This window comes from Pogona vitticeps, chromosome 1 (genome assembly GCF_051106095.1).
Source record: "Pogona vitticeps strain Pit_001003342236 chromosome 1, PviZW2.1, whole genome shotgun sequence".
NCBI lineage: Eukaryota > Metazoa > Chordata > Lepidosauria > Squamata > Agamidae > Pogona > Pogona vitticeps.
The window spans coordinates 263657456-263901248 of NC_135783.1; the positions used below are offsets into that span (position 1 = coordinate 263657456).

The following is a 243793-nucleotide window of genomic DNA, read 5'->3' on the forward strand; positions in this document are numbered from 1 at the left end:
CTAAATACACCTATCAACCACAGTGACAGACAATCTCTCCCACCTATCACAACAATACATCCACAACAAAAACACACTGCTCACCCTATCTCCTGAAAAGGACAAAAGCTGTTCCCACAGCTATAAATACTCAACTATCCAACAAACAGTAACAGAGCATGGACTGAGTTCCTACTCCAGTCCTCTGAAGATGCTGGCCACAGAGACTGGCGAAATGTCAGGAAGAACAACCTTCAGAACACAGCTAAAGAGCCTGAAAAACCCACAACAACCATCACACCTCCATTTCTTTATCTAGGACACAAACTGTTGCAAGTTACATCTTCTCCGTTCTTACCAGAACTAAAAATTCCATCTGAATTTACATTAGTTTAGTTGCAACAGCTCCTTGGGCATTCCAATTGGGCTCGTCCATTTTTTGTGCCTCCCAACTCATGAATTGCAACCTTTGTTTAATGCACTCTGTGGACATCAGTCTCCTGCTGACTCCATACCAATCACCAAGGCTATGAAACATGCCATACATCAAATTAATGCAGCCTTGCAAGATACCATGGTTAACCGAATTCCTTCTTTTGGTCCCTTTGCAGCTGGTCATCTTGAACACTCCCCAACTGCCTACTGGATTGTTGTGCAGCCTGAAATCTGACAAGGCCATTGCTGTAGCAGAATGGCTTTATTTATCTAACACTCCTCCCCAAAATATTTACTCTACTCAAAATGTGATCACAGACCTTGCAATCAAAGGTCACCATTGTGCCAAACAATTCACAGGTTGGGATCTTCTGTGTTATTACTTACCTATTTCCAAAGCTGACCATGATCATTTAATGTCTACGTCATTAACTTATCAAATTGCTTTTCAGACTATATTGGTGACATACATTTTAATCCTCCTAAAGACCCTCACTTAACATTCATTCAGCAAATACCCTTTCACTTTTCCTCTCTTTTCTCTGCTACTCCTCTCCCTGATGTTCTGTTTTTACCAATGGTGTACTTACAGAGGTGCGGTTAGCTTTCAGCAACCTCCCAGAACCTGGAAAACCTTCTTCACTTGTACTCAAATCTCCAGTCAACATGAAGAATTGGCAGCTGTCATCCTTACCTTTCAAATATTTCAAGATCAACCTTTAAATCTCATTGTGGACACTTAATATGTATTTAACCTTCTAACTCATCTGTCACATGCCTATCTTCCTCCTGCTCTTGACTTCTCCTTACTTTGCCTGTTTTTGACTTTAAAAACATTCTTGCTGCCAGATCACAACCTTTTTTTGTAGCTCACATTCAATTTCATACTGGATTTCAAGATGCTATCTCAGAGGAAAATCATCGTGCAGACTCTGATCTTTGTTCCTTTGTTCCTCTTCCAATCCTATTGACAGCCATTCCTTTTTTCACCAGAGTGCTAAACAACTCCATAAGCAATTCTCTATTCCACTTTCTCAGTCTCGAGACATTGTCTCCTCCTGCTCTTCCTGTTCTTTGTCTCCCATTTCCTTTCCTTTTGACGCTGTTAACCAACAAGGAACAGATGCCAATCAGTTTTGGCAAATGGATGTCACTCATGTCCGTACCCTTGCTCCTCTTTCTTATGTTCATTTAACTATTGATACTTATTCAGTATACATCTGGGCTACCCCTCTTTGTGGCGAGACCTCTCGCCATGTCATACACCATTATTTACGTACATTTGCAGTTATGGGCTGGCCCTCAAGCCACTTTCTGCAATGAATAGGATGTTCGACTTTCCCATGATATTCCTTATAACTGCACAGGACAGGCTATTGTGGAAAGAGCACATTTTAAATTTCTCCTTTCAAAACAAAATAAAAACAGAGGGCTCAAGCCCCAAGATGTTCCAGATGTAGTATCAATAGCATTGTTCACATTAAATCATTTAACTGTATCTGCAGGTCAGCATAAGTTGTCACCAGTAGAGAAACACTTTTGTAAAGAAATCCCAATGGAACAGCTGCTGGTGACTTACAAGCAACCTCCTGATCCTCAGTGGGAGGGCCCAGCCCCTTTACTAACATGGGGTTGCGGCTATGCTGCTGTGCTTACCCCCACAGGTCCCTCATGGATCCCAGGTCAGTGTGTGAGGCCATATCATGGAAAGAATGATCTGCAAGACCCCATTCCAGAATTCAATCTGGTGATGGCTCTGGAGCGGGACCAGATGACTGTGCGTCATCAGAAGTTACCGACCAGACCTGAAGGCACTCAGCCCAAAGTTACCTGGGGGATGTTAAAGACACTGAGTGCTGATGCAAAAAGAACTCTAAATCAGCAGCAGATCCTGGAGACTCCTGAAACTTTTCTAACAGCTGTTATCTTGCAGTTGAATGCCAACTCTGTGATGCTGTTGTGCTGTATTCTTATTCTTGGAGCTGTTTCAATAGGTGTTGCAGAGGCTAGAGAAGATTTGCATGCCCATTTGCAATTTAACTTATGGGAAAGGTTGGCGGAAATTGTGAACATCTCTCACTTCTGCCTGCAGGAGGCATATGCTATGCATGGACTACTGGAAACTTGCTTAATTCCTGTCTGTAAAGAACCTTGCGGCATTGCTAATGACACTTGGTTAGGTCAATGGTTTAATGCTACTGTCATTAAATACAGTGGTGCCTCGCAAGACGAGCGCTTTGTTTAACGAAGAAATTGCATCACGATGAAGATTTTGCGATCGCAAAAGTGATTGCAAAACGATGTTTCCTATGGGGTTTTTTTCACTTTGCGATGACCGGTTACCTGCTTCACTAACCAATTATCGCAAAACAAAGATTTTTGCACAGCTGATCGGTGGTTTCAAAATGGCCACCGGGTAAAAAAAATGGCTGCCCGCTGTTTTCTGGGACGGATTCCTCACTGCACAGACAGCGAAAATGGCTGCGTTATGGAGGATCTTCGCTGGACAGTGAGTTTCAAGCCCATAGGAACACATTGATCGGGTTTTAATGAGTTTCTATGGGCTTTTTAAAATCGCTTTACGATGTTTTCGTTCTACAGCAATTTTGCTGTAACGAATTAACATAGTAATGCAAGGCACCACTGTACACTAATTCTCATGATTGGGGGCAAACAACAAGAATGTTACCCATTGATGCCTTTCCCCTCTACGCGCCTTTTGTAGCAACTAATGAAAACACTTCATGTGCCAGAGTAGTCAACTGTTCCTCTGACACATGCATTTCTACAACCAAAGCCACATGGAATTGTACCCATGGTGTCAACATTTCTTATAATTGGGTACATATCATCTTATCTCCAGGGTGGTTTTTTTTACATGTGGTCAACATACCTTTAGCTACATTTTAGCCAAGCTGTCAGAAACACAATGTTGCCTTAGTATACTAGTAATCAATTTAACACAATCTTTTGCTTTGCAGAACTCCTTAACTTGGCTAAGACAAGAAAGCTTGTCTCTTGATAGTACTTGTAATGGTAATGTTACTTTGTTATCCAAAGAAGAATATGTTTCACTGGCTGCGTCACTTGTTGGAGTTTCTGGCCTCGCTGTTCATAATTCTTGTACTCTTGCCAATATTGCGTGCACCCTAGCTAGAGCCATTAACCGCACTTCCACTGCTATTGCCCTGCTGAATCAGGAACAACAACAGCTACGTGATGCTATTTTAGACAGCCATGTAGCATTAGATTATCTCATGTTGTATAATCACATTGGTTGTGATTCTTTTGACAATCTCTGTTGCTCTAACTTATCTGCTGTAAACAATCAGCTTGCTCAGCTTAGACAGCTCGCCAATAACATACAACAGGACATACTTTCTTCCTGGTGGGACAGTTTATGGTCATGGTTGCCCCACTTTGGATGGCTTCGTACTGTGTTAATGTATGGAATTATGCTCTTCATACTCTTTATAAATTGCTGTTGTTTTATTCAATGTATACCAACCTCCTTTGCCCCCCCAACCCCGGAATAAAGACTCAAGACAAGTATTATGGATTAAAACATGGGCCACACTTTATTGGTAATCATTCAGAGAATTTTTTTGCCAATCAATTGGCAAAGGGGGGGCCTGCTGTAGTGCGGAAAGAGATAAATCCGTAATCATATGGACAAGTCCTCGGCCCCAGGTTCTCATAGTCTTAAGGACAACAGGAACCCAGCTGGCCACTAATAAACACCCCTCAACCTTGAGACATCTTTACCTAATGACTATTGGTCCAGAAGTGGCCCAGCACATCTTTTCCGCCCAGGTGCTGAATCACACAATTCACAGCCCTGGGAAGTCCGATGCGCTGTTAGCTTACCTGATCTTAAAGTGGGACTCACTGAGAAATACCTGTTTTTTCCACAGTACCCGCCACAGCATAGAGACTAGCAATGCTATGTCCCATGGCCGCCATCGAGCCACCTGAGCTCAACATGCAGACACACACACCCCGGATGTCTCCAGGAAGACATTCAAACCCACATCGGACAGATGGACTCCATCGTTTTGAAAAACTCAAGCCTATCCATCTGGATCCTTTAGTGACCAATCACCGATCCAAGGCCGCTGCAGACCGCATTTCAGCCCTCACGTTGAACACCCCTACATGCCGTGTTAACGTTGAGGAATAACACAGGCCTATTCAATTGGATCCTCTGGTGACCAATTACTGATCCAAGGCCACTGCAGACCACACTGCAGCCCTCATGTTGAACATTCCTGTTGCCGTGTTAACGTTGAGGAATAACACAGGCCTATTCAATTGGATCTTCTGGCAACAATCACCTGATCCAAGGCTGCTGCAGATCACCCTGCAGGCCTCGCAGTTAACACCCCTGTGTGTCGTGTTTATTGTTTTATAATTTTTATTTTGGTATATGTATATGTTATTCTTTATTTGTCTGGAAGCTGCCTAGAGTGGTTGCAATGACCAGATAGGTGGGGTATAAATAAAATAAAATAAAATAAAATAAATAAAACTTACCATCTCTCCATGCAAATACAGCATGTTTGTGGCCATAGTATATGCATTGCCATGTTCATGTCCTTCAACCCATTAAGGATGCATATGACTTTCAACTATCCAACAGAGAGCCCAAAAAACCCACAACAACCATCTGATGAGTCCATTTCCTATTCACCCTCTGTTGTTGCTACATGCTGACAAATCACATCCATCTTATAGCAACCTTAACAGAGTTTTTAAGGCATATGAAATATTCAAGGAGTGGTTTACCATTGCCACCCTCAGTGTGTTTCCATGGCCAGGTGAAGATTTGAACACAGGACTCGGTAGTTTACCTATACAATATTGGTTATCATTCAGCTTTTATCATAACAAAATATGTTGAATGTAGTGTAAAAGCAGTTAGGATCATGCCAACCCAAGTACAAAACCCCAACGACAAGTGTACAAAATCTATGATGGCTCAGCTTTTCTCTGACACCCAGTACAATCTTGCTATACATATAGAGGAGGCCTGAGAATGAGGAATCCTATGAGAAGTATGGGTCAATATGTTTCGTGTCAGTCTGTGTGGCACATTATAGAAGAACACTGAAAAAACCAGTGGGGTGAGGTTGCACTGACTCCAGAAATGACTATATTCACACATAAAGCTTGAAGTTCTCCCCTTTAATCTATATCTTGCTTTGTATTACTAGAGAGCTCTTCTGTGTTTCCTCCAGAGTTAACTGGCAGACACTACAGATTTTTCAATTAATATGATTTTCGTTCACTTTGTAATTTATTTCTCACAGGTTAAAGATCTATCAATGAAATTCCATTTCCAGGCATTCTCAAGATCTCAATAGTTACAATTGTCTTTGCAGAGACATCAATCTTAATTATAGCATCACTTCCCATTACAAGTGGTAGGGCTATGTCAGCGGCTGCCACTGTAAATAACTTTTCATGGATTTATTGCATAGCAATAAAACTTACACCACTCGGGCTTTCAAAATCCAGGACTCAATGCAAATATTTTCTTTCAAGAGGAGAAATCTGAGCAACGTTTTAATTGAATAGGAAGCTCATTGTTAGAAATACTTCTCTCTCTCTCTCTCTCTCTCTCTCTCTCTCTCTCTCTCTCTCCCTCCCTCCCTCCCTCCCTCCCTCCCTCCCTCTGTCTTAGTTAAAGTTCAGCATACTTGAATCTGTGAGATTCACATGGCATGATATGGATGTAAACTATAATTAAACAAATGTATATATATGGATCAAGCAGGGACTGATCATGCAGTTGTGTGGTGGTTACAGGAAGGAGCCAACAGCCCATGATCTCCCATGGGTAGAGTGGCACCCTGCATTAGATGTCTTATATCCAATCTGGCATTGCTGGAATTAAGTGGAAAATTTTAAAAAATGCAAGGAAAAGGACATTGAAACTCATACACATTGTCAGGTGCCAAAGGAAAAGATTATTGACAGCTGAACATTGACAGCCACCACCTAGATCTCTCATGGACATTCCAACTGCTTAGATGCCAGGGAGAATCGCTATGGGTTTTGAGCAGGCTGTTGCTTATTTTTCCCATTGAGCACATGATACAACAGGAAGTATGACTCAGCCCAGAATACCTCCTCCATCTATAGTTTTTCCCTTCTGCCTTCTATTTAAAAAAAAAAAAAAGAATCCACAGAGGTATGTGATTGCTTGAACTGATGCTAGAAGAGAAGACAAGCCATGTGTACGCACACATACATAGTGGTGCTTTGCCAAAGCACCTTCCCCCTTGCCTCTTGTCCCAACACACACACACACACACAAGCAGTGCCAGCACACACTCACAAGACCTGAATTCCCTGGTAAATGGTAGTGAATTCACATTTCCCTCACTGTATAGTTTGTGCTCCTAGACACTCCAGTTTGTGTGCCTAGCCTGGGTATGGACCAGAGCACAGTGTCTAATTCGAGCAAATACATTGTATTAGGCATACATTAGATACAACAAGAACTCAGACCAGGGAAACCACAAAATTTTATTCTCTTTCTTTGGTTGGAATTGTAATTTTCCAGTTCTACAGTTTCAAGGTAACCGTCCTGTTCATTCATATTATTTACATCCTGCCCTGTTCCCAAGGCACCCAGGGCTATTGGTATTTGAACCTCAATCACCACTCTGTTTTCTCTTTGCAGCAGCCCTGTGAGGTAGGTTAGGGCAACTAAGCAGCTGACTGGATCGCTGTCCCCTGTCAACAGAGTCATAATTAGCAATGGTGGAGCCTGGGGCAAGCAGCGCGATCTCTTGACAACTCTGCCACGAGGCACTGGCATCACACACACACACACACAAAAGAGAATATGATCCTCCAAAATGAAAGTCTAAATGTTTGTGCGCTCAAAAAAAGGAAAGTCAGTGGGACCAGGAGGTGAAGACTTGAACATGTGTCTCCTTAGTCCTAGTCTGTTACTTTAACCATTGCACCATACTGGCTGTGACTATGGAAATAGCTGGACAAAGGCCTACATGTGCTCATACATGCTCTACACATAGTCCCAATGCAACTGCTGGGCTGTGCATGGTTGTAGCTCTGTTCAGAAAAACAGGACTCTCACCCAACCAACTGTTAGGGTGATGAGAGAACAATGAATATGTATTCCCTCCAACCTGAAAGAACTGATGGACACTGTGGATGATTTTCTGACAAGGCTAACACTAATGAAGTTGGTCCAGAGTCATGCACTTTTGAGCAAGGCTTCTTGTAGTTGTTAGGACTGCTGTTATTGTATAGATTTGCCTATTTGTTTTCCACTGCCTTTAAAAACAACAAAAGTGCTTCTAAGTCAAAGTCCCTCACTCAACAGTAGCAGGATATACATATACTTCCAAATGTTTTTGGTTATCCCTTGACTTTCATTCCTCATTCTTCTTTTCCTGTAGCACCTGCAATTCTGCGCTAGCCCTTGTTCGAAGTACAGTGTATATAGGACTTTGGTTCCAACTAAGTTCACAAGTAATTCTAAAGAGACATCTGCTGGACAAATGGGAAACTGACTTTGCCCCAGAACCTAAAAGGACAAAAAAGGAAGAAAGGAAATCTTATTTTAATTGAAGCTTGTCAATACAGATGTTATTTGTTAATAGCTAATTACGGAACCAAATTCTGGAAAGAAAGAAAAAACACAGGTGAGTGAATTAAATTCTAACATTATGTTTTCCATTCTCTCTGTCACCTTGAGGTTTCCTCGTTGGATGTTGAAACTTTGGGAAATTAATACTAGATTGTTGCAATGTAACTGCATGGAGGAAGTGCTGATATCAGAGGCAAGGAACCAGTTGCTTTCCAGACCTTATTGGGCAACAGCTAGCAATCCCCATCAGCACAGCCAAAAGTGAGGGTCATTAGAAGTTGCAGCACAACATCTGGAGGACCACAAATGCCATAACTCTGCCTTGTATCAAGAGCTTTTTCTGAGCTAGGACTGCCCGATCAACTGTTGGGGATGGGTGGCAGAGATCAAACCTTTTTAGATATGCCACTCACACACTCCTGCATAGATGCACAACTGGAGAGTTGGACCAGTCACCTAGCCATGCCTCTGGTGCAAGTACAGCTCTCTGGCTCCCAGTCACATAGAAGCCCCTCCACACCTACAGCAGTCTGTGCATAAGTGGCCCATTATGTATTCAGTCAAACATGCACAGACAGCAAGATGCAGGGCCAGAGGGGTTTGCCCATGCTGAGAGTGGAGATAGCCAAGACAGTGCCACTTCCTCTCTCACACATTCACTGAACTCACAAGCCATTTCCCAAAAGTGCCACGTGCTTTAAAACACAAGGACTACTTCTGCTTCATTCTATTACAAGATACGAAGGAGGAAGCAAAGAAAGTCTGGTGTTAAGGCCTGAATGTCATCCGTGGAAGGCAATAGCAGGCAGGTTGGTCAAGCAGTCATCAAAACATGTCCTGCATTTTAACCTTCAAAGGACTCTCATGGCTACTTCGAAACATATAGACAGCCACTATGATTAGTAGTAAAAAGAAAGACCTTTAAAACAGAGCTTTGGCAACCTAATAACCATAAGAATATTTAGAACAGAGCCACTGAAGCACAATCAGTCAGTGGAGGAAACTGAAGATAAATCAACCTGTGGATGAGAAATTATGGTGTCTTTCCCCCACTGCTGGCCCCTAAGCAAAAAGTAGGAGGCCAACTTTATCTCCTTAGGATAGGAGTTCCATAATTTAATGCCACAGCAAAATAGACCTTGTAATGTGTCCCAGCCAGCCATCTTCCAGATGGTAAGGATTAGGGCGCTGGGTTAGGATCATGTAGGACAGAATCCTACTGCTAGCCTTGTCCAAAGAGTAGTCCCACTGAATTTACTGCTGAATGGTAAGTCAACAGTTACCAAAATCCCACTGAGTCAATGGATCTACTCTAGTTGGGTGTAGAAAACCAGCAGTTTGTCCTTTGGCTGGCACTTCCCAGCCCTGTCTCCTCTGGCAGTCACCCACTCAGAAGCAGCACCCTGGCTTCCCTGCCTGGCTCTTCCAAGCACTGCCTCTGAGTGGGTGCCCACCAGAGGAGGTGAAGCTGGGAAGCACCAAACACCTCTTTGGCTGAAGGATCACATCACTTCCTCCTGGTCTGAATAGGCTTGTTAGATGGACAAAGGACTGGGAATGAGTAGAAATCCCACTTCTGCAGCGGTCTTTCTGGTGTGTGGTCCTGATCTTTCTGGGGATGGATGAAAGGGCAGAAGTGGGATTTTCACTCACCCCCAGTCCTTTGTCCATCTAGCAAACCTATTCAGGCCAGAGGGAAGTGAAACCAAAGTAGAGGATAAATCAGGGGGCTCCTACCAACTCCCCTCAGACTGAAGAAGCTACTTGGATGAGTAGTGAAATGTTTCAACCCAATAAGAAAGAAGTCCAGTTGCCATGACTCAACTTCCAGATAACCTCACCTGGATGACTGAGAATCTTCACAGATACACTAGTTCAGCGGTTCATGCCCATCTCTGGTTGGGACTAGTAATAAATTACTGACCATAGTGCTTAACAGTGTGATCCTGTGCATGTTTACTCAGAAGTAAACCTTACTGAATTCAGTGGAACATACTCCCAGGTAGGAGTCTGTTCATCATCATTGTTTAGTCGTTTAGTCGTGTGTGACTCTTCGTGACCCCATGGACCAGAGCACACCAGGCCCTCCTGTCTTCCACTGCCTCCCGGAGTTGTGTCAAATTCATGTTGGTTGCTTCGCAGACACTGTCCAACCATCTCATCCTCTGTCGTCCCCTTCTCCTCCTGCCTTCACACTTTCCCAACATCAGGGGCTTTTCCAAGGAATCTTCTCTTCTCATGAGATGGCCAAAGTACTGGAGCCTCAGCTTCAGGATCTGTCCTTCCAATGAGCACTCAGGTTCGATTTCCTTTAGAATTGATAGGTTTGTTCTCCTTGCAGTCCAGGGGACTCTCAAGAGCCTCCTCCAGCAGCATTAAGAGTATATAAAGCTTGTCACAAATCCTTAGAAATATTGTGTACGGTAAAAAGGTAAAGGTAAAGGTTCCCCTTGACAATTTTTTTTGTCCAGTCGTGTCCGACTCTAGGGGGCGGTGCTCATCCCGCTCTTCAAGCCATAGAGCCAGCGTTTTGTCCTAAGACAATCTTCCGTGGTCACATGGCCAGTGTGATTTAGACACGGAACGCTGTTTACCTTCCCACCGAGGTGGTCCCTATTTATCTACTCGCATTTGCATGCTTTCAAACCGCTAGGTTGGGTAGGTGTAAGAAAATAATGGCATCCTTGAATAATGTCATATCCAGATATGGAGAGGTATATCTAGTAGTATGCCAGAGTGTCTTTAAAAATCATCCATAATTGAAAATAAGGTGGTAGGACCCAGATTGCTTGGAAATAAGCTGGCTTTACACCTCTGATGGATACTTGATATAACTTACACGCTATTCTCTTGTCAGAGGTTTTCTAGAGCTTTCAAATTAAAAAAAAATACAAACCAGACCTTTCACAACTTCTGTTCTTACAGCCTGGTACTTTTATTAGTCTTTCTGTCTGCCCTCTGTGTCTACTGAAATGTTCAGTACCATTTCATGAGAGTAGCCTTTGAGGAATACATACCACACTCCTTTTCCCCTTGATTCTGTGAATTTGCCCTTGCCCTGCCACCCCACACCACCACCACACACAAATGCCTGGTAGTATTTACCATTAAATCTGTTGCAAGATATAAGAACCTTCATCTTATTTTGCACACACACAAGACTCAATTTCAGGAGTTTAGATCAATGATATACAATTATACTTTCAGTGATATATTTTTTGTGTTGTCACATAATTTAAAAAAAACCAACCTTCCACACTCTTGGAAAGCATTTTATAATTCCTACAAAGTGCACTGTACTCACTGTTAAACTCTTGATAAGGGTGCAACTAGACTGGAAATTGAATCATTCTGAATCTTTCCTGCAATTTGATTTGCAATCTGTATTATGTTTGAAATTGTAATCAGTGCTCAGGCAAGGTCTGCAGATTGATTTGAGTATTCGCTGTTCATATTGGATGTGGTGCAAATTACATTCCAGCCCACACACACCCTTCTTTCCTTGCTTCCTCTGGTCCCACCTCTGACAATTCTTTTTTCCTCTGGTCCGTCTTCTGCCAATTCTTTTATAGTTCACTATGAAACTGCTTTCTCATTTAAAGCTTCAGACTACTACATTTCCCAATAGAAAAAAATAACATAGAAAGGTACTTAATAGTCTAAGATTACAGAACATCAAGGGTCTGAATGGTAATTCTACAAAATAAATAGTAATATCATATTGATTTCATAATAGAGATCACTACTTTCTGCTTCCTTCCCATCCATTATTCTTTTCCCTTACTTTCAAGAAATTCAACCATGAATTAGTATTTCATCTCCAGGAGGTTTATGATGTCAGTAGTTTAAAATCATATGTGAATGGAGATGAGGTAATTATTGCATGCATTGCTTAAAAGTAAAGGGGAACAGATGGGAAGGGAAAGGTGATATTAACAGCACTTGGAGACCTGTCAATTAAGTAATTAACAGCGCTAAGCTTTTGCTTCACAACAAAAAGGCTTTCCCACACAATTTGACAAGATTCAGATCTAGCACCTGATCACCCACATTAGAAAGAGAGAGAGATGCATCCCTCAGGCCATCAAGTTCATTTGTAGCAAGGTTTTGCACTGGGACCATTATGCTGAAATATCAGGGATGCCTCCTCATCTTCACACCGTGTTTCATCTGGAGCATGGAGTCTTAAAAAGAAAGTGCATCTTCTCATTGGCCAAAATCCTGTGGCTTACCATAACATATTGCACTAGAGTAGGCCCATTGAATCAATAGGGGTTTGGTGAGGCAACTGCTCTATGCATTCTAACTACTACTACTAGAACTGTGATTTGATTTTAGCAAAGTCACAGTGTAGGCCTGTTCAAATCAATGGAATTTACAGATGAGTTGATTCAATGGGCCCACTCTAGTGCTATTGTCTACAATAAGCAATAGGATTTTGGTAGGGAGAAAAATGTATGTCTCCAGGCAGGCAGTGGATGAGAAACCAAGATGTGGTGTGAGAGAGTGAATCACATATGCTTTCCTGCACCCGTCTGAAAGTTCTTTGTTTCTTCACCACCACACTACATGAGCTCAATGCTAGCTCAAGTAATAGTGTAGGAACATGAACGCAAATGCTTAAACCTGGGCAAAGAGTGCACACAACTAGTATTGCTTCCAAATCTTCCTAAGGCTAAGGTGCTACACATGAACAAATGAGACATTTAGGTCAAATTCATTTTCTTTTGGTTTATATACATGTGCTTATTTTCCATAGTTTCTAACATTTCAATAAATTATGCAAAGTACCATCAGATGCATGCCTTTTGCTGCATTAAAATCCACCTTTCCCATTACATACTATTGTTGATACCAGTCTTACCATTGAGCAGAGGGAGGGAAGGCCTGCCCAGACAGAGGAATTATCTCACACTTGAGCAACCCTGGAGATGCTTATTCCCCCATGAGAAAGGTCCAGTTGGATCATCTGTTTATTCATGAGTAAGGTTTACCTGGTTTATATGCAAGTAAGGAGGTGACAGTAGCAGCCGTAATGGTACAAGGGAAAAACATATGGGTGCAGGTTTCCCCATCTTTCTCCTCAGCCAGGACTCCGCTAGGTCTATGCTGTCTTGTGGGGGCAGATCTTGAGCAGATGACCCAAAGATAGGCACTTTATTCTTAAGTAGTATGTGTGAGTATGTGTGCATGTGTGATCAAGGAAAGCCAGTGTCCAATCTTACACAGTGGGATAAATTGGAGCATGCTGAACCATGCAAAAACAAAAAACAAAAACAGAAGCCGTAGTTCTGTGCCAGAAAGAACCAGACAACTCTAAAAAGAGGCAGGATGGAGTGCCCTAATTACAGCATTAGAGGATGGAACACTCTAATGATGTAATTTGATTTGAACCAAAAGTGATCCAAATAGTGAGCTATATGCGCGTCTGGACATTTGTTAATCAGAGATCCCTCTTTTTAAAATAAAAAATAATTACATGCTGTAAATTCAGTTCCGACCTTTTGCTAGAACTACAGTACTCAGAAGTGGTTTACCATTACCTTCTTCTGGGTGCACTCTGGGGCTCTGCAGCTTGCCCAAGGCTGCATAGGCTGGCTTTTCTTCTAGGAGGCACAGTGGGGAATTGAACTGCCAGACTTCAATTTTGCAGTCAGAAAACCAGCTGACATATTCAGCTAACAGTGCTTCATTTTTTGGGAATCCATTACGAAAGTAAGCATACTCCTCATTTTTTCCAGAGCAAAGAGGCTGGCTGTATTATTAGGTAGAGCGAGGCAGCTGACTCCGATACTGAAGGGTGAGGGCAGCAAGACACTGGAGAACAGAACTGTGTGAGCCACAGGAACCCACCCACCCTGCCTGCCTGGTTGAGTGAGTTGTTTTAGACCAGTGGTCCCCAACCTTGGGCCTCCAGATGTTCTTGGACTACAACTCCCAGAAGCCTTCACCACCACCTCTGCTGGCCAGGATTTCTGGGAGTTGAAGTCCAAGAACATCTGGAGGCCCAAGGTTGGGGACCACTGTTTTAGACCACAACTCCCAGAACCCTCCCACCGGTGTGGTTAGTGCACTGCCGGAGGAGAACTCAGTGCTGTCACCACTGTTAAAGAACTCCAAAAGGTTCCATACTTAGACAGCAAAAACTCTTGGTAGGAAAACCCCGCTTTCTTGCTGGGTGGGAGACAGACAGCACACGAAAGTTTCATTCCAGACCATCTTATGAGCAGGGAGAAGGGAATTGTCTCTTAATGGAATGAGCAAACAGGGGAGATGGGACTTGGCAGAGCAGTTATTTGGTGGTTTCCACAAGAGTGGAGGGACAGGCGGCAGCTTCGCCATCAGCTATCAGCTCCCAGATTCTAGCTCTTCTGGGGCCAGAAGGTGCCCATCCAGAAGCAAAGCTGAGAATACGCCAGTTTTAACAGCTCCAGTGTTTTCAAATCATTAGTATTATCAAGTTATGGACAATTTAATATGTGCATATATGCAAATTAATCAATACACAGAGAGGGTGTTTCCCCTCTCCCTCCATCCTGGAAAAATTGCCGGTCATGTTGCTTTCCTTCCCTAAGGGATTTATGTGCCTTGCCACCTTCTTACCTCTTGGCCACAGAAGCCTAGTAAGTTAGCCATTGGAGAGACAATGTGCTGGCAAACAAGTGCAATGGCGCGACTGATGATAATATTAACAAGCAGCCATCAGGAGATTTGGGCATACATCTAGCCTAGTTTGCAACTACCATGCACACATCCATTGCATATAAATTTCCCTCTCAATGTTGGCAGCCTGCAATAGTCAGGATCTTTGAGAACCAAACCCCTTATCTGTATGCAGCCTGCTTTTGTTCCAAGTCTTTCTTCATGTTCTCCCTCTCTTCTTAATTAACAGAAAACAGTTATGAATATTAAAGAAGAAATTAACAACAGTGTAAATAATTTCTGGGTGTTTGTAGATTCCATATTTAGCTTTTAATTAACCCCCACTGGTTTCAAAAGAAAGTTTGAGAGACAGATATCCTTTTAAAATTCTCTTTGTTCGTATGTGTTGGGTTCCCCCTCCCTTCTTTCCTTCCTTCCTTCTTCTTTTTTTTTTCTTTTAGAAGGTAACATTAAAAAACGGCATTTTGGAACTGCAGAAGCAAGTATTATTTGGGGACAACTATCAAGTGTTGCTCAGGGTACAGTTTGCGCCAAGGTTTATGTCCACTGTGCAACCTGTGTTCTAGTGCAATTTCAAAACACATGTAAACAAAAGATACCTGTCATCATCTTTATTTAAATAAAGTAAAAGGGCCCATTCTTTCAAAACATCTGGTGAAAAACAGACACACACTGGGCAAGCCAAAATGTGATTTAAGATGGCAGCATATTGTACTTCCCCAACAACACATTCCAGTCAGGCCTATAACACAAGACTTCTCAGGGCAGTGTGAAACTATACTATATGAATGTGGTGGATGTACCACTTGCAGGTACTTTTGATCATCCCATAATTTCTTGGTGGGAGTATCAGCTCCTTTTCTTTCTTTAGGGAGTGGCCAATGGCAGCAGGTGTTTAGAAAGGAAGCTTTGTTTGGAAGGAAAGGGTGGCTCTTTGTGGTTTTGTGGGGAAAAAAAGCCAAAGTAAGAGGCTAGTAGCTTTCTTTTCAAATACAAATATGCTCCTCCCATAACTTTCATGACCTTTGACCTGCCTTCCCTTGTGCTGTCTCAAGTTTTCAATGAACAATAAGCAGGATGGACAGTAGGATTGATCCATCCAACATTCACTGGCCTTAAATATTTGCCTGTTTTTTTGTCACGTGCTGCCATGGGAAGTCTTGTGTTTCAGGCCCACAGGAATGAGACTAATACAGAATTACTTCTTATATAGATGTTACCCAGAAGGAAGGTGATGTTTCTTTGGAAAGTGATCACATCTATGTGGTTTCTTTTTATACACCAAAACTGGGCAGATATTCATGAAGTACAGCTCCCAGCATTCCACAAGTCCTCACCCTTATGCATGCTGGCTTTGGTTGATGACCTGCAGTCCCTCAAATTTCTGGAAGGCCACATTTGTCCCACCATTATTACATATTGGGTGTTCATTGGAGAGTGGCTTCTCCATGAGGAAGTATGGGAACCTCTTTGGTTTTCACACACAAACATGGTGTGAACATGATCAGAGCAAAGCACATTTATTTTTTTATTTATTTATTTATTCTATTTACACCCTGCCTATCTGGTCAAAACGACCACTCTAGGCGGCTAAAATAAAAAGTAAAACACCAGCTCAAGTTTTTTTTTTTAAGGCTTAAAGTATTTTACAGGTTTACAAGCAGCTTGAATGATAATCCCCTCACACTTGGCAGGAAGGGACAAGACTTTTTAGTTCTCTGAGGTGAAATAAAAGAGGGCACTTTGCCTCCATTCCTTATCATATTTATTTATTTATTTATTTATTTGATTTATATCCCGCTCATCTGGTAAATCTATACCACTCTCAGCGGCTGACCTGTCCAGCAATGGAGTCACACTTCACCATTCACGACAAGACTCCTTCCTCCACAGCTGGGCAAAAGGCTGGCTTAGGGAGCTCAAGGCAGGTGGTCCTGCACTTACATATCACTCATTTTCAGTTCCTCAGTTCTTGGATGACTTCTGTGACTTAATGGCAAAGTCAGCTTTGTTTGGGAAGGAAGTTCTGACTAGATGCCCAGTGGGAAAAAGTATGTGGGACAAGGGTTTCCAGTATTATTTCTGTTAGATGCTCTTTTTTGCCCCGTAAATGAGGGCAGACTTGGGGCAAAAAGTGTATTTCTGCCCATATGGTACTCTTCCAAGACGGATCAGTGTCCACAGTCAAGCCTTCAACCTCACATTGGTGCAAAATCTATGTGTAAAGTAAATAATAGGGTTTGGAAATTCTTTGGAATCTGGCGTTAAAATACTTCTCAAATACTTCTTTCAAGTTGCACTATCCCAAGCACACAAAGGGTTATGTTGCCTCTCCCCTGTGCTGAACACCCATTAGCGTTAATTTAAGTTATACTTGTTCACAGAGAGGAGAACATAGCCTGGAGCTGCTAACTTACCTTCCTGCCTTAACACTAACACAGAGTATTCCCTCTGCATTCCCATACAACCATTGCAAATGCATGTTCTGGGGAAACATACTGTGTACCACAGCTGTGCTCATTCCTGTTAATGCAACACCTCTTTCCCCCCACACCTCCTGCCCCCACCCATCATTTGAACAAACGTGGGTGGGAGAGAAAACCTTTTGCCTTCACAATTCCATATGATACTAATCCGTTTCAGAGAGGCCCACTGATATACCAGCCAATAGGCTGATGTTAATCATCAGTTCTTACAGTTCAGCTATTACAGTTAAGCAAATGTAATGTTCAGTAACCATGACCTGGAAAATACAGGCTAATATGTCTACTACTAAATTAAGTCCTGTTTATTAAAACCAGTGTTTCATAAATATCCTTCAGGCCTCTGTTTTCACACAAAAATGGAGACAAGCCGTTGTTCTAGTTCCCTTTCTCTGACCTTTTTCACTGAATTAAATACTGATTGATAAGAGAAAATCCATAGTTAATCCAGAAAGGCAATCAAATGACTACAACTGAACCGACCCTGCTGACCCAATCACATGGGCCAATGATGATCCACTGATACCATAGATTTTCCCCCTTTCTTTTTTTAATCTGGAAGCTTTGGTTGGCTGCAGTGAGCATACAATAAAGGCATTTCAATAAAACCCACAAGATATCTGTTTTTAAATGGGTCTTGAAGACCTTTTCATTCCAATTTGCTTTTAGTTAAAGCTACCAGGCTGGATTTTAAATTGCTGATGGTCTCTTGCTTTAATTTGTTGAAATGGTTTCATTTAGATTAGCTGGGCCGTACTTGGGTTTGTTTTATATGGCTAATAACTCCTACTTTGGAATATGGGGAGCCAGTACATATGGATTTTGAGGAAATGAAAAAATTATCTTTCTTCTTCAAACCTATATTCTTCCTTTGTTTGTTTTATTTCAAAGGCTTTCCTCTATGGCTTATTCCTGAGCATGTCCCAAAGGAAGAAAAGAACCTCAAACTCTTATTCAAACCAGTTAGGAACGTTTTGACTTGCTTCTATTACCTCAAGTTGTTCCCCCCCCCCCCACTTGAGGTAAGTGCAAGACTGCCTCTGCATAGACTGCCTCTGATACTATGAAGGTGCAACTGAGGCTTCAGTTCCTGAAAGAGTATCAGATGCATCTGTGCATTTGTGATATAGGCATAACCGCACCATTTTGTGATATGGATAGTCTCTTAAAATCCCCCAGTTTATTTTAGCTAGGCAAACCATTTTATCAAATTTGTGCAAAGGGAGGATAACTTCTGCAATTGGGTTTTTGGAGGTAAAGGAGGGACTCATCATTAGTAGCGGTAGTAGCATAGCTTCTTTCATTTTTTCAAAAAAAAATCCCCATAAATTTTGGAAGAAGAGCAATTCACGAACTGAGCAGGGGGACACCCTCTGCTCAGGTCAAAAACCACCTATGGACAGGAGCCTGTCACTGCAATTCATAATGGTATCCATTATGTTGGGAGACTGGTCACTATTTTTGGGTATTCCACAATGTCACACATCTAGCATAACTCTGGGATATTCTGAGAAATTTTAGCCATAGGTGGAATCACATAACCATGTTTTACATAGGGTAGTATTGTTCTCAAAAGGCTTTTTCATGATAAGCATTTCAACCTGTGATGGCAACAGGCCTCCGGGGAAGCGTGGCTTGCTCATGTTAAGAGGCCATAAAAGCATTAATGGGACATTTTAATTCTTCCTTTAAAAGGTGCTTATTCCATTATTAGTACTCCCAGGATTTTCTCCAACAACAGCATGATAAGAATTGTTTTCTATCTTGCTTTATAAGGTTTTCATGTTAACTAGTCCATTAGCAATCTGCTGTGCCTACGCATTACAACTTAATCTTGCCTTAGGCAACATTAATTTAGCTTCGCTTTTTAATGGCACCTCCTCAAGGTTAAATATAGATTATGGAGTACAAATATTTTCATCTGCAACTCCACACAAAACCCCCATGCCTGGTTGCTATGAATCATTCATGTTCTTGCAATCATTTCTATAGAAAACTCCTAAACATGCTTGAACATATAATTTGAATATATGAGGCAGTATTCCTTTAATTCCAATACACCACTAAGTGATCTCACTTAGGAAAGAGGAATTCACGGCATCTTATTTTGATTTTTTTCCATGAATGTTGCAAAATATTGTTTCTTGAATTTCAGTTTAATAGTTATTCTGAAAATTCACAGTTATAATAGTTACTTCTGGAAAACTGTGTCAGCGAAACAGGAAGTGAAAATAATAGTAGGGCAATGATGTTGCATGAGAGAACGTATATTAATTATAGATATATCCAGTCCTGAGATAACTCTGGACATTTTCTTCCCTCTTAAAAAATAAATAATTCCTCACATTTATATAATGCTCACAGAGTTTTGAAAACACTTCATGTGTTTTATATGATACGATGTTAGCATTATTATGCACAGACTACTGCTGGAGCTGAGAAACAGGAAACTACTGAAGACTCCTTAATGAGCTCATGACAGCAAGGACGGGGGGGGGGGGATTTGATGGGCTGACAACTGACCAGTGTACAACTGTTTCTTGACTACTTTGTGACAGAGCAAAGTATAATAACCCTTCAGTTACCTCACCTCAGTGTACCTCTAGATGCCAAAATCATTCACCTCTCTTGTTGCTCAGGTCATATGATAACACCCCCCCCTTCAATACTGGAGGTAGTGGAGCTTCACAATTAAATGTGGATCCAAACCACCAAAAACGCTAAGCTCAACCAAATCAAGATCAATTGATTTGCACATTTGTACAAAATTTCCCTTCCTCTGTCTTTCTCCCTGAGCCAGTTTTAGCTTGTAACTTCCATAAGACAGCAGTCTGTCCTCTGTGGTACCATAAAGTATCATGCATTGTTGATGCAGTAATAATAGTAGGGAAAAAATAGTAGTACTCACAGTAGTGATAGCATATCTTCAACTGTTAGTGCCAAGCAGAGTGGGCCTACTGAAACAAGGGCACTTGCTAAGTCAACAATTATGCAAATTCAGATCTATCCGAATCACCCGACACAGCCAGCAGCTGGCTGAGGGGTCTGACGCCAAGGGAGGCCCGGAAGGAAAAAACAAGAAATCGGGCCTTCTCAGCGGTGGCCTGTTGGCTGTGGAACACCCTCCCCACTGAAATTCGGCTGGCACCCTCACTGGGCATTTTCAAAAGCCAGCCTTCCCTTCAGTCAATTAAGTCATTCTTATTTTTCTTCTTTTCTTCTTGCCATCTTGGGACTCTTTGTTTTAAATTAACTGTTAAAATTGTAAATTTATGATATTATATTTTATATCGTTTTGTTTTTAATGTAAAACTGTATATTTTAAATTGTTTTTATCTTCTAAGTTGTGAGCCGCCCAGAGTAGACTATGTCTAGATGGGTGGCATATAAATGCAATAAATAAATAAATAAATAAATAAATAAATAAATAAATAAATAAATAAATAAATAAATAAATAAATAAATAAATAAATAAATTCTGTTGATTCAGTGGGTCAATTTAGCTGGCACTAACAACTGGATTTAGCCCTGTAATCCCAGAATTACTCCAGTATCATCATCTCAGCTTGTTCACAGAAAAACTACTTCCTCCCTTCATCATTGAGTTCTTCATGTGGGAAGCAATGTATGTGAAGAGGAGAAATTTCTTAGAGGCCATAAAGTATAGATATTGGACTTTGCTGTATAACTTAGATTAAAGAAAAGTAGAAAGCAGGATGCCAAGCTTTCCGTAGCAAAGGGCAGCCGGAATGTTGACAACAGCAAAGGCAGTAATCAAGATAGGCTACAGGATACCCTCTTGTGCTCGCTAGCACTCAGAAAGTGATACCATGCAAGGGAAAATCCCAGAAGCTGACTCCTTTTTTTTTTTTCATCAGTTCACCACTCCTCAGCCAAACACAAAGCAATGGTCAGGGCTGTCTTTTGACAAGTGTGGTCGTGAGACATCCATTCTTTCCAAACCCTGTAAGGAGCAGCTTCTAGCTTGTGGCCCAAGCTCTTTCCTATTTTCCCCCAGTGTCTTGTAGTCCTTTGTAATGTGCCAGGAGCAACACTGATTCTCATGTGGATCAGAAGGACAGGATGGTGGTGCTGAGTGGGGGTTAGATGAGCCTTAGCAAACTGTCTGTCATTTTCTGGATCTTTGCACTAGAGGAAGACAACACAGCTCCCAAGGCCTCCTAGAAGATTAAGGAGCTGGAGCTGGGTGCCATCAGCACACTGGTGATACCAAACCACAACATTCTGGACAGCCTCTTTCAGGTTTTTCATGTATATGTGAAATAGTGTGGGGAATAATGGAACCCTGAGGCACTCCACAGACTAAGGTTCAAAGTGTTGAACAGGAGTCCCCCAGCACTATTACCATTCACAAAGTAACACAATGCAAAGGAAAATCACAGAACCTGACTCTTTTTTTCATCAGTTAACCATTTCTTACCCCAAATCCAAAGCAACTGTTGGAGCCATTTTTCAACAAATGTGAATGTGAGCACAACATTCAACACAAAATGCTCCATCGTCTAACACCTTTGCATATTGGAAACCATTCTGTCTCCTGTCCTTATAATAGGTTTTTGTCCACAATACAAATTATGCATCAGAACAATTAAGTTCTGATGCAGATCCATTTCTTTTAGAACAACCTATAGTTTATTTATTTATTTATTTATTTATTTATTTATTTATTTATTTATTTATTTATTTATTTATTCAATTTATATGCCGCCCACACTACCCAGAGGTCTCTGGGCGGCTTACAATAATTACAATAGTTTCTCATGATCTATACATTAAAAGGCTTTGCTGTATTCTATAAAGCATAGACTGATCTTCTGAAATTCTTTGGTGCTCTCCAGTAGCCAGCAGATATTTGCAATATGATCTCAGGTTCCTCTTCCTTTTCTGAGTTGAGCTTAAACATTAAGCATTTCATATAAGGTAAAGGCCTTTGTTGCAACACCTTCAGCATCACTTTGCCCAATGTGTTGCATGAGAAATTAAAGCAACAGTCTTATGGTTACCGCAGTCGTTGGCATCTCCTTTCTTAGGGACTGAATGTATATTGAACATTTCCAGTCTGTGGGCCATTGTTCTGTTCTCCATATTTATTGACACATACTCTTTAAGATTTTAACAGATTCTGTCTCTGTGGCTTGAAATATTTCTATCGGTATTCCATCTACCCCTGGTGATTTATTTCTTCTTAGTGCTTTCAGAGAAGCACTCACTTCACCTTCTAGAACTGCAGGTTCTTCAGCATAGGATTCCTCTTCAAAGGAATCTGTTATCCTTTTGTCCCTTCTGTATAGATCTTCAGTATACTGTTTCCACTTTCCCTTTATTTTTGCTGGGGACCTTTAGGGTTGCCTATTTCTGAATTGTGTGAAGGGAAAGTGTGAAGGCAAGAGAAGGGGATGACAGAGGACAAGATGTTTGGACAGTTTCATCAAAACTACCAACATGAATTTGACCCAACTCCGGGAGGCAGTGGAAGACAGGAGAGCCTGGCGTGCTCTGGCCCATGGGGTCATGAAGAGTCGGCCAACACTTAATGACTAAACAACAACATTTCTGAATTTGAGGTATGTGTAAGACAGTTTTATATTTAAAAATCCTAATTCAAAAACCCTTTGCCCAAACTTCCTCATATGCAGCAAAACGAAAGAGCAGACAGTCTGCTTCAGTTATACCAAATTTGGTGTGTATATGAACCCAATTTAAAAATTATATTTTTTTTGTATGGGCTATCCCCCATTTTTAAAATTGCCTTATAGAATATTGATTTGCTCTGCATTTTCATGAAGTAATAATGATTGACTCTGCAGTACATTTGCACTTTAAAATACACCTCACAACTGGACAGCAAGCCATGGGCTGCCCCAGGGACTTCCATTTTGACCATATGGGCTATAAAGGGATCTGATAGGATGCTTGCTGAATGTAATCTAGACTTTCTGAGCCATAGCGCACAGTCTAATGTAATCTATGGGTCAGAAAACCTACATAAGAATATTTCACAGGTGCTGGAAGAAAGGAATTATTCAATTTGTGCCCTTAAAGGTGGGTAACACATTTGGAGGTATTCAGGCTTAAGGTCATGTGGCACTTGGTCAAGTTCCAACAAGGGCTAGATTTCCTTCTAGACTGTTTCATCCAATATATCCAAGCTTAGGCCTACTCTTACCCCAGTTTAAGTCTAGAATAATTACTCATTTTATATGTGAAATAAGGCCATTTCTATAAACTGAAGTGATAAGAGTTGCTCACACCCGCACACCCACACATGTTCCAACCCAATAATTGGAAATAAGCTTCTGGACACACTGTACAGGAGCCTCTCTAATGAAACCTTTGGAGAGTAGAATCTTTAGTTCAACCATTCAACTTTAGGGGGATTTTTTTTTCTCCCTGCTCTTTTCAGATGTTTCCCCCAAGGTGTCTTTGCTCAGAGAATACCTTTATGCTTAGACAAGTTCAAACACAACTTAAAGAAAACGTGTTTCATGTAATTTTTACAAGCTGAGGTTGGCACCTCACTGTTCTACAATGTCCCTGGCAGGTAAAGAAAAAAAAAGTGAACAGCAGACGCAAAGAGAAATATTTAAGCTAAGTACTAGACCAGTAATTCACTGAAAGGTTTAATTATTTTTCAAGCATCTTTTCCCCTATTGACCTAGCCATTCCCACTTTTTTAATTTCTTCGACGTATTCTTTAATGGTTTACATCCTTTCTCATGCTTAGTACTCTCTTTCCTACCATATTGATTGGAAGTATCACTTCTCCCTTTCCTCCTTCTTTTCCCATAGGACTTTTGTGTTATTGTGAAACAAATTATAGTAGCATCCAACTATTTATGAACAAAGCATGAGCTAGTGGGTAACCTACATCACTCATCCCTGTATGAAACATATTCTGTGCATAGCCATTATTGCTGTGTCATAGCTTTACCAAACACAGCAAATGGGTTCAAAATAATTGAGAATGACAGGGACATTGATACATGGATACTCAAAACTACATTGCAGCAAAGACAGGAAAACAGTGGGAACAGAAGGTATTCTTGGCAGCTGTAGTCCTTTGTACCATGTCTAATTCTCTTCCAGAGTGATTCCAAATCAACAGGAACCATTTTTCATAAGATTGGAATGCCTCTCCTGTGCAGGCCAGGGGACTGGCAAAAGTTGAGGGCCCAGGCACTGAAAAATTGTGTAAACAGAAACATGTGGCAACAATACAAAGCCAGAGCTTGGTGGTAACTAGTTACAAACAACTAGTTGCCTGTTATCATTGCAACTTAACATGATATCTCTGTACTTCTTTTTTACAGTTATGTCTGTGTGTGTTCTCATTAATGGCAGAAGACTACTATATCTCATGGATTCACATGCTGGCAGCTGCCGCCTTGTGCTCTGTGAGGCAAAAACAGGGTAGAGGGGAGGAAAGTGTGATCTCTACAACAGGCCTGCAGTTTGTAGAAGTTAGATTTTTAAATAAGTAGAAACAATTATTTTAGTCACTTTTGAGAAACAGGATAGTTTTTCACCTGACCAGTTTGCAGCCTTTTTAAAATCTAAAGTGGAGGCCATCCAACGGGACCTCTCTCCTTTTTTGAACACAGTGAGTCGAGCAGAGATGTCCAGCGCTCCGTCTTGCCCGGTAACCCTTGACTCCTTTCAGCCTGCCACGCCTGATTCTGTGGCCAGAGTGCTTGACCACTGTCGAGCCACCTCCTCCTCCTCGGACCCTTGCCCGGCCTGGCTAATCAAAGCAGCCAGGCCGATAACAACAGAATGGGCCACTGCAATAATAAATGGGTCTTTCCTTGAGGGCAGGTTTCCCTCTGCCCTCAAGGAGACACTCATTATTTATTTATTATTTATTTAATTAATTTATATGCCGCCCACTCTAACCAAAGGTCTCTGGGCGGCTTACAACAATTAAAATCCAATGCAATAAAATAAAATGATTAAAATACAATTAAAATACAATTAAAATACAATTAAAATTGCCATCATTAAGACCCACAGTTAATGTTATTTCAATTAAAAGCCTTCTGGAACAGGAAGGTTTTGACCTGGCGCCGAAATATCATCAGTGTCGGCGCCAGGCGAATTTCAGTTGGGAGGGCGTTCCATAGTCTGGGGGCAGCTGCCGAGAAGGCTCTTTGTCTACAAGCCATCCCTCTTACCTCCTTGAGGGATGGCTCTTTCAAAAGGGCCCCCTGGCTAGATCTTAACAGCCGGGTAGGCTCATATGGAAGGAGGCGGTCCTTCAAGTATCCAGGGCCCAAGCCGTTTAGGGCTTTATATGTCAAAACAAGCACTTTGAATTGGGCCCGGACAGCAACTGGTAACCAGTGTAAATTATACAGAATCGGCTTGATGTGCTCTCTGGCGGCCCCACCACTCACCAGCTGCACAGCTCGATTCTGAACCAGTTGCAGTCGCCGGACCGTCTTCAAAGGCAGCCCCACGTAGAGCGCATTGCAATAATCTATACGAGATGTTACCAGTGCATGTGTAACTGTCATGAGACTCCATTCATCCAGGTAGGGCCGTAGCTGGTATAATTTCCGCAGCTGAAGGAAGGCACCCCTGGCCACCGAGTCCATCTGAGCTTCCAAAGTTAGACTGGGGTCCAGGAGCACCCCCAGGCTGCGGACCCTGTCCCTTAGGGGGAGTGTAACCCCATTCAGGACAGGGAAGTGGCCCTCCAACCTGTCCGGTGAAGCACCCACTAACAGCACTTCCGTCTTGTCTGGATTGAGTTTCAATTTATTAACCCTCATCCAGTCCATTATCAGGTCCAGACACGAGTTCAGCACAGAAACCGCATCACCTGGATTGGTGGAAAACGAGAGGTAGAGCTGAGTGTCGTCAGCATATTGCTGACTCCTCAGCCCAAACCTCCTGATGACCTCTCCCAGCGGTTTCATGTAGATGTTAAACAGCATGGGGGACAGTATCGAGCCCTGAGGAACCCCATGACATAAATGCCATGGGGCAGAGCAACTGTCCCCCAGCACCACCCTCTGGATATGGTCAGCTAGGAAGGAGCGGAACCACCGTAAAACAGTGCCCCCAACTCCTAACCCAGCCAGCCTATCCAGAAGGACACCATGGTCGATGGTGTCGAAAGCCGCTGAGAGGTCCAGGAGTATCAACAGGGTCACACTCCCCCTGTCTCTCTCCCGGCAAAGGTCATCATACAGGGCGACCAAGGCTGTCTCTGTACCAAAACCCGGCCTGAAACCCGATTGAAATGGATCCAGAAAATCCGTTTCATCCAGCAGCGCCTGGAGTTGCCCGGCCACAACCCGCTCCAACACCTTGCCCAAATAAGGGAGGTTCGCCACTGGTCGGTAGTTGACCACCAGCCTTGGGTCCAGGTTAGGCTTTTTAAGGAGTGGTCGAATTACTGCCTCTTTCAAGGCGGTAGGGACCACTCCCTCTCTCAGAGAGGCGTTCACGGCCTCCTGGACTCAAGTGCGAACCCCCCTGGCAGATCTTCCAATTAGCCAAGATGGGCAAGGGTCGAGCGGCGTGGTGGTAGAACGGACAGATCCAAGCACCCTGTCCACATCCTCGGGTCTCAACAATTGAAACTCATCCATTACAGTTTGACCTAAGCACAGCACACTGGACACATCTTCCGATTTTGCAGTAACAGTGGAGTCCAGCCCACTGCAAATCTGAGCGAGTTTTTCCTCAAAATGAATAGCAAACTCATCACAGCGAGCTGATGAGCAGTCCGGGACCTCCATCGGGTTTCCCGGTTGAAGAAGATCCCGGACCACCCGAAACAGCTCTGCTGGACGACATTCTGAGGAAGCAATGCGGCTGGAGAAATATTGCCGTTTCGCCAGCCGTATTGCCACGAAATAGGCCCGATAATGGGCTCTAAGTCGTGTTCGATCGGATTCCCAGCGGGACTTCCTCCACCTGCGCTCTAGCCGTCTCCCCTCTTGCTTCATCGCCCGCAGTTCAGAAGTATACCAAGGGGCTGTCTGGGCTCGGCGAGCAATCATGTCAACCGCCCGGGTCATCTCCATAGGGTGACCTGAGCTTCGACAGGAGCGCCAACCATATCAGACGGATACTCCCCCAGAGCATTCAGGAATCCATCTGGATCCATAAGTCTCCGAGGGCGGATCATCTTAATAGATCCCCCACCCTTGCAGAGGGAAGAAGAAGCTAATAGACTAAACTTGACCAGGAAGTGGTCTGACCATGACAATGGGGTCACAACCAGCCCCTCCACATCCAAACCACCATCTTCCAGTCCCGTTGTGAAAACCAGGTCCAAGGTGTGGCCCTTCTCATGTGTCGGGCCGATGACACATTGAGACAGCCCCATGGTTGTCATGGCGGCCATGAAGTCCTGAGCCGCCCCAGTCAAGGCAGCCTCAGCATGGATGTTGAGGTCCCCCAGCACCAGCAGCCTGGGAGTCCTCAACACCAGGTCCGAGACTGCCTCTGTCAGCTCAGGTAGGGAGACTGTTGGTACGCAGCAGGGTGGGCGGTACACCAACAGAATCCCTAATCTGTCTCGTGAGCCCAACACACAATACAGGCCCTCAAGACCTCCTCTCAAAGGGATAGGAAGCCTGGTCAAGGAGATAGAACTCCTATAGACTATAGCAACTCCCCCTCCCCGACCCTCCGAGCGACACTGGTGCTGGACTGAGTACCCAGGAGGACACAGCTGGGAGAGGGGGACACCACCTTCTTCTCCCACCCAGGTCTCAGTAATGCACACCAGGTCAGCACCCTCATCCAGAATTACATCATGGATGAGGGCAGTTTTATTTTGTACTGACCTGGCGTTCATCAACAGCACCGTGTGGCTCGAGGGTTTGCTGATATGGTCGCCTGATACCATTTGGTTGGAGGTAGGACTAGAAGAGGGGATAGATGTAAGATATCTAACCTCTCTTCTCCTACGCGGGCATGTTCTACCCCCACCGCCATTCCTTCCCCTACCCAGCACCACCTCAATGGCTGCCCCCTCCAACGCCCTCCCCCCTTCCTGTTCCATCAGGTCCACTGTGGGTCTCTATGCAACCTGATGGCAATTAGTAATACTAACAGTTAAAACAAACAAACAAGAAAAAACCCACACACCCTTCTAATGCCCCTTCTCCCCTCCCAGCCAGGTGGCTGGTGTTGAGGAAGGGGTGGGGTGGCCCAAAGCAGCAGCAGCAGCAGCAGCAGCAGGGTCCCGGTCCTGAAGGGCAGGGGAGTGCAGGCCAGAAATACTCCCAGGCACTGTCTCTCACCCAGTGCCTGGGGATGGCAGATGTTACCAGCGACTCCCCCGATGACAGGAACGTTGCTCTCGCAGGGCCCTGGCACCGGCTTCTTGCTTTTACAGCTTCCCTCCCCTCCCAGCCAGGTGGCTGGTGTTGAGGAAGGGGTGGGGTTGCCCAAAGCAGCAGCAGCACCAGCAGCAGCAGGGTCCGGGTCCTGAAGGGCAGGGGAGTGCAGGCCAGAAATACTCCCAGGCACTGTCTCTCACCCAGTGCCTGGGGATGGCAGATGTTACCAGCGACTCCCCCGACGACAGGAACGTTGCTCTCGCAGGGCCCTGGCACTGGCTTCTTGCTTTTACAGCTTCCCTCCCCTCCCAGCCAGGTGGCTGGTGTTGAGGAAGGGGTGGGGTGGCCCAAAGCAGCAGCAGCACCAGCAGCAGCAGGGTCCCGGTCCTGAAGGGCAGGGGAGTGCAGGCCAGAAATACTCCCAGGCACTGTCTCTCACCCAGTGCCTGGGGATGGCAGATGTTACCAGCGACTCCCCCGACGACAGGAACGTTGCTCTCGCAGGGCCCTGGCACCGGCTTCTTGCTTTTACAGCTTCCCTCCCCTCCCAGCCAGGTGGCTGGTGTTGAGGAAGGGGTGGGGTTGCCCAAAGCAGCAGCAGCACCAGCAGCAGCAGGGTCCGGGTCCTGAAGGGCAGGGGAGTGCAGGCCAGAAATACTCCCAGGCACTGTCTCTCACCCAGTGCCTGGGGATGGCAGATGTTACCAGCGACTCCCCTGACGACAGGAACGTTGCTCTCGCAGGGCTCTGGCACCGGCTTCTTGCTTTTACAGCTTCCCTCCCCTCCCAGCCATTAGGCCCATAAGAAAGAAACCTAATTTGGCGGCGGATGAAATTGGCAATTATAGGCCCGTCGCCAATGTTTCTTTCATGAGCAAAGTGGTCAAGAGGGTGGTGGCTGACCAGCTTCAGGCACATCTGGATGAAACAGATGCCCTGGATCCATTTCAGTCAGGCTTCAGGCCATGCCACGGTACAGAGACAGCATTGGTCGCCCTGTACGATGACTTGTTGAGGGAGGCTGACAGAGGTAAAATATCTTTGTTGGTCCTCCTCGACATCTCGGCAGCCTTCGATACCGTCAACCACGGTATCCTCCTGGTGAGGCTCTCTGAGTTGGATATCGGTGGCTTGGCTCTGGCCTGGTTCCGTTCCTTCGTGGAGGACCGCCCCCAGAGAGTGCAGCTTGGGGAGAGTATTTCGGCCCCATGGAGTCTCAAATGTGGGGTTCCACAGGGGTCGACTATTTCCCCAATGCTGTTTAGTATCTATATAAGGCCGCTGGGTGAGGTCATCAGGGGATGTGGAGCATCGTGTCATCAATATGCTGATGACACCCAGCTCTACATCTCCTTTTCACCAACTGCAGGTGATGCCGTCCTGTCCCTCCAGCACTACCTGGGGGCCGTACTGCAATGGATGCAGGAGAATGGGCTGAGGCTGAACCCGGACGAGACGGAGGTTCTGAGGGTAGGTGACCCTGTGGATGGTGGCTTGGGAAACTCCCTCATGTTTGAGGGGGTGACCCTGGCCGTGAAGAGTGGGGTCCGCAGCCTGGGAGTACACCTGGACCCGATGCTCACCATGGAAAAGCAGGTGGCGTCAGTAGTCCGCTCCACCTTTTTCCACCTTTGGCGGATTGCCTGGTTGCGACCTTACCTAGACACGGGGGCGCTCACTACCTTAGTACATGCACTCGTAATCTCTAGATTAGACTACTGTAATGCACTCTACATGGGGCTCCCTTTGAAGCTGATGCGGAAACTTCAGGTGGTGCAGAATGCGGCGGCCAGACTCCTCACTGGAGTGAGAAAATACCAACATATCTCTCCTACTCTGGCCATGCTGCATTGGCTGCCCATCCGTTTCCGCATTGACTTCAAAGTGTTAATGCTTACATATAAGGCCCTAAACGGTTTAGGACCTCGATACTTGACAGAATGCCTGCTTCCACCTAGATCTACTCGGATCACCCGCACGAGCCAGGAGGTGAGGCTGAGGAGCCTGACGACGAGGGAGGCCCGGAAAGGACATGAAACTGTCTCGGTGGTGGCTCCTCGCTTCTGGAACAATCTCCCTCCTGAGATCCACGTGGCCCCCACTTTGGACACTTTTAAAAGTCAAGTAAAAACATGACTATACATTCAGGCCTTCCCTCCAGTTAATATCTGACTTTTCTGTTTATTCTCTCCTTACGTATTTTCTATTCTATTGTTGTATTCTGTTTATTACAATATGATTTATGTAACTGTTTGTGTTTTTTGTATTATTTCACTGTTTTTACTATTTTGGAAGCCGCCTAGAGTGGTCTTTTAGACCAGATGGGCGGGGTATAAATCAAATAAATAAATAAATAAATATAGTTAGCTGTAAATTGTAGCTATAGCAGTAAATAACTACTTTCCTTCCTCAGGGCTCCAATAGTAACTAATTACTTTGTAAAAATAATTGAACGCACTGCATGTGGTGCAGACAAGAGTAGAGATATACTGTACCTAAACAACAAAGCTGCATTATCTCCTTGTGCAGATTGTTGCACCATCTAGCTGAAAATTTCAGGCTTGGCATGGGCAGCACCTATCAAATTCCATTGTCAAGTGGTCATTTTCTGGTTTCCAGGGGAGACAGAGTAGCAGGGCCCATGTTGCAATTTTGGAACCAACTCACTGGTGCTACTACTTCTATCACCTTAAAGTTTCTCCCAAGCTGTTGATCAGACCTCCCTCTTTTACATGATTTGTGCCATTTGTCTATCTAAGGACCAAGATTCAAAGAATGGATTTTTCTATTATGATGTAAACCAGACTTGGGAAGATTTGTATCAGGAAAACACAACGACCAGCCAAAGGATGCATGTGCAGGGAATATACAAACCTTTGATATGCAACTGCTTGAACCACTTGTTCAGCCATAACTTTCAGTATATCACTATTTGCCAGTCTTAGGTCAGAAACAGATGTTGGACCCTATAATTAGAGCCAAATGCATGCTAATGTTGCAGGGAGTTGACAGAGGCCATCTTGCCATTATTTGTAGAATCAGACTGCAAAGGAATTGAAGACCAATTATGAAACAAACAAAGCAAACTAATCAGATAATTCCAGAAGTGAGAGAAATGGGTACTGTGACACTCAAAGGCTCACACTAGTTAAGAATTTCCTTCTTCCAGTCACTGTTTCTGGCCTATTTGTCCCTCATCCCAACTGAAATACTGTAGAGGGAATTGGGGTGGGAGCAAATATATGTTGCCCTGAAACTTAGAAAGCGAGTTTTCATGGCTGTCACATTTCCAGGGGATACAGGAGGTGAAAGTCCAATAAGTCAGTCCAAAGTCAGAAGTCCCAGGGATATAAAGCAGATGCCAAACTGCCAAAGCCGAAACACAAACTGTAGTCAGAGTCCAGGAGCCAAGTAAGCAAGGTTCAAAATAGCAGGAATATGGACATGAGCCAGAGAATGAACTTGTTGCTTTCACAAGCTTCCAAGCCTTTGGGTGCAGATTTTATAGCAGCAGCAGTCATCTAAACACTTCATCTTGCTAAAACTCAGGACTGGTTGACCTGATGTTCCTATGGGAAGTATTCATGCGGGCTTCGGATCTTCATGTCATGAGTCCTTGCCGGAGCTTCTCCCTCACTCTGGCTACTGGGAGGAGAATCTGGTGGTGATTCAGCTGTCTGCGATTCTGATTGCCCAGCATTTTCCTCAGCTCTAATTAACCCCTCAGATTCCAGATCTTCTTCGGCTGAACTCATGACAATGGGCAGGTCTGTTGCCCTGAAATTTGTGAGGAATGGGTTGCTCATCTGACTTTAAAGAGAAAGTAGGCAAACTACCCATTTCACTGTTTAAAAAATGAATACAGACATAGAATAAATAGAAAGGAACCATTTCTACCACACTGTGGTCCAGGCAATTTGCCTGAATGCTCTATGGGTGGCCATGAGGGGGGCTTTTTAAATGAAAAAAGGGAAACAGAAAAATGCTTGTCTTGCCTTTTGAGTCAAGAAGCCAACCTCTACTTTGTAATCTTTGGTGTTGTTTTGTGCCCCCTTTCTACAAAACTGGGAAGCAAATTTTAGTCCAGACCTAAATCCTAGGAAGCGGCTATCAGGCCCAGAAAGGCCTGGGTCTCCAATCAGTCTCTCTCTTTTGTCTCCTTTGGGACAATACGGTTACACCCTGAGGTGATGATTCTGCGTGACCACTGCCCTCCCACCACATTTTTTGTTAGTAAGCATCCAGAAAAATGAAGAATTTTGTCCATTGGCAGAAAAGGCCTAGATGGCACTTCATTCTGTTTTGGTCTTTATTCTTAAAAGGATTTTATGAACACCACCTTTCCCTTGGAATTTAAAAAAATTAAGTGGAGTTATGCCAATAAATTGTTTCCCTTCATATGCTTGTGGTTTGATCAGGAAAGGATTTTCAAACAATCCCATTCCCTTGACTTGTAGGTATATTTAAACATCTAGCTCCCTTAGGCTCCTTTTGAAAAGCCCAGCTTCTAATTCCTGTAACTCTTTCTTTCTCCCCTGTGGAGACTGCAATGAACTGTAATAAGACAGCTCTAGTCCCTTCGTTGCACTGAATACCCATCTCTCCATTATCACATCTAACATCTTTTATCCTTTGAGATGGAGGAATGCCCTGTGTGTTGGTTCCTTTGAATTTGATGGGATCTCTGCTCATTAAGAACAATAAAAGAGCCACTTCTTATCCATGAAATTATATTAAGTGACAGAAATACCCTCTCTTACTGATGCAAACATATGGACAGCTGCATTCTTTCCCATGCAGTTAGCATCACCCATCAGGTGCATTAATATTGAATTAGAGGCTGTAAATCACATTCCCATTCTTAATGAGTACTTAAATTTTCCTCTAATGAGAGTACTAATTGATATGATGTTAAAATGATCCTTTTTTTCCAATGCAACGTCAAAGATTCTGAAAGCAATGTAGCCAGTGATGGGCTTTTTTCTTTCTTTCAAAAAATGAATTGCTACCATGGACAAAAAAGTCCCATCTTGCATAGATACTCGCAACATGTCAATATTTGTTGGGGGGGGGGAAATAGAAGGCACTCAATAACACCCAAATCACATTTTTAAAGCCAGTAATCATCTGGAGCTTTAACATGAAGAAGATTTGTGATGGCATCTTTTAGGCCATACGCGCCAAGTTTTTCCTTAGAAGAACACCAACAAAGGAATACTGGACAATATTCACAGAATAAGAGCTATCTTAGAAAAGAAGAGAGAGAAAAACAATATAAGACAATGAAATAGTGTTATAATACCTGAGCAAGCAATGAAAAAACTGTCAGGCTGTCCAGTATTCTAGGATCTTAGCTGGAGGTTCTTGTAAGTCTTGCTCATCAGATGCTTTTAAACTTAAGAATCAGGGATTGAGTGATCCTCCATCCCCCACTGAATTATCACCTATTCCCCAATGATTCTTGGGCAAATAGGCAGCAGAACTAGAATACTAACTTTCCTACTCCAAGAATAGCATCCAAACTACAGAGATGCAAAAGAAAACCCTTGTGCATGTTTGCACGAAGCAGCGAAGTTGGAGAGATTGTCATTTAATGTACTTGTGTTGGATGTCATAAACAATGCTTAATGATATGGAGATTCACACAACCCCATGTGCATGTTCAGTGAATATTAGGAGGGGTTCTCAGCCATACGAAGGCTGGAACCTCACCACTTCTCTCACCTCCCTGAGGACCTCGAACTTTAGACCTCTGTGAGAAAAAGTATACATAGGCCTATATTTGTAGAGTGCCACACTTGTAGGAGAAAGTTGCCAATCTACCCACAAGGGCAGGGGCTCTAAATTTGTACCTGTCCATCCACAGAAAACCTATTTTTATGAAAAGCTAACTGATAATCATCAGTAAAAGGGAAGGGGAAATGCAGTTCCAGAAGAGAGTGCGGCTAGCTTGCCCCACCTGAGAAGTCCTCTATATATTTTTCAAAAGTGTGGAGGAGTTCAGGTGACTTCTCCCAAAGAAGGAGTTCTGAGGGACAGAAAGGGTGAATGCAATCATCTTATTTTCTCTCTTTCCCCATTCCAGTCTGTTCCCCTTGAAGAAACTGTCCAGGGAACTTTATCTCTTGGCCAGTATAGTATTGTCATATAGTGTGTAGGATGTGTCTGTGTGCTCACATGTACTTGCAGGCATGGATATTCATGTACGCTGGCAAAGCACATGAGCAGTAGTAAGGCAAAAGGAGAAATAAATATTCCACCCAAACCCAGCTTTCTGGTGTGGAACAAAGGTCAACTCAAATCTTTATTTTGCAAGAACTATAGCAGGGATATAATAGCATATATTAAAAAGATATTTGTTTATTAAAAATAAAACATTTTACTACTAATTGAACACAGAGATAAGACCAATCCAGAGCTTGGAAACATTGCTTCGTTGGACTTCGGCTCCCAGAATATCCCAGCCACTCTGGCCATTGCTTTACCATCCACCATATTAACAGTTGCTCAAGAAAGAAAAGAAGCAGTGTACAGTATTACAAAGCATGCTTATTTGTAATCAAGCACCAGTGCATGACTTACAGCTTGTTCCCAGGTATGCATGCACAGAATTGGAGTCTAAATTACACTATTTATTTAGACGCATAGTGCACAAAATATAACATAGCTGTAATTTAAATAAAATGTAATATCAGCATCACAACGCTTTGTTTCATTTTCCCTTTTATTCGTGGGAATGGCCACAACTCCTGAAAGGAGATGAATGCAAGTTAATTAAGAATGCTGTGGAACAGGTTCCATGGAAGATGATCACATATTACAAGCTGCAATATGCAATTTGCTCTTTTGTTTCCTTTAGTCTTAAAATACTGTTTTCTATTTAGAATTTGGTTGGGTGATATTCCCTGCCAGGTTTTTAATGCAAATCAAATTTGACATCTCTGTAATTCAAGGGTCTTTGAATTTACAAATGCAAAATACACAATGTTTTAACTTTGGAACAGACAACAATTGACTTAAAATCTTTTTAGCAACAGCATTCCTTTCAAACATGTATTGTACTCTTACAAATTCAGTGTAAAACATATGAGACAACGCTGAAAATAATTAAGTCTTTGAGTCAGCCTTTGTTAGAAACAGGTATTCTCTTTTATCTAATAGAATCTAGAGGACAGAGATAAAGTAACAAGCATAGATGAAGTTGTTCTGTTGTAGGAATCATGTCCATGATGAACCTCTATCAGCACTGCACAATCCTCCGTCTATGTGTTTATGCAAGGCAGATTACCTGGGCTGAGTGTAGGCCTTAGGGTAAGCCTGAAAAGTTGGTTCATCCCATAAAGGAAGGGAAGTTGAAAAGGTTGAAGAGAAATTAACTCCAAGGTTTCCTTCCATGAAATGGTGTTTGATATACCTGTCTCAGAGGGAATTCACAACACTTGTATGATTAGGGTGTTATTGTGTACATATGTTTCTTTGCATCTCTCTGTCATCTGATCTTCAACTTCTACTAAAGCATTTGGTTGTCAGTACAGGTTGCCAATTACATGAATATCTCTTGAATAAAAAACTGTGTTTACCAATAACTCCATCAGCTTTATAAAGACTTTTACATGGTCAATAAAGCATGTGCCTATATGTCCGCCATGTTATGGCAGCATTTTTTTTCAGGAACCTGTATGTAAAACATTATATTCTTCTCTTTCCAAAACCTCCTCTGACTCCAAACTGCATAACTTCGCCTTCTTCATACAAAAAGGACTATAAAAGGGGTATATACACTTGACATTACTTTTCAGTTTATATTCTAAGAATACCTTTAAAGAAACACTTGCAGATTAATCATTTCCAATGGAGAGGTTATCAACATCCAGATGATACAGCATTACAGACAATAAGCAGATATACAGCAAACAGTTGACAATTATAGATGGTGTGCACAGCTTACTCAATAAAGTCAACGACATAACTAAAGGAGAATTGAAAATGAATGTTAAAGCAACCAGTTTTCAGAGTTATCAGTAAAATAAGCAAAGCCGCCTAAGAAATGTGATTTAAAGTTTCATACAAAAATCTGGAGCATGTTGACAAATATAACTAACTTGGAAATTGATTAAATGAACTATGGGATCATAGCCATGCAATAAAAATTGGAAGAGCAGCATCTTTAAAATGGAGAATAGAAATAATATTGGCTTTATGAATCATCATTGTATTGTGATAGGCATTCCCAGTTCTACTCTGTAGCATAGAATCATGGAGTTTAAAACAGACTACTGTAAAAAAAAAAACAATAGAAACATTTGAAATGTTGCCGCATTGTAGGATCCGTCACTTGATTTCTGGGATCAAGATGGAGAATAGTGAAGAAGTACTGGGACAAAGGTATAAAGAACAAAGAAAATCATAAAACACGTAATATAGAGAAAGGCATGGAATGACAAACAAGAAGTATAGCCTGTTGGAGCAGATCATACAAGGAAAAATAAATGGGGAAAGAAGGGCAGGAATGAGAATGTATTGGCTGGAAAATCCTGGAGATGGACTTGGCTGCAACACAATATTATTCAGAATTGCTATATCTAAAGTCAGAATAGAATAGCCGTGACAATGTCCAACTTTAAAAAGGCATGAGAAGAAGTATAGATCTTTGAGTGGGAGATATTAAATTCTTCCCTGGCCTGGATTAAAATCCAAGCCACAGAAGAACTCACTGCATGTTTAGAGCTGAGATTTGAGATACCAAGGTGAACCTGACAGCCATGGAAATCTGAAACTCAGCACCATCTCAACAGCTAACGTAACACTCATACCATGGATGTTGGCAGAACTGAAAATGACAAAATGTGGTTTAAAACAGCTTGGCCAAACTGGATCTCTCCAACCATGTTTCACCAATAGCTTCATAAGTTTCCTATTTTTGCTGCCTGGTTAGCCCTCTAGAAACAGGTGTCTAGGACTATGCAAGCCACCACACATGAACAATGAATTTTGTTCGGCTTAGCATATCTGATGTCATATAGTTCTGTGTCCTGGCCATGGCCAAAGTGATTACATATAAGACTCCCAGGACCAAGAACCCAGGAATTATCATATAACTTTGACACATCCTTGTCTTTTTGTACTCAGGGCTTATAGACTGTTCCTCCAAAAGTTCCCATTTAGGGAGCTGTAAAAATTTCACTCTTATTCTATCAGTCATTGGTAGAGACAGACTTATTTCCCACAAAATTAGATTTCCAAATTAAATGTTGTGTTCCCAGACAATATGAAATTTCTCATCTTTCTTTGGAATATTTTAAATCAAGACAATTCCTGGAGTGCAGTCATCTTGATTTATACTGGACACATTCATTATTATTATAATGAAGTTGTGATAAACATTCAATACGGCAAGATCTGAAAGGAACTGAAACTGAAATGATAAATAAATACAAAATGACAATGCCAAATAAATGCTTTACAATAATATGCCAGCATCCAGTAGCAAAGGCAGCTTGACATTTCCAAGTTTGAACTCTGATGTACATAATTCCATACAGGTAAGCTTCTCATGAAGAATGCCCCACCTACATTTTTCTAAAGAATCAAATAACAAGCTGTATGACCATCGATCAGCTGTATCGACTGCGTTAGTACCAATCTGTACTAACAAGATCACTTCAGCCAAATTTAATACCTAGTAAAGGAAACGGAAAGCTTAAGAAAGTAGGACATAAGTCACAACTAATACCTTGAATTTCTTCCAGAAATCTTTCCAGTTTCCTGGCTAGCTTTGGGAGCCAATGACGAAAGCTGAGCAAAGGTGTTCTGGTGCTGGGTTAAAGTTAGCCCAACATATAGCACATTACAGAAGTCTAATCTAGGGGTTACAATAACAAATAAAGGATTTCTGGAACCAGAGACATCAATTAGGCACCTTTAAGATGTACCAACATTCACTAAAAAGGCAAGAAAGGGAAAGATTAAAGTCCTTTCGTCGCTTTGAAAAGGCTCATCCTAACCTTTCTTTACTCTAGCTACATGGAAGCCCATTTTTTTTCCCCATCGATCATATCAAAGAAAAGCAACCTTCTGCTACTGGGTTTGCTTTCCGTCCCTCACCTGCACATCTTCTCTTTTTTCTTTGATTGTGAAGTGCTGTATTCCATCTTCTTTTTTCTTCAAAACAGCTTCATGTTTAAATGCCACGAACCCTCAGCTACATCCATGGTTCATTCCCTACATTAGGGGAATAGGACTATTATTTAGTTTGGGACAGATTTGTCAATATCACTTTATCAAGAGTAATTAGAAAATCAGATATAAGAAGAAGAAGAAAAGTGGTTTTGATCTTTAAAAAAATCTTTTATGTATCTACCATCTCCAGGCTTAGGAGGGCTTGAGTTTTGTACTGAGCCTTTCTAGTCCTTTAAGAGATGACAAGCATACAGATAAGCATCAAAATACAAGAGAAAGGCTTTCCCAGTGGTCATTCTAATTTTCTGTTCCATTGTATAGTCTAGAATAGTTATTCAAATATATTTTGTACCAATCTGCAGTGTTTTCTAATGGATTTTTGCTAGTGAAGGAAAGAAGCTGATATGAATAAATATTCAGAAGGCCATGTTGATACTGCACACCTTCAGAAACAAAATCCTCCATGAAGGATACTATTTTGGGAAGAAACTGAGAAAGAGGGCCTCTGATAGATCTTTGTCATAAGATTTTATATTTATGTTGCCTTGATTCAGAGCACCAACCGCATTGCATGGCCAATGCACAAAAATCATTGCCAGTGATGGGTAAAACCCGCTCATCTCTGTAAACAGTCTTTCCAAACCTTTACGTAGAATTCGCTCATATGGAAAGTTCTGAAAATGCCAGAGGAATTTTTCCACTATAACCACCCTCTTTCCCTGATCACCAAAAGTTACATAACTACAGCAGGAGAGTGGTGGACATCAAAAGTCAAAAAGTCTCTCAACACTCCTAACTCTCAAAAGTGTGCCATCTCCATTGCTGTTGTGAACAATGTGGATTTGGTTTTGATTCTCCTCTTCAATAAGAAAGGAGGAATTTAGAAAGCTACAGTCCCCAGGGTTGCTTTTGACTAGAGACTTAAGCATGCTTGAAGACCTCATTTTGGCAGCCTGTGTGCCTGTTATTGTATTTCTTCCTGCACTCTTCACTGTAGCTTATTAAGCTTAGGTGAATGGGAGGGAGGAAGGGTGCTTTAAAGAGAAGAGGGCTAGCACTGAGTTGTGGTGCTGAACTTCAGATATGGGATAGCTTGCAATGCCTCAGGAAGTTATCTAAAAAGTGGAGAGTTCACTCCATGTCTTGTCATTGTTATGTACCAGATCACATCCAAATTGGATGATCAAGCCTAACTTTGGCAAATCAAGATCTTACTGGGGAAAGAAAAGGCATAGAGAGCAATATTCTCTTTATATGCTTTGTTAAGTGGCAAAAATTAGATGACAGACTTACAGATTTCAGATAACAACATTTGGATTTTAAGATGTTAAGACTCTTAATCCAGTGATACCACACATATAAGAGTCACTCACCAACTTAGTGCATTGGAGGGGCAGGAACGTTGGTTCCTTTGGGTCTTTAGTTTTGTGCTGCTGAATTCTGACAAGTGACTCAAATCAGTCTTCCATTATGTGGGCACTTCATTTTTGTGAAAAGTTCCAAACTGTTGTTATCCATAACAGTTATTTGGTCAGGTTCCCCAAGCAGGACCAAGCATGGCTTCTAGGATAGCTGAATCCTATTGTCACATGTATGCCACCTCCTCTTCCTATATACTATCTTGGGTCTGGTTATCTTGGACTAAACATTAGTGATGTCCTCACATGCCCTCTGAATAGAACGTTCTCAACTACTGATGACATACAGTATTATTTGGCAACTTCTCTGGTTAGCATCCTCAAGGTGATCACATCCATAGTTACCAAAAGTCATTCAAATTTGTGTCACCTAACTGCAAAGGAGGTCAGTCTTCCACAGACTTACTGTACATCTTCTGTCCACTTTGTTCTGTACAAAGGCCATAAATTTCTAAAGAAACACACACATATGGCTATAACAGTAAACATAAATAAATAATAAAGTGTGTGAAATATATGATTAATCAATTGAATGAATATCATCCCCTCCCATAACCTAACATACTAATATTCATGACTGACATATCCTGCATGAAGAACTTTAACAGTGCTGAAAACCAACAGATTACTTTTCTCTAGGGTAGCTTCCTGCTCTTCCGCTTTTGCCTTGAACCTGGAGCTGAGAGAACTACCCACACAATAATCCATTAAAATGTAACTCACAAACTGACTTTAAACTCAAGAGTCCATTGGCTTTTAACATAACTCATCAAGCTCCCTACTTCTTGACAGTTGACTCTACCATGCTGGAGGTGAAGAAAGTTCTGATATCACTCTGGGTGTCACTGAGTCTATGGAAGTTTTGGTTGCCTAGGAAAAGCCCTGTGATGGATGAGTCAAGAAGAAGTGTATGTTTATTTTTCAGCCCCTTGTAATGTAACCCTCCCACCTGACAGAAGCTGTTTGTCCTCAATGTGGTGACTTGCCTTCAAAGTGCCTTCATGTGTCATAAAATAACAGCCTTTGTATATCAGATATTTGTAGTAAGCTGAGAGACCAATATAACCCAATATCCACACCACTGGTCGTTATTTCATTTTTCTTTTTCTGGCAAGACAACAAGTAGATTCAACACTTCAATTCCAAATTAGGTGTGAAAATTGCCCCCCCCCAAAAAAATAGCTGTGTGATCCAGGACTGGACTAGATAGTGTAGGCAATGTCAAGAACATGGATAATAGGAATTAAGTTGTTATGCCCTTCTGGAAAAAGAGTAAACTATACTCTTTTTTCACACACTGAGCAAACTATAGATGGTTCTATTATTGAAGGAGGACTGTTTCCTGGTTAGAATTTTTCCTGTAAAAGTGACAATTTCTTTTTTCCCCCAAATTGAGCACTTGTTTATGGGAGGAACTGAAAGGAACATGTAATGACAGATAATATATTTTGGTTTGCTAAGTGCACAAATGTTGGGCAACTACTGTACAACTGTTCACAGCTGCCCTGCACATACATATGCATAAATAAATAAATAAATAAATAAATAAATAAAAAATAAAAAATAAAAAAATAATAAATAAATAAATAAATGCCTTCTGATATAGCTTTTGGGGAAATAATATGGCTCTTTTGCTTACCAGTGATCCAGAATAAAGAAAAACCTGATGCCCTTACCAGAGGGTATTATGAGGCAGCAGTAAAGGCCTCAATTCGCCGCTGCAGAGATACAAGTATATGGTAACTGAGCAGCTGCAGTAACAGCAGGGGCCACTGCCTTTATGACCTGTAAGTGAAAAAACTATCTCCATGCTTCCATTGGCCCCTACTTGCTCTGGTAAAGGTGCATTTTCCTCCCAAATCAGCATTCTGCAGCAAAACCCTATTACTCTACAGTGAAGCACCTCACAAACTGTTCTACATTCAAGTAGCAAAATGCATGTGTCTGATTGTCAAGTAAATGAGGTGAGGATGTATAGCCAAAGTAAATAAACATTGTGAAGAAATTGTTTAACTATTGAAGGGGTCAAATCAACACACATTTATATAAAAAGCATAACTTAGCCTAACTGCAGCCATCTTGCCTCTGTAACTTGCTTTGCTACATGAATGTTTCTGCTTAGTAGACAAATAGACAAAGGAGGGAGGCTGCCTGCATTCTGTTGCTTACCACTAACTAGCTAAAATTCGGAATGTGTCCTTCAGCCTGATAAAGAGACCTGGGTGCCTAACATGGTATCGGGAAAGATGAATTATTGCCAGTTGCCTAGACACCTGCAACTCCTCCTTTGTCTCCTCCTTCTCCCACCCCTTTTGCCTCCCCCTTTTCATGTTGAACTTAAAAAAATGTATACTCTGTAATAAGTGGGGGCACTCTCCTCGGCATGTTTGGGCAGATGGAGTTGTGTCCATCATCTTTGCTTGCTTTCAGCTGAAAATAAACAAATATATATTGTCCCTGGTTAATTGGACAATATATCAGAGACAGGTTAATGGCCAGAAATTAGTTCAGGCACCCTTCACTATCTATAAAACTGACACTGAAACTACAGTACTTTTATACACCAGTGAAGCAAGCACTTTAACCTTCCAGACATATATTGGACTGATGGTTGTTTTTGTTGAAACAAACTAACACAGCTACCCCATTGAAACATTCACGGGGGCTAAAGATGTAGGGAGAAATCATCAGTCTAGTTTGGCATATTCCTGCATTTCATTTTTTTCTTTAAACCCCCCCCCCTACATATTTAGCCTTGAGGCTAGGCAAGAAATATTCCAGTGGCCTACTCTGAACAGAGGAAAGCAAACTTTTTAAAAGTCAGCTGTGGCTGTTCTGTTAACTAATAGCCATTAGTAAAATTCTGGTGTAATGCAAACCTAATGCTTGTGCAAACTACTTGCTCTATTCTCAAGCTCTTTTTTGCATAAGTAGAAAGATTCTCTGTTGTGTCTCTACATAGCATTAATATTTGAGACATTCTTCAAGGTGATTGTATCTATCAAATTTTCATGTAGATAGGCTGAACAAATGAAACAGTATTGCATTTTTAAAGGATGAGACTGCTGTTGATTAAGGCCTTGTCGGATCAGGCATTTTCTTTCAGTTTTCCCAGTGGTGCCATGACTGGTAATGATACAAGCATTAGCATAGGCAAGTTGCCATTACAATATGAAAGTGCCCTAAGATTTAGGTACTTTTTAGGGGACAAAGGTTCTGGGAGATGTGGTATTGTTTTTTCAACTTTTAACTGCCATCCTTCTTCCTACAACCTCCCAATGAGCCACCTGAGGCTGAGATATAGTGACATGCTCAAGGCTAAGCCAGTAAGCTTCACAGTTCAGTGGGAATTTCATCTGCACTTCCTAACTTCAGAACTAAGACTTGAGTCACTATAAAGAAAAGCCATTAGAAAGCTGTAAAGGAGATGCTGGAGCATTGAATAGGATGTTGCAAGCTTCATTATAACAAAGTGAGCATGATGCATTCACAGTATGCAAAGAAGTCTTCCCACTTATGCAGATAATTTACTGATGTATTTCTTTTATATAAAACCTTTACACATTTGTGGGCCCATGATACAAAAGAACGGAGGGCATTGCATATGTCAGCCGAGCTCATAAAAATTCCATGTACAATAGCCAAGGACTTCCTTGAACACAAAACAGACACAATGTAGTCAGTTTGCAGCTAAGGAAGTACTGCGATCAGGTATGGCTGACCCGAGGTTGGTTAATGATGCCTTTGCAGCTCTAATAGAGCAAGTCCTGACATACCCTTCAAGCAACTGTCGCACTAAAGGGAAAGAACTAGCGCTGAGAGTTAATAGCTAACTAGATCTGGTATTTTAGGACAAAAGGGACCTATTGTGCTTCTGTCAGGAGAATCAGAAAGCTCAGTGGACTTTTTAAGAGACTCTGTCCGTTTTATATCGAACTAGAGAGACTGTCAGATCCAGTATCCAGAAAAGGGCTTTGCTGAAAATAGTCTCAAATGGGAGTTGTGGGGGGTTGGGGATGAATCTGTAGGCTCAAGAGAAGTGTACTTCTAACCATAAATTGTTATAAAATTAGGACTTCTGACAAATTCACACAAATTCCACCAGTGGCTTGATGAAAACATAAAATTCTTGCCTTTAAATACTTAAATTGTTACTTAATTTGTTGGCTGAAATGCTGTTGCACAGTTATGGAAATATCATAACATTGAAACTTAAATTGCCGTAAGTTAAGAAACGTTTCTAGACATTATCTGTTGCATGCCAAGTTGTGTGACTCACTATGCAACAGATACAGTGGTACCTCGACTTACGAACGTCTCCACTTGCAAACGTTTCGAGTTACGAATGGCTCCATTCGCAAAATGTTGCTTCGACTTGCAAACGGAGCCTTGACTTACGAACAAAAAAAACACCTTTCCTGCCCTTTTTTTGAACTAAGTTCATCTTAGGTCAAAAGAAGAAAAAATAAAAAATTCTCCCCCTAGTGGTAGAGTACGGATTAACCGGCTTTGCATTAGTTCCTATGTGAACTAATGCCTCTACTCGCAAACAGCGCCTTGACATACAAATGAAAAACAGCCAAAATAGATTAAATGGTTTTCAATGCATTCCTATTAGAAATTTTGCCTCGACTTATGAACTTTTTGATGTACAAATGATGTTCCAATACAGATCAAGTTCGTAAGTCAAGGTACCATTGTGTCTATGGAGATTTCTTTATTTTTTAACAACTTGGGATAAGGTAAGGTGTATAGAAGGTAAAGGGGGATATGAGGGGAGAAAAAAGGAGGGGGAGGAGAACACAAAATGTATTGACATCCAATCTATTCATGTTGCAATGTCAACTCAACTTTCCGCTTTTCTTCTGTTTGATGTCCTCCAGGTTTTAACTTACATGTATATCCTAGTTTTAATCTATGTTATTGAAGTACTATTTGGTGACTCAAGCCATTTATATAATAAATCCCATCATTCAGTTGCCTTTTGTACTGGACAGTGTTTCAACACTTCTGATAAGATATCCATTTCTGCCGCTTCCCATATCTTCTCAATATGTTCCTCTTGTTTCGGTATCACCGATTTCTTCCAATTCTTGGCATAAAGAATTCTGGCTGCAGTGTTTATATATACAGTGGTGCCCCACATAGCGATGATTAATCCGTTCCAGATTAATCGTCGCTATGAGGAAACATTGCTAAACGGAATGGAAAAAGCCATAGGAACGCATTGGGGCCCAAACTCACAGTTCAGCGAAGTTCCTCCATAGCGCCGCCATTTTCACACCCTTGGTAAGCGAGGGCAGGGCGCAAAAATGGTTGCGGTGGCCATTTTGGACACTTGGCGGCCATTTTGGAACCGCCGATCAGCTGTTCAAAAAACATCGCAATGCGAAGATCGGTAAGTGAAACGCTTACCGATCATCGCAATGCGATGTTTTACCCATTAAAACATCCCAATGTGATCGCATTAGCGATCAAAAAAAATAGATCACTATGTAGATTCGTCGTTAAACGGTGCACTCGTTATGCGAGGCACCACTGTATAACTAAGTAATTCTTTGTCTTACCTATATTTTCTTGTATAATAGTAGAAACAGTTCTGGGGTTAGTGGATCCTTACAAAGCAATATTTTTGTAACAGAGTATGTACACCTATCCAAAATTGTTTCACTACTCCGCAAGTCCACCACATATGGTAAAAACTTCCCTCGTCTGCTTCACACTTCCAACAAACATTTGACACATCTGTATAAATCTTTGATAATTTTTCGAGTCATATGCCACCTGTAAAACATCTTACATATAGTCTCCTTGAATTTAACTGATTTTGTGAGCTTTATATTATTTTGCCATGTTTGCAACCATTGATTAATATCAATATTATGTCCTATATTTTGTGCCCACCTAATCATACATTCTTTGACTATCTCGTCTTGCATTTTAATTTCTAACAAATAATCTTACATTTTCTGAATTACTTTATCTTTTGAACCCAGTAGGTTTATCAAATATCATTTGTTTTGGGTAAAAACCCTCTATTTTACCTTTTCTATACCTAGAATATATATTGCTTCTAAGGTCTCAAGAAGAGCTAGAGACACTATATATATAAAACCACCAGTTTGTCTGTCTGTCTGTCTGTCTATTGTGTCTCTAGCTCTTCTTTAGACCTTATCTCGCAATACTTTTTAAATAAATCTTTATATCTTAGAAGTTTTGCTTCCATCATAAGATTAGGTTGCGTAAAGGCCTCTATAGGTGATACCCAGACTGGCATTTTTTGGTAAATCTGTTGGATGATCTTTTTCCAAGACCCTAGTAGAGCTCTTCTTATCATATGCAAGTTGAAATGTTTCTGCTCTTTATCTTTTTTGTAGCATAGAAAAGCATGCCAACTGAACTGCACTCGTGGCGCAGTGGTTAAAACGCTGTACTGCAGCTAAAACTGTGCTCACGACCTGGGGTTCAAATCCCAGGTAGCCGGCTCAAGGTTGACTCAGCCTTCCATCCTTCCGAGGTCGGTAAAATGAGTACCCAGCTTGCTGGGGGGGCAATGTGTAGCCTGTATAATTAAAATTGTAAATCGCCCGGAGAGTGCTTGTAGCGCTATGGGGCGGTATATAAGTCCAATAAATAAATAAATAATAAATAAATAAATAAATAAATGTCCCTCCAAACTGAGTAATCTATCATTTTCTAAAGTTATCCATTCCTTTATCCAGTCTAATACACAAGATCTATAGTATAAAACCCAATCTGGGAGACCAAAACCTGCTCTTTGCTTGGCGTCTTGCATTGCTTTAATTTTAATTATTGGTTTTTTACCTTGCCAGACAAATCTCATAATTATCTTGTTAAGTTCTTGGAAAAAAAGACTTTTAATATTATGGGAGTTGTCTGAAATAAAAATAGAATTTTAGGTAGAAAATTCATTTTAATTGTTGCTATTCTTCTTCCCATCATCAATAGCTGTAATATGTCCCATCTTTCCAAGCTGGTCTGCATCTCTTTCATCAACTTCATATAATTATCTTTAAATAATGTACTCGTTTCTTTGTGATTTGGATCCCTAAGTATCTAATACTCTTTTCTTCTTGAAAATTAGTCTTTTCTATTAGCTTCTATCATTCTTGTTCTCTCGTTTTTAACAAGTATTTTTGTTTTCTTTTGGTTTATTTTCATTCCTGCCATATCACCAAAATTTTTCAACATCTCCTTCAGGTCTTCAATTGAGTCCATTGGATCTTCCAATATAATAACTAGATCATCTGCAAAAGCTTGGAGTTTATAGGTATGACCTCTTACTTTCAATCCTTTTATTTCCTTTTTATCTCTAGTTGCTCAGTTAATATTTCTAGAGTAAGAATGAATAGTAATGAAGAGAGAGGACAGCCCTATCTAGTACCTTTCTATATTTGTATTTCTTTTGTCAACTCTCCATTGATTCTAACTTTTGCCTTTTGCTAGGTATAGATTGCTTTAATTAATTTCAAAAATCTTTCTCTAACTTGTAGCACTTCCAATTGATGTAGCATAAAATTCAAATTTAGATTTTCGAAAGCTTTCTCCGCATCCAAGATTGTCATAGCCATTTGCTTTTCTGGGTGGGCTTCATAGTATTCCAGAATATTTTAAATTATCCTTATATTATTTTTCATCTGCCTTTTTGGAAGAAAGCCCAGCTGGTCTTGATGTATTGTCTGTATTAGAATTCTTTTCAATCTAGTTGCCAACATGGTCACATATATTTTATAATCCATGTTCAGTAATGAGATCAGTCTGTAGTTTTTGATTTATTTACCCTCCGTGTTTTCCTTATGTATAAAAGAAATAATTGCTTTGGACCACATTGGTGGAAGTTCTCCCTTTTCTTCTACATATTCCAAGAGTTTCTTACATGGTTTGAGCAATACATTTTCTAATTCTTTATAATATTCTGCTGGCAGACCATCTGGGCCTTATGATTTCCCATTCTTTTGCTTTTTGAGGGCTTCTATAATTTCTGCATATGTTAAGGGCTCATTTAAGGACTGCATTTGGTCTTTAGTTAGTTTCATTTTATTGTATTTTATTACATCTTCTTTCTGAGCTTCCTTGTCTACTTCCTTTCTATTGTATAAATTGCGGTAGAAGTCCTCAACAATCTTTTTTATTTCTACTTGTTTAAATTTCTCAGTCCCTGTTTCATCTTTCAATGTTCATATTATTGTTTTCTCTTTCTCTTTCCTTAATTTATATGCTAACCATCTCCCCATCTTGCTTGCATTTTCAAAAAAAATTGCTTTGCAAATTTAAGCTTCTTTGCAGTTTCCTCAGTGAGCAATATATTTATCTGGTGTTGTACTAACTTTATCTTCTTTTTCAGTTCTGTATTTGTTGGGTTTCGTTTCAGCTGTAGTTCATCTGAGGCTAATCTATTTTCCAAAATCTTATATTTTTTCTGTCTTTCTCTTTTTTTGTTTTGATGCAAATCTTATGGCTACTCCTCTTAAAAATGCCTTACTTGCCTCCCAGACCATTGTCATTGGCCTCATATTCTGTTTGAAGAAGAAATCCATGTCTTCTTTTACTTGCTTAATAAATTTCTCGTTTTTTAGATGTGAAGTATTGAGCTTCCAATTAAATTCTCTTGATTTGCTACCCAGTTGTAATGAAATTGGACTGTGGTCTGCAAATCTGTTGGGTAAGATGTCTATTTGCTCCAGTTCTTTCATTAGGCTTGTTGAGATCCAACATCTATCAATTCTTGCACGATTTATGCTTGTTAGAATAAAAGGTATGGTCTCATGTCTTTGGGTTACATGTCTTCCATGCATCTATAATATTTACTTCTTCCACCAATTGTAGAAAATTGAGACTGTTCCTCTCTCTTTTTTTGGTTATTTTATCTGATTTTGAGTCTAGTTCTTTGTCAAAAACAGCATTAAAATCTCCTATCATACAATAGTAGTGATAATCTTTATTTGTTAGTTCTAGTTGCAGTTGTTTTAAAAAAAATTCTTGATTTCCATTTGGCGTGTAAATATTAATGATTAGCATTTTCTTTGATTCTCTTTGGATTTCCACCATTAGTATCCTTCCATTGTCTGAGGCAAAAAAAAATTTTTTGGTTCCAGTTCTTTCTTTATGTACATAGCCACACCTTTCTTCTTTTTACTTATATCCAAAGCTACAAATAATTTTCCTAGTCTTGAACATTCCAGCAGTTTCTGGTCTGCTCTTTTCATATGGGTTTATTGAATGCAAATTACCTCAGATTTCTGTTTCTGCAGTTGTAGAAAGATCTTCCATTTTTGAGGTGGGTTCAGAACATTTATGTTGACTGAAAAAAAAATCTTCATTTGTTTTCTAGTCATCTTGTTGTTGATTACTACCTTTCTGTTTTCTCTTCATCATGCCTCTGGTACGTCTTGGCTCAGCTACTTCCTGTTCTCCTAGCTCTGTATCTGATTCTGATTGTGATGGGTGATCTGATTTCTCTTGATGTCTTTCTTCAGTTTGGTTCATTCAAGCATCTGTACCTCTCACTTTTTCCTCAAGATCTTGTGTGTTTTTTTCCACTTCAGATATGTGTTGTTTGGCCTCTGATATCTCCGTTTTCATCTCTTTCATCTGATCCACTATTTGGCTGAGACGTTCATTTACTTGTTGAAATCCTCTTGTTAGTAAATTTTGCATGGTGGTCCACCATTCTTTGTCTGGTTCTTGTGCCACTAGTTTTCCCAGACTTTGGGCAGGAGAGGTTCCATGCATTTGGGGCTTTGGTTTTTTGGAGGCCATTTCAATCTTTTCAGTAACAATATCTCAATATTCTTCCTACTATCTCTGAATAGAGGTTGTGTGAATTTCACTGTACCCTTTACCAAAATAACCAAGCCTTAAATACACCACTTGCTCTTTCACAAATTTCCCCTATTTAACCCACAAACAAACCCACAACCAACAACCTCTCCCAAGATCTTCCTCCAATCTTTACCCAGGTATTATAGTATATAAATTAGCTTTTAACCCAGCAGTTTAAAGTATAACCATGGCAATCATGTTCCTTCTTCTCTAAAATCCTAGCAATGATGTTATGTCTCTTGACCTCTATTACCAGAGTCCCATGCAATCCAATGAAGAAAGTCCAAGTTGACAATTACAGGGTCTCAAACCTCAATATTTGTACAGTTCCAGCCTCAATACAATATTCTAGAGTCCCAATTAACATTCCAGATTTCAAAACGAAGCTAGGAAAAATCTCCAGCTATCCCACTTCAATATTTGTACAGTTCCAATCTCAGTGGGATATTCCAAAGACCCAAAGGCTTCCCACTTATCAAATCCAATATAATATAGAAGGTGTATTGAGACTGTCACTCAGCCTTCCTCCAGAAGGTGTCCTTATAATCCACTGTATGCTCCTTCCACCATAAATCCAACCAAACAACTCCAGTCCTGGTTTTCCCAGTTCCACAGTCCACCCTTGACAACTGTATCTTCCCAGTTACCTTCTCACAGTATATAAAATAGCTCTTTACAACCGTAGCCTCTGAGAGGGGTCTCCCAAGACTTCCCCACTCCAGGGATATTATGCAGTTCCCAAGTTTTGGTAGAACCGTTGCGAAGTCTAGTAGCACGGGGTTATTATTATTCAGTTTGTTTTTCTTACTGATAAGAGCTTTAAGTTCCGTCCGTTGTTATTTAATTCACCCTGGGATTTTTCCAGGATCAGATTTTTCTTCTCTCACTCTGTCATTTTTGGCCTTGACCAGCCTGCAATTTAAAAGATAGTTTCACTTTTGAGACAGCAGACCGGTAAGCTTCTTCCCTTCTTTTTAGGCAAATATTTTCACTCTAGTTTCTCTTTCCCCTTTATAGGGCTATTCATAGATCAAAGGCTTCAACTTACTTTATTGTTGTGCATTTTCAACGCCATATTTGTTTGTTCTCCTCTCCTCTGGGGGGGGGGGTTACTCACAGTTAACTGCCCAAGATGGCTCCTGCATCCAATCTGTGCTCAGGTGATCTCTTCAGAGGGAAGAAATACCAGGTTGCTGCCCAGCTTCCTTCCCATCTGTTGCTCACCAGCTACTCAGGGAGACTTTTCCTAGCCTCCCTTTTGGTCCCCCATCTCCTGAGGGCCCCCCAGATCGGGCAGTTCCAGCTTTTCCCAGGAGCTGTTCCTAGGAGCTGCTGACAGCACCACAACAAGCCCCGCCTCCTAGATATCTATGGAGATTTCTTAGCTTATCACAATTTGTGTCTAAAAGCTATGCTGTTTGTTTAAGTGTGCAACAGTATTTCAGCCTATATTTTATATAAAAGAAATACAAAATGTGCCTTTATTGATTTCATACAGATTCATATTATTCATTCCTGTTTGGAAATAGTTCAGATATATAAGAGTATTTAAATGGACATCCCAAATCATTCATCATAACATTCATATTGAATCCCAAATAGTGCTTTGAATATCTGAAATATGGCTCAATATGTTTTACAAAGGCCTTTGAATGACAATGTACAGTGTCCTCCCAATCTGCAGGATCAGTGTCTGCTGATTCACTTATCTGCTATCTGAAAAAAAACCCAAACCAGCCCCCAAAATACATATTGTTATGGCCACTAGAGGAAGCCACAGACCATGCAATGTATAGCATTCAATACTTTTGCATTTTCCAGGCTCAGGGGTGGGGGTGGGTGGGTTTCGAACCATTGTCATACTGTATATTGTCATTGGCAGGCAGCAGGCCTTGAATCTTCTCTGGAGCTTGCAAAGACTGGGCTTCCAGCAGAGACAGGTCAAGCAAGCTCCAGGCTCACTAAACCACTGGATAATTCTAGTGGGACTCAGGGCTACTTACAATCATGGGATGAATTATGCTTCATTTCTCATAAATTCTGAAACAATGGCAACTTGTTATGAAAATATTTGGATCAAAGCTCCATAGAAATATTTAGCCTAACAGCCTGAATAGTTTCATGGTGGAACACATGTTACATGTATATCTTCAAACATAATCTAATGGGGAAAAATTAAACAAAGGACATAAGAAAATTTTATAAACATTTAACATTTATTTCAGAGCATGACCCTTTTTTAGAAATGAAGATTAACTAGCATGTGAGAAGTATTTCTCTTAGACCTGTTTTATTTAAATAAGTGTGAAATTTAGCAGCAAAATGAACCTTAGCACTTTTCATAATACCTACAAATGTTCGAAGTTCCCTAAACAGACAGTAGTGCAAAAAAAAAACTATCCAAAACAATTTTCACTGACTTTGGTGGACAAGTTATAACACTTAACTGTTGACAAGCAAAATCTTAGCAAATTCTTTCAGGTGCAAACTGCAGAGTTATTAAAACATATCCACACAAACATACACATCATTTAGCTATTTCAGATTTGGCTTCCTACATTCCCCTTCACAAATCTCTGTGACAATACTAGACAATCTTCAGCAAAACACAGCAAGTGGATTCAAAGAAGCTAGTTGCTTGCCGGAATGATGCCTGCTAGTCTACAATCATTAAAGCCTTTTTTAAACACAGCTCTGTGCTCTGAAAGTAGTACTATCAGTGGATGCCCTCATATAGGTTAGGAATTCACACTGCTTTAGAATTTTTATCAGCACTACTGTGAAGCTGGAGCTCTTGACGATTATAGGTCTCAGAACAACAAAGAAGGCATAAGAGTTCAGGATACACTGGTCCTTTTTTATACAGTTGCCACAGTTTGGCACCAGCAATTGTTACTTTATAAGAACTGAATTCTGAATAGATGGATGTCCCCTAAGATTTCTTTTTTGTTTTGTGTAAGCTACTTAGGACAGTTGATTTTTGTGTACTTTTGCTTGATGATCCTTGACTTGAAGAAAAAGAGCACTTTTCTATTTCAATTTTCTTCTCCTGATTATCCAGACTCCGCTTTGCAATTGCCCCTGGAGACACTGAACCTGACGCACTCTGAAACAACAAAACCAATGAACAACATTTAATATTGACTGTGCTGGTAAGGAAATAGGAGGGAACTGTGGTAGTGCACATCCCAACGAAGAGTAAAGTGGGAGTATCTGTATGCAGTAGGTTATACAGTTTTCTGTGCTACTGTAACAAATACAGTAGGTATGCATCACAGAAGATTTTGGAGGGTTGAGAACTTGTTGAGGAAGGCTGATTTAAAAGCACTGGCTCACATTTTTTAAATGGCTGAAATTCTCTTAATGTAAGTCACAACTAAAGTAGGCCCATCTGAATCAATGACATTTATGTAGAATTCTTATCCACTGATCCAATGTCCCTATTCTAGTGCCACCTATTATGCTAAGCACAGTATTTCAGCCATTGGTTCCATATTATCCCAGATTAGTGCAAACTGAATGCCAACCTCAGAAACTCTTAAAGTTCTTAGCTGGCGGCTACTACAGGACTGAACTGACCCCTTGATTAAGAAGGAAAAAATGAGTAATGCTCACATGGGAAGATAATTTAACCGAAGAAGTTTTCTTTTTAAGTGTCCCATTTTGTAAAACACTGGAATGATCTTTTTTCTTTTTAACCTGAAAAAAAGAATAAAAGACATTTGGTTTTAAATAGAAATCAAAGTGAAAAATGCAAAAGAATAATAATAAACCTAACACAAATCATGTCTTGACCAACACAGTTCTATGGTACTGTCTAGTTTAATGTATTATATCTAATGAGTATCATAGTTAATGTTTACCTGTTTTGTTGGTGTTGGGGGTTTACTGTTCCCACTCTCTGTTTCTGTTTCTATACTGGGATCAGAGTTGCCATTGCTGCTAACAGGGCTGTCTTGACTTTTATGGATTTCCTCTGATTGTGTAGAAGATGATGCAATATTTAGTTCATCTTCAAGAATGCCTGTTTCTCTGCTCTCTGCACTAGAGCTGTTATTCCACTTCTTCATCAACTCAAGGACATTAAACGGCCTCTGAATAATGCGTGTTTCACCCTGAGTAGTAACAATAAGTTTACTTTTATCTGATTGATTTATTATGAACAACAAAACAGAAAAGCCATCCGCTTTTGTGCTATAGGATTTTGTTTTAGGAAACTTAAGTATTTCTTTAATTCTTTTCAAAACAGTTGTGTATCATATGAGGCTTCAAGGACTCCAAGAGAAAAAGCTTGCTCTCCTCTTGACAATAATTGAACTCATACATTTACAATGTAAACCTGAAAAAGAACTTTACAACTGAAGCCAGGTCTTCTATTGACTAGCATTACATTTGTACAACATCTTTGTACATATATCGTCTTCATTCTAGCCAAAACATACCAGAAGCAACTGTTGTTATCACCAACACTGCAGATGTTTTCTCAAGAAAACTTATACTTTATTTAGATGAATAACAGCTTTTGGCCACCATCATTCTCAAAATCTAGATATTATGATTAGCACTGTCCTCTTTAAGGCTGTTTCTTGAAATGGTTAGATGGAGAAGTCATTCACCTACTCATAAGTAAATGAGACTTAAAAGTCTTTCTAATCTCTCATTTCTAGACTTCAAATATGTAAACACAGAAATAGCAGTGTACTGCCAAGAGAAAACACTGCTACACCCAATAAATACAAAATGCAATATACTAAAGGATTTATTGTGAGGAATCATTATTTTTTAAAAGCATGCTGTACATAAAGTGAAATAAGGATGAAAAACTTTACTCTGCTTTAAAAAAAACTTAGATGTTTTTAAAATGTACATCTGTATGCCAAAACTTTCCTTTGATTGCATCAAAAGCATCAAGTACAATTAATAAATATATCAGATAATTTTCATCAAATAACAGGCAACATCAAGACCATCTGGGGCAGCTAACATTGAATCTTCCATGGTACATGTTAAGGGGCATGGAGTGCACTGATGTAAGTATGAAATTTCCCGTTCCTCTCCATACTCACAAAGAATTGTGTTGGTATAAAAACAATTTCCAAAAATCTATTGCTGTATCTGGGGAAGAGGAAGACATGACTGATGGTGATGCTAAAACTATTCTGATCACATTCTTATTCCACATAAATCTGAGCTCCTATTGTCACTGCTGTTGAGAAAACAACAGTCCCAGATAATAGCTATGTGAGTGCTCCAGCTGGGCACAAGAACAACTATTATCACTGCAGAATTTGGTGTTTGTACTAAATGCAGGAGCATTGTCAAGATCAGATCCAAAACAATAGCTGGGGGCATTGCAGTTCTGGTAATGATGAAGCTGTTTTTGTGGGTCCAATAATACAACCTACTGGTGTTCATAATAGTATAATCTTACACAGACCTCTAGAACCATTAAGACTACAGGTACAATAGAATTTTCCATTTAAAAAAAATAATGTTAGACCTCCAAGCTGCTGGAACATGTAGACCTGCAGATAAGGTTTGTTTATAGACAGAGAAGAAGTGAAAACAATTTAAAGTGTTATAAACATGTGGAGATAGGGTACACACAGGACATTCACATCATCATTACAAAATGGCTATATGCTGCATTACACAAGCCAGATATTAAGAACAATCATGTAGCAAAGCAGCTGGACACAGAGGCAACTCACAAACATCACGGATTCTCCTCCATAGACTTTAATTGGTTTGACTGGGGCATGCACTTTTGTGTCTAATAATATGCATAATATCTGACTGCAAAGCCAGAGGTCAGGAGTTCAATTCTCTACTGTGCATCCCAGAAGAACCAGCCCATGTGGCTTTGGGCAAACAACACAGTCCTAGGATGCCCCCAGAAGAAGGAATGGTAAAGCACTCTTGAGTTATTTTTACCTAGAAAACTCTGAAAAGGGTTGGAATAAGTCTGAGTTTATTTGATAGATATTATTATTACCAAAGTAGAAGCCCTAAATCTGCCAAAAGTTGACTGGTGTCAAGATCTATTGTAGAACATGTGTATGCAGCACAATGCATATCCATTGTTATTAAAGATCTGGATGAGACTAGCCTCAGGTCAGGAACAGCAAAGTGATGTGAAGAGGCTGATGACTGATCCTGGTCCATGAAACTAGAAGCCTCCAATGATCCCACACCACAGTGTAAATGAAGGGAAGCCCCATTATGTTGTGTCTGTTTCACAGTGCCCTGGCAATGTTACAAAAATCAGTAAGATGCCGCTCAACCAAGGAGAGGGACGGCCACCTTTTAGCCCAGTTGGTTGCAGAGATTTTAATCTCGTGGATATTACATTTCTAAGGCAAGGCCACAACCCTCTGGGTCACACAGAAAGCATCTGAGGATAGCACAAAAACAGTAAATAAAAGGCAAATCCAGTTATTTGATTTACTTACAGAAGAAAGAATGAATAAGTGCTCAGTAGCTCTTTGGCAACTGAAAGAAAATCTCTATGAACACTCCAAGTGCTTTTGAGGTAGACAAAAAGAATCTAACAGGAGACATACCTTATCAGCATGCACTGTGGCAGAAAAGAGAAGATTTCCTCCAAAACTTTGTTTAACTCCAGAATATTCCAAACCATGCTACATAAAGTCATAGAATCCACATGTGTGAGTCATAGAACTACAAAGGGTATGATTCCCCTCACTCCCATACCATGGATACATCTATGGCATTAAACATTTGGACAATGTAACTAGATTTGTGTTCCTTTTTCCAATCACTAGATTATATCATCTCTAACAATCTATTCCAGTTTCGGCTTTCCTACAGCTTTAATATGAGGAGTGGGTAGGGGGGTGTTTTTGAATGCAGAGGGTATGGGATAAGATAGACAAGCACAGAGAGAATTAGTTCTACATGAAACAAGGTAATGTATTCCCAGTCCTTCTGAATTTATAGAATGATTTTCAGATGTGGACTCCAATTTTGCAGGTGCAAATTTACATCTGTAATTAACTGCAGACAAATTGATGTTGCAGACATCCAAATAACTACCTTATTTGCAAGCACATCCAGGTAATTAAATTTCTAAGTGCACCAAATCACACCTACAAAATAAGAGGCTGAGTTGTGGCCTTAGGAAAAAAAGCCTATGTTTTAAAGAGCTACAAATACTTAAATAGCACATGAAATGGAAGGGTGGTTGCGTTCTGACAGTTTTTAAGAAAGTGGAACCACTTAAGTTAATTGTCTGTATTGCCTCATTTGAACACCTGTTGAGTCTAATTGGCTAGCATCTGGTGCTAATTGTGGGGAAAGTGGAGAATTACTAATTGGTTGCCTTTTAGATTGTTTCATTTTCTTTTGTCTTTCCTTCACGCTTTTTTAGTTCAGATTTGAAGGGAGTGCATGTTAGTGAGATTCAAAGCACAGAATGAAACAGTATGCCCCTCCATCATGCGGCATCTAGCATTATGTCAGGAACACATTTTCCACTTTGTGATCTCCAGTTGACTCTGTTCTGAATGGCAGTACTCCCACACCCCAACACCCAGAGGAAAATAAAGTAGGTTTAAAAAATCATTTCAATTGGCAAGAAGAAACTGCATGGATAATATAATAATCAAAGAAAATATATTTTGCTATTTCATGTGTGATTGCTACAAAAATTCGAGTTCATTTACCTTTGGCAGAACCAACTTGTTTGAGGTACCTGTTGAGAGAGAGAAAAGACCAACAAAGCACACAGGATTGTCTTTTGAAATAGAGGGTTTGGGTTTAATAGGAATACAAGAACATTTTCTAACAGGGGACACGGTGCCTGTGAGGAAGGGAATGGTGGCACAGGAACCTGTCAGCAGTCCATCTCACCTTCCCCCAGAAGCTGAGTTCCAGAAGCTGAGTTCCGTACTGAGAGCTGCCCAGAGGTGTTGTTGGCTGATGACTCTCCAGGGGAACGCTGACTGAAAGTACTCAGTCACCAGGAGGAGGGAACTCAAACAAGACTCCTGAAATGGGCAGGTCAGACTGAACACTCAGGTCTGGAGGAGACATTTCTAGAGGAAGGGAAAGACCCCTGGGACCTAGGAAGTACAAAGAAGGGACTGGAAGTAGAGGTGGGAGGTGGTGGTATTGGGGAAGACAAGTGAAAGGGAGACCAAGGAGTGCAGACTGCAGACTTGTTCCCCAAGGGGGTCATGGAGGAAGAGAGTCCATGGGGTATGTGGTAGAGAACCCAGAGGAGCAGGCCTACCACCTAGATGTAGAGCTCCCTGAGGACCTGGAGCTGTCCAGAGCCTTGGGGTAAATACATTTATAAAGAAGACCCCTAGACCAGGGAGTTTGTCCATGTGTCTAAGAACCAGGTGAAGAGGCACCTCAAGTCCATTATGGTTCACACTGGGTGAACTGCAAGAGGGGACAGCATTGCTGCCAAGCCCAGGAGGGAGCAATCCAGGCATGACACTGGTGGAGAGATGGCAGCAAGCCTGCCAAGTCAGGAAACAGTGACCCAAGGGGAGTGGGAGCCAGAAATTGGTATTGCTGCCCTCAGTGTGGGTGTATAAGCCCTCCCTGTTTATTGAACCCATCTAGTGGCACAACAGGGACTAACCCTATTAAAGAGGACTACACAGAAACCCCTCCAAGCCATGTTAACTCAGAACCTCCAGACTTGAGACCTGACACCCAGGCAGTGCCTGAAACTAATCCAGGACAGTTTCAAAAGGTTACTGTTGTTGATTTTCCCCTTGTTTTAATAAACCCCGTTTCATTACAAGCACCATTGTCCTAATTTATAGAGCAGGGAAAGGAAGATGGAGCACCAGGTGACTCAGCAAGGATTGGCAGGGCTCACAGTGGGACTAATAAACTGGTTACTGGTAAACAATTTGTGAGAGATGGAGCATACAAAAACAAAGTTACTGGAGAACACATTTTTGTACTCAGTAAGAACAAAAGTTTTGTCAAGGAGAAGGCAAAAGAAAGAAAAGAAGCTTCAGTAGTTGAAAATGAAAACACAATACAGTGGTGCCTCGCATAACGTTTGCTTCGTTTAACGTTTTTTTCGCTTAACGTTTATTTTTTTCAGAGTCAGATTGTGCTTCGTATAACGTTTTTCCCTATGGGCGATTTTCACATAGCGATTTTGGGACCATGCTTCGCTTAACGTTTTTGGTTTTAGGTCCCCTGCTTCACTTAACGATGTTCATTTTTAAAATTACAAAAGTGTCTTAACATGTTGAAAAATGGTTTTAAATGCTTGGAATCGTTAGTGCACCTTCTAAAATGTGTGCATACTTAATTTGGCATTGATCTGACTTTTCGTTAATTTTTTGTGAATTTTTTTCTCCCCCATAGGAAACAATGGAGCTGTCAGATTTTGACAGCTGTCAAAAGTTGGGGGGAAAAATTCACCATAAATTAACAAAAAGTCAGATCAAAGCCAAATTAACTTTTGCATCCGTTTTAGAGGGTGCAGAAGCTAATCCAAGCATTTAAAACCATTTTTGACCCTTTTATGACACACTTAAATTTGCAAAAATTGACTTTGCAAAGCCATTGAAATGTATTGAGTCGGCTTCAATACATTCCAATGGAGGAAACATTGTATCGTTTAACAATGTTTCCTATGGGTTTTTTCGCTTAAGGACGCCAATCCGTGCCTATTGGAACAGATTAACCGGTTTCCAATGCATTCCTATGGGAAATGGTGTTTCGCATAAAGTTTTTTTCGCATAAGGTTTTTTTTTTTGAACCAATTAAAAACGTTATGCGAGGCACCACTGTACTCAAATACATGCTTACCCACACATGCTAATAATTAAATACTTCATGAACTCCAGGTATGGGCCAACTTGATTAAGTGGAATTATGAGGACAGCTCAGGGGAACACAGAAACTACAGCCTCTCTGTACCTAATCCTTATTCCAATCTACTCATGAAACATCTCCTTTTTAACTTTAACTGCCATCAGGGAGGCAGGGACTGCTTAAATTTCTGCAATAGGCAGGACAGAATTTGCAAGGTTATCCCTCTCCCTTTGAGGCCAGGTTTATTTTTTTCTGCCCTTAAAGGGGATGATCCAAAACATCCCACATCTGGAATATCCTTATACAAACCACCAGACTGCAGCCTAGAAGATTCAGAATAAAAAACTGGGAAGTCTGGAAAAGTAGTTGAAAGTACATGAGAGCTTATCTGGGTTAACTGCTATTATTATTATTTCCCTTGCTATCAGTGAACCTTTGAAGTCACTAAAACTTCAGTTACACTGAACAAAGAAATATATGTGTTGTAGGATATTTATAATGAAAAGCAACTATTTCCTTAAGGCAATAATCCTACATATGCTTACTTGGGAATACGTCCTACTGAATGTAATGGGACTTACTCTGAGCAGCCATGTATAGGACTACACTGTAAATGTGAGTACTATTTTAAGACAATTACTTTAGGGAATCACTTTGGGGAGCAATCCTCAATGAATTCCATTTCAGCAAAGTTTGCTGAAGTTCCCAATGGATTGTGCACTTGATTGTTTATTTAGAATGCACTGTACCTGGTTTCTTTTTTTAAAATGTCACATCTAATTATGTAGAATGATGTCTCGTGCCTTACAATTTTTTGGTGTAGGTACCTATAATCTCCTGATGGGACCAGTCAGTGCTAAATGCATCAAATCTTAAGAGCATCATATGACATTGTGCCCCATGGGGTTAATTCTTTTTTTTTTTTACACAGGAAAAACCTCTACATGATAAACCACTTTCAGTGGTACACATCTGAACACTTTGAAATCACCTAGGCTGTCAAGGCAGAAGTTTAAAGTCTGCTTCAGTTTTCAGTGGGAATGAACACCACAATCAGATTGTTGGGCAGGAATAGAGAATGTTTTTCTGTTGAAGGCTATATCCCCTTTCCTCTCTCCTTTTCCATCCATCAGATCATGAGAACAGAGAGAGCACATTCTTGTAAGATGTTTGAATTGATCTCTTAATGATGATGATGATGATAGGAAATAAACAGAACTACAAAATATGGCAATATTAGGAACAGCATACATATTGTGCTGATATTTAAAAGATACTTAGGTATCTGTTATATAATATCAGTCAATGTTTTTATAATGTTATTTGTGCCTAATGTTTTTGAATCATCATCATCATCATCATCATTATCCCCATCTATGGGCACAAGCCTTGTTGAGGCCTAGGGACTTGCATGCTTCAGTGAGGTTGAAAGCTATGCTGAAGGATCTCCCAAGCATGACAGGTCTCAGCTGACAAGCCAGACCAACTGTGTCCACCAACCATCAATTAACTTGAGACATAACAGAAATCCACACTAGATCGGCCGTTGCCCGGGTCAACAAGGACCACGTCAGATGCTATAGCTCCTGGGCATCTAGTGGTAAACGGGCTACAAGACTCAGCAGACCCTGCTGAGGGACGAGGACAGGCTGCTGCAAAGCTATTGGAACAATGTAAATGCAAAACTTGGACTCTCGCCAAATTGAGATATTACAAAATGTTATTATGAGGCAAACCCAACAGCCCGTGGTTTTCAGAAAAGAATTATGGAAATTTGGAAAAGGAAACACCCAAGTAGTGACATAACTGAACAATGATTAATGGAACAGAGAAGGTTTATCATTCAGAGTAAAGTGTTTGCAGAACTGGAATTGAAAGAACTAGAAAAGGGAGCAAAATCAACATAGGACAATGACCATAATATGGAAGACAAATGGAGGGTAGAGGTAGACACAATAGTGGAAGAAAAATATCAACAGAGGAACAACTTAGGGAACAACCCAGAAATTATGAGTTGACAGAATGGCAAACATCACTGAGGAAATAAATAGTAACCTATATTAGGTAACCTATATCAGCCGCCCCAAGTAGACGTTGTCTAGAGGGGCGAGGTAAAAATCGAATAAATAAATAAATATATTAGCCAGAACACAGAAAAACAAAGGCTTCCCAATTTCCACCAATTACAAAGTAAACTAGTAAAAGATCTACTTAATTATGCAAATGCTGTCATCAGAACAATCCTGACCAACATGCTAAAGGACACAAACCAGCTCATGTATAGCACAGTTAACATAGCAGCCGTGGTTACAAGCTGCAAATCCCCAGAAAACTCATGACACCCCAAACTGGAAAATTCATCTGGAAAGAAAAATAAACAAATTGTGTGCAGACATTAGAGACTTAAAACAATGGAAAGATTCAAAACTTAAAAAATGAAAAAGTAAAAGCCAGACAATGCAAAATATATGACCTAGAAAGGAAAATGATTCTTGAAATTATGGAAGAATTAAAACAGTGGCTAACAGCTACAGCAAAGAAAACTGAAATATATGATGGATGCTCAAAACAATATAGAGAAAACACACAATTTCGAAATAAACTATTATTCTATACGTCACAAGGAGAAAATGCAAAGCAGAAGAAATGAGACCCATGTAAAGATGATACTCTAAAATTTTGGAAAGAGATGTAGGAAAGCCCAACCGGACGTAACAAAAACGCCTCATGGATTAAATACATTTGTAAAAATTCAAGGAAAACACATGGATGATTTTTGTAATAAGAAGTGAAATGATTAAGAGGCAAGTAAAGCATATGAAAAATTGGAGTGCACCTGGTCCAGACAATCTGCATGGATTTTGGTTAAAGCATCTAACAAGTATCCATCAACATATAGCAGTGCAATTTAACCACTTACTTCAAAATTCTACAACTGAAGACTGGATGACAACAGGCCACACATTTCTGATACTAAAAGATCATCAGAAGGGCAATGAACCCAGTAAATATTGACCAATTACATGTCTTCCAGCAATGTTCAAGCTCCTCACAGGAGTAGTTTCAAGATCTATATATAAACATTTAACCGGAAACTCCCTATATCCAGCTGAATAGAAAGGGAACTTTAAAAAGTCAAGAGGCACAAAAGATCAGAGGCTTATTGATAAAATGATCCTGAAGAAGGCAAAAGAATGAAAAACAAACCTTAACATGGCCTTCATAGACTATTTATTTATTTATTTTATTTATTTATTCAATTTCTACCCCGCCCCTCTAGACAACGTCTACTCGGGGCGGCTTACAAAAATTAAAACACATTAAAACAATGTAGAAAAATAACTAACATAATGCAATTATTATAATTAATATTATCCAAGATGGCAACATTAAGAACCAGAAAAAAGGGGGAAGGAACTTAGGTGACTGGGGGGAAGGCCTGTCTGAATAACCATGTTTTTAGTTGGTTTTTGAACACGCCCAGCGAGGGTGCCAGCCGAATTTCAGTGGGAAGTGTGTTCCACAGCCGAGGGGCAACTGCCGAGAAGGCCCGGTTTCTTGGAATCTGACTCATTGCCACACAGCTGGTTGAATCGTCGTCATTTAGTCTTTTAGTCGTGTCCGACTCTTCGTGGCCCCATGGACCAGAGCACGCCAGGCCCTCCTATCTTCCACTGCCTCCCGGAGTTGTGTCAAATTCATGTTGGTTGCTTCGCAGTCACTGCCCAGCCATCTCATCCTCGGTCGTCCCCTTCTCCTATTCGGAATTTTGTTGGCAAGGTGATGTCTCTGCTTTTTAAGATGCTGTCAAGATTTGTCATTGCTTTCCTCCCAAGAAGCAGGCGTCTTTTAATTTCGTGGCTGCTGTCTCCATCTGCAGTGATCATGGAGCCCAGGAAAATAAAATCTGTCACTGCCTCCATATCTTCCCCTTCTATTTGCCAGGAGGTGATGGGACTAGTGGCCATGATCTTAGTTTTTTTGATGTTGAGTTTCAGACCGTTTTTTTTTCACTCTCCTCTTTCACTCTCATTACAAGGTTCTTTAATTCCTCCTCACTTTCTGCCATCAGAGTGGTATCATCTGCATATTGTAGGTTGTTGATATTTCTTCCAGCAATCTTTATTCCGGCTTGGCATCCCTCCAGTCCAGCCTTCCGCATGATGTATTCTGCATATAAGTTAAATAAGCTGGGGGACAATATACAGCCTTGTCGTACTCCCTTCCCAATTTTGAACCAATCAGTTGTTCCATATCCCATTCTAACTGTTGCTTCCTGTCCCACATATAGGTTTCTCAGGAGATGGATAAGGTGGTCAGGCACTCCCATTTCTTTAAGAACTTGCCATAGTTTGCTGTGGTCCACACAGTCAAAGGCTTTTGCATAGTCAATGAAACAGAAGTAGATACTTTTCTGGAACTCTCTGGCTTTTTCCATAATCCAGCGCAAGTTAGCAATTTGGTCTCTAGTTCCTCTGCCCCTTCGGAATCCAGCTTGTACTTCTGGGAGTTCTCGGTCCACATACTGCTGAAGCCTACCTTGGAGGATTTTCAGCATAACCTTGCTAGCATGTGAAATGAGTGCAATTGTACGGTAGATGGAGCATTTTTTGGCACTGCCTTTCTTTGGGATTGGGATGTAGACTGATCTTTTCCAATCCTCTGGCCACTGTTGAGTTTTCCAAACTTGCTGGCATATTGAATGTAGCACCTTAACAGCTTCATCTTTCAAGATTTTAAATAGTTCAACTGGAATCCCATCACCTCCACTGGCCTTGTTGTTAGCCAGGCTTTCTAAGACCCACTTGACTTCACTCTCCAGGATGTCTGGCTTCACTCTCCAGGATGTCTGGGTTGTCCGGAATATTCAAATCTTTCTGATATAATTCCTCTGTGTATTCTTGCCACCTCTTCTTGATGTCGTCTGCTTCTGTTAGGTCCCTCCTATTTTTGTCCTTTATCATGTCCATCTTTGCACAAAATGTTCCTCTAATAGCTCCAATTTTCCTGAACAGATCTCTGGTTTTTCCTATATTTTTTTGCATTGTTCATTTAAGAAGGCCCTCTTGTCTCTCCTTGCTATTCTTTGAAAGTCTGCATTCAATTTTCTATAACTTTCCCTATCTCCCTTGCATTCTGCTTCCCTTCTCCTCTCTGCTATTTCTAAGGCCTCGTTGGACAGCCACTTTGCTTTCTTGCATTTCCTTTTCTTTGGGATGGTTTATGTTGCTGCCTCCTGAACAATGTTACAAGCCTCTATCCAAAGTTCTTCAGGCACTCTGTCCACCAAATCAAGTTCCTTAAATCTGTTCTTTACTTCCACTGTGTATTCATAAGGGATTTGGTTTAGATTATACCTGAGTGGCCCAGTGGTTTTTCCTACTCTCTTCAGTCTAACCTTGAATTTTGCTATGAGAAGCTGATGATCAGAGCCGCAGTCAGCTCCAGGTCTTGTTTTTGCTGACTGTATAGAGCTTCTCCATCTTTGGCTGCAGAGAATATAATCAATCTGATTTCGATATTGCCCATCTGGTGATTTCCATGTATAGAGTTGCCTCTTGTGTTTTTGGAAAAGAGTGTTTGTGATGACCAGCTTGTTCTCTTGACAAAACTCTATTAGCTTTTGCCCTGCTTCATTTTGAACTCCAAGGCCAAACTTCCCTGTTGTTCCTTTTATCTCCTGACTCCCTACTTTAGCATTCCAGTCCCCTAGAATGAGAAGAACATCTTTCTTTGGTGTCAGTTCTAGAAGGTGTTGTAAATCTTCATAAAATTGTTCAATTTCAGTCTCCTGAGCAATGGTGGTTGGTGCATAAACGTGGATTATTGTGATGTTGAAAGGTCTGCCTTGGATTCGTATTGACATCATTCTATCATTTTTGAGATTGTATCCCATTACAGCTTTTCCCACTCTTTTGTTGACTATGAGGGCCACTCCATTCCTTCTATGGGATTCTTGCCCACAATAGTAGATATGATAATCATCTGAGCTGAATTCGCCCATTCCTGTACATTTTAGTTCACTGATGCCCAGGATGTCAATGTTTATTCTTGCCATTTCCTGTTTGACCACCTCCAGCTCCCCAACGTTCATAGATCTTACATTCCAGGTTCCTATGCAGTTTTTTGTTTTGTTTTTGTTTTTTGTTTTGTTTGTTTGTTTGTTTTTTGCAGCACTGGACTTTCCTTTCACTTCCAGTCACGTCCACAGAGCTGGTTTAATACCTGCCTAAAAATATTTGGAATTAGTAAAAACAGTCAGAAGTTCCTCAAGAAATACATGGAAAATGGAAAACCATCTGAATGGCCCATGGTGAAGAAATTGGGGAAGTTGACATCAAAAGAGGAATATTTCAGGGGGATTCTTTGTCACCACTGCTGTTTAACACCTCACTAATCTCCATGTCAATAATTTTAAATAAAACTGGATTGGGCTACCATATTGCACAACAAGCTGAAAAAATCAATCATACAATTATACATGGATGACCTAAAGTTATATGCAAAAAGTTCCACAGAGATAGAATCACTGCTAAACACAGTGTAAATATTTAGTGAAGATATCCAAATGAAATTTGGAATTGACAAATGTGCAGCGCTGTCTATATACCGTGGTAAGATCCAAAAACTAGATGGAATAGAGTTAAAATATGGCAATATTATAAAATCACTCTCAAGTGATTAAAATTATAAATACCTTGGAACACTAGAAGCAGACAACATCATGCACACAAAAGTTAAAGAACTGACAGAAAGAGAATATATCAAAAGACTGTGGAAAACCTTAAAATCAAAATTAAATGGGGAAAATACAATCACAGCCATAAATACATGGGCCGTTCCAGTAATTAGATATCGAGTTGGAATAATAGATTGGACTAAAAATGAACGAGAAGAACTGGATCAAAAAACATGGAAACTAATGAACATGTATCACACACTACATCCAAAAAGTGATGTGAACAGATTATATTTACCATGAAAAATCGGAGGCCATGGATTACTAAAAATACAGGAGGTAGCAGAAGAAGAAAAAAGAAGCCTAAATGATTATATCACTACAAGCAGAGAAAAATTACTGAAAGCAGTGAACATGGAGAATATTTTGAAAACAACAGAAACAAAGGCTCAATACAAGTAACAATTTGAAAAGGAATTAAACAGCTGGAAAAATAAACCACTACATGGACAACACCTGAGAAATATTGATATAAAACATGATCATAATTCAACATGGGAATGGCTAAAACTGAGGACCCTTAAAAAGGAAACCGAAGGCTTGATTTATTTATTTATTTATTCTATTTATTCTATTTATACCCCGCCTAGCTCTGTCATGAAAAAGATGAAATTGTGTCACACCTCATCTGTGAATGTCCAAAGATTGCACAAATAGATTATAGAGTTATACATGATAGAATGGCAAAGTTAATGTACTGGTCATTGTGCAAAAAATATAACTTGCCAGCCTCCAAAAACCCATGGGAACATCAGGTAGAGAAGATGTCAGAAAATGAGGAAGTCAAAATCTTGTGGGATTTCCGGATCCAAATGGACAGACACCTTGAACATAACACACCAGATATAGTAGGAATAGAACGAAGAAATGTCCAGATCATTGACACTGCAATTCTAGGGGATACCAGAGTTGAAAATAAAGAACTGGAAAAACTAAAAGGTACAGAGACCTGGCAACTGAAACATCTCACCTCTGGAAGAAACACACTTCAGTGGTCCCCACAATCATTGGGGCTTTTGGAACAATATAGAGAGGTTACTTACGTGTAACCATGGTTCTTCAAGTGGTTCTCTGTGAATTCACACATTTGGGTTAAATCAGCGCCTGCGCTGGAACTTCGGAATCTTCTAGAGCTTTTTCTGAAAAGATACATAGTTTAGATTGCCCCTTGCACACATGCTCCATTCCCCCCAACCTTCAGTTCCATTTATCTGCCATTGCTAGAGCAAGAGCTCATTATAAGAGAAGCAGTGATGGATAGTGGGGAGGCCGGGTGGGAATGTGTGAATTCACAGAGAACCACTTGAAGAACCATGGTTACAGGTAAGTAACCTCTCTTTCTTCATCGTGGTCTCTGTGAATCACACATTTGGGTGACTGGCAAGCTAACTTACCGGAAGGAGGGCCATCACTGCAGGACAGATGTCAAGACAGCCCTTCCAAAACTTGTCTCCTTCTTTGCCCGAAGGTCCAGTCTGTAGTGGGTGACAAATGTGGACACTCTGGACCATGTTGCTGCCTTGATGTCTGGGATGTCCACACCACATAGTAAGGCAGTAAATGTTGCCATGGACCTTGTGGAATGTCCCTTAAGACCTTCAGGCACCTCTTTACTTGCAAGTTGATAGGCAAGAGTAATAGTGGAGACGAGCCACCGTGACAACGTAGAAGATGATGCTGCACAACCCTTGTGTGGTCCCAAGAAGCACAGGAAGAGTCTTTCAGCTTTCCGAAAGTCCTTTGTCCTGGAAACATAATATGCTAACGCCTTCTAACTTCCAGGGAATGGAGCATTTTTTCAACGTCAGACGAAGGATTAGAAAACAAGGTAGGTAACGAAATAGGTTGACTGAGGTGAAAATCTGTAACAACTTTAGGCAGGAACGAAACATCTGGAAACAACATAAATTTGTCCTTATAGAATTGCAAGTAAGGAGGATCAGACTTTAGGGCTGCCAACTCACTTGCTCTTCTAGCACACGTAACTGCAACTAGAAACAGAGTCTTTAGGGAAAGAAACTTAATATCACACGAAGCCATAGGCTCAAATGGATGCTTCATAAGTGATTGCAGAACCAATGTAAGGGACCATTGAGGTACAGGAGGCCTTGTAGGAGGCCGAATGTTGACCAACCCGTTTAAGAATGCTTTCAGTGTAGGATGAGAAAAGAGACGTGAAGATTCTGAGTCTCTGGGCTGGAAGGAAACTATTGCAGAAATATACACCTTAAGCGTCAATAAAGTAAGTCCGAGATCAAACAGATGCTTGAGATAAAGGAGTAGAGTCTGTAAGGAGACTGGAGAAGTTTGGAGATTTCTCGCAGTGGCAAAACAAATAAAATTATTCCACTTGTATTTGTATAAGAAAGTTGTAGATGGTTTTTTGTATTTGTCTAACACCTCTTTGATTTCAGGCAAATCTTCCACGCCGCTAGGTGGAGGGAGTTCACGTCTGGATGTAGAACGCTCCCCGAGTCTTGCGTGAGCAGATGTGGCATAGGTGGAAGTCTGAATACCTCGGTGGCCAACTCCTTCAGAGTAGAGAACCATGGTTGACGTGGCCAGTAGGGTGCTATGAGGATTGCTAACGACCTCTGCTGTCTGATCCTGACTAGAGACCTTTGAATCAGATGGATCGGTGGAAACAGGTACAGAAGGTGGTCCTGCCATGGCATCATGAACGCATCTCCCAGGGAACCGGAGGCCCTGCCCGCTCGAGATGCATACCTCTCGCACTTCTTGTTCCTGTGAGAGGCGAACAAGTCGATGGTTGGTCGGCCCCATCTTGAGCACAGCATCTGGAACACATCGTCGTCTAGTTCCCACTCATGGGATTGTCTGTTCCGGCGACTTAGCTCGTCTGCTAATTGGTTCTCCGATGTTGATATGTGGATTGCCACTGGGAAAATGTGGTGGTGGCAACACCACTCCCACAGGGGCACCGCAAGGTAAAGAAGGGTCAAGGATCTTGTTCCGCCTTGTTTGTTGATGTAGTACAAGGTGGTGGTGCTGTCTGTTACAACTTGTACACCACGACCCTGTATCAGTGGCTGGAAGGCCCTGAATGATTTGATTACTGCTAGCATCTCCAGATGGTTGATGTGGAGTCCTCTCTGACGATGTGACCAGAGGGCATGTATGGTATGACCGTGGCAACGAGCTCCCCAGCCTATGGGACTCGCATCTGTTGTTACTTGTGCAGAGAGTTGTAGGGGGCGAAATGGGCGGCCCATTAGCAGATGTGGTAAGAAACTCCACCATTGTAGTTGTTTTGCTAGCTCTGGGGTGACTAGGATCTTCTTCCTGGGATCCTCTAACATTGGGTCGAAATGATGGAAAAGCCATACCTGTAGTGAGCGCATTTTTAACCTGGCGTGAGGTAAGGATGCTGTAGTTGAGGCCATGAGGTCCAGCAGATGTTGTGCATGAAGTGCTAACACCCGAGAGTGTGGTTGAAACTTTTGGAGAGCAGTTTGTAATTTGTGGATTCGCTCTGGAGGAAGGAAGAGCCTTGCTTTTCTGGAGTCCAGAGTTGCTCCTATGTAACTCATAACTTGAGAAGGTCTTAGGGTGGATTCTCGAAATTTATGGTAAGGCCTAGACTTTGTAGAGTGTGGGGAGTGAATTTGGTGTCCTGAATAGCTTTCAGTCTGGATGGCGACACTATGAGCCAATCGTCGATTTATGGGAATACTTTTACACCTTGTAGACGTAGAAATGCAGCCACTGGAGCCATGCACTTTGTAAACAAATGGTAAGGCCGCATACTGGTAGACTTTGCTGTTGATTATGAACTGCAGATACTTTCTGTGATGATGGTGTATGGTGACGTGGAAGTATGCGTCCTATGGACTCCATGGTGACCATCCAGAACCAACATGGCTGAAGGTAAGTGTTGAGGTCCCTTACATCTAGTATGGGCCTGAGACCTCCATCCTTTTTTGGAACAGTGAAATATCGGGAGCAAAATCCCCTGAGGATGTCCTGACGAGGGACCTGCTGAATTGCATTCTTTTGGAGTAGAGTGAGGACTTCCTCCTCCAGGGTGGATATTGTTATCTGCAGATGTCCTAGAGGAGGAAGTTCTACCAACTGTAGCCGGTAGCCAAATCAGATGATGTTCAGAACCCAGTTGTCTTTTGATATCCTTTGCCAATTGTGGTAAAATGGGGCAAGGTGTGTGTGATGATCTTGAAGCAGGGGGCTGAGAAAGTCAAAGGTACTGTTTGGACTTTTTGGTAGATGGGCAATAAGACTGACGCTTATGTGATGTTTACTGTTTGTAGGGTGGAGCGGTAGAAGACTGTTGATATGATCTACCTTAAGAACTCCTATAAGGCCTGTACCCCTGAGAAGCCTGCTGATGATATTGCTGCTGGGGAAATTGCCTTTGCCACTGTAGTTTCTGGAAACAAGGCTGTTGGTGAATGGTGTACAATTTAGAAGTTTTCTTGCTTTCGTGTATAGATTTGAGTGACTCATCAGTCTTTTCGTTAAATAAACCTTTCGTATCAAAAGCCCGTTCTTCAATTTGCTTTTTCACATCCTCAACAATACCAGATGCCCTGAGCCAAGCATGGCGTCGAAGGGTTATGGCAGAGTTCAATGTCTTAGCCGAAACATCTGCCGCATGTCTAGCAGCTAAGCGCTGGTGTTTGGAGAATGTCATAGCCTCAACATGAGTGTTTAAACACTCTTGTCTAATGTCCTCAGGAGCAGCTTGAGGGGTGGCTGGTTGAGAGCAAGCGTCCATAATCAGATTAAACAGTTTAGAAATATAATTGATACTAAGTGGTTGAGAAGACTCTCGGTCGATGTCTCCAAAAATGGGATTATCTGTTGGAGGAGGTGGAAGTTGTGTCTGCCTTTTTAAAACATTAGCCATTCTGGTCACCATTAGCGAATAAGTAGAGAAATCAGTTCAGTTCAGTTCAGAAACCTTTATTAGGCATATACAGAATAACAAATTAACAGGTAAGTCAAAATTAAAATTAAGCAGAATATAAATGGGATCTTTGTTCCATTATATAGTTGTTCCCGAGTAGCTCCGCTTTTACGTGCATATTTGGTCGATTAACTCCCTGGTTGGTCAATCGTGGGTTTAAACCTTGTAGTATGTAGTTTTGTCGGATTTTGCTCTTTTCCTCATTAGGACACCGTTAAGAAAGAGCGCCACCCTAGTGGTAGTCTCCTTGTCCGTTGATGACAACAGATAGAACAAAATGCTATTTGGGCTAACTCCTGGGGCCCCATAAGTAATGGAGTAATATAATTAGCCCTCAGGTCCTTATAACTAGGGCAGCTGCATATTACGTGCTCCAAGGTTTCGGGGGTGTTCCAGGTACAGTCTCGGCACCAGGTTGAGCTTACATTGTGAGAAAATGAGGCAGCCAGCTCTTGTGTAGGCATGGCGTTGCATCTTGCTAATGTAAAAGCACGTCGCAACTGGGGATTTTCCAGGAAAGCCAAGTACCTGGACATTTGTCCAATTGTAAATGGTAGTTCGAAAAAAAGAGGAGAGCGTGTTCTGGAGGCGGCTGCAATATGGTTTTGTCTTTCAATGTCCGTCAGCCGTAATACCAATAGTTTACAGGCATTATCAAGGTTAACCTTGCCCAAGCATTCGGGGGAGAGACCTATGGACTGGGCTTTTTTGTAAAAGAGGCGGAGTGCTGAGCAAATGAACGAATCACTTAGCAGGGCTTCGATAAAAGGGGAGTGATCGGCCTTGAAAAGAGTAACAAGCCAAAACTTGCAGAATCTGACCCAAGCCACATACTCTAGGCTCAACTGGCCTGCCTCTAACCGCAGAGTGGCACAAGTAGAGAAATCCTCAGAGGGAGAGGATGGATGGGGGTTCCCTGTATCTTACTCAAAGGAATCCGCCTCCACTGGTGATTAGGCTTGTAATGGAGAGAAAACCTCTTCATCTTGATTGGAAAACACCTTGCAAAGTTGGTCATCCTCCTCAGATGGGACTCTATGCGCAGTAGTCTCTGCTAAGGAGAACTGAGTAGTTTGTTGTGAACTTTTAGCCCTCGACGTCGAGGTGGAAGAAGTCTTTTTGGAAGCCTTCGTAGTGTCCATAGTAGGCAGAGTATTCTGATCCTGTCGACGTTGACACAGAGAAGGCGAAGAACTCGAGGTTGAAGAGGGAGAATAGCGCCTCCTCCTGTGCTTGCGGTAGCTTGAAAAGGAGGACAACGATGTCGAGTTGGTATCATAATGTCGACGTCAATGCTTTGTCCTCCTCCTTCCTGAACGACTGTGCCCAGATCGTTCATGCCTGTGTCTTTTCCGACATCAGGAAATCTCCAAGTCAGAGTCACGACGCCGATCAGAAGAAGAATGCCGCCTTTTCGACCCCTTTGTGCGAGAAGGAAGGTCTCTCCTTGGAGAGCAAGAGAGGGAATGTGGAGCCAGCAGTTGCAGGGCCAAGATGGGCAGAATAAGGGCTGGATAAGACAGCCTCCTCAACTTTGTCCGGGCTGGGCGAACGCCCAGGCTCAAGCGGTGCCTCAGGTTGCTGGGAGAGTGGCAAAGATGGAGCCGCTTCAGATAGGGATTCCTGGTCCCTTGAAGAATCTCCAAAACTGGCGAAGGCAGCGATGGTGTAAAAGGTGGAAGACAGGTGATCTCTTTTGCCTTGGATTTCTTAGGCTGTCCCACCTGTTTTTTAGGCTTTGCAGCATCCTTGGAAACAAGCACCTTAGATGTAGAAGGAGCGTTCTTGGAAGGACCTGAAGCAGTTTTCTTAGGAGTTTTAGATGACTTAGAAGTAGATGTAGACGGGAGAGACATAGTTGTCTCAGAGTGAGGAGTCACCGAAGGATTGGAGGAAGTCTCCATCTCTGAGGGATGGGTTGCAAACAGAGTTTTTTCCCAAAGGTAGGGATTAAGTCTCTGCTGGCATGCCTTCAAAGCAGCCTTAGTAAATTCCTTACAATGGCGGCAGGTAGAAGTATTGTGAGCGTTCCCCAGGCAAAATAAACAAAGACTATGTTTATCATAAAAAGGTATTTTCCAGGAGCACGCCCTACATTTACTAAAAGGGCCTGATGGGGACATAAAACATTACACAGTAGGCTATAGGAGCCTGAGTTCTCACGGTAATCAGGAGATAAGTAGATAATGGAGTCTCCTGCTGAGCCGATAATGGTGCCTCCCGCTGAGCCAATAAGCCTAGTAATCAAGCAATCAGGCAATCCACAAAAGTGTGGGGGGAAAAGGTCAAACAAGAGCCAAAGTCCATCAGGCAGAAGAGTAGTTGAAAACAGTCCAAGATCAAAGGGCAACAGAAGCAAGAATAGTCAAAATACAGTCCAAAAGCCAAGCAAATTCCATGGAAAACGAGAGCTCTGTCCGAAAACGTTCCTAGCACAATGGCGGAAAATTAGGAACTGAAGGCTGGGGGGAATGGAGCATGCATGCAAGGGGCAATCTAAACTATGTATCTTTTCAGAAAAAGCTCTAGAAGATTCTGAAGTTCCAGCACAGGCCATGATTTAACCCAAATGTGTGATTCATAGAGACCATGCTGAAGAACAAGAAATTTCACACAGTACTATAAGCAGATGCAAATCTCAGAAATCACACCATCAGAGCTACAAAAAATGTTAGGAACAGCATACATACTGCACTGAGGTTTTTTGGTTAAAACTTGTATGTGCTATATAATACCAATCAATGTTTGTATAATGTTGACTGTGTCTGGAGTTTTTGAACAACAACAACAACAACAACAACAACAACAACAACAACAACAATAATAATAAATAATAAATGTGCTGTCAAATCAATTCTGACTTATAGTGACCTTTTCAGGGTTTATCAGATAGAGAATATTCAGAAGTGATTACCATTCCCTTCTTCTGAAGGTGCCCTGCCACTGTGCTGCTCGTCCAAGACCACACTGAGGCCAGCTCAACGTGCAGGAGGCACGGCACAGTGGGGAATTGAATTCCCAACCTTTGGCTCTGCAGCCAAATACCTAAACCCAGTGCTTTTACAAGGTTTTCCAAAAGAATTACTAGTGTTTGCATCAAATGCTATTGGTATAATCTGTATTCACACAAGAAAAATGGCAAGTGACACCTGTCCTGTCATTTTCATACTGTTCCAGTTACTAAGCTTTATACAGAAAGTGCTATAAGCAAGTAAAAACAAAATTAATTGAACAAATAAAAAAATAAGGAGAATATCTAAGAAGATAAAAGGAAAACTTACTGTTATCCATTGGCAATCAAGCAGTTCATTTGCAGTGATTCTGTGGGCAGGGTCTACTTTCAGAAGTAATTGCAACACATTTCTGGCTATAAACAGAGACATTCATAAACCTCTTCTGTTAGTGATAACAAATGCATCTCTCAGTTGTTTCTGAGTTCTCTAATCTACCAAAATATGTTACCTCTAATGTTGTGAGGCTAATTTATCATCATCATCCTCATCATCAGTTTTATTTTTTTGCCACATTTCTCCCAACAAGGGACCCAAAGCAGCTCACAACATTAAATTTCACACAATTTAAAAACACAATAAGTTAAATATTAAAAGAGAAATCAAACAATACTGTATATGATTTAAAAATTAAATTAAAACATTAAAACATTAAGACGTGGAAAAGATTAAAATTATTTGCTGAAAAGGGATTCAGGGATTCAGTTCTAACTGTTAAAAGCCTGCCTGAAGAGATAGATCTTAAGCTTTTTTTCGAAAGGATAAAAGGGAAGGGGCCACCCTGATCTCTGATCTCCCGAAGGACAGCAATCAATAGCCTGGGAGCTGCCACAGAGAAGGCCCTCTCCCGTATCCCTATCAGCTGTGCTTGTGCTGGCAATGGGACTGAGAGGAGGGCCTCCTCTGCTGATCTTAATCTCCGAGAAGGTGCATATAGGGAGATATGGTCCTTCAGGTAGCCTGGACCCAAGCGGTATAGGGCTTTATAGGTAATGGCCAGCACTTGAATTGGGCCTGGAAACGGACTGGTAGCCAGTGCAATTCTTTTAACAGGTGCATTATAAGCTCCCTGTAGCTGGCCCCAGTCAGTAGTCTGGCTGCAGAGTTATGCATCAACTGAAGTTTCCGAACCGTCTTCGGTTCAGCATTCCAAACAGGATGTAACTAAGGCATGTGTCAGTGTAGCCAGATCCGACATCTCAAGGAATGGGCACAACTGGTGCACTAGCCTTACCTGTGCAAATAAACCGCTGAGACCTGGGCATCTAAGCTGAGGGATGAATCTAGGAGTACACCCAAGCTGCAGACCTGAGTTTTCAGAGGGAGTGTAACCCCATCCAGTAGAGGTAGTATCCCTATTCCCTCATCTACAGTACCTTTTGACTAACCAGGAGCACCTCTGTCTTGTCTGGATTAAGTTTCAGTTTGTTTGCCCTCATCCAGCCCATTACTGATGCCAAACACTGGTTTAGAGTCAAGACAACTTCCCTGGAATTAGGTGGAAAGGAGAGATAGAGTTGGGTGTCATCCACAAACTGGTGACACTGAACCCCAAAACTCCAGACAACCTCTCCCAGTCTTTTCATGTAGATGTTAAAAAGCATGGGTGATAAAGCAGATCCCTGAGGAACACCACAGACCAATGGCCAGGGCATTGAGCAGGAGTCACGCAGCACCACCTTCTGAGTTCTCCCCTCCGGGAAGGACTGCAGCCACTGTAAAACACTGCCTCCTAGTCCCATTCCAGAGAGACGGCCCAGAAGGATATCATGGTCAATGGTATTGAAAGCCACTGAGAGGACCACTTGGATCCATCAGTCTCCTTGGGCGGACCATCCTAATAGGTCCTCCATCCCTGCAGAGATTAAGAGATCTGCAAGCTTTTCTTAACATCAGTTTTACTTTCTTGAGAAAATACATTCCTTAATGGTACTAAAATGGTCAAAATATTTCAGCCATTTATTGAACTGCATGCTGACACTGTTATTTGCTTGTTTTTCCTATTTACCAACTTAGTTGTCTACTTACCAGCCTCACTGACTGATTCCCAGACTGAATGTTTAAACTGAAGATCTCCTTTCTTTATAATTTCAAAAAGCTTTTCTTCAGAGCTTCCTATAAAAGGTGGATCACCACATAATCTGTTTTGGGAAAGGGAAAAAGAGAAGCTGAATGTGTATTTTGATTTTGTAAATATTTCTTTATCATCCTATTTATATCTTTATATATAAGCACTTTCCCAGTTCTCTCAGTCATTTTTAAGAATAGCATTTTTCACTCGGTCCTGAATGATTATGCTTGGTTAGCAAACTGTGCAGTCAGAACACTACAAATTCAAAAGTAAGTTTTCAAGAAATAATGGAAGCAGAGTTATGTATCCAGCTAAAACAAGGAATCACAGTATAACATTTAGATTGTTTGCTCAGGCCCTTCCTAAAGAATTGTTGCAGCATCCAGTATACTCTAAACATGATATTTTATTGGATGAGTAGTAGCTTAAGATCTATAGACAACTAAGGTATGAGTGCTCTCTTCCATTGATTAGGTAAAGTAACACAGTTTATTTCCCTATTCCATTCATCTCTGAGAACTTGTGAATCATATTTATTAACCGACAGTAAATAGTTATAAAGAAATAATGTAGGTTTCTTTTCTTGGACAGATCCAATAAGCATTTTCAAAAGTGCAGGAGATTCTGCATCACTCAAAGCTGCTGGATCATATTTAGCTATCAAGAGATGCTGTAAGTGTAGATAATTCCCTTTAGCTGAAGCTGGCAAATCATACCTACTTCTCAAGTAGGCAAATGACAAAAATTCATCCTCCTGTCCAATTAATTAGTCATTTGTCCTCCATAAAAAGTGCTTATTCCCAATTTTCAAATGTGGGTTAGCACATAAACTTAATTTAGCATGTGAAAACAGGTAATATTAGAATTGTTTTGACAATATCTGCTATACTTCTCTTACTGCAGATATTGTTGAGGGAATGGAATCTCTTTTGGCATATTTAGACCCCAAAACCCCACTTAGACCCCTCTTGGAGACAGGCTCCAGGCAGGAGGTTTCCAAAAGACACCAAAATTGATAATTTGAATGTGGAACATAGTTCCGATAATTAGTAACATTTAGCAAATATGGCTGATGGTGTAAACCACTGGTTCTTAACCTTGGGTTACTCAGGAGTTTTGGACTGCAACTCCCAGAAGCCTTCACCACCAGCTGTCCTGACTGGGGTTTCTGGGAGTTGCAGTTCAAAAGCATCCGAGTAACAAAGGTTAAGAACCACTGGTGTAAACTATGATCAGGAAAACCAAATCCACCTTCAGTAAGTGCAAGCTGCATTCTCTTCATAGAAATTGAAGATGGTATAAAATCCCATATACATTTCCAAAACAGAGTATTAATTTTATAGAAGTATTTGCTGGGTATATGAAGGGAAATTGTTTGAAAAAATGTATGTAATTCAAGGTATAATATTTATTTTTAGTGTATTTGCCTGGCCTTAAAGAACAAATGTAAAGATGCCTATCTATGTAAATCCAAGGATATTTCCAAAGTCAATATAGTTAGATTTAATGTGATTATCTGTGAAATATCCCTGGAAATCCAACATAGGTAATAACATCTGGGAACCACCAGAATTGTCAATTAAAAAAAAACATTCTGTGATGAGTTTCATTGGCAGCAACTCAGATTTTGTCCAGTTAATTGAATAACTGGACACATCTCCAAATATATAAATTACTTTCATTAATTCTGGAATGGAAGACTTAGGTTCAGATATAAACAATATATCATCTGCATAAAGATTAATTTTAAATTCATGAGAGTTATGAACAAAGCCATGAATATTAGGATTTTGCCTAACGGCACAGGCAAGTGGTTCCCAACAGAAACCTAATATGAAAGAAGGCAGCCTTGTCCGTTACTCCTTTCCAGAGGAAATGGTGCAGATAAAATATCATTAGTTAACACTCTGGATCTTAGAAATGAACAAAAGATCATAATCCATTTCAGAAATTCAGGAGTAAGACCAAAGTCAGTATAGGAAAACTATACCAATGTATTTTGTCAAAAGCCTTTTCTGCATCAAGTGAAATAATAGCATCCTGGTTGGATCTCTCATCATCCAAAGCAATCCAATCCATTGTAGAATTTCTCCAAGGCTTTCAAGCCTGGGATCCAATTGTTGTTGTCGTGCTCTCGTGCAGTTTGTGGGATAGTTGAGTATTTATAGCTGTGGGATCAGCTTTTGTCCTTTTCAGGAGATTGAGTGATTATGATGTTTTTTGTTGTGGGTGTATTGTTGTGGTAAGGTGGAGAGATGATCTGGCACTGGAATTGATGGATGTCGTTAGCTGGTCTTTTGTGCGCAGTGATCACTGGTCCTTGTGGCTGGGTAGAGCTGGTTGACCTTTTGCAGGTTGTATTTTTCAGTGCTGGGAGCCAGGCTTAGTTTTCAATTCAACAAAGCCTGGCTCCTAGCACTGAAAAACATGCTGATCACCATAATAACTCAATCTCCTGAAAAATACAAAAGCTGATCCCACGGCTATAAGTACTCAACTATCCCACAAACTGCACCAGAGCACAGTTCTGACTCCTGTCCTCTGAAGATGCTGGCCACAGGGACTGGCGAAACATTAGGAAGAAAAACCCTCAGAACATGGCCAAACAGCCTGAAAAACCTATAACAATCAAATCCACTACTATTCTCAAATTATCAGTACCATGCCAATCTTGTATGAACCCAACCAGGTCTGAATTTACCAAGGTAGTAATTACCTTTTGAAGTCTATTTTCTTCATAGCAGTTAAGGGTCAAAAAAAAGGCCTTAAATCATATTATTGTCTAAGCAAAAAGTGTCTGTCAAATATTTTTTAATATTTATTTTTATATTTATTCTTGTATTTTGTGTTGTAAGCCGCCTAGAGTGGTCGCAATGACCAGATAGGCGGGATATAAACAAACAAACAAACAAACAAACAAACAAACAAATAAAAAAATAAATAAATAAATAGTTAATATTCTATCATCAACATTCATTAAAATAGGTCCAAAGTTTGCACACTAAGTGTGGTCTTTGCCAGGCTTGGACAAAGGCCCCATTTTCCTACATCTCATTGCAGACTTGATGCAATTTTAGAATTAAAAGACCTGAAAAGGTTTTATACCATTCAATAGGAAATTCATCTTGTCCTGGAGATTTATTAGTATTCCTATTCATAATCACTACCTTTATTTCATCTATAGACAAAGACAGGCAATAAGCTAATGCTATAGCAAATCAAGGCAGGCTAGATCAAGTTGAGAAAAACATTTTCTACATCCTGTTCATCAGGTTCTCTGCCTTTACAATTTATAGAATTGTTGATTTATTTCTATAGGGGCAGTATTACTCTGTGGTGAAGAGGGACCTACCACTCTCCCATTCCTGCCCCCAAAGTCTGATGGATCCTGCTGGTTTCCAAACTGTCTTCCGGCTGAAATGGTTGCTGTTCCTGTTGATGTTCTGGTCGCTCTGGTATAGAGGTGACTCAAGCTGTAGAAACAATCACCCCTAAACACCCTCTTTGCTGCTTCTCCATGGTTCATAAAGGGTGATGAAGCAACAATAAAGCTAGAGAGGAGATGGAGGAAAGTTCCTAAGGAGTTCAACCTGGTAGTTGTCAAGGAAATATTTGGAAAATATTCTAACAAACTTAAGGCCACTAAAAGTGCCTACAATATTCAACTAACTGAGGCTGCTTTCAGCCAACAAGTAGAACTTTTCCATGTAGTCTGTTGTATTATCCCTTCCAGACAAAAATATTTTTTATATCCAAATATGGACAATTGCAACTGACTAGCAGCCCATTTTAGATGAAAGGTTGAAAGCATCCATTGGAGTTGCAACTCCTTGTTGATACCAGTAGATCTGAAGATGTCCAATGCACCATCTAGTCAGGTTAAAGTATATCAGTTTCAGCTAGTACAGCATGAGAGTGTGGACAAGGCACTTTTACACTGCAAAGCCACCACTTCTTCATTAGAAGAACTGCCCAGAGTGGCCTTGGCAGCCACATGGGTGGCATATTAAATAAATAAATAAATAAATAAATAAATAAATAAATAAATAAATAAATAAATAAATAAATAAATAAATAAATAAATAAATAAATAGACAGACAGACAGACAGACAGACAGACAGACAGACAGACAGACAGACAGACAGACAGATAGATAGATAGATAGATAGATAGATAGATAGATAGATAGATAGATAGATAGATAGATAGATAGATAGATAGATAGATAGATAGATAGATAGATAGATAGATAAAATATGGGTCCTTGTCCATCATGGCTCTTAAAATCAGTAACGGAGCTGATCATGGAATGGGCTATGAATATCATTAATGCATCTGTACAGGAGAGCCATTTACATTCCTGTTTAAAGGGAACTATTTTAAAGCTCATTCCAAAGGACCCAGATTTGACTGTTGCTAATATATGATTCTTGGGCAAGTTGATCAAGAGGGTAGTGCCGAGCAGCTTTGAGGAAAAATGTAGCCTACATTTCAGTCAGAGTTCAGACCATGCCATGAAACTGAAATGGTATTGGTCATCCTTCAAGACCATCTTTTGAGGGAATCAAATGGGGGAGTCATTGATTTCAGCAAAGTAATTGTTTCTCCCTCTCCTGCCACCACCCTGGGTTTTGGATGGAGAAGTTGCCTTGGTGTCTTGAGCATAATTCCTCTGGTTCATAGTCATAACATTATAGGCTAGTTACAAGCAGAGACAAGCTGCTGTTTTTATTTGGGAAGATAGTATAATAAAGCAGGTTACCAATGTCCCAAGAAAGATGAAATCAAGTGGCAAAGGTCTAAATCAAAGCATTACAAACTGCAAATGTCACAGCAGCATGGAGTACTTTCAGTCACAATACCATCTTAGCTGGAAATGCCATGTATAAATACCATGCCAGACAGAACATACATCACAGGTCAATGACCAGGGTATCAAAGACCAGTCCCCCAGCACCACCCTTGAAGCTTATCACTCGAAGAAGAAATGGAGCACTGCAAAACAGTGTTACCAAGTCGCATCCCACAGGGACAACCTGAAAAGATACTATGGTCCACAGTAATAGATTATCCATAAGGTGACCACAATCCCTTTCCCATAACCAGGCCTGAAGCCAGATTGACTGATCAATCTCACCTCAGAAAAATTATTTAGGCGTGTCTGTTCCTATTTTCAGATACACTCCTGAAGAACTGCTGCTCAATCTATTTATAGATATTTTTCACAGAACCATGAACAATCCTTTATTTTACTATTTTCCTCCTCTTCTTCAATATATTTATCTTGTGTCCATCTTGTGGTTTCTCTGCATCTCTTTTCTCATGTCCTGCTGTCAACTTCAATATTTCTATCCTGATTTATTAAGCCACAGTTTCCCATTATGTCCTTATGTCAGAACTGGAAAATGATGGTTTAATGAACACATACTAAACAGGATAAGAAACCATGGCTCATGTTTGACTTGGCAAGACATGGTCTGTTGGCATGAGACTGCAATGTCTCTTTATAGCAAAGATTATCTCAATAAAGACATTCCAATTAGTGGTGTTGTTACAGACTCTTACCTATACTGGGTAATATTCATTTAAAATATTAGCATTGGCCATGGAAAGAGCATCAAAGGAAATTATATTGGTTCAAAAACAATGACACTAGGGCATAGAGTATTTGTCCTGGGAGCAACAAATGCCAATTTTTCACCTTCTCTATAAATGTTTCAGAAAAGGTTTGAGACTGCAAGAACTCCTAGAACAAAATAGGCAAGCACAGAGATATACAAATCCTATTACTGTTGCTTAAACCATGGGGATCAAAGCATTCTGTTGATTGGTTTCAAAGAAATTTAGGGAAAAGCTATCTCCCATTAGGAACAGCAGGGAACGATACATCATGAAGTTAAATAAATAAAAGTGATGCAGCATTGAAAGCTAGGTTGAAGCATTTGAATACCAGACCCCATTATTTACTTTGTTTACATTTGATATACATTTCATATTCAGAATTATTATAAAATAATACAAAACTTTCAATGATGCAAGTGAAATACATTAGCAAACCACCTCTCTCTATCATTCTAAAAGTCTGTCCCTGTCCTGAATGACTTCAAGTCCATTCTCTGAACTACTAAGCAAAAATTCCACTGTGATGAGATCTACCTGAGTCTTGAGTATACTACAGGTAATGACAGCAGGTAGGGAAGACTTCTACTTTGATTGCTGCCTAAACTCTCATTAATCCTTCCTGTCCTCCCTCATCACATTAAGCATTGCCTCTTGGTATTCTGGGATCCTTGATTCCTATGCGGCTGAGAAGTTGGTGGCCAAAATACTGTTGCTTAGCATCGTTCACTGTACTAGTCATATTAGGATTTAATCAATTAGGATATAATGAATCTACTCCTCCCCACGTTCTTTGATTCAAATGAGCCTACTCTAAGTGCAACTTACTATGCTAAAGTAAGTCACAGTCAGAGAAGGCCCATTTGAATCAATGGAACTTAGAAAGGAGCCAATTCTCCAAATCCCCATTGGCTCAGTGGGCCCACTCTAATGCAATTCACTACACTAAGCAACAGCATTTTGGCCAGTTTCATACACAACTGGGCTTCAGTAGTTAATATGAGTGGCTCCACAAACAGCAAAGTCCTAGATTTCCACTGGGGACTCTTATAGTAGAAATTATACTAAACTGTCTGTGTTTTAATAAACATTGAGGGATTAATGTAATTCACAATCACCAGTTCTTAACTATATATAATATTTCAACATAATATGATCAAAAATTTGAACTGCTCATAAGCAAATAAACAGAAAAAATGAGGTCAGATTCACTAAATAAATAATTTGATATGAATTTTATTTTAAGTCTACCCTCAAAGCACACAAGTAGTTTTTGAAAAAGTTAACACTTGTGATTGATAGATGCCTGCCAGTTTAAATCAGAACACAGAATCATTACTGTCAGATTTACTTTTGTTCTTAAAGAAGCCAACAGAAAATATCTTTGCAATTTATGTTTAAGTCACATTAACTCATTATACGTTTTAAAGACTTTGCTGTTCTCAAATTTTTTTTGTCTTTACTCAAGTTTCAGGGAGCTAGAAACCAAGCCCTATGAGGAAAGACTGAAAGAATTGGGCATGTATAGCCTTGAGAAAAGAAGACTGAGGGGAGACATGATACGTAGCACTTTTCAAATACTTGAAAGGCTGTCATACAGAGGAGGGGCAGGATCTGTCCGCAATCATCCCAGAATGCAGGACACGCAACAACGGGCTCAAGTTATAGAAAGCCAGATTTCAGCTGAGTATTAGGAAAAACATCCTGTTAGAGCAACATAGCAAAGGAACCAATTACCTTAGAGATGGTAAGTGTTCCAACACTTGGAGGCATTCAAGAGAAATTAGACAACCACCTGGCAGATATCCTTTGATCTGTATTCCTGCGCTGAGCAAGGGGTTGGACTCGATGGCCTTATAGGCCCCTTTCAACTTCATGATTCTATGATTCTAAGTTCTCAATCATAGGAAATTCAAATTCGCAGCAAACACCTTGGAACTACTGGTATGCTGAATATTGTCCCATTGCAAGTTTCAGACCAAAAGTAACTGTTTGGGGTATACCATTTGGATTATTTGGACTTCAATCACTGGAATAGCTTCTTTTTTCTCCACTAAACTAGACCAAACTTGGGCAATGAGGTCTTTCAGCAATTTAAGTTTCAATCTAGTAGGTGAAACTTACAGAATAGAGAATTCTGGGGTTCAAAGTGCAAATAAAAAACCAATGCACATGCGTACATATCACTATGGCCAAAATTCTGTTGCTAAGCACAGTACATTGCACTAGAGTAAGCCCATTAAATCCAATGGAGATTTGGTGAATCAACCCTGTAAGTTCCTCCACAAATGGATCTATTTTAACTGTGACTTACTTTAGCACAGTAAGCTGCAGTTACAGTAGGCACATTTGGATCAATGGAATTGACAGAGGAGTTCACTCACTAAATCCATATTGATTCAACCTACTTGAGTATAATATATTATATTAAGCAACAGGATTTTGACCAGTGTCACATAGCTACATCAACCATGCTGATCAATAGGGCAACAGATGCTGCAGTTGGATCACTCCCCAATTAGATGATATTTTGTTAGGATTATATAAAACTATGCCAGAAAATGTTTATTATTTTAAAATAATAAATATGTTTTATACTTTAAAATGCTTAAAACAAAGCATGTGCTGATGAGAGCTTCTTGATTCTTCCCTGTTGGATTTTTTTTGTGATTTCCAGAATGTCCCTTGCTATTACCACTATCCATGACACGACTTGATGATTTTATTTTACCTTTTTTTCTTATTTATTGCTTTATTGTCTGAATGTTTATTTTATAGTCTGGCTTCTATTTACGGGGCTTTACAGTCACAGCATTTCTAGTATCTGTATTTGCAACTGAGATTTGTTTTATCATACATTTTTAAGTAGATCTGATTTTTTTTCCATAAATGATAACTGTTTGACTGATTAGTTGGCTGGCTACTTAGCCAATTGGATTTGGCTATATGACTATGTCAGCAATATTAACAGAAATCAACAGAGAGTGAGGATAATGGTTCCTGAACACAGATGGGCTCAAGCAATCAGGAGTCACACTGTGAATGAGGATGGCATCACTACACTACATGTCCAGTGAAATTTAGTTATGGTATCATGTGATAGCAAACAGAGACAATAAGAGAGAGAGGAAAAACTATGTAAAAAATAAAACATTTTAATATACATTAAGGGAAAAACATTGAAAGTTAGGAGTATTATTTCAACATTGCCAAAAATGTTCCTGAAAAATGGAGATTATTTTTTGTTCAGCCCTGTTTGCAAACACAGCTAATTTTAATGTCATGACTAAAGATAGTTCTAGTTTGAGCTTCTATAATGTGATTGCCCTGAAATGAAAGAAAAAGTATCATACTAAGAGCATTGTAAAAACATGACCGGTTGTTTTACTGTCCTAAGTTAAACTAGAAATGGACTACAAATTGCTGCTTCATTCCACACAAAACCAATGTGGTGGTATTATCCTATTACACAAATACAGCACAGGATATTCAACACACATAAAAAATGAATTCACATCAACTCTTAAAGCTTGTATTTTCAAGGGAGGTGAAACTTAAGCTGACTGTGATAAATATACAGCTGAGAAGAAAAGGTCTGCCATCTGCACTATATCCACTGCTTTGGCAGTGAAAAGGTTAATGCAAAGACACTGACACTTACTAGGAACACCAGATGGCAATGGCAACATTAAATGTCCACTTAGAAAGAATTGTTGAAAAATCTAACAATGGTGGGATGAGCTGCTAATAAAAACTGTATGGAAATTAAAGGAATATCTTATACATCTCTTGGATATCATTTCTAAATATAAAAAGGTGTGAACTATATTCTATTAACTCTTCATATATTTGATTTTTTTCTAATGTCAGCTGAGGCACAATATAATGTAACTTTCTTATAATATGATTCTGATTATAAAATTGTAATTTAAAATATTTATGTTAATTAAAGTAAAATGTCAAGAGTCCTGAGCTGTGGCTGCAATCGGCACAATTCACTGCTCCCTGGTTTACAAGGCCTGTGAATTGTGCAGAGTGCAGAAGCAGCATGGAATTCTTATTGGCCAATCAAGTCCTTCAGTTACCACAGCCAAATTTATAATACATTCAACTGTGCTCTATTGTGCAAATATGACTTCTTTGGTGGTAACATTAATACTGTAAAGTACAGCCATAAAACTAGTACTGCCGAAGCATTAAAAAGTTTGCAGAACACAGCATGTGCCACAAATTTTCTAAAAGAGACGAAGCAATAAAACTGTGCTGCATATGTTAAAGAATACATTAAAACTACAGTAGATGTGTTAGACGAACAATGGTCTGAGGAGTAACTCATGAGATGGGATAGTGCTTGTTCCAACAAGCAACAATTTCTCTTGGTTGTTGTGGGTTTTTCGGGCTCTTTGGCCATGGTCTGAAGGTTGTTCTTCCTAACATTTCGCCAGTCTCTGTGGCCAGCATCTTCAGAGGACAGAGTGCTGTCCTCTGAAGATGCCGGCCACAGAGACTGGCGAAACGTTAGGAAGAACAACCTTCAGAACACGGCCAAAGAGCCCGAAAACCCCACAACAACCATTAGATCCCAGCCGTGAAAGCCTTCGCAAATACAACAGTTTCTCTGTTTGCACTCCAAAGGTAAAACTATAAGAAATGAGAGATGTTTGGTGCTTTGTATATATTTTTATATTTTAGAGTACTGTATATATTTTAATTGTATTTTAATTGTTTTATCTTTTAATTGTATTTTAATTGTTGTAAGCCGCCCAGAGACCTTTGGGTAGAGTGAGCAGCATATAAGTTAAATAAACAAACAAACAAACAAACAAAATCCTATCTCGAAAAATGTTTTGTTTATTTAAAGCATTTACACCCCACTTTTCAGGAGAAATGATTTACCAATCAATATAAACAAAGTCATCTCTGCCTTTCAACTTGCTATCTGAAAGATATGACACAAGTGGAAAAAGGGATGGCAAGAGAAAGTAAAGCAAGAAACTTGGACACCATGTCTATTATGTAGTTCTTACAGCAACAAGGTGTAATGTAGATATAGTAAGAGTGTAATGATTGCAGTGCTGCTCGAAGTGTGATATTCTTACCATGAGCAGCTGCAATGGAAACAAATTCCAAGGAAAGAGGAATCAAAAATTGCTGTAGTGGCCATTCTTCATGTATTTTCCTTTGCTACAACCTTGTAAAATAGCTGTTGAGTAACAATAGGTGAAGAAGCTGGCTCCTTAGCAAGGCTCTTAACATTAGTCAGATATGTTAATATCTGTACTACACCACCAGGGGTGTGTGTGTTAATACCTGTACTACACCACCGGGGGTGTTTATTTGGATTGTTTATATTTTTGGTTAGAGTGAGGTAGGTTTGGGTGTTTTTATGCATTGTAAACCACCCAGAGTAATGATTCACCACTAGATGGGTGGTATATAAATGCACTGAATCATTCATTCATTCATTCATTCATTCATTCAATCAATCAATCAATCAATCAATCAATCAATCAATCAATCAATCAATCAATCAATCAATCAATCAATCAAATGTTCTATCCTTAACAGCTATGCTCAGCTCTAGTAAGTTCAAGAGGCACAGACTCTGATATTCTTCCCCCATCTTCAAGCAAGCAGAATGCAGTAAGTTGAACACAACAAAGGAAAAGGCAGGTTGTCACCCATCAGGTAACCTTTTGCTTTTATCATTTTTCATACATTTTTAATTTTGTTTTCTTAACATTCAACTGCAGTCCTGCTTTGGCACTTTCTTTCACTTTCACTAAAATCATTTCAAATCATTGCCTTTCTGCTAGTAAGATGGTGTTATCTGGATATCTTAAGTTATTGGTATTTTTCCCACCAACGTTCACTCCTCTTTCATTTGAATCTATTCCAGCTTTCCATGTGATGTGTTCTGCATAGAGAGTGTACAGGTAAGAGGACAAAATGCACCCTTGTCTGATACCTTTGCCTACAGGAAACCATTCTCTCTGTACATATTCAAATTGGGAAATGCCATGATGCAATGCCTGCCTTCAGGCTGAAAGCTTAAATGTCAGGGTTTCCTATCTGTTGAGGTCCATTCCTAAGGCCTTCAGATCACGCTTGCAGATATCCTTGTATCACAGCTGTGGTCTCCCTCTGGGGCAATTTCCCTGCACTAATTCTCCATACAGGAGATCTTTTGGAATCTGACCATCAGCCATTCTCACAACATGTCGAAGCTAATGTAGACGGTGTTATTTCAGTAATGTATACATGCTAAAAATTCCAGCTTGTTCTAGGACTACTCTACTGGAACTTTGTCCTGCCAGGTGATGCCAAAAATGTGTCAGAGGCAACGCATATGGAAGGTGCTCAGCTTCCTCTCCTGTCATGCACAAAGGGTCCGGCACTCACTGCCATTACAGGAGTGTGCTCAGGTCACAGGCTCTATAGACCTGGATCTTGGTATATGTTGTCAGCTTTTTATTAAGCCATACTCTCTTTGTGAGTCTAGAGAATATGGTAGCTGCTTTTCCAATGTGTTTATCCAGCTCAACCTCTAGGGAGAGAGTGTCAGAGATCGTTGAGCCAAGGTACACAAAGTCATGAACAACCTTCAATTCTTGTGTAATAGAGGGAGGTGAGTCCACGCCCTGACCCATGACTTGTGTTTTCTTGCATCTCCTTTCTTAGGGAGTGAATGTATATCAAATGTTTCCAGTCCATGGGGCACTGTTTTGTGTTCCATATTTATTGACACATACTCATTAGCATTTTGACAGATTTGTCTCTGTGGCCTGAGTTCTATAGATATTCCATCTACTGTTAGTGATTTATTTCTAACCAGTGCTTTCAGAGCAGCTTTCACTTCGCTTTCTAGAACCAGATGTTCTTCATCACAGGCTTCCTCTTCAAAGGGAGTCTGTCATCTTTTTATCTCTTCTCTATGGGTCTTCTCTTTATTTTCTCCTGGTCAGATAGTGTGCTTCCCATTTGATCATTCAGCATTCTGGCTTAATTTCCCTTTAATTTCTTGGATCTTCTGGAAGAGATACTTTGTTTTTACCCTATTGTTGTTCTCTTCTATTTCTTTATACTGGTTGCTGTAATATTTCTCTTTGCTCTACGTGACAATTGCTGAAAAACTGCATTTAGAATTCTGACTCCATTTCTGTCATCTTTTTGCTTCTCAACTGTCCTTCACAATTTTAAGTGTTTCTCCTGTCATCTATCTAGGTTTTTATCTTCTTTTTACTACAAGAATTGTATTTTTGCATTCTTCCCAATGATATCTCTGGTTTCAATTCACAATCTTTTCCAGCTTTATTGTAATGTTGGATATTAATAGTTCATTATCAGTACTGCAATTTGCTCTTCTCTTGTTTCGGTTCTCTGCCAAATTTGAAATAACCAGCCTGTTTAAGTCTATTTGGTTTTTGTTAAGTAAATTTAGATGCAACCAAACATACACGTGTACAAAGTACAGTAATAACTATTACATTAATAACAGTACAATAAGCAGAACAAACAATATGAGCAAATGCCATGAGCGAACAGTTTCTCCTGCTGTCAAACCTAAGCTTACCTGATCAGAAAAATAAAATATACTTCCATGAAAAAAAATTTTATCTTAAGGTTGTCAAAAATCTTATCTGATTCTTGGCCCATTTAGACCCATATACATTTAAAAGCTGTAATCCTGAAAACACTCAACTTGAATGTTTCTAGAGTTCAATTGTTTTGAACAGATTAATCATTGTGTTAAAGAACTGAGAAAGACAATTAAAATTGCCCGCTGCTATGTAGGTGAGCCAAACAAGAACTTTGAATTTATAAAAAATACTTTAAAATGAAGTTACCTTCTTTTTGAGGGGCATTTTCATTTTATATAAATGTTACAAGCTACTTACAGCATATACATAATGACACCAATGCTCCAAACATCACACTGTTGGCTATAGTCGTGCGCACTTATCACTTCTGGGGCTGCCAACCAAGCAGAAACAATAATATTAATAATAGAAAAAAATACTTTTAAATGCTTAAAACAAAGCATGTGCTGATGAGAGCTTCTTTATTCCTCCCTGAAGCAAAGAGAAAAGCAGCAGATGTTAAGATTAATAATGTACAGCCCTTAACAATTCATGCTGATGCATTCTCACTTTGATCATTTAGGAATGATGACACTGTGACTAACTGTATTGTTGGTTTTCTTTCTAGCTGTAAATTGTGAAAACATTACTTACAAAATTCTGATTGCAAATCCTTAATGACATCACATAAACCTATTTCCATTTGGAAAATAAGTGTATTGCATAAGGTTACATACTGGATTTAGACATAAGAGTTTGTAGAAATATCCATCAAGAACAAATCATAACAAATATAATACCCACTTAAAAACTTCTAGAGGAAAAAAGCTTGACTTTTGAAATACGTTTACATAAATCCTGTATACATTACAGTTAATTCACTAACTGCTGGTCCAAATGAAATTATCATAGTTTATTAAGCCATATACATGCTCCTTCTCCCCACTTGTGAAGCCTCTTCACTCCTCCCTTCACATGAGCACCAATTCAAACAGGAAGTCTTTAGTCACCTATTATTTCCCATTTCATCTAAACCAGGCATAATTACCAGTTTTGGAACATGCTAGGGTAGGATAAATTACTCACCTGTAACTTGGGTTCTTTGAATGGTCATCTATATGGTGCACAAACACCATCACAGAAATTTCCAGAGCTTTCAGCCTCAAGATTCCTTTTCTTAGGCTACCCTCCACATATTCCATCCCCTCTTCTCAGTCCTGAACTGTCCACCGCTAGGCAAATATAATGAATGTGGATGGGTTGTGTGCATATATAGATGACCACTAAAAGAACCAGTTACAGGTGAGTAACCTATCCTTCTTTGTTGTGGTCTCAATGCCCTACAGATATCTTGGATGTAAACACCTTTTATAAATGCTGCTGAAGAGGATACAACTCTTGTGGAATAAAAGTTTATATTCATTGGCAAGGGTTTGTTCACTAGCACATACCATAAGTCAATCTAAGTATCTCCACGACCCATTTGGAGAAATGTTGAGAGAATCTGGAGACCCTTTATGAGGACCTTGGTAACAAAGAGTTTTTTTCAGAAGTTTTTAGTTCTATCTAGGGGACAAAGCAATGTTCTTTTCACAGCTAATGTATGCAATTTCTTTTCCAGGTCAGTCTGAGGTGATGATTAAAACACCACAAGTATCAAAGGTAGTGACATAGGGAAGGAGGAAACCACCTTTGGTAAGAATAATATGCCTGTATAAAGCATCACTTTATTGTTACTGAATTGGATATAAGTAGTGGAGGACTTATCCAAGTGAGAAATGATCCAACATAGCTGATCTTGTATTTGCAAAGGCTTTCATGGCCAGGATCTAATGGTTGTTGTGGGTTTTTCGGGGTTTTGTGGGTTTTTCTTTGGCTGTGTTCTGAAGGTTGTTCTTCCTAACGTTTCACCACTCTCTCTGGCCGGCACCTTCAGAGGGCAGGAGTAGCACTCTACTCTGGTGCAGTTTGTTTGGGAGTTGAGTATTTATAGCTGTTGGATCAGCTTTTGTCCTTTTCAGGAGATGGGGGATTATGGTGATCAGTGTGTTTTTGTTGTGGGTGTATTTTTGTGATAAGGAGGAGAGATTATCTGTCACTGTGATTGATGGGTGTCGTTAGCTGGTCTTTTGTGTGTAGTGATCACCGGTCCTTGTGACTGAGTAGAGTTTGTTGACCTTTTGCAGGCTGTATTTTTCAGTGCTGGGAGCCAAGCTTTGTTGAGTTTTAAATTTTCTTCTTTTTTGTTGCGGTTCTGATGGTGTTTGTGGATTTCAATGGCTTCCCTGTGCAGTTTAACGTTATGATTGCTGGTGTTGTCCAGTATTTCAGTATTTTGAAATTGAAGTTCATGTCCAGCTTGTTTTAGGGCATGTTCTCCTACTGCCGATTTTTCCGGTTGTTTTAGTCTGCAGTGTCTCTCATGTTCTTTGATTCTAGTGTGGATGCTTCATTTTGTGGTTCCAATATACACTTGGCCACAACTGCAAGGTATCCAGTATACTCCTGCAGTGGTGAGGGAGTCCCTTCTGTCCTTTGCTGACAGTAACATTTGTTGTATTTTTGTGATGGGCTTGAATACTGTTTGTAGGTTGTGTTTTTTCCAAAGTTTTCTCATAGGGTCCGTGACCCCTTTGATGTATGGCAGAAATACTTTATTTGTGGGCAGCTGTTTTTCCTCTTCAGTTTGGTGTTGTTTTCTTGGTTTGATGGTTCTGATTTCATTTTTGGAGTAGCCAGCAATCATTATGTTAGACTGCACGGTCTTTCCCCCTCTATCTTCAGGCATACCATCTCCACCCAGCAATATTCACTTTCAAGCCCTCCTGACCAGATCTGTAAGACTCTTAGCACACACATTCTTCCCATCCATGACAGGCAACTCTACTGTTGCTGGGAGTCCTTCTCCAAGTAAACACACAACATGGTCTATAGCATCACCTTTGTAGCCAGTTGTTCACTTCCAGTATTCTCATCTCTCTTTTTGGGCCACGAACATCAAGAAGAAAGAATGTTGAAAAATCTATCAAGGTGGATCTTCTTTCCCAGAGCTTCACAGTTAATTGCAATGTGTTGAAGGCTGTGTCTAACAGAATCATCTGTTCCCACATTGATTCGAAGGAGGTGATAATGGTCAATGGACTTGGATAAGCTTTGGTAAGCTCTCAGTCACAATATTTGTGCTAAGGAGGCAGCACCCCTCCTGCTACATCCTCTTAGGCCATAAACTGATGCCTCTGTCCCTCTCAACAGGGAGTTAACATCACCACAGATCTCTTTCTCCTCTAGGAAGTGCAAGAATTCTTCCTTCTACAGAACTCTTCATGGCTACCCTTACATTATTTTTGTTACCTGTGGTTCCTGTTCCAAAAGAATCACTGTCTATGGAGAGGATCAGATGCCAGTTGTGTAGCTCCAAGGACACAGTGTGCATTATAATATGCTTGCTTTTCTATCTCCTATTTCTCCAAGTGGCACTCTTTTTCTTTCTTACAGGGATCTCCCACCCCCACCCCACTGGTCTTTGAGGACAGCCTGTTGCACCTCCTGAATGAGATAAGCAGCCCATCACCTGCTGCACCTTCTCTTCCAGTCAGGCAATCAGCTTGCACTTGCTATAGGTGCAGGTTTTTATATCCTAAGAAAGGAAGATGAACACAGTGCAGAAAGTGCAGCAGCAGTTTCCTCTCCATCCATGCCTTTCATTTTGTCTAGTCTGTGACATCACACTCCCAATCTCCCCTGCAAATTCCACCAATTAACACCCACATAAAATGTCCTTATTTATTGATTCTGCTCAAAACCTCTGCACATAAGCTCATAGAGACTGTGACTACAGCTATAACCCTGGCAACTGTGAAAGTCAGTGATTCACTTCCTCTCAGCACTCACCTCTTTTCCACCAAGTCAGAAATCCTCATTTAAACATGTTCCCTCGTCGCTTTGGAATTATTAAGCAACTACTCATATCATGAACTTCAATTTTGAGAAGTCACTACAACACAATAACTCATTTCCACAACTTGGTAAATTTAATCATCAGCCATCCAATCAATCTTTCTTATAAACCATGGGTTGTAACAAAACAGAAAACCTGAGGTATAGTCAGTGGTATAGTTCAGTCATGGCTTTCAGTGTCAAAACTCCAGGACTTTCTGATTAACTAGGACTGTGACATCATCCACCAAACCCTTGAGGGTTCCCTGTTTCCTCTTTTAGCCACAATATTTTCATTGGTTAATAGAGAAATGGATTTTCCTATTTCCTACAAACTACTGCAAGCTATCCCTGGTGTAATGCAAATAATCTGAGGACAGTTTGACCTTGAGTGGGCAATTATGAGACCCCGGCGTTACAAAATACATGTTCTTCTCATTTGTTGACATATGCCAATCCAACATCCAGAATTTTGGGACATTATTGGGGGCTGGCTATGGGGAGTATCATGATAAACACCTACACTTCCAAATTTACTACTACACCACTGTGTTCAGTATTGCATATGAGTTAATAAATCTCAAAATGCACAGTGCAGAAAAGCCAGTTCCATGCAGCATGGCTGTCCAATACTGAATTTTAGAACAGAAAAATCTCAGCAACCATGCATTCCATTTTACAAATGCCTCTCCATTATTTCTACCCATCAGTAAAAACATAAATACATGCCTTTGTTGCTGTGTAAAGATATGACAGAATAGCATGACTGATCCTTCTGAAATCTCATTCTAGCTTTCAGGTCAAGAAAAGAGTGGGTAACAGAATATATTGGGGTGGCAAAAAATTCCCCATAAGCCCTAGCCAATGGTGAGAGTTGTTGACCAGCAATATCTGAAAGGTCATCTATTGCCCACCGCAAAATAGACAATATCAGTTGTCAAACTTTATTATATAAAAGCATTTGGGATGTTTCAGTAACTGCACTATTCTGTAGAGATGGGTTGTTTATACAGAGATTGGATAAAAGGCATGCTTACTGACATTTTTGATAACTGATTTGCTCAACTGGAATAGGTGTGATCATTAATGATCTTCCAAGCCCATTTTTTACCCTTATATTTGTTCTAGCAAGTAAAAAACTATGTCTACTCATATTAGTACAAGTTAACTTTGCGAATGGAAAATGTTGATTAACTAAACTGAACACTGTAGAGAGGTGTATAAAAATGGCATGTAAGTGTTTGGAGGACGGTATCCAATGCTATTTGGGCAAAACTTCAGATGTTAACAGCAGACTTTCCTGCTCTCTTTTTTACCCACCTCCAAAGTGTAGAAAGGCCTAGGACACAACAAGCAGTTTGCTAACATTGTCTATGCAAGCTTGTTCTTCCCTGCCCTAGCAGCTCCAGATACCACATCTCTGGTCTTTTGTGAAGTTCTTCTGAATGTCTCAAGACGCTTTCCAGGAGCTCACAGGAGTGTAAGACAAGAAGGAAATGGGAAAGCTGTCTTATGCAAACAGACTCCTGCACATAACTAGATACAATCTTTTCAGTTCAGTTGTTCAGTAAGAAATCTAATGGTACAACATGTTACATTGAAAGATGCTTGTTCTTGGGCCAATAATTCACTATATTCAAACCAATATTAACTATAAAAAACAATACTAGATAATACTCTTGATAAGTAGAAGTATGGGATTAGAAAAGGCAGATGATATCATCTTGAAGCACAACATACACTAATCAATAGCTGATTTCGCCTGCAATGACATGGTCAAATACTGTGGGATTCAGGTGTAAAACAGATGAATTTGCTTTTCTGACTGACTACATGATGCAAAGGCCAACCCAAATCAGTCCAGCCACTTTATTTATTTTTATTTATTTATTTATTCTATTTATACCCTGCCTATCTAGTCATTTCGACCACTCTAGGCGGCTTACAACATAAAGGATAACAAGTTCAAGAAAAATTTATAACAATTAATTAATTAAATGGTTCTGGAAGACGGGGAAAATACAAAATAAATCAAATAAAGAGAAAAAGAATAAAAAAGGAAAGAGGACAGGAATTAACTGGAAGAGAAGGCTGCCTATACATCCATGTTTTTAGTTGGTTCTTAAAAGTACCCAGCGAGGGTGCAGCGCGAATCTCCGGAGGTAGGTTATTCCAGAGGCGAGGAGCCACCGCCGAGAAGGCCCGGTTTCTAGTTCTTTCCTTCCGGGCCTCCCTCGGCGTCAGGCTCCTCAGCCTTACCTCCTGGATCGCACGGGTGACACAGGTAGAACTAGTTGGGAGTAAGCGTTCCACCACTTTTGCTCCTGATGTAGAGATTTTTTCCCCTCTGCCACTCGGGGCTTCTACTTTTTTCAAGCCAAAACAAATTGAACTGACAGTTCCCCATGTTATCATTCTCCAAAAGAAGGGGTGCATGACAGTGGGTGGTATTCAGGTGATGTAATAAATTTGGCATGCTGTTTTGGACAGTGGGAACACCCACTCTTGCAACATTTCTCCCTAGTTACTTAAACAATTTTTAAAAAAAAAATTACTGAATTTAGTGATGGATTACCTCATCACTACATTGATGTACTGTACTAGTTTAGCACTATATCACCTCTATGCAGACAAAATTACGAGATAAAAATTGATATGAAATAGAAACAACTCAAATGAACTACAGCAGACTACTATGTTCCTGTGATGTATATGTATGGGGTTCTGCATTATGGAGACCTTTGGAAAACTGTACCTTGTTCCTAGCACAATGTAACAGCCCACCAGCTTTACAATGAACCATAAAATGAGAGCCAGGAATCAGCAGAGGGTGGAATCAAAGGAAACAGGGCTGTGATGCAGATCAAAATGCATCAGATTGAGAAACCAGTGTAGACACTGGCACCAAAATAGTCCACAGTCTCCTTGTGATCACTGAACAGAAACATAAAATATGATGCAAATAAAGCCACAGTAAATCCGAAACACTTCAATTTGGCTTGCCAGTGTAGTTGCAGCCTCCAGCTAAGAAGTTCTCCATTGGAAAGGATACTTTGCAACTGTAAAAAGTTGTGATTCTTGAAACTTAAAAGCAAAAAAAGCATCTGGAAGCAATGTGTAAGGCTAAGAGATAGGAAATATTAGCACAAATGTAAATAAATGAAAGCATTTGTATACTAACTGTAAGCTACAGAAGAATGTTTCATTCATTTAAAAGCCATTTCTTCGTAAGATGAGAATGAAGAGGAATGCTATCATATGAAGTACTGAACTTACCCATGTAGATAGGAGTCCCACAGGTAGACTGGAACATGCTTTCACTTCCTCCCATCTTTTGTACAGCTAAACCAAAATCAGTCACCTACAAGAAACAGAACTCATCTGTCTTCAAAATTCCCTACTGACATGTAGTTGCAGCTCTTTCATTTCTCTTAGGAGTTAATTCTTCACTACAAAACTACTTTAGTAGGAGCTAAAAGGATTTGACTAGATCTCTCAAATGATCTCATCTAACAGTGCACCTTAAACAGAGAAAGCTCTATACTGTTCCTCTTATAAATATTCAGAGCCTAGTTTTAAACAACTTTAACCCTTACTTTGCAAATTGTGCCAGCACTTGAGCACACATGAAATTAAGATGATTACTAGTGAGATATAGCGTAAGCATACACTATGATATAGTCTGTATCAAAATAATTATATTAAAAATGTAACTATTTGAATTATGTTTCATTATGCTTATTATGGGATCACCATAAGGAATCACACAAAATGGGAGGAAGAGGGCTGGGAAGAGACTTGGGTATTACAGGCTTGGGTATTACCTTCCCCTATCTCCTTTTTCTACATCATGATGCTTCCTAAGGAAGTCTTTTTAGGCATGAGTTGGTCAGTGGACACTGTCTGTGAGGACCTTTAAGTCTGCATAAAGATATATTGGAGGGAAAGACTGGCAACAGTCCTGTTGCTGAGTTCATGAGGCAGCTACAGCAGAGGCTGAAAGATATTCAAAAAGTAGCGAGAGAGCTTGGAAGAGGCTCAACTTAAGCAGAAAGCTTACCATGATACCAAGGTAGGACATCATGATTTTAATGTGGGAGATTGAGTGCTAGCGTTCAACTCTGTTAACTGTAGCAAGTTTTAGATCACATGGGAAAGTCCTTTCGTGGTGAAGCAAAAGCTTAATGCCTTGAATTACCTAACTGAAAAGACTTGAACTAGACTTAAACCTAAAGTTTACCATGGCAATAGTTTAAAGACTTGTGTGACCAGTGTAATTTTAAAATGTGCTGCCAGAGAAGAACCAAAGGAGGAGATTGTGGATGCATTAGCAGAATTTCAGGAAGCCGGAGGGGTAGAGGAATTGTATTTGTCTCCTAAAATGACCAATAATGAACAAGAAAAACTGTATGAGCTAATGCAAAAGTATCAATGTTTGTTCTCAGATAAGCCAAGTAGAACACCGCTGGAATACCATTCAGCTATTCAGTCATGCACACCCTACTGTGTATGCAAGTATGCAGAGACGATCGAAAGGGAAATCAAGTCAATGTTGGTACTGAGTGTGATTAAACCTTCATCCAGTCCTTGGACTTCTCCTATTGTTGTGATCCCTAAAACATTATGTTTTTGGCAACGTTCTTGATTAGAGATGGACATGAAGCACTTCATGCCAGGTTGCCTTAAGTTGTCAGAGCAGAACCACAGTTACCACAATTTCCCTTCCCCACCCCACTAGCTTTCCTACTCACCAGCCAGAGCACACTGCTCATTCCCTCCCCATTGTGCAATCTTCCAGTTCTGACAGGACCACAGACTTCCCTTCTCTGCCTCCTCCAGCAGCTGCCCACTCAGATGAGGAGGCAAGGCAGGGATTCCTGCAGCGCTGCTGTGAGTAAGCAGCTGCTGGAGGAGGTGGAAAAGAGAATTTTTGCTGGAACTGGAAGATTGTGAGACAGGGACAAGCAGAACAAGCAGAACCAGCAGCACATGCTGGCTGGTGAGTGCGGGAGCCTGTGGGTGAGGTGGGGAAAGGAACACATGGCACCTGTGGTGCCATCTGATGACTTAAGACAACCCAGCATGAAGTGCTTCATGGCCATCTCTACTTTGGTAAATTGGCAATTTTGGGGGTGTGGTGGCACTTCTACCTTGCAGGGTTGGCATGAGAGTTTTAAGCACTTAGCCTTGTGGATTTTCTGGAACTCCCTGAAAACACTGCTTAATCCACTGCTTAACATACCCACTCCAAGATCAACAAGGTAATGTTGCTGGTTAGAGTGGGACTCCCTGAACCCAGTGGTCCATCACATATGCTCTGGATACAGGATACTGGATACCACAGAGGGCATGATGTCTCTTGGGTTGCTACATTTTATCCTGCCACTTGCTGCATAACTGGCACATGGAGAACAGGACTGCACCAAAAACATGCACAGCTAAGACAATTTAGTGACTATCTAACAATAACCAATACTGAGAGCATATTTTGAAAGCTTTGGATTGAGAAGATTTAGAATTATTTTACATTGTTTCCTGCATTACATATACCATATTTTCTTCTGAAATAGTCTTTATGAATACTAGACCACTACCATCTCTTGTCATAGAGGCTTCTGCCCATTTTAAACATTCTCCATGCTGCTCGGCTCCACCTGCTACAAGCAGTGGCGGCAGCAGTGGAAAATATAGAACTCTCTTTTATATTCCCAAGGTAGGCCACATAGATTATGACTCCCATCTGGTCTGACCCAAAAAAATCCCAGCACCTGACACAACCCCACTGACACAAACAAAGGGAGCAGAATGAACCCTACAGTTTCAGCAAGAAGCCAGTAGTTGAGATAAAATGATTTTTATCACAGCATCTCTCTTATTTATCACAGACTGTACCTTAGCATTTCAGTTCTCTGTGTCAGCATGTACATTTCAGAAAATCCTCATAGCTATTTTACAACAGCTATAAAAATGGTAAGTAAGGATGCTGTAATATATAATTTAGCAACCACCAAGGGCCAATTATTTCCATATAAATAAATGAATGAAAGTTCTTGATATATTTAATGTGTTTAGGTATAAATACTTATAATATCCAAAGCCCACCAAGCTGAAAGTAGTGATATGTAAAACATCATATGTTTTTCAAAATTATAAAATGTTTAAACAAAATTGCTAGTGTACATAATTCATGCTAATTATGGCTCCCCTGGCTCATGGCTAATAGGTTGGAACCATATCCGAAAGATGGAAGAAAATGAAGTATACCATTGAAAATATTTCTTTTGAAATGACCTCTAAGTATATTATTATTCATAGAGCAAACGTTTTTCCAATGGCACTTGACTCCTACACTCTTCTCAATTTTTCTAAGTCAGACCCTTTCTTTCTGGCTTGATTACACCTTAGTTTAAAAGCTACTAATAGGCATTTACTAGGAAACTTCACTTTGAAACCTGTATCTTTTTTTAAAAAAAGCACACTCAACCAACAGAACTGCTTGAAGTAAAGTGTTGCCATTTCTGGGCTTACCTTTATATTTAATTTCATTTCATTTTCTTCATCAATGTCACTGCTTTTAACTAAAATGTTTTCCAATTTCAAATCTCTATGAACAATATCTGTCAAGATGGAGAACAAAAAGCAAAAGTGTTATTTATCAATTGCGTTGAAAATATTCTGACAGAAATGTTTTAAACCCTTTTGATTGAGTAATTTATAAGCTACATTTTAGTACATTTCATCCTACTTTAAAGTTCATAAGCAGACACTGAATTCTTGCTTTTATAGAAATAGTATTGTCTGTACAATACAAACCTGGATGAAACTTAGATCCATTCTTCTAATAAAGTGAAAAAGAAAAGCCTGCATAGATTTTATGACATTAAATAATTGATTTGTCACATGATTTACTTTAAAAGCACCAATTTGTAGAATTAGTGTATCAAATGAAAAAAATCAACTTTCTTCCTGCATTGAGGAAAAAGCATAAGGATCAACAAAGAAGGGATAAAGAAACATTTCTCATTTTTTCCATGTTAATCCATATTTCTGGTTCCATTCACAGCTGTACACTCTCTTCCATCCTCAATATGTGTTTTTTATTTCTAAAAATGAAATAACTTTCAAAAATCTATCTAATTGTGTCATGGTTTCTATCTCTGAGCAGAATGGGGTGAAGAACCGGACTCCATAGTGCGGAATCCTCTGCCCTTCCATTCTGTCCCTTCCCCTCTTTCAAGGGAAAGCTGCAGTAAGGATTACTCCCATTCCCATCAGCATGGTGTTTTGAGGAAGAGAATATGCATAGAACAGTTCACTCAATAGCACCCTTCCTTTGGACGACAGCAACAAATTGTGAGTGCTCAAACCATAATCATTCCTGCTACATTAACCATAGCTCAGTCTTGCTTGTTTGCTCATTCTAGGTGACAGTGCTCAGGCTAATCCTCTAAACTGCTGACCATTCTGATGGGGCAGGGAGACAGAGATGATGAAAAGCAGCCATGACTTTCTTTCACTTACTCACTCTGGATGCCAGTGCTGAAAACTATGGACAAGATACAAATAACCCATTTAAACACAAATTTGCAACTCCCTGTTCTTATTTGTATGTTTGTTTATTTGCGTGCTTGCTTACTTTTTCTTTGAGGGACCTCCTGAAATCTGGCTTGGAAGAGTGTATGGAAGGACAGGACTCCATCAGGAAAAAATGGCTCAAAAGCCTATTGTATGTGCAAATCTTACTGAACAGCTTTATGGATTAAGGCTTACGTATACAGCAAAAGACAGAGATCTCCCACCGCTTTAGGTGGGAGGACACAAGCCATTGTCATTCCATTTACTGACACTCACACTCCAAAGATCAGTGAACACATACACCCTGGAGCAGCACAGGCAAACTCCTAGGACACATCTCCCACAATGTCTACAGAAGTATTTCTCTCACCGCTGCATGGACCTGACCTTTGAAAACAGGCATGGTGACCACTTTCTGTGCTTGCCACAGCTCTCCAATAAGCCTTTCTATGCTGAAGCAGCCATCCACCCTCTGATGTGCTTTGAGGGAGGTGAAAACAAAAGGATCTCCTCAACTGGGTGGCTACATCAGGGATTCACTGGGATGCTGCACTAGTGGGGCTCTCCACAACATCCGCCATAGTGCTGCCTCACTCTAGTGTGAAATTTTACTGTTTGACCCTATCAGTAGCTGGAGGACCTGCCACCTGAGGCAAGGGAATTCACCAGGACTGACCCTACAGCAAATAATGGATGATAAGAATTCAAGCATTCTATTTCTGCTTTCTCCCTCTGTGATGAAATTTTGTGTGTGCATTTCGTGAAATAACTACTTGTAATGAACTAGGAAAAATGATTAGGACAGGATATAGAAATAAAAATAGTAATGTTTTGTTAAATTCTTATAACGAATGATGGTTTTCAGTTACCTGGGTCACAATCATAATTTGAAATAAGTAATGCTGCAGAAATGGGTAATACAACAGAGAATGAACAGTCTTACCTTTTCTATGAAGATATGCTATTGCCGAAGCAAGACTCTGAATTATGTGCCGTGTCTCATTCTCTGTAAATTGACCCCTTCTTTGAAGAATCTCTTTAAGTTCACCATCCTCACATAACTCCATTACAAGGTACACACGCTAACATTAACCAAGAAAGCAGAAATTGTTACTAATAAGCAATATGGAAGTAAAGGTATTTTAACTTGAAATTTTTCAGTTATGAATTTCAGGTACTGTATAAAATTGTATAAATTGCTGTTTACCAAGACAAAAAGATAAATTAATCATGATTCATGTTTTTCACTGGCTAATTGTTACACTTATTAATGGAGATATTACAACAATATAAACCATGAAGTGCAATTTACAGTAGGGACTAGTATCTGCAGTTTCACTTATCCAGAGTCTGAAAATATTAACAATATTAAAAGAAAACAAATCCAGAAAAAAACTATTTTCACATGTATTACCAGAACTGGCCACTAGAAATATTCGAAAATATTAGTTTCATTCTTGGTAAACATCAAGAAGAATACTACAGAAATTATTACTCCCTAGGCACAGTAGACAGGCATAGCAAAGATGAATGGCAAAGACAGATGGCAACACATAGAGGGAAAGATTTTTGTTCCAAAATTAATATGCCTCAATGTCAGAGTGCCACTGGATGATTGGAGGAGGTGCAGCATGGTAGTAGTGGGATTTCAACACTCTTGTAACATTCTGTCTCTACTTTAGAGAAATTCAACAGCAACTCACTTCTAACACAACTATCTGCTACCATCACATCATGTTTGTTCTTTAGTGAATTGTATTGTGGGATTTATACAGTATTTATGAAATCTTACCTTTGGTGTCTCAAATACCTCTTCAAGATGTATTATATGCTCATGGTTTACTGCTTTTAAGATGCTCACTTCTCGTTCCAGTAGTTTTACAGCAGAACTCCCAGCCTTAATTAGTAAGAAAATATATTTCTTAAAAATAAGGATATTAATCACACAAGTCCTTGTTAAACTCCCCCCCCCCCCCAATGAATCATGCTACTTGAAAGTCAGGTTCCACAGCTTCAGTTTTATCAGACACCACAAGGGCTATCTTTAGCTATCTAAGGGCTAAACTAAGTAAGCAGTTCCATATGCAGCAAAACACAAAATCTTCCTGCTGTTGGGAAGTTATGATCCCATGTCATTGCATTCTATGAAGCTGCACAGTCTCATGGCCATCCTAACAGCCTAGTGGGAACTCAGCATGTACCTGCCAAGAAAAAACAGAGGGAAAGAAAATAGATTTTTCTTATGCCCTGTATTTCTTTGTGTGCATCTTTCACCTGACTGGATTATAATAATGTACTATGTAATTGCATAATTACAAATTTGTTCCTGTATTTATTTATTTATTTATTTATTTATTTATTTATTTATTTATTTATTTATTTATTTATTTAATTTGCTCATTCATTCATTCATGCATAAAAGTATGTTTAAACTTGACTTCATCAAAATGGGAAGCCCTGAATATAATTTGCAGAACATACTGGATTACAATCTGAAATAATTCAACTTCATTTGAAGTACTCAAATTCAAGATGGCAGCCAAATATAACATTATTGTACTTGCAAGGAAAGAAAAGCTTATAGAAATAATAAGATGGCAATCCATATAGTCTTTAACTAAAATGGAAGTTTAGGACACATAAGAAATAATCATTCAGATGAAAAGTAAAATAAGTTTACCCTTATTTATGAGACAAAAACTCTTAAACAATTGCAGATATTACCTACCTTTTCTCGATTCACTTTCTTGATTGCCCATTTTATTCCTGTTTCCTTATGTGTTACTTCAATCACCACACCAAAGCTGCCTTGTCCTAATTTTCTTCCAAAAGAATAAATTTCCTACAAAATAAATACAGACAGCTATGCGTTGGACTTGATTACCGTTGGGCCTGTCCCACTCCACAGTTTTATAATAAAGAGGAGGAAGACGGAATTAAAATTGGAATCATGAATATTCCAGACTTTACATTTTGGTTGGTCTTAATATTTTACCACAAAGAGGTGGATTTCCCTCCCAACAGATCGACACAGCTGCATACATGTTTTTAAATCTTCTGCTTAAACATTACACTGAAAGTTCAGAGAGATACACTATTACCAACCTGAATTGCTGCTCCATCATCTATTCGCGTGTGAGGAATTTTGCATTCTGCATTACTGCCACGAATGCCTGAGGTTATGAGCATTTTTCTGTAAGAGTCTGTTAGGTCTGACTTTGACATCTTATAGGAATGCAAAAAGAGAAGCATGAAATTAAACTTCAGTACATTGTTCCACATACCTTCCAGCACATGAAGTTATAATAAAAGTTATTATAGGAAAAACAAGAAAATATATGAACTGGGACAATAACCAGAAAAGGAGATAAAAATAACAGCAAAGGTATAAATTAGAAGGTAAAACGGAAAAAAAAATTGTAGGAACACTATAAAATAGCTCTAGATTTTCCCCCCAACTCAGACATTTTGATGACTTCCAGTGAAGAAGTCCTCATTCATTTAAGTGCTGTCATCTTCAGCTTTAGTAACATCAACCAAAGTTCCACCAACAACAGAACGTGGACCACACTGCATCTCTTCCAAAAAATCCCTCTCTGCCCTATGTTCTGTAAGAGAAGTTATACCTCTATCTCGTAGCAGGAAAAGCAGTTGCTCTGTGTAGCAGGAATACAAAATTATGAAAGCAGAGAAATGTCAAAGTACAAATATTCTGCCTTGGTAGTCTGCATGGTATAATTCTGAGGGCAACTGTAACTGTAATATGTGCTTTGCATGCAGAAGGTCCAAGTGGGCTGGGAAAGACTTCATGCAGAGACCCTGAGGAAACTGCTGTGAATCATAGCAGGCAGTACTGAACTATAAACTAATGATCTGATTCAGTATAAAATGTGTTCACGTGTTTATAGGAACTGTTTCACATAAATCAGTGCAAATGACTCTAACTGCACACACACTGATCTACTAAGCATCAAAGTCTAACCACTGGTTTCTAAATTGCTTTCTAAACTGAAGCTGAACTACGTAGAATAGAAAGAAGGCATGTGAAAAACTATAGTGACAAGTATATTTACAGCTGAGCTTGTGATTATGTTACTGACTTGGAACCACCTGAATAAGGAAAATGGTTACAATAGGATCAAATATTCACAGGGGTAGTTATGTTAGTTTGTCATAGCAAATAATTGCATGGTATTTTTAAAAGCTGAAAACACTGATAATAGATTTGAGTAGTAAAATAATCTTCCGGGGCATAACCTGGTAGGGGAGGGGAAACTATTTCTTTTAGTATGAATGATCAAACATGTTTCTACCAATTGTGTTGTAAAAATGGATTACTGTAGCAAAATGAATGGTAACTAAGCCAATATGTAATTTTAAAAAATAAACTTGCATGTATTAACAGGTTAAGTATTAATGTGATAGCGGATATCTCAGAAATAAACAAATACTTGTATGATGTGGGACGGGGGAGCTGCTGGAATTGTGCTTAATATGTGATATTTACATTAATAGCTGTAACCCTATGGACTCTTACATGTAGGAAGCACAGGACATTTTATATTTCTCCATCTGAGGGAGGAGAGAGAGAGATCCCTTCTCACAGGGGGAGATGCAACCTTGCAAATAATCTAATAATGGAAGAAATATCCACAGTTTCTGCCTGTCTGATACAGCTCCAGCATTGCTTGAAGGGGAAAGAGGTTGTAAAAGAAAATTTCATACGTATGTATGGCGCAAATCATACATTCCCATTTCCTTAAAAGAGCACTGGAGCTGGGGAAAACATAAAAGGAGAAAAATTAGAGAAGATAGGTGTGACAAAATGTCACTTCTTTCTCCTTTCCAAGGTGCCACTGTGAGGCCTGCAAGGTAAATGGATAAAGCACTTCCTTCACCTCTCTCTCTCGCACCAGTAGAATTGTTTTGTCCCAGAGTCAAAACAAAGGACAACAGAATGGGTTTCTTATGCACCAGTTACCATTTTTGTACTATTTAAACTTTTTCAAAACATCTGTTGTGTTTGACAAATCAACCGGGTGTGTTTTTTTAATAGGCTACTGGCCATCTGACACATTCACAATCAATAGCAGAACAGCAACAATTGGCAACGAATAGTTTAACATTCCATGTCTGAAATCCAGCCATGTAAATTGTGCTGGAATAAGGCTGTTGATGTCATCAGCAAGGGCAAATTTTCTGAAATTCAACATTCTCTACATTGTTTTCCTCACTATAGGAGCTATAGGATAGGAGGAGGATCTTTAATTCCTGAAAATCATCGGGTTTTTTAAAGTCATCCAAGTGGTGGGAATTAATTAAAAATTTCATGCTCTCCTTCTGTGGTTCCCATGACTTACTGATGATGAAGGGAATTAAATTACTTACGAGCCTTGGAACAGAAATAGGAAATGTTTAATATCCAAAAGGTAACCTCTAGCCTTACAGGGGAATAGATTTTTTGGGAACAGGATTTCAGGCCATGTCGGATGTACGGATGTAAGACAGTAAGGGCATGTTCAAACATTGTTTTCTTAGACTGTATCAAGCTTGTGTCCCACTTTGTAAGAAAGCTACTTCCAAAGAGATAGATTTACAGTGACACACCAAATTATGGATTATCCTCTAAAATTTCTTTTAAATGAAATTTGTATTTATTCAAGATTTTTGCAACAAAAGCTTTTAAAGGTTCCTCTCTACAAGTTTTGAGCGTATCATACTAAAGGCAATATTATGAAATAAAATAAATATATTCCCCTAAATAAATACCCTTGAAAATGCAGGATTGAAAATGAAACAGAAGGCTCCTGTAAACCACTTCAGGAAAGACAAAAGTCACCAGTAGTTATTTATTTAGGTATGTTTTATTTAAATCATTTGCATATCAGATTTCCTCCAATACATTCCAGGGGAGTGAACAGCAAATATAAATATAAATTATTTATTTCACTTGCAGACATAGCCAGCTTTGCATGACTTAGAAGCCTCCTAGTGCCCCACCCAACTGTGTTTTTTTCCTCTCACCTAGCTACATGTGCCTTCTTCCCCTTCTATTTTTTTCCTTCACATGGAAAAAAGTGCTATTTCTTTCTCCCTACCCACTTACTCCCAAAGAGCATCTTCCTCTCACTATCATTTTTGTGGTCTTTCTCTTCCTTCTCTGCCTTTCTGCGAGTGGGTGGGTCGGTTAAATCTTTATTCTCCTTTTTAGTGGTCATTAGCATTTCTCTCTGCTTATTATCCTGCCTGCCAGACAGGTGGACCTTCCTCCTCCTCTTTCTTTTTCATTTATCCAAGTTAAAATTAAAATTAAAATTAAAAATTCAGTGTGGAAAACAGCAGCATTCTTACATGAATATCAAATCAATTGAGTCAAATATTTTGACTTGAGCTCCAAGAATCCTCACCCAGCCAGCATAGCCAGTGGTAGAGAATTACAGGTATTATAACTCCAATATACATGGAGAGCCAAAAAACGTCCCACTCCTGAATTAAGTAATAAATATAACTTTAATACTTGTGCCAATGAAATGACTATGAAATATCTCATAACTTCCTGACATAGAGCACTTCTAATGATGTTTCAAGTCACATGATCCTTGAGAAGACATCTTTGATGTTTAAGCCAAAAACGCTGTACTGCAGCTAAAACTGTGCTCACGACCTGGGGTTCAAATCCCAGGTAGCCGGCTCAAGGTTGACTCAGCCTTCCATCCTTCCGAGGTCGGTAAAATGAGTACCCAGCTTGCTGGGGGGGCAATGTGTAGCCTGTATAATTAAAATTGTAAACCACCCGGAGAGTGCTTGTAGTGCTATGGGGCAGTATATAAGTCCAGTAAATAAATAAATAAATAAATGATTATCCTTGAGAAACACAAAAACACTGGGGCCTGAGAGACTGAGAAAAGAGCCTCCTGGAACATTTATAAAATGGAGGTTTTTTTGAAGAACTGAATTATATTTATGCCACCATCTTGCCAACATCTGGGGGGTTTTTTAGCTTTATGTTTACATATACTGTTTTCAATTTTTTACTAATTTGATTATTTGTTTTATTTTGCTGATTTTTTGTTATGTAACATTACTTTGTTTATATTCTTTGTAAGATGCCCAGAGTAGTACTCCGTGCTAATAAGGTGGTAAACAAGCTTACATAATAAATAAATTTGTGTTGTTGCTTTCCATTCTTTTCTTTCTTGCTGCCAGTTCCCATTTTAAATTAGGGTGTGTGCTGTGATCTGCAACACAGAGAGTCTGCTTGGAGACAATTGTGTCATCCCCTCCCCAAACTCTATATCACTATTCCAGAACCTTCACCAGGAGCAAAAATTGGAAGCTTCCCTAGAGTAAGAAATACATTGGATTTCATAATCACTTTGCACAGATCATTTATTTTAGCAGACCCATAAATGACAGCTACCAGTCTAAACTTCACTAGAAGGTATCAAACCAAGACAATCAGTTCACAAAAAAATCTCTAGCACCCATACCACCAACTTATTATCCAATTGAAAATACAGAATGAAGAACATTCTTGCAGCATGTTACATGTGTTCTGCTGAGACAGCCCTTATATAGCAGGCATGAAGTTCTCAACTAGCTCCACCACAGTAATCCTACTATGAATGATGTAGCTAGTCTTCAGGCTTTTGGAACTGATACTCAAAGACACGCTATCCAGCTTGGATAGGAAGACTGATAGGAGCAGGTAGCCACTGCACCAGCAAAATCTCTAACCTGTCTCTCTGACTCAAAATTTAATACAAACACTTCTATCCAGATATCTACTCCCTTTGGGATATAGAGTCCTTGGAAAGGAATGGGCCTTTCTGGCTTATACTGTAAGTCCTAAACAGCAAAAACCTCATAGAAAGGGATATTGGCAGTTACAGTCAAACAAATTCTAGAAGGCCACAGGTCTCCTTCAAATTATATTTAAAAATTGGAAAATTACTTCTGATGAAATAATAGTTTAACAGAATAGAAATGGCTTTGGGGAAATGTTGATTTAATTTCAATGAGTTCACTAGAATATTTTTGTGAAATAGTCTTCCAATGGTATCTAAAACCTCATATATTTGCAATTATATATAAAAATTGTTGGATAAATGCTGCAGATATAATTCACAACATTCAGATATTCTTAAAGTACAGTGGTGCCCCACATGACAACAACCCCACAGAATGACGAAACCGCATGACGATGCCTTTTTGTGATCACTATAGCGATTCACAAAACAGGCATTTCAGTGGGGGAATTCTGCTTGACAACGACTTGGTCCGTGCTTCGCGGACTGTTTAATTGCAAAACGACAATCTTTACAGCTGATCGTCAGCTTCACAAAATGGCCTCCCGCTGTTTTCCAGACCCCTGCTTCAGAAGACAGCGATTAAAAACAGCTGATCGGTGCTTGCAAAATGGCTGCCCTATGGAGAATCTTCGCTGGACGACGAGGTAATTTCCCCATTGGAATGCATTAACCGGTTTTCATTGCATTCAAATGGGAAAACTGTTTTCACATTGTGATTTCCCTGTATAGCGATTTTAACAGAACGGATTATCGTTGTCATGTGGGGCACCACTGTATGTTTATCTTGTCTGACAATTTGATTTCTTTTGCCTACTGTGGTAGAGTTTATACCACTGGATCACAAGAATAATTCTGTAGAGTTATATAAAATAACTTAATGAAGCAAATACCAAACTGGTCTCAAGTCTACTTGATGTTGCTAAGCAGACTAGAACAAACAGGAAGGCCTACTCTTTAAATGATTGGTTTAATTGCATCTGGAATATCGCCTTATTAACTAAATTGACATATTACCAGAAAATGGAATGAAATTATTTGCAAAGTGCACATAAATTTTATGAACAATAGACAACATTTGCCATGGAACTGAATGAAAAAGGAAGAAATGCAACATACTCTTTTGCTTTTTATGAACTGCTACAGGAAACTGTAATTTTACAGAAATATGTATTTTGTTTTGCTTTTTAACATAACAAAGTATGTTAATAAGCAAAAGAAATATGAAGGGCTACCACTGTTTCCCCCTTTTGGCCAACTCCCTTGTCTTTCCTGACTGCTTAATATATGATACAATACCACGCACCCAGGGAGACAAACCTAAGTGAAAACAGTTCCTTTCAGGTCAACCACTGCCACTCAGCTCTCCATAAGGAATGACAGCCCAGTCCCTTCAATCACAATTAAATCATGAACTATAGATGTCTTATTATAGACTGATCAACATACCCCCTGAACACACTAATTTTGACACTGACACTAAGCAGTGTCGAGTCAGGGTAGTACTTAGATGGGAGACCACCAGGGAATGTTGTTGTTATGTGCCATCAAATCACTTCCAACTTATAGTGACCCTATGGATGAGTGATCCCCAAAATGTCCTGTCCTAAAATGCCCTGCTCATTTTCTGCATATTCAAACCTATGGGATCCTTTAGGGAATCAGCCCATTTCATATTTGGTCCTCCTTTTTTCCTGCTGCCTTCAACCTTTCCCAACTTTATTGTCTTTTCCAAAGAATTCTGCCCAATTCATGATGTGCCCAAAGTATGACAGCCTCAGTTTTCCTTCAGAGATAGTTCAGGTTTGATTTGATCTAGGACCCACTTGTTCATCTTTCTGGCAGTCCAGGTTATCTGCAAAGCTTTCTTCCAGCACCATGCTTCAAATGAATCAATTTTTTTCTTGTCAGCTATATTTACTGTCCAGCTTTCGCACCCATACATTGTAACTGGGAGTTACCATGGGTGTGCTAATTGAATGTGGATGACCTTGGTCATGGTCTCCAGTGACATATATTTACATTGAATGATCTTTTCTAATTCTTTCGTTTGCTGCCCTTCAATTTTCAGTCTTCTTCTGATTGCTTGGATACATTCTCCATTTGGATTGGTGAATGAATACAAAATCTTTCATTATTTCAATTTCTTCACTGTCAGCATTAAAGTTGTGGAGTTCTTCTTAATTTTCAACTGCAGTCCTGCTTTGGCACTTTCTTCTTCCACTTTCCCCAGAAGTTGATTCCAGTCATTGCTGCTTTCTGTCAGCAAAATGTTCTCTGCATATCTTAAATTAAGAATTTTCTTCCACTAATTTTCACTCCTTTATTTGAATCTAGTTTGGCTTTCTGTGTGTGTACAGATTGAACAGATAAGGGGATAAAATGCACCCTTTCCCAATAACATTGACTATAGGAAACTATCCTGTTTCTCCATATTCTGTCCTAATGGTGCTGAGACACATCCATTTATTTCTGAACAACCTATAGTTTCTCATATCCACACAGTCAAAGGCTTATACTCTATAAAGAGAGCTAAAGAATCCAAAACGTGGTATGGGCATCAGAGTGTGACAAGGAAGAAGGATAGATTGCTTACCTGTAACTGCAATTCTTTGGGTGGTCATAAGTGGCTGCAACCAGGTTGCAGTCTTGCATATGTCAGGCAAAGCCAGTCCTCTTTGGGCAGTAGTCAAGGTTGCAACCACTCACACTATTGGTTTTTAATACCCTGAGCTATGGGCCATCTCATAAACTAAGTTGATGGTCTCTACAACCCACTTTGCCAATCTTAGGGATGACACTAGGTTGCCCTTCCTGGTGCCTTGGGAGCAGAGGATAGTTGAACAGACTTCCAAAACTCCCTCATGCAAGAGAGATAGAAGGCCAAAGCTGTAGGTGGGAAACAGAGGAAGTCCAAGAACACTAAGTACGATAATAATACTGTTTTTTCAAAGAGTCCAGGAAAATGAGAAAGTAGATAAACCTATTTGTAGTTTGGGGGAAAAAAAACTAAGTAAGACTCCAGTGTTCACTCGAGATACTGCTTGTACAGCAGAGAGAGATGACGTGTCTGAGAGTCGTTAGGGTGTGCCTGGCTGTGCGCAATAATGCTGGAGGAGGGAAAACACCTCTCCTTAGGCTCTGGGAAGTTCCAAGGCTAGTTTCTGCATAGGCACAGAACTCATATGTGTGTTTCACAGAGACCACAACGAAGAAGCAGATTTACACATAACTCCTGTATGTCTTCAAAGTATTTTCCCAGTCCTTCTGTCAGTATGATATTACACTTTGCAGGCAAAATTGCTCAGATCCACTCTGACTTGGATGCTCTGGTTGATACAGCTTCTGTGAATGTAATTAAGGCCCCTGCTCGTCCTGTGTGGACAGGGCCCTAGGAGACGAAAAGGCTATAATGTATTTCTTGTACCCTTGCCCTTCATGGATTATATAAGCTGCCAGAAAGGAACTATAGCAGTCAAGTGAGTAGGAGTGATGAGTGCCTCCTTGCAACAAGGTAGAATCCTAGCACACTTAAAGGATGCAAGAGTAAGATCATTGTTTAAAAAAGGTCTGTGTCAAGAGTATGCAGATGACACCCAAAGCTATCTCTCCTTATCATCTAGATCACTGGTTCTTAACCTTGGGTTACTCAGGAGTTTTGGACTGCAACTCCCAGAAGCCTTCACCACCAGCTGTCCTGATTGGGGTTTCTGGGAGTTGCAGTTCAAAAGCATCCGAGTAACAAAGGTTAAGAACCACTGATCTAGATCAGGAAGGAAGGAAGGAAGCCAACAACCTAAGTTATAACCTTCCCAGTGGAAAACCTTCAATGGAAAATATAACAAACAAAAACAGGGCCCCTCAACAAACACAGGGTTCCAATTAACAGTATGCCTAATAAACAGACATCACTAATAGTGTGCAAAACCCTGGCAGAAAGAAGGACCAGAATTCAGACAACAGGATAGATAGAATGTATTTTTCTGGCTTCCTGTTGTGTAGAATTAGAATACATGTAAGAGAACTTTTTGTGAGAAGGAGTACTTCACGCTGCCCAAAAGAGCACTTTGCACTAATAGGCTTGCCTTAGTACAAATACAGAAGAACACTTTTCTGACAGTTGTCTTTTCAGAATTCTTACCAGCCCCAGCACTCTAGGCACAAGCATCCAACAGGAATTCTCACCCAGCTCCTACAACTGGGGATGCAAAGTCAACACATCATACACACCAAGGAAAAAGGAACATATGTTTCAAACTGTGCTGCAAATGACATATCTTGTCTATCCCTTTCCAATATATGCAAGTTACCTTAGCTATATTGGGTGCATTATTTTTTTAACACACAGGAGACACAAATGTAAGCACACACCCACAAAGAGAAGCTCACTGTTCGTAAATGTTTGGCATTCAACTCCAACCATTGCCCCCAATTTCCACACATTCCTCATTATCGCACCAAGGATGCCACAGAGCCCTCTCTCTCTCATTCACAAGATCATGGCCTGGACCTGTGGATCAGAAAGTGTCTCCCATGAAGCATGCAAGATAAGTTCAATGCATGCGCAGACACGCGCCAGGGGAAGGAAATCTCTGAATTTAGTTTGCTTACGTCTCCTACAAGAGATGTTTGTTTCTTTGCTATGCCTTCTTCAGAGTTTGAACGTTTCTTCACTAAAGCTGAAGCAGGTGATGAATCTGCAGTCTCTAGTGAACCTTCTCCAGAGCATGTGGGGCCCATTTCGCAATGGGCGCAAAAAAATACAAGATTGCTTGGTTCAAAAGATGCAGAGCACTGGGTGCATTTTACAGTCTTCTTTTCCTGACTGAGATCTGCCATCTGTTTGCTCATGCAAATTCTGCTGTGCAAATTAAAATTGGTACCACTGTGTCCACTGTTGAAGGAAACAGAAGAAAAAGCAGAGAAAAGAAATTGGAAGGTCACACTGAGGAGACTGGTGGATAAAAATGTGTTCTGACTGGTAAACACTTATAAGCGACAGCAATATTTAAACACACCATTAGTATATATATATATAAAAGGAAACTAGCACAAAAAGGAACTTGCTGGAATTTTTCCACATGTAAAAAATAAAAAGGTAAAGGTAAAGGTTCCCCTTGACAATTTTTGTCCAGTCGTGTTCGACTCTAGGGGGCGGTGCTCATCCCCGTTTCCAAGCCATAGAGCCAGCGTTTGTCCGAAGACAATCTTCTGTGGTCACACAGCCAGTGCGACTTAGACACAGAACGCTGTTACCTGCCCACCGAGGTGGTCCCTATTTATCTACTTGCATTTGCATGCTTTCGAACCGCTAGGTTGGCGGGAGCTGGGACAAGCGACGGGCGCTCACTCCGTCGCGTGGATTCGATCTTACGACTACTTGGTCTTCTGACCCTGAAGCATTCAAAACAAGCTTGCTTTCAGATAACACAATTATAAACTAGCCTAATTTAAAATCAGATCTACAGTGGTGCCTCGCTTAACGATTGCCTCGTTTAGCGATGAATTCGCATAACGATGTGTTTTTTAGAAAATAATATGCATCGCATAACGATGTTTCCTATGGGCGATTTTCGCTTAGCGAAGTTTGGAACCATGCTTCGCATAACGAATGCGATTTTAGGTCCCCTGCTTCACTTAACGATGTTTCTTTTTTCAATTAAAAAAGTGTCTTAGAAGGGTCAAAAACGGTTCTAAATGCTTGGATTCGTTAGAGGACCCCTTAAGTCATGTGCAAACCTGATTTGGCTTTGATCTGACTTTTCGTTAATTTTTCGTGAATTTTTTTTTTTTGGCCCATAGGAACCAATGGACCTGTCAAAATCTGACAGCTCTATGCTTTCCTATGGGGGAGAAAACAATTCACCATAAATTAACGAAAGTTCAGATCAAAGCCAAATCAGGTTTGCACACGACTTAGGGGGTCCTCTAACGAACCCAAGCATTTAGAACAGTTGCTGTGTCTTCATTAATTTTTTGTGAATTTTTTCTTCCCCCATAGGAAATAATGGAGCTGTCAGATTTTGACAGCTGTCAAAAGTTGGGGGGGAAAAATTCAGAAAAAATTAACGAAAAGTCAGATCAAAGCCAAATTAACTTTTGCATCCGTTTTAGAGGGTGCAGAAGCTAATCCAAGCATTTAAAACCATTTTGACCCTTTTATGACACATTTAAAATTGTAAAAATTGACTTCGCAAAGCCCTTGAAATGTATTGAGTCAGCTTCAATACATTCCAATGGAGGATACATTGTTTCGCTTAGCGATGTTTCCTATGGGTTTTTTCGCTTAACAACGGCAATCCGTTCCAATTGGAACGGATTAACCGGTTTCCAATGCATTCCTATGAGAAATGGTGTTTCGCATAGCGATGGTTTCACATAGCGATGGTTTTTTTGGAACCAATTAACATCGCTATGCGAGGCACCACTGTACTTAAGTAAGATACAGTGAAATGTGTTATTTTAACCTTGATAGTTTTTTTAAAAGTTACTAGCAGAATCAATTCAAAACAGACACAGATTTACCAATACTATGTGACAAAAAGTGTCTTTTTGCTTTTATATATATATATATATTTCACATTAAAAACACATTGTTTGATATCATTATGCTGTGCATCTCCCCACCCATAGTGAATATCACTAAGTAGTAGAAATACAGGGAAATGCACAACACAAGACTGTGTGTGTGTGTGTGTGTGTGTGTGTGTGTGTGTGTGCATGTGTATTCTGTTTGCATTTGTCCATGAAGTCTGTTGACAACTGATGGTAATGCAAAACGATCATATCAATTCTGCATTTATAAGGGTAGTTTCTGTACTGCTACTTTATTCAATAAGACCATGTTTTTTTAATCAATAAGTCCTTCAGAGCCAATCTATGATATTACACATGTCTATGAAAGAAGGACATTTCTTGTTACACAGAAACACTGGTTACCAGTCTGTTTAGAGGCACAAATGGTGGTTAACCACTACAAAACCTGTATAGCTTAAGGACAGTCTGAAAAAAATGCATCTTCCTGTATTAGCCTCCTCAGCTCTAAAATCTTTGGAGAAGACTCTTCTTTTGGTCCACTCACCCTCATATATGTCTCTGGTGAAAGCAGGAGAGAAGGCCTTTTTGGCGGCTGCTAGTAAGCTGTGGAGCTCCCTTCCAAGGGACGCTAAGTTGACCCTTTCTCTATCCACTGAAAGACAGCAGGTTTTTCTCTTTATGCAACTTTTTGGCAACAAAGAAAGAAGACTGCTTAAAAGGTGATTTTAAAAGGGGAATGTATACTTTTTATTTTTACTGCTTAATGATGTGTTTCTAAGTTGCTTTAAAGTATTTTAATTAATTGGTTGCTTTTAAATAATATGTCTAATTGGATTTTAATATTATTACTTAATTTATCATACCTTCATATTAAACTAAACTCCTAATGAAAATGTTTTATATTATTGTATACAACTTACAGTATATTTTGCTTCTCTGTTTTTAAGGTGTCTTGGATTCCTGTGTTGGGAGAAAGGAGTGAAACAAATAAATAAACAATAGGTGACTAATTAATGCAATATTTATCTGGTAAAACTGTTTTGTTTGTTCAGAAACAGTTTTCACTGACAGCCCCCCCCCCCCAAAAAGTCCAAGTTGAACTTCTTTTGGACCATAATTTTTAGTCATGTTTGAGTACAGTGTTAAAATACGGTTCTGGGCATAAGCATCCAGCCAACATTATTTATTTTTTAGTTCAGCAGATTTCAGGTCAAGACAATAAAGCATGTGTTTAATTCTTCCATTAACTAATTAATATGCAGTATATACCACTGGATTTAACCATGAACTTAGTCTTCTATATGTAGATGTTGTTTATGTTTTCTAGCTTTGGTATGGCCTCATTTTCTAAACATTACACATGATTTCAAGTGAATACAAGGGAAAAAACAAAGGGGATTGCAATTTCATCATTCCTACTTCTCTAGATGCTTTAGGCAGAATTCCCTCATGGCCATTTAAGCAGATTTTATTAACTATTTGGTGTGTGGGGCTCTGTGATGGAATTTAGATTTTCCAGTTGTACTGGAAAGGCTGGTTTTTTACTACAGCAGTAATATAGAAGAACCTTGCACTCTCTGAATAAACAGCATTGGAGCAGAAGTGCAGAAAACCTCAAAAGCTATTAGGGTTAAACTGGATGTTATAAAAGACAAGGTTTAAACAACACTATTTATCTTGAGGTCTTCAGTTTATGAAAAGGTAAAGTAGTGCTACATTGTTATGATCTGGTATCGGATTTTTGCTAAGTGCAGGTCCACAAAACATCTTAGTACATACGGTGAAGGCCATAATGAAATGAGTAATACCATCATGGAAGGAAGTATGAGCAACACTGGATAAAGATAAATCACAGTACTCCAAAACTACAGACTACATTCTATCTTCCTACTGTTCACTGGATATCAAGAAAATTAAAAAATAAACTGAGATAAAAACAGTGCTGGAGAAGTAAATATTTATTTTACCATGCATGAAGTATTTGAGGCGAAAGGACATGGGGCCTTTGACAGAAAGTACTCTTTGTACTCTGTATTATTGCTTGATTCTTTAGAATAGAGTAATTCATTTAAACTAGTGTTTGTTCCACTATATGCAACTCAACCTTTCCTTAAATCTTCAGCTCTTTTATTCGCCGTATGATCTATGTTAGCTTTCACTTTATGAAATCCTTTTCACATGTTCCCAAAATCATATTTTAGAGGTGAGTTGTCTCAAGTTAAAATATTACTGTAGACATTATGTTTCATACTGAGTCATGTGACCCAAAGTGTAACAGATAATGTTTATAGTAATTTCTTTACTTTAGGCAGTTCATTTCCAGAAGCTACATCAGGGGTCAGGGAACATTTTTACCTTTTACCCCCCCAAAAAATTTATATACGCCGACATTACCTCCTTGATTCGAAAGGAAGGAAATCATACATTATTTGAATTAAAAATATTATTGAATCTACACAGGCTGTGTACCGAACTAGCAGGATGCACCAAATTTGATAAAGATGTGCACTATTTTTGCTGGAACACATTGCACTCCAGCCATGGTGTGGTATAGGGAGTAGTAAGGTGTCCAATGTGCCTAGCAAGTTACATTAAATTTTTGCTAGCTCGCAGAGGATTTAATCATCATCAGTGGCTACCAGAGTGGTGGTAGCAACAACATGCTTGCTAGAGACAGCCAATGCAGAATTGGAGATGGGGCGTTCCCTACCACTTTAATCATTCTATGTGTGGTGTGCAAAAAGGAACAAACCAGGCTAAAGGCCTTGTCACCCACCCTGGTGCCACAGCCCAATATCAAAGAACCAGTGGGCTTTTTTTATCATCATCAATGGAAAACTCTGCAGTGGCCAATCCCAAAGAAGGGCAGTGCCAAAGAATGCTCCAACTACCGAACAATTGCACTCATTTCACACGCTAGCAAGGTTATGCTCAAAATACTACAAGTTGGGTGGGCTTCACCAATATGTGGACCAAGAACTCCCAGAAGTACAAGCTGGATTTTGAAGGGGCAGAGGAACTAGAGACCAAATTGCCAACATGCACTGGATTATGGAGAAAGCCAGAGAGTTCCATAAAAACATCTACTTCTGCTTCATTGACTACGCAAAAGCATGGCAGAAAGTGAGGAGGAATTAATGAGGGTGAAAGAGGAGAGTGCAAAAAACGGTCTGAAAGTCAACATTAAAACAACTAAGATCATGGCTACTGGTACGTCCTGGGAAACAGAAGGGGCAGATATGGAGGCAGTGACAGATTTTACTTTCTTGGGCTCCATGATCACTGCAGAGGGTGACAGCAGTCACGAAATTCAAAGATGCCTGCTTCTTGGAAGGAAAGCAATGATAAACCTAGACAGCACCATAACCCCCCCCCTTCTTAATTCAAGGTTTCTCTTTTTCTTGCCTGTTCTTTTTCATAGTTTTGAGTCAGTCTCTCTCATTCACTCACTCCTTCTCTCTCTCACACACACACACATACACACACACACACATATCCATCCACCCACCCTCCCTCCATTTCCTCCCTCCCTCCATTTTCTCACTCAATTTTCTACATGCATTTAAATAAGCTTGATGAAGTCCTCGGTCTCTTGCACCTTTCTTCCCTCTTTCCCTTGCTTGTTCCTTGCTCCTTTCCCTCCTGCTGCTTGTTTGCAGTCATTTCCAGAGGAAGCAGTCATTCAGAAGCCCCGGATTGATTGATTGATTGACTGGGGCTAATCCACAGCTACAACCAATTAAGGAGGCTTATCTCCAATCTCTGAACTAACAGAGGATCTACAAGTGCCCTGCTGCAACCAAGGAAGTAACAGGGAGAGACGGCTTACAATTTGAGGTTTGGCTGCAGAGGGTGGGGGTGGGAGGGAGGGAGGGGGTAGCACTCTGCTCATAAACTCCAGGATTTCACTTTTACCCCATTTGGGGTAATTTATCCCTGTTCCCTGACCTATAAGCTACATAAACACATAAGAACATAAGAAGAGCCCTGCTGGATCAAGCCAAGGGCCAATCTAGTCCACCTTCCTGTATCTCATAGTTGCCCCACCAGATATGCCTCTGGGAGGACACGAGACAACACAGAATAGAAGATTGGCTCATTAGACATTTTGCCCATATTCCTTTCCAGTTTGATCACAGCCACTTGGAAGTGCAGCCAGTCAATCAAAGCAGCCCTCAGCCCCTCTGAAGTTACCTATTCTTGTTCAGAAAGTCATGTGCTCTCCTGAAGAGGGTGCAACAGTATGTGGGAGAGCTGCTGGAAGAAGGCAAAATTGCTCAAAATTCTCCCGTTCTTTAGCAGCACCCATAACCCATGTCACACTATACAGGAAGACCACTGATCAGAGATGTAATGAATACTCAAAAACAAAATACAAATTCCTGTCTCTCTCACTGGAACTCCCTCATCTCCCATGAAATTCTTGATGCATTCCTGAGAATAAAACACATGATTTCTTTTTTTCTTTGCTTTTGCATTATTTATCTGTGCAAAAAGCATAGAATGCTGAGTAGAACCAGCCATTCCTCCTTGAATTTTGCGGGAGTATTGTACAATATTAAGAACAATCTGTGCGGAACACTGGGAAACTCTTGAGAAAAAAACAATTTCACTGTAGCTTTCAAATATGCCATTTCTAGCCTATCTGAGATCTATATGCTAGATCAGTGATGGCAAACCTTTTTTTGAGCCCGAGTGCCCAAACTGCAACACAAAATCAACTTATTTATTTCAAAGTGCCAACACTGCAATTAAACCTGAATACTGAGGCTTTAGTTTAGAAAAAAAAAGCAACTGCCTCTGCACTGCAAGGGTTAAATGCTTGTTGTTGGTTTTTTCCTAGGGGCAATGTTAACAGAGAACTTATTGGTCCTCCAATCACCCATCAGGCTAGACCAGTAATGGCCGTAATTGCACCTCTCCTCTGGACCACTGCACAAGCAGAGGGGAGTGGCGAAATCCAGGATCGGAGGATGAGTAAGTATTTCTCGATGGTGGCTTATGGCTTGCGTGCCCACAGAGAGGGCTCTGCATGCCAACTGTGGCATGTGTGCCATAGGTTCGGCATCACTGGGCTAGATGAACCTCTGTACAATATATGTTTTTGAATGCATAAAAAAGTAAACAACAAACAACAAGTCTATTATATCTAGCACTGAGTAACAACTCAGAGGCAACTTTAGTAGGATATGGCAGAAATAGGGAGGGAACTTCATATATTAAAAGCAATTTCAGCTGAGACTTCTCAAGACAGCTGCCCCCTCTGAAACAGTCCACTCACGTGTACACATACGCTGGCTGCAGCAGCCTCACTCTTCCTTCCAAATGCTCCAGAGCACCTAGTCAGCAAGCCACTCATCAGCCTTGCAGGGAGGCTCATGTTTCCTCCTTTCACCAGGAGTGGCTAGCCGACCGGGTGGTCTGGAGCAATTGGAAGGAAGAGCAGGGCCGGCAGCGGATGCATGAGTGGACGGTTCGGCCCCAGGGGGCAAATCCTCATTAACTCCAGCTATGTGGGGCTATTCATATTTGTATACCCCCATCTCTAACGACAACATATAAGATATGTCTGCTGTTTCAGAGGTAAGAAAAGTAATTATTTCAATTTGCAAAATATAGACAAATCTTCAGACTTTAATATTCTTGTTCTCATTTGGATTGTTGTGAATAATGTCCTTCCTAAGCTGCAGTACACATTTGTTGTAATCTTGATATACCTCTGACTAAGATATGTCAACCCATGTGAAGATACCGTATTTGCCGGCGTACAAGGCGACCGGCTGTATAAGATGACCCCCCCCAACAGGAAGAGCCTGGGCGGGCGGCGGCAGGAGGAGGAGGAGGAGGAAGAAGAAGGGAAAGGGGCGGGTGGCGGGTGAGCGAGCACGCTGCTGGCTCAGCAGCACGGAGCGGCGGGCAGCCCAGTGGCAGGCTCTGGCTGCTCAGGCATGGCAGGCTGTGCTTCCCTCCCTCCATCCAGACCAACTGCCTGCCTGCCTGCCTGCCTGCCCTCCTCCCCAGCCAAAGCGGCCCCGCGTCACTCACTCAATGGTGGTGGCAGCTCCTTCCTGGCCCAAATGAAGTGCACCCAGCGTACAAGATGACCCCCCCCACTTGGAGGCATGTTTTTGGTCCCAAAAAGTCGTCTTGTACACCAGCATATACGTTAGGTTTCTTCCTCACTGGAAAATGAAATGATCTTTAACCATTTATAACTTGGCTATCCCTGAGATATGGTACATCAATCAGTTTAATGATCAACTATGCAAAAGGGAAGCATAGTTTACCTACCACAGGGAATACTACAAAATAATTAACCAAAAGATTATTTCGTATACATTTTGTGCTAGTCAACCATATCAAATATGCACTCCTGTTTTTATGCATGAAGAACCAGCCTACATATGAAAACATTCCTAAAATACCAAAGAAGAACAAGACAATCCAACAAACACAAAAATGATAATCCAAACAAATGCAGGCAAAGGTATTTATCTCATCTGTTTCTGACATTCCAATGCTTTGAGCAATGAAAATAAACTGAAATGTTATTGCTTAATTTTTTATATTATGTTATTCCTTCCTAACACTGACAGTTACATGCCTGCTAAAATAATTCAAGACAACACTACATAACCACAGCCAAGACTTTGATTTCTGCCAGAAAAAAACCCAAACATGTTAACTTATTGGTTGAAATCCTGTTATGCAAAGGCAAAACCTTTGGAAGTCAATTGTGTGTAACTCTATGGATATTTCTTAACTTGGGATATTTTGCCTCTAAAAGTTATGCATCAGTGTATCAGCACAACAGGATTTCAGCCATTTCTAAGAGTACATTAATGTGCAATGAGTACAATTAGATCTGCAATGTGACCTAGGTACGTCTTAATGTGTCAAATTCAAGTTCAATTCAAATTCTCTGTGTAAAAATATTTGGAGCATACTGTTATTATTATACAGTAAATTGTGTGCATTTGTCCAAACAACATAACCCTACCACCTCAGTGATGATAGCTCAAACAGCACATTTGTGCCTCTCTGTGAGCCTTCACCAGCAGAGAAAACTACCACTGATTGTGGAGGAAAGGGGTTGTCATAAGTATGTCCAAGAAATCAGGCAATGGTTGAGAGAAAGCTTGAAAATGGGATGGACATTCTATAGGCAACGAGGAACCAGATTTGTATCACTGAAATCCAAGCTGTTCTGTTCCTTCTAGCAAAAGGCAAACAACAGATTCCTCTTCATCTCTCTTGGCTAACCCATTCCTCTGCTCCTCTCAGCACTTTGGATTGTTCTGCTCGTCACCACTCATCACCATGTTTTCTTCAAATAGCTTATCACCTTGCAGCAGTATTTGTAGGTTTAAACTGAGACATGGGTGATTATTGATTAATACTATGATTACCATTAGTATTTCCTTTCAGGAATTCTAAGTACTGTCAAAAGTCTACAAGAAAATTTTCAAATGCCAACACATGAAATCTGATCCTGGTAGAAAGATCAAAACATTCTTTAAATGAATCAAGAATTTCTGATTTCTTCTCTAAACACAATCATATACTGTATTAGATAGCAGCTATTAGCACGCTTAAAAACTATTTGTCCACAGTCTTTTGTTTATATTTTCTAAGTATATTTTCAAATTAAGCTAAACATCTACAGTATATTGTTTTAATAAGTACACTTTGAGTAGAAGACATTACAAAACAGTCCTCAGGATGCTGTTAATTTAAAAAGTTTGGGAAAGCCCTATTGAAAAGTGTTCATATTCAAGAAAATTTGTTTAACAGTCTACAAAAGAAAAATATATTTATAGCATGGCAACAAGTTGATAGTGCAGTAGTGAGGTAGAAACTATAATGGAAGAAGCTGAAAAAGCATTAAGAAAAGTAAGTGTATACATTTGAGTACTGCAACGACTTTGAACACTCATTGACAAAATGGAGGGAAATATCTGACAATTTTAGCAGCCGGTCAAAGGAAAACACTATTATAATAAATTGTTTCCATGAAAAGAAGTTTCAACAATGTATTTTCTATTGCCTAGTGATGTTCCAAAGTCTTATAGCAGGTCATATTTTTCTGATGTGAACAGAATTATGACTTTATATAATAGATGCGCTGAAGGAATTCCACTGAAGCCAGTGCTTTTACTCTAAGTTTAAGGGATCTGACTCAGTGTGATTAAAATCAATAGAGCACACCATTTGATGATACTGTTTCTCAAGAAAAGGCAATAAGCCTCAGGCATGCTATTATTTGATTACACAATTTCATTGACAGGCTGAAAGGCTTAAAAGGCAATTGAGAAATGTGGAGAATTTCATTTTCAGAGGAAAAGGATTCATTTCTTCATTTGAAAGGACATCACCATGTCATTTTCTCAAAGCTAAAAAAAGAGAGAGTAAAATCTGCCCTTTGTCACAAGATGCTTGACAAGAACATTTCTTTTCAATATCTTCTAATCTCAAAAAAGAAGATTTCTTGCCAGTTGTCTTTCTTCCAGCAATGCACAGTTTCATTTGAAAATACTAATGGCTATTCTAGCTCTGATAATAATTGGTGTGTGCATGTATGATCTCTCTGTGTCTTTTTTTGAAAGTCAGTAATGGAAATCTATCTGTTCCTCCATCTCATATCATAAACTAGATCCAGGCTTCAGCTTCCATGTACTCATGGGGTCGTTCCAAGCACAAAGGCATGTGAGCGTTTCTGAAGAAAAATTTTAGAGAATATGGGAACTGCAAAAAAAGAAGTTTGCAGAAGTCTTTTCCCTCCATCCAAAACAGATCCACCAATCTCCTAGCAGAACAAGAAATGTACAATAGCTGGAGAAAAGACTTGATACAACCTACTATTTCTACTGTAAGTCCCCTAAGCGTACTGAGTTCATCTATATCAGGGGTGTCAAACTCAAATTCATCGGGGGCCGCATCAGCAGTTTGGTCCCCATCAAAGGGCCGGTTGTATCTGTAGGTGTATGTGTCCACTCTTTACTATCATAAATTAATGTCACTGCATTCAATTATTACTGGTTTTTGTAATAATGTACGTATACAAATATTGCCAAACACTGTTTATTAAACATATGGAAATCACAAGGCAATAACTTTTTTTTAAACTTTTTAACTTTTTAAACTTTTCTGACTTTGTTAACATTTCTTACTAGATCGCTGCCATCGATTTCCTAAGGTCAGTCCATCGATGTCTGGCGTTAGGTCTTGTGCTGTAGCAATCCGCAAAACAGCATGGAGGTTATCATCAGTGATGCGTGATCTGAGCTTGGTCTTGTTCAGATTCATGACTGAAAACATCTGTTCACATAGATAAGTGCTCCCAAACATGGACAGAACACGTGCAGCTTGAAGTCGGAGCTGTGGCATCAAAGCAGGGGGGAGGAGACGGTAAAAGTCATCGACTGTCGCATCCTGGAACTTCGCTTTCAGGCTGCTGTTGGACTGAAGTTCTATTAATTCCATTTGAAGGTGATGTGGTGCACTGTCAACATCGATGTTAAAGGGATTGGCAAAGCTGGTAAAGGTTAAGTTTTGTTCTTTAAAATCAGAAAAGCGTCGATTGAATTCGTCAATCAGCCGATTCACTTTGGTACCCAATCGAGCACATGAAAAAGTACCTGGGAATGAGGTTGAAATGCTCTGGCAGATAGGAAAGTGGGCAAGACTTTTTTTTTCAAGCTGTGACTTCCATAGGCGCAGTTTCTTCTGGAAAGCTGTTATTGCATCATACATTGAGGTTATGACTTGTTTGCGGCCTTGCAGCCTCAGATTCAGTTGGGCGAGATGCTCTGTTATGTCACACAACATGGCAAAATCGCACAGCCAGTTTGGATCTGACAGTTCTGACAAGGGCTTCCCTTTACTTTGCATAAAAAGATTAATTTCTTCCAAAAGCTCAAAAAATCTCTTCAGAACGGTGCTCCTACTCAGCCACCTTACTTCTGTATGGTATGGCACATCTGTATGTTCCATGCTCACCTCCTTCAAAAATTGTTGGAACTGACGATGATTCAGACCCCGTGCACGCAGAAAATTCACTGTTTTCATGACTGTGGACATTATGTGATCCAGTTGCAGAACCTTGCCACAAAGAACTTCTTGGTGGATAATGCAGTGATAAGTTATCAGCAGCGTGTGGCAATTACTTTTTTCCATTTTCTCTTTTAACAGTCCTACCAAGCCATTTCTCATTCCACACATTGCTGGTGCGCCATCAGTAGTTAGTCCCACCAACTTTTCCCAAGGTAATTTCATTTTATTTACGGATTCCTCCACTGCATTGAAGATGTCCCTCCCAGTTGTTGTCCCATACATGGCGACAACATCCAAGAGCTCCTCACTGACAGACAAGTCTTCCTTCACACCTCTTACAAAAATAGCTAGATGAGCTGTATCAGTATTGTCAGTGCTTTCATCAACAGCTAATGAAAATGCCACATAACTGCATGCCTCTTCAGCCAACTTTGTTTTAAGATTACAGGCTAGGTCCCTGACTCGGTCTGTGATGGTGTTTCTTGACAAACTGACATTGTAAAAAGCCTGTCTCTGCTCAGGGCACACCTGTTCACACACCTTCAGCATACACTTCTTTACAAATGCACCTTCTGAAAAGCACTTTGAAGCTCGCGCAATTTCTTCAGCCACAAGATAGCTGGCTTTCACTGCTGCATCATTTTTTGCTGTCATTTTTGAAAAAATATTCAGTTGAGAATGCAGGCTACCTTTTAATTCTTTGACCTTTTGTTGCTTTTCCTGGTGGCTGAAGTTAGCAAATTGGGCTCCATGTTTGGTCTCAAAGTGCCGGCGTAAATTGTATTCCTTCATCACTGCCACTGCCTCATAGCAAATAAGACATACCGGCTTGTCTCTAGTAATCGCAAACATGTATTCACTTTCCCATCTCTCCTGAAATTGCCTTCCCTCTGCATCAACTTTTCTTTTCTTGGACATTTCAGGGGTATTTGATTGTAGTTTATGGTCCTTATACCACTGTAAAGTGACATGGAAGTGGTAAGTATATCCAAAGTTTACCGCTCCACCTGCCTTATATATGCCCAGCAATCTGCCCCCTTTTATAGTGCCCAGCCATAATTGACCATGTCCACCCCCCTTCCAGCCCGGCCCCACGTCACCCGCCTGCTTGCACCTCAACCCCATCAGGCTCAACACCTCCCTGAGGGGACCCCCCCAAACCTTCAACCTTCTTCCTCCTCCCCCACTCCAGCGCCCCTTATTTCCGTTCCCCTCCCTCCCTTCCCCCTCCAGGCCCTTTGCTTTCTTCCCACCTCAGCAGAGTCCGGCTTTCTCTCTTCCCGCCCACCCTCGCCCCCGCCCGTTAGGGGAACGGGATCTGGTGTTGGGGAGGCGGTCTGATGATCCCTTCTGCTGGATCCCACCGCGAGGGCCCCGCACCCTTTCCTTGAGGAGGGTGGGATGGATGGACGGAGGGGGAGGGTGGGTGGCTCGCCTGGCCCGAGCCTTGCAAGCCTTCCTTTCCAGTCCACACACACACACACACACACACACACACACACCCCTCCGCGCACCCTGATAGCCGAAGGTGTCTCTCCCCCACCTCAGCAGAGTCCGGCTTTCTCTCTTCCCGCCCACCCTCGCTCCCGCCCGGGCCAAGCCGCCTCCTTACCTACCTGCCCGCCCCTCTCACCGCCACCGCCCCATTCCCCCCCTCCTTCCCGGGCCCCTTGCTCCCCACCAGCGAAGGGGAGGCAAGCAGGCAGGCTCCCTTACCCGTGCAATGCAACCGGGGCGCAGCGTGAACTCCTCCTCGTGCAGCAGCTCGAGCAGCTCGAGGAGGGGGGCGTGCTCGCCAGATATGGGCCTCTTCTTTTTCCCTCCGTCCCGCGGGTGCCTTCTCCTTTCGGCCAATCGCGACACGGCAGGACCACGGGGAGGGGGGAAGTTGGAGTCCGAGGCATGCTAATTCCGCTGCGACTGGGAGCGCCGAAGAACCGCAGTCCACCACGCCCTCCGCCCGCCAAGCTCTGGGTGGACCTCACGTTTTCCGGGGTTGGGGATGGTGTGCAAACGGATGGCTCTGGGGGCCATCAGACGAGTTCTGGGGGGCCGGATATGGCCCCGCGGGCCTTGCTTTTGACACCTGTGATCTATATATTCAATATAGCCTGTATACTGTGTCAACTGCAGGTATTTAATATAGCAATGACAGTCTTTTATCATTGCAGTAGATGCCAAAAGTACTAGTTTCATAGTACAGTGGTGCCCCGCTTAACGATTACCCCGCTTGATGACGAATCCATTTCACGATGATGTTTTTGCATCGTCTACAACTATGTTTTAATGGGCTTTTTTCGCTTCCTGACCATCGGTTCCCTGCTTTGGTTCCCTGATCGTCAGGTTTTCAAAATGGCCGGTGGCTGCTCAAAATGGCTCCCCGCTGTTTTTAGGAGGCATTTTTCACTGCACAGGCACCCGAAAATGGCCGCCCTATGGAGGATCTTCGCTGGACGAGCAGGTATTTCGCCCATTGGAACACACTGAAGTTTTCAATGTGCTACAATGGGCTCTTTTATTTCGCTTGACGAGGATTTCGCTCTATAGCGATTTCGCAGGAACGGATTATCCTCGTCAAGTGAGGCACCACTGTACATGTTGCAGCACTGAGATGTATCATGCAACTATGATGGACTGTAATACAGTACATGTGACAAAGATGCATAGCTGCCAGTAATGGTAATGCGAGATATGCAACAGAACAAGTTAAAATGGAGAGTGTTTGCATGATAGATTTTATATTGTTAATATGCATCTGACCAGCTAGAGAATTTTTATAAAGATTCCATAGGATCACAGCAATTCATCCTACTAGTATAGACTACTGTACCACTACCATCACAACATTACAGTACTATATATATAATATCTTACTATAAAGGTAATGTCTATATTTACTAAATCATAATTTTCCTAAGTATCAATATTCTCCTTCTATTAAAAAACCAATTAAATTGAATGTTAATATTGTAATATAATATTAATACAAATAATTTTGACATTCTTATTTAATTTGCCTGGAGGAACTAAGAAATTTTCAGGAGGCTGGCTTAAATATGAACTACAGCAAGATAGAACATGATAGCATACAGTGGGAAGCAAGAGCACAAGAACAAGCTATACCTCCCCACTGCACTGTATACTTCGATTGCAAACCCAAGCCATAACAAACTGTTACTGGATAAGCTGAATCTGAAATGTCATATTATAAACTACCAACAGAAGGTTTTAAAAGGTTCTGTAGTGTTTTTGTTTGCATGCCTGCCTGTTTTGGTTCCCCGCCAACACCTTTTTTTTAAAGAAGCAAAATGTTTGCATTTTCAAATATCTTCTTCCCTAGATAAGCAAACAACCTAGTGGCAATGAAAGGAAAGCAATTGGAAGTACCTTCCACAATTGTATTAATACATGTCAAACTCTAGATTTTTTTTATTTATTTATTATTATTTTTTTGGCATGGTAGAGTAAATGAGCAAGGATCTTAATAAACCACTGAACTGTCTGCATGGATATTTGGGGGCAAATTCTACAGAAATATAATAATCCTTGAGGCTGCATTCAAATACTGAGCATGCATGCAACATCCAGGAAACCCATGCCCAAGAATACTTTTGCCTGGTACCTAGTTCCATTTAAATCTGGAGTGGGGAAAATGTGATCCTCCAAATGTTGTTAGACAGCATCTTCTATCATTTCTCCCACAAGGAGTGATGAAAGTACAAATCCAAAAATAACTGAAGTACCTCTAGCTGCCCACCACTGTTGTAAAGAAACTATATTTAAAGGATATATATTGCTCTGACAATGTATCCAAGTTATGCTGGCACATGAACAAGTGGAGTTCTTCCCACTGACCAGTAGCTTAACACACATCAAAATAACAGATGATTTCCAATTAAAAAAAATACAGTGGTGCCTCGCTTAACGATGTTAATTGGTTCCCCAAAAACCATCGCTATGGGAAAACATTGCTAAGCAAAACACCATTTCCCATAGGAATGCATTGAAAACCGGTTAATCCGTTCCAATGGGAACGGATTACTGTCCTTAAGTGAAAATCGCCATAGGAAACATCGCTAAGCGAAACAATGTTTCCCCCATTGGAATGCATTGAAGCCTATTCAATGCATTCCAATGGTTTTGCGATGTCCGTTTTCGCCATTTTTAAAGTGTCTTAAAATGTTCAAAAACTGTTTTAAATGCTTGGGATCATTAGTGCACCTTGTAAAACCTTTGCAAACTTATTTTGACTTTGTTCTGAGTCTTCGTTAATTTTTGGTGAATTTTTTCTCCCCCATTGGAATGCATTGAACTGCCTACTCCAGTCCTCTGAAGATGCCAGCCACAGAGACGGGCGAAACATCAGGAAGAACAACCTTCAGAACATGGCCAAAGAGCCCAAAAAACCCACAACAACCATCAGATCCTGGCCGTGAAAGCCGAGAATACAGGATTTAGACTGCTTTGTTTTCAATGGATTACAAAACGGAAACAAAAATAAACTCCAATAGATCTAGCATTTTAATGAAACGGATTAAAAATTCTAATTCTTACCTGATTCACATTTGATTAGCTAAACAAACGCAGCAATATCACTTCAAAATGTTCCCACTGCCTACATTGAACAAAGGGATAAATGAATATGTTATTTTCTTTTTATACTAACACCTTTAAAATTCACACTTACGAAGAAACATCAGCTGTCTACAACAAAGCACCAAAACAGTGCAAGACTCATCAGATTTTCAGTGAGAGGAAACCAAATCAGAAAGAAGAGAAAACCACAAGTAGAAAAACAAACAGAGTTGGGGGTAAATGAACACTTTATTACACATGAAAGCATACCATTGCTAAGGACAACAAGGGCCAAGTCTATACAAGTAAAATTAAATGTCATTATTTAACTAGTTAATTAATGGTTAACAAATGGTCCAGAAAATTGAAAACAGTACCTGAAATATATATGGTGGAGCTGGAATAGAAAACTGAAAGAATGTGTCCCCCATATCAATGATGTAACAGAAAGCCACATGGGTGTTAACTATCCATCCATGAGGAAAAATCAAGTAAATGAGCCAATTCAATATCTTGAGACATATCTTGAGAGGTGCAAACAACAGGCAAATGTTCAGAATTTTATTGTTGTTTTTTGTGGGGAAAAGTGCTGTGTTTTCTTAACATTTTTCACAAAACATACTATTTTATCCATTTGGTAATTACTCTTTAAGAAAAATGTGTTTCTACCACAATGCACAGATGTGATTCACATTTTTCAGATTATTGTTAGAACAGATGTATTTTATCATAAAGTATGTGTGTGGCCATTTAACATTTTAATAAATGAATCATTTAACATATATAGACTGAAATCTTGTTTGTTTCTTTGTTTGTTTGTTTGTTTGATTGATTGATTGATTGATTGATTGATTGATTGGCTACCTTTCTCCCAATAAGAGGATTTTCTGCTCTGTTATATATTCCGAAGGCAAATGGCATCACATTCAGCCACTTCTAGCTGGCACTTAATAAGTCACCACTAGGATTCTCAGAGGTTTGTATGCCTATTGGCTTGGCAGATGTGCTCAAGAATCCCAGCAAGGATTTATTGCCAGCTAGAAGTGACTGAATTATAATGCCATTTGCCTTCCACATGTGTAATAAAGGAGCAGGATATCAGTCATATATTATTTTACATCAATTAATACCATAATTACCATAATTACTACATCATTTCAAATGGCATAGCTTCAGGTTAAGTGTTCTGTACAAGAACTGCAGCAGATATAATATTAACCAAATTCTAAGTACTGTACAGCAAAAAGATCCAAGATGGATCACAGGATTTGGATATCTCACTCCTAATCCTCTCTCATACGAATCCCTTACTGCCTCCATAATCGTAATCTCTGCCACATATTTTTTCTATTATTTCAAAAATAATATGAAACCTTATTACATACAATAGGTTTATTAAAACCAGAAGCTGAAAAAAATCTACATGCAGTCCTAGATCATACGCTAATCCTGTTACCAAAAATGGAACCTAAACATTCATAAATTCCATCATCATTAACAACTCGCACTTAACCTGTCCACTCTGTTTCATATTTTGCTCTCTGGTCTCATCTAGATAGAGCACCTGTGGTATTTTACAAGCATTGATGATATTGGTATTCTTCCCCTTGTCCAAATGACAGACATTTTTAACTGGTACCAAAAGAGAAAAGTGCAGAAAAAACATATCTAATTGTCCATGCTTTTAAAAGCCACCTTTAGGAGAAGGGCCAGTTTTATTTCACTTTGTATCTCTGGCAGAGTTCAAAAAGCAAAAGCTTCTCCACATCCAAAGGTTTCAATTGAATGCTACTTCACCAAAACAAACTTTTTTTTTTACTAAAGCACAAAAATCAAGAAGATCACTTACAGGGTTTCCAGATTAAACCAGCTAATTTTCAAGATGGATTAGCAACAGATTTCCACTGTGCTGGGACCTTTCAGTTTAGGGATGATCTTCTAAAGCAGAACAAGAAAAAAATCCAGCAAACAAGAATATTTTAAAGACTTTTAAAATATTATAAAGGGTTTCAAGCTTTTTGGAAGATTTTTAATCCATTTCTTTAAAAGATGGTGACCAACCAAGAGACAAGAGAAGTGAAGCAGTATGGACAAAAATTAAACTCTAAACCAAACAAACCAGAACAAATCAGAGAGGAACAAATGTTCCATCTGGACAAGCTTCCCGTTTCATTCATAAGTCATTATCTTTGACTACATATTATAATGACACTCTTACTATGTATGTATTCCCTATTAGTTGTCATTCCAAAATTCAAAACCTCATTCACAGATAGTACATTACAACTGAACCTCTCCCCTGCAATTTCACTTTCTCTGACTCAAGCATTTGTTGATCATCACTTTTTTCTCATTGTACCAACAGAATCCTAGTAAGCAACATAATCTTCACTGATCATTTCAGATTATATTCTCCTAACCCTGCACTGACAACCCATACTCTTCATCATGTGTTCTCTTTCAAATCACTAGCAAATTTCTTCTCTGTACTATAGTGGATTGTGTAGGAATGTTGAAAGCAGATTCCCCTGAAATTGAGTGTTGGGAGAGTAAGAACAGACAAAAGAAAATATTTCTTTACCCAACCTGTTGTTAATCTGTGGAATTCCTTGCCACAGGATGTGGTGATGGCATCTGGCCTAGATGCCTTTAAAAGGGGATTGAACAGATTCCTGGAAGAAAAGTCCATTGCAGGTTACAAGCCATAATGGAATGTATAATCTCCAGGCTTAAAAGGAAGGTAACTCAAAATGCCAGATGCAGGGGAGGGGTATCAGGAGACAGGTATCTAGTTGTCTCATGTGTTCCCAGAGGCATTTGGTGGGGCCACTGTGAAATAAAAGAAGCTGGACTAGATAGGCCCTTGGTCTGATCAGCAGGGATTTTCTTATGTTCTTACGTACAAGAAGCACACACCTAGTAACCTGACCAGCACATTTTTAATAATAGACAGCAGTTCACCGCAGTAAGTTACACAAGTTAATTTAATATACACATTAATCACCGATAGGATTCTGACCATTAACACACCTCTTTTGGAATGCTCTGACCATTAGCATTGATTCTGGAGTTCTATGTTTTGATATATTCTATTATGATTTATTGCTCATTATATTTGGGGCTTTGGGAAAGGTGTTTTGAAGTATATGTTAGTGAACCACTATGAGATTGCCTTCCCTTTATCTTTGGCTCAGGAACACATGGGAAACAGTACAGATGTTTTCTACTATCAAGCTACAGTCATGTGAAAAACAAAGTTTACCCTCTTTGAATTCTATGGCTTTATGTATCAGGATTAGAGATGGGGGTATTCATATTTGTATACGAATACCCCCGCAAGGGGGATATAATGAGGGTCCAGCCACATGGGGCTGGATGGTCCACTCACTGATCCACCGCTGGCACTGCAGAGTCTTCCAATGACTCCAGAGATCACATTCAGCTTGCCACTCCTGGCAGAAGGCAAGCCTCTCTGCTAGGTCAAAGAGTGGCTCGCTGAACGCAATCTCCGGAGCCATGGAAGGCCTGTGCCCACTATGGATCGGTGAATGGACCGTCCAGCCCCATGGGGGCTGGATCCTCATTATGTCCACCTGTGCAGGGGTAGTCGTATATCTCTAATCAGGACAAAATAAAGATCATCTTGTCCTTAACAGGTCTGAAAATTAGGTTAATACAACCGCAAATGAATGACAACACATGACATATTACACCATGTCAAGATTTATTTTACAAAAATAAAACTAAAATGGAGAAGCCATGTGTGAAAAACTAAGTACACCTTATGATTCAACAGCTTGCAGAATCACTTTTAGCAGCAATAACTTCAAGTACTTGTTTTCTGTATGACTTTATCAATCCCTCACATCATTGTGGAGGAATTTTGGCCCACTCTTGTTTACAATGTTGCTTCAGTTCATTAGTTTATGCACATCTTTCTTAAGCTCCCACCACAGCATTTTCATTGGGTTGAGGTCTGGACTTTGACTGGACCATTGTAACACTTTGATTCTTTTCTTTTTCAGCCATTCTGTTGTAGATCTGCTGGTGTGCTTGGGATTATGACCCAATTTCAGCCACGCTTTAGCTGTTGGACAAATGGCTTCATATTTGGCTCTAGAATACTTTGGTATACAGAGTAGTTCATGGTCATCTCAATGACTGCAAGATGCCCAAGTCTTGTGGCTGCAAAACAAGCCCAAATCATCACCCCTCCACCAGATACAACGTTGCAAACCTCATACTGTCATGGTTCTTTTTTCTTTTTTAGAGAGAAGAGGTTTCTCCTGGCAACCCCTCCAAACAAACTACAGTACACTTGTTCTGTCTTTTTCTAATTGTACTGTCATGAACTTTAACATTTAACATGCTGAGGCCTGTAGAATCTGAGGTGTAATTCTTGGATTTCTGGCAATTTCTCTGAGCATTGCACAGTCTGACCTTGGGGTGAATTTGCTTGGACGTTCATTCCTGGGAAGGTTGGCAACTGTCTTGAATGTTTTCCACTTGTGAATAATCTTCCTCACTGTAGAATTATGGGCTTTAAATTGCTTGGAAATGGCCTTCTAACCCTTCCCAGATTGATGGGCAGCAACAATTGCTTCTTTATGATTATTGTTGATATAGTTCCTCCTTGGCATTGTGTTAACACACACCTGAATGCTCCTGACCAGCAAACTGCTAAATTTTCAGCTTTTATAGAGGTGATCACGCTTGCAGATGATCAAGGGCATTTGGTTAGCAGCATCTAGCTGCTACTTAGCCTCTTAATTCCTATGTAAGCAGTAAGGGTACACTTTGTTTTTCAAACATGGCTTTTCCATTTTGGCCTTATTTTTGTAAAATAAATTATGACACAGTGTAATATGTCATGTGTTACTGTTCATCTACGGTAGTATTTACCTAATTTTCAGACCTGCTAAGGACCAGATGGTTTTTATTATGTCTCGATACAAATTCAAAGAGAGTGAGTGTACTTCCTTCTTCACATGACTGTATATAAAAGTATATTAAAAAACAAACTAAAAGAAAGCAATTTTGTAAAAAAGAAAACAAACAATTCATAAGATTTTTGAATCATATTTAGTTCAATGTGAAGCAGGGACTACATTTGTGCCTATTGTGTACTTGCTACATGCTATCACACTGCTTCCAAATTATGATGATCCCAATAAGGCTTTCAAGGTATGTGAAACGTTCAAGGAGTAGTTTACCACTGGTATCCCACACAATTGATTGGGAATTTGAACCAAGGTCAATTTAGTCCTAGTCCAACACTATGTACTATATTAACCTGATTCTCATTCTGTACTTCCTCTTATCTAACTTACTTCTGGTATTTCAGTGGGGGGTAATATTCCAATCAAAAACTACAGTATTGTTCCAATAAATAAAAAAGACTAGCATCTGCTGAGCTTTTACTCCTATACAATATTCAAATATTCCATATAGCTAGCCATAAAATATTATCACCACATCATGAGACTTTTAGAAGGGTAACCACAATTTTTCAACTAACAACAAGGTATCAAGTTAACACAAGATATATTAATCACTGCTTTTCCATGGAGTAAAGGTTTTGTCTAAAAGCAGCTTGCATGAGTATATGCATTATACATCTACACGTGTATTTATAATGTGTGTAGATCTCTGAGATATATTTCATACATATATATTATACATCTGTTTAATGCAATATACATTCTCATATAATTGCTTTCCCTGTTCAGATTTCTTACATGTTATGGAGTTTATTTATCAAGAAATAATTATGTAAGAAGAGACTGTCAGAAATTACAATTACAATTTAGTGGAGTTGTTCGCCATCAGTTTTTGCTAATGTTTGTTCACTTTTCATTGTGCTGGATATTAACTCAAAGACAGAATTACATATACGAATGAAAGGACAAATGCTTCTTTTCTACTCTTCTCTCTACAGACTGTTCAAACCATCTTTTGCATCTCACCTTAGTAATAAAATGCTGTTTTATGGTGTTTGCTTTATCTGTTGAAGTAAAGCTAACAGCACAGCTATTGTCCAGATAGATTTTCATTTCATCTGGCACCTAAAGTAAGATGCAAATCCCCGCCTTTACATATCTTGGACCTGCTACTTCTAAATCACAGGTATAGTCATAAAACACTCCAGTGCACAGGAATATATTAATGTACAAATTTTTTCTCACTATCAAAATGAACATATTACTTTTACAAGATTCACAAAAATAATTTCTTCCTAACTCTAGCAAATTACTGTTTTAAAATGAAACACATAGACTAAACAGAACTACTATTACTGATTGCAAACATTTCATAGCTTTAAACTGTGCTGTTATACGTTCTACATAGACCAAACATCTGGAGATGAAATATCTGGAAGATTAGATGCAATAGCCAAAATTCTATTGCTTATTCGGGACAGTATAAGTCCAACAGCATACATTTCAGTGGCAAATTATCACCATGAGAAAGTCTTTACTGTACTTGATTTCTTGTCATATACCAAGCCATATGACTAGTTTACAACAAGAAATACAAGCACTGTCCTCTTAACTAGCAGCAATTCACCACTGAGATGTACACCTCCAGACTTAAAGTAGTGAGACTAAGTCGCAGAATTCTGGCCACTACATTATTGCTACTGTAGTGAAGTGGATAGTGTATTAGGACTTAGGAGACTGGTTCAAACTGCTATTCAAACCTCTGAGGTGTGCCAATGGTGAACTACTTTTGAATTTATCAGGATTGCAATAAGGCAGAAGGACTTGACACCACTTAACAAAGGATACAAATTCTGAGATTCAAACATGAAATAATAAATGTTTTTCTGTGAATGTTGTGGATCAACTTGTATCTAAATTCAGACCTACTTTCAGCACAGAAACATTTTTTCCATCCTGATGATAGAAAACATTGTTTTTTCCTGGTTTTCCCCTCCTAAGATAGAATTTCAATATTTGCACCGAGAAAACTTGAAACCTTGAAGATTACAAGAAAGTAAAAGTCAATTAAGATATAGTTTTACTTCCTTAAAATATCAAAAACTGCATAGTATGAAGACTGATGTATTGGAACATTGAATAGAAAGTGATAATTCTTGTGCATAGTGGAGGCATACAGAACTCTCAAATCCAAGATGTAGTTCCATACTTTGTAAGTGTAGTCATCTTCCTGGGAGGACGGTATGTGGGGCTTTCATTGTTTGGAGATGGCTGCGATTGGAGGTAGTAAACTATATTACTTAACTCAGTGATGTGTAACTTTCACAACTCTGGAAAGTCACTATCATACATATTCTGTTTCATAGTAGCTTAAAGAGCACTATTAGGGTGACAGTGGTTAGGTATCTGGCTGCAGAGTCAGAGGTTGGCAATTCAACTGCCTACTGTGTCTGCTATGAGTAGAGCCAGCCTGTGTGGCCTTGGGCAAGCTGCACAGTCCCAGGACACCCCCAGAAGAAAGGAATAGTAAACTACTTCTGTGTATTGTCTACCTAGAGTATCCTGACAACAGTCATCATAAGTCAGAATTGATTTGAGAGCATGTGATGATGATCATGAATAAGAAGTTGCAACTACATTAACAACATAGAAAACATTCTAGGATGGTCTAATCACTTTATTTTCCATTAATTACAAACAAGTCAATGCGAATCAGCCCAGAGTCCTCCACCCCTACCATTGAGGCTTCTTCTTTTTTCATGACTGAGTGCATTTGCATCAGTTCAGATGGAGTGATCACTTTAACTGATGCAGTCTGTGACCACAGCTGACTCTCCCAGCTGCCTCATTTAAGGTGGGGACAGAAGAAGCAAAAGGCACTAATGCGGCTATCAGTTCCCCTCGACCAAACACTATCTATAATTTTTTCAAAAGGTTTGTGCTAGTTTTGGTGTGTTAGAAAAGTTAGAGGCCAAAGGGAGAGAAGTAAGTGAGGAGGAAATTGGCAGCCAGCTCTTGTTTGCAACTTGTTAAAGCAGCCCAACGGTAGCTGTGTTTCCTGCAAATCTGGTCAGCTACCACACAGCACCTTAGTACGTTGCTAACAAATACAGATTGGTAGTTTCCTATACTTTCTCTGCTAACTCCTGTGTGATCTGCTAAAACAAATTCATCCAGAGAGACCTAACTTCCCAGATGCAACTTCACAGCACATCACTTCAGATCTTTCCTGCTGGATAATCATGCCTTGGACAAAGCAAAAAGGTATATATGTGGCATGTATCTTCTCTTGAAAGAAACGCAAGAAGGAAATAGTGGCTTTTGCGAGACAATAAGTTCAGCAGTGGAGAGGGAGAGGCCACTTGAGATAGCTGGAGTGGGTGTCAATCCCATGTGAGCAATTGTCAACCTGCGACGAGAGGTCTCACGTGGATGCTTAAAGTGACTGGGATTCAAAGCAATGCCCAGAGAAGTCCTTTGGCAGATTTAGCTTCTGCATCAAGTAACTGTTGGTTCAACATTTTAGCTGGACTCACCACAAAAATGAAGGCTGTACACTGCCAACAGTATGTAATGAATCATTAGTACGTATTAGTACATACAGCCAGAAAGACCATCCACTCAGCTGAGTAATTCTCCAGTGTCAAGCTGCAGACAGGTTTTCTGGAAGTTGAGTCAGGCAACTGGACTTCTTTCTTGTTAGGTTGAAATGTTTCAACCTAACAAGAAAGAAGTCCAGTTGCCATGATGCAGCTTCCAGATAACCACACCTGAATAACTGAGAATCTTTACAGATATCAGCCAGGTTTTGTGTATAAAGTGGAATCTGGAAAAGTGCCACCTTGCACTTTGCACCATTTATTGCAGTGCATGGTTTTGGACATGAGGCTACTTCATTGGCTGGATTACATGGGCAAAGCTGGCAGTGGATTCAAAGACTTGCTTAAATATTCATAAAACTGAGATGCAGGAAAGCTACCAAATTCAAAGTAAATGGAAGATATCCAGATCTACAACCAGAACAAATCTGAAGGGAGGGAGGGGAACCACCAAAAAGTGGCTATTTTTCTGTTTTGTACACCTGTTTGAGATAATGAGGTGGTGCTTTCTTTACAAGAATATGTAAATAATCTAGATACCCTGTGTGGGAATTATTTATATCCCACTATGTTATTCTCTTCTAAAGGAAATAAATCAAAGGTATTATCTCTGTAGCGTTATCTCAAATAAAACAGTAAAAAGGCTGGGTGGTGATCTTTCTTTATCACCTAAACTTCAACAAAATTGTTTAACATGTGCAAGTCTGTCATACGATAAGACAATACCTTCCCTGAAACTTAACTCAAAGACTGCAAGTGATCTGGCATACAGAACACTACTTTAAAAGGGGGAAATGTTGAAAAGTACTGACTTGATAAGGAAGAGGAGTCACTTTAACTCGAAAGCCTTTTTTGAAAAATGAGAAGTGTGGGTATCATAAAGATCTACTGCTGAAGCAGAAAACATTGTTGATTGCATTTGCTTAGCAAATGGTGTTTCAGTTCTAAGAACAAAAACTGCTGCTATAACATAAGGTTTAAAACATTTTTAAATACCTTTAAAACACTCATATTCAAACTACCTTTCTGTATTTTACAAAATAAAATCAGCCATATAAATCAGTGTTCGATATAGTACAGTATTATTTATTCAGCTAACCCTGTTGTTATTTATTATTTCCACAAGGTGGCAGCTTAGTACCACACTTGGTTGGCACAGTAACATTCATATAACCTTTATTTCCTCCACATATATCATTAATAGTGAAAAATATTCTTGTACCTTAAGAGTCACAATATAATTTCATTTTTTAATTGTCTGAAATAAGCATTTCTATTTTATAACTACTCTTAGTGCATGATACAGATATTACAGCTATGTTTTTCTCTCCAGCTTTATTTCGTAGAAGCTGAAGGATACACATTGCAAGGCAGATGTGTAGAATCAACTACAATGAAAGCTGCATTTTACTCTTTTGTGTGTCCTTTCCAATGAATTTAAATAGAATACTGCAGCTCTCTGAGCAAATTATCTCAGGTGGAAGAAATATACCATTCGAATTGCACCAGTTAAGCATTTAGCTCACTGACCTGTCTCTACAGTATTTTAGTAAATTATTTTGAAGCCCAAATGTCTACCATATCCCATGCCATCCCCAAAGTTCCACACCTGGTAAGTACACTATAGTTCTCAAATAGCAGGAGCCTACTTGGAATCTCAGTTATTTAGGTTTACACTGAAATATTTGGCAGCGTATTGAATAAAATACATTTTAAAAGACTGAGTCTTCACCTAGTCTACTAATATTCTCCTTACCTACACTAATTGATAAGAGGCTCTGCATACTGTGGATGCAACAAATCAGATCATGATAACTATTACCAATGCATTAGTATCAATCCATGCTGCCTAATAGCACTGTTGTACACCACCAGTTGTTACATCAGTTTGATTGTTATAGGACATCAATATTAGTGCCCCGTTCCAGTCTGCTTCCTCAGAAAGTTATGGGGACCTAAGTAACTACTCAACCACACACAGCAAAGGTGGGGAACCTCTGGTCCTCTGTATTTTGGACCAGCACTTAACATCATTTACCATTGGCTATGCTGACTTTGATTCCTATGAACTGAATATGTTTTGACCCTGGCATATAGTGTTTACATTGTTCTAATTAAGGTGAGTCAATAAATTAATCAAATAATAAAAAATACACTATGATACAGAATCAGTTCATAACATAAAACTATCAGGATGAAGTGGACTATAGTTTACAGAAGTTCATATTCTGAAAGTTGTACCCTTTTATGGCACATTGTTTTTTGTTTTTAACAGATCGATAGAGTTATCCCTTTTGCAGTTAATCATTCTGATGATCTAAACAATCCAACAATAAATAGTTTTTAAACTCTGTCATATTTATGTATACAGTACTGAACTCCTTGGCTGGTTGCTATAGCACTAATTTTAGGGTTGTTGTTTTTTTTCAGCCCTAGGGTTACGGTTAAGCGTGCCCAAAAAAACCAGAATTGTGAACCTGCTTTAAATCAAAGTTTGTCGCTGACTTTAAATTTTTAGCTAATTTGCAACTGTCATAAATAACCCCAGGTCCAGATGTAACACGTGTAACACTTCTCTCCAAAGAGGAGCTGCAGTGGACACACTGCTGGTTCACAAATGTATTCCTGAGAATTCTGGTCTCATTGCCCATTAGGCTCTATAGAGGGCACCTCCCTAAAAACTACAACTCCCTGGAAAACCTATGACTCCCAGGTAGCACTGTGACAGCTTCTTATTTTGAAAGCAGAAACAGGACAGAGAAAGCAGAGAAGTAACCAGAAAAGGAGCCTGCAGATATGTGTTCCTAGACTACCTTTATGATATTCTATGTGGGTAATTCCTGGAGAATTGTGGGAGATGCAGTCCAAAAATACAAAGGGTTGCACTACTAAATAATATCATCATCTCTAGAGAAAATATTAAATACGCATTATTGAGGATAACAAAGCTGTATTAAATATTGTAATAACACTGATATCAAGAGGCTATATAAAAGTGTTTTTATCCACCAGCGCCATCTTCAAGTAGAATTTCTCTCACAACACTTCTGTGGGTGGAAATGAAGGGTGTGATCTTCTCTGGTTCCTCTTTGTTAGTTGCTCACAGTGCACATCACCATTGTTTCAAAAGGGGGCCCAATCCCTTAGAGCAGATTTTCTGTGAACACCGGGAACTACAAAAAGAAAAAGAATCAGGGAAGATCACCTCCTTCCCGTCAGTTTTGTTGGATTAAAAGTGTCCTGCTGCTTGAAGAAGTCCTTCTATCCATAGGACAATTTTACCAAATTGAAGCCATAATTAGTTCTATATTTTAATTGAAAATAGGTAAACCAGCAATACTATTGAAACAAACATGTAATCAGTAGTTAGCTTCTTTTAATGCTGACAAAATTCCTACCTATCCCATTCTTAATTCAGCAGTTCTAGTGAAACTGAGAAACTAAACACCACAGTGTGCAGTATTCATGATAAAGTAAATAATAAATCATACTTATTTTCTTGTATTCTTAATAATTTGTCTGCAGTTGTATGCAAAGAAAGTTTATATAGTTGCAGCCACCAGAGGGAGCATTGACATAAAATTATAATGTACTGTAGTTGGAAAACAAAATACTGTACAACAATATTATAGCAATCAAAATATTTAGACTGGACATGAGGAAGAGAAGCTTCTGAATCTAAGACTAGATACAGATCTGATTCCAAACAGATTTGTAATGCAAATATAAAATATGAATTTCATTCTAAAATGTTCATTTTGTTCTAAGATTCATCTATTCCCTAGAAAGGAGAACAAGGACATAAAAAAATTCCTGACTCTTGGCAGACTGAAAGTCTAATCATTTAATTCTGCAACACAAGAATCTCAATCCTCACCCCTCAGCTCTGAAACACAAGATGCTCATTTGGCAATGGGACACTGGCAACCATCGCCAAATACAACAGGAACAAGGCCACACAGGAAAAACTCAAGATACCAAGGATGACATACTGTTATAGCTCAAACTCATAACTTTAGAGACTGGATATCATAGTGACAAAACCATTTGATGAAACCTGGCAGGGGTCATTCAACTGAAAGTCTAGACCAGTGGTTCTTAATCTGGGCGATATCACCCCCCCCAGGGGCAATTTTGTTTTTCAGGGGGGCAATGGAACGAAAAGGGACAATGCAGGGGCAAAGGAACAGAAGGGGGGCAGTATGGAGGCGATGGAGTGAGCCAAACCTGAGAAGGCAGCTGCAGCCACAGTGCTGGTAGCAGATCTGGCAGGCGGATTCCAGAGCAGCTGGTGCTGGCAGCAGATCCGGTGCCGCTGCCGCCACTGCACCGCCAAACCTGGGGGAGAGGGGGTGATGATACCTTCCTCAATGGCTCAAGGGGACAATTCTTTCAAAAAGGTTAAGAACAACTGGTCTAGACTATAGTAACTTGCCCCGATGAAGACAACAACTGAAACAGAGCTAAGTCCTTGAACCACTAGCCTCAGTCAGAGGAATCCGTGAAAGACATAAGAGAGATTACACTTCTGTTCATGCAGCACTGGGATTTGGACAGAAATAACCACATGCCACATACTTAGGACTGTCAACATTTTTTCTAGTAGGACTTTCACATAGCTGTCTTTCACACTTCTGTGGAAGAAAGAAAAATCGAACACTGAAACTTTCCCTACAACTCCAACAGATTCTCCAACTGTATTTCTGTCACATATTCAATTGGTGATGTGCATAGTACTTATATCAGGAAATCAGTTGGCAACATTGCACACATCTAAAATTAGGGAGCAAACATGTCTTCAGTGTCAACATGCCACTTTTAAACAAGAATTAAATAACAGAGGGCATATAGTGATCCTAGGGATGTGGTGGTGCTATGGGTTAAACCGCAGAAGCCTCTGTCTTGCAAAGTCAGAAGACCAGCAGCCGTAAGATCAAATACACGTGACGGAGTGAGCTCCCGTTGCTTGTCCCAGCTCCTGCCAACCTAGCAGTTCAAAAGCATGCAAATGCAAGCAGATAAATAAGTACCACCTCGGTGGGAAGGTAATGGTGCTCCATGTCTAGTTGTGCTGGCCACATGACCACAGAAACTGCCTATGGACAAAACACTGGCTCTACAGCTTGGAAATAGGGATGAGCACCGTGCCCTAGAGTTGGACACGACTGGACTAAATGTCAAGGGGAACCTTTACCTTTACCTTATAGTGATCCTACAGCTGCCCTATTAGACAATGGTACACTAATACACTACAAGGGAGAAATTATTAGGCATGTATCTGATAAGAAAAATGTCAATATTCAGAAACTCGTGCAAGAATATCTCAGACTTTGAGGACATTTTGCTACTGAAGTCATCCAGAACAAGTCATTCTCACCCGAAGTACTTCAAAATGTACTTCTTGAATGAAATGGTTAATTCCATTTCCATGCTGGTTATAACCTATAAGGCCTTTAACAGTTTGGGACTTTGATACTTGTCCGAACGTCTCTCTCAAAAAAACATCTACCCACTTCACCCTCACTTCTCAATCCAGGCTGCTTCCCTCCTGACATTCAATAAATTAATCAAGACAAAACTATACAAAGCTGCCTTCAATAACTTAACTCACAGATCTGTTAATATTAATTTTTTCTCTTCTCTTGTGCTCCCCCCCCCCCGTAACTTTAGATCTAAATCACTGAACCACCGTATTTATGTATCATGTTTGGGTTATATATGGGGTCTGAGTTTTTAATTTGTAAACCACCCAGAATAGTGTCCCCACCAGAGGGCAGTATATAAATCTAATTAATAAATGCCGAAATTACAGTTTTCCAAGGATTCAAGTTCTATCATATGGGGCCTACATCCTGATAATAGTTTTTATCAATTTGTCTCTGTCAATTAACTTACCCATGACAGTATTTCTGTGCTGCCATCATTTTCATTGGGACAGCCACATTCATCTTTTGCGGCAAAAAGAACAGTTATTTGACATCTCAAATTAATTTGATGAAGTGGGTTGCAGTCCACTAAAGCATACACAAAATAAAACTTTAGGGTGTCACAAGGCTCTATGTTGTGTTGCTGCAATCACTTCTTTGGGAATGGTGAGTTTCACTATGTGTATTCAACATATATAATTTGCAAACTTGATGAGGTCTTGCTGACTTTAGTGGGGCATACTTCTGACTAGAACTGCTTAAAATTTCATTGTTCAGTGTCAACAGGCCAGTTAGAATCTGTACTTTTTGCAATTACTTCCCATCTGATATCACTCCTTAGGATAACAGAACTTGCATCTAAGGAAGTGGGCTCTAGTCCATAAAATGTTATGATATAGTAGCGTTTCTCTTCACACCAACCCACTAAACCGGTATTCCTCTGGACATCGCTAATTTTACAAAATATCCAAATAAATGGCCTAAGCCACAGATACTGGGACAGCACAGAGTCATTGGCGGCTGGTCCATTAAGGGAAATGGGGAAGCAGCCACAATGGAGGATGATCGATCACCAGATGGAGGATGATCGATTACCTGACAGGTCAGGTCATCCCCTACGCGGCTCAGAAGGAGCAACAAGTGGCGGGGACGTTGCATTTTAGCCTCTCCCCTGGCGGGAGCCAAGCCACCCTCTCTGGGCGCCTCCAGCAGCCGGCATCCTCACCGTCGCCATGGCGACCGGACAACTTGCAGCCTGCCTCCTTCGTCCCGGCAGCGGCGGCTCCCGAGCTCCAAAGCCGCTGAGTTTGCCCGCTCTTGCCCCACCTCACGAGCCCACACACACCCCTCCACCCCCACCGAAAACTCACCCTTTTCCTCTTCCCTCGCGTTGTGGGGGAGGCTTCCTCTGGCGCGCTTCCACACCTTCGTACAGTACTTGCAGAAACTTTTCCACCAGCCTGGACACCGCCGCTGGTACAGGGGCCGCGCGGGGACAAAATAACGCAAAGCGCGGAGACGTTCTGGTTGCCCCCACCCCTCCTCTGGGGTGGGGCTGGTCAGCGCTAGAGGAGGAGGAGGAGGAGGAGGAGGGACTCTTTCTCTTCCCCCAAACCAACCATTTTCTTGGGCACTGAAATAGTTGACGTTTACCTCAGCTGACCTGCGTTTTGTGTATTAGAGTTGTCAGGAGTTATTACTCTTTTTCTCAATTTTGAATCCATTCCCATCAATGATAATTCCCCCACACACACCTCTTTGGATCTCCTCACTGGGCGGAAGGTGGCTTAAAAATAAATAAATGAATGAAAGAATAAATAAATAAATAAATAAACTGTCTCCCTTTCCAAACTTGTTAGTCTGATAATGGCATCATTCTAAATCCTTTGGGTGGAAGGGCCCCTGAATTGCTTTGATAATACTGTACCAGGTTCCTACTATATTTGAATTGTACTCAGAAGACTGAAAGTATTGTGTCCATCGCTAGAGTAGACTCACCAAAAATTCCCATGAGGTCAGGTGTAAGTAAAAAGTTTTTCCTTCTGGTATTTTCTGTTTCCCAGCAGTCTCCAAGACTGGCAAGCAGGCTTGGTCCAGTTAATAAGCAGCAGCTAGATTGCTGGCAATGCCACTCCATTATCTTTGCCAAGAACGCCCATGAGCAGAAACAAAAGGCTAAAAGATATGACACTGGAAGATGGGCCCCTCAGGTCGAAAGGCGTCCAACGTGCTACTGAGGAAGAGCGGAGGACAAGTACAAGTAGCTCCAGAGCTAATGAAGTGGTTGGGCCAAAGCCAAAAGGACGCTCAGCTGTGGACATGCCTGGAAGTGAAACGAAAGTCCAATGCTGCAAAGAAAAATACTGCATAGGAACCTGGAACGTGAGACCTATGAACCTTGGTAAGCTGGATGTGGTCAAACAGGAGATGGCAAGAATAAACATTGACATCCTGGGCATCAGTGAACTAAAATGGACAGGAATGGGCGAATTCAACTCACAAGGTTATCATATCTACTATTGTGGGCAAGAATCCCATAGAAGGAATGGAGTAGACCTCACAGTCAACAGAAGAGTGGGAAAAGCTGTAATGGGATATAATCCCAAAAAAAGACAGAATGATGTCAATACGAATCCAAGACAGACCTTTCAACATCGCAATAATCCAAGTTTATGCACCAACCAGCATTGCTGAGGAGACTGAAATTGAACAATTTTATGAAGATTTACAACACCTTCTAGAACTGACACCAAAGAAAGATGTTCTCATTCTAGGGGACTGGAATGCTAAAGTAGGGAGTCAGGAGATAAAAGGAACAACAGGGAAGTTTGGCCTTGGAGTTCAAAATGAAGCAGGGCAAAGGCTAATAGAGTTTTGTCAAGAGAACAAGCTGGTCATCACAAACACTCTTTTCCAAAAACACAAGAGGCGACTCTATACATGCAAATCACCAGATGGGCAATATCGAAATCAGATTGATTCTCTGCAGCCAAAGATGGAGAAGCTCTATACAGTCAGCAAAAACAAGACCTGGAGCTGATTGTGGCTCTGATCATCAGCTTCTCATAGCAAAATTCAAGCTTAAACTGAAGAGAGTAGGAAAAACCACTGGGCTACTCAGGTATAATCTAAACCAAATCCCTTATGAATACACAGTGGAAGTAAAGAACAGATTTAAGGAACTAGATTTGGTGCACAGAGTGCCTGAAGAACTTTGGATAGAGGCTCGTAACATTGTCCCGGAGGCAGCAACAAAACCCATCCCAAAGAAAAGGAAATGCAAGAAAGCAAAGTGGCTGTCCAATGAGGCCTTAGAAATAGCAGAGAGGAGAAGGGAAGCAAAATGCAAGGGAGATAGGGAAAGTTACAGAAAATTGAATGCAGACTTCCAAAGAATAGCAAGGAGAGACAAGAGGGCCTTCTTAAATGAACAATGCAAAGAAATAGAGGAAAATAACAGAAGAGGAAAAACCAGAGATCTGTTCAGGAAAATTGGAGATATTAGAGGAACATTTTGTGCAAAGATGAACATGATAAAGGACAAAAATGGGAGGGACCTAACAGAAGCAGAAGACATCAAGAAGAGGTGGCAAGAATACACAGAGGAATTATATCAGAAAGATTTGGATATCCCGGACAACCCAGACAATGTAGTTGCTGACCTAGAGCTAGACATCCTGGAGAGTGAAGTCAAGTGGGCCTTAGAAAGCCTGGCTAACTATAAGGCCAGTGGAGGTGATGGCATTCCAGTTGAACTATTTAAAATCTTAAAAGATGATGGTGTTAAGGTGCTACATTCAATATGCCAGTAAGTTTGGAAAACTCAACAGTGGCTGGAGAACTGGAAAAGATCAGTCTATATCCCAATACCAATGAAGGGCAGTGCCAAAGAATGCTTTAACTACCGTACAATTGCACTCATTTCACACGCTAGCAAGGTTATGCTGAAAATCCTCCAAGGTAGGCTTCAGCAGTATGTGGACCGAGAACTCCCAGAAGTACAAGCTGGATTCCGAAGGGGCAGAGGAACTAGAGACGAAATTGCTCACATGCGCTGGATTATGGAGAAAGCCAGAGAGTTCCAGAAAAATATCTACTTCTGCTTCATTGACTGTGCAAAACCCTTTGACTGTGTTGACCACAGCAAACTATGGCAAGTTCTTAAAGAAATGGGTGTGCCTGACCACCTTATCCATCTCCTGAGAAACCTATATGTGGGACAGGAAGCAACAGTTAGAACTGGATATGGAACCAACTGATTGGTTCAAAATTGGGAAGGGAGTACGACAAGGCTGTATATTGCCACCCTGCTTATTTAACTTATATGCAGAATACATCATGCGGAAGGCTGGACTGGAGGGATGCCAAGCCGGAATAAAGATTGCTGGAAGAAATATCAACAACCTCAGATATGCAGATGATACCACTCTGATGGCAGAAAGTGAGGAGGAACTAAAAAACCTTGTAATGAGGGTGAAAGAGGAGAGTGCAAAAAAACGGCCTGAAACTCAACATCAAAAAACCCAAGATCGTGGCCACTGGTCCCATCACCTCCTGGCAAATAGAAGGGGAAGATATGGAGGCAGTGACAGATTTTACTTTCTTGGGCTCCATGATCACTGCAGATGCAGACAGCAGCCACGAAATTAAAAGATGCCTGCTTCTTGGGAGGAAAGCGATAACAAACCTTGACAGCATCTTAAAAAGCAGAGACATCACCTTGCCAACAAAAGTCCGAATAGTCAAAGCTATGGTTTTTCCTGTTGTAATGTATGGAAGTGAGAGCTGGACCATAAAGAAAGCTGACCGCCAAAGAATTGATGCCTTTGAATTGTGGTGCTGGAGGAGGCTCTTGAGAGTCCCCTGGACTGCAAGGAGAACAAACCTATCAATTCTAAAGGAAATCAAACCAGAGTGCTCACTGGAAGGACAGATCCTGAAGCTGAAGCTCCAGTACTTTGGCCATCTCATGAGAAGAGAAGACTCCTTGGAAAAGACCTTGATGTTGGGAAAGTGTGAAGGCAAGAGGAGAAGGGGATGACAGAGGACGAGATGGTTGGACAGTGTCATCAAAGCAACCAACATGAATTTGACCCAACTCCGGGAGGCAGTGGAAGATAGGAGGGCCTGGCGTGCTCTGGTCCATGGGGTTACGAAGGGTTGGACACGACTAAATGACTAAACGATGACAACGAGATTGCTGACTGGGGCTAGTCACCTAAGCTCTGTTACAGAAGCTTCACTGGCTCCCAGTCAGTTTCTGGGCACAATTCAAAGTTCTATTTTTTAACCTATAAAGCCCCAAATGGTTTAGTTCCAAGCTATCTAAAAGACCATTATCTCCCATTATGAGCCGGCTGGTGTTAAGATGGTGTTAAGGAGAGGCCTTTCTCTCGGTCCCACCACTTTCTGCGGTCCTTTTGAAGTATTGAAGTAAGAATCATCTACATGCCCAGTAAGATTATGTCCATGGAGTGGAGGAGAGACTGCCATCTTGTTATTTGCCTCAGGCAGCAAAATATCTGGGGTCAGCCCTGCTTGCAAAGGACATAAAGCTCTGCTTGCTGACGTCTGTAGAATTTAAGCAGGCTTGCCCTGTGCATTATTTTCTTATAATAGCGCAATACATCTTCTGCTGCCTATAGTAGACTCCTACCTGGATTCTGGTAGCTCCAACTGATTTTAACTGCACCCACGGAAGCCCACAGGGAGGTTAGCTCTGTCTTTCAATCTGCTAGCTCCAATCTGCCAGTTCCAGCTGAGGCAGCCTCCTCATCTTATGTCATGGTAGAACTACTTCTGGTGTTTTCCAACACATTGGCCCAAATCCTGTTGGTTAAGGAAGCAGGCCCATTGTTCAATGGGAATTCAGGGAATCAGCTTCTCCATAAATTCTGTTGATTCAAATTCAGCCTACTCTAGTTATGACTTTAGCATTGTAAAGTAGGTCCATTTGAATCAATGGAACATAATGAGGAGTTGACTCACTAAATCGCTATTGTTTTAATGGGCCTACATTAGTGCAATGTACTGTGCTAAGCAACAGAAGATTGGTCATTGTTGTTGAAACTGCCTGGCTACATCTTTGCACAAGCAAAATGTTTTGGGAAGCAACCTCTGATCCAACAGCAACAGGACAGGATAGAGTCCCACAGACAAAATAGCAGTGAAACCGGTTTAAATATGATTGGAATACCTGCATTTGCTGTGCTTTCTTTGTTGTTGTCTAATCCTAATATCAAACAGAATTATACTATTGTTGAAGACTCTTGGACTAGGCTGAAATTTGCAAAAATGGCACATACTAATCCTTTCTGCACTGTACAAGGTCATAATACAAGTGAGGGACCACATATTTCAATTATCTCTTATGACACATTTTTTGTTGCACTAATGATATATTTGACTATATCAGGGAGATACCCTTCATCTTGGTTTTCTACTTTTCATGTACACAAATTGAAACATTAAAGTACATCATCTGACATTCTTCCCAGGTGCAAGAAATGTCCCAGAAAAAAGGTTTAAAAACGAACATAGGAATGTGTATATACATGGATGTGTTCATGCATTGTGCTGCATTTAAACATTTAATCTGTGCCATATGCTGCTCCTTTTCATTCTGGTCTTTTATTTGGACTAACAGATTAGAAATGTATTTCTGTGACATACTAATGCCAAGAATGCTGAATCATTATAACTTAACCCTGGAGAAAAATATCCACTTGTCCAGGGCAACCAGGGAGGTATTTTTGTTTGCACAATGCAAACTTTATTTACTAACACAGAACAGCATTGCTGTTAAGTGCTGAACAATTGGTTGTTCTATGATGACCTTTCCCAAGGTCTAAACTATTGTGAGCCACTCTTACAGGGTAAACAATCTCTATTTACCTTAGATTAATGGTATGTTTGCAATAAAATGACAGGTATTTGACTACACTAAGAATATTGTGTTCACTACTGCTAATTAGAGCAACAGCTGTAAATACCTTGATACCTTTAATTACCTGGGATGCAATCATGCATAAACTTGAGAATAGTGTTCCATTGAATTGTTTGGACCCTTTTTCTGAGTACACATGTTTGGGATTTCTTTGATAGTGAATAAAATTTATAACACTATCCAATTTTTTTCCAATATAGTAGAAAACACTGAATTACATAGTTACATCAGGTGTTTCTCCTTCTTCATTGTTTGTTTAAATGATATATAGTGCTTCTGGAATATTTCAAAAATGTTCTAACTTCCCCCCCTCTTCCCAATTTTTAATGCAGGAGCAGTCACTTCAAGAATTCAAATATGTGATCTTTTCCCTTTCGGATATAAATATATTTAAAGAAGAGCTATGACAACTGTGTATTTGCTAAAATTTCCAGTGGTTAGCTATTTGTGGCAGGAAAGAAAAATAGTCTTATGACACCTGAAAAACTAACAAGTTTTACTTGGCATAAGCTTTTTGTGTTCTGTCCGCTTTATCACTTGCAGTCCTTCAAAGAAGTATCAATCTAGAATTGTAAGAAATATCCACTCACCTCTGTATATCATATTCCATAATGCATGACTGTAAAGAGTGATTTTGGTGGTGTTAGAGGTTATCTGCTCTAGCCTTCAGAATTCGCACTTTTGAGGATATGTGGCATATATAGAATTCCAGTCCCAGTATGATGCTGTGGCTCTTCCAGGGTTAGTTATATGCTTAAGTAAATATAGTATTGTACTCCCTGATAAATTTTAAATTGCTGTAGCTGCCTCCTATTCTGTTGGTTTGTTTCATAATGTAATTTATACATTGCTCTGAGTTTATACAGCCTTGTGCGGTGATGAACGTTATCTGAACCACTAGCATTTGTTTTCATAATTATGAGTCCCCATTTGAGAAGCAATAAAACCACTTGGTACATCATCTCATAGCAACACTTGCTTCTATTCACTCCTGGCAGAAGAAAACAGATGCCTTCGAGATGCAGGACTTTCATAATGCAGCTAAAACTGCATGCTTACATTTTTAGACATCTAAAAACACTTCCCCCGAGGAAAGACATCTAATAACACTTCCCCTGCAAATTTGGACAAAATGTTCATTATTTCAAACAAAATATACCTAATACATACAGTTACTGTGGTAAATTTCTACAGCAGTAATTGCATTTATTTCAATAATGATTCCACTTTTATGCAACAAAATCTGACTCAATGTAGTGGATAAATAAAACATAGCTCAGATAAGATTTAAAAGGCTCTGGGAGGAGGGTCCAAAGGTTCTTGGGGAAGACCCAGGCACCTGTGGTGCCGATATTCGTATTTGTCTCCCCTGGGAGACAAATGCGAATATCCCATGTCTCGCTTAGACTGCACTTGGAAAGCAAGAAGGATGGATGCAGCTAGGTTTGCAAATATTCCAGTGAGAGCTTGGATCATAAAGTGAATTTTTTTTAGAAGGGCTAACCTCTGTAATTTTCTCAAGATGAGTAAAAGGCTTAGAAGGGGCTGGAAGTTCTTTTGAACGCATTAATAAAAATACATATTTTTTCTAGAAGGAACTGGCTTTCTAGTTCTCATAGACAGTTCTGTTGTGGTGGTCCTATGTGGAGGACATCCTAATGCGTAAGAGCAGAAACCTTTTAAAATAGAGGCACTGTGACTTTAATAGACTAACCATAAATATTCATTCCATGCTGAGAGTTTTAAAAATAACATGCAGTTTTTGTTTCTCATTTTTGCCTCAGAGTGTTTATATTCAGGTGGAGGAATAAATGATTTAAAATAATGCAAAAATATTAAATGTTATTGGGTCTGGCTTACGTGTTACACTATAGACAATGTAAAATACAATAATTTAGCACAATAAATAGAGGTGGTATATAGTTTGGTCGCTTCAATCTGACATGTTACATATTTCCTTTGCGAATGTCCTGGCCTCTCAGCTGGGTAGCAGGAACATGGGCAGAGGGCCCTGGCCGGCTGTCAGGCCAACTAACTATACATTTAATAATAATACTAATTATTATTATTAGTTAACTGGCTGGAGGGGACTTTGAGCATGTCCCTGCCTCTCAGGGACATGCTCAAATTAATTTTTTTAATTAATTTTTTTACGGTAATTACCCAGCCTGTCAGCATGCTAGAGGGGAGTGCTTTGTGCATGTCCCTGATTCTGATCTAGGAGGTGGATGTGGCATTTGCCCTTGTAGTCCCTTCTCCCCACCCCCAAAGGCTCACGTTGCGTTTTCTTTTTGCTGCCACCAATGGATTACTTCAATCCACAGTTTAAATGACGTATGTCAGAACACTTGTCTTGTGAACAGAAACAGAACTTATTTATTGAAGTGAAGCAGATTAAATAATATCAGAAGATTCTCAGATACACATTGTACATAAGCAATTCATCAACAGTTTACTCAGTACATACTTCTTTTTTCTTGCAGTATCATTACCAACTTCTCTACCTATTTTCCTAACCAGCTCTCTCTCTGATTAACCCTAAGTATCTGTTTCCCATCTCTCTGACTAACCAGCCTCTCTCTCTCTCTCTCTCTCTCTCTCTCTCTCTCTCTCTCTCTCTCTCTCTCTATCTATCTATCTATCTATCTATCTATCTATCTATCTATCTATCTATAGTGCTTCTATCTATCTCCCTTCAGCCAAGCCTCATATATGTTCATTGACTCTGCCCCTCCAGGGCTCTCATAGATTCATGCAAATAAGCTCTGGAGCTTGAGTGGCAGGAGTGAAAGGGCCAATCGCCACAGTGGAGACACATGCAGATGGCCCCCAGGCAACTGACAGGCGGGCTCAGAAATCACCCAAAAATTCATTGGTTCAGGAAAGTTTGCATTTTCCAGTTTTGACACACCTGCCTGAATCAACAAATTAGCTATTTTTGATTAATATGTTGGTTCGTTTTTAACTTTGTAACCATCTCCACCACTGAACTATATATGAGAGTTTTAATTGTTCTAACTTAGATTATTCTGGTACACTGGACAATGACTTCTGTAACATCCATATTAATGATGCTCATATTATTTTGATATTATCAGTTGTTCATTGTTTTCTGGCTTGGAATTTTGCTTTTCTGAGATATAGCCTAACATTATTTCACAGGTGTTGATAAATTCTCAGTGAGTTAGGTACCAGAATGTGGAGCCAGAGGTTGAGAATTTGATTCTCCACTGTCTCTCTTGGGAGAAATGTTGGTCTATGAAGGCCTTGAGCAAGCTTCCCTGTGCTGATCCACCAGAAGTGTGGTATAATCACTGCCATCACTGATTTACGAACGTCCCTACTTACGACAATTTTGAGTTACGACCAGCTCCGGCTGCAAAATTTTGCTTCCACTTGCAACTGGAGCTTCCACTCACGAACAGAAAAAGGTAGGGAAAAAAGGCGGGGAATTCAAATTGCTAACTGTAGGTGGTGATGAGGCTGCTTCTTTGTAGCTCTTTCACCCCAGCAGTTAGAGAGTGTGCGTCGTCGTCGGAGGCTTGGGACTGCCTCCTTCTGCTTCTGAGACCGTGTGTATGTGTTTGCACGGAGGCTTCAGGCTGCCTGGTAAGGTAAGGTGCTGTTTTTTGCTTTTTAAAAACTGTTCTGGGTGTTTTTGCAGCATGGTTTTGAGCTGGGGGGTTTATGTTTCTGTGCTGTGATGGGTCTTGGGTTTAGGTTTTTTGTGTTTTCCCCCATTTCTGATGGGTCTTGGGGGGTTTCCTTGTGTTTTGGTTTTTTCCCCGCATTTCCGATGGGTCTTGAGGAATTTGGTTGCTTTTGGGGGGTTCCCATTTCCGATGGGTCCTACATGCTTCCCTTGCTTTTTCCTTTCCTTTCTTTTCATCTCCAACCTGCCCCCTTTTTTCTGTGTGCATTTCTCATCTGCTCCATTTGGTTTCTGTGCATTTCCAATTGGTCCTGCATGCTTGATTGCTTTTCTTCCCCCCTCCCCTTTCAGCCGGAAGGGATTAATCATGTTTCCACTGAGTCTTACAGTGATTTTTTGTGTGTGTGTGATTTTTTTCCTTCGGCCGGAACAGATTAATTGCATTTCAGTGCATTCCTATGGGAAATGGTGCTTCGACATACGACCATTTGAAGTTATGTCCATTTTCTGGAATGGATTATGGTCATAAGTGGAGGCACCACTGTACATAGGTTGTCCTAGAAACTACCGAAAATAATCTTTTTCAGAGTTGGTCTTGTCATTAAGCAGGATGAAGTGTTAATCTCAAGCATCAGATTTTAGGTGTCTTGAAAAGGAAGGAAATCATTAGTTAACTTCTTCTTATTTTATTTTCACCCAGGGATAGGGAGAGGCTTTTGTAAGATTGTCCTAAAATAATCTGGCTTGCTTTGGACACTACATATTTTGACATAAATGTGTAGGGGAGTGTCATGTGTTATTTTGTCTCAGGCAGCAAAATGTCATGGGGCTGCTTTGCTGTTTTCTTGAATTTAGTCATTAAGGGGCTCACAGGTTCAATACATATCTTTTTTCAGTATCTAAACGGATGCAAACATACAAAAATAAGAGTAGTACTTCTGCCTTACTGATTAAGTCCATCAAGAAATAAATATTACTATAGATGCTAACAGTTCAATTGCAAAACAAACATTTGAATTTGCTTGCAAGGAACAGTGTCTATGACCACACATGACCCAGCATGCCCTGCAGGACAACTTGGAAGCTGCAGTTTCTGCAAGATACAACTGTCTGGCTCATGAAAAGAATAAGTTGGAACACATAAGTGGCCAGAGGCATATTTCACCAGTGATCTAATTCCTACACTGGATTCTTATCTTTTGGGCACAGTTCCAAGTACTGGTTGGTTCTGACCTTAAAATCTCTTAAGGCTGAATTCCTAATTCTATGTACACTTGCTAGGAAGACGTCTATTGAATTGAATTGAATTGAGTTTACTTTTCAGGACACATCAATTTTATTTTAAGGCTTTGACCCTAGACGTATTTAACTGGGAGTAAATTGCATTGAATATAGAGTCAGGTGTATACCATATGGGCCCCTAAAAGTGACTGACAAATTGAAAGTAATCTCTAATTTAAATTCAGGAACAATGACACCATGCTCTCTATTATAATTCTGCTTTACAAAGCAGAAGTGTTGTCTAATGGTTGTTCTGGATTTTTCGGGCTCTTTGGCCGTGTTCTGAAGGTTGTTCCACTGAAGATGCTGGCCACAGAGACTGGAGAAACGTTAGGAAGAGCAACCTTCAGAACACGGCCAGAGAGCCCGAAAAACCCAGAACAACCATTAGATCCCGGCCGTGAAAGCCTTCGCAAATAGAAGTGTTGTCTGTTTAGTTAAAATCTGTCTAAAATATCTAGGCAAATAAATCTGACTTGATACAGCACCCAGAAGACTGAATGTTCCTACAGAGGCATTTCATAGTGAGGAGCAACCACAGAAAAGCTTTTCTACAAACATGACATCATGACCTTTACTTTTATTTGATTTTAATGATCCAATGAATAAACGGTTTAAGCGTTTTTATTGTGTTGTTGATGGTAAGCCTTGAATGTTAGAGAGTAATGGACAGGCAGGGTAGAAGTGCAACAACAATAACATCATTAACAGGTCTAATATCCCTAGCTGAGAAAGGCCTCATATGAAGATATGAGCTTAATGCTTAGGCAGGATGACATGGGGAAGTTGTGCCTTTGGGTGATTGGGCCTCAGGCCATTTGGGGATTTAAAAGTAGGACTTCCAGCTTGATGCTGCGATGAGACAGCAGGAGGAGGACGGAGCTCTGTCCCGTAGGCTGAATTCTGACCTGTTTGGGACACCCCAGGGGGTTAAAAACCACCCCAAAGAGGTGGTGAACTGGGGGGGAGAAGCCTGTTGATCACAGGGGCAACAGCCCTTATCCACATTTGGTCTGGGAAACTCCCCAATCAACCAGCGGGTGGAAACAAGCAGCTGAACTAGCTTGCTTGCAAGTCGTCAGCAGTTGGCAATGGAGAAGCGATAAATCAGCCTAATTAACATTGTGTTACTACTGGGTGAGAAACAATTTTTAACTGTATTGCTTTATGACTATCCCTGGACAAGACAATCTCCACAGCAGAAATAGTTTCTTCTATCCCCCACCACTGACTGAGCAGCGGTGAATCTGGAGAGAGGAGGAGACACAGGGAGACACAAGGAAAAAAATGGACATTAATTAGACATTTAATTATACTTCAAGAAAGGAAGTTTGGTATTCCTTTGTCGTTATAAACTCTAAGAATCTTTCTCTTGAAAATATCATTGGCAACAACTCTGGGAAACTAAACTTGTTTATGTTACATGTAACAGCTATCTAAGGTGCTGGCAAAAAGCCTAGAATCAATGACCTGGAACACTTTATGGCTGTTTGGAATTCCCATTCTTTTTGAGGACGGAACTAAACTGCAGATACATTAACCCTAGAAAGCCTAATCCAGCCAAAGTGGAACTTCTAAACTGTAACCTGTGCTCTGAACTTGATTGGACTTTGAGCCTCTAGGCAGGAAAAACTCTCTATGTCTTGAGGCTGGATTTAAGATGATCAATCTATTAAAGTGGACCTATGAAAGCAAGTATTCATGTATTTGGACTGATTACTTTAAGCATATGGACAACTTTCACTTGGAATACAATTATTTGACATCTGGGACATAATGCCACAACAACGACAATTTTGGGATGAAACAAAGTCTACCCTTCAAGCAATTTTAGAAATAGTGAGATCCCACAACGAAGAGGCAAAATTATTCATAGAGCAGTTGAAGAAAAACTACAGTCAACAGGAGACATGGAATCATGAACAAGGAAATGAGAGTGTGGTGGATGATGTATGCCAATCAAAAGAGGGGCTGGAGGAAATTAGAAGAGAAAACCCAGGAGATCTAATTCTAACCCTGGAGCCAAGGAATGTTTTAGATGTGCTAAAGGGAGATAAGGGGAGAGAATCAGCAGACCTAATTAAAAAGAGCCTGGAAGATCTATTGGAGATAGATCAAATGTATAAAATGTTTTTGGGTGGCACAAGGCATGATTTTTTATAGAGATAGAAACAAGAATTGGGAAAAGACAAATAAGAGAAGGAGTTACTTAGAAAGATGAAAAAGGAAACAATATTAAGGTAGCCTTCAACATTAAAAGCATGTATATACCTAACTTCTGGAATTGTAAGGGAACATATCCTATATATTAGAAAAAGGAAATAAAACAAAATAAGGGATCACTAATCAGGGTACAGACATAACATGGTGGTTCTTAACGTAAATTGAAGCTAGATATAAGGATGAGGTAAAATAGTACTTAATGAAAATACATTAGATATGATATTGATATAGACATGATAGAAAATGCGGAGATACAAACGGCTAAACAATTATATAAAGAAAATCTATATAAAATGCTTTAGATAGCATCTATTATGTGTTAGGAACCTACCATATTTTTCCGTGTATATGACCCCCCCAATGTATAAGACGCCCCCCCTAATTTTGACCCTTGCTGAAGGCAGAGGAGCAGTTACTGGGCAACTGCTCCTCCACCCCCGTCTCCTGCTGCTGCTACCTCTGCTGCCTGATCACCTCCTCTGTTGCGATTGCCGGGGCTCACCTCCCGCTCACGTTGCCATCACCTTGTCCCCTTCCCGAAGGGAGTGCTGGAGGAAGCGATGCAGCGGCAGCAGTCAATGGGCAGCAGCATGTGCAAGTGCTCCTTTACCTCCTTCTCCTCCTGCTGCTGCTGCCACCTCTGCCCCTGGAGGGGACAAGGCAGTGATGGGAGCTCTGGAGGAGGCACTTGGGCATCAGCAGCAACAGTCAATGGGCAGGAGCAAGAGGCACCCAAGCAAGCGAGAGTGTTCCTTTCCCTCCGCCTCCTGCTGCTGCCGCCTCCAACACTGGAGGGCAGTGACGGAAGCTGGATGTGAGCCCTGGCAGTTGCACTGAAGGAGGCAATGGGTGGCAGCAGTGCCAGCAGCAGCAAGATGTGCCCGAGTACGCACGAGTGCTCCTTTGCCTCTGCCTCCTTCTGTGTATAAAATGACTCTCAATTTCCCCCTAATTATTTTAGGAAAAAGTGTCATTTTATATGATATTCAGTTATTATTGGTGTAAAATACAAAGTTCGTCAGTTAAATCACCTCAAAATTATATAAATTTGGAATTAATTTTATTAGGTATATTATTAGAGGATTTGAGAAAATTGTGTACTATGGGAGCAATATTATGATAGTAACCAATATTGTATACTAAAATACACACATGAATGGTTAAATGTTTAAAAATATGTAGATTTTGAAGGGACTACTAAGAAGACACCAAGGCGCAAAAAAATAATAATTATAAGCAACCCATGTAACACGATGTTTAACAAGCACGAATTGAATGTATATAGACTGAAAAACTAATAAAATATTTTTTTTAAAAAAAGTAAACACCAGCTCCTTAAATCAGGATCCAAAGTCAAAAAAACAGGAAATGTAATTCTTTGTTAATGTGTTTATTGCGTCTCCACTTAACTAAGGTGGTCAGAATTCATGTAGGCAAATTCAGAACTAGCTGAAGCTTCCAGCTCTTCTTAATGGCCAGCTTCACTTATAATGCGCAACAGCAATCCAGTTGGGACATGGATAATTGTAGCCAAATATAGTTTTCCTCCCTTTCTCCTTGGGTAAGTGCTCACAGGACCAAGACCATTTGTCCTATCCTTGAAGCCAAGTTCTGACCTAACCAGTTTCACTAGGTGGGTAGGTGCATGCTGGATCTGGTCCCATCAGGATAGTCTCCAAGTTATGAATGCAGGATCAGGACTCCATTTCATGGCCAATAGATTGATAAGTATGTTGCTGGAGGACCAGGATTCTGTTTCATGGCCCCAGATCTAACAAATAAGTGAAAGGTTGGACAACTGCATCTGTCCACAAGTGATGAGGCCTGATGCTGACATCTCCACATCTCCAACAGGTCTTGGGTCTGCCTATTGTTAGTTGACTAGTTGTGACCCTCTCCTTTCTGTGTGTCTGCTCAACACTTAATGCTCTCTCCCTTGGCTCTCCCATCTGCAGGATGATTACTTGAGAATGTGATGGCGGCGGAAAAGTGAAATAGCTCTGCTATCACCATTGCCGTAACATAAGCATGGTACTGTGTTGTTACATGTGTTACTATACATAATCACCGTCAGATCTGTGCCATCTGCCTTCTAGTCATTGTCCTGCCCTCTTCATTGCCCCAAACTTGCTGATGAACTAGAGAGCTGACTGGGTGCTGTGGCACTGGGAACAACTGTGTCAACAGCCCTCCTCTTTCCATGCCAAAATGAGACAAAGGCTTTGACAGGAGTGTTAGTCAACATTGACTGGAGTGCCAACACTGTCAGTTAATCTACCCTCAGAGTGTAAGTCCATGTTGTAAATAGCAATGCTGTGTAATTGAGATACTGGTGAAGGGTGCATGTGTCATTTTTTGGAATTAAGTTTGCTCCTGAACCTTTTGCTATCTGGGCAAAAGCTTGCAAAATCCTGGGTGACTGAAATTGTCAAGGTCATTCTGCAAAGGAAAACAAGGACACAGGAGTTGACATTATTCACAGATTTGCATATGAACTGCCTGTTAATTAAACATGGAATGCTCACTGAGAACATTGGCAGGGAAATAACTTAGCTTAACACTTTACATTATTTTTTCAATGACTGGTTTATTGTACAATAGGAAAAGAAACAACATGTTCCTACAGCATTAACATTGAACAATATTAACATTGGAAAAAATAGGTCTTCCTAACATTTCTATAAAGTCTCAGTAGAAGTGTTCTCTATTATAACATCCATGGATACCATATTCAATAGATTTATATTGACTGTGCTGAAAAAATTGATAAATTTACAGTGAATATAGAATACCTGGAAAATTACTACACTTTGGTGGCCTTAAAAGGATTCTCATTTTAAAGAATCACATGACATATAAGAAGACTGCACCAGTGTACCAGCAATCACACCCAGTCTCCATTAATAGTATGCTTTAAATATTTCACTTATTAGGATTAAAGAAGCTGGAGGAGATAATGGTGTGGATCAGAGCACTATGTGATCAGTACAGGATGTGAGGAATGGTATCAAACATTATATAAACTGAAACAACTGCACCTGAAATCATGGACAGTATAGCTTCTAGTTTGACAGTATACCAGTCAAATTAGGAGGGTGAAAGAAGGCCAAGAAAAGGCAAGAACAATGTCTCAGAAATCTGTACAGCAATTGATGCCATGCAGCCTGGCTCCATGATCACACACACACAGCACTGTACGAGTCAGATACAGGACTAGAATAAACTGAACACCGGTATCATGTGAGTTCCTGGTGTCAGATAGCCATCCAAGCTATAGCCTCACCCCAAAGAGTGAAGCAAAGGGTTCACTTCTGGCACATAGCTATTCTTCTTGAGTAGGAAGGAACTGTACCAGACTTCTCCCTGAAACTAAAAGCTATAATTTCTGCATGCAGGTCTTTCAGGGCAGAAGCAAACTATTATTGATAGCCTGTGATTAGAAAAAGGAATAAGTTAATTGCTGGGCATATCTATATGCACAGTGGAAACTTTTCTCACCTCAACTTAATTTGCAGATTAGCTTATCTGGTGATTGATCTTCAGAGCATATGAATAGGATCCTCTGAAGTCTGATTTTTTTCGAATACAAAAGTTTGCCTGAGGGCTGAAATAGGTTATACAGTAAACATGTCGCTAGAAGCAACACTCCCTCAGGTGGAAAGCTGCCGTTTCTTCAAACAGCATGCACCCTTCCACATTTAGCAAATTAGCTTCATTTTGCTTCATAACCAGTCAACTGGGAGACAGCAAAGCTTTGTTTGTACCTCTGATGTTAGAGATGTAACGTGGAAAGGCTTCCAACCCTGGACTGCCGATACAAGTCAGAAGAAGAAATAGATGTTTTTATTAACATGCAATTTGACCCTAAATCACATTTCTAATATGTTTTCAATTTTAATCACAGGTCATCTATAATAATACATATTTCTGCCCTCACTTATTTTTTTTTCAGCATTGTATGCTGGTCTTCCTATAAACAAAGAGCCAAAACAACTCAGTTAAACTCAACCTCCTAAGTCACTGCTTCAACTGAATTCCCAGGGTTATGTTTTCTGTTACACAACATATCAACAAGACAACATACGGCTAGAAGCTGCATAAGGAAGTGCATTATTCATACCAGATAAATGTGGCATTTATTTTGTTCAGTACAGGAGAGGACAGACTGAGATATCCATGGTAAAATGGCTCCTGATTTTAATCCAGTATAAGTATGTGTAGTGCCCTGTGATGGTAAGACTCCCAGAGGACTATGTGAGCTACAATCTATAGAGTGAAGAGAATTTGTAAAATAATTTTTAAATAAGCATAACAAATATCCTATTTTTATTATTAATTGATATTGTATATAACCAAAACATTCATGTAAATACAACTTGTTAGACAAAACAGATAGCTGGGCAATGACCCACTAAAATTACATTATGCTGAAGACGTAATTTCCCCAAAGGATATGTAAGTGAAGTTGGTCAACCACTAGTGTGAAGTTCAGGTGAAACACGTAATTGATATTGCCTGTCTCCCGTCACACCATCAATTATTTTTGTTCTTCATTCTTCACAGCAAACCAAGCAGCAGTCCAGAAGTCACACCTGCGAAAGCCCTTTCGCTGGCCAAAACATTGGTCTTTTAGTTTTTTCACTGTCCTGTGTAGAAAGGATACAAAATTAAACGTTATTTTATACTGTGTTTTACTTAGCAAAATAAGACTATTTGACAGATCTTCCTTCACTCACTCATTTGTTCCTACTGATCTATTCATGTGACTACAAATGAATCTCATCTTCCTATTCAGTTTATTGAAAGCATCGCCCTTCTCTACTTCCAGTGTAATTCATTCCCAAATATACTGTCAAAGCATCAATAGTTATCCACAAAATCAGTTTTGTGATCTGCCCACTTAAGAATCAAGTGTTTTTGACTTTGTTTTCTTACTGCATGCCGTCGTCTTCTTTTCGGCTGGATGCACTCTTGTCTGTATGAGGGCCACTGGAATCCTTTGGGAGCTACTTTGGTTTGTTCATGATCCACTTCCTCTGAATCAGAATCATCTTGCTTTACCAAGGAATAGAACTGCTTTTCTGGGTAAATGTCCTTGAGCTTACTCTCAAAGAATATCTCCAGGCATCGTCCAGCCTCAGCAACCTCTGAATCAGGCTACAAAAGAAGTTGTTATAATTTGTTATAATAGGTAAAGGTAAAGGTTCCCCTTGACATTTAGTCCAGTTGTGTCCGACTCTAGGGTGCGGTGCTCATCCCTGCCTCCAAGCCGTAGAGCCAGCGTTTGTCCAAAGACAGTTTCCGTGGTCATATGGCCAGCGTGACTAAACACGGAACGCCTTTACCTTCCCACCAAGGTGGTCCCTATTTATCTACTTGCATTTGCATGCTTTTGAACTGCTAGGTTGGCAGGAGCTGGGACAAGCAACGGAAGCTCACTCTGTCGCGTGGATTCAATCTTACTGCTGCTGGTCTTCTGACTCTGCAGCACAGAGTCTTCTGCAATTTAACCTGCAACACCACCACGTCCCCCAATTTGTTATAATAGTGTGGTGCTTAACTTAGTCTGAGCTGCTTTCTCTGTTGCTACAGCTGTGACCCCCTTTATTTTCCTTACATTAATACACAAAATAAACAGAAAGAATGCACTGAGAAATATGAGAACATTTGGTATTTATACTAGCAGGGTACAGGAAATGGGTGCTCTGTTTATAGCAACCTAGGTTACAATCTTCAAAAGCTTCTAATTAGGCAAATTACCATGTATAAAATACATGTTTATTGCTTTAGAAAATGCATTGAAACATTGTGCGGTGGGGGGGGGGGATTCCTGAACTTGGTTACAGAAGCCTTTACATCTGGTTTCTAAGTATGGAGGCATACTGAAAGGTATTGTGGAGAAGAACATGGTGCTACTAGTCTCTAATAAAGGACTATACTGATTTTTCCAGAAGAACCAGGAAATAAAGCCCAAGTGCCAATCTTCATATTGCATCCAGTGGATACTTAGAAAGGACATCTCAAGTCAATCCACAATGAAAATTTGTTCAATTTTCCTTACACCCAAGATATCAGTACTGCATCCTGGTATCCACACAATGCAGAATCAAAACTAGTGTCAATAGAATCAAAGCAAGAGTAAGATCTGGAGGGAATTTACACCATCACGGAGTAGTGTCATATTTTTGTTCTACACTGCTCTGAGTTGCTGTAGTAAGGATATCTGCTCATGTGGACCCAAGTACTGCATTGCTCCATGCTGATTCACAGTTTGTGGCTAGGTGTCATTTAATGGCATTTTTGTACAGGTGTTCTTCAGCTGGTCAATCTCCATACCCTGTCGATGGGTAAAAACTAGAGGAGAATGTGAAGCAGATGGCAAGAGGACATAGAAGCCAGGCAAAAAGGGGAACAATTTGTGATGTCAGGGAGCAATTCTGGCTGTGCATAGACAGGTTTCTAATGACAACCCAGTATATCAAACAACTTATACTCTCCTTTATGTGTGGATGCAAATTCCAAGGTGATCCATACATATCTGGAGCAATAATGACAACAACAACAAAAATACCAGAAAACTCCTAAAACAACTGTAGACAATCCCACTGGGAGACAAGACACTTAAGTCAACCTGTTTGTCTGTCATCTCCCCCTGATCCAGGTTATAGTGTGGGTACTTCCAGATAACCTACAGCAATGGGCTAATACCTCAAGAAGGGAAAGATGCCAAATCCTGCAGAATTTATCTCATAGACAGCAAGGATCTAACAATAAACCAAACTATCCTTACCCTATCACGAGGAATGGACAAAGACAGGAAAAGAAAAATCTTTGCACAGGTAATTCTGTGGGCTGTTTTCTGGATGACAGATACTTATTTTACTTTATTTAAAATATTTTAACCCACCTTTCTCATTAAAAAGGACCCAAGGCGGCTTACAACAAGTAAAAAATAGTAATTAGTAACAATGAATATACAGTAGTAAAAGTATCAGTGAATGTAATGCAAAAAAAATAAGCAACACCAAAACACATTCCAAGCAGTAAGATACATTTTAAAAAACCCACTTGGCAGCCATTCACTCAGGGAAATTTTGCTTGAAGGAGAAAGGACTTTATCTGCTTGCGGAAGGACAGTAAAGATGGGTCCAACCCAACTTCCTGTGAAAGGGAGTGTCAGAGTCTGGGAGCAGCAACAGAGAAAGCCTGGGCCCCCATCAAACACACCTGTGGAGGTGGTAAGACCGAGAGGAAGCCCTCTCCTGATGATCTTGAGATGGTTTGGGCCCCAGCCATTTATAGGCTAGAACCATCACTTTGAATTCTGCCCTGAAACAGATTGGCAGCCAGTGGAGTTGCCGTAGCAAGGGGGTTGTGTGATCCCTGTGTCCAGACCCAGGAAGCAATCTGGCTGCTGCTTTTGGACCCACTGTAGTTTCCTAACACTTTTCAAAGGCAGTCCCACATAGAGCGCATTACAGTAATCTAGTCAAGATGTAACTAGGGCATGTGTCACCATGGCCAAATCAGACCTCTCCAGGAATGGGCACAGCTAGTTTTAACTGTGCAAATGCACTATCGGCCACAGCTAAAACCTGGGCCTCCAGACTCAGAGGCAAATTCAGGAGTACTCCCAGGCTGTGCATCTGGGTTTTCAGTGGAAGAGTAACCCCATCCAGCACTGTCCTCAGCCCTGTTCCCCGATCTGCCTTTTGAATGATCAGGAACACCTCTGTCTTGTCTGGATTACGTTTCAGTTTGTTCACCCTCATACAGTTCATTACTAACACTAGGCACTGATCTGGAGCTGAAACAGCTTCCTCAGATTTAGATGGCAAGGGGAGATAGAGTTGGGCATCATCCACATACTGGTGACATCAATTCCCAAAACTCAGGACAATCTCTCCCAGTGGTTTCATGTAGATATGAAATAATATAAGAGACAAAACAGAACCCTGAGGGACCCCGCAGTGCCAGTGGCCAGGGTGCTGAACAGGAGTCCCCCAACACCGTCTTCTGAGTTCTCTCCTCTAGGAAGGACCTGAGGGACTGTAAAACAAGTGCCTCCAAGTCCCATCCTCAGAGAGATGGGCCAGGAGAATATTATGATCAATGGTATCAAAAGCTTAAGAGAGTTTCAGCAGAACCAAAAGGGACATAGTCCCCTTGTCAAAATCTTGGCATAAATCATCCACCAAGGCAACCAGAACAGTCTTCCATCCCGTAACCAGGCCTGAAGCCAGGCTGAAATGTAGATAATCAATCTCATCCAGGAACTCCTGGAGCTGAGAAGTACTTACATAGTTAAATGTTGCACAGTTCCAGAACATAAGGCGTACATCTGCTACAAGCTCCTCAGCAGTGGAGTAATGCAATTTGTTCTTTTTCAGGAGTTTTTTCCTTATAGTGGACAAATCCATAGGCCTTTTAATTATCTGATAATAATGGCGAGCCTGTAAAGAAATCTCATTGGTATTTTTAATAAATGATTTAACTCTATAAGCATTTTCTCCACCCATATAGACACCAATGAGTTAAGAAATGGAAATGATAGGACTCATAAGAGAATCAGACAAAGAACAATATTCCTCCACTCCTTAGAGGGGGAAAAAATAAAAGAGCTCACGTTCTTTAGCTTGGAGGGGGAAATATGATTGTATGCTATGAATGTACTTCTACATACAGTAGTCCTATGACTATACATACAAAATATGGGAAAGAACACCATGAAGCTGTGACTATCCATCTGAGAGCACTGTTGTAAAGATCTTGATAACTCTGAGCAGTTACTTGAAACAGGCACAGGCACTGTAGAAAGCAAGGCACTGTTTGCGAACAGACAATATGGCTGTTGCTTAGGAGACCAATAGGAATTGAACACAGAAAGGGCTAAGAAAAAGCACAGCTTAGAACAGTGGTTCTTAAACACTGTTACTCGGATGTTTTTGAACTGCAACTCCCAGAAACCCCAGCCAGCACAGTTGGTGGTGAAGGCTTCTGGGAGTTGCAGCCCAAAACTCCTGAGTAACCCAAGGTTAAGAACCAGTGGCTTAGAACATTACATATGAAAATTAATTAAATAGTGTTAAATATCAGAAACTTTGGAGATTAGTTCATTGTTGTTAACATTTAAACCTGAAGGGTTTGCAGGTTGTCACCACTGATTCATGACGGCACACATGTTACCAGCTCCTTCAAAAGCGCTCTTTCTGTTACTGCCTTCCCCAACCTGCCATTTTTTCCTGTGATGATATTTTCCCATAATCCACATGTTCACTAGAGAGGATAATTTCTATACATGTGCAAATAATTAGTCTGGGGAAAGAAGTGTATCCTAATACAGCATTTATTTTCTCCACCCAGAGAGGGTGACACATACATATGCAAGAAGGCTAACTGCACAGACACAATCATTTCTTTGAGCACTTGCCTTCAACGTATCATCTAAGAAAAAGATTTCTCAGCTCCTCCAGGTCCTTTGCTGTGACAGCCTATACAGGATAACAGTAACCGATTTCTACCAAATTCACCCGGGGGGTGGGGAAGAGATACTAATGCAATTCTTCCTTTCAATTGTGTCTGAAGCAGTACAATGGTACTTCCGGAATGAAAGGGTCTGCCAACAGGGTGCTGCCTAGGGACTGAATATATGGACTCCTCACATTTTTAGGAAGTCTCCTACTACATCCCCTGTCATACAGTTGAGGTTTATTGATCTCCAGTCTCCCATGGATAGTGTCATTTGAGCAGTATTTTTAAAGTTTGCATTTAGAACAAAACCAGCAAATTAAAGAGTAAATATGCTGGATTGTTTTGGATGGTCCTTCCCCCAAATATCTCTGACATTGAGGTAGCTGTTCTATTAAACATCTTACAACAAGAAAAGGGTTCTTTGATATATTTAATAACACGCTAATGGAAACACAAGCTTGAGGCTTGCTTTATTTAATCTTGAAGTTATGATGTGGCTCTAGTTTATGCATGATAAAAATTTGTTAAGCTGTATTGCATGGTTATCACAGAGTGAGCATGCATATTTCTTTGAAACATGCTTCTTTTGCTAACGAGTCTCCTTTTCTTTGAAGTTCAATTTCTCATGTACTTCTTTTAAACAGTATTAAAATTGTTTTAATTCAGTTCTTGGGGAAGTTCTAATATAACTGATTTAACATTTTGAACCCTTGTGAATTAGGCGTCTTGCTGCAAACCAGAGGTCAGGAGTTCAATTCTGCACTGGGAGAAGAGCCAGCCTGTGTAGCGCTGGGCGAGCTGCCCAGTCCCAGCCCCCCCCCCAGAAGAAGGGCATGGTAAACCACTTCTGAGTACACTCTATCTAGAAAATCTTCAAAGGGATTGCCTTAGATCAGAATAGACTTGATAGCACACGATTAATTTATTAATTATACATTATATTTTATGATAGGGATTGTGTGGGGAAATCAGTCCCACCACTTCTGAACATCTGACATTTGTCATTTCTGCTGCTGCTCAGATCATGTGCCTGCTTCATTCTTGTACTGGGGGAGAGATGAGAAGGTGAAGGTGGTGAAAAACCTATAGCTTCAGAAGAAGGATATGTGACTTCTCCTTTCCAGCCATTTTCCTAGGGCCACAGCTTCTCCATTAGTCCCATTGTCTATCTTTCAAGCAACTCAAAGATAGAACAACTACCTCAGCTTACTTACTCGTCTCCTTCCTGGTTCTGCCCAAAATGTGAAATCAAAAGTTTTACTCGTAACTACATTATTTATGGCAGACTGGAAACTAGTCATTTGTAATTATGTGACTTTCCCATAGGCATTCTCATCAAGCTGTGGATATGGTAGGAATTTATTTTTATGCCTCACATTCCTTGAAGAATGTCAAAGGCTGGGTTTATGAGCAGACTTCGTTAAGACTGTACTTTCAAATAAGGCTTCAGTTATGGTCTGCTAAAAGAAGTGCATTTCTGACTTGTCAGAGAATAACAAGTTCTTTGGAAAGCGATGGTCCCCTAACATCACTGGGCAATAGTTTCCAGAAACTTTGCCCGTTGTGTGTGCTGTTAGGGCTTGTAGGAGTTGAAATCAAGAAATATCTGAAGTGCCAAGGTTAAAAATCACTTATATAAAGCTAGTTCTAATTGAATGGTGAATGGGTGTCTGTGAAAAAGAAATTGGGATAAACATGCATAGAATAAGTAAGTACTGTATTTTTTGCACCATAAGACTCACTTTTTTCCCACAAAACAGGGGGGTGGAAAGTCTGTGCATCTTATGGAGCGAAGAAAACAGATTATATTTTCCTGTTTTCTTCTCCTAAAAAATCGGTGCGTCTTATGGAAAGGTGCGTCTTATGGAGCGAAAAATACGGTAAATCTTAACCATACATCCACTGGATCAATGGATTAAGGAGTCAACTCACCAAATCCCCACTGATTCAATAAATTTGCTTTAGTTGCAACTTACTATGCTAAGCAACAGGATTTCACTCACTAAAACTAAGTTAATATTACATCTAAAGGTTTCTTTTTAAAGCATTAGATTAATTTCCCCCTCCTGTTTGAAAAAGTGGCAAACTTTACATTAATGTGTTGATTTTAATACATTATTTCCAAGCTCAGAGAAAAGGATATGATGGTACACAAATATTTCTAATAAGATCATTACAGCTTGTGTAAAACTTACCAGGGGGCTGACTGGTTCGTGGAATGGAAGACTCAGGTTATTGCACAGCAGGGAAAGTACCAGCTTCTCACACTTCTGTAAAGTGTAAAGTTTACAGTTAATTTTGATTTAAATACGAGCCACATGAATGTGACTCAATAGAAATGGGCATGAACTGGAAAACCAGTGGTTCATAATGATTTGTGGTTAGCCACGAACCATCATAAACCCGCAGTAAAATGAACTGGTGCACAATTCATTTTTCTGGTTTGTGCTGGGGTGGGCTCTGCCACTGCCTATCAGCAGGGCAGTGTGACATGTGCAGAGGTAGCAGCCAGCTCCTGGGAGGGAAGCTGGGTCCTCTGCCTGCACATGCACCCGCCTATCAGCTGGGTGATGGGCACATGCTCAGAAACAATGGCCCAGCTTCCTTGCCAGGAGCAGGCTGCTGCCTCTGCACATGTCCCACTGCCCAGCTGATGGGCAGTGGCAGAGCCCACTGCCTCAGAGGATGGTGGTGGAGGCAGGGGCATCAGCAGAAGCAGGTAGGGAGGCAACAGGGTCAGTGGGCAGATGGGCATTCCCTTTTGCCAAATGAAACAAAGTGTTGTGGGTGGAAAAGTTTGCTGATTCATTTTGCTCTGGTAAAACAGTATCCTTGAACTGGGTCATGAACCAAACCACAAATGAGCCCAGTTCATCAGCATGTCTGGTTTGCAGTTTGGTTCGTGCCCATCTCTACCTTCCTCCCTGTTCTAAATCAAGCTGCTTTACAGCAGGGGTGGCTTATGGACAAAAATGGGGGATGCCTTGTGAATACTGTGTGCTCTTAGGCAGAGTTCTGGGTTTTGGGATTGTTATGAGGGTGTGTGTGTTTTGGTATTGTCTGAGTGTTCTTTGTGAATTTCATTGTATGTGTATATGGTGTGTATACATTCAGTGACAATACATGATGATGATGATGATGATGATGATGCATCACCTCAAAAATCTGGGGGGGGCATTCAATCACAAGCTGCTTGTGCTCTAAAGAACACACAGACTCTTGGCTAACTATTGTTCAGCATTTTTATAATGAAATGCATGGATTTATTTTTATTTTTTTAAAGTTTGTTCATAACATAATTCCCAGCTAAATCTTTGTAAATGATAATAAGACTAAATTCAATCAAATGCTGCAAGGGAAGCAAGGTCTTGATTTCTAAACCTTCACAAATTGATACGACAAAGATAACTCACAGGCCTAAATTAGTCAATTTAGATCAGAAGAGAAGACTCCCTAGAAAAGACCCTGATGTTGGGAAAATGTGAAGGCAAGAGGAGAAGGGGATGACAGAGGACGAGATGGTTGGACAGTGTCACCGAAGCTACTAACATGAATTTGAGCAAACTCCGGGAGGCAGTGGAAGACAGGAGGGCCTGGCATGCTCTGGTCCATGGGGTCACGAAGAGTCGGACATGACTTATCGACTAAACAATAACAAAAAATTAGCACTTACCTTCTGGTCACAATCCTCAAGGCCATAAAGTCCTCTTCCTGTCATGAGTTTGTTACTGTAGTTGAAACGTGTATTTTCACAGTCATATTCTACCTCCGGCTTCTCCACATTGCGGCAAAGTGTGCACACCCATTCACCTCTGAATAACAGGAAAAACAACACATCATCAGATTATTGCTGCAGATGCTTGCATCGATGACACAAAACATAAACATCAGATGTCTTGATAAATACTACTCTAGGATGATTTACTATGCTAAGCAATAGGATTTTGATCCATCTTGGGGAAGAATTCTCTTTTACCAGTTGCTACAGGCAGACCAAGGCCATGGTCATGAATGCGCCAGAAGTTCAGCTGGACCATGTTCTTCAGGAATTAACATGTTTTTTAGGAATTAATATGCTCAATAATATGCTTAAGACAAAATAATTCACAAAAACAAAACCTAAACATTATTCTGAAACTTCAAGTTCTCACCCTCAGCATTAGTAAGAACTTCATGCTGCATTGCATTCTTATTAGCAATACAGTAGTGCCTTGACTTATGACTGTCCCGACTCACAACCATTTTGAGTTGCAACCAGCTCCGGACGCAAAATTTTGCTTCAACTTGTGGCCGTAGCTTCGAGTTGCGACAGGAAAAAGGCAAGGGAAAAAGGCGGGGAATTCAAATTTTCTAACCGCTGGTAGGCGAAGAGGCTGCTTCTTTGTAGCTCTTTTGCCCCAATGGTTAGAGTGAGTGTGATTGGAGGAGGCTCGGACTGCTTGGTGCTGCTTGCTGCTCCTCAGTAAGTACATTTACTTTGTTTTTCAGGGTAGGTTTGGGTTTGGGGGTGGTTATGTTTCTGTGCTGTGATGTTTTTTGTGTTTTGGTGTGTGTTTTTCCAAGCCCCATCACGTTCGGGCTGGCTTTATGTGGGGTTTTTTGTCTTTTTTCCTCAGCCCCATGGCGTTCCACTGGGGCTGGCTGTGTGTGTGGGGGGGTTATGTGTTTTTTCGTAGCCCCATTGCGTTCCGCTGGGGATGGCTGTGTGTGGTGGTGGGGTTTTCTTTTCCCCCCAGCCCCATGGCATTATGCTGTAGCTGGCTGTGTTTTTGTTTGTTTGCTTGCTTTGGTGTGTTTGTTTTTTGGCCGCAGCATGTTCCTATGGGGCTTGCAGTGTTTTATTATTATTTTAAAAAAAAAAGGTTTCCAGCCAGAACGGATTAATGGGGTTTCAATGTACAGTATTCTTAAGGGAAATGGTGCTTCGACTTACGACCATTTCGAGTTACACCCATCTTCTGGAACGGATTATGGTCGTAAGTCGAGGCACCACTGTAAAAGGAATAATAATAGTAAATTTAATTTTTACTGCTTGTATAACATATGGTGTGAAACCATAAAAACTGCAAAATACACATTGTAATTAAAGCAAAGTTCAACTGCATACCACAATTAATTGGCCTGGCCATACACTAAATGAGAATCACAGATTAAAAGAAGACTAAGGACGGAAGGGAATGTAGAGTTCTAACTCTCTGCCAAAGCAGGAAATCCTCACCTAAATCATAAATTATGAAGCATGAAAGCAAATAAAAGAGGTTTGTACGGGATATATCTTACCTGTAAAGATTAGCAATCTGAATCAGTTCAATGCCACTTCCACTCTTTATTTACCTATTTAAAATATTTTTACCCTGCCTGCCTCCTTGAAAAGGACCCAAGGTGGCTTACAACACTGACAGACAATATTTAAAGTTGATGACAATGCGTATAAAGAGGTGTCTTACATCATTAAAAGTCAGTATTAAAGTAAGAACAATAAGTATACAATTTTTCTTTTAAAAAACTAATCTGAGAAATGGAAAATACAAAAACAGAAAACACAAGTAATACTGAAAACACAGTCAAAGTGGTAATGTATAGCAATCCATCTGAAAACCAAGCACAGGTAGCTAGTTACTGAGGAGAAGCTTGCCTGAAGAGAAAGGCCTTTGCCTGCTTGCAGAAGGACAGCAAATGTTTGTTCAATGTTAGGATTTTGGATCAATTATTTAATCATTAGGGAACTTCAGACATTGACACTGCACTAAAATAATGTCATTGGCTTTGGGGGGAGAAAATTTCATAGGTACCAGTCTGAATTTTAGAACAAGTCTATCCTCCTCTTGCTTATGTGGTAAGGACCTCGATCTCAGAGGTCCCCAACCCCCGGTCTGAGGCCCAGTGCCGGTCCATGGCCTGAATCAGACCAGGCGACAAAGACAGACCTCCCGCCCCACCCCCCTGCACAAACTCAATCCCGCAAAGCCTGTTTGCCCCTTCGCACGCGCTCATGCGCATGTGTGAATGGTGGTGTGGCACTTGTGCGGGTGTGCACACGCAGGTGCAAATGGTGCCACCGTTCACACATCCACATGAGCACATGCGTGCACGAGCACCCGCATGAGTGCTGCACCGCCATTTGTGCATGCCTTCCCCATCCGGTCCGCAGGGTGAAAAAGGTTGGGGACCCATGCACTATCTCCTTCTTCATAATGTAATTCTGCAATTTCTTCCTGAGGTGAAGCCTCTCCCAGAAGGAAAATGGGCCTAAAGTCACCAGTAAAATGGTGGTTTCTATATACCTGCCACCATCTGTTTTTCCCCAGCTTCCAGATTAATTAATTAATTGATTGGTTGATTTAAGCTATTTATATGCTGCCTTCCTCCCGAAATATCCAATGTGGCTTACAATATTTAAAAGAAACACAGTTAAAACCCAAATAGTAAATGATTACAATATTTTAAAAGCATTAAACAACTATATTAAAACTCATACTAAGAGCAATATTAAAAACACAAGTAAAATACAGAATAAAATGCACCATTTAAAAAAACAACAACCCAATGGGGTCTATTGATCACTCTGATAATCTGCTAGCAGGACTATTCCTACAGATAAGCACTCAGCCTGACAAGGACCACTGACAACCACATACCATGACCTTGAGGAGGTGGATGGAACAAAATGCAACAGATTATTCCCCGCTCCATAGGTACTCACACAGGAAAGCTGAGCAAAGCTGGAACGTGGCAAGAGAGATGAAACACCTTCGGGCAGTAGTCACAGCACAAGAGCTCTCCTCCATTCAGACACACAGCACAGAAGTCCTCATTCTCGATAGGTAATTTTTCTTTCTGAGTGAGCCCTGATTTCTTCATATTACTACTACTACTACTACTGAGCCTCTGATCTACAGAAGGAAGTGACACTTGCTCAGTTACTTGGTTTGTGGGGATACTTCTTTCTTCCAGATTTTCAGAGTTGGGCTTCTGATTCATTCTTTCAGGTGGATTTCCTTGATTGACCTTGGAATAAAAATAAAATCTAAATTAAGAAACCTTTAATTTCCACTGACAACACCTGAAATACTGCAGAAGCTGAAATGCTTCTGAATAAATTCCTCATGGCAAGCAGCTTGGGACTAAAGATTCCTATTGATGGTAATTCCCTCAAATGATACAGCCTTGGAGTCGGGAAGCATACTGAGGTTCCAGATATATTTGCACTGTCCCCAGTTACAGTCATTAAAAATTATGCCCGAAGCTTTAATTGGTTTAATTGATAGATTAACCAACTAATTAGTGAAGCTAAGATTTTGAAGCTTGAATGGCGGCATGCCCTTCAAAACATCAGAGCCCCATACCAGATATATATGAAAGAGGTTTTTTTAATGGCCTTTCCTTCTATTTTGAATTCACAGCTAGAAGAATGCTGCCTGCCTCTGAGAAGACAATTAACTAACTTTAAGAACCTCAAACAATATATCCTGGCTGGGATCACAAGGGCTCCTTCCATTTGTGGAAGGACCCAGAATCCAGTGCAGATTTCACCCTGGAGAAACGGGGTGTATTGGCAATTTCTGCCAGTTCTTTCTTCCCTTGACACCACCTCCCCTCAATGCTCTAGAGCACATTTTAGAGGAATAGGGGGAAATTAATGGGTGGGATCAGCAAACCTTGCCTCCTCTACTGCCCACGAAAGTATCCAGTTTTTGGAATTCTGTTCCTGGAACTCAGGATCCAACCCATGGGTATTCTTCAATTGAAGTCATTGGTCTTACTTCTTTTAAAGTGAAAACATCTACAGTACCTTGTCAGAACTGAGCAACATTGCCAGGTCTGTGGGCCAGATGTTTGGCCCCCAACAAAACAGCACAGACCATACCACATAAGGCCAGAAATACTCAGCAGTTTTGATTTTGGAGGTAAAAGGAGAGACACATAGCCATATTCTCCTAGAGTGAAAACTACTTCTTCTGGAAGCCTGCAGCAGTAAAAATAGCCATTTCTTCTCTTTTTCTTTCTTTTATTTTCTTTCCCTGTTTTCGAATGATAGAGTGGCAGGCATGGGGGAGGCTTGGGGAAGCCTAGATGGTTTCCAAAATATCTCAGTGGGACAGCATGCAGTCTCTGTGCTGAACTTTTCCACACAGAACTATAGGGATCTAATCTGATCTATTCATTTTTGTTTTGTTTTGGTTTGGTTTGGGTTTTTTTTGCTACCTTTAGATCCTGACTTTCTTCCACTGGAATCTAACACCCTGTGATGGAGGTCAAGCTCAGAAAGAGTAATTGGTTCAAATCCAACTAGTAAATTTCATTAGTCAGTGGGGACTAAAACTCAGATCTCCCAAGCCCCACCCATTCATGGGACCAAAACATTCCCTTGCCCCCTCTATTAAAACTTCAAGAGAACCAAAGTTTTCAAAACAATCTTGCTGTCATGTGTTGTTTGGCCCTAAAAACAGTGAAGTCAAGGTCATCAGCTAGCTTGGTTATACATTCTGAGTACAGAATGAAAAGAAAAACAAATCATAAACAAGCCAGTTGAGATTACCTTAATAGACATGGTTGAAGACTGAGTACCACATTCAATTATCAAAAGGAAAGTCCCATCATGTTGGTTCTTCTGGGGCTGCAGTTTAAATACTGGAAGCTCTCCTGACTCTGATGTGCATATCTTGAGTCTTTCCAGTCGCACATATGGGATTTTGGCATCTTTGGCATGAACTCTAAAATGAACATTAAAAGTTAGATAGACTTTATCTGTGCTTTTAAGAATTTTGCTTTTATTAGGACAGGTAGGATGCCTTTTTACATGGCTAATCAAAATGCTTTAATAAGTTGTTATTAATTGTCCCAACATTTCAGGAACAAAACTTCAAACCTCATAATTAATTTATTTTTAAATAATTTATTGCAGTCATATGACCCATACAGAAAAAAGGTATACAGTACAGTACAATAATGAGAGGAACTACAGAGAGATAGGTACATTGAGGGATTAGGTAACCAGGACAAACTCCACCTTCTTACACATTGCAGGTAGGCAAAACTTCGCTACCTGTGCTGTGGTTATAAGGGTTTTGGTCTGATAAGTAGTATTGTACTAATCAACCGGAAGAGTGGCCTTGGAACTTGTTCAGCGGAGGGTGGATTAGGTTATTCCTGATTTGTTCATAAAATGGGCAGTCTTAAAGTGTATGCACAAGAAATTCAGGGGATCCTTTTTCATGAAGACAGCGTCTTGCTTGGCATGGGATTCCCTTAAGTCTGCCCTGAAGAAGGGCTGGAGGGAGCATGTTCAGTTTAGCCAACATACCTCATCATTTAGAACCAACAAACCTGTCACACATAGAAGGAGGCAGCAGGCATGTTGCTGCACAGAAGGCTCTCCCCATGTTGACCTCCCACTGGTCACTGATGGTAGTGGGCTTGCTGGCTGGGTGATTCTAGGAACTGTAGTCCAAAGAAATAACTTTTCCAAGCTCTGAATATAATTCTGATGGCCCCCAAAAGTGATCATTTGCCATTATAGTTGCACATTTTTAAAATAATGCTCTTTACTTTCCAATTTCTTCAGAATAAAAACTTCCAGTCACTTTAAAAACATTTGACTGCTACAAGCTACTGGCCTATCATAAAGACACACTTTAGTCCTATTCCTCCTTTGTTGCCAAACATGATGCTTCATTTAAACTATGGCATACTCTGCCTCTAAGCCTGTGAGAATGCATTCTTGGAGCTACAAATGTAACTAAAAAGTGCCTGGTTAATCTGCAATTGCATAATTTAGTTATAGCTACATTACTGAAGAAAAAGAAATTAATTACAAAGAAATAGTTATTTGTAACGAGTCACTTCCCATTTTTGACTTCTCACTAAATGTGGTAAAAAGCTGGAAACTTCTAGTTTTATTCTAGTGCATTATATAATTAGTTCATTTATTTTATTTCAAAGATTTATATGCCGCCTTTCTCCTAAGGATCCAGGGTGGCTTACAGTATTAAAATAAACCAAGTTAAATAATAAATTATTATATCTTTAAAAAACATTAAACAGATACATTAAAACTCATTATAAGAGCAATTTAAAACACACAAGCAAAACTACAGAATAAAATAATCCCTTTTTAAAAAATCCCCTTGGTTAACCAGTCATTAGGAAAGCCTGCCTGAAGAGAAAGGTCTTTATCTGCTTGTGGAAGGATTGCAAAGATAGATTCCTGCCCTCCCATTGGAGGGAATTCTAGTCTGGGAAAAGCAATAGAGAAGATCCTCTCCCATGCCTCCACCAAATGTCCCTGTGAGGGTGGTGGAACCGAGAGAAAGGCCAATACCCAAGTAGGTTCATAAAGGGAGATATGGTCTTTTAGATATCTTGGACCCAAGCCATTTAGGGCTTTATAAGTTAAAACTAGCACTTTGAATTGTGCCCAGAAATGGATCTACAGCCAGTTGAGCTGCTGTAACACAGGAATTACATGGGTTTTTTTTGTATCATATCAGTATGGAAGTACTTAAAATTAGTGGGGGGGTGTAACTGTGTCAGTCTTCTGAAAGAAAAATAAGAGTCTTACAGCAAATTAAAGATCAACAACCTGATTAAGTGAGCTGGTGTCCATGAAATTGTTTCTCTTTTAATTGTAATTTAAAATTAGATGTACAAAAACTGTTACACCAACTCTATCTCATAAAATATGTACTATTTCAGGATCACAGGGAGATATGCTGGTGTTTAAATTGGAAAGAAAATACAGTCTTACAGCCCACAAATGCATTAAGAACTGTGGCATTAAATTAATTTTATGACTGTTAATTGTTGTTCCCAATACTTATTTGACTTAAGATAATTTCAATTTGTCTGAGTGATTTCACTAATATTTGTGCTTTCTGTTCCTTTCTGAGGAGGGAAGAAAAAAGATTCTTTTCCACAGGCTGTGTCTTAAATTTCAGAGTTTCATAAAACTTAATTACCTGTTGTCCTGATTACTTTTAATTTCCATTTCAACATGCTCCTCTTCACAACTACAATAATCTACAAGAGAGAAAAAATTAATAAAATATTAGTTAACCTACTCTGAGTAAAGGCTGCTTTTATAATTAATTAATTAAATTTATATTAATATCGAGGTTTCAAGGTTTAATGTTTGGTTTATTGTTTTGCCTTTTGTTTTGTTGTAAACCACCTATTTTTGCTGCCATAGTCTAACACAGCTATCCTAAGACAATGTTAGATTATTTGAAAAGCCCAAGTAAGATCAAATAAAAACAGGTACCTTCCGTATGTCTTGGTTCTGAATTAACTGACTGCATGGAGGCAGTGTTGCTGATAAGTATGGGATGGGGTACACATGGCTGAGTCTTCTTCACTGAAAGGTTAATAGGTTCTTCCAGAATATTGTGCATAGGAAGAGGTAATTCATTCATGCCTTTTGGATCAGGACTAGCAGAGTTTCTTCGAAGAGGGTATCTTGCAGAGCCAAAGTCATCACTTTCCAGCTGGTGATTTTAAACAAGATATTGAATATATATATATATTTCTTTAAAATACCAATCTCAACAAATAATCATAATAGAAGAGCAAAATGACACAGTTTGTAAAAAAACAAAACATGGTGCTGGAGAACAGCCTTGAAGATGACATGGACTGCCGGAAAGACAAACAAGAGCACCCTAGATCAAGTCAAGTTGGAATTCTCTTTTCAAGCAAAATTGATGAAACTGAGGCTGCAATTGTAAGGAATTTTAGATCTCATGCTGGAGTGCTTAGTTCTCTGTTTGGCAACAACCAGATGATGTGCTCCAGATTTTGAATCACCTACTCCTTCCCTTGCGGGTTTTTCAGGCTCTCAGGCTGTTTCCTGAAGGTTGTTCTTCCTGATGTTTCACCAGTCTCTGTGGCCGGCATCTTCAGAGGACTGGAGTAGGAACTCTGTCCATGCTCTCTTGCTGTTGTTGGATAGTTGAGTATTTATAGCTGTGGGGCCAGCTTTTGTCTTTTTTTTAAGGAGATAGGGTGATCAGCATGTTTTTGTTGTGATAATTGTAAAAACCGTGACCTTCAGAACATGGCCAAAGAGCCCAAAAAACCCACAACAACCATTAGATCCCGGCCGTGAAAGCCTTCGCGAATACGCCTTCCCTTGTCCGAATCTTTTTTGGTCAAGGGGCAGGGCTGCTCTTTTTGTGGAGCAGGCTGGTGCAGTTGAAGCTGGGTCACTTTAAAAGAAGGATCCCTATTAAGATCACACACTGGCAGTGATCCTTTTCTGTGCTATCACGTGTGATCTTCATGTCCTCATCTAATTGTACCCTGAGACTGTCATATAAGACTTCCTGGAAAAGACAATGATGCAGTAATGTTGAAAATAGCAAGAGGGGAAGAAGACCAAACAGGAAATGAATAGATAAAGTAAACCTTTGAACAATTTTATTTAATAATTAATTAGTGCTGGAGCCTTGAGTTTGCAAGAATGAAGCAGGGCTACTGACGATCATATACACTGGTTGTCACTCATTCACAGAGTCTCCTTGGGTCAGAGGCAGCTTGGTGGAATGGAACAACAGCAGAATGGCAATGTTGTAAATTGTTCTGATTCGGAGCCCTACTTGCATTCTGACACACACACACACACACACACACACAGAGAGAGAGAGAGAGAGAGAGAGAGGCTGTGATTCCAAGAAGTATTTCAGTATTATTAAGTGGAACATTTTGAAACTCCACATGCCATATCCAAAATAATTATTTAAAACTCATTCACACACACATATACACTCACACAGTTTCATTGGAAGTTGTAAATAATATGGAAAATTTAGGGTCAAAACATACAATCAGAGACATAGATCTTGCCTGTTCTGATGTTGTTTTCTTCCCAGCAATGTGATCACTTTTGATATGCTTAATTCAAGGAATTAGACATGTAAAGGTAGCCATTGCTTGCATTGTAGTGACAATGTAGAGACATACGTCTTCTCCTCTTAATGTGTTTTTACAATTACACCTTTTTGCTAATTAAGGGAGGACTCCTTCTAGAAACGTAATTTTCTGAGGTGTGTTTAGCCCTCGGTTTAACTGCTCAAAATATAACCTGTGAAGAAGACTGTGGGATAGTTCAGTTCTTTAAGTATCTGGCTACGGAGCCAGAGGTTGGGAATTAGATTCCCTTCTGTGCCTCCTTGACAGGGGCTGGACTCGATGATTCAGAGGGACCCTTCCAACTCTGGAGTTTTAAGATTATTATACTGTACATTATAATTCCTTCTGGACACTGAAATTATTTGAACTTGTACAAAAGCATGCCAATATATGCATGGAATTTCCTTAAGTGCATAAATAGGTGCACTTCATAAAACATTTGTGTAGTGTATGAAAGACTGTATCTTCTTAGAAAGGCTTCCATGACCTTTAAGATCAGTAGAGAAGTGCCTTATATTGGTCTTACCACTTCAGTGAGGGCTCTAAAGAGGGCTTTTTTGTGGCTGCTCCTAGATCTTTCAACTCAGCAGGTTCAGCTGGCCCCTTCCCTCCTTTCCTTCCACTGACATTTGAAACCTACCTCTTTAAAAAGGCTTTTGTAGAGTCAGCAGACAACCTGACAAGGAGATTTAGTAAGATTTTAAAATCTGTTTTATAGTTGTTTTTTTAATGCATTGTATAGTTGAAAAGTTTTAATTAGCATGTTTTTAATTATTTGTAGGATCTTTTAAAAAATTGCAACCTGTCTTGAGTCACCACAAGGGCAGAAAGATAGAACAAAATATGATTATGGTGGAGACATTCCAAATATGGTGCATCACAACATAAATAGAAATAACTACTCTAAGAATGTCTCCAACCAGCAAAACAGCCTGGAAAATCAATATTTCTCACCTTGCACACTGTGTTCCCCAGGGGTATGCCACTAGTTGTCACATGGTCAGTTGGATCAGGATTTATATCATTTGTAGTTCCATCCAAAGTCCGGCTGTAACCAGGCACAACTTCAAGAGTCCCATTGGTAATCTTGGGCATACTCTGGGATTGTTCAGATGTCACAGTGGAGATTTCTTTTGCCTGTAGATCAGCTGACTTGGATATCCTTGCTGAAGACAAATCCATTTCTACAGCATTTGAAAAGCCCACAATGTTCAGAGATGCTGACTGCTGGAAACAAAGACGATACATAGCTCACTGTACATTCATTCAATATGAATGAATTCATATTGAATGCATTCAGTTCATAACGTATGCATTCAATGGGTAGGGAGGTTCTCCTAGTTGTGTTATTCCATCATCTCATTTTCATGCTCTTGTGGTGCTGTATGTTGTTGCACAACATCTTTGATGTTTGTAAAAGCCGTGAGGCTACAGATTGGGTATGGGTGTTTAAGCAGTTACAGTAGTTAAGATTTAAATAAGCATCTGGCTTTAAAAATAATACAAGTATTTCTAAAATCTATAGCTGACAAATGTCATTATAGAAGCAGTATTCTCTGTCACAGAGGAAGGAATGCCTCTTCTAACTCCAGTAAACAACTATATAATCTAAAAATAGAATTGTGTTCTTTTAAAATTTCTGATATGCAAATAAATACAGATTTAAAGCATTAATCTAATTGATTAAAATATGTACAATTAATCCACAATAATTTGCTTAATTAAGCAATAACCACTTTTTAAAGGATTGAAATAAATAAATACCATTTATTATCAGTTATGACTTAATACAAACAGTGATTATTTTCTCATGATATGTATCAGTCACTCATCTATAGCAATTATGCATCTAACTCTCTTATTCCCAGAGAGTTATCCAGTGACCCTTACCTTATTCCTCCCCCTTCCCCTACAGGTTTCAATGGGCCCAATCCTCAGATCTGGCAAGGGAAGGGAATGCATATAGATCCAACCTCTCCGGTGGATTGCAGAGCTACAGGTCCATGATACTGTCATCATACAAGGAGCAGGTGAAAATGGATATAAAACGTTTATGTGTGGACCACAGAGCAAAGATTCAGAGACCTATGAAATGGGTGGAATGTTATTGTGAAAGATCTGGATTGGCATGTGAATGACCCAAACTTTGATCTTAATCTCCCATGTAGTACATCTATCTCTATAGGGTAGAAAGAGATGAGAGTGCTTTCGAACCCAAGGCAGGGTGCCCTCTTCTCTCTGTTATGACACACTGAGGGGATCCCAAGGAACAACTAAGTGCCAACAATTCAGAACCTTATCTGAGTTTCCCTTCCAGTCCCCAAGGCATTGCATTCTCTCATCATCAAATTAGACTAGTTTGATCCAGCTGCAAAAAAAAAAACTCCACAGAAAGACACCAGGCAACTCCATCACTACAAAGCACAGGCCTTGGCAGGATCACTTGATGTACCTGAAGCAACTAATACCTTTCAAGAGATTAAAGTTGACACAGAAGCAGGTTTCTGTTTTCCCTTATTACTGCTCCAGTTACAGAGAGAGCATGAAGAATGCATAATAGACTGCCTCCATCAGTACAGAACATTAATCTTATTAAAAAGGAAAGAAAGGAAAAATGAGGCCATCAAACTGCCATCTGTTTCTCCCTGGAGGGAAAAGTTAATTCTGTGGTTATTTTAATAATGAGGAAACATTACGATCTTTCAGTTTAAAAAAAAATGTGTGTGTAACATTAAAGCCCCTGGTACGGAGTTGACTCGTTCTACACTCTGATCCACAAAGCTGCTGTCAAGTGTGAAGCGAACAATGCACTGGGAGTAAGGCTCATTAAGATCCTATTAATTCTCTCCCCAAAATCATCATTTCTTTTGCTCTTTTGCCATCAGCGGAGGTGGTGGTGGGGGGAAGAGACATTTTAAAAATGGGGTAATATCTTCTAGTGGTTTTCTGTTGTGTTTGGATAATACATGGCGATTCTTCCCTTTCCCTCAAGTTCAAATCTGTCTAAAAATCTTAAAATTTCAGTCCTGGAGCACATCAAACCTTCATTCTATAATGTGTCACAGTACAGTGGTTAATTTTGGAAAACCTTAAAATTTGGACATTTTAATATGTAAGGTTACAAATATGCCCATTTGCGCCATTAAGCATCTTTGCAGCCCACTTGCTCTCCCCCTCCTAAACTCCTATTCCAACTTTACCAGTCCTTGTCTTCTTCATAAGCCTTGTAGAAGGACTATCTCTGCTCTTGCCACACTAAAGTAACAGCTGCCAAACTGCCAGCCACGTGGTAATGATGATCTTGATGACAAAAACTGCTTTTCCAATAAAAAGACATGTTTTAGCCTGAAAGTTGCTATTGCCGCTTTTTCCGCACTGCTCTCTCTTGGTAGCCAGTCCCTTTAAGAACAGTCTGCCTCTTAGGTGAAGCTGTTCCTGGCCGAGAATCAAGTGATGTGAGGAACTTTATACCCTAGCTTTCTACACATCAGGTTATTGTTAAAGGCACAAGAAGAAGGCCGATTGGAGAGAAAGGGAGCAGCCCTACCGACAATAAGGGATGGGGGGAAGGGACAGTAGACACTGTGCCAAAAAATTAAAATGAGAAAATTAAGTGCTCCATGCAAACATGCATTATAAACGACAGTGGAAACCGGAGATGGAAATGCCTACCTTTAGCAAAGTCTTGGCTTGGAATTTGTTAACACTACAGTACACAGATTCTTTGTAATTGCTGAGAAATTACAAGCAGCAAATGGCTGCAAAGTATTGAAGGCTGCTGTTAAGTGGAGCAATCCCCTTGGCAGCTCATTATGCTGCAAGGTTAAATAAATTCACTAATTCAAATCCAGTTAACATACATTTAACTCAGAGTGTGCCAAAAGCCTTACACATGTTTTCCAGGGTTTTTACTTGATTCCCCCAACTAGAGTAACCCCTGATCCAAAGGAAAAAACAAAAAACAAAAGCCATTCTCAAGAAAACGTACGTAGCTAGTCTTACACTGCACAGGGCTGAAAGAGCCAGCTGAACGAACAGTGTCATGTATTATTTATCTCACTTTTCAGGTCAAAGCAAGAAGCTTTGCTAATTTGAAAGATGCTATGAAATACTACTAAGATCAATGCACATGAAACAGGTGGACACACATACACACAACCATGTTTGTGGCTTAGCTGAGTTTATCCAGTGCTTCAGGACCTCTGCAGCTGTCTGGATATACAGGATCTGCTCTAACCATTTTAAGTTAATCTCCCTCCTTTCATAGAACACGCTTGGTGCAGCACGGGCACAATGCCACTGTCTCTGACATTTATGCTTGTCAATTAAGTTTTTTTTAAAGCTAGACAACTTGATTTTACAAACCGAGGGCCAGTTGCCAGTGCTAGTAGAAAAACTCCACTATAAAATCTAGTTACTGGGCGTGAGGCTGCAGAATTGAATACTATGACCCTGAAGCACTGATTTTGCAAAGCTTATCCTTTGGAGCCAATGATGATCTCAGTCGAGTCGAGAAACCCTTTTCTTTCCCAAGAGGGAAACCAATGATAGCACCATCTTTTATGAACTAACACTTTCCTAATCAATTACTATAACTGGTATCCCTGTGAGAAGGTGGGCTGTTTTCTACCGACATCAATGGGACATACACCTAGTGACATTGGAGTGAAGCAATAATCAGGATGCCTCCATCTTAAGCATGTCCTCAGTAGCACAACTAAGTGTAGGTTTGGGCCATGAGCTACTCTAATAATCAATGGCTGAAATCCTGTTGCACAGTTATGCAAAACGCATAAAGTTTAGCAGCAAATTGCCATAAGTTAAGAAATCTATGTAAGCATTATCTGTTGCATGACAAGTTGTGCAGCTTTGTTACACAACAGATACTGCTTACAGAGCCTTCTCAAATTATGACAATTTGCAAGTAAATTTTACACCTTTTGTGTAACTTCACAACAGGATTTCAGCCACTGCATTTAGAAATCTGAATGTTTAGGACTATGGCACAAAAATCTTGCAGTTTTAGAATGCAAAATCATAGTTCATATTTCTAGTACTCATTGACAGCCTTTGTTGTGTGATTCACATTTTGGATGTAAAAATTTGCTTGCTTACTTACTTATTATTTCATTTATTTATATGCTGCCTTTCTTCCCATAAGGAACCCAAGGCAGCTCACTACAATTAAAATCATACAATAATAACAAGTTTAAAATGCCATACAAAACTATATATTAAAAACAATTAAACATTAGTCAGGATTAAAAACAATTTTGAAAAAAAAATGTATAAACATTTGAGATTATATAAATTTTAAAATATAGGGAGAGCATTCCCTAGACTCTTACTGCTTAAAAACCTGCCTGAAACAGATATTCCTTGCTTGATGACAGAAGGACAAGAGCGAAAGGGGGCAATTTTGCTTCTTGGGGCAGAGCATTCCAAAGCCTGGGAGCAGCTACCGAGAAGACCCTCTCATGGGAAAACTGAAGAATCATGAAAGTTACAGGAGCAGTTTCTGCCAGATATATGTTACCCTATCATTAAAAGCTGAAACTTGTTATGTTTCAGAAACAGGATTCTGACCGACAGTTGTGTGCATGCTTGCAAATGAAGTCCATGTTTACATTCAAATACCAATCAGAAAACTAAGTCAGCTCATCTGCAAATGAGAAGTATGAAAAGTTTTCAGCAAGGAAGTGATAAGTGACCTGTAATGTTTTGTTTAGCCCTCACAAAGTTTGTGAGAGATGCTGGTGCTCATTATCCTTATCATTCAGAGTTCCATTGACACTATCCAACATAGTTTCACTTATCCTTTTATCTCATCCTAATTTTCATTTTACCTTTCCGATCCTGATAAGAAAAATCAGCATTCTACACAATTGACTAAAATACCAACTGTGACAGCCTCCTCTCACGTCACAAAGGAGCTGCCACGTCACTCTCACACCCTCACTTTATTCACACTGCCACCAACCATTCCCTTATAAAACTCTTCAGACAAAAGTATGATTTTTAAAATAAAAACTTATGTTTATTGATAATAACAAAAGGAATGGTAAATTACTATAATAATTAAAACAAAAGGCGATCAGTATAATAAAGTACCCACACACATACTCTCTCTCAGACCTTCACTCTCTCTATATATATAGCACAGTACTACACATGTACAAGCCCTAACTCCCTAAGTCCCTAACCAGACCCTATCAAGTCCCTATCTGACTCACACCTCATTCACTCCCCCTTAAATACCCTAGCTCCACCCTCTTATGTCCCACCTCCCGTCACGCTATTGGCAGATGACAAACAGCCATAGCAATGACGGGCAGATGACATCACCGTTACTGTAACACCAACCCAAGTCAAAGACATCACGATCTGATATGGAGCAAAGGGAAGGACTCCCTGCCAGACAACTTACGTCTATGTCTATAGCCAGAAGGAAGGGGGCATGAAGCAATGGCAACTCTGAATATTCCTCCGGTCTTGCCTCCCACAGCAAGAACAGCCCAGTTATGGATCTTTCCATGTTCTGTCTGTGCTGCCTGAGCATATATTTATTTCCTAGTGGGCCATATGAAGCCTATTTAACAATGCATTTAACTATGCTGGCCTGCCTGTACTGGCCACACTGATAAATAAATAAATATGTTGGTGCAATTAAAACAGCCTAATGTACTACAGACTATTGATCTGAATAAGTGAACAGCCTCTTTTTTAAGGGATGGGAGGGTGTCACTCCTGTTTAAATAATGTCCGTGGATGTATTTAAGTATGCCTTATTGTTACATACAGCACTGATGGTACCTGTCTGTCATGGGTTTGGAGGGAAAGTTCCAGCCTATGGGGAGTGGAAGGCGGGACATCAGGGGGGGAGGTGCTGTACTGTATATATATGTGGAGCTTGTGTGGAGAAGTGTAGAAGAAGCTGGAGTTGGAGTCTGTGTGTCAGACTGAGTACAACTGTGTGTCAGTTAGTACATACCTGATAGGTTCAGGTTTCTATATAGGTAGCCAGAACTGATAGGTTCAGGGTCTGTGCTTTACTTTAAAGTGTTCTGTGTGAACCAAACTGTTGTATGTATGATTGAGACTAAGCCACGTTACAGTATCTTATTTACCTGATCTTTTTATTTACCCTGTTTGTTATTTAAATAAACCTTGTTCTTTTGTTTAGTAAAATCCATTCCTGGTCTGTGTGACTTCTTATAGGGAATGGTTGGTGGCAGCATAATTAAAGTGTGGCATACTCCAGTAGGTCTGGGGTTGTCACATTGATTGGTGTCCAGCGTGTGGGATACGACTGGTCCAGTTGTCCGGTGGTCCAGCAAAGCCTTGGCAAGTGTGCCCAGAGCAAGGGGGGTCTAGTCAGGGACAGTCTGAGAGCGCGTAGGTAATCTTCTAGGCTTACCTCACGGGGAGGTACGCTAGTGGAAGAACGTGTAAACTCAGATTGGGGACTAGATTAGGGAGCTCTGAGGCAACCAGTTTTGGCGGGAAAAGAGCTGAGGCAAAGCTGTGTGAAGTAACAGTGATCTAGCCTGTCTGCTGAGAGGCCTAGCAGAGGGGGTGGATTCTGCCTGGCAACAGTTGCAAGTTAGTGCTGAAGGAACAGCAGCAATCTATAGAAGGCTGTTCCTGAGGCAAAAAGGAAAAAAGTCATCGCTTTATTTTGAGGCGTGACTTTTGAAGGCAGCCTGTTCTGGGGGGGGGGATTATGCCCTTGACTCGAAGCCAAATGGCAGAAATGGGGAAAGTGAGAGATCCACAGGTAGACCAGGGTTCTGAGGAGGAATTTGGCTCAGTGCAGGATGAGAACACGGGAGAACTGACCCCAGAACTCAGAAAAATGCTCCGAGCCCAACTGCATGAACTGAGGGTGAGGGAACTGGCGTTTGAAAGGGAAGTGAAACAGAGACTGTTGGAAGTAGACAAAATGGTGTTTGAGCTGAAGAAGATGGAAATAATGAGTAGAAATAGGAATAACAATAATGGTGAAGGGAAGCCCTCAGACATGAAACCACCTAGACCTCAGATTTTGGAGGGAAAACCAAAACCAGATGAGAAAGACTCCAAGTACAGCAGAAAATGTTATTTCTGTCAGGGAAAGGGCCATCTAATCTCAGAGTGTGAGAAATGGAAGCAGCTAAAGGGAAATTTGCCTCATGATTTGAGTGGAACCAAGCCAAAAGCTGTGTTGTGTGTCCAGACAGAGCAAAGCTCCTTGCCACTGAGGGAGCCTGTTGCCATGGCTACTCAATCTGGAACAGTTACATCTGCTGATCAGGCTGGGGAAAATGGTCCTCTTGTGGAGGTCAAGCGCTGCTTACTAGTGAGGACAGATTCGCAGTTGTTTGAGACCGCAGGGGTGGACGTAGGAATACTTGACCATCAGTATAGGGGGCTAAGGGATACTTGTTCCCAGGTGACCCTGTGCCATCCAGACATTATTCCTAGGGAATATGTAATCCCAAATGAGAGCTTGAAGGTGGCAGGGATTGAGGGGCAGGTGATCTCACTGCCAGTAGCTGAGGTACCTGTGAGCTTTCAAGGCTGGAGGGGAGTTTGGCGGCTAGCGATTTCATCGACTCTGCCAGCAGCCGTGCTCGTGGGAAATGACCTGGCTGAACATGTGAAACGGGTGCTAGTGATTACACGTTCACAAGCTACCACGGGGACAGTTCAGGGGGGTACTGATGAGCCCGAGACGGAAGCAGATGAGGGTAGTCCCGAAGCTGTGGTGGAAAACTTAACCACAGACAGCAAATTTGGCCAAGAGCAAAAGGCAGACGCCACTCTCCAAAAGTGTTTTGAAAAGGTGACAGACACCCAGCTAACACCTGAAACCCCAGCGAGATTTCACGAGAAAAAGGGAATTTTATATAGAGAGACCCTGAGGAATATCTCAAAAGGGGGAGATGGGATCAGAAGTCAGCTAGTGGTACCTGAAAAGTATCGCCCCATGATCTTACAAAGGGGGCACTCTGACATGTTTGCTGCGCACTTAGGGGTGAACAAAACACAGCAGAGAATCACACAAAATTTTTACTGGCCTGAAATAGGGAAGCAGATCAAGGAGTTCTGTAAACAATGTGATGTGTGTCAGAGGCAGGGGAATAACCGTGACAGGACCAAAGCGAAGTTGTGCCCTTTGCTTGTGATTGACACCCCGTTCAAATGTATAGGAGTGGATATTGTGGGACCTTTGCCCAAGGCCACAAAGAGGGGGAACAGGTTCATTCTCACCATTGTGGACCATGCCACGAGGTACCCCGAAGCCATTCCCTTGACTAACATTGAAACTAACACAGTGGCAGATGCCTTGGTGGGGTATATGTCCAGGATGGGATTTGCCTCAGAAATAATCACAGATTTGGGCACATCGTTTACATCAAAGCTCATGAAACGGTTATGGCAAATCTGTGGAATTAAACACAAGGAAACCACTGCCTATCACCCTGAAAGTAATGGGTTAACGGAGAAGTTCAATGGGACTCTGATGCGCATGATTAGGGCTTACTTGGCAGAGAATCCAAACAATTGGGACCAGAAGCTGCAATCCCTTTTGTTTGCTTATCGATCAGTGCCCCAAGCCAGTACCGGGTTCAGTCCGTTTGAACTTTTGTTTGGGAGAAGGGTGAAAGGTCCACTTGATTTAATCAAACAAAATTGGGAGCAGATCACCCAGGATGACCCACAAGATGTTGTGACGTATATAGACACTTTAATGATTGACCTGAAGAGAAACCTAGAGCTAGCAGCAGAAAACCTGCAAGCTCAGAAGGTTAGACAGAAAACCTGGTATGACCAGAAAGCCAGGGAGAGGCACTTTGACCCGGGGAGGAAGTGCTTTGGCTTAGGCCCTGCAAAGAGAACAAACTGCAGCTCAAATGGGCAGGACCATATAGGGTCATTTCCAAGATGTCGGATCTGAACTACCTTATAGAGCAGGAGGAACACCAAGCACGAAGGGTGGTACATGTGAATGCCCTGAAACCCTACTACAGAGGGGAACAGAGGGTTTTTTTGCAATAAAAGCAGCTGAGAGTGAGGAAGCTGAATTACCCTTCTGGGAGGGTAGAGGGGAAGTAAAATACAACCCAGAGGAGGTAAAGATCAGTCCTGCACTCACCCAAGACCAGCAGCAAGACTTAAAAGTGCTGCTCACCAAATATCAAAAGGTGTTTTCAAATAAGCCGGGGATAGTGAAGGGAGTGATGCATCGGATCCATACAGGGGATGCAACCCCACAAGCAGTATCCCCATACCGAGTGACGGGACCCTATAGGGACAAGGTGCGGAAGGAGCTGGACGAGATGCTTAGGGAGAATATAATCGTCCCCTCTTCTAGTCCTTGGTCCTCTCCGATAGTCCTGGTAGACAAGCCTGATGGGAGCATTAGGTTTTGTGTAGATTACCGGAAATTAAACCGCGTAACCACTCCTGATGCCTACCCAATGCCCAGGCTAGACAACCTGATTGAAACCATAGGGGGTTGTCGGTTCATTTCATCGTTGGACCTAGTAAAGGGATACTGGCAATTAAGGATTGATCCCAGGGATCAAGAAAAGACCGCATTTTGCAGCCCTTTCGGTCTCTATGAGTTTAGAGTCCTGAGTTTTGGTCTCAGAAATGCACCAGCCACATTCCAAAGGCTGATGGACCAGACCTTAGCAGGGCTCAGTGACTTTACTGTGGCCTACATTGACGATATAGGGATCTTCAGTAATACCTGGGAAGATCACCTGAAACACCTGGAGATAGTGCTGCAGAGGTTAAGTGCAGCAGGGCTAACGGTAAAGGCAAGCAAGTGTCAGCTGGGTAGCCCAGAAATAAAATACTTGGGTCACATAGTAGGGGGAGGAGTGATCAAACCCCTGGAGGCCAAAATAGAAGCCGTTCGTGATTGGCCCAGACCCAACACCAAGAAAAAAGTCAAATCATTTCTTGGGTTGGTGGGCTACTACAGAAAGTTCATCCCGAGGTTTAGCGAGATGGCGACTCCGCTGACCGATCTGACGCGGAAGAAGACTGATGACCGCATCCCGTGGACCAGCGACTGTGAGGAGGCGTTCCGGAGGTTGAAGGAGGCGCTCATCCATTATCCAGTGCTGCGTGCTCCAGACTTCGACCGGGAGTTCATCATCTACACCGATGCGTCTAACAGCGGGGTAGGAGCAGTTCTTTGCCAGGAGGATGAAAATGGTGACCAGCATCCAGTGTCCTACCTGAGTAGGAAACTCCAGAAAGGTGAGAGACATTTGGCAACCGTGGAAAAGGAGTGCCTGGCCATAGTATACGCGATCCAGAAGGCCAAACCTTACATCTGGGGAAGACATTTTGTTCTGTGCACTGACCACTCACCACTGCAGTGGTTAAAGACAATGAAAACCCATAATAGTAAACTTATGAGGTGGGCTTTAAACCTGCAAGATTATGACTTTGAAGTGAAGGTGGTCAGAGGGTCAATGAACTGTGTTGCTGACGCATTGTCAAGAAGACCCGAAGAATGAAGACGGCGAAGAAACCATGGACTATGTATATTTTGGTGACTAAAAGTTAAATGTACCTGTTTTTTTTTTTGTTTTTTTTGAACAGGCTTGGTTTGTATTAATAAAGGTGACTTAATGTATTGTAAATGTTAATGTTTAAATGCCTAATTGATATGTTTAACCTAGAGTGTAAGTATGGGATTGTATGTTATTGTATAACTGTTTTTGTGTGTTTTGATCCTGGTTGTTTTTTTGGCGAAAAGCACTTTAGCTTTTCCCCTGCAAAACAACTTATAAAGAGGGGAGGTGTTACATACAGCACTGATGGTACCTGTCTGTCATGGGTTTGGAGGGAAAGTTCCAGCCTATGGGGAGTGGAAGGCGGGACATCAGGGGGGGAGGTGCTGTACTGTATATATATGTGGAGCTTGTGTGGAGAAGTGTAGAAGAAGCTGGAGTTGGAGTCTGTGTGTCAGTTAGTACATACCTGATAGGTTCAGGTTTCTATATAGGTAGCCAGAACTGATAGGTTCAGGGTCTGTGCTTTACTTTAAAGTGTTCTGTGTGAACCAAACTGTTGTATGTATGATTGAGACTAAGCCACGTTACAGTATCTTATTTACCTGATCTTTTTATTTACCCTGTTTGTTATTTAAATAAACCTTGTTCTTTTGTTTAGTAAAATCCATTCCTGGTCTGTGTGACTTCTTATAGGGAATGGTTGGTGGCAGCATAATTAAAGTGTGGCATACTCCAGTAGGTCTGGGGTTGTCACACTTATTAACACACTTCTCCCAAGTAAATAATAGAGACACTAGTAGTGATCAGGAACAGATAGAGACACAACAGAAATATATGCTTTACAACAATTAATGTAAACATTTCCTTTCATGTTGCTGTTGCTTCACTGTCTAAACTTGGGATGGGAAATATGTGCCCCCCCCGAGCTTCTCCCATCATCCCTTACCAGTTACTACAGGCTATTCTAGCTAAGGCTGATGGGAGCTGCAAAGACATGTAGAAAGCCCCTCATCATTTCCTTCTACCCACCAAGAGCCGCTTTTTCTTAAAGCCTACTAGAGGAAACCATTCTGTCTTGATGTTATGGAATTTATTAATTTTTTTTAGCACAGAAACATTTACTCATTGTTTTTACTTATTACTTATCTTACACCCTCCAAAATTGTGGTATCCATAGGAATGTGATATATGAAGATGTGGCATGACCCACAGGACACCTGTATGTGCATGAATGGTATCATTCGCCTACCTCTAAGCACTGCATATGCTATGAAGCGGAAGTGGCCTGTTGCGCTAATAATGCCTTAGGACAGGCTTGTCCAACCCGCAGCGTGAGGGCTGCATGTGGCCCAGGTCAGCTTGTAATGCGGCCCAGTGCAATTTTTTATTTTTAAAGAAATGCCAAAGTTTCAAGTTGCACTGCCGGCGCTTGCGGCCGGAATGTGGCCGGGGCATGTCACAACAGTAGAGGGGGAGAGAGGGAAGGAAGGAGTGGGAGGGGAGGGGAGAGGGGGGGCTGCGTGACTGCATTGTGCTGTCCCCGTCAATAGGTGGACCCCCTCCCGGCCCAATAAAGCCACCAGAGTCGAAGCTGGCAGCCTCTGCTGTCTGAGATCGCAGCTGCCAGTAAGCGCGCTTGGAGCGGGGCTGAGGAGGACAGCTAGGGCGCCCCCCCCTGCGGCCCAAACCAAATGTATGTGTGGCCCAAACCAAATTTTCATCTTCTAATGTGGCCCAGGGAAGGTGAAAGGTTGGACATCCCTGCCTTAGGGCCTATAAAAGCTGCATTGGGCAATGTCTATGGCCTTAAGCCCACATGAGGTGCTGCTTTATTATTATTGTCACTATCCTTTGATTTAATTATTTTAATGCACCTCCAAATCTTCTCTTAAAATATTTTTAATTTATTTCTAAATGTTTTGCCATTTTTAATTACTTGTATGGATCACAGTCGTTTCTCCCCAGTGTTTTTCATCTCCAATAACTGCATGTCTGGTTGTTATCTATACTGCATTGAGTCCAAATATCTCACCAAGTAATAAGAATCCTACTCCACTGCTGGAGAAGTGCTGCGGTTCCAGGCCCTGCAAATATTCTGTACTTGCCTAAATGTGTGATGCTTCTCCACAATACTGCATTCATTGCTACAGTATTACTGGCAACCTCCTATAACATTTATGCAACATAATTCCTCCTCTGCTTGCGATGGCTGTGCCCTCTTTTGCTATGCAGTTCATATGCAAGATGATAATATCTGGCCCTCAGGAACCCTGCTAGGAAAAGTGGAAGGCAGATGGACTCAATAAAGGAAGCACAGCTTTTAGTTTAGAGAAGCCACACAGGGCTCTTAATGACAAAGACCTTGTGGAGGTCAATGCCCTAAATGGGAAGTGGCTTAGCCGCACAAAACAACAGAACATCAATACAATAGCTGTAGCTCCATCTGTTGGATGAGGACGAGATAGCTCAGCATTGTCATGAAAAAAATCAAGGGTGTGTTTCTGTGTACTGTATTAGTCAAAACCCTTTTGTGGCATTGTGTTAGCAACAGGTGTCTGAGTCAATGTTAACTTATTCCCACCCATATCATGTTTTTTTCTATTCACCACAGCTTTTCTAACATGACTCTTTTCAAACAAGTGTAACAGACCAATACAGCAACACCAAAAACTCATGCAATACAAAAGCGAAAACAGGAGTACTGTGGCACCTTTAAGACTGACACATTTATTGTAGTGTGAGTTTTGGGTGATTACTTCCTCAGACTCAATAAACTAATATAGACTATTTATACACACATGCATGTGTCTATATACACACACACACACGCATGTGTTTATATACACACACACACTCAGGGGAAAATACTAAAGAATTTAAGAAAAGATGAATTTAGGGCATATATATATATAAATATATGTATGATTTTAAAAAATACATAAACAATAAAAAAGTGAGACATCAAACCCACAAATAATCCATGAACTTCCAGAGGAAAAAAGAATGTTGATCATTCTATACCATGTTGGCAAACTGAAAAATAATGTGGGGCAAAGCCTTAAAGTAGGCGTTGGGAAGGGAAGGTATATGAGCATTTCTGTGGTGCATGAGAACAATAGGAGGGGAACATATGGAATAAGAACTAAATCTACATTGTATTCTTCTCCTACAGTCAATTTCTGCCCTGCAAAACCTGTTAAGTACTTTTGCCTATAAACATCATCTTATACTAGGCTACAGACATAGGTAGGCCATACGCCAATACATATTCCACTACCCTTAGCAGAGCATATATACCACCGTGGATGCTGTAAAATGTGGATTGCAGCGACTGCTATTTTAAAAGTGGACACTATATATTGCATGGTGTCTGGCTCCCTTTACTGGCCAGTTTAGGTAACTTTACCTTTAGAAATATATATTCGTAGGATTTTTCCCTTAATATTTTGAATAGTTTCAGATCATGGATAAGTGAAACAGTGGACACTTATCCAGTGGATATGGGGGTCCTACTGCAGTCATACAGTGGACCCTCAATTTACACAATTAATCCGTATTGGAATGGTGGCTGCAGGTTGAAAAGTCTGTAAGTCAAGGTTCCATTGACTTACAATGCATTGAAAACTGATTACCAGTGGTGCCTCGCTTAGCAATTGCTCCATTGGGGAAAATTCGCTTTGCGATGATCGCGGGGAAGTGATCATCGCAAAGCCCCCATTTTCGTCCAGCTGATTGGCAGTTCCAAAATGGCTGCCGGGAAAAATTGGCCACCCGCTGTTTTGCCTCGCTTTAGAGGCACCGAAAATGGCCGCCGCAATGGAGGATTTTCACTTAAGGTTAGTTTGGAAGCCCATAGGAACGCATTAAATGCATTTTAATGCATTTCTATGGGCTTTTAGAAATCGCTTAGTGATGTTATCGCTTAGCAGCGATTTTTGCTGCACAGATTAACATCGCTAAGCGAGGCACCAGTGTAATCTGTAACCAGTCATTTTTGTTTCGTTTTTGTTCCATTTTGGGTTTTTGGGTCTGTTTTTGGGTCTGTAGGTCGATTCTCCGGCTGCAAGTCGAACCTAAATTTTGTGGCCAGAGAAGTCTGTAACTTGAAAAGTCTGTAAGTGGAGCCATCTGTAAGTCGACGGTCCACTGTAATCACCACCCTCCTTGTCCCTCAGTCAGCCTGTTTCTCTGGTAGCAGAGACATAATTAGCTGGAAGGAGGTAACCAAGTACTAAAGGTTTTAATGGTCTCCAGCACAGTGCAATGCAGTGCCCAGGTTTGGAAACATATAACTGATATTGCCCAGCACTTGCTCAGCAAGCTTCATCCAGCTGATTATTCTACTGGCACCATCGCCTGCCTGGAGAAGGAAGCTGGTTGCATCTGCAGTTACACAAGTGCCCTGTGGGAGAAGGGGAAGGCAGGGGTCTGCCATGGCAGTCATGCCAATGCACATTGACCCTTTGGAGGACTCAGGTCACCAGTAACTGACCAATGAGGCCAACCTTTGATGCTGGGCCTGCCTCCTGGACCTTCCCCGGTCATTTCCATTACCTTTGCAGAACTGCCTTATTAAACAGGACGGTCTTAGGAACAATTTTTGGCTGGAAATAGAGCAACTCCTGGCAAAAAACATGGACTCAGCATACTCATCTGAAGTGAAAAAGGTCTGGCTACAACTCTCCCAGCAGAACTGAATATAGATCAGATGGACTACGTGAGCCTTGCTGGAGTTTTTGTACTAGCAAACGATTCTTTAGGAGTTCTCTACAGGGTGACTTAAGTTTGACCCCCAGTATTGCTTTGCTGCTTCTCAATATGTTGTCCCATTTGTGCCCACTGAGGCTACGAGGAGGGATGTAACCTTTGGATAAGGATGGCGACAGTGGCTGCAACACATAAAAGGCAGGCGTGGAATTGCCAAACCTTTTTTAACCATGTCTCTGTTGAATGCAGAATTCTTCAGCTGTTGTTGCTGATGCTTTAAGAGTTTTCTGGTCACAGAAAGAATAGAATTACATTATTTTTTTAATGGACTTTAGGTGTTAATTCATTCACTAAGTTGTTGATCCAATGATCCACAAGTCCTCATAAGATAATGATTTCGTATCTTTTCGTGGCTCTGAAGTACTTGGTAGCTGAGTGTGTAAAAGTCAGATAGAGGGGGTCCAACCAGAGTCCAAGATGATGCTGTGGCTTAATAGGCAGTAGAAGGTCAAGCAGACACTGTGCGGCAGAGTTAGACTGTTATGGACAGGGAAAGTCCCAGTTTATGCTCATTTTTGTCACAAGTGAAACATTTGGTTCCTCTACAGAGCATTAGCTAATGGCTCCACTATCAAGACAGACATCAGAGATAGCAGATAGCTTTGTCTGGTATCTCTTTTGAGATTAAAAAGATGGAAGTCACAGTAATTTAAGGTTACCAGCTGACTGGCCCTAGGGAAACTGGAGCTGCAATTCATCCTGAGAAGAAACTACTTCAGAATCAAAAACTTTCTCAGCATTGAGGGCCAAGGTCTTCAGGAGACGTTTCTCTGCTTTTGCCTTGAATGTAACATCAAGCAGGTCGAACACTTTTGTGCTCTCGATGTCATCATGGGAAGAACTCCATTTGATCAGAATGGATGTACTGGGTGCTGCTGCTGTCCAGTCTGTCAGTTAAGACTCCTGCAAAGTTCTTCAAGTCCTGATTAATGAAGGATATCAAGCAATAAGAGGAGGGCAAAAGAAGTCTCAGTGTTTTGCTATCATACAATTATATGCAAATATGTTTCATTTGCATTGTTTACTTGTATTGATTATCTGGTTTCAATTAAGTTAAACTCTGGCCTAGATCCAAGGAGCCATGCAAGAGCATTCTATGCCTAGTAAGACTTCTTAGGGGGCTTCTACCTGGCCACAGCCTCCATATCATGTGACATGCTCCTACAGAAACTGAGAACAACTTTGGAGTTGTTCTATACATTTCTATAGAGTGCTTTGTCTCCTGGCCTCCATGTTTGATTAAGCAAGGTGGTCTGATGCCTGCATAGACTATGTTTGGAAATGATTCAAATATTAGCCAGTAATTGCAGCTTGTGTCCATTAGGATCAATAGGGCAAGATGGTCAAGAAGGGAAAACAAAGTCAGCAGTAGGCAGGGCCAACTAATCCTGGTTTTGTCTTTTTCTCCTCCCTTGCAATGACACCAGAGTAGTATTTGCAATTCCTCATCATTTAACATGTAACTGGAAAACAGTTTTTTTAAAGTCGGTTCAGCAGGCGTCCACACTATCATATTTGATTCTCTGCTGACAGAAAGGTATGAATGGATCACCCTCCAGGATAAACCATGATAGCTCAATGTAATTCCTCCTTAAAGTAACAACAGAAGACATCAAACAATAAGAACACATATAAATGGAAGGAAATTGCAAATTGTTTAACCACAACTCCTGCATACAGACTGCCAGGAATCACGTAGCAACATGCAAACAGTAGTATCCAAGCAAAATGGCCATGCCATTTGAATCAAATTGATCCCAAAAAATGCAACCTGTCTCTTACTTTGAACTATGAGGAACTGTGGTCCCTTTGGTCTGTTTCCAATTAGCTATAGAACCAAGCTTGCTAAATTACACACTCCTTGAATCAATCGTTGCCTAATGTTGGCAACTAAGCTGTAAAAAGGAACTGACAGCATAAAAGAAGATATAGGTGTGAAGTCTAATCAAAACAGAAGCGGCTATCTCATTATTTTGTTTATTACAACATACCCTGTTCTTCCATAGAGTTCCAGGTGGTGTAGAGGAGAAATTGAAGAGTTCTTTGTTTAGAAGCTAGCCAGGCCAGAGCATAAGTCACTCCAGAAACTGAATGTCAGCAGGTACTATTATTCTACAAGCTGTTTCAGCAAAACCAGATATTTTTCCTTCCCCATCAGCAAAGTGGCTGAAGGCAAAAGTCTACAACACAACTAGATAATAACCAGCTCTATGCCTACACAGATCTGTGTTAGTCACCTATGCCCTATAATAAGAGCTGAAGCTATTTGTGCAACACTTCCCTGCCTCGTGACTGTAAGACATTTCTTCCATTCGGATGTAAGCTCCTAAAAGAAAGGCGAACAGATCAGATAGGAGCCAAAAATCTGGAAACAGCTAATCACAGAACTGACAGATATGGAGCTTTTGCTACGATTCCAGTCACAGTAGCAAGTGAAATCATCATTAACAAACTACACTGGAGAAGAGGATGGCCTAAAGTAGGTATCACTACACCAGCTACCTTCAGTAAGCACCATTCCAGCATTTAATATTGCCTATGTTATGGAATATGTTTCCATCATCACACATCACTTGCACTGGATCTATGGTCAGGCTCTGCACACCACCATTTGTTGTAATCTGTACCAGACTTATTTCCCCTTGTTTGGGTGCATTTATACGGACAATAAGAACTACTTTTGAATCAGGTATTGGACAATTAAAATTGATCTAAAAATCTCAACTACGGGACACATGGCGAAGCCTGCTATCTTTTTTTGGCCACAAAGCAAGTTTTTTGGAAGAGGCCTGCAGTTTTATTTTTTAATTTAACACACTTGTGAAACTGAATTGCTTCTTTATGAATTGCTTTGGGCAATGTGAATGCCCTTGTTATATTAAACACATTCCAAATGATGCCTGAAAACAAAAGAAATATTGCAGAGTAATAATTTTCAAAGTGAATGTGCACAGCGATAAAGCTTGCCTTATACTGAGACACACTGTGGGTCCATTCAGCCCAGTATTATCATCTGTGACTAGCAGTGGATCACCAGGGTATCAGGTAGAAGGCAATTTTCAAGAGAAAAATTAGACAGCCGTCTGTCAGATATACTTTGATTTGGATTCCTGTATTGAGCAGGGGATTGGATTTGAGGCTCCCTTCCAGCGCCACCAGTGATTCCGATTCTCTCCTGGTCCTACATCAAGATCCCATCCAAATACTAACCTGTCCTGGGCCTGTTGAGTTTTCAAAATCAGGTGTATACAAGGCTGTATGGTGAACATGGCAGCCATGCTAGGAACTCAACATGATAGCTTGGATAAGCAAAGTTACCAGCTCTACTGCTGAGCTTCAGCTCCTCCCCCTATCTATCACCTCCCTTTTTAAAAATACTACCACCTGCTACTAAGCAAAGCCTTATAAGAATCCCAAGTCCTGTGACAATGTAGGAGCATATATTCCTCACTGTATTACCGTGTTTCCCTGAAAATAAGACAAGGTCTTATATTAATTTTTGCTCCAAAAATGCATTAGGGCTTATTTTCAGGGGATGCTTTATTTTTTTTTTCATGTACAACAATCTACATTTATTCAAACACAGCCATATCATCTTCTTCTGGTTGCTGCACAATGCTGCACAGGGGCGGCGGCTGGGGTTTCACTTCACTGGGGCTTATTTGGTGGGTATGGCTTATATTACGAGCATCCTGAAAAATCATACTAGGGCTTATTTTCAGGTTAGGTTTTATTTTGGGGGAAACAGTGTAGGTGGGCTTCACACACATAACCCTCCCTCATTTCCAGGGAAACCTGCTGCCGATACAACAGTCATTCTCCTTGATTGGTTGTTGGCCAAATATGTTCTTCCTGATGACACCTGCCATATTTGGCAGGACCACGACTACACCTGTGAACATTACTTGAGCACTGATCTTTGGAAAAACATGAATAATCTTCACATATAAATAAGCATATATGGAGGGGAAGTGTTATGTATGAAACCTGCATAATTGGCCAGAATCAGACTTTGTATGTATCCTGGCTTAGTTGCAATGATGTAAATCACACTTAAGGGGTCGCACCTTATATTCTTATTGCACACCAGTGATGTAACCTGGTGTGTCATGAGAAATATAAGCAGTAACTTCATAATTAGTGACAATTGACTGCTGTGATTTACACCATTGCACTTGCACCAGAGTATGTAAGCAATACATTTTGTCCTGTGCCTGGAAGTCAACAAAACAATTCAGGAAAGACTATGGCAAAGCAAAGATACTTTCACAAATATAGCTTAACATTTTTCTTGAATAAATTAGTAATAAAATGGAAATGTAAAATAGACATTGGTCAGAAAGCTCATTTGCATTTAAAACGGAGGATTTGCAACCCTTTACTACATTAGGAATGATCAAACATGCATAACAGATAACATGATTCAAATGCTGTTCAAGTACAGTATACTTGTGCACACTCATTGAGTCTCTCATTGGCCGCAATCCTGTTGCACAACTTTGTCCTGCACAACAAGGATGATGTCATCAACCGTAGTCATGCCACGTTCCCTTCAGGACACAAAAACTTCCTAGAGCCACCTTCCCTCCCAGGCTTTGGAAATCCCTATGGATCACCTTCATCCTGAGACAGTCTTCAGGAGCCTCAGGAAGGGAGAAGGAATGATTTAGAGCCAGAAAATTGCCACCACCAGTTCCAGTAGCAAGACTGGGACCAACGGCACTGATTCTTCAGCTTTAAATAACTGCCCTCCCATTCCACAGCTCCTGAAGGCTACCTCAGGACCAAAGGAATCCCTAGGTGGTCCCTGAAATGTGGAGGGCCTCTAGGAAGCTTTTTAGTACCCTGAAATAGCTCTGGCACAGATGTGGCTGATGACATCATTCTCAATACACAGCACAACTCAGCCAACAAGATTTCAGCCACTATATTCCAAATATTAACAGTAGGTTTCTTTCCAATAGAGGAGGTAAAGATAGGGTTCTTATGTAAAGATAGGACTTTACCAGAAGCAACCTTGATCTTCTTTCTTGTGAAAGTGAAGAAAGAGACAAGCGTCTTCAAAGGGGTCATACAGAAACATTTCCTTTTTATTAAGAAGAAAAGAGAAGTTTTATGTACCTTTCTGACAGGATTCAAAGCACTCTCTGGAGAGTGAATACTGACAATAGCTTCTTCTAATGGCTGTGGCAGGGGTGGTATTGGGTTTCTATCAAGGGGAAGTGCTGGTTTTTGACCTTCTGCCTCTACAGAATCTTCACCAGCCTATGAGAAAAGAAACAGCAGCAGACATTCATTAGTGGCAACCAATCTTTCCTTATTTTAATTATGCATATGTGCAGGCCCACAAAGATTAGAAGCTTTTGGCCATTATTTTTTAAAATCATCAGCAACAGAAAACCCTTTAAACGTGTTTGCATTGTATGCACCAAACTTGATTCAATATGCTAGTTATGACCTCAGAGCAGTTAAAGAAATTTGGCCAGGCATATCTGTGGACACATATTTACAAATAAGAGGACTTCTGGGAAGATCTTTCTCCAAATCTATGTCTTGCATTTATAAATCTTGGAGGGTCCAGGGCAATACCTTCTCAGTACTGGCCAATACCTTCTCAGTACTGGCCTCCTAATTATATGCTTCACCTCTAGCCAACTTTCTAGCTGCAGAGAACGCAGGAATTTCCTTATTTGCCCTGGAAGAAATCATTTCTTCTCTCCTGATCTAATGCTTCTTTAGAGTAGAGTTTTATTGGGACAACACGATGGAGAAAAACAAGCTCCACACCATGAAATAGAAAGCCCTCAACTGCTTTCATTTTTTAATAAATGCAAATGCAAACCACAACAATTTAATGGATTTTGACCTTAAGGGAATTAGGTATATATTAGCTGTTTTCCTAATCTGCCAGTTGAAGTGCTATAAGCTACAGATAGCCCATAATGAGAAGAATGAGATCCTTAAGTTCCAGGAACAGCTTTTTGCACATCCCATGAGTTGCAAATGAGCTTTTTTTGTTTTGTGACTGGCCTTTGGGTGTAAACACAGCCTTCATCTACAAGCATGATTGCTCAGTCACAAGGGTTCACCAGAATGCACTCTGTGGACATTAGCAAATTCAACTTCCATGATGGGCTTTTCTTGAACACAAAATAAAGGAATGGGGATCAAATTCTTAAGTTTAACCAAAATTCTGAAAATATCTAGGATATTAAAAACAAAACACACACACACACACACAAACCCTGCAAAACTCTGCTTGCCTCTGTTTGCTTTAAAGATTATTAAAACAGGAGCCCTGTTTCATAATATTGGGAAATGTGCAGTGGTCTTCTCACCCATCTCCCAAAGAGCTCTCACCGAGGACATTGTTTCTACTGCTTCTTGGAGGCTGAAAAGGAAAAGAAATCTAGCCACCTCACCTGTTGAGTGTCTTCCTGGCTTTGTTGAGGAACTGCAGCAGGCTGCCTCATGATGTAGTTGATCTGTCCCACAATTGTTTGCTGTACGTGCTGAGGCGGTTTGGCCTGATTCAGCTGCAGGCTGGGTTGCTGAGCCTGGAGAAGGAGTTCCAAGTCTTTCTTCATCTCCTCCAGCTCAAACTGGTGGTGCATGATGTCCAAACTCTGTTGGATCACTTGGTCGTGAGCCTTCTCATTCGGACCTGCCAGGGTAGGTGACTGCTGTGGTGATGGTGGCGGTGGCGGCGGCTCTTCGTGCTGCTGCAGCGGCTGTTGTAAGGGGTTCAGCTTCAGCTTCTGGAGGGGACTCAGATGAACTTGCACTGTGGGACTGGGTGCAGCAGACTGCACAGGTGACTGCTGGGAATGGCCAGCATGCCCTTGCTGACCATCCTGTAGCAGAGGAGGATAGATGGGGTGGGCCCCCAGGTGCACGGGTTGCTCTTGGGAATGCTTCCCCATCCTGGCCGAGAGACTGTCATGTTCCTGGTGAGATTTCTGCTCAGCACAAGGCGGCATTGTCTTCAAGGGCCGAAGGCTACACCTCTGCTCCCTTTCTTGCTGTTGCAGACTGTAATGCAGAGGGAAATGTGGCTGCTGGGGTTGCATTTCGGAAGGCTGCCGGAAAGATGGAGGGTGGCTCAGGGCCTGAGGAGGGAGATGTCCTTTATTCGTGTGGGGGATATTAAGGCAGTGGGTGCAGCACACCGGCGTCAGGCAGTGGACAGGAGGCTGAAATTGGTGAGGCTGGCTATTGAGAGGGTCATGCTGCGGTGCTGGTGAATTATGTCCATGATTATGATGATACAAAGAGGGCTGCATTCCTTGCATGTTTACATAGGCTGGTACCTCTGAGTGATGGATGGATCCCCCATCCATTGACAAGTGGCCTGCAAAAAGCAAGTGAGGTTGGTGGTTTTTTTTTAAAAGAGCAAGTAAAATAAATGGAGAACAGCATGAACAACAATAAAATTCTGGAAATTACAATCCACCAAAAGGAGACAATGTCAATGCATATGAGAAGATATTTTGATAAAACGCCAGCATAGATCTGTAATCCAAGTTTCCTCTGGGCTATCTCTCACTAGAAATGCTCGCACAAAGTAAAGCTTCCTATGACCAAAGTTTGGCAACACGTGGCCCACTGGCCACGCATGGCACCCCAGGCTGTTTGTGTGGCCCCTTCAATGCCCCCCCCAAAAAAAACTATGCTGCCTTATTATTCATTTGCAGCTCCAGACCATGCTGTGCTATTCAGGTCTGGAAATGATAGAGTAATATGGGAGGTTCCAAATCAATACAGTCCCGTTTTCCCTATCTAGTTTTTGTTCCTGCCAAGGTTCTTCATGGGGTCTCATTCATTCTTGGTGCTTTTTTAGACCCCCATGCCCCTAGAACAGTAGGGGCTTAATGATCACAAACTGGTGGTCACATGTACATAGTGCAAGTCGCCATATATGCAATAAGAGCTAGGCTAAACTCAAGATGTCATTTTATTTAACATACACACATTACGGCAACGTTCAGAGGGTGCACTAAATGCAGGTTATGAACAATTATCTCAATAGTAATAGCAGGAAAAATACATTCAAAAATACTCTCTCTCTTTCACACATGCCGGCTACCAAAGGGACTCCCAAAGAAATTGCCAAATTATACATAATACTTTTTTTCTACCTAAATTGGAGAGTTGTTTCGTCCAGAAAGATGGGTCCCACATGAATCTGACCTTCCAAGGAGGACCTAGATCTGCATTACAGTTTGTTTCTAGCAAACGCTGAATCTGAAACACGATCTGGAAACAAACAAATGAAGAATGACTGAACACTGCAATGAATGTTTTCAGCTTTATAGTTCAAGTTTGAATATGACTTGCTACGGGTTGTTTGCCTTATATTTGGCATTATTGCTGGCAGCCCATTCAGTCATTCTGGGATAATAGCTCTTTAATTCACATTGGCTTCTGGTTTCCTTACATATCCAATGAGAGAACTGCAATCTCAAGTGAACTGAAAGAGAGGAAATAAATTCCTGCTGACATGAAAGCCTCTTGAGCCAGTTGCCCTTCACTATGGGAGAAATACATTTCTATGTAGACAACAGCAGGATTGTTACATCTCTTATGCAGACATGGATGGAGAGCACAGCTATGTACCTAAAGGTATGGTGACTTGTAGATAGCCTGAAGTAGCAAAGAAGATTGAGTGCTAACAATTTGAAGATTGAGACATAACAATCTCTATGCAGATAGAAGATATTGGCTAGTATCCCACTCATGCTTGCATTTCTGGAAACCAACAGGATGTGGGATTCTGGCATCACACAAGGTGTTTCCCCTGGAGTTATTCTCTGTTTTTGGACTATAGCCCCCATTATTCCCTGCCACTATAGTATGGTTACCCACTCCTGCTGAACAGGAAGGTCATGGCAGAATTACAGCAAACCATGGGAGCAGCAGGTCGTAAACTCAAGAGAAAGGGACCCTGGTCTTACTCTGTTTCCTAGACCTCTGTGTTGCCCCTCAAGCTGCACAATAGACACCAGAAGACTGGCTATGCAGATACACCTTTAAATCCCTAGATTTGTGATGACATTCTTTTTTTAGTTCAGTCAGATTAATGGCATCAATATGGGTGATATGGCAAATCATCACTGCAAAATAGTGATCCTAGTTCCTACACCTTTATCTATTAATCACTGTTTCAAAGGAGCAAGTTTCCACCTCAGTCTTGGTTTGGCTTCTAGGAATGACTTTTGCAGAGAAGAAAGTCAGGAGTCATCTCTACTTGCTCTTTCAGGAATCTGTTCTTTCCATTTTTCCTTCCATTTTAAGATCTCATTATCATGGGAGTTGATTCTTACCAGTTCTTTACTGAAGAGGAATGGAACACTATTTTTACTGCAAACAGCCCAGCTGAGGAAGTTCTGGACGTGTTCAAACTGCCTGTTTAGCACCATGATGCCCTGAAGCTGTTGTTCCAGTTTCTGCTTCCTTTCACCGGAGATCCTCTGTAAATAATAACACATGAGACATGAAAAGGCACACTCTAGATATGCATTTTAATCGAAGGATGATATTATTACAACATCATGCAGGGAGTGAGAGCCAACTTCTAACACAGGGATCTTTTGAAACCAACATCACTGCTCATAATTTGCAGTCACAAGGGAAAAAACAGCAGGATTGAAAAGCATGTCACTGGGGAGACCTGGCAGGATTTCTGTATGACACACATGTGAAATCGATATTTCATGTGCCAAGACAGAATGTGCTTCTCTACTGTTTGGAATACTCTCCCCTTGAAGGCCCAACTGGTGCCAGCATGAGACTCATCCTGGTGCCAAGTTTATTTTCTCTCAGATTTTGGGGTCCAGTGACTATGATTCACTCTAATCTACTGGGTGAAATCCTGTTGCTTAGCATAAGAAAAACAGAACCTTTCACTCCGTTCCTACTACACAGTAAATAAAAAGTCTGCATTTCAATTCTTAGGGGTGCAAGAGCAGGTGTGAAATCAGCTCATGTGCCCTTAAGATCATGGCACTGATGCTTCATTTGCCAGGTAGGAACAAACTCAAAGTATGGTTTTCCTTATGCTAAGCAACAGGATTTTGGCCACTTAACAATAGCTTTCTGCCCATTGTTATAATCTGTTGAATTGTTTAAACTGTTTATTTCATTTTATTGTCTGTACTGCCTCTGCTAGAGATAGGGTGTAATATAAATGTTCAAACAAACAAACACATAACTTTTACTCCATTTCCCTTTCTCCAAATATGAAGTTTCCTTCAGCTTTGGCATTGACTGGGTGCTTTTTATGGCCTCCTTTAACTGCTGCCGTGCACTAATGCAGAATGTGCAGTAGACATGCTTTTGCATTCATGCAAAAAGCTTTTTCCTTTCAGTTTGCCTCCAGATATTCCCACATCACCTGGGAATGAGTTTCTCCATCTGTGTTTTCTCCCTCCCAGCAGCCCTCAGCTAGAATGTGCACTACTAAAAAAATTAATACTCTGGTTAATGAATTGTGCTGTGACAAATTAATTATGTTTTTATGGATCTATGACATCATCTTCCATGTTATCACCCTACTTACCTCTAGCTGTTCTAGAAGAACATTGGCTCGCTTATTTATTTCACTGATCAGGACCATCTTGGCCATTTTAATCTGATTTTCCACTTTTCTTTGCAGGTGTTTTACTTCAAACAATCTGTAGAGAAATATTTATTAACAACCTCACTATGCATAGGAATAACAACATTACTCTGAATGCTAAGAAAGACACACACACCTGTATTTGACTGACAGCACATCATCTGCACCAGAAATTCAGCCTGGTAAAACCTGCAGATTTGTGTCTTCTAAAATTCAAAGCATTACAGCCAGTTTGACAGAGACACTATTTATTTATTTTATTTATTTATTTTATTTATTCAATTTATATGCCGCCCAAACTACCCAGAGGTCTCTGGGCGGCTTACAATAATAATTTAATTGTATTCTGGGAACTGTAGTTCAAAAAAAGCACCTTCTCCCATAAGGTGCATTCTTCCCATCCCTGCTTCAGGCTAATATTTAATTGCATTTCATTGTAAACCTAATCTCGGGATCAAGGTAATATTTAATTATAAGTGATATACCTATCTGTAGACTAAGGTAATATGTTGTTGTTATTTCCACTTATATAGTATCCCACAGTGCTAAAGCTCTCTCTGGGCGGTTTACAACATAATTATGCAAACAAACTTTGCCCCCCCCCCCCCCAGTAAGGTTGGTACTCAATTTACTGACCCTGGAAGATGAAAGGCTGAGTCAGCTTTGAGCCAGTTACCTGAATCTATGAGACTGAGCTCAGGTATGATCACAGGTTTGACTGCAGTATTGCAGTTCAACCATTGCATCATGGGGTTCTTCGTTGTAATGTTTGTGTATTGCTACTAACGTAACTGATTTATCTGACAGGGTTATAAACTTAAGACCTTTTTTTAGTTTGCTTGCCAGATTTCTCAAGAAAGCACTTATTACATTTGCCTAGATCATTATTATCAGATTATACAAAAGCTTTATATGGTACTAAGTTGCCACACTGCAGTACAGAGTATTTCAAAGTAATTAGCATTTTATCATTATCTGTTTGTCATTTTCTTCTGTGTATCTATTTCCATCTCTTGAAAGAAAGGGCGTAAAGGCTTTTCAACTATTATGGCATTACATAGCTCTTTGTTAGGAAATGTTTATTACTGTATTTTCTGTATTCAGCAATACACTCAAAGCAACATTTTAGCTTCATAATTAGCTTTTGAAACACATCGGTGGAAACTTTAGGTGATTCAAAATGCTGTAGCCAGACTGCTGACCAAGGCCGGTTGCAAGGAGCACATAGGTCCCCTATTACCAAAACATCATTGATTGGCTGATCTGTTTCTGGCCTCAAAGCACTGTATAAGCTTTTGTGCAGGATATCTGAAGGACATCCTCTCCTTACGCGATTCAGGCAGGTTTTAAGATTTCTGTGGAAAAGCAGAAATCTGAACCTTGGTCCTGAGAGAGGGTCTTTTCAGTTGCTGCTCCCAGGTTGTGAAACAACCTCAGGAGGCCACATTGCTCCTCCTCCTTACTATCATTCTGGAGACAGGTAAAACATTCCTTCTTAGGCGGGCTTTTTTGTTTTATAGTAGAGTGGTTTTTTATTGGGGCAGGTGCTTTCAACAGGACAGGGCTTAGAGGCTTTTAATGAGGGTCAGTAGAATTGGCTGACGATTGTTGGCTCTCCTATTACTTCTTGAGGAGCCTCCTTCACCTCTTACACTGGTGTTTACACCACAAGCCCCTTGTCCGGGTGGGGCAGGTGCCACATGAACTGTTAGACATATCAGGTGCCAAAGAGCTGGTGGGCCTGGAGCCTTCTCTGGGACTGTGGTGGTCAACGTCCCTCTTCCATGGCCACTGCCCTTAGCCGCTGGTAGGCAGCTTGCTGGCTCCTAACAGAGTCATCATCCTGCTCCAAGACCAGCTCTCCTGAGAATGATGACAGGTTCTAATTCCTCTGCCACTGACCCCCACATCTCTTCCTCAGCTGATCCATCACCAAACATCCTGAACCATCATCCTCTCCCTCCATTAAACCTGACAACAGGCCCCTCTCCTGATCTGCTATCTGTCCCTTATTTCCCAGCTTCTCAGAGGTCCCTGGGCTTCCAAGAGTCCAGAACTGCTGCTCTATTCAGGGCCATGGGGAGATGGTGTGGGGCGATGGCAGATGGCCCACCAGGAGCTCCAGGAACTGCTCCCACACAAAGAATTTTAAACAGTTTTAAAATTACTAATATATATATTCATATTCAGCTCTTATATAACTATCACTTTGAATAATCTGCAATCTGTGCTTATTTTTTTAAAAAACTTTCACCCATCAGTGGTGAATCTTAGTATGGACCCAAAGAGCCCATTAATTGTTTAAAAGTCTTTGCAAATAAAAAGATAATGCATTACCACAATTAAGACTTTTAATCAATTTACAGGCTCTTTGGGTCCATACTAAGGTTCACCATTGATGGGTGAAAGTTTTTTAAAAAAAAAAAAAAAGCACAGATTGCAGATTATTCAAAGTGATAGTTATATGAGAGCTGAATATGAAAGCAGACCACATGAAAAGGTTTGTCTAAATGACATCCTGCCCATGTGATCTGTATCGACAGTGAAGGAGCTTCTCCAGCTCCCCTAAGATTTACATCCATCAGTTTCATGTAACATCTGTCAGTCTATGGCAAAGGGGCCCATCATGCCTTCATTAATGATGTGAATTAGCCCTCATGACTGGAAAGTGAGTCAATCTCACCAGAATTACGACACATGTTTCCCTAGTTACCTGTCTTCAATCTGTTTGGCTGAGACCTGTACTCCATTTTTCTTTTCATCCACTTTAGCGGTTACATTTTCCAGGATCATCCTCTGGTTTTGCAAAGCTTCCTGAAGGTGACGGAATCTAGAAAAAGACAAGAAATCTTCATGGTTCTGCTTATTCACTTTTGCATGCATTGAGCAGGGGGTTGGACTCAATGGCCTTATAGGCCCCTTCCAACTTCATTATTCTATGAGTTCAAGGACTGGACACAAAGAATAGAATGAATTTTCAGAATTGTTGGTCTAAGTCATGTGTGGGCAACCCCAAGTCCCTGAGCCTTACTAACTGGCCAGCCAGACTCTTCTCCCACACTCTGTCCGTCCGTTCCCTTTCCCTTATTGTTCTCCTGCTGACTGCCATTTAGCTGCCTAGCACAGGGAAAGTGAATTCTGAACCTCCCTTTTCAATGAACTCCCTGGGCTTCCCTCACCGCTACCCAGCGGTTTGGTGGAAACAGCAGAAAAACAGGATGGAGGGATATATTCTCAACAACAACCATAGGATGGAGGGAGTTTGGCAGCTGACCAGCCTCTCTGCAGCCCCCTTTTCTTCATTGTTCAGTTGTTTTCCATCAGTCAATGGAGCAATGATGTGGCAGGGAGGGAGGGAGTACAAGGAGAGTTTTAAAACTCCCCTTCATGCAATCTTCCCTTTTCTCGTAACACTGTTTAGCTAATTGATGGGAATAACTGAGCCCGATACAGAATCATGTATGAGGGTGGGGTATACATGTGTTATGCATGGAAAGAAAATGCACACGCATGTATATCTACGAAGATGGACGGATGGATGTGTATGTGTGCTTAAGTGAATGAGATGTGTATAGAGGTGGAGAGAAGGAAGAGGGGAACCTTTAATTTGATTCCACCCACCTCGGCTTTCATCCTTCTGTTCACCAGTACAGTATGTAGCCTTCAACCAATTTATCCTGAAGGAATGTGGCACTTGGGATACAAAAAGATTGCCCAGTCCTGCTTACCTCCATGAAAACATCATGTGGGAGAATGCAGTAATTCCAAGGAAAGAATAAGGCTTGGGAAAAGCAACTGACTCTACAAATTGGAGGGCAATAGAAAATGGCACACATGGAAAGATAGAAAAGAATTTTGTACATTCCTTTGGTGAGTCCCATTCTGATAGATATTATGTAGCAGGATTAATGATTCAGCAGCAGAAATTGGTCTGGAATCCTTGTTTACTGGAAACTAAGTTCCACAGAAGTCTGAGACTGTATCTTTAATTGCTGGATTGCAGGGGGGAAGGGAAATCCAAGCTCTTAGAATTCCTTCCTCTGCAGAAGCATTAACAGTTCAGGAGTACAGTACTGCCGTTTTAATACAGTATACCTGAACACCTCTATGTAGAACTCAGTTCAAGGCAAAGATCAACTAATATTTAGTACCTGTGCTCCTTGTGCTCTGTCAGAAGGCAGCAGCGGCAAGTAAGGACATCACAGGTCTCACAAAACAGCTTGAGTGTCTCTTGATTATGCATGGGGCAAAATAAAGGAAATTCACCTGTCTCCCCTTCAGCTCCTAAAATCAGAATAAATCCAAAATTACTCCAGAAAGTATGCCATCAAATACACTCCACTGGTCTCTGCATTTGCCAGTATGTCCTTTATGGGCTGCACCATTCTGCTGTTTGGCCTTTGTTTTGGTAGTAACTCACTCAGATGGAAGCTGGCATAGACCTGTAAAAGTCCTGAATCTCTGAACTGTTTGCTATAGTAAAAGGCAGGTTTCCACCCCTTTATGCCTCCTCAGTGCAGTCCTGTACTTGTCTATTCAAATGTACATCCCACTGAGTTCAGTGAGACTCCTAGTAAAGAGAGCATAGGATTGCTGCCTCCAACATCATTTTGCTTACAGAAAGATCTAAAAGCAGCTGACTTGGTTCCAGACTGTGGGTGACTCGGCCTGGAACCCATCCTTACTTGAAATTTTTCAAGGCCCAGCTATAGGAGAAAGCATTGCTTAAAGAGGGTAGGAGGGGCACCAGGCTGTCATTTACTACAGTAGTTGTATTATTAATAATAATTGCATGCCATCAAGTCAGTTCTGACTTATGGCAACTCATTTAATGGGTTTCTAGGTAGAGAGTACTCGGAAGTGGTTTAAAATGAGCATAATGCCATGGGGAGGAATATTCAGAGCTGATCTTGGAACAGAACAGGTCATTTGGGGTCAGGAGAGAGGGGTGTTCAGGACTTCATGAAGAGTTTACATTAAAGCTTTATTTCTTATTGTATAAAATGATAAATACTCAGGCTAGCCTCTTTAAAACTGTATCTACTAAGGCCATATGGGTAGTTGAGTAAATACTTCTAAAAATGAGACTAGTAATACTGTACATAGCTACTTAATTCCAAAATCCTGTTATGCCTACAGTACTTACGCTAGCAGCGAGGGAGAATAAATATGCTGTGTGTGTTTAGTCGTTTAGTCGTGTCCGACTCTTCGTGACCCCATGGACCAGAGCACGCCAGGCCCTCCTGTCTTCTACTGCCTCCCGGAGTTGTGTCAGGTTCATGTTGGTTGCTTCGCAGACACTGTCCAGCCATCTCATCCTCGGTCGTCCCCTTCTCCTCTTGCCATCACACTTTCCCAACATCAGGGTCTTTTCCAGGGAGTCTTTTCTTCTCATTAGATGGCCAAAGTACTGGAGCCTCAGCTTCAGGATCTGTCCTTCCAGTGAGCACTCAGGATTGATTTCCTTCAGAATGGATAGGTTTGTTCTCCTTGCAGTCCAGGGGATTCTCAAGAGCCTCCTCCAGCACCACAATTCAAAGGCATCAATTCTTCGGCGGTCTGCTTTCTTTATGGTCCAGCTCTCACTTCCATACATCACGACAGGAAAAACCATAGCTTTAACTATTCGGACTTTTGTTGGCAAGGTGATGTCTCTGCTTTTCAAGATGCTGTCCAGATTTGTCATCGCTTTCCTCCCAAGAAGAAGGCGCCTTTTAATTTCAGGGCTGCTGTCTCCATCTGCAGTGATCATGGAGCCCAGGAAGATAAAATTTGACACTGCCTCCATATCTTCCCCTTCTATTTCCCAGGAGGTGATGGGACCAGTGGCCATGATCTTAGTTTTTTTGATGTTGAGTTTCAGACCGTTTTTTGCACTCTCCTCTTTCACTCTCATTACAAGGTTCTTTAATTCCTCCTCACTTTCTGCCATCAGAGTGGTATCATCTGCATATCGGAGGTTGTTGATATTTCTTCCGGCAATCTTAATTCCGGCTTGGGTTTCTTCCAGTCCAGCCTTCCGCATGATGTATTCTGCATATAAGTTAAATAAGCTGGGGGACAATATACAGCCTTGCCGTACTCCTTTCCCAATTTTGAACCACTCAGTTGTTCCATGACCAGTTCTAACTGTTGCTTCCTGTCCCACATATAGGTTTCTCAGGAGACAGATAAAGTGGTCAGGCACTCCCATTTCTTTAAGAACTTGCCATAGTTTGCTGTGGTCCACACAGTCAAAGGCTTTCGCTACTATAGTCTTTTGTGGGATAATTTTTAAGTAATTACATCATATAGATAAACAATGAATTAATCACATTTTATTTGGTTTTTTGTGTGAATCAGATTTCAGACATCTACATTCACATATTATGAACCAAGTCCACATAAATGCAGCATCTTTCTCCATGACTTTATCCTCTTCCCCAATCTTCAGGATATTCTAGAACAGGCTTCAAATGTTTTTGGCATTATGTCTCTTTTATAAGAAATCTGAGACACCTGCATGCCTCTTTATTTCAGCTTTGCCATCACCCAATCCCCTTTTAACAACATTTGTGTTGTGATTTAAAATGAAAACTAAACAGGGAAAGCATAATTTAAAAAATTCAATTAAAAGTAAATCAAAATTGTCTTTTTCTTGCCACAAATAGCCAAAATTCTACTGATGCCCACACAATGTTTGTATAACTTGCTGTGGCTAATTGCAGTTAATTGATGAGGTACCAGATCACAGCTCAGTTGTGCAATCAGGTGCATGGCCAAGCATGTGACCAAGATGCAGTCCACCATGTTGTCGATTAGCAGCAGTTAGCTTTTGCAAGTTACATAATCCTTACACAAATATCAATAGGATTTGGCCACTAACAATGGAATTTTCCTTAAGTAATAGAAGAAACAAAGCAAATTTAATGTGAATGACTGTGCATTACATAGTTTCATGCCCCTCCTTGATATTTCTCACCAACCTTCCTGTCAGAGAACCAATACTCTGGAATTTCTAAGCCATCTTTTGATTGCACAAAATGATACCCTAAGCTAAGAAGGAAGCCACTGTCATTTTATAGACTCACAAAGTAAATTCTAGCAGCCTAAGGAGTCTTCTAGCAGCAGATGAGCTGCTTTCAGGCATCCCATTGGCATTTTGTTGTCTGCTTGGAGAAACACAGTGCTTGTCTAGATAGGCTTTTAGTTTGGCCCGGGGGGGGGGGGATTCTCTTGTTCTTATACTATATTCTAAAGTGACAGCAGACACTGAAATTTGACCCCAAGCAGTGAGAAGGAGAGGGAGGTAAAAGAAGACAGAAGGAAGCTAGGGCATGAGAAAGAATAAAATGTGTAAGAAAATTTATGCAACTTGCAGACAGCACCTTGAAAGGTGCCCCTGTCTCAGAGAAAAGAGTTGCTGTGCCCCTGTAGGGCTACACTAGCCTCCCCCTATGGCTTTCATACACCTTTGCCTATTTATACAACACAGTGTTCCATGGAATCTTTTCCAGAATGGCAAAACTTCATAATACACTTACACAGAGCATGTACCACTACCACACAGTGCCTGAAATCAGAGCAGGTTCACAGAATCAATGGAACTTACAAAGGTGTGGACTCTGCCAAATCTTTACTTATTCCATGGGCTGCTCTATTTGCAATTTATTACGGAGAAAGAACATTTCCCCCTTGCTGCCCGCCCTGGATACCCATGCACATAATCCCCGCAACTACTGCTCACTCTTCATTCTCTTCATCCTCCCCTTGTGCTGCCGGCTATGCAACAGAGCAAGTGGAAGGGTCTTGTGTGGAACTGACAATTTTACATATACAGTATAGTTAATTTCCATAATCTATTCTAAATGCATTTTAAGAATTTTCTTGGCACAGAATGAATCTGTTTCTTTAGCAAAGCAAAAAGGAAGTAACTCGCCCTAAGCACAATTTTAATTTGCTTAATTCACTTAGTTCATCAAGCCCTGTATGAAACTATTCCATTCCTATCATATTATTCATAGTCATCCATCCCTGGACTACAGTGCACATCCGAAGTTCCCGACTTTTGGAATCAGTAGGTGCATGGGATGCTGCCTCCCCCAAACTGTGCCCAATAAATATTCATATCCACGTGGAGCAGATGCCTTTTTAGTCCTTGCTACTTTGTTCTGATTCAGTCACTTACTACTAGCTTCAAAGAAGGAAAAACTATAAGACACTAATGGAGGATGGATATAAAGAGGGGTGATGTTTTTCCCCTGTTATTGGCATGCTTGCTTCCCAGGATAACATGGCTCTGGACAGTTAAATGAAAAGACATGTACATTCCTTCAGCAAGTTCCCAACCAAGGTCCTGTATCAAATATTTGTTCTAGCATGTCCTCAATTTCCAATATTTCACCCTGCTCAGTTGTCATACGTAATCAAGTAAGTTATATGTGGTATTAAAGTGCCACTTGTATCTAACAGTGCTGCATACTTTATTGAAGCATGCATTATTCACATTGCTGCCATGTTTTATCCTTGGTTAGCTGGTGGACATGTAATTATCTGACAACTTTATTCTGCAATACTGTATTGTTAAATTTTTAAATAAACAGAATTAGCAAAGTATGGAAAAGCTTAGCTCTCTCAGTAGAGTTTATATTCTAAAGACTGGAAGTCTGAGCCTTGATTCCGCACAGCCCAGCCACTCAAATGGCCAGAGGGTAGGGCCTTCTTTCCAAGGTAAAGACATAAAATACACACACACACACACAGAGACACACAGACACAGACACACACACACACACACCCCAAGCATACTGGCGCCCTCTTCACACTGCCCCATACACTTGGTGTGAGGGGACGACATCCCTCAATCCTATGCATTAAAAATGTCCCCCTACATGGGCATTTGACACACTGGTTGTTCCACTATAGGGACAGGCTGGTTTGCCCTCTTTTCCAGCAATCAGACAACATCTTTGCCAGAGCAAACTAGCCTGCCAAAGAACTTTCCACCCCACCTCTATCAAGGCCCCTGTTAGGGGTTTCTGCTACAACTCAGTTTCAATGCAGATGGAGCAGAACAAGGAAGAGAGAAAGAAATATGAAGTCACATTTCTACCTGAACATCCTTTCAATGGAATAGGGAGGAAATGGTCTCCTGTTTCCTCGCTGTGCCCGTGTTCCTCTGTACACAAGCTGCACAGCCACTTGTTGCAGTTCGTACACAAACTGTGTGCGGGCCTCTTCTCTTTGCATCCTGCGCAAGTCTGTAACCACAAAAGGAGGAAAACAAACACACTGAATAAAAGTATCATTCAATGTAGGCTGCTTCCCAGTAACCAGTAGAGAGGTCTGCTTTAAGGTAGACTTCAAAGCCAGTCTTTTGGAGGATAGTACTTCTTAATGTCATTTTGCAACTTGAAAGCACTTTGGCCTCCAGATAATCAGCCATGCTGACTGGGCAATTCTGGAAGCTCTAGTCCAAAACAGTAACTTTCCCACGTTTTGCACCTGATTACAATAGATGACTAGAAAGCACGACTCCAGTTTTCCTACATGTTTAGCAAAAGCAGGCAAAACATCAGGCAGAATTTTTCTCTCATAGCATCAAGTGCTGCAAACAATGAATAACAACAATAGAAGTACCTCACAAATACATGTGGGATGCACACCACCTGTGTACACAGAAGCGTTCTCTCCCTCCCACAACCAGACTAAATAAATTCTGTGAGAGAATATGATTAGACAGGGGAAATCAGAGGCCAGAAATATGTGGTAAACATTGTCCAAAATCCTGTTGCTTAATGTAGTAAATCACACTAAAATACACCCATTTAATAAATGTGGTTTTGGTCAGTCACCTCCTACATAAGTTCATTGATTCAAATAGGCCTACTCGGGGACTCCATTTAGTATAGCAAGTTACAATTAGAAGAGGCCTATTTGAATCAATGGAATTTATAGAAGAAATATCTCACAAAATCCCCGTTTATTCAATGGACATATTTTGGTGCAATTTACTATACTAGGCAACAAGATTTTGGCCACTTAATTACACAAAACGAATGGAGAAAAGTTATTGAGGGTATTCTATTTATTACTGCTTTATAAATATGACAGGAATACCTGCAGAAAAGGCTCGGCCTCAATCGTTTACCTTAACTAATCCTTGAGGGGAAAACATACCAAATATGCCAGTCAGGTGCTTTATGAAACATTGCCAACACACACACAAACACACCTATTGAATGAACTGGTAATCATCTAGAGAGCTAGGAGGTATAAAAACAGATTAATTCTCCATATGAGAGGATTTTTTTTACCAATGAAGTACCAGTCCTTTATGTGAGGAATCTTTAGCTCCACTGTGGCATGCAATGGCTACCTGCACATTGCTACCAGCTGATTGCTTTGACAAACATTTACACTGACATTTGTATTCAATTTCATGTGATGTTTCTCCTTGTTAGCTTTAATTTTAACTGAAAGGCATTATATAGCCTCCCATGGTATGTCCTTTTCCCCCACAAACTGCTATTTACAGTGATCTCTGCCTGCTTATGACACTGTAACAGCTATGGGTCAAATTGGACAATACAGTCAGCAAATAATTAAAAGTGGAGAGCCCTTAGGAAGCAAAAAACACCTGTTTATCCCATCTGCTTATTATTGCCTCTGCACATTGTAAATTAGCCTGCATTTGTTTTGCAACTGATCCCTGAGAGGCAAGAATGGGCTTTATTTGCAACTGTGATCAGATGGTTTAAAAGAACTGCATCACCAGCAGAAAAGCATTTTATTAGCGTCTAACTGCAAAGCTGGCATTTGATCTACTTTGGATCTATTTTACATTGACTAATTTGCAGGAACCTGCTTGGTGAACAGTCATTTTCAAGCATAAAAATCATATTTATGTGCTGTCAAGTCAATTCTGACCTACAGTGCCCTTTTCCAGGGTTGTAAAGGTGTAGACTATTCAGAAGTGGCTTTCCATTCCCTTCTTCTGGGGGAGTTCTGGGATGGTGCATCTTGTCCAATGGTACAGAGGCTGGCTCTTCTGTTACAAAGATCAATGGAGAATCAAACTCCCAACCTCTGGCTATGCAGCCATGTGTTTTCTGAAGCTAAATAGTTTTGGAAAAATCCCCATACTACCATTCCATAGATTGAAGATGAGGAACCATCAGCTTTTGATGAGCAACTGTTGTCATCATCAATGTACCCTCTAATTTTCAGCACTGCTAGGCAGGGCTCCGCTTCTCACACACGTGGCTTCATGCCTGCGTACACACCCAACTCTGCATGCGTGCTGGGTTCCATCACAACAGGAGCATCACATGATCGCTACGTGGCAAAGGAAAAGAGCTGCACAGAAAGCTGAGCCATGCACGCATGCGCCCAGCTTAGCAGGAACCTTGGCCATCGTACCTCATGACTGACCACACTGGCTAGATCTGATAGGAAAAGGGGTTCGACAGCAACTGAGGAGTTACAAATTCCTCTGTACAGCACATTAAACTCTCCCTCAGAGACTGGCTACATGAGGGTGACTTTCAGATGAATTGTCACTGCATTACTGCTCTGAGTGGCTCTTTAGTATTACTTCTGTTTACCTTCTGACCCAGAGGAAATTGACAAATTCTGGTCAATTTCACAAGAGAAATTTGATTAACAGGCATAGATGAGTGGTTCTGGGTCTCTGGAGGAATAGAACCACATTCCAACCCACATCAATCTGAGCCACCTACCTCGTGGAGATGAGTCCTGGGTATAACATAAAATTATATAAGATAGTGCAAGTATGTTCAAAGGGGCATCCTGTTAGTCTGTTGCAACAAGAGATAAAGGAGAATGTTGTGGTAACATAAAGACTCATATGTTTTATTTGGCATCAGCTTTCATAGACTGTGCCATGTAAGTCCTAGCACAGTGATGGCTAACCTTTTTGAGCCTGAGTGCCCAAACCGGGGGGGGGGGAGGAACCCAGTGGGCGACAGCAGCAGCAGAAGAAGCGGTGGTGGAAGGGTGAATCCCAGGCACAGAGGTGCCTCCAGACCCCACTCCACATCCACCTCCAATCGTGCCCAACCCCCGCCAGTGCCAGCTGCTCTGGATACTGGCCTGCTGCCTGTTGGGATGCTAGCACCATGGCTGCAGCTGCCTCCTCAGGTTTGGCTACCAGGGGTAGCGATCCGGTGACTTATGGCTCGCATGCCCGCAGAGAAGGCTCTGCGTGCCAGCTGTGGCATGCATGCCATAGGTTCGCTATCATTGTCCTAGCACAACAGTTTTTCTGAAATATGGATTCTCAAAATTTTCCTTTACTAAATATTTATCAAATGTTAATGAAGAAAGAAAGGCATGATTTGATGCTGATAAAACTGATTGGGAGAGAAAGCTTCTAACTGCCACTCAAAAAGAGCATTATATTCCGAGCTTCCCTATACCCTCAAAAATTATACCCTTAGAATTTCAACATCTGTCAGAACTTTTAAAATAATTGAGTTGCTGTTAGAGTGACTTAGGGCTCCTTCACACAGAGTATATTTCTTCCCACCCCTTTGTGCAGCTTGGTGCTTATTGGAGTTTCTACCCAAACTTATTTTTAAAATCCACAGCTCTTCTCTTTAAGAAATCAGCATCTCTTTAAAAAATTTGTTCAAAAATATTTCAAAGTGCTTGAAGAAACTCTCTAAAAATAATCTTCTCTGCTGGATATTTGTTTGCTTTAGTGGTATATTAAAGCTACAACTGAAAGCTTCCCAACAGAGACTTTGGCAACAGGCATCCACTGTTAATTCACTTTGGAAATCAACTGGCTGTAAAAACATCTGTGAAAATCATCTCAGCTGAATTGTTTCTTTGTTTTTGTTTGTCTCACTAAAGTTTAGCACTAAAATTGAAGCTTCCAACCTGAGAAACTCTTGCTGCCCACAAAAAGTGAAAAACATTTTTTAAAAAAAGCACTGAAAGGGTGGGAGTTTCCCTTTGTTATTGTTAATAGCAAGATAAGTCTTATGTTATCTGGATGGCAGGAAACCCAGTCACAAAGTTGATCCAAACACCCACTCACACTGACACTGACTGACTCCAACTCTCTCTTCCTGTGGCTTCTTACCTGTCTGTGCAGTAGCAAGAAATGTCACATGCTGTCTCTCAGCCACTCAGACTCATTCACTTGCATGTTCTCACTGTGTGCAGAAATATCAAGCCTTCATGGACCCCCTGTAAAAATATTGCAGCTCCCCGGAGGGTCCATGGACCACAGGTTAAGAACCTATGCTCTAGATCAGTGGTTCTTAACCTTTGTTACTCGGATGCTTTTGAACTGCAACTCCCAGAAACCCCAGTCAGTACAGCAGGTGGTGAAGGCTTCTGGGAGTTGCAGTCCAAAACTTCTGAGTAACCCAAGGTTAAGAACCAGTGCTCTAGATCAAAATGAAACACTGATTTGACTCAATAGGGATCAGTAGCTGATATAACCTTAAGTGTTTGTTCCAGTGCCATGCCATGAGTAAGATCATAATCCATAATATCTAATAATGGTTTAAAGACAAGGAGCAGGCTTTTGTGTGGCTTCCTTGTATCTTTTGCTTGAACATGTTTTGATGTTATGTTGGAGGATTGGTAACCTGGATTAAAGTGGTTGCTCAATTGTGGTTCATAATCCTTGTTAAACTAGCCTTCTATATCAATGCTCAAGAGTGGCTTGTTTAACAGTTTTGGTTAGCTTTGATAAAGGTGGCCAGGTCAGCATTATCTCACTCCCTAAGATTCAAGGTCAAAATCTGTAGCTGGAATAGACCTTTGTAATATGATGGGGGAGAGGTCCTCTGATGTCGCCCATGTGAAGCAGGCAAGGTTTAGGAGAATATCTAGAAATGAATATAAAGAGAATCCAAGCCAATGGGCCCAAAATTCAGGTAAAACCAGTTGTAGTCAGGTAATGCACCAACCCAGAGCTGGAGGTGTGGGATACAGAAGCAGGCAGGTAGCAGCTGCATCAGTTGCCACCATTTCCACACATCATGCATTGCCTTACCTATAGCACATGTGAAATATGAGGTATTTTTCCAGACCCTGTGGTGATGCTAGGGCTTATAGAAGGCTCATTATTAGCCTACATGGAGTTTTTTCCTTAGGCTGTGGTGCCATTACTACTGGGGCTTATGTGATAACAATGCTTGTGAGTTGCAGTGCTGGTGCTTCTCTCCCTAGCTTGCACCAAATGTCATGATAGGCCTGAGTGCATGTCCCTCTCTCCCCACACAACTTTCTTTTAGGTCCCTTTCCTTCCTCTTAGCTCCTTTGTGTAGTAACACTGTACTAGCACAACAACATACAACATGCTCTGCACTGAGCCTGGTGTCAGATGGAAATGATGGTTGCCAGGATTTGGAGCAATCTCTCTCACACAGAAAACCGAACTATCCCTCTTCAGTACCACTTGCCCTGAGATTTGTCACTGCACCTCAAAACCACCACAATTCTCTGCAACCACAGCTGGCATCCCTGAGAACTGGGAAGCCAGGCTGCAATGCCAAACCAAGGAAGCAAAAGGAAAATATGCACAGGAAACGGGGTGGGGAGGAGGCTGGAAGAAATGAAGACAATGCATGGCCCTCCTGGTTTCATTGGATTTCAGCTCATATCAGTCATAGCCTTGTGAGGAATTATGGGAACTGCAAGCCAACACGATTAATAGGGCCACAAGTTGCCCACCCCTGAAACACATAATACATCATTCTTGGCTCCAGTCATGGCTGAACCGTAGACTTCTGCAGGCTTAAAAGGGCAGGCCGGGAGACATCAGACTAGCCTTGCTGCTTCTATGAAATGCCCACCATCTACGGTCCCCAAGTGAAGAATGATCAGGCTGAAGTGGACAGCATGCTACTTTCATCAGGCTTTCCAACAGGGTCATGTGAATCGTAATTAGTGATGTCTCCTGTTCCCCTGAAGGAATCCCCGGATGTGTAAACGTTAGTGAAGGTGCGTAGCCCACATACATGTTCTTGCTAAGGGGAGAGAGGCACCGGATTAGGCCCACATGTTTACACTTGCCCCTTCCTCCTCTTAAAATGAAACACCTTTAGAGAGCTTTGATGTGAACATATTCAACTGCAACCTACTGTATATGACTCACAAAAGATAAATAGCTCCTTTCCTATTTTAATGCCGACAAACATGCATACCATATCACTCTAAAACTTGTGTCCTATTTTTGCTGTGAAGAAATTAACAAAAAGCAGACACATTCACAATACACAATAGATGAGCTTCCAACTGAATATCATTGTGAATCACCCATTGTGCTTTTTTACACAAGTGATCAGACTCTCTCTCTCTCTCTCTCTCTCTCTCTCTCTGTTTTGTTCCCAGGCAACATTATTAGGGCAGTGAACCCCCTAGAGGGCCATTTGTGGAAAGAACTACAGGCTATTTCCTGGAAATGTTATTTTTAAGTAGACACACCATAGCTAGTATTTTGTCTTCAAAGCTCTTTAGAAACAAGAATCTCTGTCACTAGGCTTTTCTGGGAACTGATGCCCCAGTTTTTATACTTCCTCCTGGTTTCCTGGTTTCATCTTTGCAAAGCAGTAAAAAAGGTGGTGGAGAACTTCCAACATGGCCTATGAATCTGTAAAATCAAGGGTCAAAAGCAGAATAAGGAATATAGGTTTCAGTCCTATTGCTAGTCTCAACAAGGGCAGATCTAGTAAATCTACTACTAAATTGCAGGTTAATGCTTAAGTAAATCCCACTGATTCAATAAGGATACTTGAGCATTTAGATTCAGGTCATATAAATCAGGAATGTACTTGCAAATTCAGACTGTGAATTCCCATTTCCTAACTGGACTGCATTTCCTGAGAAATGTGCATCTCAGAACTTTGTTACTATTCAGATTTTATTGTTCTCTGAATTTTGCAATGTTGCTCTTGGCTCAACAGGTATACAGGTACTTTTCAAAGTTTCAGATAAGCAGTCGTGTTAAATCTGTGCATGTATATTAAATATAGAAATAAATCAAAAAAATTTTTTAAAGCCCAAGAGACAAAAACCATAAAGATTAAATGCTATATTTTAACATGGGCTTCTATGGATCAAGTCCACCTCTGCAGAAATAAGAGTGAAAAAGTATGAGTGTCACATTTATACATGGCCCCACAACCAGATGCAGATAATGGAAAAAGTGACGATAGCTCATTAGTAAAGGAAAAGGACTATCAGAACAGGATAAATTCAGTTATCAGTCTATTAGGTAACAACAGCATAGTTGACAAAAGTGGCAGACTGTGGGAATCAATGTCAAATTTCACTCTTGGTAATGACTTGGGAAACCTTGATTGATATTCATCTCTTTTAAGTCAATTTCTAGCATCCGTATATATCTTATCTCACCTGTTTCTCTTTCAGGTCTAGTTTTGTAGTGGTGTTTTTTTCTTCTTCTAAAACTATGACCTGTAAGGAATGTTCAGTTAGACTGAAATCTTCAGAATCAGATTTTTCTGTGTTGCTATTCCTAGTGTCAGATTTATGTCCATTAATTTTTTTGCACAGAGATTAATCTGTTGTGTGTCAATAGTTCCTTGAGACAGAGTCATTGTCTGTAAGCAACTACAGGCCTGTCACCAAGGGCTTGGAAGTATTCTGAGATAAGGTAACTTTTGAATTCCCAGTTTTGTGGAGGAAACGTGCATTTGTTAATCTTTTTAATTGCAGAACAATATAAAAAAGGAACAGAATAGACTTATGAATGAACACAGGACAAGCTCATCTACTTTTTCCCTGACTAGGGAAAAATATTGAAAGGTTCTGAATTAGCGCTTCTCTACATGGTCAGTATAGAGCAGGCAAAAAAAGGGTCTCAAGGGCATCTAGTACGTCATCTGGAGTAATCCTCACACCCAATTGCCATATAGATCTCAAGCAACTCTATCAGGTCAACACCAGCCTACTATCAATTTCTCAATGTTGTGACTTTTAAATGTGTGGAAGGGACTGTCACTCTCTAATTGGCCTTCTCAGCCACACTAAATGCTGTTCCAAGTCCTCCACACACAGCATGTTACCATAGTCTCTTGAGACTGAAGGATGCCTAATCCACTGGCTTTTAAAAAGAGCTGCTTCAAGAGATTAGTAAATTAAACACTTCCTCAGCTCCATGGAGAGGCCGAAGAAGTGAAAATAAATAGTTTTAAGTGTTTTAGGGCAGTGAGTATTCACTGCACCATTAAAAAAACACCCTGAACTTCTGCCAGTGATTCAAAAAGGTGTGGAAAAGGGTTGGGTTGCTCTGCAATCACCAGGATATCATGCAGTCAACAGAAAACAGAACAAGCCTGACTGTGCCAAAAGCGATCCAAAATGTTAAATAAATTGCCATCAGGGCACACCATCATTTGCCAAATGTGGATTAAGGCAAGCTTGTGTCAGAATCAACAGAAATCTTTAGCTCTTAAGGGATTTTGGCTTCTAACAATGGATTAACTGTGGTTTGGCCCTGTGGTATGTTCCTCAGGGACATATTAGCATTGAACAGAAAAGTTCACTTGGCAAGCATGTCTGGTAGCCATTGCAACCATCAGTACAGAATTATGCAAAAAACCACAACTCCTCCCCCACCCATCTTTCCCGATTCTTGCTATCTAATGGTCTTTCTAACATGGACAGGAATGAGCTGGATGGCCCACAGACCCACTCCTCAGGTTTGCTTGTCTACAGGCCAAATAGAAGGCCAAATCATCCAGAAAACAACCTTCCAGTAGCTTGAAAATGTGTGTCACTATATACATTTCCTAATGTAACTTCCTTCAGTCCTCTCTTATAAAAGATACTGTAATCCACAAAGGCTTCGGACATGTTAAATTTGTTAGACTTCTTTATTGTTATTTCTGCAAAATCCACTGGACAAATTGATCACAGATGAAGATTTGCTACATAGGACTTACAGGCCAAAATCCTCATGTGCAACACAAGTCATAAGTTTTGGTCTGTTCCTTGCAAGGAAATAAAGAACCTGCACAGTGACTGAGGGGTGTGTGCGTGCATGCTGGCTTAGTGCACGCATGCAAATCCCCACCACCCATTGTGGTGGGCGCTTTTTATTTATTAGCAAGGGACAGATGGAAAAATACAACTTAGTTTATGTTACTCAACAGGATTTTGACCATAAAGAAGTTATTCACAGTCAGAGTTCTGTGAAGACTTGGTGATGACACTCATTTCTACAGAACTGCACATTCATTAGTTCCTTTACCACCCTGCATATTGAATGTAGGAAAGAAAACTTCATGTGTCTGACCATGAAAGGACAGATAGCATGAAATGGGAGGGAAGTAAGCAAAAAATATTAAAGCACATGGGCCACTTCCTTAAAGTTGTTCTGTGACTTACCTATAAATATGTGAGACAATAAAATATGCCAGACTGACATCCATTTCCATGTCACACACCTCTGTTTATTTCCCTCCCCTGTCTGTCTTTGCCTATTATGCATTCTGTCCTGTTCTTATATGACTGTACGTTTGCATGATCTATATGATGTAAACATCATAGGTATATGTTACCTAGTAGAGTAGAGGGAGATAAATGCTGGGGAGGGATGACTGGACTAAGGTCAAGCTTCATGAATTAACAGAATAAGAATGTCTCTCCCATTCATGACTGATAAGGATATTTGGAAATACAGTATCTGTTCACTTGATTATAACATACTCTTAATTCAGCCTTAGTGGACTCTGATCTTATCCTGCTCCATTATATTAAATTGTTCATTCATTACTAGATCTTATTTTGCATTCTAATGTTTCGTCCTTTAACAGCAAAGCAGGGCTGTAAACAACAGGAATTTCTAGAGGTCATTAACTCATAAGGCCAGCTGTTGCAGTTCTTGGAGAGTCCTGGTTTGGCTATGGTGACACATGCCTTAGCTACATCACACTTGGATCACTGCAACATGCTTTACATGAGGCTGCCTGTGAAGAGGGTCTGGAAGCCGCGCCTGGTCCAAAATGCTGTAATCAGACTGTTGATCACGATCACCGTTAGAACAGCTTCACTAGTTGTAGGTCTGTTTCCAGACACAATTCACAGTGCTGGTTATAAAGCCAAAAAAAAGTGTGCCACTTATATACACCCCATAGCGCTTCAAGCACTCTTTAGGTGGTTTACAAGTTAATAACATAGGCTACACATTACCCCCCCCCCCCAAGTGAGCTGAGCAGTAAATTTACCAACCTGGGAAAGAGGGAAGGCTGAGTTAACCTTCGGCCAGCTACCTAAACCCATCAAAATTGAACTCAGGACATGAGCAGAGTCTTTTGCTGCAGTACTGCAGTTTAACCGCAGTGCCACAAGGCTCCTAATACAGCTTGGTTTGCTGCTATCTGAACACCCATACTCTCTATATGACCCTACTCAGGTTGTAGGACCTTTAGGTGAAGCCCTTTTCTTTGTTCCACTACCTTCATTGGCATATCTGGTGAGGATGCAGGGGAGAGCCTCCTAGGTCGCTGTTTAGAGGTTGTGGAAAGCCTTCCCTTAAAGGAGACTGGGTTATTCCCCCTCCCTCCTGCCCTTCAGGAAACAGGTAAAGGCTTTCCTTTTCAGAGAGGTGTCTAACAACTGAATTACACAATGAAGAAATCTTGGTTTGGTTATGCTGCACATTATTGATGTTGTCATTTTTATATGTGTTTATCTGCTTTAAACTAATTGTTTTAATATTATTGTATGTTTGGTTGTTTTTAGTTGGCTTGCTTATTAATTGTGAGCCACCTTTGATTCCATCATCAGAAAAAAACAGCATATAAGTTACATACATACATAGGTTCACCTTAAGTAGGAAACAATTTGGTGGCACACAATATCTACAAGAACATCAACATAAAATGATTGTTGAAAAATATTTTCCACTTACCCTTGCCATAGCTGGACTTATGGCAAAAAATTCCAAGACATAAACATTCAGCTACATTCCTTGGTAAACAGAAGCATTTGCAAAATAAGGTGCGAGAAGGTACCTAAACAAAGTAGTGGGGTGGAAAAACACATTTTTTAGAGAATAAAATCAACCACACTTAGAGGCATCTAGTATAGTAGACTGCCATAGTAACCTTCCAAATGGGTATGTGTGCACACATGCACACACTCAAAGTATATGAACCATCCCTGGAGAAGTTAGGATAGCTTAGTAGCAAGGCACATGTTTTGCATGCTGATATCCCAAATTTATTCTCTGGCATCTCCAGGAAGAGTTGAGAAAGACCAAGCTCAAAAATCCTGGAGAACTTCCACAAGTCACATGGACAAACCTTATGGCTCAGTGTAAGGCAGCTTCTAATACAAGAAAATGCATATTTCAACAGCATTTTGTCTCAGGAAATGTCACTTTCATCCTCCAATTATACCGAATTTGTAAAAGAATTCCTACTACCAGTACAATTCCTACTATCTGTGACCAATTTTATTTATTTCAAATCCCTGTGTATTTCCCTACAAAACTTAATTTGGGGGAGCAATATATGGTAATAATGGCTCCCCAGAGTTAGTAAGCCGGCTAGAAATAGCTTAGAACTGATAGGCAATCACTCACTTTTTTATTGTTTCTGACAAACCTGCCATATCAATATGCTGCAACACAGCAGAAGCAGAAATGTAGAAGCATGTGCTCAACAGAGATGTGGCGGGTATTTGTTCTATAAGAGCCACAAAGGGGCTTTGGAACACAACATGGAAACAGAGGCTGAAGAGTTTGTAAATTTTAACTTTTTGAACTACAACTCATGGCCAATGGCCATGCTGTTTGAGGAACTTAATTTCCACAGCTTGAGAAATCAAATTTCCCAAGCTGTAGAAATAGACAACAGAATATATTTGCCTTTGTCTGCTTTTTCTGATTCTTCTGTTTCAAAATGCTGGGGTGGTAATCCATTACAAAGTCTTCAGTATAGTGAGCTTACCAATCTAAATATTTTATACCCTCCCCAAAACAGCTGCATTGCTGTATTTTTAAAAAAGCACACCTATGATTTGGAAATGAGGAGTTGCCATCTGTTAATCCATATTTTCTCAGGAGAGGAGAGAAATAGGATCATATCCATAGGCCTCATTCTAAACCGAACCTTCATAAAGGATATACACAGAGTCCTGCTGAATCAGATCAACAGCCTATCTAGCTCACATTGTTCCCACTGTGGTCAGCCAGATGCTTATGGGAAGCCCACCTGTTCAACCTGAGCATAACAACATCTTTATGCCTGTGTCCTCATCAAATCCTCAATGGTCCCTCTGATACGGAAGGTAATATGCCATCATCATGACCACCAGTTTTTGAAGGCACTTGAGAGTACTTAGCTATGTCCCAGAAGCATTGGGGTGGCCATGCCTGGAGATGAACTGGTGACTTGTATGGATGTTTGGTCCAATTCAACAAGGTAGTTTTTATATTCTTAAAATTATACTCACAGATATGCTGACTACATTGATCTAGTTACGCAAAGATCAAAGGAGTGTATCATGCAACACATCTATTTTAAGCCTTCCTCTTAGTGTTTCATGTGACAGCCGAATTGCAGACCTGTGTACCCACCACTCTGCATTTTTCTGTGATTATCTTTTCTTAGTATTAGGCAACATGTTTTTCAGGTCTAAATTAAGTAAGTTTGCTTAAAATTATGTGCCCAGAAAGCCGGCTCTGAATAATGCCAGTTGAGGCCTGTGTGATTTTGTATGTTTTCAGAGACAGCTTTCTCAGCTGCTGCTCCCAGGCTGAGAAACTCCCCCCAAAGGGGTGGGTGGGTGGATAGCCACCTCTCTGTTATCTTTCTGCAGGCAGACTTTTTTTATTTAGGCAAGCTTTTCACGAGTAAGATATAAAGGAAGTTTGTAATCAGGACAAGTGCTGTCTTTTAAAACATGCACAGTACAGTATTTGCTTTTTGTAGCCAGACTCCAAGTGAATATTTATTCTTGCATTAGTGCATTGGCAGAGCAGCAAATAGCCTCTAACTAACAAGTTTTGGGATAAATTCTTAGTAACATGTAAATTGCATGACTTGACAGCTAACATGATCGAGGACTAGTTAATTAGTTGATATTCACTTTTAGGTACATGGGTGGCACTGTGGGTTGAACTGAAAGGTTAGCAGTTTGAATCTATGCAACAGGGTGAGCTCCCATCACTTGTCCCAGCTCCTTGCCAGCCTAGCAGTTCAAAAGCATGCAAATGCAAGTAGATAAATAGGTACCACTTTGGTGTGAAGGTAAGAGTGTTCTGTGTCTAGTTGTGGCAGCCACATGAGATTTGTTGGTGGCATCTGGTGTTTTTTGTGTTTTTTAGAACTATTGTTATCAGTTTTAATATTTCTATTTTTATTTTCGTTTTCTATTTTACAAGTTGTAACCCACCCAGAGTAATGCTGTGACACTAATAGGAGCAGGATACAAATTGAATAAATAAATAAAATAAATAAATGACCATGGAAAGTGCCTACGGGCAAACAACGGCCCTTCATCTTACAAACAGGGATAAGCACTGGCCCCTAGAGTTGGACATGACTGGACAGTTGTCAAGAGGAACCTTTACCTATTCACTATTACCCCAATGTACTTAATACAGATAGAAATACTGTATTCACTTGGATTTTGGCTACTGCTTTTAAAACTGTTTGATATTTTAATTAATCTGTATTTTTACCCATACAGTACTTGTTTTGTTCATTTTATTGTTAGGTACCTTGAGTCCCATCATTGAAGGAAATAAATATAACAGATGATTAGAAAGGGTAACAAATGCTCAGTTGCCCAGTTCAAGCCAGGGCAACACACAAAGGACTCTAAGACACCATGGTGACAATTCTGGTAATTAAATCTTTCCAAAATCTTCTCCAAAGAATACCGTTTTTGATACTAACCTTTTTAAAAAAGATCTGGTCTTATAATACTGTAACAGATATATTTTAAAAAGAAAGAAACAATGTAGTGTGATGACAATGAAACTGTTCTGCTGTTGACCCACGTACAGTGGACCCTTGACTTACAGACGGCTTGACTTACAGACTTTTTGAGTTACAGACTTCTCTGGCCGCAAAATTTAGGTTTGACTTGCAGACTGAGATTTGACTTACAGACCAGAAAAAAACCAAAATGGAACAAAAATGGCCTGTTACGGGATTAATCGGTTTTCAATGCACTGTAGGTCAATGGAGACTTGACTTACAGACTTTTTGACTTGAGAACCGCCTTCCAATACGGATTAAGTTCTCAAGTCAAGACCCCACTGTAATGAATTTGGCAAACTTCATTTTTGAAAACTCCCAGAATTACAAAAAGCCCTCTCCGTTGCGTTTGCCAGATTTGGGAAGCTATTCATAGAACCAAACAGATCTTAACATGTTGTAGGACAATTGCTTAATATACACGTGCATAGGTACCTACAAACATGGAACAGTGAGGGAGGCCATACAGATCCATATTGGTGCACTACCAGTTAAAATTAATATTTCATGAGTTGTGAGCAAGATGCATGTAGCAATCAAAGCAGGTTAATCATGCTTTTTTTTTCATTGAAGCAGTTTTGTATCTCATTATCCAAGTGGTTTAAATGGCAGGTTTCTCCAGTTCATTTCTCTCTCTTTCTCTCTCCCTGTTTTTATATTAGCTTATGTAACTCTGTAAAGTACCTCCATACATATAGATAATAAACAAATACTAGTCTGTGGGGTTTGGTTCAGTTATTAAAGAATGGTGGACAAAATATTTGAGCTGTGTTCAAAATGTGACTACACTCCATAATTACTTCGAATTAAATACCTACCTCTCTCAATGTGGGGGCAGGAGAGACACCTTAAAATAAATAATATATTCAGAATAAACAATAGGATGGAATAAAAGACCATCAGGAGAGACCTTCCTCTTGGTCCTCCCACTCTCACAAGTGTGTTTGGTGTATACACAGCAGAGGGCCTTCTCTGTTGCTGCCCCCAAACTCTGGAACTCCCTCCCACAGGAGGCTAGACTGGCAAAGACTTTTCAGGCAGGCTTTCCCTGAGTGAATGGCTGATGAGTGCGGTTTTTTGGCTTGAGGTACCTTACTGCATTCAATGTGATTTTTTGTTGCATGTGTTTTTTTGATTCATTGAACCGTGTAGTACTGTATACTCATTATTACTAATTTAAACACTGTCTTTTGATTATTGTAAGCTACCTTGGGTCCTTTTTAAGAAGAAAGCCAGGTTAAAATATTTTAAATAAATAAATAATAAGTAATCCAGAAGTCAGTACAATGACGAGTACTAGATTGTTATTTTTCCATTTCATTCTTTAGACCTGTCTCTGTAGTTCATATGCCAGCAACAAGTAGATTGCCAAATCAGCAGCTTCACTTTCTCTGATACCTCAGGGCCAGGATGCGAAACAAGGGGTGGACCCTTGTGAAGCCACAGGCACAGCAGCACTTGGCACTAGGACTTGATAACCCAGAACATAGCAGCTATGACACCATCTGGTCCCTCTGCTGGGCTTCCCTCTTTCCTCCAAACATACCTGTAGTCCTCGAGCAGGTGGGAGAGAAATAGCTTACACAGTCACAAGCTATCCCTTGCAACACTGTAAACTATTACAAAGGAGTTTAGGATAGTTGGGTTATTAAGAGCCATTAACTTTACAAAATATCTGCTCCTCATTTGTTGATATGGACTGATCCAGCTGCCTACATTTTTGGACACTCCTAGGGATGGACTGACTGTGGGGATGGTCATGATGAACACCTGCACTTCTAAATTTACTATTGCTCAGGAGCAGAGCCTTGTGATGGCACAGGCAGTGGGCCCTTACAATAACAATTGAAAATAATATATATGTGCATGGGCTTGTTTATAGCATTGTGAGATAGACAATATGGATTTGTTCTTCTACCACCTAAATACTATATGAACACACAACACATAAACAAACACATTGAATTATTAAGCCCTGGCATCAGTTAGGAGTGGGGAGGAGCTATTCAGGCATTAAATCCACCAGACCTGACAACAAGCCAACCTCTTCTCCCTCCAGCACCACTTGCTCCACCACCAGATTTGTCTCCCTGCCTAGAGAACTGGAGAAGTCAAGCAATTCCCTGCGCTTTCAGATGGTGCCTGGCAGCCATAAGGGAAAAACACAGATCTCCTTAGGACCCTTGTCAAACCTGCCTCACATTTTTCCAATGCAGCTGCAGGCAAAAGGATCACACAATTGTCCCCTTTTCTGAAAGTCAATACTGTATGTATTTCTTGAGGAGCTGTTATAAACAATTAAATAAGCCTAATTTTGGAAAGTAGAAAGTTTTTTAAAAGCAACTTTTTCTGTAGCTTGTTACAGGCACACAAATACACACCTTTTTTCACTATTGCAATTTGGAGTTGGTTGACGACTCCACTCATCAAGGTGCTACTTTTTCAACTAGTTTTGTTAACCTACTTGTTACCTAAGAAAGTAACATGTTGCAAATAACATGTAATAGGACTGACAATTCTAGGTTCAAAAAAATTCTGATACTTGGATACAACCGGCTAATAAAAGAGCCTAACAAACTCAAGTAGCAGTTTGAGGGGGGGGGAGGTCTGAGAGAAAAGTGGAAGGAGGATGAATTACTGTGGAAATGCAGTGGCTGGGATATAGGAGAGGATGACCATGTGGTCATACTTTTACATATGATAGGCTTCCCTTGGACAGGACGGGAGAGGCCTTTGTTTGAAGACCTGTCTAGAAATCTAGGCTGCTTTAAAGCTGAATCTAAGAAGGAAAAAATAAAAAATAAAAAAGCAGCAGCATTGAAACTCCCTGTTAGTAGAGTACTTCATGCTGGGACACCAGACAACCAGGTACAGAGGCATATTGTCTTTCTGCAAGTTTACAGAAAATATTTCTAAAGTCCCATCAATACATCTAAATTACCAGACAAAATTTTTTTATGTCATTTCTCATCTTTTTCTCTCTCTCCTGGTGATGCATTTCCTTTTTTATGGTGATATATAAGAAGTGCCCATTCTGCTGAAAACAACTGCTTCTTGATGTCTATTTTCACTAAGAAAAAATAACCCCAGGGTTTAAGTACAAGTGCCCACATACTGTATAGCGCTGTCTGAACCTTGTTGCTTATGTGTGGACCACACAATTCATGCATGCATGCACAGTCAAGGAAAAATGGCAACAAACAGAAGCTGGCTCTATGATGAGGAAAAGTCTTGCAAAAGCCTAGTTTTCATCCGCACACAGATTTTTATCACAGTCTCCCAAGGAGTTTTGGTCTTGTTTGTTCGGGTATGCTTATTTATTTTTATTGAAATTTTGGGAATGCCTAAGATGTCACTGATTTGTGTTAATAGTATGGCCACAATTATGACGGGAGTAGAAAAGAAGCCACAAAAATTATTTTAAAATTATACTGCTTTTCATTGGTCTGTTTTTGCATTTTAATCTTATATCTCTCAATGAAACATGTCGCCTCCTCTGCCAGTGAAACCTCTCTTTCACAATTAACTGCAACTCAAAATTATGCTCCTGGACACTGTCATGTGCCAAAGCTGGGCTAGTGTGCATTTTGCCATGGGGACATGTATTTGGAGGCCCACACAAGCTTGGGCAAGCAGGAATCCTCTCTTGCACTTCTCATCAAAACCTTATGTGTGAGGAAATCCTCTGAGGCATTTATTTGAGTACAGATTTATTCTGCATCACTCAATCTATGTGGATAAATGAAAGCTCAGGTGACCTTCAGGCCTTGTTGTGAGTAAGCAGGCAGACCCTTCCAAAGAGAGAAATACCATAAGCAAAAGGGAAACTGTTAACCACACAAATACATCAAACACAGGTCTATGCAGTTACTGCATTAGGCAGAGTCCCCCCCCCCGCCCCCGTGCATGTGTGCATCTAGCTAAATCATGATAATAACATTCTTTTGATCCACAACAAATATGTTTGCCTTTTGCTTTCTGAATTCTGCAACCCCACAGGATATAATTGACCTTCAGTTATAACGGGCTAATTAATCAAGCTCCACTGGCAATACCTGGTAATTTTAAACCCACACATTGAAGAGGTGCACACATTAACCCTTCCTCCCCATCCCTGTCCTGTCTCTTTCTAAACCCTAATGATCATCCGTGCATTTGCCTTTGGTATGGCGATCCAAACTTAATCAGCAAAACACGAAGCACACACCAGAAAAATACCCTCTCTCTGCCTGTTTACAGATTGAATCGCAACTGACAGACAGCTGTTCCAACAAGAGAAACGGGAAGTGCGGTGCTTATGCCAACCTCCTTGAAAACTGCTGCTAGGCTATTTTATTTATTCTGGAAAAAAAAAGAGAGAGATACTTTTCATGTTTGCTTACCTGTTCTCTCTAGAAAGCAGCCGCTTAAGAGAGAGGTTCACAAATAAGTGTCCCTTGGCTGAGGAAATGGGTTGTTACTAAGCAGAAGAGCGGGCAGAGTGTAATCCCTGGAAACAGCTTTTACTGTATAGCGTCAGGAGTGCTGATGAGAGAAAAACGGCTAGATCTTCTCATTGAGCATCTGGGGCTCTTTTCCTTTTTTAAAAGCCCACTTGGAAAACTAGGATCAGAACGATGGTGTGCCGAGATCACTAAACATCCCTTGTTTTCCCCTCTTCTGCACCTTTGCTGGCTATTTTTTTTTCTGATCATTAGAATAAAAAAGCAGTCCTACCCTGAGAGAGGAATTAGAGCAATCACACTCTTTTTCAACCAGATCTTCTTTAAAAAAGGATCTCTCTGTGTGCTTTAGAAGAGATGCTCCCAAAGACAAACAGTTGATGGCTGAAGATCAAAGCTATGAAAAAAGGAATGAGGAACAATAATGCACCATCAGGCACCCCTCTTCATCATCCTTGGATCAGGTCTGCTGGACTTCGATGCCATCTGAATCCACTATACCCCAAACAGCATACTTCTGTTTGGAGACAGCACTTTGCAGCAAACTCCTTTAAAGGTATCATGATTATATACCTCAGCTGGTAGAGGAAAGATGTACAGTACTCAGCATTGCCCTAGAGATTCAATGTTTGTATGTATGGAGAATGATGCAACCAGTGAAACTAAAAAGCAATCCAATCAGGAATTATACATCTTAGACAACAATGTCTGAAGATCAATGAGCAAATTAGGAATCTACAAAAAGCACCTCACCTGCCTTAAAAAATTACTGTTCCTCCATATGTTATTCAATATGTTACTTTCAACTGCAAAAGAGAAGGACACACACAAACTTATAAACAGGAGCCACCTCATAAAGATTTAATGACTTTTTTAGCTTGATATGTTTTCATCTATATATGATTTCCTCAGTTCCACCACCTTTTCAAGTTCATTTGGTGAGGACGCTAGACAGGGCCTTCCCAGTGGCTGCTCCCAGGCTTTGGAATGGGCTGCCCAGAGAAGCCAGGTTGCTCCCCCTCCCTCTTGTCTATCCGTCGTCAAGTAAAGACCTTTCTTTTCAGGCAGGCTTTTAAGCAACGAGTGAGGGTCTAGAGAACACTCTATTTATGAACTTCAGATTTTTAAAAAAATGTTATTAAAATTGTTTTTAATCTCGCTTAATGTTTAATTGTTTTAATGTTATTTTATACAGTATTTTAGACTTCCAATGTAAGCTTTTGTGAATAAAATTCACTTCCTCAGACATAGGGTAGGAAAGTCTTGTGGCGGACTTCTGCCATGAACATTTTGAGACTTTCATTCACAATTTTTCTACCCTGTGTCTGAGGAAGTTAATTTTATTCCCAAAAGCTTACATTGAGTGTTTGATTTTTAGTGTTCTAAATAAAGGTATCACTTTTGTTTGGTTTGTGCAAAGGACCACGTGGCCATCTCTGTTGTTGATTTTGGCTACTTTAAACTTACAGTTATAATTGTTGTGAGCCGTCTTGGGTTCCCTATGGGCAGAAATGCAGTGTATAAAATAATATAAATAAAATAAATAATAAATAAACAAGGTGATCCAAAGAATTCTGAATGTATTAACAAAATTCCTCAGGCCACATATTCTAACGTGATGTTTCAGTTTAATCCTGAGAAAGCAGAACACTGTTTTGGGCGACCAGCACTGCAGTCTGGGAAACTTGAAGACAATAATAAAAATAGCAGGAAAAAGCCAAAGTCCCTTTCAAGAGTGAAACACTGTCAAAAAGCAAATTTCTAAACAAACCACCTCAAAAACCTGTACTAAAAACACGAGGAAAAGGAAAAGTAGCAAGACATGACATCACAGAGGCATTGTTATGTTTGCATATTGCAAGTTTTACTTAACACATTTTTCATTTGAAACAAATTAAGAACTAATATTTGAGGGGAGCTAAACAAAATTAATACTATAATTTTGGCTATGTTTTTAAGTATTGTTTTTAAGTATTTAATATGTTTTCCATATTTTGCATCATCCTCACAACCTTTCCTGATCAATTTTTTTTTATTTAAACAACAGCTTAAATGATACCTGGTTTCTACACTGTTTTCACCCTACAAATCGCTTGTTCTAACATTGCTATTTTCACTGGGGAGGACAGCCTCACTTTAGCCTCACTTGTTCCTTTAAATAAGGGGAGTGATGCTGTCAGACTGTAAATCTCACAGTCCCTTACCACTGGCTGTACAGGCTAGGGCAGACAGAATCTGCAATCCACCACTTTCTGGAGGCCATCCATTCTCCAGCCCTTTTGAACTTTGATTTCCACCCCTCTTTTAATTATTACCTTGGAGTTTCATTATTTCATATTGTGTTTGTGTTCAGGTGAAAACAATAGAAATATTTGCGAAAGTAGATTTCCGGAGTGTATGGTATTTGTAAAATAATTAACTCAGTTTTTTAAAAAACTTAGTTCTACATATATGTATTTTACATATTTTCAGACTTGAATTGTAGTCATGTGGATGAGACCATCTACTTAGATCTACATATATTTAGAGTCCCTGCCCCACCCCATGGTGGCACACCGTGCAACTCTGGATTCTCATCAGTTGAGAGCTATGGTTGCATTTTATCCATGGGCCTACCTTCTTATATTCGAATCCCAAAAGTGGTTATTCTTCATTTATGTATTTCTTTTGCTCAGTAAAGATTCATATGACAGAAAACAAACATAGATAAACTTTAACCTGGCATATATCATGGTCACGTATGAACCAATGCGAGACCATGGATGGAGTACCGTACTGTATTTGATTTAGACAAGAGAAGGGGGGGGTGTTAAATTCCTTTTGTGAAGCCCGAGTGAATGGTCTAAACTCATAGTTTTCTAGCTGAACTACTGATGATGCCCTCAATTTTAGGATTACATCACTGGATTCCATGAAATAAAAAACAACAAGGTTATTCTTTAGCTGCATTCACCACTGTCCATATTAAGTCTGAAAATATAAATCATATTCTATTCATTCTCTGAATTTGTGCTGGTACTTAGAAAATCAGGCATGAATATTCAGATTTGAGGACTACTTCATACTGGGATTTTAAATTTGTTTCAGCTTGATCAGTTTCCACCAACTGCCTGTAATGTTTCACTCCTCTAAGACAGGTTTGGATAATAACCCTCAAACAGTATTAGTCAAGTGCTCAGAACTCTTGGCACTATTTACGTTTTCTCTAGGGCCCAATTAGACAATATAAAGTGACATTTTAAAAGACAAAATGTTGTATCTTGTGCTTACAGATTCACCTAACCAGGCCCAGTTACTCTGCTTGCCTTCTGAGGGGATAGAAGAAAAAAGTGGCAGAAATGGTTCTGAAGTAATTCCCAACTCAACAGACTTTCTACACTTATGCAAACCACTTGCAATATATTATTTACCCTTCAATCGGAGTTCTTATTGGCCCAGATAATAACATTATGCTATCCATACCTCAGGGTGAATGTTTAATTAAAACTAAGGGGTATTCTTTTTCAGACAGTAGTACATGTAAGACATTGCATCACTGGCTTCTGAGAGGCTTCAACAAAGCAATTTTACTTAACATCCCTATAATCTAGGGCATATAATATAAAGCGAGCCAACATAACATATATAATTATAATTATGCTCCAGGGGAGAGGAGAAGATCTACAGTGGTGAAAGTCGCCATCATTTAAAATGTCTGCATTAACTGGATTTCTACTGCCATGCTGTCTGTCTGGAAAACTTCTCATTCTAGCTTTCTTTTTAGAATGTCCCAAACCCCATTGGGGGTAGTAAGTAGACAGTATCCTGTATCATCAACCCAACCAATTCCCCAGTCACTGTTGGTGTGGATGGGAGGGTGGTTGGAGAAGGCATTAAAACAGTTGAGGGCAGAAGGGACTGCTGCCATGGATTTCTTCTAGGATTGGTTAACCCCTGACCTACCACGAACTTCTTCAGAGACTTCTACTCGCCATCCAAGGTTGAGAAGGAGCAAAAATTTTACTTCCCAAACCTCTCTGTTAAAACTCATTTACTTCCAAGACTCAGCAAAACTGCTTTAATGGATCTTCCATTTTAATTTGAGAGCATCAGAGCCTACGTCACACAATTTTCCCTGATCAATCCTTTCCTGGAAGTGTTTCTGCACCTTTCCCATTTCTAGCTTCATTATTGCTCCATGCAAGCCTCAGTGCAGGCACTGGGTTTGTGCTTCCACTAAAACAAAGAAGTATTTAAATATTCTGAACTGCCCCCCCCTCTTTTTTTACAAGTTGGAGAGGCACATTTGCTCTTCAAGGGTGTACTGTAATTCTAATGTTTAATGTTACTTCCAGAGTTATGGAACTATGGTTTTGCTAAATGTGGAGCAATGTCACATGATTTGAGTGCTGATTCATGATGCTGCCTTGTACTTTGCTGTAGTTGACAAGGTGGATGGCAGGAGACTATGTATTGTAGCTTACAAGCTTCAGAAGATTCCTGAAAGAAACTGAAATAAACTATTTGGGTACTTGTGGCAATCAACCCTTTGTGGCCTCTATTTCTTTGGGCCTCACAAAGGAACACACGCCCTTTTCGCTGCCACCAGGTATTCTCCTAATACCAAGTTATGTCCCACACAGGTGCTACCTACATTAAGGGTCATAGAACTTGGAAATCAGAGGTTTTAATTATGTATTTTTTTATTATTAAACAAATCAAAAGGAAAATCACAATAGAACTGGTTCAGGTGTTAATGCATATTGGATCATGTAGTCAATCACTTTTATTCTGAGCTGCTGTATGCTTTCAATCAATCTCTCTCAGGTAGTATTTATACATTCATTCGTGCTTGTTCAATGTGTTTTAATCTTCTCAGTTTCCTCTCCTAACCCCCTTAAATCTATTCACTAACCCTCTCCTTCGTTCTCCTAAACCCCAACACACTCTAACTTTCCAACTGTCTCTCCAACTCTAACTCTGCCCCTCCTGCCCTATTCTTGACTCCTCCCCCTTAGCTGCTGTGATGGACAGGCAGGAATGATGTCACCTTTTTGCATTCCGCTACAGTACTTTTTTCAAAAGAAAAATATAAAATTATTTTAAATTTATAGCGAAGGTGGTAAATACTTCAGATTTTTGGAAACATGCTATTTTCTGAAAGTAACTTTCCAGGTTCTGCTCTTTGATTTAGCAGAGACAGTGATGATTTATACTACCCTGCTTTGGCTCCACTAATCTGTCTGCAATGCTTACAGTAGCTGAACAAGGAAATAAATTTCTCCAGCAGAAGTATCTTGTTGTGAGCTATCCCTGCTATGATGCACAGTATTTTTTGGCATCTTGTTCAGAAAAAGGAATGCAGACCTGTGTTGCCCAAGCCTCCCTAAGGAGTGCTTAGCACTCAGTCAGAGAGTTCGACAGGCCACTTACCTACCATCTTTGTACTGAGGCAAGTCCCAAGACCTCAGCAGTGCATAGCATAAGCGCCTTGAAGAAGTCTGACCTTAAAAGAACACTTTACTTTTACCCAGTACTTTGCAAGTACAGACACATGGGATATGTGATTTCTTAGAACTCACAACAGCTCAGTTAGGTAGGACTCTTAAAGATAGCTGGTTTGTGGCCTTCTCCACTCCCTGGATTTAGCCAGACCCTGCAGTTCAAGAGACCAGTCCTTTCGTAAGAATTTTTATAATTATTTTCTATTAGAAAAATAGAGTTTCATAGAATCAGTTTATATTGCTCAAGCTTTAGCATAAATAACATGCTCAGAGATTATTACAGTTAAATAAAATAACTAATCCCCATTAAAATAAAATAAAAACTCTACTAAGCTAGGCTAAGGTGGGCTAGCCCCACCTCCTTCTTTCTCTTTACTCACATTCTCTCTCCTTCAAGCCACATGCACAAACCATCAAGTTCTTTTTCTCTCCCATCATCATGGAATCAAACGTCTCCCACATAACCCATCATCCATTTTTTGCATTCGCTAACTCCTCGCTTCTTCTTGACACTTCATGGCTGTTAACCAATTAGCCTCAAAGAGCTGTAAAACCTTCCTCCACCCTTAATTCCCATGAAGACTCTGGTCTTTTATCTCTTCTCCAATTGCTTCGGAATGTTGAGTCTTCACGGACCTCTTTGTCCAACCTTCAGCTTTATTTCGAACCAAGCTGTACCAGTTTTCAGAAAAACACTCTTATATCACTTAGAAAAACACATTCCAATGTCTCTCAAATCATCTTCACACAGAACCTGTCTAACTCCATCTTACATTTTTCTGACTACATATCCCACACTGCTTCAACTCCATCACAAGACCTATTAGCTTTACAAAAGAAGTGCTCCTGTTGAAGATCAAAATTGCTAAAATTTGTTTGTTAATGTGAAATTCCGAATTCTCCTTAAACATGTGGTTCTGAAGACTACCATAATGATGGCTTAACACTTCAAAATGTATCACCACACCAGTCCTTACAGAGAGCTTTTCCAGGAAAAAAGGGGATTCTACAAAAACCATTGGATATATTGTGCCCGTGACAGTAGTGTAAGAGCAACCCACTGTAAGCCTAACACAAGTGGAGAAATGGGAATAGATGTCAAAAGATCCACACTTTCCAATCAGTTGCTTGAGTTTTAAATGAAGCAACAATTCCCCAGTAAAAGCAGATGACGTCACCCAGAAGATTCAACAGCGGCTGGGCAGCCCCCTGGGGTAAAACACAGCCTCTCAAAAGATGATACAGCAGCAGGGGATGGCAGATGCAGCTCAGCTGTCTGATAAGCAAGCAGTTCTGTTCCTTTAGTACCCAGGGTGGAGCTGAGCTCCATCTACCATTAACACACAACCATTTTATGGACAAGCGCAAATTGGCAATGGAATCAAATACAGTGGAAGGACAATCACATCTAGTGAATTTCACTTGCTTCACATGTCTCATGAGAGATTGCTTTCATACTTAGGAAGCTGATGTTTGCTTCTCCTGTTAGCTGTATGTTCAAAAATGATCTTACAAGGCACATAAGCAGTAAAGGAAAATATTGGAAGGTATTTTTTTTTTCAGATTGCATGCATTGTTTCCTGGGATCAGGCGTGTATATTGGGCATCTCCACTTTCTCTGAGCTCCATGGAAATGAAAGCTTAGCAGTTTATCAGTATCTCTCTAACCAGCAGACACGGGCAAAGGTCTTAAAAGCCAGTCATACCATTAGGCAGAATGATGCAGCTGCCTCAAATGCTGAGGAGATTGGCCGGCATGGAAACCATACAGCCTACCTTGTGTCATTTGTGAAAGCCTACTGCCACTGAGGCCATTGTGGCAACATCAATGTCCAAATAAGATTCAACAGTCAGACTAATTAACTTCTGCACATTTAATTGGGTGTGCGTATGTGTGTGTGTGTCTTTGCTTATTGCTTCAGGCAACAAAATGTTTCAGACCCATTTTGGTAGTATTCCATGATATGGCATCTTGGGATTCACCATAGCAAGATATACCTACAGCACCAAGTTGAGTTGTTTCAAAGTGGGGCTGAACAAATTCATAGAGAATGGGGATAAATAAGTATTTATCTTAGCACTGGAGCAGGAAGGTGCTACTGAGGTCATGTTGTCCTTGTGCTTTCACTCATCTCTCTCTTAATATAGGCAGCTTGCACAATGGGTTAAAAAGAGCTAAAAATTATGATAGGATATAGTATCAAAACTCAATTAAATGTATTGTAGTAAAAGAATTATTTTGTTTTTTTACAGTTCTCAAGAGAATCTGACATTATAAAAACACATACTGTAAAACATAAAAGGGAAGTAATTTCAACATTGCATCACCATTAAATCCCTCTCCTCCACAGCCCAGTCACCAAAAGTCTGTCTCAAGACTGCCAGCAGAAGGCAACAAGAAGGGAGTCAGCCTTGAACGGGAGTTCCATAGACTCAAAAGGGCCCTCTTTTATGTTCTCACCAGGCGCAATTGCAGAGATGGTGGGACGAAAAGGAGGAACTCCCAAAGATAAGGAGATGATGTTGATGATGGCAGTCTGATTTCAAATTCCTTTTCTGATTTACCTTTCTCATGGCAGCTGCCCCTGGCCTGACAGTCTACTCTATGTCGACATTGTAAAGCAACTGAAGTTCCATATCTGAAAACAACAGACGCCTCCTTCCCACTGGAGAGCTATGTTCCTGCCTCGCCATCCTCTTCTGCATAACATGCTGCAAGCCCTCTTCCTCCAGGGACACCAACTCCTTCCTTCCACAGCCTGTGTCTTGGTGAACAATTGCTCTCTGCTCAGTGTATTCCTGAAAATGTCATAGTGAGCAATAAACTTCTCTTCTGTCCTATGGAAGTGTCAGCACAGGGTTCACTGTGCATTGTTTTATCACAGGAAACACAGCCAGGGAATTTAATCTACAATCATGTTTAAATCTGTCACAGCAGAGGGATCAGATCTGACAAGTTTAACACCCAATACATATTGGACCAACCGTCTACTGGGATTATATCAATTAAGTGTGAATTTAAAAGGATGAATCCCTGCTCTACATTGTCAGCGTTCATGACTTTTCACTAATGTACAGCACAGGAAAAGGAGCATTGTTTAGATAATAATCAGAGGTGCTTTGTTTCCTCCTCACTTTGCTGACATATTAATTAGAGATTTGCACCTGCTGCCTAGCACAGGCCTATGAGAATACCTCTATTGACTGATTCTTTCCCTGCTATTTTTCCTGGCTTCAACATACATGCCATTTTAATTTTTACATATTCCTGATTTGCACCAAAAGATGTGAGACACAGAATTAGCAACAGGTATCCCCCTTTGTAGTATAGACTGC

General features: G+C 40.5%; 2 protein-coding genes and 1 pseudogene across 12 annotated transcripts; all 3 read right to left on the reverse strand.

Moving 5' to 3' along the window:
• Positions 1-52142: 52142 nt before the first annotated feature.
• On the reverse strand, positions 52143-145678 carry STK33 (serine/threonine kinase 33). Of its 8 annotated transcripts, XM_020789890.3 has the most exons (17): positions 145544-145648; positions 132058-132146; positions 130188-130248; positions 116501-116540; positions 113655-113937; positions 104341-104460; positions 103964-104077; positions 103028-103132; positions 102179-102317; positions 100189-100277; positions 96937-97021; positions 90043-90118; positions 76482-76594; positions 74724-74809; positions 53809-54060; positions 53561-53644; positions 52143-53051 (listed from the first exon to the last, which is right to left on the reverse strand). In XM_020789890.3, the coding sequence occupies exons 5-17, from the start codon at positions 113892-113894 to the stop codon at positions 52878-52880; spliced, it is 1677 nt and encodes a 558-aa protein (XP_020645549.3). In that variant the 5' UTR covers positions 113895-113937; positions 116501-116540; positions 130188-130248; positions 132058-132146; positions 145544-145648; the 3' UTR covers positions 52143-52877. The 8 variants fall into 8 exon arrangements, with proteins under 8 accessions (XP_020645549.3, XP_072841831.2, XP_072841833.2 ...); XM_072985730.2 differs by lacking the exon at positions 132058-132146 and having other exon boundaries at positions 145544-145678; XM_072985732.2 differs by lacking the exons at positions 130188-130248; positions 132058-132146 and having other exon boundaries at positions 145544-145669.
• Positions 124482-127531, reverse strand: LOC140703027 (general transcription factor II-I repeat domain-containing protein 2 pseudogene; annotated as a pseudogene). 2 transcript variants are annotated; one of them, XR_013540881.1, is made up of 2 exons: positions 127350-127531; positions 124482-126590 (listed from the first exon to the last, which is right to left on the reverse strand). The product of XR_013540881.1 is annotated as a general transcription factor II-I repeat domain-containing protein 2 pseudogene, transcript variant X2 (transcript). The 2 variants fall into 2 exon arrangements; XR_013540880.1 differs by lacking the exon at positions 127350-127531 and adding an exon at positions 126887-126995.
• A 15164-nt stretch (positions 145679-160842) lies between the features above and the next one.
• Positions 160843-235638, reverse strand: TRIM66 (tripartite motif containing 66). Of its 2 annotated transcripts, none has more exons than XM_078383913.1 (20): positions 234915-235638; positions 227454-227556; positions 216648-216795; positions 211708-211840; positions 210270-210386; positions 207497-207611; positions 206262-206408; positions 205077-205194; positions 203361-204289; positions 202060-202203; positions 181607-181876; positions 179007-179229; positions 178705-178765; positions 176286-176460; positions 174450-174754; positions 171420-171558; positions 169942-170016; positions 166576-166728; positions 163211-163432; positions 160843-162921 (listed from the first exon to the last, which is right to left on the reverse strand). In XM_078383913.1, exons 2-20 carry the CDS (start codon positions 227460-227462, stop codon positions 162862-162864), a joined length of 3543 nt encoding a protein of 1180 aa, XP_078240039.1. In that variant the 5' UTR covers positions 227463-227556; positions 234915-235638; the 3' UTR covers positions 160843-162861. The 2 variants fall into 2 exon arrangements, with proteins under 2 accessions (XP_078240039.1, XP_020645619.3); XM_020789960.3 differs by having other exon boundaries at positions 181607-181879.
• Positions 235639-243793: the final 8155 nt, after the last annotated feature.

Coding starts and splice junctions, on each gene's coding strand:
- STK33 (XM_078383914.1), bottom strand. CDS start 121,704: ATGCCTCCAAGTGGGGGGGGTCATCTTGTACGCTGGGTGCACTTCATT. Junction 104,461..113,654: donor AAACATCTCTTGTAGGAGAC/GTAAGCAAACTA, acceptor CATTCCTATAAG/ATGTCAAAGTCAGACCTAAC. Junction 54,061..74,723: donor TTGATTGCCAATGGATAACA/GTAAGTTTTCCT, acceptor GTTACTACTCAG/GGTGAAACACGCATTATTCA.
- TRIM66 (XM_020789960.3), bottom strand. Junction 210,387..211,707: donor ACAGAGCACAAGGAGCACAG/GTACTAAATATT, acceptor GTCTTTTTCTAG/ATTCCGTCACCTTCAGGAAG. Junction 166,729..169,941: donor ACGAACCAGTCAGCCCCCTG/GTAAGTTTTACA, acceptor ATTTCTTTACAG/GCTCGCCATTATTATCAGAT.